Raw genomic sequence first — 288,358 nt, 5'->3', positions numbered from 1 at the left:
CTTATTTGCAGTTTAAGCTTTCACTCAGATCAGTTATATTCAAGTTTACTCCCAGCCAACATGATCTGTCTACTCTCTACTACCCAGAATCAGTGTTGCAGCTCAATGGAATGGTTAGAGAGCACTGCTGCCCAGATTTTCCATTGACAGCTGAAGCGATAAGAATCACCGCCAGTGATATCTCTCACAAGTGTTTTTCAACCAAGTAAGCTTGTCTCCTTTTGGAAGTGGAAATTGTGCCGAGGCTAACATGGAAAAACAAGCAGACTCAATTGGTGATCAGCCAAAGTCTGTTTACCATTACTACTCAGATACTGGGGGTTTCTTTTCACAAAGCGAGTTTTTTCCATTTCCATCCTGTCTCTTTTTATCCAACCAAAGTTTAATCTACAGCTGATTGTCCAGATTGTTGGCTGGCATAAGTCAGTATAACTATACTTCAGTGGCGTTTCAGTGATTTACAGCAGCTAAGAATCTAGTCCCCAAATTTTAGAAATCTCTTCCAAAAAATCCTAGTTCAAGCAGACGCAATTTACATTGACTTCAACACAAGTTGAAGTCACTTTTGCCTAGAGCTGAATGTAGCCTCAAATATGGAATAACTTTATTAGATACAGATTATAAAGTGCCAGGTTTCAGAGTAGCAACCGAGTTAGTCTGTATCCGCAAAAAGAACAGGAGTACTTGTGGCATCTTAGAGACTAACAAATTTATTAGAGCATAAGCTTTCATGAGCTACAGCTCACTTCATCAGTGAAGTGAGCTGTAGCTCACGAAAGCTTATGCTCTAATAAATTTGTTAGTCTCTAAGATGCCACAAGTACTCCTACTATAAAGTGCGTGACCCAGGTTTATCTGAAAAAGCACAGTCCTGAAGATATTTCTTACATATGAAATTCTGTAGTCTGTGGATCTGGTAATGCTAATGGATGTCAGAGAGTTAAAAAAGAAATACTCTAGCAATGCTCAGATTTGCACCGCTCTATTAGAAAGAGTGTCCAAACCTGGACCCAGAGAATGATCAGTCTTAGCAATACTATAGTATGTTTTGTCATAGTAGATCCAGAGGAATTCATTGCATGACTTCCATTGGTTTTGGTCCTCATATGATTCCTACTTCCAGGCTCACTGAGTTTGGTATTCAACTATACCTAAACCTCAAAGGGAAATTCAATCCAAATCAATCCCATGGTTTTATGTCAAAACAGTGACATTTGCACTGTTTCATCCCAAAATTATAAATATGTTTGCTTGAAACTGGGCTTGGGTTACTCAGAAGGTTCGTGAACATAGTGAATCTTACATGAAAAGTGTTGCAATTCCACAACACAGGCCAAGCATTCTATTATCTACCATTAGCAGGATGCGCCTGTTGAGAGCCACTTCTGCAAGCCACCAAGGTGGTCATAGAGTCAGTGGTGCTGGAAGTTACACAGGTGTTTGGAGTTCCTTGCTGAATTGGGGCAACAAGGTGACAGATGCCTTAGAAGTGTGTAGCAGTAGCGATAAGAATCCATAGCTTGTATAACAATTTACCTTTGTTTTGCTAACATACAAATCTTATCAGATATGACCTTTTCTATGGAAAGTAAGGTTAAATGAACTTTTAATTTATTTCTGTAACTATTTTTGCAGGTGGCGTTTTGTTTGGCTGGGTTGGTTTTTCGCTCTCCCTCGCCTGTCGTCTCCACGCGCCCCCCCCCCCCCCCGCCTCCCCAGCACCTCTTGCATAACGAATTGCTTCATTCTTTTAAATTCTCCTATTCAGTCTCCCACAAATAGCCTCGTTCTCTTTATTCTTGCTATTTCAGCAAAGCATAAGCATTTATTGATTGGTAACAGAAGGATTGAAATTCATGGCAAATGTTAATTAGAAAGGTTTCAGAGTAGCAGCCATGTTAGTCTGTATCTGCAAATATAAGTCTAAGGTGCCACAAGTAGTCCTTTTCTTTTTGTTAATTAGAAAGATTTTTCATTCAATAGCCTCACCAAGGAAAATGTTTAGAATATACCGTAACATGTATTTAGCAGTAAATGCAATGTTTTCTCTTGCTCTCCCTGAGGACTGAACAATATAGCTAGTGAGGGGAAGTAGAATACCTGTCATAAGATATAAAAATAGAATTCTTAAATAGTAAAACAACACTTTTAAAAAACAGGTTGAAGATATTACAGAGAAAAACAAATTCATTTTACAGTACCTTATAAGCAATAATGTAGATGCAATAGTAATCAAATATAGTTCCTCCTCACTGGTAGCTAAAGTCAATCAGACAGCTAAACAGAACTCTATCATTTAGCCCACAATAGATTGTTGACTACCTGGGTGGGGGGGATGAGGGAATATAGAATGAAATTGTGACCCCACTGAAGTCAACTGGAGTTTTGACATTGACCTCACTGGGGCCAGGATTTCACCCTTGGCGATGAGGACAGAGTATTCCTGAATGCTCTCTTACACTACACACTAGCTCATATTACAAGAGAAATCCTCTGTTGAGCATGGGCTGTTTTGTGTACATATTTTGCTCTCATACCTCAGAAGAACTTTGAAAGCAGCCATGAGTGTTCCTGGAGCCATCATTAAAGTGTGTAGTGAGAGACATATTATGTTTAGTACCAAATGAGAGATTTAAGGACTGGGGATTAATTTTATGTTTGGGGGAGTTACATTTGGAGGAAGCCACCAGCATTCAAAGTTAAGCAGTAAGATATGCCATGGTATAGAAGGATATTAAGTCACATGCCTAGTACTTCATAGAGTGCTGAACTGAACTGAACATGGCATGACAAGATGTATACTAGTGGCATGATTACCACATATATGATTACTGGCATACTGCAGATGACCTTAGACAAGGGATAATAATTTTAAAGAACCAAAGGGACTTAGGGGCATGCCACTTTTAAGCACCTAAATCCCTGTGACTCTAGCCTACAGTCCCTTTTGAAAATGACTCAGATAAAAAAAATTGCATCATAGGGCTACAAAAAATTGTTTCCCCTAATTAAAAAACATGTCAGTAGTAAGCTGGCATTCATACAAAGAACAGTTCCAGCAGTAGAATTTTGGCCTCTAGATCCTTTGAAAAGTTATCTTTCCAAGTGGGCCAGGATTTCTGGTTTCTAGCTATCCAAGGCTTTGAAGAATCCTTAAGGGTAGCTACCACAAATGATATCAGGAGGAGAAAGGGCCAACTAGCCTCTTGGAAGCCCAGAAAGAGACAAGCTCTATGAAGAACTGCCAAGTTCATTCAGACTTCAGATTTCATCTGTAGGGCCTAAACCCTCCACACTGCACAAAGGAAAAATACATACATCTGTCTCATTCCCTGATCACACTACACAAAGATTCTGTGTGTCTGAAGGCTTAAGTATATTATAGGAAGAAGAGTATGTGAGAGAGCTGGCATTGTGCTTTTGCAAACAGGAATCAGGACATTTTCTGAATATCCAATCACAACTAGCAACATGGCTGTCCCTTCTGATCATGTGAAATTGGCTTAGCCAATCAGGGACCCAGAAAATCTGCCCTGCACCTTTTACACCATGGGAACTTTTGTAACGAGCCTAAAACAAACTCGGGATAAATCAGTGAAATGTGATGCTTAGGATGAAAGTTACACAGAGCCAAGAAATGTTCTTACTAAATAGAGTTACTTTAATGCCTTCCATACAAAGTTAGGCAAGGTTCATGAAGTGTTCGGTTTACTTTGCAAACATATCATTCCTCACAGGTCTGCCCTAGTGAATCATATTGCAAAATTGGGGCCCGAATCGTTATCATTTAAATTTGGAGTCAGAACTGAACAGAGAAGGGGAAATAGCTTCATAGCAACTAAGAGTGCAGCTAGCAAAGTATTTCTCATTCAACACATCAGGGGGTTCAACAATAGTTTTGACAAAGACTAAGTAGTGAATTTGCTGTCTGAACTCAGCTGGAAAGGAGAATGTTATTGCTCATTGTGTTTCAGACATTCTGTTTCTAAAAGCATATGAGGAGAGTACCAGGAAATTCATCATGGACTGCAGAACCTTGGAGGCAAGATGAGACCGCTATTTCACTGATTGACTTTAAAAGTAAAAAAGGGTATTTAAAATAATGGTTCTATACTTTAACAGAGCTGCAGTGAGCTTGAGATTCAAATAGTCCCTACTAAGTTTATAACTAGAACAGTCAGGAATTTTTCAAAGACACTTTTGTCAAACCATACCAGATCAGCAAAACCAAAACTGTTCGCGAGACACGGTCAGTTACAAACCTCCCAACTTGAAAAATTTTTGAGATGCATTTCAGAGTTGCCAAAACATTTCATTATGATATTTCTAAATATAATTTCTGGTTCAAAAATGACTTTTCCATTGAGAAAACTAAGCTAATCACAATTTAAGTTTAAAAAAAGGGAGGGGTGGTAGAAAGGATTGCAGTCAAAATGAAATGTTTCAAAGTTACAAAAAGCAAAAAGTTTCAATTGACCCAAATTGAATAATTTTCCAGTTTTTTAGTTCACAAACACATTCAAATTTTTTACTTTTTTTTTTTTTAAATAAAGAATTTTTCCCTAAAAAGTCAAAATCTTAATTTGGGATGGGAAAAGTATTCAAACTCAAAAACAGTCATAGGACAATGTTGTCAGGTGCTGTCCTGGAGTGCCCCATTGTGGCCTAGAGTGCCCCAGCACCATGCCTAAGTTTTCACCTGAGGTTCCCAGAAATTATCCATTCACAGCAAGTCTTGAAAATCAGACATCCCTTCTCTTGAGATCTAATTTAGTATAATCCACCTCCCTAAAGTGGCCCTCTTTCACCAAACCCTAGGTTCACTATTTCCAAAAGCCTCCTTCTGATACTATATGGTTCAAGTACTGACCTCCCTGGCTTGCAAGTTCGCTGCTTTAGTTCAGGGTTTCCACAGCCTTGCTCCTGGGATGGTGTCCTATGAGTCCTGCTTCCCCAGCCCATAAACTCACCCCTTCAGATCAGGGTTTCACAGCCCTCCTTCTAGGAACTGTGTGCTGAGTTCCTCCCCTTTCTTGGTTCTCAGTAGTTTTTCATTCAGAGGGCTTGGAGCCTCCTTTTAAGATTCACCCACCCAGTCATCTGACCAGGCCCTTAATCCATCCCAGATGTGTCCAATAACTCCAAACACCTTTCTAGACCAGCAAGGAAAGAGGGGAAGCTTGTCCGGTCCACTCTGTGAGGCTCCTGGTCCTAGACCCTTAAAGGAACATTAGCCTGAGCTTTCCCTATATCTTCACATTCCCAGACACTAACTATTCCCAGGATCATCATCCCCTCAACCAATGTCCATTTTAGTTATTCTGGACACTTGGAATAGGATAACTTCAGCGGTCTCACGTTACCTCCTCTAGTCTTAAAAGGCCAGTAACCCATTACAGACAGAAAAACTGTTTTCTACCCAAGTCTATTCATAACCTCACCGAGAATCATCAAAACACAAGAGGAAGAGTCACAAATCAACCACCAATCCATTTAAACTGGAAGTTCCAACGGAAAAGAGAGAAGTAACCCTCCAAACGAGTTCATGATCTCATCCAGGGGCCAGTCCTGCAGTCTCCTGTGCAGCCACAGAGGACTTCATGGAACTATTATGTCAAGGGCAAGATTTGGGGATTCGACATAGGTGGTCTGTGCCACCTTCATGGTGTTTGTGCTGTGACCTCCTCAGCTGCGTTTGGAAGAGGAATGGGCTGCAATAAGCAGTCTGTGCTCCCTTGCTGACTATTGTCTCATTTCAAGTGGCAAGGGTTACAGCAGCCAAAGGAGGGAAGAAATCAATGGGAGTTAGGCAACTAAACCCATTTCCTCTCCATTTGACTCCTAGCTAGTTCCGGCAGCTTCTCACTCAGATTGCTGGCTTCTGAGCATCCCTTTCTTAGGTGCCAGAGTAGCAGCTGTGTTAGTCTGTATTCCCAAAAAGAAAAGGAGTACTGGTGGCACCTTAGAGACTAGCAAATTTATTTGAGCATAAGCTTTTGTGTGTGAGCTGTAGCTCAAGAAAGCTTACGCTCAAATAAATTTAGTTAGTCTCTAAGGTGCCACAAGTACTCCGTTTCTTTCTTAGGTGCCTAACTCCTAACTTAAGTCTGAGAATTTTACTAGGAAGCAGGGCACCTAGCAGATAGGTGTTGCAAGGCTGGGTGTAGCAATGCCTAAGTACTTTTGTGAAGCTAGCCCTTAGAAGCCTAAGTCTCACTGAAAGTCAATGGAGCTTACATTCCTAAGGGCCAGAATTTTAAAGGAATTTTAGCATCTAGTGGAAATTTCAAAAACTTTTAAGCACCTAACTCCTTTCAATGGGTGTTAGATGCCAAGGTGCTTTTGAATATCCACCAGAAGACTAAACACCTTTAAAACTCTGGCCACCAGTGACTAACACTTTAGAAAATAGGACTTAGCTGTCTAAGTCATTTAGGCCTTGTAACACTGAGCAGAACAACACCTTTACAACCTTAGGCCTAAGGCTTGGGCTACACTAGGAACTTATGTCGGTATAATTACATCACTCAAGGGTGCGGAAACCCCAGTGTAGACAGTGCTATGTCAACGCGAGGGCTTCTCCTGTCACCATAGTTACCACATCTCGGGGAGGTGGTGGAGTATCTACACTGATGGGAGAAGCTCTTACGTTGACATAGGTAGCGTGCTGCTGCAGCACTGTAAGAGTAGACAGGCCAAAATGCCGTTATCTCTTATGCAGACGCAGCTTTTCTCCCATTTTATTTTTTCTATTGACCTTTATTAACCGGACTCTGAGCTTGCAAGCATTAGAAACATCACAGAAGTTTGGTTTCTAAGCCCTCACCACTTTTAGCATATAAATTCCTTGGTTAGTAGTACTATTAATTCACTTTGGAGCATAACAAATTCAATTTGCACTTGCCGCCCTCAGTGAAAATGGCATGTAGGCTGTATGACACATTGGGAAGTTAAGTTCACTTTGTTGCAGAGTTATTTAATGACTTTGGTTCCAAAACTGAAGTCAGAGCTTACAGCTGGACAAATCTTTGACATGGCTCTTTGAAATGTGTAGCAAAGAGGAATGCAGCACCAATGAAAGAAAGAGGAAAACTGGAATCAGTTTGTGCTCCAACTCAACAATTTGAATTGCTTCGATTTCACAATTCAGCATTTCTGATTTCAATAATTTACAACAGTAATGATGAAATTAAATGGCTTGTCTGGGCTGAAGGTACATTTTGGTCAAAAGAAGTGTCACGCCTCATAAGTCATCTTCAGCTGAGCTAAATGCTCTCAGTTAATAAGGTACACTAATATATGTTTTCCTATTGTGGCACCGCATCTGCTCACAATGAGCAGTTTATAAAATATTACAGGCAGGATTTTCAGAACTGCCTAAGAGGCTAAGGAGAATAAGTCCCATTGGAAATCAGTGGGACTTGTGTACCTAAGTTCTTCTTCTTCAACACTTAGCCAGACAGTCGGCTGTAGTGATTGTTTGCCATTTGGTCTGTTCCTGCACAACTGCAAAGGCTTGACAGCCTGAGAGTCCAACATCGGAACAGACTTGATAAACCCATGTAATAGGGGGTCTGCCTCCGGGCTGCCTCCACCCTCGGTTGATGGAATTTTACCCCGGATGTTACAAGCCACCCAGAGAACGGCATTCTCTGGAACATCTTGTGGCATCCTTGCAACATGTCTGAAAAGCATAAGGCACTACCTGTGAAAAATGGCCCCAGTAATCTGTAGACCCAAACGACCATAAACATCTGCATTAGAGAAGAAGTCATTCCACTTTATGCCCAATATACAACATGGACATTTTGTGTGGAAAGCCTCCAGCCCTGTCCAGTCTGTGCGGCATAGTGTCCATGTTTCACAGCCATACAACAGTATGAGGAGGATGTAGCTCGAATAAATCCTGCACTTGGTTGTCATACTAAGATGATGTTGATTCCATATCCATTGTAAATGGCCCATGGCAAATGCTGCGATGCCAAACCGATGGAGCACCTCCATGTGAGAATTGGGGAGTTGGTAAGTATAGAACCCAGATAGCAAAAGCTGGAAACTGATTTGACGGTTTCATTGTTTAAAGAGATTGGAGTCGCAGGTGGAGCTGGGCCTAGATTTTGCAGTTTTGTCTTTGACCATGAAACATGGAGACTAATCTTAGCTGACTCCTCCTCCATATACTGGAGTGCCTCACGAAACCTGTCGGGGCTCCATACTAAAGGAACAACGTCATCAGCGTAGTCAAGGTCTGAGAATGAGAGATCATCGATCTCGGTGCCTATGGACCTGATGAAATGCTGTATTATGAAATCCATTGCCTGACAAAGGAGTGTAGGGGCCAGAACGCAGCCCTGCCTAACACCAGATACTGATTTAAAAGGAGCTGGCATCCAGTTCCCCAAACAAACACTGGCAGTGGTTCCATTATGCAGCTCTCTAATCAAGTCCAGCAGAGTGGTAGGGACACCTGCGCCCTTTAAGGCCTTCCATAATGCAACATGGTCTACTGAATCAAATGCAGCCTTAAGATCAACATATGCTACATGCAGGGACCTCCTGAACTTATGGTGTATCTCTGACAACAACCAAAGGGCCAAAATGGCATCTAATGTGGACCTGTTCCTTGTAAAGTCTGATTGTTGGGGACAATGTTTCTGATGTAGCAAAGGCTCCAGGCATGCCAGAAAAACATGCGCAAACACCTTCCCTGAAACAGAGAGCAAAGTGATCGGCCTGTAGCTCTTATATTTACTTATAGAGTGAAATCATCCTTCCAGGTGATGGGCAGGGTTCCAGTTCTCCACATCAGACGAAAGATGGACAGAAGTAATTCAGCTACAGGATCAATAGCACATTTTAGCAGCTCTGAGGGGATGCCATCAGCACTGGCTGCATGTCTGTTTTTCAGTTTAGAGATTGCACACTTCACTTCATCCAATGTTGGTGCATCAGTACAAATGTCTGGATCCAGAACCGCAGTGATGGCCAGATCATCCAGCTCTGAACAAGCGGCAGCTGGAGGATGGTTCAGGACACTGTGATAATGTTCCACCCAGCATGAGAGAATGTCATCATCTGATTTACATGGATGGCCTTGGCTGTCATTCAGGATGCCATTTGTAGTGACTACTGCTTGACCACCGAGGTTGCAAATGGTATGGAATGCTAGCTTCAAGTTGCCCCTGGCTAAGCCAAATTCAACATCATCCGCCACTTGGTTATAATATGCCTCGCAATCGCAGAGTGCTAGGTGTTAAATTTTCACTTCAGCTGATTACGAGTGCACTTATCACCACGGGTGGGTGGCAGCCTTCAGTTTAATTATCTGGAAGGCCTCCTCCAATAGCTATGTTCGGTGTGCTGGATGCCTATAGCCAATCATCTGCTCAGCAAATTGGTTGAGAGTAGAAGTGAACAGGGACCAGGCAACCTCCACGTCATCTGGCAGATTGGCTAGAGCCAAGAATCTGTTCCTGATGTCAATACAAAACCTGTTGGCTAAACCTGGCACACTGAGAGCATTGATATCAAACTTCCTCATCATCGCAGAGGGCTTACCTGCTTGTTGGAGCATCAACACCATACAGGTGACCGCTAGATGGTGATCTGTGTTCGCCACACATTCTGCACCACGATATACTCTACAGGAGGCGAAAAGACAATTATCGCGTGTAATGATGTAGTCCATCTCCTTCTGAGTGACACCATCATGAGAGATCCACGCAAGCGGCAAGAGTTATCGCTGGGTGTGCCTGAACCATAATGACCAATGACCTGTTCAAACCCAGTTCGCAGGGAGCCAGTAACTGCATTTAGGTCACCCAGGATCACGAGATAATCATGTGGAGGGACTGTGAATACTAGGTGTTCCAATTGATCATAGAAATGATCTTTAACTGAGTCAACAGTTTCCTATGTTGGCACATAGATGACTACGACAGTGAGGTAACCTGTGCTGATGTTTAAGACATGCAGTAAGTAAGCGAGGAGACACGGGCATCCAGGTTGTCAGGGAGGATTTGTCCTCGCCTTGCAGTAGCAGTGCTACCCCATATAAATGACTGGGGCCGCCAGATTACAGAAGTAAAGAATCTTCCACATCCTGACGTCCGTGATCTATCAGCCTTGCTTCTGTTAATCCTGCAATTGATATACCAAGACGGTCTATTTTGCATGAGACAGTGACCTGATGATCATGCCTGTGAAGAGTTGCAACATTCCAAGTTGCAATTTTGGAGGCCTGTAGAGATCCCAGATACAATTGAATGCATTGTCACAATGTACCGCAGATGTGCCTGCCGACATCAGAGGACGCATGTCCCCAGGGGGGCTTTGGCACAAACCCGTCATGTTTGCTCTGAGGGGAGACATCACCGACAAGGCATCTACAGCTGAAAGTAAGGCAGGGGCTTTATCCAGGTGCTGAGTACTAGGTTATTCATGGTCAAAAAAACCAAGAGCGAACAATTATCTCGTCCCACTGAGATGAGCCAGAGGAGCACTAACGTGACCCTTTTCCTGGTCTACCAGTACTGGATTCACGCTATATGACCTGAGCCGTTGAGTCTTTCTCAGTGACTTCCTTCGCCTCGGGTAGTTAGGTGCAGCTGCTGCCCTGCATCTTCGCCGCCTGCGTTAGCCATCATTTTCAGGGTTCATATTGGATCTGACCACCTCGCATAATGCCCAAGGCGATATTTCAGACAAGCTTTCATCACTGATGGCATAGCTCCAATGAGCAATCCCCTCCAACACGATGAGGTACAGGTCAGACTTGGTTACTTAAGTGCTTTTGAAAATCCATCCTAACTGGGTCACTTGTTATTGTAGGGCATTTTCACACTACAGAACAGCAGAATTCAACACTTCAAAATGTATCATTAAGGTAGTATCTGAACTCTCTACGTGGCTCAATATCAGTATATTTGTCTACAAGTTAGAATGGAGAATCCAGGGCAAAAATTCACAAGCTGCCTTACTTACTATAAAATAGCAATTTTGAGTTCTACAGAGTTAAAACAGAGAAGGGATCAGCTATTTTAAAAACTTCAGACATGTATCTGCCTGTATACATAATTATATTTGAATGTGCAAATGGATGAATGGACAAAGATGCCCAATTAGCCATTTGTGCATCCTGAGACCTGATGTGTGCATGCTACCATGGTATATATGAGCAAACTAGCACATACTTAACACACCCATTGGCCACATTCAATTACACAGCCAAGCAATTTTTGAAAAATCTGAGCCAAGCTTGATTTGCAAGCCAGGACAGAGAGAGAATCAACATAGACTCCGTATCAGTATGAAAGGATCACAGGAGCTTCTTGTATCAATTCAGAATGTACACATGCATTGAGTTTGTAGGCTGTTTCTGAGGCTCCTCTGAAAATTTGGTTCAGAATGTCAATACTGGCTGAAAATGGTTACATTTTTAATAACAGTGTCTAACTTTTCATCAGCAGATCTCCAAGGGCATCACAACCAACATCAGTATCATTATGCTCATTTTAGAGATGAGAAAACTGAGGAAGAGAAGAGTCTTGCCCAAGGTCACCCAACAGCCAGAAGCAGAGGCAGAAATTGAACACAGGTCTCCTGAGTCCCAGTCCAGTGCTCCAATCACTAGACAATACTGCCTCAGCCTCTGACATTGTATAAACTTCAGCATTTGTGGTGAGGAAGTTTATTTTTTGTTTTACAACATCTAAAGGCCCAGACTCAGACTGTGGTCCCATTATGATAGACATTGTAAGAACATACAGACAAGAGACAGCTGCTTCCCCAAATAGTTTAATAACCTAAACAGAGACAAAGGATGGTAGAAAAGAAGTATTATTACCTCCATATTCCAGTAGGAAAAATGAAGCCTCGAAAGACTGAGGAGCTAGTGCAAGGTCACACGGGAAGTCTATGGCAGAACAGGCAATTAGACCCAAATCTGCTGGGTCCCAGTCTGGTGCTTTCATGACAAGGCCATCTGTCCTCTCTAAAATCAGTAACTATTGGGCCAAATTTTGCTCTTGGTTATTCTGCAGAAGTTACTGGCATTGCACTGGCATGACTGAGAACAGAACTTACAAGAAACTAGCAAGATGGTGTAAACAAATACCAAGAGGCTCTGAAAAAAAGAAGACGAAACAAGAAACATGATGGCTAGCTTCTGCGACAATTAGACGAAAGCATTTCTGAAATGAAACTGGAAGCGTGCGTGCAGTTACTGAGAGTCTTTCCTCAGTCAATTTATTTAGATACTTTCTCTTATTTTTCCATGGCAATCCTAACAGGAAACAAAACTGTTAAACAAAAAAGGATACTTCTCAAGTGGGAAAAAATCTTATACTAAAAAATTAGTGAAAGCAAGAGGCACATGTGCATGTATAATTTGAGTGCAGCCATTATATGAAATTAAAAACATGGACGATCATTAGAATGTGCCATTAGCATTTCAATGGTAAATCAGAATTTCAAGGGCTTAAAAACCCTTTGAGCCAGCTGGATAGGAAAGCTAGATGAATGCAAATGTTTTGTGTTGCGCTTCAGTGGCAAAGAATATGAAATATCACCACATTGTATTATAGCATAAAAGAAAATGAAGGAAATAGACTTCAATTCTTTCTCATTAGTTTTACTCACGTATAACCTGAGTCATAAGTATCTGCCCCAGATTCCTCTTTGGCTCAGGGTAAAACACTGAAATGATCTTAGGTGGACACATCTAAAAATGTTTGTGTCCCAGTCACTCTGAATACATCAAGGCAGTTTCAGCCCAGTTTATGATGTTTTCTCCCAGTGTAAATCCAGGTTCCTAGATTCATAGGTTCCAAGGCCAAAAGGGACCATTGTGATCAGTTAGGGAGGTAAATTAATTACGCTGACTGGAGAACCCCTCCCACCATTGTCATGAGTGGCTACACTGATTAACATTACAGTGGTGCAGCTATGCCACTGTAGTGTTTTAAGAGTAGACTAGCTCCGAGATATTCAATGATACAGCAATATCATAAGATCAACCAGAATTCCTAAGCTGCATATAGATTCCCCAAATCATCACACTGATATTGGGTGCAGGGGCACTGTTAGGCCCCCATCACCAGGCCAGGAACACCCACTCCCACTTCATGGAATGCTGTAGTATACTGTTCAGCCACTAAGTGAGACAATGTGTAAAATACCCTATTTAAACGAACCTCAGCTATATCTGGCAGAGCATTAAAAGATCTTATGAGGAACACATCTGATGTGGCTAAGCAAGCTCAGTGACCAGGCTATAGCTGATACAGAGGAACATGACACCCAAAGCACCCAGCAGAGCCTCAAGCTCCTCCTTCCCTCTCCCCCAATGAGAGAACAGCTAAGTTAGAAGCCTGCTCCCTCATGGCTTTCAGGCACAGCAACATCCAGTCCCAATCCTCCAGAACAGGACCCCAGTGAGGTGTGGGGGCCACACCTGAGGACACAAGGTCCTGGGGGCTTGGGAGTCTTGCAATATTGGGTTGGATGGAGGCAGTTGGCATGGGATTGGTGTCTCTGGGATGGGTTCCTTAATATACCCTCAGCAGCTCTGGGTGCCTTTTTCTCAGATGGAATCAGAAGGCATTGGTTCCAGACTCCCCCTCCATGTGCACTTGTTGGGGGTCTCCTTCACAGTAGGGGCAGGTAGCCATATTTGGCTGTCCTACCACTATTGCAAGGTGCTCCCATATCCTGGAGCAACACCTCTGTGAGCAGCAAAGGGCTCCCCCACTCCCTATCCCCTCATTCCCCTGGATATGAGTCAGCAGTGTGCCCTTGTTGCCAAGAAGGCCAATGGCATTTTGGGATGTATAAGTAGGGGCATAGCGAGCAGATCGAGGGACGTGATCGTTCCCCTCTATTCGACACTGGTGAGGCCTCATCTGGAGTACTGTGTCCAGTTTTGGGCCCCACACTACAGGAAGGATGTGGATAAATTGGAAAGAGTACAACGAAGGGCAACGAAAATGATTAGGGGTCTAGAGCACATGACTTATGAGGAGAGGCTGAGGGAGCTGGGATTGTTTAGTCTGCAGAAGAGAAGAATGAGGGGGGATTTGATAGCTGCTTTCAACTACCTGAAAGGGGGTTTCAAAGAGGATGGCTCTAGACTGTTCTCAATGGTAGCAGATGACAGAACGAGGAGTAATGGTCTCAAGTTGCAATGGGGGAGGTTTAGATTGGATATTAGGAAAAACTTTTTCACTAAGAGGGTGGTGAAACACTGGAATGCGTTACCTAGGGAGGTGGTAGAATCTCCTTCCTTAGAGGTTTTTAAGGTCAGGCTTGACAAAGCCCTGGCTGGGATGATTTAACTGGGACTTGGTCCTGCTTTGAGCAGGGGGTTGGACTAGATGACCTTCTGGGGTCCCTTCCAACCCTGATATTCTATGATTCTATGATTCTATGATTCCCACTGAGCCTCTATTTTGCAGCCAGTTCTATATTTTAAAATGAAAACAGATTATATCTCTGATCTGCAGAGGGCACCAAATAGTTTCACATCTGACTAAAGAGGACTTTTCAATGGGGATACTATACCTGGTGTTTATAGCTGTCAATCAGGAAGGAGCTTGCTCTCTAATGGCCATTGTGCTGTACAGAAGACTAAGTAGGAGTTGTTTTTCCTTTCATGAATATATAAATTCCTTGATTTTCTTTTTTCTTTTCCCCTTCTTGCAGGTGAAACAGGACGAGGTATTTCACTGAGCTACAACATGATTTCCAATCAGGATGCCCTGCAGTGGTCCCAGCTTATGGTAACAGATAAGAAAGCTATTCACTTTTAATCAACAGGAGAACTAGAAAGAGAGTAAAAGTGCTGCTGATTTTTTTTTTTCTCTCCAGAGGGATGACTGTGAAATTTGCTGTTCACTTTGATTTCAGGGAGAAAAATAGAGTCTTTGAATGTTTGACATAAAACTCACTTTAAAACAAAAAGGCTTTATACATTTATATTTTTAACAACAAAAACAAAGCCCTATCTGGTCCCCTTCGATAAACCCAGAGACAGTTTGGAAGGATTTTTTTTTTCAAACTGAACTGATGCCAGTTCTGTAATCGCGTGTGAAATCAAGTCCCGGGTTGATAATGAATACTACACAGTGTGCACTTACATTTCAACCTGTGCTGGTTAATACCACTGAGGACTTCAATGATTCAATCCTCCTCAGCAACAGGAGCAGCAATGGATTTTGTGAGCAAGTATTCATTAAAGCTGAGGTCTTCTTGACTTTAGGGATCATCAGCCTGCTGGAAAACATCCTTGTAATCCTCGCGGTGCTGAAGAATGGAAACCTACAATCCCCCATGTACTTTTTCCTGTGCAGCTTGGCAGCAGCAGACATGCTAGTGAGCATGTCAAATGCCCTGGAAACTATCATGATTGCAATCCTGAGCAATGGCTACTTAATCATTGATGACCACTTTATCCAGCATATGGACAATATATTTGACTCAATGATCTGTATCTCTTTGGTAGCCTCAATTTGCAACCTCTTAGTTATAGCTATTGACAGGTACATTACTATTTTCTATGCTCTCCGTTATCACAGCATCATGACTGTAAAGAAAGCCTTAGCTCTAATTGTGGTTATTTGGATTGTTTGCATAATCTGCGGCATCATGTTCATTGTCTACTCGGAAAGCAAAACTGTCATTGTCTGTCTCATCACCATGTTCTTTACCATGCTTCTTCTCATGGCCTCCCTTTATGTTCACATGTTCTTGTTTGCACGCCTGCATGTTAAACGGATCGCAGCCCTCCCAGTGGATGGGGTTCCTCATCAGAGAACCTGTATGAAGGGGGCTGTGACAATCACTATATTACTTGGGGTCTTCATTGTTTGTTGGGCACCTTTCTTCCTTCATCTCATTCTCATCATTTCTTGCCCCACAAACCCACACTGTGTTTGCTATACCTCACACTTCAACACGTATCTGGTCCTGATTATGTGCAATTCAGTCATCGACCCCCTAATTTATGCTTTCCGGAGTCTGGAAATGAGAAAGACGTTCAAAGAGTTAGTGTGTTGCTGTTATGGCATGAGTGTGGGACGGTGCATTCTGTAAATGTCCAGTTCTGTACTTGGTATGGAAAGGGTATACATACACTGGGTGTATGTATCTAAACCGAATCAGCAGCTCCACATTACAGTCTGTGAAGGAAGGAAGGGTATAGGAAAAATAAAAAAAAAAAGAGAGAGATTTTACTTGATGTTTTTAGAAAGTTTTTCAAAAGGAAAAAGGGGAGGCGATTTATATCATCTGCCATTGCTTACATGGTGATAACACAAGTGAAGCCAGAGCATTTTGCAAAATAGCTCAGAATTCAATCACTCTGAAAAATGAATCTATTAAGTAAATGCTACATTAGTCAGACTAATGAAATATTCTCTTTACCCTAATATTTTATTTTTATGCCATTGTCAACCAAGTCAGTTTAATCTAAAGTGGCTATCTTGAGTGTTATCTACTGAAAGCTGTTCATTTCTAAGAAGAATCAGAACACTGATAAGTAATATTTTGTAGGTACCTTCACAAACATCTGAAAAATGCAAAGAAAGCACTATATTGACACTTGTGCTACTGCCTGTAAAAGCAATTTAAGAGAATCTTCAACAGATGAAAGCAAACATTTCACCTGAGATGCTGAAATAGTCCTTTAAGAAAACCAAGGCAATTACATATTGTATAAGTACAGTGTGAACTAATCAGCTCACTGCTAAGTTAAAGTGGTGTGATCTAATTAGGCATTTATACTCTTATCTGTGGTACATGGACATCATATCACTGAAGTAACTTTGTAACTATAATATGTTGAGAAATGCATTGTTTGATAGAACAATAAATCAAATCATAGAAAGTCACCTTTTAATGAGAAGGTACCAATTAGATCTATCTAGCGGGTTTCAAAGAAAACTTGGAATGAAACCTAGAAAACAGCCAAAATATATTGTACTTTGAACTTAGCTGTTGTCTTATGCTGAGAAGTAAATGGAAACAGACTTTTTACAGACAGCGATTTGACTGAGAAAAACTTGTCAGAAATAAAATGTCTAGGTAAAATACAACATTCTTGAGGTGGAGGATATGGACAGTGGGCCTGATTTGCTTTGTGCTTAGACTGGCTGTACATTGGTATAAATGCATTGACTTCAGTGGAATGACTCCTGATTTATCCTGCTGACATGGAAGGAGAATCAAATCCACTGTTTGCATATCTTTTTCAAACACTTTATGTGCAAGCTGGCAGCGTTTAAAAATGTGTAACATGCTTTAAGCTACAAAATTTAAAAGTGGCCTGTGTTTTTCATAGAAGCAAAATGTATGTGACCTTCATATAGTGATGTCATTGAACGTACATTGTAAGTGTATTCTATATACTATGATGGACAGGCAATATGCACAGACAATTCTAGATTGTGGAAACTCTGAATCATGCTGAAATTTTATACTACCTTTGGCTCCTTTCTGATACTTTCTTACTGTAAAAATCAAAAACTATAGGCAAACAGAAACTGTATACAAGGCATATGCAAATATACTTTGTTATATATTGTCTTCAGACATTTCAAAATCTAGTGATTTGACTCTTAGGAACCAATTTGTTTTAGACTCAAGACACTTCATTAGTTTGTTTGTTGTTTCCTGGGACATTTTGCTGTCATTTATAGTGCTTTTGTCTAGGTTATTTATTCGATCACCATAGCCCTCAGCATCCAATGACTTCTGAAATATTGCGATCTTTGTAAGTATTTTCTTAGTTTAACTTTGTCTTAGCTTTGCAATGGCTGCTGTGTCACACTGAGACCAGCTGGGACAATTCATCGTTTAAAGGAACAATCAAACTAAACTTTCTCAGAAAATGGGCACATTGTATATAAGAGGTTTCAGAGTAGCAGCCGTGTTAGTCTGTATTCGCAAAAAGAAAAGGAGTATTTGTGGCACCTTTTTCCACTGAATGAAGTGAACTGTAGCTCACGAAAGCTTATGCTCAAATAAATTTGTTAGTCTCTAAGGTGCCACAAGTCCTCCTTTTCTTACTGTATATAACTGTTGTTAATATTCCTAACTATAGCCTATTCTGTGTAACTTTATGTTCTATAGCTTGATTCGTTATGATATTCTGCCTCAGGTTAGTGTGTGTTAAGCTCGTATGGTACCTGATGTACCTTTTCTCTTTAAAATGATTGTTGGTGACACTCATTTAATTTGTACTATGCTTTGCCTCTGATGGTCTGAATAAAGGCCTTTTTGAATTTGCTGACCAAAAAACTTATCTGTTGAATAAAATAATCTGAAGAAAACCCTGCTGAGAACGCTTCACTTTATATGTTATTAGGTAGTAAGCTCATTGTTTGGCAAGCCACTCTGGAGCCTATACTGCCTCCACTGAGCTGTGTGCAAATAAAGAAAAAAACCTATGGGGCTTTTACATCCAAGCTGCAAAAATATAAAGGGAAGAGCCACAGAGGGCTCATAAAGAGTGGGAAAGAGACGGATTTACCCCCATTGCTTCTGTAAACCACTGGTGACTATGTGGTACAGGTCTTCATGCCCCTCACATGCCCAACACACAGGTGATATGGCGCTCTGTCACAACTAGGGATCTTTAGTTCAAACCGCAGCAGCTTATGCTTTTAGTTCTGGAAGCCCACTGTTCGATCCCCAAAGTGTCAGCTGAAAGGGTGGCCATCACACTTCCACTTGCCTGCTTGGGAGAAAGGGGTGAAGCCCAGAAACAGGTGGGAGGAGCCTCTGTGCTGCATGTTTCCCATCCATTGCAGGCTAACAGGCAGGCTAAAATTACATCTAGCTACTCTGTGACTCCCACCACAGGGGTCCACAAATGCAGACCAGGACCAGGAGTACATACAGACCAGGAGCCAGCCTTGCTCTGCATAGCTAGCTTCAGTTAGCATTTCTAGCAGCTGCCCTGCCACCACAGCTTTTTCATCCCTTGCTCTTCTGGCTCCTCCAAATCCTGCCAGTTACATAGACTAGGAGCAGGATAAGGGATAGAATGTGAGCTAACAGCCATCGCTCAAAAATCCATTGAGGGCAGTAGACTATTTTACTCATAGAACCGCAGGCACCAACTTTCCAAAGCGCTGGGGGTGCTCAAACCCCGGCTCTGCCCCAGGCCTTGCCCCCATTCCATCCCTTCCCCAAGGCCCTGCTGCTACTCTGCCTCTTCCCGCCCAGTTCCACCTCCTCCCCCGAGCACACCACATCCTCCCTCCACCCCCACACCCCACCCCAGCCTCTTGCACGCCATGAAACAGCCGATCACGGTAGGCAGAGGTGCTGGGAGGGAAGGGGGAGGCGCTGATCTGCAGGACCCCCTGGTGGGCGGGAGGCACTGGAAGGCTGGGGGTGGGGAGCTGATAGGGGCACTGCCGATGGGTGCTCAGCACCCACCAGATTTTCCCCGTGGGTGCTCCAGCCCCAGAGCACCCACAGAGTCAGCGCCTATGCACAGAACCCTCTGTGACCAGCACTAAAAATCAAAAGCTTTGGGACAGATTCTCAGACCAGCCCTCCTCTACTTGGTGCATCTCAGAAGAAAGAAGTCATGAAAGTGGCTTTCAGCCACCTATATATCTCTCCATTCCTTAGGCCAGTGCCAAGCTGCAACCTAGAACTGCTCTAACACCAAGGGACCATGACAGCAGCCAAGGAATCAGGAATGAAAGGCTCTCCAGCAATGTGCCCTATATCGGGGTCAAGCAGGGGAAATGGGATAGAAGTCACTGGCCAAGGGGCAATCCCCAGTTAAGCCAGATTTGGGCTAGCAGCTGTGAAAAGTGGCTGAAGCAAGGACCCAGATCTAGTTCTTTCAATGGAATTTGGTACAAATGAAACTTTGGGTGAATCCTGCTCATTTCCTTCCCATTGTCTTCAGCAGAAACACAACTAGGCCCACTGCCCTCAACAGAACTGCTCCCATAAGTGAATGGAGCAGGGTTTGGCCCTTTAGCTTATTTTAAAAAATAAAGTTCATGCAGCACAGAAGACACAGCCCAGGAGAGAAGGCCAGGGCAAAAATAGCATTATGCCACCTCTGTCCCTAGTTCTGGCCTTGTCTAAATGGCTACAACTCTGTTTAAATGAACTGAGTTGGGCCTGCTTATCGCAGAGTTGAATATGGTCCTTTGTATGTTTTTAAAAGACCCATTCTTCTAGGCTCTTATGCAACATACTTAGTATGAAGCATTTGAAGTGATGAGGTAATTTATCACACTGTTTTATTCTAAAGCAGAGGGTCTCAACCTTTTTCTTTCTGAGCTCCCACCCCCAATATACTATAAAATCTCCATGGCCCATCTGTGCCACAACTACTGTTTTTTCTGCATATAAAAGCCATGGCCAGCATTAGGGGATAGCAAGAAGGGTAATTGCCCAGGGCCTCACACCACAGGGGGCCTCATGAAACTAAGTTGCTCAGGCTTCAGCTTCAGCCCTGGATGGCAGGGCTCGGGCCCCGGGCTTCAGTCCCAGGCAGTGGGCTTTGGCTTTCTACCCTGGGCCCCAGCAAGTCTAATGCCAGCCTTGCTTGGCAGACCCCCTGAAAAGTGCTTGCGGCCCCCAGACCTCTGGTTGAGAACCACTGTTCTAAAGCACCAAGTAATGTTACTCATCCACCCAATCCCACAAGCATATTTTTCATCATGGTGAAAAGTTATCAGAGTAAATGAAGGAGCAACATTTGTGAGATGGGGAGAAAAGAAAATCTGTTGCTAAATTCTAATATCACTTTTAGCTACTCTGGGGCAGATCCTCAGCTGGTGTAAATCATCAGAGCTCCACTGAAGTCAATGGGAGTAGGACAATTTATACCAGCTGAGCATCTGCCCTCCTTGTTTATAGAAGTGCTTTTATAATCACAGTAAAAGGTGAACGCTCTCAGAGCCTTAGTCCTAAAGCAGATGTGTTCATATGGAGAAATGCTGCTTACTTAGTAAAGTCGATGAATGCTGGACTGAGCAATAGCATTAGAAATACCAGAGCAAGATTATATCCATTACATATAAAAACTCTGACAGGTTTCAGAATAGCAGCCGTGTTAGTCTGTATTCGCAAAAAGAAAAGGAGTACTTGTGGCACCTTAGAGACTAACAAATTTATTTGAGTATAAGCCTTCATGAGCTACAGCTCACTTCATCGGATGCATTATTGATTTACTGATCCAGAGTTCTGCAGGAAGAATGTGCAAGCCTTCCCTGAGCCCCGCATCTTTCATTTGGATCTCTTAGTTGAAAGAGGTATGAACACTCATGCAGTCAAATAGATGGGAGGCAGTGACCATGAGATGGTCGAGATCAAGATCCTGACACAAGGAAGAAAGGAGAGCAGCAGAATATGGACCCTGGACTTCAGAAAAGCAGACTTTGACTCCCTCAGGGAACTGATGGGCAGGATCCCCTGGGAGAATAACATGATGGGGAAAGGAGTCCAGGAGAACTGGCTGTATTTTAAAGAATCCTTATTGAGGGTACAGGAACAAACCATCCCAATGTGTAGAAGACTAGTAAATATGGCAGGTGACCAGATTGGCTTAATGGTGAAATCCTTGTTGATCTGAAACACAAAAAAGCAGCTTACAGGAAGTGGAAGATTGAACAAATGACCAGGGAGGAGTATAAAAATATTGCTCAGGAAATCAGGAAGGCCAAATCACACTTGGAGTTGCAGCTAGCAAGAGATGTTAAGAGTAACAAGAAGGGTTTCTTTGGGTATGTTAGCAACAAGAAGTAAGTCAAGGAAAGTGTGGGCCCCTTACTGAATGAGGGAGGCAACCTAGTGACAGAGGATGTGGAAAAAGCTAATGTACTCAATGCTTTTTTTGCCTCTGTCTTCACGAACAAGGTCAGCTCCCAGACTGCTGCACTGGGCAGCACAGCGTGGGGAGGATGTGACTAGCCCGCTGTGGAGAAAGAAGTGGTTCGGGACTATTTAGAAAAACTGGACGAGCACAAGTCCATGGGGCTGGATGCACTGCATCCAAGGGTGCTAAAGGAGCTGGCGGATGTGATTGCAGAGCCATTGGCCATTATCTTTGAAAACTCATGGCGATCGGGGGAGGTACTGGATGACTGGAAAAAGGCTAACATAGTTCCCATCTTTAAAAAAGGAAGGAGGAGGATCCAGGGAACTACAGGCCAGTCAGCCTCACCTCAGTCCCTGGAAAAATCATGGAGCAGGTCCTCAAGGAATCAATTCTGAAGCAATTAGAGGAGAGGAAAGTGATCAGAGAACAGTCAGCATGGATTCACCAAGGGCAAGTCATGCCTGACTAATCTAATTGCCTGACTAATCTAATTGCCTTCTATGTAGAGAAAACTGGCTCTGTGGATGAGGGGAAAGCAGTGGACATGTTATTCCTTGGCTTTAGCAAAGCTTTTGATATGGTCTCCCACAGTATTCTTGCCAGCAAATTAAAGAAGTATGGGCTGGATGAATGGACTATAAGGTGGATAGAAAGCTGGCTTGATCGTCTGGCTCAACGGGTAGTGATCAATGGCTCCATGTCTAGTTGGCAGCCGGTATCAAGCGGAGTGCCCCAAGGGTTGGTCCAGGGGCCGGTTTTGTTCAATATCTTCATTAATGATCTGGAGGATGGCGTGGACTGCACCCTCAGCAAGTTTGCAGATGACACTAAACTGGGAGGAGTGGTAGATACGCTGGAGGATAGGGATAGGATACAGAGGGACCTAGACAAATTAAAGGATTGGGCCAAAAGAAATCTGATGAGGTTCAACAAAGACAAGTGCAGAGTCCTGCACTTAGGATGGAAGAACCCCATGTATTGCTACAGACTAGGGACTGAATGGCTAGGCAGCAGTTCTGCAGAAAAGGACCGAGGGGTTACAGTAGACGAGAAGCTGGGTATGAGTCAAAAGTGTGCCCTTGTTGCTAAGAAGGTCAATGGCATTTTGGGCTGTATAAGTAGGGGCATTGCCAGCAGATCGAGGGACATGATCGTTCCCCTCTATTCGACATTGAGGCCCCATCTGTAGTGCTGTGTCCAGTTTTGGGCCCCATGCTACAAGAAGGATGTGGAAAAACTGGAAAGCGTCCAGCGGAGGGCAACAAAAATGATTAGGGGACTGGAATTTATGAGGAAAGGTTGAGGAAACTGGGATTTTTTAGTCTACAGAAGAAAAGAATGAGGGGGGATTTGATAGCTGCTTTCAACTACCTGAAAGGGGGTTCCAAAGAAGATGGATCTAGGCTGTTCTCAGTGGTAGCAGATGACAGAACAAGGAGTAATGGTCTCAAGTTGCAGTGCTGGAGGTTTAGGTTGGATATTAGGAAAAACTTTTTCACTAGGAGGGTGGTGAAGCACTGGAATGCGTTACCTAGGGAGGTGGTTGAATCTCCTTTTAAGGTCAGGCTTAACAAAGCCCTGGCTGGGATGATTTAGTTGGGGATTGGTCCTGCTTTGAGCAGGGGATTGGACTAGATGACCTCCTGAGGTCCCTTCCAACCTTGATATTCTATGATTCTATGGATCTTTAAATACTTGGGATCAAAAGTTATTCCAGCAAGATGACTCAATAAAGCATATTATGTAATGTCCCTCTGGACCTGCCACTCATATAATAGTATTTAGCTCTTATATTCCACTTTCCGTTCATAGATTTCAAGATATTTTACAAAGGAAGGTATCATTATCCTCACTTTACAAATGTGGAAACTAATGCACAGAGTACTGAAGTGACTCACCCAAGGTTATTAGTCAGGCCTAGAACCATGGCTAGAACCCAGATCCCCAGCCCAGTACCTAATCTCCTGGACCATGAAGCTTTAGTGCCTCATCAGCCAATCTAAGTTGCGTTGGGACCAGGGTTGACCCTTACTCTCAGCAAACCATAACATGCATCCGATGAAGTGAGCTGTAGCTCACGAAAGCTTATGCTCTAATAAATTTGTTAGTCTCTAAGGTGCCACAAGTACTCCTTTTCTTTTTGCAAACCATAACTGGCTCTCTGACACCACCCCTGTGCTAGCACAGGAGAGAATATATCCCATTATCTTGAGTGTAATACAAATGTCATGTTCAGTAAGACTTTAGATGAAAGACACAGGGGATATACAAAGATCTCGAAGCACTTCACAAATGTTAGTTAGTAAAGCCACCCGGCATACATTCCTGTGCGGAATGTACTGGTCTGCTCATTTTCAAGGTCACAAATTTTAACCCGTGTTTCAAAATTATACAGCAAGTTGGTATATGCATGGAGCTAGGAAGATGACAAAGATGTCTAGGTGCCAAGTTCATAGTTTTAACCTATATGTACAAGGAAAGTTCACTAATCAGATAATGGTACTGTATTACAGGTACTGCTCCTTTAATATTCCATATTCATGGCTGCATTGGTGAGTTTACCATTAAGTTCAGAGTTTGCACTGAAAGATGAAAATAAGCTTTACTGCATTAGTGCCACAAAATAAAACAGAGTCTCAAATACCCTAAATCTGCATGAGGAGGAGGATTTTATCCTTTTTCCTTATTTAAAATTTACTTTCCCAGAAGTACCAAGCAGCAGCAAAGCTTGTTCCAAATCTACTATAAGTAACCAAGCATTACTAGCATCACTGGCTCTTAATATCAAATAGGTATTTACATATAATTTAAATTAAAGTGAAGGGCTGCTGTCCTGTCCTCCACTCTGGTGGCACATAGAGGGTCTGTACAGAGTAGGTACACCCCATCACGGGGTGCCAGATTGTGAGGGTTATCAAAATGGTAGCCCAATAGCCTAGACCTAGGTGGCAGCCTGCAGCTCAGGGCAGTATGGCCCAATGGCCAGAGTCAGTAAGGCATTCCTTCCACTCAGGGCAGCACAGCTTAGGGCCCAAGTCTGTGCAAGGGTCGTGTGGCTCAGGATAGTACAGTCCAATGGCCAAAATCTGTGGGGCTTGTCCGCTGGTCAGGGCAGCCCAAGTCTATGCAGGAGCCTTGCAGTTCAGGGCAGTAGGGCCCCGTGGCCAGAGTCAGTGGGGTAGTCCTGCAGTTAAGTTTGCTCCTCTGGGTTTCAGCTGCTCCGGTGGTGGAGCAGCCAGGGTAGGAGTCCCAGCCCAGGGCCCTAGAGAACTGGTGCTTCTATAATCAGCTTTGGACACCCGGTACTACAGTCCCATTCCCTGGGCCACTTTCTACCTTTCCTTCCAGAAATGGTAGTCTCATGGCCTCTGCTGTCTTTTCTCCATCAGTGTTGGCTGGGAGTCCGCTGGAGTCTCAACCCAGCTGCTTCCGTGTCCTGGAGCTCTGGCAGTCTCCCAGCAGGTGCCTGCAACACACATCTGTTCTCAGCAGTGGCCAGCCCAGATTGAGGTGAGCTACTCCCTTTTATACTCTGGTCTCAGTTGGAACATGCCCAGCAGCGGTGAGGTATGTGATTTCCTCCGCCTTCAGTGTGGGGTTAACCCCTGCTGACTTGGTGCAGAGTAGGGACACCCCGTCACAGTGTGATAACCATGTGGGGATATCTAGAGGTGTCCCAAGGCATGAAGGGTGTGCCCATACCACTCGGTGCTATGGCAAACCTAGTTTGCTCTGGGTTGCAATACAGCCCACAGGTAACGTTGATAAGGCTGACATGAAATAGAGCAGCCCCAAAAGATGCTCTAATTTATTCCGGGGACCACATCAGTCCCCAGCCAAGCATAAAGGTGGCTATGCCTATCCCCTGGGCTACCCCTTCTGTGTGACACTTCTTATAAGGTGCAGCACAGAATCTTTCTGTCCTAGAGTTTTTCTAATCTGAAGTATTAGGCACAGGGTAAGAACATAGATAATTTCTTCTCTCCAGAAACCAGATCTCTATGGTCCTGGATCTTCTGAATAAATACCTGCAGAAGAGTTAGTTAACATATTTAATTTTTCCTTGGAAGAAACCTATCAAACTTATATCATTAAAAGCAATTTAAAAAGGAGTATGGGTCACATAATTCATACCTTCAAGGGAACAAAAACATGTTTAGTACAGCTTGTCATGATAACGTTATGAAAATTCTTTTGTGTTCTTAGCTGAGGAACATTATTAGATCAGTCATGTATGCTGAAATTTACTGATGCTCAATCTCTCTCTGTTGTAAACCCTTTATCATCACTCCTGTTTTCTCTTTTCTTTTTGGGCAGGAGTGGTTGGTGGATCAAGGCACTTCAGAAACCTGAATGGCAACAGTATTATAGAATAAAGACTCTTTAACACAATTTGTGTGGGCAACTTCGTCTGTCACAAGCAGCTGGAGAGGTCTGGTTTTAAAGCAAGATCTGGTAAAACAAGATATTCTTTTTTTAGTGTTTGTGTGACCTATGTGAGATGTCTGATGGCTGAGGCCATGCGTGCAAGGCCAGAAATGTATAAGCTTTCAGCAAGCAGGATTTTCAGGAAGGCAGAGACAATCCAGAAAAATACATCTGGGAACCAGACTGAGATACCACCACTTGGGGTATCTGAAGTAGTTAGGCCTGTGTTGCCATCAGCGGCGGTAAGACTTCAGGTAAGAATGATGTGTGTATGTTGTTTTAAAATACTTTTTCTATAAATGCTTTCTATAAAATAAACAGTAGGTTGGTCTTCAGAAGGCTGTTTGATCACTGAATGCCACTGGTCGCAGACTCTTGAAGGGAAGAACCACAGGGACCAAACTTATCCGGACCTGCTGGATAAATATGGTTGATACACACGGCTTTGTGGCCCAGGGCCTAAGGGCTGGTCTACATTACACAGTTAGATCAACATAAGGTAGCTTAATTTGACCTATTTATGTCAGTGTCTACACTACAACCTTCCTCCTGCCAATGTAAGTGCCCTACTACACCAACATAAATCCACCTCCACGAGAAGCACAAAGCTTATGTTGGTAGAGTTAAGGCAAGCAGTGTCTGTGTAGACACTGTATTACTTACATCTGCTGTTGGCTGTCTTGTCAATTTCACGGCAGGAGCTCAACTGCCCCCACCCCCCAGCTCCCTTGCAGAGCTGGGCAACTGGATCCCACTCCCATCTGGGAGCCAGGGCAACAAGACAGGTGGCACCCCTGCCCCTTGACAAGGCTGCCTGGCTCCTGGAGGAGAGTGGTGGGGGGAGGCAAGAAGCCCCAGGCAGCTTTCCCCCACCCCCTGTTCCTGGCGGGGAATGGGGAGGTGAGAAGCCCCAGGCGGCTTCCTCCCCACTCCAGTCAGGGAATGGGGAGGGGGGGAGGGGCAGCCCACCAGAAGCCCAGGAGCCTGTGGGGCAGTCAGGTTCCCAGCAGGGAGCTGCCAGTGGAGCTTAGAGACAGGACTCTCAGCTCCCCACACTGCCCCTCTCAGGTTGGTGGAAGCGCTCCTGGTGAGGACACATAACACTGACAGTGGAGGGCAGTGTGGATATACACCACCTCAGTAATTACTGCATGTAAATATCGGTTGACTTACCTTTCTAGTGTAGACATACCCTAAGAGTGGAAGAATTGTGGAATTCCACTTCAGAATAGGGAAAAGTACAAAGCTGACACCTGAGGGGGTGCACCAAAGAGACCAAGAGGGGACAGAAGTGCAGTTAGCCCTGAAACTATGACAACAAGATTTGGACCTTATAATTTTGTCTACCCAGGTACTTAAAAGGCCTCCCACTGGTATCTGAGCATTGAATACTGCTAACAAGCCACCCATGTACCAATGGAAATAGGTTAGAAATCACAGACAGTGAGGATTGTGGAATAGAGGAACACAGGAACTGCTGTATTGGATCAGATCTGAGATCTGTTTAGTACAATATGCTGGTTCCAGCAATACCAGATGCTTCAGAGAAAGGTGTAAGAACCGTGCAATAAGCAGATGTGGGCTAATCTTGCCCCTTCCCCATTATGTCTTACCCTCATCTCTAATAGTTAGAGATTGGCTTACACCCTGAAATGTGATGTTTAATATCCCTTCCAAAATGTTTGTTAGTAATTATGGATCTTATTCTGGATCTTATTATCTATATAAATGGTCCAATCCCCTTTTGAGTCTTCTAAGATCTTGGCTTCAACAACTCTTGTGGCAATGAGTTCCACAATCTGGTTACACAGTCTGTGAAAAAGTGTTGGGGTTTCAGTTTTGTACGCAAAATGTATCTAGCCCAAGGTGCACTCTTTACAGTGTCCATATGCTACATTGCAAGAGGCCCTGGCATGGCCAGCCTGCTCCCATCCAGGGAACTATTTACCATTGGGAGGCAAGGTTGAGGCCCCTAACTCTTTGGAGTTATGCAGATCCACGCCACCCAATACCAGGATGTGGCATAAGTGCCACAATCTAAACTTATATTTTTAGGTAGGGTCTGGGGGCTTTGTCCATCGGTCTGGCTTTAACATGTGTGGCAACAGATTTATTTGGATACGATACTTTGGCATGTGCCTTACTTTAAGCAGGTGATTAGTCTCATTGATTTCAAGATTGTTCTGGATCTTTGCTAGTTGTCACTTTTCAAAGTGGCCTACCTTTAATAACAGGAATACCACCAATGACTCCAATAGGACAACTGCTCACACATTCACTTCAGCATGTGCTTAAATACCTTGCTGATTCATGATTTATAAGCTGCTGCTTTGCTGACCAGCTAGTCTTTTTGCATAAGATCCACAGTCTTTTAAGTATCTATCAGGCTGTGTTACAAGCTTCTCCTTTTAATTCCAATAACTGGCAGAGGACCAGATAAATCCTTTGCGTCTGTAATCCTCTGCCTAAAAAGGACCCCTACTATGCTCCTCTAGTTTGAGCCCTCCTCAAGGACCAATTTTTCTTAGGTTGTCCAGTAACATAGAAGTAAAGAAACACCTGCCTGGAACTATGCAGAATGACAGCTGTTCTGTTGCTCACATGCACCTGCTGTCGCATGATTTCTTGTGTTAGTATGCTTACAGAACCCATCAATCTTAGGGTCAGACAGCCTGGGTATTTAAGTGCTTGTCAGTCTTTAAAAGCTGCCATATTGGAGCAACGTAACCCAAAGAAGCCACTACAAAAAATGAGCTGGTAACTGAGATGGTGAAAAGGTGCCTAGGAAGAAGTCAGTCCAGCTGACTCTGCGTGCGTTATTGTGGTTATGAGAAGGGGAAATGACTCATCAGCATGCATCTCAGCCAGGCTTCGTATTATGCCTGGTTAGGATTCTGCATGAATGTCAGAGTATATGGAATAAAGTTGCATACCAAGAAAAGCAACCAATCAGGATTCAGAATTAGCTGATTAGGATATAAAGTGCTTCCTCAGCTATTAACAGACTGCTGTGGAGGCCCCTGTAGGGCTGTTCTAACTGCAAACTCACTTAACGCTTTCTCAGTACAGCTTCAAACACAGCACTGTTTTCTCCATAATAATATGAGAAAAACAGATGGAACAAGTATCTTGCGTTTGGCTTTTGAAAGGATAGCAGGTATTTGTAATAACATTTTGCCCTTCCATAGCAACTTTCATTCAGGGATCTCAATATGCTTTTACAACATAATTAATTAAACTATTTAAATAAAATTAATTATCATCTCAGTTTTACAGATAAATAAACTGAGGCACAGTAAGGTCACATGACTTGCTGAAGAACAAACAATGACTGAGTGTCAAAACCAGGACTGGAACCCCACAGTCCTGGTTCCATGTCCCTTGCTCTCACCACTATACCCTACTTCCTAAACATCTTTATTAACTTGTTGTCTGTCTAGTTGTGTTGGTCTTGTCTTTATATTGTCAGTCAGCTTTCTATGTTTGTACAGTGCCTAGCACAGTGGGTCCCCACCCCTGCTCAAAGACCTTAGTTCCTACCTGAATACAAATAAATAATATTCTTTATGGCATACCATTTCATGAGCCATTTACAGCACCTTCAGTTAGCAAACTGCAACTACACTTTTCCCTGGGCAAACTCACTAAGATAAGACAAAATTATATGGGAAAATGCCATGTTCCCTAGCATATTTCCACAGAACAATGTTGCCATATGTGATCACCATACACACATTTTATAACTAATAAAAAGTGACAAAGGAGATCACACATGTTTGGGCCAGAATTTTCACTTTCATCTGCTACAATAGCACATAAAAGTATTTGTAGGGGGAACTGTAATTTGTATCTTGAATAGTTTAATATTACAGGCAAGACTGGTCTATCATTAAGGTTGCCTGTCACTTCATGTTATAAGACTTTGTTTTCAGTTTTGTAAAACTTTGCCAAGCTATAACTATGGGGGTGGGGGTGAAATTTTCCGTCTTGGGAAAATTTTATTTTAGTCTTCTTTTTAAGTCACAATGATTCCGCCATTACCAAGACAGGGTAAAATACCCTGTTTAGCCATGTTAAAAGAAAATTCTTGAGATCTTTTCTTTGAATTGCTCTAGCACTTCCATGCTTTGGAACAGAGACTTGAAATTTGGCTGGGGAAGGGGGCAGGCTTTGTGTAGGGATGTGCCTTTAGCAGTTTAGCTGTCCCCATGAAAATCGGTCCAAATTTGATCAAGTTATAAGCCTTTGACATACTGCATGTGAGTTTGCACATGCTCAGTACAGCCTTACTATAACTTAACAGCTAAAATCTCCCAAGCATCCTCACTAAGCATATTCAGGCCTCTCACAGCTCCTAGTGCTCACTAGATGAACCATCCCTACAAATGAGCACGCTCCATTCTCTTACAGCTCCTACAGGTGCCCAGACTGCAGATGTGCAATCCCCACAGAACAACTGAGTATGCTCCAGCCCAGGGCTGCTGTGGTGGGCTCTGAAGGATTCTCTCTGTAATTACTGCTCCAGGTTGGGGTAGGGCCAGATGCTTGAGTCAAACTGAGAGCAAGGAGCCTGTCTCTCCTATGATCTCACTGGCACTCAGGTAGCATGGAGAAAAAAAAGCTATCTGATTCAATTACAATGGGCAAAAAAGCAGGAAAGGGCTGGGGGCGGGGGGTAATAGATTGGGACCAGAAGTCTGGTGAAACTGGGCCCGGGGTGTAGAACCTATACTGAAAGGGCAAGGAGACTGGAAGCCAGGAGGAATCCTGAATTAGATGCTTTTCTTGGTATGCAGTATGCAGCTTTATTCCATGCATGCTGATACTCATGCAGAATCCTAACCAGCCTAGATGAGATGAATGCTAATGGGCTGGGACTGGGCCGGCAAGAAAACTATGATTGGAAGCCGGAGACTAGTTGGGCTGGGATTCTGGGACTGGTGGTGTAAAGAGACTGAGAGCCATGTGGGGGAAAGATTGGGATTCAGAGTCAGTGAGGGAAGCAGGATGGATTGGAAGCCATTTGGCTGGTGGTAGGGAACACTGACATTGGACAAGGAGCTGGGTGGGGACTAGTACTGGCTGAACAAGGAGAGTGGAACTATGAATGAGTGGGAGGGACAGGGAGAAGGAGAGACAGATCTGACAGAGCTGGGATACTAGGGGGAGAAGTACCACTGGCTTGGGGAAGAGACTGCGACAAGGAGCTAGGGAGGAGGTGGGGGAGGATGAGATTGGATGACTGAAAGCCAGTCAAAGAGAAGGGGAGAGACAGATCAGATAAGGATTGGGAAAGGTGACTATAACCGGCTGATCAAAGAGACTGGGAGAGACTGGGACTCAGACAACAATCCTTGAGGGGGGATTAGGACTGGCAGGGCAAGGAGACTGGGATGAGAGGCCTGAGGAGTAGAATCTGGACTGGCTAGGTGAGGAGAATGGGCCTGGGACAAGAAGCCAGAGTGAGGATGAGATAGGACTGAGATAGGGACTGGTTAGAGGGCATGGGGCAGAAAGAATCAAGCTTCGGCAGAACAAGCAGAAGAGTCTGTGCCAACTAGACACACTCCCCTCCAGAACCTGGAATGGAACCCAAGATTCCTATGTCTCCTCATCATTCCTTTGCTGTTATCAAATCTCTGTAAAACCCAATGGCAAACTGTATGTCCCATCCCTGCTTCCACAGAGAGGATGAAAAACAACTACTCTGTCAGGTTTCAGAGTAGCAGCCGTGTTAGTCTGTATCTGCAAAAAAAACCAGGAGTACTTGTGGCACCTTAGAGACTAACAAATTTATTAGAGCATAAGCTTTCGTGGGCTACAGCCCACTTCATCGGATGCATAGAATGGAACATATAGTAAGAAGATATATATACACATTCAGAGAAGGTGGAACTTGCCATACAAACTGTAAGAGGCTAATTAATTAAGATGAGCTATTATCAGCAGGAGAAAAAAAACTTTTGTAGTGATAATCAAGATGGCCCATTTAGACAGTTGACAAGAAGGTGTGAGAATACTTAACATGTGGAAATAGAGTCAATATGTGTAATGACCCAGCCACTCCCAGTCTCTATTCAAACCTAAGTTAATGGTATCTAGTTTTCATATTAATTCTAGTTCAGCAGTTTCTCACTGGAGTCTGTTTTTGAAGCTTTTCTGTTGCAGAATTGCCACCCTTAAGTCTTTTACTGAGTGACCAGAGAGGTTAAAGTGTTCTCCTACCGGTTTTTGAATGTTATGATTCCTGATGTCAGATTTGTGTCCATTTATCCTTTTGCGTAGAGACTGTCCAGTTCGGCCAATGTACATGGCAGAGGGGCATTACTGGCACATGATGGCATATATCACATTGGTAGATGTGCAGGTGAATGAGCCCCTGATTGCGTGGCTAATGTGATTAGGTCCTATGATGGTGTCACTTGAATACATATGTGGACAGAGTTGGCATCGGGCTTTGTTGCAAGGATAGGTTCCTGGATTAGTGTTTTTGTTGTGTGGTGTGTGGTTGCTGGAGAGTATTTGTTTCAGGTTGGAGGGCTGTCTGTAAGCGAGGACTGGTCTGTCTCCCAAGATCTGTGAGAGTGAGGGATCATTTTTCAGGATAGGTTGTAGATCTTTGATGATGCGCTGGAAAGGTTTTAGTTGGGGGCTTAAGGTGAAAGCTAGTGGTGTTCTGTTATTTTCTTTGTTGGGCCTGTCCTGTAGTAGGTGACTTCTGGGTACTCTTCTAGCTCTGTCAATCTGTTTTTTCACTTCAGCGTGTGGGTATTGTGGTTGTAAGAATGCTTGATAGAGATCTTGTAGGTATTTGTCTCTGTCAGAGGGATTGGAGCAATTGTGGTTGTATCTTAGAGCTTGGCTGTAGAAAATGGATCATGTGGTGTGTCCTGGATGGAAGCTGGAGGCATGTAGGTAAGTATAGCAGTCAGTAGGCTTCTGGTATAGGGTGGTGTTTATGTGACCATCGCTTATTAGCACAGTATTATCCAGGAAATGGACCGCTTGTGTGGATTGGTCTAGGCTGAGGGTTGATGGTGGGATGGAAATTGTTGAAATCCTGGTGGAATTCCTCAAGGGCTTCTTTTCCATGGGTCCAGATGATGAAGATGTCATCAATGTAGCGCAAGTAGAGTAGGGGCATTAGGGGACGAGAGCTAAGGAAGCGTTGTTCTAAGTCAGCCATAAAAATGTTCGCATACTGTGGGGCCATGCGGGTACCCATAGAAGTGCCGCTGACTTGAAGGTATATATTGTTCCCCAAATTTGTCCTCAACCACAACTATTTCACATTTGGGGACAACTCTTTGTTTGAAGTGTTTTGCTAGGCACTTAAACCAAACTTATGAAACACGGTCACAACTTCTATGGTTCTCATTTTACAGGTGCCCAGCTTGCGACTTTGGCACCTAATTTGCAGAAGTGCTGAGCACTCACACTGCAACTAAAGTCAATGGGAGCTTGCTTGAATATATAAAGTACTATATTGTGCTAACTACTCTGAAAAAATCTGGTCTTTGGTGTCTCACATTCAGCACCCAAGATTAGTGGATATTTTTGACTTTAATCTCTCTCTGTGCCTCTGTTCCACATCTGTAAAACGGAGGTACTAGAGATGGTCAAAAAAAAATGTTGAAACAGTTGCTGTCAGAAAGAACTGTTTATTTTTAAAAAAAGTTTAATCCAATGATTTCAATAAAATGTCTATAAAATTTCAATAAAAACAAAGTGAAAAAATTCATTTTGGAAAATTTCATTTCAGAAAAAATTCATTTCAAAATTAAATTTATGTTTTGAAATATATTTTATTGTGCTTTCCCCCCATTTTATATTGTTTTTATCATTTTTACATTATTACTTTACCTGTCAGGGTAGTAGCACATCATATGGCATGTTGTATCATGTCAAGTAAATGTCATTGTATGGCATGATATGTTATTCAATGAAAAAGGAAGAGGAAGAGTATATCTTCACTACCTGCCCGATTGGCGGGCAGCGATCAATCCAGCGGGGATCAATTTATCGTGTCTAGTCTAGACATGATAAATCGACACCCCCCCCCGAGCGCTCTCCTGTCGACTCCTGTACTCCAGCACCGCGAGAGGTGCAGGCAGAGTCGACGGGGGAGCAGCAGCAGTCGACTCACCGCGGTGAAGACACCACCGTAAGTCAATCTAAGTATGTCGACTTCAGCTACGTTATTCATTTAGCTGAAGTTGCGTAAATTAGATCGATCGCCCCCCCCACCCACAGTGTAGACCAGGGCAAAGAGAGAAAGAGAGAGAGAGTTCAAACAAGCTTTCATAAAAGCTACTCAAGAATGTTTAATTGGCCAGGAAGGTGGATGAGGTGCAGACAGCATGCTTTGTGGTACCTACCCACAATAAATGAAATTCTTGAATGCTGACAACAAAAAGTCAGAAACCAATTGACACAGGGTAAGTCTGAAGCAATTTAAAATAAGTGTATCCATCTTTCTTCACAATCCCTGTCAACTACTAGTGTAATTTTCTTGCACATTTCTGAGAACAAGAGCAATGATATGTAAATAGCTGTTCTTTCAGATAGAGACTGGTTATGATCATTTTAGTGGCAGAGGATCAGAACAATCCCTGTAAACTGTTATTCAATCCTTAGCTGACGATTATTAGCTGGTAAAGCCTTGGTTTTCACATTGTGCAGCATATGCCTAGCAAAACACTTCGAACAAAGAGTTTATAATTTAAGGCTATTCATCAGCATAGGGGCACTAAACAAGGATATTTCTGATCAACTTTTCTACAATTCTTTATAGAATCATAGAATATCAGGGTTGCAAGGGCTCTCAAGAGGTCATCTAGTCCAACCCCCTGCTCAAAGCAGGACCAATCCCCAACTAAATCATCCCAGTCAGGGCTTTGTCAAGCCTGACCTTAAAAACCTCAGAGGAAGGAGATTCCACCATCTACCTAGGTAACACATTCCAGTGCTTCACCACCCTCCTAGTGAAAAAGTTTTTCCTAATATCCAATCTAAACCTCCCCCACATTATGCATAATGTCAATTTAAAGGCAAGCCTTGGGAGCTCAAAATCTATTGTGTACCTATGTTAGAAAGTAAGGAAAAGTAAGAAAGGCCTGCCCTTACAGCAAATTTACCTATATGTATGCACAAGTCAGGGTTTCCACTCAAGTATCAGAGTTTATTGAACTTGAAGTTTTGAAAATCCAGACCATAAAAAAAGAAATCCTTCTACATTCTGCAGTAATCAGCCAAACAAAGCATTATCAGTACTGTAAGGTGTTTTTCATTAGACCATTACAGTACATTTTTATAATGTGATGTGGCCAAATATTTAAACAGTAAAGTGTGTCATTCAGCATAGCAAAAGGATGCAAACTATACGCTTAAATTTAGGCAATGTATTTCCACATTTACTCCCTGTTCTTATATTTTCAGGTTGGCAATTTGACATAGCTGAATCACAAAATTCTATGAGCCAGAGTTTCTCAATTGTGATTGCACAACTACACATTTGTGTACACATGGTGTGCATGCAATTATGGTGTTCACGCATGAAATTATGATAATCCACACGTACAAGTAACCAGTTTGACACCTAACTGATCATTTGAGTGGCCAACCACCATCACTTTTAATAAAATCATGGCAAACAAACACAAAAATTACAGTACAACTGTGAAACTCTAGTCTTTAAACTTCCTGCAAAGGGTTTTTACAATTCAGTTTTTTCTTCTAGCTTTGCTATGGGACCGTGAGAGAAACTGAGACAACGCATGATTTAATTTATGTTAATTAGCCCTCTGAGTGGCAGGAAACTGATTAAAAGGAAATGTATGTGGGTTTGCCTGGAACAAACTTTTAGAAATGCTCAAAAAATAGGCATTTTTTGACAATTGGAGAATAATCTGCATTATCTCTTCCATTTGCAGACAAAAATTGTGTCTGTGCAACACCAACAGACCCCAGTTGTTGGGATTGAACCTGAGACCTCCGGAGCTTAATGTATGAGCCTCTACTGCATGAGTAAAAGCCACATGGCCCCTAGCTAAGGCTGCAGCAGACTCATTAATCTCTAAATGGTCTTGAAACAGGTGCCAACTTTCCAAAGTGCTGGGAGGTGCTCAACCCCCGGCTCTGCTCCAGGCACCACCAACACTCCACCCTTTCCCCGAAGGCCCCACCCTGTCCTGCCTCCTCCCGCCCCCCGCTCCAACCCCACCCCACCTCTTCCCACCCAGTTCCGCCCCCTGCCCCAAGCACATCAAATCCTTAGTTCTCCCCCAACCCCTGAGCCTGCATGCCATGAAACAGCTGATTGCGGCAGGCAGGAGGTGTGGGGAGGGAGGAGGAGGTGCTGTTATGCGGGGCCCACCGGTGGGCAGGAGGCACTGGTGGGGAGTGAGGGGAGCTGATGGGGCAGCTCAGCCCCATCCATTGCTCAGCACCAACCATTTTCCTCCCATGGATGCTCTAGCCCTGGAGCACCCACGGAATCAGTGCCTATGGGTCTCGGTGCCACTAGAGGGAACAGAGCACCAAACCCAGGAGGAGTGTGGGTTACATCTGTTCTGCTGAGGGAAGGAAGAATGGTTTGAAGATCCAATTTGGTTTCTTATAGAGTGGGGACTAGGGATTCTTTCATCTAGGTTGCTAGTTTGGTAATAACTGAAAGCTGCTAGCATGTGACACTCTTCAGAGGATCATGTGAAATAAACTTAGCAGTTTCACTCCAGTTCCAGTTGCCAAAGCTGCAATGTGCATGATAAAGGAGAGCAGTTTGGGGTGCACAGGAGCATACAGATAAAGAAAACAAGAGTGATGCTTACAAGTAAAGCCCATCACTAACAAAAGGAAAAGGAGAACTTGTGGCACCTTAGAGACTAACAAATTTATTAGAGCATAAGCTTTCGTGAGCTACAATTCACTTCATCGGATGCATTTGGTGGAAAAAAAACTAACAAAAGGGTTTGCCACATGACAGACGACAATGGATAAAAGAAAAGGAACCTATTACGCATCCTTCCCTTCCTCTCATATGAGATAGCCTGGCATTGTTTTGCTGTACTCGAGCTCAGAACTATGCATTTTGCCCTGTGTTGAAAGGTTACTATCCTTAGAGTTACTGGAAGCAGCTGGGTATCATGGTGGTACTGGCTGCAAAAGGAGATCAGGGTGATACCTACCAGAGGAAGAAGAAGAGGAGACCTCAATGGGAGCAGAGCTTTCACAAGCAGATACCAAACTAGTCTCTCTGTGTCTGTCTTTACTGCAGAGTTAACTTGAGTTTTTCCTCGAGTTAGCCTAGCTCGAGTTGCTTTGTCCACACTGGGGTTGTATTCACTCATGTGAGGCACTAAGACTTCTGGGGGCATGTACCATGATTCTTGGTGCTGCAGTAAAGCTGAGCTGTTCTATGAATTCTTTTTCACAGTATTGTGGGAGAATTTGTCTGTCCTTCCTGGGCAGGCAAGGAGAAATGTGGGAAGGTGTAGGAGGACTAGAGGCACTCAGGTGACACCAGCCTGAGTCCACATGTCAGAGTGGCATGTTAGCACCTGCCAAGTTGTGCTCACTTCAGTTTTAGCCTGGGCCTTATGCCCCCTCTCAGGCCAGCCAACTCAAGTTAAAAACACCACCACACTTGAGTTAAGGTGTTTTATGTATGGATCAGATGCATCCTTTTATATGCACAAGGTGTGATCTTTCAGCTAAGAGCCATTCTTCCTTGTGCCCAGGGAAACTTTCATACTGCTCATTAAGATGGTCAAGCATAAATAGCTCATCCCATTTTCTGAATATCATTTGACAGCTCTTCCCCCTTCTGTGCTTTTGTAGGCCAAATGGGATGATTTCTCCTGTAATTTCAAAGTTAAAAATTAAGATGCACATATTCAAAAATCCATGCGCAAAACTGTAAGTGCAATGGCTCATACTATTACCACGATTGCACCTGTGATTTCTGTAAATGACCTCACAAAGGTCCAGCTAGACTGATGAATTAATGGCCATTCAGGTGCTCATTTGGTATGACCGCATGTGCAAATTAAGTGGGCATTTTTGCACACCCATATAATTTTGAAAAATTAAACTAAGCTTATTAGACTATTTTAGAAATTTACACAAATGAATTATTTCCAGTAATTTTTATCTATATTGATTGTAAACAAAATAGATTACAGCATGTGAAAAAAAATCAGTAAAATGCCACATCAAAGGACCAAATCCTGCCATTAATTAAGTTGAAGCTAAAATACCCATTGATTTAAATTAAGTAGAACTTGTCTTCTAGAAAGCAGAAACTCCTATATGGGGAAGAAGCAGTGTTGAACATTTTAAAATTGAAGGGGGGTTAGTGAGTGAGTGCACGTAAGGGTATATGTGTGTGAAAGTTTTAAATTTCAACTATTAAAACGTTCTGCTCTTTTATTAATAAACAATTCATCTGTATGGTTGATAGTACAGGTATTATAAAACAGACATTTATTTTACCCTTTAAGAAATCCCATGCTATAAGTAAAACTATGTGCATATAATAAACCTATGAATATAATATTAACGCCAAACAATCTTTGAAGCACCAGTCATGTAATTTGGTCTAATTAGGAGTTACACTGCATGCATATGATAAAGCTACTGCATTGTTTGCTATTATTTCCTAAAGTGCATATAAACCCTTTTGTTTTTCAAAAACATCTCTTAAGTTAAAACTATAAAATAGGTGAGTAGGAAGACAAAAGAAAACATCAGACTGTAAAGTTCAAATCTCTGCAAAAAAAAAAGAAAAGGTAAATTCTGAGTCAAATGCTAAAGGAATGGAAACTACAATGGACAGAGTAATATTTCACAGCTCACAATCAACATGACTTTTACATAAGCACTAGGCTGGGTTTGAATTTCTGTGGCTAGGTAGTAATTAATTATGACATCTCTTGAAAGAAAATCATGCAAATGTGGAAGTAAAATATGATAATTATAGCATAAAAGATGATGCATACATTTAAGCAATGATTTATCTTTGACCAAAGGAAAGGTCAGAGCTCTCCAAGCTAAAAAATAGACTCAGCCATCTTTCAATCGATACAGTTTTGTCATTTCATACAATACTCACTAAAACTTCCTCTCCCTCTGCTTAAGTACTGTATAAGATGTCTCTATTAAGTGACATGTCAGAGTGACTTCATGACTTCAAAAGTACAAAGAAATGTTCTCTGCTACCAGTTGGAAATAAATGTGTCAGATGCACTTAACAGGATCTGAAGTTGTGTGTGTATGTCCAAGGGCATCCATATAAATGAGAGATTTAAGAGACCTGCCAAGTTATTTAGCCCATCCCCTTCTTACACATACTTCCGCAGACAATTGACTGTAATATACTGTCCAGGGATGGAAGATTTAGAAACGCTTATTTGAGTTAGGGTCCAAACTCCCATTGACTTTAAATAGGGTTTGGATGCCCAGCTCCCTCATGCATCCGATGAAGTGAGCTGTAGTTCACGAAAGCTTATGCTCAAATAAATTTGTTAGTCTCTAAGGTGCCACAATACTCCAGCTCCCTCAGGCATTTTTGAAAATCCCATCCTAGTGCTTTATCCTGTCTAGACTGAAGTATCCTCAAGCACTGAGACCTTCACCAGCATGCACTGGGTCCTATGTTATACCTAGTGGGGTGAATAATTTTTTGGTGTCTCTCTCTCTAGTTGGCCAAGCAAAGCAAGGCCGTATGCTCAACTCAATGGCATTCTCTGTTTGTTTGTCCATCTGTCTGTTGTGCAATAACTTTTGAATACCGTATCCCATCAATTCCAAGATTTCAGGCAATGTTCTAGGTCTCAATGGGCAGAACCCTACAGATTTTGGTGAATATTGGAAAACCCAAAAGCCTGATTTCCACAGGTGTAAGTGAGAAGAAAATCGGACGCTTGGCTTGGCTTAGCTACACTTACATTTTATAGCGCTCTAACTTGCTGGCTCAGGGGTGTGAAAAATCACCCCCCTGAGTGCAGCAAATCAGAGCACTTTAAAGCACTAGTGTAAACAGGCTCCGAGCACTGGGAGCCATGCTCCCAGCGCTGGGAGCTAATCCCCTCGTGGAGGTGGATTACCAGGAGCGCTGGGAGAGCAGGGAGCTTTCTCCCAGCGCTCGCATGCATTCTCCCGCGACAGCGCTTTGAAGTTTCCAGTGTAGCCATGCCTATTTGGTGTTGCAGATAACGAAATCTCTGCCACCCCCTGCTGATGCCTACGCATATCAAAGGCAGCATTTTAATATACTCCTCTCTCTCACTGGGTGTATAACTTGGCCTATATAAGCAATGAAGTATGTGGCCCTCTAGTTCAGGGGTTCTCAAACTGTGGTACACGTGTGCGAGACATCTCTGGATGGGTATGCAGTAGAAATTGTGTAATGGTGAATTTTATTTATTAATTATTTTATTTATTTCATTTTCATAACAGGCTACTCAAACTAGGCTTTAAAACTCTTAGGGAATTTGTTATATAAAACACAGTAGTTAATTTACTTCAGGATGTACCAATGAGAACACAGATACACTGACTTGCAAAGCCCTCACCTCCAATCAACATAGCAGGGTCAGTTACCCAGCAACTGTCCAGTCCAACTGAGCTCAGAACTTAGTTGGTGAGGGAGGCGAGGGTCAGTTGTATGTGTCTAGCTCTGACTATATCTATATGTAACAGTGAAATATGGACAGATGGCTAAAGACACACAAAGTATCCATGATGAAGAACACACAAAGTATCAGTGATGAGAAGGGCAGGGAGACACGGACAATGGTAAAACTGGAAGGGGGTACGTGGGCAGCTTGTAAATCTGGAAGGGGACCTCTGCTCTAGTTTATGTCCTCCAACATTCTGGTTAGAAATAAGGAAGGGCAGCTCTTTGCTGGTGTTACTCTACTAATGTAAATAGAGTTAAGGGGAAAAGAATTTGGCTCAGGGAATAGAACTTTCCAGATTATTACAGCCATGTGATAGCTCCTTTTTATCTATTTCTTTCTGTGGCTACCCTTATTTAAAAATAGTTCTGATTCACTGAAGTAATACTTGACTGCTAATGTGACAATTATTCCTAATTCATTACATAATGGCTAATTTAATAAAAAAAGAGAAAATAGCTTTCCTAATTATATGCACAAATAGTATCATTTCAAAAATAAAATCTGACTGATATAATACAAGCACTCATGTTTTAATGGAAGATTTGAAAACAAAACATACAATACAATGTTTAGAAAAGTCATCTAAAAAAATACAAGTGCACTATAGACACTGAATGGCCTTCATGATCAAAGTAATTGCTCCAAAAATCTTTAAGTAATCATGTCTCCTGAAAAATTAATGTCTGAATAGAAAATATGACATAGTATAAAAACTTCATAGCCATTTTATTAACTATTTCACCCTTACTTAACACTGCAATGCTACTATAACAGAATGAAGTTAGAAAAAAAAAATTCTTTTCTTGTATTTGCTTACATTATGGATCTTTCATTACGGTAGCTCTTTGCTAATAATTTCAATCCCTGTGTAATCAGATAGTGTTTACTCCAAAATTCATTGAAGATTCCCATTAACTACAATGGGTTTTGGATCAGGCTCTCAGTCAGTTTCTCCCTTGCTAAAAGCTTCTGCATATAACAGCTGAAGAGCTTAAAGACTAATCAAATATTTTTAACTAAATCGTTCTAAAAATTAAAGACATACCAAAGGTGGCTGTATGTAAAGGCAGCTGGTTCCATCAGTAATTGGATATTACTGCTAATCAGTCAATTTCAAAACATTCAAGTTGACCATGTCCTAATTGTGTCTTTTCATTTGTTTTGATTAAATGAAGCTCATACATCCCTAGGCTAAAGCAAATGTGAAGAAAGTGGTGCTACTTTCAATGTGGTCTCTCTCCTTTAAGTCTATGCAGTCATACTCACATAGCTATTTTCTTTCAATATCAATAGTCTTTCCTTTATGGCAAAACATTCATTCACCATTTATGGCTATACGCTGCTGTAAAATTAAAGACCACATTTTGGTAAGTGCATGCTTAAGTGGTACCTGCATCATTGATATTAGGCATGAGACTAAATACCTACATTTGCATGAGTATACCGGGTAATTCTGCACATTACTTCCAGCTTACAATTAAGATCAGTTTATTAATTACAAACTTGGTTCTCATCATACGTTCTGTGGGCAAACACCTGTATTCTAGATGGCTTCAAGAGCTTATTTTAGTCCAGTCCCTGGAGACTCAGAGAAAAGCTGGAAATTAATTGAATGTCTATCTACCCCATCCACTCATCTGCTTTCTCCCATTCATTATATATAGGAAAAGTTGTTTTCCCTACAAGCAATTTAACTATACTTTGTTCTGATACCATTAGGTATCACAAGTCTGGCCATTCTCAGTGAGCTGGGTTGTTATTTCAACAACAAAAGCCAACCTGAGAGGAAGTACAAGCCAGCCTGCTGCATAAGATTAACCAGGCAAAGAGTCTTAGCGATTCACAAAATGCAACACTAATCATTCTACAGAAGAGATTGAAGACTAACAGAGTTCATCACCAGTACAGACCCTATACAAAGCTGCCCACTCTGCCTGATCAGAAACATTCACAGGCAAAAAACTAACAAACAAATAAACAAACAAACAAACAAGAAACAAAACAAAAAAAACAATGTGCTGGTGGTGCTGTAAGACTTTTATTAACAAACTTTGGAAGGAAAGGTCTATTAGGAAGCAAAACATATAACTGGCTATTTTGCAATACTGATCTGTGGCAATTTGTTTGTGCCTCAAATGAAAAATTACATTTATTCTGCCTTCATTTACCATCCTCTCTCTCAGAGGCTATTCTAAATCAAGTTCCTACTCCACAGATTGGGGATAAAATGATTAGTGCATAGCAGTGTGCATGTTGACATAATGCCTAATGAAGTCTGTGGGTGTTCAATAACTATTGCCCCTTTCAACTGCATACATGGAGTCATTTTCCCAGCTTTTAAGTGGCCAGTATCCAACTTCCACCGTCATCATAAACTGAAAGTCGTCAGAGGCTCCAAAATTACTTCAAAAGCAGTTTCTCCTCCCTTGGTGTTCACACCTCAACTGCTAGAAGAGGACCTCATCCTCCCTGATTGAACTAACCTCGTTATCCCTAGCCTGATTCTTGCTTGCATATTTATAAGTGCCTCTGGAAATTTCCACTACATGCATCCGACGAAGTGAGTATTCTCCCACGAAACCTTGTGTTCCGATACATCTGTTAGTCTATAAGGTGCCACAGGACTCTTTGTCACTTTTACAGATCCAGACTAACACAGCTACCCCTCTGACTCTTGATAGTGATGCTCTCAGCCATTGCAGACAGATTGGTACCAATGTAAACCAGTAATGAATGCACAGGAGCTTACAAAGTGGCCCTAAATGAAGATGTGAATGAAAGCCTTGGGATTTCCCTTTCACCCTGGCTAACTTGGCTAGTTTGTCATTACCTGGAAAAGAAGAGGGGTTCTTGCTGTGAGGGTTTGCAAAGACAAGCAAAAGGCCATTCTACAATGGCTCTAGGGCTAGGTGAATGTTTAGAATGTATTTAGAATAGGCAAGAAACTCCAGCCTGGATTTTTTCCCTGGTGACAGTCTAAACTCTGACTAATTGTCAGGATGTGCCAGGAATCCCATACTCCCTGGGAATAAATCACCAGCAACCATTTTTCAGTTGTAGCAGCCCCAGAAACCCCCTATTGTCTAGCCAGTGTCAAATTAAATGACTTGTAGTTATTCCCGTAATTCCACAAGAGCCCTGCTCTGCATAAATAGAAACAAAGAAAATTGCCCATGCAAGTAGTTTTCCCCCTCCCCTGACAACACACTTCCTCAGCGTGGCTCCATCTCACTAAACACAGGAGAATTAAAAGGTGTGCAAATAGTCTTAGCAATTTTGTTTTGTTACAAAACACAGGGAAATTAACCTCCATAATAAATAAGCCAGATGGATGAGTATAGCCACAAACCCAAGCAAAATTGGTTAGTTTGATTCCAGCCTTACCAGCGTTGACTGACTGTTCAAGCTGAGTTGGAGCCTGACTTTGGTGTCTACCTGGTGTGTGCTGGGACTTACTTTGTAGACTGCAGCCTGTGAATGAGTGCATCACTCTTTACCAGGGGTTAAACTAAAAGCAGAGAGAGCCCTCTTTCCTATCTGTTTCCTGGCTAGGAAGAACCTTGCTAATGAAGGTTTCCAGCTCCTCCTGCCTCTTTACTGGCTGGTGAAAGTGAAGATTCATCAGGCAGGTGAATCTGAAGTGGATGCACAGAAGGAGCTGGTGCCTGGCTGGGTAGCTAATAGGAATCCACTATTGTGTGTATATAAATCTCTCCTCTGCTTTTTCCACCAAATGCATCCAATGAAGTGAGCTGTAGCTCACGAAAGCTTATGCTCTAATAAATTTGTTAGTCTCTAAGGTGCCACTGGTACTCCTTTTCTTTTTGCGAATACAGACTAACACGGCTGCTACTCTGAAACCTGTGTGTAAGATGTCAACCTTCACATGGTCCACCCTGTTAAGTGGAAAACCACAACTAACATTGTCAAACAGGCAACTGGATGTTGACTGTCAAAATCCTGGTCAAAAGAGCCAAAAAAATAATGCCTCTTAACTAGGAAGAGTCAGTGATGATACTGCAAACTCTTAAGCCATGATTACACTAGAGATCTTTGCTCGTATAATAATGTTGGTTAGAGGTGTGATTTATTTATTTTTTAACCAGCAAAAAGTCCTAGTGTAGACACAGCTATACAGTACGAGTAAAATCAAACAAACAAAAACACCCAAACCTATTCCCAGTATAACTTATTTCACTTGGGAAACTGGTATAAACTTCATCTAGACAAGGTTTTTTGTTTTTTTTTTCTGGCAAACCCTTTCTAGGGTTGAGTAGACCTTAGGCCAGGGGTTCTCACAACAAATTTTTTGGTGGCCTCAGAGTGCGGCCACCAACTCTTGCTGATGGCTGCTCTCACAATTTTTCCTAAAATACTTAATTAACTTTAGGAAAAACAAATACATATGCACATATACATGTCCAAATCCTTGTAATTTATTTATGTAGGATTTTTTTTCAGACTCAATATTAAAAATAGTGTACAGTTGTCTCTATTCTTTACTGGACCTAAACAGAACAGGTACGCAAATAAGGTGCTTCACAAGTTCTTGTCTTTTTTCTTGTTTCTTTTGCTTTTTGGTTGCTTTTTAAAAGACTTGCTAGAGAGTAAGTCTGTTGTGAAAAGTGCTAGCAACAAACATACAAATATCACTTTTCACAGCAGACTTACTCAGTCCCTGGATGGGGAGGTGGATAGGGAGACAGTGGGGGTCAGGGCGATGGGGGACTGGGTGAGGCAGCGGGGGCCAGGGTGATAGGTAGGGGGCGGATGAGCTCGGGGCCTGCCACCGCACAGCCAGGGAACAGAGCCGGAAGCCCGCTACCCACCAGCCAAGGGGAAGGGGAGGAACTCACTGGCTGCCTGCTCCTCCAGCTTTTGTGTCTCCAGAGGGGGGCAGGGCCCAATCACTACTGACAGCCCTAGAGGCGGGGCCAATGCTTTGCACTCCCTGACCCCATCACTGCCCACGAGGCTGTTGCTGCAAGAAAAACTCCTAGTGGCTGCATGCGAAAAACCCTGCTATGCATCTAGCTGCACTGAAGTCAATGGGTTACTCGTTTGAATAAGGGCAATTTGTGCATGCAACTGTTTGCATGATCAGGCCTCCATAGCTCACCTGCACATGTGAGTAGGTAGCACAGAGTCTCTAGTGCTGCACTGTAGTGTCTCCAATTCAATAATGTTAACTGAAAATTATAATCAAAGGAGACCCTGTGTTTTTCTCACCTGAATTTAACAAGAAGTCAATGAATAGTCTGAAAAATATTCAGTCTGAATTAGATTTTGTTTTAATCACAATGATGCATTCATTGGATCATATAAAGAAAGCAGTTTGGTGAAGAACTTTAACGACACACAGTAATAATTAGATCATTTGAAGAGGTGGGAGTGTTTTCCATTAGTAAGAGCAAGCACATAGGACCAGGACACTGTTCTCAACTCTGATGCTTTTCTGTCTTTATATACGTTCCCCATTACTGTAGTATCTGTGCATCTCACAATCTTAATGGATGTATCTTCATAATATTCCCAGGTTTCAGAGTAGCAGCCATGTTAGTCTGTATTCGCAAAAAGAAAAGGAGTACTTGTGGCACCTTAGAGACTAACAAATTTATTAGAGCATAAGCTTTCGTGAGCTACAGCTCACTTCATATTCCCATGAGGGAGCAAAGGTCCCATGTTCACACTGAGGACTAAGGCATGAAGAGAGAGATTAAGTGACTTGGCCAGTGTCACACACAGTATGTGGCAGAGTAAAGAACTGAACATATGTCTTCCAAGCCCCAGGCTAGCCCCCTAACGTCTGGTCCATCCTTTCTTTAGTGAGCTTAATTTTTGGACCTAAGTTTTCCTTATCCCTACCATATGTCCTTTTCTTGCAGGGTTTTTTGAAAGCTAATGCTTGAAAAATGCCATAACACCTACTGATTCTTTTACTGATCTAAGCGCTGTCTATGGTTATGGCACTGGGTATGATGTCACAGGATGAACTTTGTTTCCATTTTTTTACTTTGCTTCTCTAGTAAACTTGCATCTCAGATTTATTTTTAATACTTGCATTTTTGAGACCTTGGTAACTTTGATCCTCATTGTCACCCGAAACAGGGCCCATCTTCTGTCAGTTGCACTAGTGAAGTTCTGATGTTCCCAGTGGGATTGCATTAGTGGAAATTTGACTCTGGGGCAATTTCTAGGCTACAGCAGCACAGTTATAGCTGTACTATTGTAGTGTAGACATTTCCTGTATCAATGGAAGGGATTTTTTCCATTGATGTAATTAATCCACCGCTCCAAGAGGCAGTAGCTAGGTTGACAGAAGAATTCTTCTGTCTACGTAGTGGCGTCTACAGTGGGGGTTAGGTTGACCTCACTCTGTTGTACAGGGTGCAAAATTTTTCACAGCCCTCAGCGATGTTGCTAGGTCAATCTAATTTTAGGTGTAGGCCAGGCCAGGGTCTTGGGGAAAAAGTGGAATTTTTCAGATATATTATTTATGCTCTGCATAAAAACTAACTGGAGCAAAGTACAGTACTTGCTTTCCCACAATCCTATAGTAGAGAGCTAGAAAACCCAAACCCATTATTCTATGCCACCTGTACTTGCTACTTGCGGAGCTAATTGCTAAGCTTGTAATCAGTAGCAATTACTTTATAATTAGGTTTATCATCTTTTTTTGGGGGGGGTGGTCCAGAATTGTTTATTCTAAATGTATACAATGGAACAAACAAGCTTTCCTGCAGTAAGTGATTATTGCAAATGACTTTGATTGCAGACCGCTGTTGTGTCATGTTCCACATGGTCAGCACAGGAAATGAAAAACATTATCGCCTGGAATTTGGGCTTCAAGGAGAAGAAGCACCTGTGAGACTTGGCATAGATCTTTCATTTCACAGATATGTTATCCGCGGATGCCTCATACCCCCTCTTTCCCCCCACCCGACCACCCCCCCCACACCAATGGTGGATTTTTTAGAATTTACAGAGTAGTACATACCAAGGAGAGTGCATCAAGCTGTTACTGAAGAGAGGTTGATATGTGGGTGAGTAAAGAACAGTACTTAGAGCAGATCAGGTGTTGCTGCTGCTATTCCACTTACGGAATTCTGGTTGCTGGTGAGTATTTGCTTCAGATTGGGGGGCTGTCTGTAAGCAAGGACTGGTCTGTCTCCCAAGATCTGTGAGAGTGATGGGTCGTCCTTCAGGATAGGTTGTAGATCCTTGATGATGCGTTGGAGAGGTTTTAGTTGGGGGCTGAAGGTGATGGCTAGTGGCGTTCTGTTGTTTTCTTTCTTGGGCCTGTCCTGTAGTAGGTGACTTCTGGGTACTCTTCTGGCTCTGTCAATCTGTTTCTTCACTTCAGCAGGTGGGTATTGTAGTTGTAGGAATGCATGATAGAGATCTTGTAGGTGTTTGTCTCTGTCTGAGGGGTTGGAGCAAATGCGGTTATATCGTAGCGTTTGGCTGTAGACAATGGATCGAGTGGTATGATCTGGATGAAAGCTAGAGGCATGTAGGTAGGAATAGCGGTCAGTAGGTTTCCGATATAGGGTGGTGTTTATGTGACCATCGCTTATTAGCACCGTAGTGTCCAGGAAGTGGATCTCTTGTGTGGACTGGTCCAGGCTGAGGTTGATGGTGGGATGGAAATTGTTGAAATCATGGTGGAATTCCTCAAGCAATCTGAAGCAAATACTCACCAGCAACCACACACCACACAACAGAACCACTAACCCAGGAACCTATCCTTGCAACAAAGCCCGTTGCCAACTCTGTCCACATATCTATTCAGGGGATACCATCATAGGGCCTAATCACATCAGCCACACTATCAGAGGCTCGTTCACCTGCGCATCTACCAATGTGATATATGCCATCATGTGCCAGCAATGCCCCTCTGCCATGTACATTGGCCAAACTGGACAGTCTCTACGTAAAAGAATGAATGGACACAAATCAGACGTCAAGAATTATAACATTCAAAAACCAGTTGGAGAACACTTCAATCTCTCTGGTCACTCGATCACAGACCTAAGAGTGGCTATACTTCAACAAAAAAGCTTCAAAAACAGACTCCAACGAGAGACTGCTGAATTGGAATTAATTTGCAAACTGGATACAATTAACTTAGGCTTGAATAGAGACTGGGAATGGATGAGTCATTACACAAAGTAAAACTATTTCCCCATGGTATTTCTCCCTCCCACCCCACCCCCCACTGTTCCTCTGATATTCTTGTTAACTGCTGGAATTAGCCTACCTTGCTTGTCACCATGAAAGGTTTTCCTTCTTTTCCCCCCCCTGCTGCTGGTGATGGCTTATCTTAAGTGATCACTCTCCTTTACAGTGTGTATGATAAACCCGTTGTTTCATGTTCTCTGTGTGTGTGTGTGTGTGTGTATATAAATCTCTCCTCTGCTTTTTCCACCAAATGCATCCGATGAAGTGAGCTGTAGCTCACGAAAGCTTATGCTCTAATAAATTTGTTAGTCTCTAAGGTACCACGGGTACTCCTTTTCATCTTACACACACACACACACACACACACACACACACAAAATACCCCAGGGAATGGCCAAGTGTCTGGACCTCATCCACCATTCAGACAAGCACATGATCACTTGACCCAAGAAGCCACCCTCCCTGTTTCAACCTGCCACACAGACTTTGGACCACACTGAACCACACCCAAACAAACCATGGAAGCTGCGGATACATGATGCACAACTGGAAAATCCAAGATTCCCCTTCATGCGACTGCGGTGAGAACATCCAAACCATCACACACCTCATAATGCTCTGCCCCAAATATGGATAAAAAGGTGAAATGGATTATAATCATAGGATAACAAAGGAGGCCTTGAAATGGTTTATGGACCTACACCTGCATCTATAGAATGTTGCTCTGCAGACACCATATGTGAGAGACTGAGAGTTACGAGGCAGAATAGCATTCCCCCCACCTCTCAAAAGCATTGCTCCTTTCAGTTACATGAGAAAAGAAAAGCAATATTTTAGCTGGCATTTGGTTGATTAGAGGGGCTGATGTTCTCCTAATGAACCCACTGCATGAGAGCATTCTCTTTGAAGGCTGCATTGCCTATTATCAGAGAATGTTTCTGTTTTCTTCTGCTCGGGAAATGACTGACACTGAATCTGTTCCCAAGCAATGCAGCAAACTGATTAAACATCTGAAACAAAAGAGCCACCCTGAGCTTGTTCTAATGTATTTTAAAACCCTCTCTCAACTCTTTGAGCTTTCTTCTCTCAGGCAGGCCCCAATCTTACAATCGGATCTGCTAGTGTAGACAACTACGCCTGTGCAGAGCCCGAATGATTTCAAAGGGGCTCTCAATGGGTCCCTGCTAGTGAACCTGATTCTAAGATTGAGGTCCTAGAGATACAAACCAGCAGTAAGTGCTGAAGTAAAGAGAATTACATCAGCATAAAACCAGTATGAAAGGATAATACTTACTTAGGTGTACCTGTCTCTTCTGTGATAAACTGGAGACATCATGGATGCTAGTAAAATCTGTACACTCCCAAAAACCATGGAGTTTCTATTCACCAATGTGTGAAATAGTATTTCTCTGCCCCCAAGCTACAAACTGAGTTCAGTAAAGAGTGGAGATGACTATTCGTTCATATTTTATTTGAAGATTTTCCCCAAACTCTTTGACCACTGGCAATTTTTAAATGCAAAATTTCATCAGATATATTATTCAATGAATGTTATTTGACTAACTCTAGCTACCAACTAGGGATGTTAGTTACACTCTAGGGCTGATTTTGGCTATGTGTCTGCATTTCATTTTGTGAATCATTACCTACAGGTTAGGAGCTCAGTTCTAGGAGATACAAAGTGCCTCCTGCAAATTGCTGAATACTCTTCAATTCCCACTGAAATTCATCGGATTCTGCACTCACACAATGTACCGCAGCTCAGCGATTCGGAAGTTACACTTCTATGTTATGTCTATTACATCACTTCGTAACTGAGTAGAAGAAGAAAAATCCAAATTGTATCCTTGCTTTAAAATATTGTTCAAAGGGGGTATGAGTCAGCATCTCTACATACAAAACACATACCCTGCCTTTTACTACTTTCCCAAACTCATTCCCAAACTCATTCCTATGCAACAGGAAAAAGATGTTCCAAAGCCAGTGTATGAAGGAGAATTATTTAGAAGGTGAATCCACAACGTAGAACGTGATTCATAGTCCAAGTCAGCACTCTACTGAACAGCACAGGCTGTACAAGCAAGCCAGGGACCCCTCGGTATGTACTTGAGTTGCTAACCAAGGCTGAAATCTATGCTACCAGAAAGAAAAGGAGTACTTGTGGCACCTTAGAGACTAACAAATTTATTAGAGCATAAGCTTTCGTGAGCTACAGCTCACTTCATCGGATGCATCGGATGAAGTGAGCTGTAGCTCACAAAAGCTTATGCTCTAATAAATTTGTTAGTCTCTAAGGTGCCACAAGTACTCCTTTTCTTTTTGCGAATACAGACTAACACGACTGCTACTCTAAAATCTATGCTACCATATCTCTGTTAGTTTTCACTGTGCTAACTAGATTAAAGCTCATGCAAATATGTCTACCTGTGCCGCAAACATACCTCCAGTTGCAGTGTCGACATGCCATAAGAAATCCAGTCATGCAAATTTCTTTTTGCGAATACAGACTAACACAGCTGCTACTCTGAAAACTGAAACTACCGAGTTTCTTCCAGTTTCTACCTAGCCAAAACCATTGAGTTTCTTCCGCTTTCTACCCAAAACCATAAACTGAATATTGAGTAATGATAATTCAGCTAGTAAAATTCATCTATAGCTTTGCAAACATCATGCACATTTCAGCTTTCCAACTATGGACCCAATCCTGCCTCCATTGGCAAAACTCCTATTGACTTCCATGGTGTAGGATCAGGCCTTAAACCAGATGTGTTGCAGCTAATTTGACATTTCTCTCAATAAGTCTGGCACAGATCTATAGTGTTAGCCCTTTTCATGAAGATTACAGTAAGCTTGTGTGGATGTACCAGTTTTTTTGATGCGTGTTTTCTGAATTTGGGTGTCTATCTTTAGTTCTGAAGAAGAGCACTGTGTAAGCTCAAAAGCTTGTCTCTCTCACTGACAGAAGTTGGTCCAATAAAAAATATTACCTCACCTACCTTGTCTCTCTAAGACTACAAAGACCATTATCGTTTTCAGTCTCTACTAACCTGGTTCAGATTATAACAAGTGACCAAGAAAAGAAAGCCCTGTGTGTCAATCTGTTGTGTACCCCCAAATAATAATTTATGTACAAGAATTATCATGTACATAGATAGGGTATGGTATGCAACTGAAACAAATGACTGAGTGAGCAATAATGCTCAATCATATACCCTGTGATTCCTCATTTGGGTTTTTGTTGTTGCATTTTCATTATTTTTTTCACCATCGCTTTGTGGTGGGGGAAAGGGATTAATGGGCCTTGTAGAAGCAGCAAGTTTTAAGGGTAGATATGAAAAAGGAGAGGGTTGAGGAATTATTTCTCTGCCTGAGAGAAATGCTTCTATCCTAAATTAAGCGCTCACATAGGAGTTCTCAGAGCCCTACATGGCAATCTGGTTTATTCATCCAGCTCTACAATTATTAAAAATTAAATTCAAGTGATTGGTAAGAGAATAAGAACTACCATGAGTGCCTTTGCTGCCCAGTCATCCTCTGACCAAGAGTGTAGAGCTAAATGTCCTGTTTAATCCTAAAATAATGTCTTCAATCTTTTCCATTATTTAAGTAATGGCCTAGCAAATGTCAGGTGCATCCTTTGCAAGAGATAGCAAGGCTGAAATTCCAGCCTAGATGCCAGAGTGATGTTAGAATCCCTGCTCGTTTTCTCTTTGGAAGTATTCGGCTTTTACCAGTAATGTATCTGTAAAAGTATTTTTTTTATTTTTCTTATTACCCAGAGCCACTCTGATTACCTTTAACTCACAGCATGGTTACTTCTGCCCTGAACTTTCCCCTACAGGCTGCAATTTACTCATGATCTTTATTTGCCTGCCCCTCTCCATTTCCAGTGCAAGTTTCTGTCCAATAATACTGAGCTCTTACCTAGGGCTTTTCATCAATAGATCTCAAAGTGCTTTATAGAGGGAATCAGTATCATCATCTTCATTTTATAGATGGGGAAACTGAGGCACAGAGATGAAGTGACTTACTCAAGGTCACCCAGCAGGCCGAGGGGTAGAGCTGGAAATAGAACCCAAGCCTCTGAGCCTTAGTCCGAGGCATTATCCAGTATGTCTTCTACAAATCTTTGTGTAGTCTCCCCTGAAAACCACTGTCAGGGATCCTTCCCCACTCTGATCTCTAGGGTACGGATGTGGGGACCTGCATGAAAGACCCCCTAAGCTTATTCTTACCAGCTTAGGTTAAAAACTTCCCCAAGGAATGCATCCGATGAAGTGAGCTGTGGCTCACGAAAGCTTATGCTCAAATAAATTTGTTAGTCTCTAAGGTGCCACAAGTACTCCTTTTCTTTTTGCGGATACAGACTAACATGGCTGCTACTCTGAAACCTGTCATTATGCAAGGCACTGAATTTAGCCGTATGGAGTGGAAATCTATCAACTTCATGAAAAAACTCGTACAGATACAGACAGACATCATCTTCCTCTCCAAATGCAAACAGATGGACATCATACCAAAAGGACTGAAGGTAAAAAATCCATTACAATCTACATACCACACAGACTATGCTGACAGCTTGTGCCACACACTCTCAAAGAAACTGCGGAACCACCTGAGGAACGCATCCGATGAAGTGAGCTGTAGCTCATGAAAGCTTATGCTCAAATAAATTTGTTAGTCTCTAAGGTGCCACAAGTACTCTTTTTCTTTTTGCCAAGGTACAAACTTTGCCTTGTCCTTGAACCGTATGCTGCCACCACCAAGCGTGTTAAACAAAGAACAGGGAAAGAGCCCACTTGGAGATGTTTTCCCCCCCCAAAATATCCCCCCAAACCCTTCACCCCCTTTCCTGGGGAAGGCTTGATAAAAATCCTCATCAATTGGTACAGGAGAACACAGACCCAAACCCTTGGATCTTAAGAACAATGAAAAAGCAATCAGGTTCTTAAAAGAAGAATTTTAATTAAAGAAAAGGTAAAAGAATCCCCTCTGTAAAATCAGAATGGTAAACACCTTACAGGGTAATCAGATTCAAAACATAGAGAATCCCTCTAGGCAAAACCTTAGGTTACAAAACGACACAGCTTATTTTACAAGCCATTAAACAAAAGAAAATCTAACACATGTTCTAGCTAGATTACTTACTAACTTTACAGGAGTTGTAAGGCTGCATTCCTGATCTGTTCCCAGCGAAAGCATCATAAAGACAGACAGAACCCTTTGTTCCCTGGCCCCCTTCCAGATTTGAAAGTATCTTGTCCCCTCATTGGTTATTTTGGGTCAGGTGGCAGCGAGTTTACCTTAACTTCTTAACTCTTTACAGGTGAAAGGGTTTTGCCTCTGGCCAGGAGGGATTTTATAGCACTGTATACAGAAAGGTGGTTACCCTTCCCTTTATATTTATGACAACCACATTGACCATTTCTATTTCCTTGCATTCTACTTTTGCAGAGGAAATGTAGACTGTTGCACCTTTATCGTAAGGCCTCTTGGAAGTCTAACAATGTGCAGTAAATATCAACATTTTAAAATCTACCATACGTAACGGAGCAAAATGACAGAGATAAATATGAATGAACTGATCAACATAACTGAAGAAACAATTTAGCAACCTTACAGCTGGTCAGAAATAAAGCCAAATATATACGGGCATATATAATTAGAGGTACTTTCAAATAATATTGATTTTTCTAATAGTACTGTTAACACAATTCTGCAATCAAGGACATTAGCACTTTAATGGCCATTTAATTCCTGTTAATGAATTTTGAAAGTAAATTACAAAATACTTTAAAGTTAATGATGAGAGGAAAGCTGAAATACATGGTTCTGACTGCTCTCACACCAGTGTAAATCAGAAGTAATATGAATAGAGTTATACATGTTCAAGTGAGATCAAACAGTTAGGCTTTATATATTTAAAATATTAGAAGCTTTGGACCTAGATTCATAGATACTAAGGTCAGAAGGGACCACTCTGATCATCTAGTCCGACCTCCTGCACAGCGCAGGCCACAGAATGTCACCCACCACTCCTATGAAAAACCTCACCCATGTCTGAGCTATTGAAGTCCTCAAATCATGGACCTGATCCTGAACCTAGGGAAGGGAGTGGGAGTTTTGCAATTGGTTTCCCTGGATGCAGGGTATATACCTGGGGTGTAATCTGAGCCACACTGACAGAATTCAACAATGGCAGAATTCCAATTGACTTCAGTAAAGTGGCAAGCCAGGATTTCACCCATTGGGCCTGATCCTGCACCATTTACCTCAATGGATTTTTGCCACTGATTTTAATAGAGGTAGAATCAGGCCTAGTATATAAAGTTTGCAAGATATTTATTATTCTAAATTGGGCATATTCAATGAGAGGTATAAGAAATTATGTATCAATTATATACATTGTCAGGGGGTGGGGGGCATCTAGAAATCCTAACTCACTCTGACCAATTGATCAATATTTGAGACGCAAGACAAAGGTCTAACAAAGATGTAAAATAAATTAGCCACATAAAAGGGAAGCCTACATAATAATCAGCAGAATGTGATCAAACATTTTTGATTTATGTCAGTGCACATATCATTACGTCTTGAATCGGTGGCAATTTTGTTGGACCTAGCCCAGAATTGAAATGGTCGTATTTTTCTATAACAAGAGATTGCTCCTTTCACAATGAAATTGAAATACCACATTCATTAAAAATAATATGTTTTAATAGCATCATAGCAAAACACACTGTGAATCCAAAGGAGTTTCTTAAGAAAAGAGTAATACTGAAGGTACGTCTAGAAGCTAGATAGATGCCAGCCTTCTGAAACAGAAGTTTACTGGCAAAACATTTTTCCCATTGGTGCTTGAGAAAGGCACAGTTTTTGCTAGAGCACCTAATTACTATGATGAATTGCATACATATATTTGGCAGGGGCATAAATGGAAATAAAACTGTGCATTTTTTAATTTTATGATAAGTACACCTTGGCCTTCTTTGAGGGACTGTGATAAATAGTATATTTCATCCTACTGTAAGCTTGTGCTCTAAAGCAGCATGACACACCACAGTGTGATATCATATTTATCACAAGATTTTGCAGTAAATCTCTTGATAACTCACCCAATGATGATGCAGTTAGTTGTGTGTCACCATGGTGACGCTTCCAAAACCAGTTTTGATTTAGGGTCAGGAAAGATCATGCTTTTTAAAAATAGACTCAATGCCTACATTTCATCTTGATCTCTACTTAAAAGCTACTATCTACCTATAGCCTGAGAGTCAGGCAAGAGGCAATGTTTGCTTTTAAAAATATTAGCAAGTTTGAATCCCAAGCCAAGAGGCATTGGTTGATGTGCTACAGTAATAAAGCATGGGAAAGAGATAAAGTTGTTCAAGGATTGGTAGTAGTGTATTATACTATTATCTTGTACTTCTTTATTGCCTTTCACATGAAGATCTCATATTACTTTACGTACATTATCTAATCATCATACCATCCCAGTGAGTAATTATTATTTAGACCATTTTATAGCTAGGTAAACTGAGGTACACTGAGATTAAGCGATTTCCCTGCAGTTGTGTGGTAAATCAGTGGTAGAGCCAGGAAAGGAATCCAGGTCTTCCTGTCTCACTGTCCTGTAATTACACCACTAGGAACATTGCCTTGTAAACACCCTAGGCTATATTTGCAAAGATGAGTGTTTTTCCAGCACATCCACAATCCCACATTTGGATGCTCGGCTCAGCACTGGATTTGGATGTCCTGGTAAGCCTCCCATGTTCAAAAATTGGTCTTACCATCAGAGCTGATATATTTCCATTCTAAGCAAAACACTAATGGGTGTAGGACAATAAATTGACATGTAACAGCAAGTTAACAAAGCACATAGCAAGAATCACTACCTATCTGAGAAGGTGCTTGGATACTACTCTGAGGAGGGTCCGATAAGTAGATACTTATATACCGAAATAATATCTTGCCAGGAGTAATTTCTGGACAACATTATAGGGATTCTGTCTCTGTAACTCCTAGTTCCCTAACCAACCTCCTCCTGACTGTTGCCATAGGCCCAGATGCTGCAAGCTATTCCTTGAGCCTATGCAGCGCCTCACTGAGGTCAATAGGGATCCACACAAACACAGGGATCCACTCATAATGAATGGCTTGCAGGACCAGGGCCACTGAGACAATGGGTAAAATCACAGCCCCACAGAAATCAGAGGGAGTTTTGCCATTGACTTTAGTGGGGCCACGATTTCATGCTATTTCTTTTCATTAAAAAACCCACAGCTTTTAGTCCTTATTCAGGTGAAATTCCTTTTAACTTCACTGGGAATTTTGCCTGATTTCAGACTGAAAATTGAACCTAAATCATATTTTTAAAAAACTCTTTCCCAAGCATTAAGAGAAACACTTGGCCTACATCAAGAATTGCACTTTCCTAGTAAACTACTGATCACACTTTAATCTGGATTTACCTTATGAATAGTTCTCCTTGAGGAAATCACATTGACAATTTTTTTTTAATGTTGATGAAGACAAAGGAATGAACATAGGAAAATAGATGAAGGCAGTCTGCCAATATTGTTGATAGACGTTGACTCTGATAGACCCCTGGTAGGATCAACAGGTTTAATACACTTAAAGTCAAGCAGTCAATTTGTACCTCATTCATTTTCAAATGAATTAAACTAATAGCAAATTGCAGAATACTCAGGTTATAAGCCCACATTTTGAAAAGGCACTTAGTCTCCTCTGGTCTGAACAATTTCTGGCCACAACACATGCCGTGAGTGCAAATCCATGTACCTGTGTTGCTACGTGATTGTGAGTTCAAATCAGACAACTAGAATCAAGGACTCTAATTTGTGCACATAAATTGTGTTTTGAATCACTACAATGTGTGCAGTGCAATTGTCACATCCTTTCTCATTTCAGAGTTTTCTCATGGTAGGTCTTGTTTCCTGTTTTTGACTCCTGCAGCATGTCAATGTTTGGGGCCCTGGGGACATTCCAATTAGGAGGAGAAGTTGGCTATAGCCTGTCATTTTCTTTGCTGCAATCTGGTTTATTTACAAGGCATGTACAAACTCCTGCTCCTCCAAACCCAGGAGAAACCAAGAACAAGAAAAACAAGGAGGAGGCCAGAGGTACCTTAAAGACTAACAGATTTATTTGAGCATAAGTTTTCATGGGTAAAAAACCCACTTTTGGGGTTGCATCTGAAGGCTGCATCTGAAGAAGTGGAGTTTTTATCCATGAAAGCTTATGCCCAAATAAATCTGTTAATCTTTAAGGTGCCACCGGACTCCTTGTTGTTTTTGTGGATACAGACTAACACGGCTACCCCTCTGATACCGAGAACAAGAAGAGCAGTTGCTTAGTACACAGCCCCGAGCCTCTACAGCCGACAGACCCAAAAGCTCTTTTTCCCTCTGCATCTCTCTGCTCTGCTCTGTCTGTTCTCAGTTTCTGGGTGTTCTGCCCTCTCACTCTCTCTCTCTCACTCACACACACAAAATATTCAGCAAAAGATCTGTTTCCACTCAGTCCAAACTCCTGGGACAGAGGGTCAGAACCCACTTATGTCTTATGTTAGGGGGTGGCTTCTAATTAACTCATCCTGACAATTACGTTAATTGAAGGTTGCATTCACACCCAGTCTCAATGAGGTTTTAACTTAACCCATAACAAGGTTTCACGTGGCTCAAAACAGTAGTCCAGCAGTTAAGGTACTAGACTAGAATGTTTCCAGTGACCTGGATTCTGTTCTCAGCTCTGCCACTGACTTGCTGTAATAATTTGGCAAGGTGTTTAACCTTCCTTTGTGCCTCCATTTCTCCATCTATATAATGGGGATAAAGAGATTTTGAGATTTATACAAGGAAAATACTATACCATTCAGAAATGGTCTGAATTAAATAGGATGAAATTCAATAAGGACAAAAGCAAAGTACTGCACTTAAGAAGGAATAATCAGTTGTACAAATACAAAATGGGAAATGTTTGCGTAGGAAGGAGTACTGCAGAAAAGAATCTGGGGGTTATAGTGGATCAAATACTAAATATGAGTCAACAATGTAATACTGCTGCAAAAAAACGAAACATCATTCTGGGAGGTATTAACTGGTTGTAAGCAAGACACAAGAAGTAATTCTTCCATTCTACTTAGTACTGATAAGGCCTCAGCTGGGCACCACACTTCAGGAAACGTGTGGACAAACTGGGGAAAGCCCAGAAAAGAGCAACAAACATGATTAAAGGTCTAGAAAACCTGACCTATGAGGAAGATTGAAAAAAATGGGTTTATTTAGTCTGGAAAAGAGAAGATTGAGGAGGAACATGATAACAGTATTCATGTACATAAAGGGTTGTTATAAAGAGAATAGTGATATATTGTTCTCCTTAACTACAGGAGACTGGACAAGAAGTAATGGGCTTAGATTGCAATAAAGGAGATTTTGACATTAGAAAAAACTTCCTAATTGTCAGGGTAGTTAAGCACTGGAACAAATTACCAAGAGAAGTTATGGAATCTCCATCATTGGAGATTATTAAGAACAAGGAGTTGAGAGAGGGAGTGTGAGAGGCTTTCCTTCCAGGTTCAGCTCTATGTGCGACTTCAAGATGGCCGTGATGGAACAGAGGTGGTGACCTGCAACAGATGTGCCTTGTTGTCTTTCCTGCCTGAAGCCAGAAGTGACTTTCTGTGCATAAAGTGCGATTTGGTGGGTGTGCTGGAGGAAAAGATCCTTGGACTGTAGAGGCAAGTAGAGATGTTATTGAGAGTCAGAGCAGCTGAGAAGTTCCTAGACAGTCAGGTTTGGGAAACACCAGTACCCCAGGTTCAAAAAAGAAAGGAGCTGGCACTAAGGAGTTGGAGAAGCAGGAAGTGAGAGAGGAGGTCTGGCAGTTTGTAACCACTAGAAACAAGAGATCACATTGACATTCTTCACAACTGCAGACAGATGAGGATGGGAAGGCTCTCGAACCAGAGAAAAGAGGACCAGGAAGAATTTCATGAACGTAGAGGTCTCCAATCAATACCAGTTCTCAATGTGGAAACTGTGGATAATACCTCTCAAAATCTAGCTGGTCCAAGGGAATGGAGAGACGTATAGGACACACCTGTAGATAGCAGCTGAGCCCAACCTGTAAGAAAAACATGTTTGTCCACAAAGAGTTATCCAACCACCAAAGCAAGACAGATGATCCCTGTTGGGGATTCAATCCAAAGAGCACTCTGCAAGGGACAAGTGGATAACAGGATAGTTTGCTGCCTGCCTGGAGCCAAGGCACAAGATGTCACTCTAAGATTGGATAGGCTTCTGACATTGCTGGGCAAGGATCCACTAGTGATGGTTCATATCAGCATTAATGACATTGCATCTTAAGATATCTTACAGATGAGAGAGGACTTCAGGGAACTCAGAAGTGTGCTGAAGAAGAAGAATGTTCACACAGTCTTCTCTGAAATCTTTCCTGTCCCATGAACAAAGGAAGACAGAAGATTCTGGATGTGAACCACTAGCTAGGTAAGTGGTATAGGGTAGAGGGTTGTGGTTTTGTGGAACACTGGTCCACATTCTGTGGGAAGATGGCTGTAGAGTTTGGATGGCCTCTAAATCAGTAGAATGGGAACCAATCTCCTCAGGGACTGGTTGGCTAGAGCAGTCAGAATGGTGTTAAACTAATAACAAAAGAGGATGATAAAAAGAGGGAAGGTATGAGCACTCATTTAGCACAGAATCAAGATGCTGAAAAAAAATAAATCAAGGAACCAAAGCACATGAAGAGAAGAAATTCTTCAATTGCCTACATATCAATGCTAAGAGCCTGGGTAAGGATCTGGATTCACTCATTTATGAGCATAAATGTGATTTAGCTGGTTATACTAAAACCTGGTGGGATGATGCGCACAATTGAAATATTAAAATCAATGGTTATAACCTATTTAGAAAGGGCTGAGTGGGCAAAATGGGAGGAGTGGCACTCTATGTCAAAAATGACATGACCCGTTTCCAAGTCACTGATAATTTGGAAGAAAATGATCTTCAATGCTTATGGATCATCATCCTAACAGATCAAGCACAAGATGGGATATTACATGGTGTCTGCTACAGACCACCAAATCATACTAGGGAACAGGGTGAGCAGCTCCTTAGGTACCTATCTATAATGTATAGGGAGGAAAAACTGCGTGATCAAGGGGAACTTCGGTTTGAGTGACATATACTGGAGGCTTCATGCTGTCAGTACTAAAACATCAGAAACAACTTGGAACAAAACCAAATTTAAAAATATTGACATTCCCCTTGAACCAGAAATCCAGCTTCAGCCAGCTCTGTTCATAAATACAAACAACCCTACACCACTGAAATGTAAGGCTGAGAACCATCCTTTGCTGATGTGGAAGACTAATAAATACGAGCCCTTTTCAGGAAAAACTCCCACCCAGCTATACATCCGATTAGACATCTCACACATACATCCATTAATAACAGGGTCTGTAAAGTGTGGATATGGCTTGTTGGTGACATCTTCATTAAGAACTTATGACCTGATGGAGTATTCCTGCGAAGAGAGCTACAGGATCAGGCCCTGAACTATTTCCTCCTTGAGGATATCACATGTGCAGAAAAACAATAAATAACCCACTTCCTCATCTTGCAGATCCTATTATAAATATTTTATGTTTGACGGGAAGTAAAGGTTGACAATTCCATTAAATAAAATATCCTTATCTAAAACCTAAAGGGAAAGTCAGAAGACGGCTAGCAAGAAATCCTTGAAAATAAATGCCAGGGTCACAAGCCTTTTAAATCTTAGTTATTTCCAATTAAATTCATTGTAGGTCCACAGCTTGTGCTATTCGCTTTCAGGATGCTCAGGTCTTCATGATTTATTTAATTTTAAAACTCATTATCTATCTCAGATCTTAAATTCCAACCTGTACATCTGAAGCTGACTCTCAGAAATACCAGCAGCTTTGAACATTTCACCTATTTAATATCCAGCTGGTGAAACAAAGTATTGAAAAATGTATAACCCAGAACTTTTAAAATTAGTTTTATGGGACAAATCATTGGAGGAAGTCAATGACAGTACATCAATTCACATCACCTGAGGATCTGGTCCTATTTTTTTCAAGCACACTTTATTAAATAAGTCCATATGAAATGCACTCCACTACTCCCAAAACTATACATCTCCAAAGGATGCATCTCTGATCAGAAGTACCTTTACCTATAACATCTCCATTGCACTGTGCAAAGCAAGATATTTTGTGTTGAAAAAAATGCACTTATAGGCTTTTCTATAAGGCTCATTATAGTAGTGTCTAATCATCTCTCAAATGTGAATTAACAAATGCCCCTGTGAAGTAGGGAACTATTTACTGTTCTATTTATACAGTACCTAGTATAATGGGGTCATGGTCCATGTCTGAGGCTTCTCAGCATTACTGCAATATAAATAATAATCCCCATTTTACAAACATGGACTTTAGACAGAGAAAGATTAATGTCAGCCTTCTCCAAAGCAGCCTCTGATTTTCAGTGTCCACCTTGAACCAACTTCAATCTACAGTTTACAGTCCACATGCTACAACGGTACAGCAAAAATTAATTGCTGCATCTTCTGGCTATGCTACATAAGCTCCAACATCCTGTCAATAGACGACATTCCGGGGAGCAGTACTCTACCAGATTTTGATCTACATACCCAGTTATCAAAATGTTCTTTTTAATAATCCATCTAGACAGATCATTACAATTGGTGTCAATTGTTTCTGAGAAACTGGAGCAACCATTGTGCCAAGGATGTCTGTCATCTCTAGGGGGGAAATATTAAAAGTATCGAATTAATTACAAAATAATCTTTTTCCTCCGAAGTTCTGTGTCCTCTGGGTGACTGATTTATGTCTTCAACTCCACTCCGTTCAAAGAGAGAAACAGAGCAGATAGCAGATTATTTGAGAAAGGATGAATAAGCATAATGGTCCTTTGCAACCACAACTGTCTTTCAAAAGTTTACATCACAGATTTGCTGGATGTTAAAGGAACAGAATACTTTTCTGATTCTGATGCTTCCTTCCTACTGATATGCACCTTGTTAGGAACCCAGGTGTATAGAATAGACCCTGGAATGGACCCAGGTAAAGATCTGCTCATAAGAACAACCTGAGACCAACAGCTGGGTTTAATACAGAATTAAGTCAGCTGCATGCAGGCATAGCCAGGATTTCTTCTCAGGGTCAATCATGATAGTTATCCTAATTAGTCCTCTTAATGAAAATTCAGGATCTCATTACAGTGTAGGTTGAAATACATGAGACTCGCTCTCCTGAAGCTGGCAAGGAAAGACCTGCACTACATTTTAGTGTAAAAGCAAAAGCTAGAAGGCAGCATTCAACTCCTATGTTGCATGCTGTCTACATGATCACATGCTATTTTTCTACATCACCCCATCTCATTCAGTTCAATTATTCAATATCTCTTAATCTTTCTCATTCAATGTGTAGCCACAGACCCTAGTTAATTTATACCATCCATTCCCTGCTCCAAATACACAATTATTACTTTCCTCCTGAGTGTTTCTGTGGCATTCTCACCTTAGTATCTGAATGTTTCATAAACATGAATTAATCTTCACCTCCAGTGAGATTAAGTGGCAGTATTATTTCCATTTTACACATGGGGAACTCAGGCACAGTGAGATGGAGGCTAAAATTGTCAAAAAATATCCACTAATTTTGGGTACCCAATTTAAGACACCTAAGGCCTACTCTTGATTTTCCACAGTACTTAGCATTTTGATAGCACTTTATGTATTCAAGCACAACTCTCATTGACTTCAGTTACAGTTGTGAATGTTCAGCACTTCTGCAATTTTACCCCCAAGTGTCACTGGGTGCCAAGAAAATGAGGAACACACAATTAGCGAACACCTGTGAAAGTTTGGTTTAAGTCACTTGCCCAGTATCAGGCAGGCATTCTTTGGAAGAGGCAGGGATGGAATTCAGTTCTCCGGGGCAGCATTCAACCGCCTTAACCATGAGACCAACCCTTTTCCTCCTTCAGTCCTCTGCCTCATTTTACTGCACATCTTCCTCCTTCTACTACAAATGAAGTAGGGGTCCTACAGACCACAGCCTCCTTCACTACACAGCCCTTATTTATCCCTCTGAACTGAATAAAGCAGCAGTCCTATGGGAAAAATAGTATGCAATCATGTAATTAACGACTATCATAATACATATGCACAAGGGGGTTGAATTAAGGTTGCAAGGCAACCTCAGTTCTGGCATGTCCTAACTTCTGAGTGATAAAATTGAACCTTAACATTCTTATAATGTAGATCATTTATTTATTTCTTTATGTTTATGTAATGTTACATTTACAGAATGTTCACAACTCTAGTATTCATTGTAATTATACTTCACTACTTAGAACAGCCTGTCATAGCAACAGGTATTCTGGAAACAACCTTCCTAAACAAGACTCTCCACTGCATGCACTTCTTTCTCTGGAGAAAGGATGAGAGAACAAACAACATGTGACAGGTGTGAAGTCACGTTGCTTAAGGCACGACTGGAAGGCACTCAGATACTACACTGATAAGTGTGGTATAAAAAGCTATGTGGAATAGAACAGAACAGAAAAAAGAGCAGTTTTCAGGGGATGAGGACTTTCTCTTACAAAAGCATTTGCTTCATTTGAGAGCATTTTTATAATTTAGGAAAAAAAAGCCTGCAAAGGGGTCCTAATTTTCAAGCACATGTGGTAATTGCCTCAGCAATGTAATTCAGATGTCAGTAATAGCATGTCAAACATAGTGAAGATGATTGGGGGCAAATTATTCCTATTTGTTTTATCTTTAGTCAATTCCATTTAGAAGATTTCAGAAAGGAATTTTTATGAATTTTTTAAGCTGTAGGTGCTATAGTCCAAGCAACTGTTGTCAGTTTTAGATGGAAATCACTTTTCCAGCTAGCTTTATCTATCATCTTCAGAAATACTGCAGGGCATGAATTTATGGCACAGAATTTCAATTTCATTGGTAGTGTTTGTGACGGGTGCCCTGCGTGCCGAACTGGGTCGCCCCCGTTGGTCCTGTACAGGGTTCGTACACCCTGTCACCGAGTCGTCGGGACTCCCTGTTAAGCGGGTGATTGCAGCCAAGTGGGTTCTGGTCCCCTGATGGGGTCACAAACGAATGGTCTGTAGCTCCTGGGCAGGCAAACCAAACAAACAGTCTAGAGCAGCGGCTCTCAAACTGTGGGTTGGGATCCCAAAGTGGGTTGCAATTTTGTTCTAATGGGGTCACCAGGGCTGGCATTAAACATGCTGGGGCTTGGGGCTGAAGCCCAAGTCCACCACCCGAGGCCAAAACCCGAGAGCTTCAGCCCGGGGTGGCAGGGCTCGGGTTACAGACCTCCCGTGCAGGGTGGTGGGACTTGGGCTTTGGCGGGGCTTGGGCAGGCTCAGGCTTCGGTCCTCCCTCCTGTGGTCGTGTAGTAATTTTTGTTGTCAGAAGGGGGTCATGGTGCAATGAAGTTTGAGAAACTGGAAGACTAGAGCGCTGCAGTCTCCTGGCTGGGGCAAGCAGTAACACTTGGGGAATCAGCCCTCCAGGCAGGGCAAACCAGCGATCAGGATGTAGCCCTTGGGCGGGGCAAAACAAACAGTCTAGAGCCCTGCAGCTCCTGGCTGGGGCAAACAGTAGCACTTGGGATGTGGTAGGGGAACCTGGCCCCACCCTCTCCACCAGGTTCCGACCCAGGGCCCTATGAAGCCAGAGAATTCCCCATCAGGGTTTCGGGTATCCGCTTCTACTACCGTCCCTGGGTCACTTCCTACCACTAGTTGCATCCTGGGCATCTCCACAGCTGGCAGCGCTTCAGCTTTCCCATCTGTCCTTGCAGTCAGCGACTTATCCACGGCGTAGTCTGTGTCTATCAGCTCTACTGCCTGGAGCATCACAGGTACTTCTGCAGGAATCCGCAGTACACGCCCTGCTCCCTCCGCCGACCACCTCGACTGAGCTGGGCTGCCTCCTTTTATCTGGATCTTCCACCTGGAGCATGCGCAGCATGGGAAGGAGGCCTGGCCTCCTGGGCCCATAGTGATTGGTCCGCCCCTGTTGGTCCTGTGTAGGATTGGTACACCCGTCACAGTGTCCACTAATGTATATTTTATGAACTGATCAGCTTCTCATTCCCTCTGCTAGTTCAATTCTTTGCAAATGATGGGACAGATCCTAAGAGGACCTATGAGCTCACAAGTTCCTCTTGCAATAGGAACTGACAGGGGAGGGCTTTGAGCACCTTGCAAGAAATGCACAGATCACCACAAGGTCAGGGCCTAGGGACTCAATCCTACAGCCTTTATTCAGACCAGACACTCATTGATTTCAATAGGAATTTTGTCCAAGTATGGACGGTAAGACTGGGCTCAAAATATCCAGTAACAATACAGATTGCAAAATAATTCATGCGTGTTAAGCATCTGGTTATTGTATCTGCCCAATAATAAAGGGCAAGATTCTGAAAGAAGCAATTTTTCATTGGTCCAAGATCCAACCCGTTGGTTACCAATGCATAGAAGCAAGTCACAGTTTCCACAAGCAAATACTAAATTGCACACTCATGTGGCTGGGCACAAACAAGCCAGGCACACCAAACGGTTACCTTTAAAGCTACGCAACCATGAAGAAGAGATGCTGATGTGTATTGTGCAGATCCTGTTACTTGGGAAACAGTCACAGGAGAACAGGATGCTGACAGCTCAAGGACTATTTCCCTCCAGTCTCACATGTATAAAGATGCGTGTAGGTGATGCAGAAAGTTATTAAGACTGGCAACCTGATGATTGTGTGTCTATGGCTCCCCAGGAGACAATGTCTGCCTGTGGCATGTGAGAAAACTCATTTCATTGTCTCAGTTGGATGGAAACATTACCACTGGTAAAAGACAGCTGCACTTGGTATAATCCACACGGTATTATTTTATAATCAAGTTCCTGTTTTACATTCTGTTATTAGATTAGTTCTATCTAAACAAATGGTAACACCTCAGACTTTCCAACCCTGGGGTGAGCCTGGGTTAGTTTAGAATGAAAATGATGAGGAATTTTTCAGAATTTATCAAATCCATTATTTCTGTTCTCCATTAGTAGCTATTTGCCAGCTTGCAACTAATATTTTTAATGCAGTTTTTCTCCCACACTGCCTTGCTGTTGCTCATTGTTCGCGTAGGGTCACTCAAAAGGGCTGTGCAGGGTGGTTTGCTTTTGCTTGGTTGCTCATTGGTGCTGTGCATGCTGGTTTGTTATTGTAGGGGTGCTCCTGATTGCTACACAGTTTGTTATTGTAGGGATGCTAACAGGTGCTATGCTATGCACGCTGATTTATTATTAGAGGGTCGTTTATGTGTTCTCAACTACTAGCTTTTAAGAAAGACACATAGAAGAATCTGTCTTAGAAGTATCATCTTTAAAGTACAGAGACATGCCTGAATGAACACCCTGGATCAGAACCCACTGAACTTTGAGACAAGTTTGATCCAGATCGGAAATCCAATGTGTAGTACCCATTACAGTAGAGCAGACAGCACTAGGGTTGCCAGGCATCTGATTTTCAACCAGAGCACCCAGTCGAAAAGGCACCCTTGCGGCTCTGGTCAGCACCGCCGACCGGACTGTTAAAAGTCTAGTACGTGGTGCAGCGGGGACCAGGGGCTAAGGCAGGGAGCTTGCCCTATCTCTGAATGGCTCCCAACAGCGGCCGTCAGGTCCCTGCAGCCCCTAGAGCATGGGCGGCAGAGGCTTAGTGTACTGTCCCCGCCCGAGTGCCAGCTCCGCAGCTCCCATTGGCCGGGAACCATCAACGCCAGCTCTAGGTTACCTCTGTAACACCAGATCTGAACACAAGGAACTCTAAATCCAAGCTTTCTACCTTGGGCCCCATCTCCTAAAGAATTACACCAGTGGTTCTCAAACTGTGGGTTGGGACCTCAAAATGTGTCACGACTCCATTCTAATGGGGTCACCAGGGCTGGCATTAGACTTGCTGGGGCCTGGGGCTAAAGCCCAAGCACCACCCAGGATCAAAGCCTGAGCCCCACCACCCGGGATCTAAGCCAAAGCCTGAGGACTTCAGCCCTGGATGGCAGGGCTCAGGTTACAGGCCTCCTGCCCGGGACTGAAGCCCTTGGGCTTTGGTCCCCCTGCTCGGGATGGTGGGGCTCAGGCTTTGGGAGGGCTCAGGCAGGCTCAGGCTTCGGTCCCCGCTCCTGGGGTTGTGCAGTAATTTTTTTTGTTTGAAGGGGATTGCAGTGCAATTAAGTTTGAGAACCCATGAATTACACTGATTTTGCAAAACTGATAAAGGAACAAAAGACACAGGGCAAATATTGTGCCTAATCAACTCTGCCTCCCTGGCCATTTGAAGAACAGAATGGGAAGAAGCAAGCCAGTGTTAACTCAGGCTGCCAGGATGTCCGGACCATGTTAGCCATTTTAGGTAACTGCAACCTTTCTGCTAGGTGTCGTCAGCTGCAACACAGGCTGGGGTCAAACATCTAGAGGTTCTGCTGAAAACTAACCAACACCAGCAACTCATGCCCCCACCCAGAAAACTGGGAAGAACAAATTGCTTTTCCAGGACACACTTCAGATTCAATATTTCCCCACTTGCAAGGACTGAGTCTGCATAGGAAACAAGGAAAGACTATTAGGGGACCATGGAACACAGCAAAAATATAGCTATATAATTAAATCATTAAATAAAACATCCAGCCCCACAGCATCCTTTAACTCAGTTTCCCACCCACCAAAAAGCATCCAATAAACAAATATCCCTTTATCATACCACTTCCCCCCTCCATTACACCCAACTCACAGTTTGATGTCAATGGTTAGAATAGTCCCAGTGTTCAAGAGAGCAGTCAGGCAGCCGTGGCTTCAGACCCAAGGGGAAGTGCTGTCTGGTCTGATTCTGAGGCCCCTCCATATAACCCTACTTTAGCAATTTCCGCTATATTTGGTACTGAGAAAGGGGACCTGCATGGGAGTTCATTCAGCTCTCTTGCTGCCCTCTGCAGCTTCAGCAAAGAGCTGCTTCACTGCAAAGCCACCTCTCTCCACAACGTCACTTCTGCATCACAAAGTCAACTCTGCACAATCTCTTCGTGTGAAGATGCCTCTGTGTTGTTTCTCTGTAAAGCCTTCTCTGGAGCAGGATCAAAATAGCATATAGGACCACGGAGCAGAATCCTTGCCACAAGGTAGGCCTTTCCTCTCCCTTCCCTCTCTGTTCAACTCCGAATTTGTGTACAGTTCTAGTGACTTCCCACACTCTCAATTGGAGGATTTCTGGTAGAAAGCTCATTTAAATAGATCTCTCGGTTCACCAATAGATGGTGCAGAGAGCTCCTTCCCTGTGGAGCTTTTGTCCGCTCTTTCTCCTGTTCACCAACAGATGGTAGTAGCCAGCTCCCTACCCCTAGAGCTTCAGGCTACAGGGTATTACATTAGTGGTTCTCAAACTTTTGTACTGGTGACCCCTTTCACATAGCAAGCCTCTGAGTGCGACCCCCCCTTATAAATGAAAAAATCGCTTTTATATATTTAATACCATTATAAATGCTGGAGATAAAGCGGGGTTTGGGGTGGAGGCTGACAGCTCGCAACCCCCCCCCCATGTAATAACCTCACGACCCCTTGAGGGGTCCCGACCCCCAGTTTGAGAACCCGTGGATTACATAGTATGCTAAAACCCTTCAATTCTCACTCACACACTTAATGAGCTCAGCAAGGTGCAAATACCTCGTTTATGTGGTTGCCAGAGAAACAAAAGGATTGCAAAGAGGCATGGAACCGTTTTCTTTCAACATGGAAGGTTTTCTCCACATTGAAGAAAGTAGTCAAGGTGCCCAACATTTTACACTCTGTTAAAGTCTTAATTACTGAAAGTTGTTTAGCAGGGTAAAGAAACAGAGGAAAGACAGCTTTGTCTTCCTGGCTGCTTCTTTTAGATGTACTTTATATAAAGGCTAGAGAGAGCTAAACTAAGCTAGAGCTACAGCTTCCTAGCAACCAAATAATGGGTTTAAAGGCATCAGAGCTGCTCTTTTACAATCAAAGCATCTTTCTCTCACTGAAGCAGGTTGGAGGCCAGCTGCACCCTTACAGGGATGAGCTTGTGCTGGGGAAGGGCTAAGACACACCACCCTAAGGGAGAGCTCTGGAAAACTCATTCTAGGGACCTTGGAGGATGAACCATTCTTTCCGCTCTGCATCCGTACAGTCCCTGCTACAAGAATGATTAAAGGTTTGGACAACATGCGTTATTAGTGAGATCTGTTTAATAGGTTTAAGGAGTGATTTGAGCAAAATCTTTAAGTGGGGGACAGAAATGTGATAATAGAGGGTTCTTCAGTCTAGCAGGCACAGGTCTACCAGTGGCTGGACCCAATGGATGGAAGATGAAGCTAGACAAAAATTAGATTAGAAATAAGATGATTTTTTTTTAAACAGTGAAGGTAATTAACCATTAGAACAACTTAGCAAGGGTTGTGGTGAATTCTACATCATTGGATGTTTTTCTAAGAGATATGCTTAGAGAGCTGCAAAACCCAGCTATTGGACTTGAAGCAGGAATTAATTCATGGAAATCCTATGGCTTGTGTCATGCAGAAAATCAAAATAGATAATCACTACAGTCCCTTCTGACCTTAAAAGTCTATGAATGTATGAGCCCATCACCTCCCTGCCCAACCCCCACACTCTTGGCACATAAGCAGCCAAAGTGCCTGCTTCCTATGCAGAAGCTCTGCCCAGACCAACAGAAGTGCCTGGATCATCTTGGTTGATGCATGGCATGCATGGATCAGTCATCCAAGGTGTAATGTATAGACCTTACCTATTTAAGGACACCTTTTCATATTCCATTTATGCACCTTATATCATGCATATGTAACCCTCAGAAGTCTACAACTTAAGCAGATTGGTCATAATTTCCCCTATGGTTTGCATTTAGGCCGTCTGCTCAATACCCTAACTGACAAAGCATTTTGTTATGATCTTAGCAGAGTTCTTCCTACAATTTTTAAAGGACTGCCTCTTGTGGTAACATTTGTCTTGGGGAAAATAGTAGTCCAGCCACACACTAAACACACAACAACTTTACTGCTCTTCAAACCCTGAATGTAGTTACAAAAACAGGAGAAAAGGATTATTAACATCAAAGATATGCTCTATGATCTATGAGTCTATATTCAATGTTATTTTGGGCTTGTCATCACTATGGCGTCTTTGCTGGTACAACTCTGCCAACAGAGCCCCCTAGTGGAGACATAGTGTAAGCCAACAAAAGGAGTTCTGCCTACATAGCTAAATCACCTCCCTGAACAGTATTAGCTACGCACAGTAGTGCTCTTCTGTTGGCATTGTTACCAACCAATACCCTGTACCAGGGATTTTGACAGTACAGCTATGTCATGTGGGGGAGTGGCTGATTTTTCAAACTCCTAGCTAGGCTAGCTATGTCGGCAAAGAATTGTAGTTAGACTAAGCCTTAGGGTATGTCTATACTATAGCATCACAACTATGGTGCTACAGCTGTGTCATGTAGCATAGGTTCTTCCTACAGCAATGGAAGAGGTTTACCATTGATGTAGGTAATAAACCTCTTCAAGAGGCAGTTGCTAGGTTGATGGAAGAATCCTTCCGTTGACTTAGCCACGACTACACAGGGGGTTAGGTTGACCTAACTATGGTGGAAAGCATGTGAAATTTTTCACAGCCCTGAGTGACATAGCTAGGTTGATCTTAGTTTTAGGTGTAAACAAGGCCTCAGTTTTGGTTAGTGTTCTAGCATTCATACCGTTCCTTTCTAAATAAGCTTCAGATTTTGGTGGGGAGTGTTGGAAGATAGGCCAGGGCACACTGATCTTCTTTCCCTTAAGGCTTATACCAGAAGACTGCTTCATTTAGTGTTGTCTACATAAGGACACTCCAAATAATAATTATTATTAATTCGGAAATAACTAAAGGTGTGCATTTAAAGTGGAGTTGTTAAACTGCTTTAAATCCATGTGTGGACACTCTCATTCAGAATTAGAATGGCCTGAATTAGGTTTATCTTAATTCACTTCCAAAGCCATTGGCCAGGTCCACAATACAAAGTTTTGCTGTCATACCTATGTAGGTCGGGGTGTGAGAAAATCCACACCCTTAACCAGCACAGCTCTGTTGGCAAAAAAAAAAAAAACCCTGAGTAGATGCAGCTATACTGGCAAAGATTATTTTTGCTGGTATACTTATGTCATTTGGGGAGATGGTTTAACTATATACCAGCAAAAGGTCTCTTTATGCCTATATAAGCAGCTTTCACTCCACGGAGCTCTGCCAGCATAAGTATACCATTACAACTATATTAGAAAGGTTTTGCCAATACAGACTAGGATTATGTCTACACTACTGCGAGATCAAGGTTCCAGCAATCAATGCACCGGGGGTCGATTTAGCGAGTCTAGTGAAGACCTGCTAAATCGACGGCAGAGTGCTCTCCAGTCAACCCCGGTATTCCACTGGGAATAAGAGAAAGTAAGTCAACAAGAGAATGTCTCCCGTCAACCCAGCGTGGTGTAGACACAGCAGTAAATTGACCTAAGCTACGTTGACTCCAGCTATGTTATTCATCTAGCTGGAGTTGCGTAACTTAGGTCGACTTTTGGCAGTAGCATAGACATAGCCTCAGCCATTGACTTCTCTGGGAGTTGGACTGGGTTCCTTGACTAATGCAGCAATCGGGTTGTGTCTAGAGCTCTAATCCAAACGTGGATTGCCCTACTTTATATTTTGCAGGAAAGAGCCTGTCTAAGCTCTCTGACTCAGAAGTGAATTGAAAACAAGCTCTCTTCGTGTAGAGACCATATTTATAATGCTTTCAGAACTTTCACCTTCAGCATGAGCTGGTGATAATGAATAAGTTAAAATAAATTAAAAAATAGTTCCTGGTACGAATTCCTTGGAGACAAAGAGAGAGAGTCAGTGAAAATAACATCTCTACATATTGCCTCCCATTGTGTGTTAAAATGTTATTGTGAAGGGAGTGATGTTTTAGGGTTTGGCTACCTCAACTCGCACTTAACTTAATGAGAGACTTTTCTTCCAGTGGTAGTTCAATTGAATTACAGCTGTTGCTTAAGGAGGGATTTCAATGTTTTCCCTCTCCAGTTCAGCATCCACCACTAAGACATAGTGAGAAGGAAATTCAGACACAGGGCTGTATGCATAATGCATGTTCTTCTGGCACAGCATAAACAGTATCTGTACCACGCTATCCTATGAATAGACTCATCACCCATTATAACAGAAGAATTAATCAAGAGTAAGCATTATTGTATCAAGATATAAATTCCTTTTTGCCAGTTATTGAAATTAATATTTAAAAAAATAATTGTGAAAGCTACACAAGCTTTGTTCTTCCCATCTTTCTGTAAATACTGTTTAATACACTCCCCAGGCAAACTGTGCTTACAATCCTTCTACATAATGTTTCCAAGGTCAAACACTATGAAGTCAGATATCAAGAACATCTTTGAATCAAAAGGCTGCATTTAAAAACAGAACTCACATGGACTGTTTACCAGCACGGACATTTGTACTTGTGGCATGAGTCAGCACCCCATGGATCTGCTTAGAATAGTAAAACTTAGCAGCAGACAATTTTCATTGCCAAGTCAGTTAAAATAGCACCCTGTTTCCTGAAGATCTGAGTGGCAAACAATCAGATTTGTCATATGATTGCTTTGACATATCAAAAGCCTGTGGTGCAGTACGGCTATGTAACAGGGAATAGTGGTTCTAACAGACTCAGCCTTGAATAAATGTTGAGGATCCCATCCTTGCCCACCAAAAACCCTCTGAATGTTCCTCCTTGGTACAAATGTTCCCTGAATAGATATTCAATTTACTGTTCCAATTTGCAGAAGCAGAAGTCTGATGGCCTTGGTCAATATCTCAAAATAATTGTTTCTTTCTTTGAGTTTAAGCAGACACAGTCATTTCAAACCCACCAGCGGGGGTAGTTCCATGTCCCAATGAGTGACTGCTCTGCCTGAATAGTGGCTCAGCATGCTTAAACTTGATTAACTCTACTGTTATAATGGATGAAAAGTCTGTCAACAATTAACTAACACTGCACAAATTGAGAGCAGAGAAGCAGCAAGTAGCCGACGTGTCAGGTAAAATTCTTCTCATGGCTCTCTTTGTATTATTCACTTTTATATCAAAATGAAGATAGCTCTGGCCTAGGGACATGATTTTCAGCAATGGTTACTGATTATGGGTGCTCAGCTTGAGACACCTTAAATAGCCTTCATTTGCAGAAAGTGCTGAGTACCGACCATCTGAAATCAGGCCCCTTTAAGGTGTCTCAAATTGGGCACCCAGGAAATGGAAGCGCCCAAAGTCTCTAGCAAACTTGGCCCAGCTCTTCGACATAGCTACTTCTTGCTTATCTCGCACAGGGCCCATACATAGGGCCCTACCAAATTCACAGACGTGAAAAACATATCACGGACCATGAAATCTGGTCTCCCCCGTGAAATGTGGCTATTGTAGAGGGATTGTGGTATTGCCACCCTTACTTCTGCACTGTCTTCAAAGCTGGATGGCCGGAGAGTAGCGGCTGCTGGGCAGGCAACCAGCTTTGAAAGCAGCACCACAGCCAGCATCAGGGCAGAAGTGAGGGAGGCGTAGTATGGGGTGGGCCGTATAGGTGGGCAATGTGGGCAACCATCCATGATTGGTGGGGACATGGTCACCACCCTCTGACACACACAGCCAGCCCAAGGCTCCTTTAACCCTGAGCACTGGGCCCAGAGCCAGGGAGGGCAAGGCTGGGGGCACCACTATGTGCCAGGCTCCAGCTTCTAGTCCCAGATAGGCTGAGGCGGGACAGGACTTCCTCTTCCCCAGCACAGGCTGCTTCCGGGGCTGGGTCAGGCTGCAGGAAGCTCTGTGGCTACTGGCTGGGAGCCCAGCTCTGAAGGCAGCGCCACTGTCATCAGCAGCGCAGAAGTAAGGGTGGCAATACCACAACCTCCTACAATAGCCTTGCAACACCGCCCCCCAAACTGCCTTTTGGGCCAGCTTCCCAATGTTACAACACCATGAAATTTCAGATTTTAATATCTGAAACCAGGAAATTTAAGATTTTTTAAATCCTATGACCATGAAATTAACCAAAATGGACTGTGAAATTGGTAGGGCCCTACTTATACAATTTGAACATATTAATGATGTGAATCATGTTGGGATGTACAGATCTCTTGGTGCTGCTGGGAGGGAACCCCACTACTCTTATGCATCCGCATTCCAGCCCAAAAGTGCCTTTAGCAAGAGGTCCTGCCAAGCCACACAATGAGCTGGGATTTGGTAGAATAGATTTACAGTTCAGGGGCAGCTCGGGGAGGCAGCTCCAGCTGGGAGCTAGTTAGACACAGCATTAGGCTCTACACCTTAAAAGCCTTGACCTAGCTCCACAAAGGGACATGGGTGTTGTGACGCTAAAAGTGACAGGGCGTCTCACTTTTAGGTGCCTAGAAAATCACAGGAACAACACTGTGATCCACAAAGCCTCAGTTAGATGCCTATGCTCCTATATAATGAATGGGGAGAGACAGCAAGTCACAAAGCCAGCATGCTAGGCACCTAAGCTAGCCAATAGGAGCGGCTGCCAAGAGGGGTGTGTATTAAGTCCTGCCCTTCTCACAGAGTTCAGCACCGGAATTCCAGCTGCAGGAAGGTTCCTACCTCTACTTGTGATTCATGAAGCAGGGGAAAATTGGCATTCAGCTGCCTAAAATTGCACATGGGTCTCAATCAGAGGTCAACTATTGGATCAGACCTCTCAGAGGTCAGCAATTGGATCAGACCCTGCACACAAGTTCACACAAAATAGCTGGGGTAGGAGGGAAGGAGAAGGCTGATACCCTCTCCTTTAACCTTTAGCCAAGTGGCTAGGACACTCACCCAGAATATGGGACACCCCAGGTTCACGTCCCCCTTCCGTCTGATGAGAAGCTATTGAACCGATGATCTGCCATCTCTCAGCTGAGTGCCCTAATCACTAGGCTTAGAGTCATTCTAATACTTTCCCTGGCCCAATTAATATTTATTTAAATAAAGTAGAACAACTTCAGTTGCTGAAATTGAGGGAGCCTCATCTCAGAATATCCCATAAACTAGTGGCTGGGCCACTCACCGAAGAGGTGGCAGATCACAGTTCAAAACCATGTTCAGTAAGTCTTCCAAATCCACTGGCAAGTTTCAGCCATTGCTCCATTTCATCAAACTGTTAGCATCTCTCCCCATTTCCTGCTTACTTTACATTTGTTACTTCCATTCTGGAAACCATATAACGTGTACATACTGCTGAGTAGTGGAAAGATCTAATCAAAAGTTCAGTTATAAATATGCTGTAGCTCACTAAAGGCTTCACTGCAGATCAGAATAATTTTAACCAAAGAATGAAGGAGATGCTGTTGTCTGCAGGTCAGAGCAAAAGACAGGGAGTCAAGAGTTCTAGGTTTTCTTCCTAGCTGTCTTGCTTACTAACCATGTGTCTTTGTCCAATTTACATTGGACTGCAATTTACTTTGGACAGCAGCACAGCCACTATAGAGTAGACGCTTCAGCATCAGAAGGGGTTTCCCCATCACTATAGTAAATCCACTCCCTCGAGAGGCGGTATATAGGTCAATGGAAGAATTCTTCCGTCAACCTCATTGTGTCTGCACCAGGGCTTAAATCGGCTTAACTACATCTCTCAAGGTGTGATTTGTTCATACCCCAGAGTGACATAGCTAAGTCAATTTAAGATTTAGGCCTGCTCTACACTACAAAGTTAAGATGATGTAAGCCACCTTGCATCGACTTAGTTGTGCATGTGTCTACACTTAAATTTGTCTCCCATCGATATAAGATCTCCAGTATGCCAACATATTAACACCACCTCCCCAAGCGGTGTTCAAACGTGGTCAATGTACTAAGCTCGACACAGCACGAACGTAGACACTGCATTACCTAAGTCGACCCTAGCAGCTATCCTAAAATGCCCAACACTGACCACTCTCATCACAATTGTGAACTGCACTGCCTGGGGGCACAGAGATTGGAAGCCCCTCTCCTTTAAAATCTCACACATTTTTGAAATGCCTTTTCCCAATTGTCCACCTTGGTGAGCACACCTCGCAGCTCTCCATTGTTGTGTGCAACTGCCAAGCAAACCATGCCAGCTACACCCTCCAGACACACTCCAGTCTGGAGTCAACAGGAGATATTGGATCTCCTGGGCCTGTGGGGAGAAAAGGTTGTGCAAGCACAGCTATGGACCAGACACAGAAACATGGATATATATGAGCAGATTGCACAGGGGATGCAAGAGAAAGGATATGACAGGAACCCGCAGCAGTGCCACGAAGGAATTACAGCAGGTATAGCAAAAGGCCGGGGAGGCCAATCATCGATCTGATGTTGAGACGCAGACCTGCCATTTTTACAAAAGTTGCATGCCATACACCACCACCCCACAGATACCTCCAAGAAGCCTGAGTCACAGGCTCTTGGCATCAACAGCGAGGAGGAGGATGAAGAGGATGGTGAGACATGCGACCTGGGGGTCCAGCTCTGCTGCAAGCCAAGATCTGTTTGAGACTCCACCACAGTCCGGTCAGTCCCGGCAGTTGAGCACGGGTGAGAGGTAGAGTTGTTATCTGCTTTTCATTCCCCTCTAGAGTTAGGCAGCAGGGAAGGGGGCATATGGGGCAGTTTGTTATGTATGCAGAGACGTCCCTTAAATCCTCCTGAGAGATCTGAATGAAACTTCCATGGAGGTACTCTGCAATCCTCTCTCAAAGGTTTCTGGGGTAGCAGCTTTCCTTTGCGGTAAGACACCTTTCCACGCCAGTCAGTGATAACTTCACCAGGCACCATTGCAGTACACAGGCTAGCAGCATATGGGCCCAGGCAGCTTCAGGACACCACCAGCATCTGTGTTTTCTGTGCCTTTGTTGCCCTCAGGAGTGAAATATCAGCTAAAATCATCACTGCCTGGGGAAAATGGTGCCAGTATTCAGTGCCACTGCCCTATACTCATAGATTCATGCAACCGAGCAATTCTCTCCTCATTTCCCTCACTCCTGGCAGGCCATGCTCACCACAGCTGGTGTGGTGAGTGGCACCATGCACAAGCATTCTGAAGCAGATGTGTCAATAAGCATGTCTTGTTTAAAACTTTAGGGGAGCAAGGGAAGGGAGTTCTGAATCTTTTTTTCCACCAAATGCATCCGATGAAGTGAGCTGTAGCTCACGAAAGCTTATGCTCTAATAAATTTGTTAGTCTCTAAGGTGCCACAAGTACTCCTTTTCTTTTTCTGAATCTTTTGCTTTCTGTTCTGACTATACTAACAATGTTTTAAGGCTGTTGCGGCCTTAAGAGGTTCCCTCTCCACACCCAAGAAATGCCCAAGGTAGATAAGGAGGAGAAAAAAAGAGGACTCGGGATGACATGTTCAACAAGATCCTGCAAGCCGGTGCTGCATCAGACTGTGGATAGAGGGCCTGGAGGATGAATATTGCAGACTATATGGAGAAGGAAAGAGCGGACAGGAAAAAGGCCCAGGATTCCAGCAGGAAAAGGAGAGGGAGATGCACCAGGACATAATGGGGCTGCATAGCTCTGCACTGAGCTCCTCTAACACCATCGGGTCTGGCTGTTCAAACTCAACAGACAGCCATTCCACTTTCCGTTGGCAACTTTTCTGTTTTGGTTTCACAAATATTTTGCAGGACACAGCAAACAGCCATAGGTGCTGGAACAAGAGATGATGGTGGTGCCGCGGCGCCCCCTGGTTTGAAGTGGTTTCCATCATATACAGGGTTTACAGTTTTATTCAATGGCTTTACGCACCCCCCACTACAAAAATTGTTCCAGCGCCTATGCAGGTAGATATAACCATTGGATTTCAGTGAGAAAAATATCCCAATCTTTTGAGTAAACAAAGTCAGCACTCCTTCAATCTTCCAAACATGCATTTAATTCTGGACATGCTGAGCCAGTAGTTGAATCTTTCTTTGGTGTTGTCAAGGCAGACAATGTACAGCTTCATGAGCCAAGGGAGCAAAGGATAGGCTGGGTCCCCCAAGATCACTACTGTACTGACATTTCAACATTCCCAGTGGTAATCTGCCAATCAGGAAAGAAAGTCCCTGCTTGTAGCTTTCTGAACAGATCTGTGTTCTTAAAGATGCAAGTGTTATAGACCTTTCCTGACCAACCAATACTGATATCAGTGAAGCATACCTGGTGATTCACTAATGCTAGCATACCCACTGAAAAGTAGCCCTTTCTGTTGATGTACTCTGTGGCAATCAAAATAGGGATACACATGCCATCTATTGTTCCACAACAGTTCAGGATCCCCATTGCTGCAAATCCATCGAATATGTGCTGCACATTGCCAAGAGTCACAGTCCTGCATAGCAGGAGACAATTAATGATCCTGCACATTTACATGTTAAGTATTATCACTGTTAGGAGCACAATCACACCTTCTTCTTCCCCAAAATTTTAATATAGTCTCTGTGCACCAGTTTTCCTAACTATAAAATTGGCACAATCTCACAGGGAGCTGTGAGACTCAGTTAATGTTTGTGGCACCCTTTGATCCTTGGCTGGAACGTGGCATAAAAGCAACGTTTTACAAGTAATAATGTCTTTGTACCAGTGCAGCTGTGATTCCCAGATCTCTCAGTGTGAAGGATTGTACCTCTGAGGGACAATTTGTACCATTTAACTCAAATGGGGAGCTAGCAACAGCTAGTGAACACGTCTATACAAGCATTCAAATTTTAGTTACAGAAGGGAATGCTGAAAAGTAAACACATATATATCCTGCTCCAGGGAAGAGACTACAGGATATAACTGGTACTATTTGCTTTGAAATAGATCATGGCCTGCAGAGAGAGATTGTCCAAAACCTACAGTTTCTAACACAAAACATTTTAAAAGTTGGCACTGTGTATACTTTTTTTTTAAAAAGGCTAAATTCTGCCCTGACTAGTTCCCATATAATCCTATTGCTTGCAATAGTTTATGGGAAGTTGTACAGTATAAGTGAGTTTAGAATACAAAACTCTAGACACAGTGACTGCCTCTGTAAGATGCTGAGTGCCCTCAAACTCTCATTGAAAACAGTGGAGTTGAGGGAGCTCAGTACTTTGCAAATTGGGGTCCTCAATTAGAAGCAAAATAGTCCAAGCAAAAATAGTAAATTGATAATTATACTGAAAGCATTTCCAGGAGGAAAATGACTTCCTCACACATGGGAGATGATGTACCATGGAAACCACTCAGAATTTCCATTGGGCAGAATTTTCTTTTATGTCTGATTAGTAATTAAGGCCCTCATCCTTCTTTCACTTATAGCAGTTTTACCTCAACGCAACACCATTTACTTCAATGGAGTTACTCCTGATTTACACCCAGTGAAAATGAGGGTGGAGTCAGATCCTGAGTTTCATTACATAGAGTCCTTTGCGCCTGGATCAATAGTAATGCCTTTTAAAACACCCACTCACACATGCTGGGCAACTTTGAAAAACACTCTATTTAGAGACAATTCTCTCTCATTCATCTATTTTTCTGTTTATTTTCTTCTTTTCTTTGAATCATCACGGACATTTGCATGAAATCAAATGTTTTCTTAGGATGTTGCTTAGGATGTTGTCCACTTCTGCTGCTTATTCATCATCTAATGTCACCTGGACAAATTTTCCTTTCATTTAACACTATTCAATTCATTAGAATTACTCTAAATTTACACCGGTGTAACAAAGCAGAATTTGGCCCAGTGGCCTCAGGTACAGAATGTCTCTTTATTATGAGCCAGCAAGAACAGATGAACTACTACGTACAGGAACAAAGATCTTATTTTCATGCAAATATTCCTCATATTAAAAGATAATTAAGAAAAACAATTACAGATTAAATTGTTTTTAAACAGAATTGTTTTGAAGTTTTCCACGAGCTTCTTAAGCATTTCTTTTGTATGTCTCACCTATGATTTTTCAATAATGTCCTCTATCACACAAAGAGAATCTAGTCCAGGTTTACAACTGAAGCCAGTGCATGCTGGGAAAGACTTTGGGAGTCTGTTCAGTGCCTTGTGGATGCCAATGCTCGCAGTTATGTGGCTCATTATTGAATCTCTGTGATTTGATCTAAGGAATTGACAATAGTGTGGAACAGAATACGAATCAATTGTCTAAAAATTTAAGAGAACTGACTTCTGCAACACAGTTAATAGAGAGTCCTGAGATTAAGAGTGTGTGAAATTAAGATTACAGTTGAGCTAAGTAAACACTCTGGCCAGATTCTCATTTACATTTGGCTGTGCCTTCTCTGAAAAAAGGTGTGTTTTAAAATCGGGGTAGCTAACTCAAGATAGCCATCAGTGGAAAATCCTAGTAGAGAAAAAGTGAAGGTAGCTTTTATGTCCAGGTAGTTAGTTGAGGTAAACCCCAGGTGTGTGTGGGGGGGGGGAGTAATGGGGATGACCTTAACTAGCTACATCAAGGTGAAGACTACCTGTACCATGTCTCCTCCAAGAGGACCTGTACAGCGTCTCCTTCACAACTGTAAATCAAGACAGTGAGCTCTATTCAAAAACCATGCTGCTTTTTTTTTTTTTGGCAGGGAAAGCAAAACCTTGGGCCCCCTTACACTGCTCTGGCAATGTTGCCTAGTGGCTAGAACACTGGCTGGGGACTCACAAGACTTGGATTCTATTCCCAGCTCTGACCTGCTGGATGACCTTAGACAAGTCACTGCCCCTCTCTGTGCTTCAGTTGCCTTATCTATAAAAATTAGGATAATGGTACTGACCTCCCTTGTAAAATGCTTTGGGATCTACTCATGAAAAACACTATGTAAGAGCTAGGTATTATTACAGAGGGCGTAAATTACATCCACACTTTAAGACTCCTTAATACTGCCAGGGTGTCGTAAAGGGCCATTTAGTGGAAATGCGAATCAGTCCCTCTGTAGATGTCAGTTGTGTGCTCAGAACACCCGTTGCAGTACACACTTGGAAGCAAGTTCAAGAGCAGGGTGTAAATTGAGCAAACAGCTACAGATGCCTTACCCAAGGTAGCTCCCCAGAGGCCAGTTCAGCTGTAGAAGAGCCGGCAGTGCCATCCATTGACTGTGTGTCGTACAGCATGTACTCCTCAGCATTACACAAACATTTATGAGGTGACAGCTAGAACTACAACATTACAGCAAATGACATTTCTCCTTATCCTTTCTTATTATTGCAGATAATTTACAAACATGAACGTTAGCAAACTAGGCCTTTGGCAGGATATGGACTTCTGTATTGCCTGTTCTCCAGAAGCCAGCAATTGGTAGTCCTATGATGAGGCATCGCTCACACAGGCAGGATAACTCCCCTTGCACTTGTTGACTTGTGAATATTAAGAAGGATGTTTGTGCCAGCTAATTCATGGGACAAAAGGAACAGGACAGCTAGCAGGTGACCACATGTCCAGAGCCAAAGAATAGGCTCCTTATTTTCCCCTCACAACTGACAGCACCATGATGCATGACCACAGCCAGACACAGTACCATGGTATTAGTAAAAACTTGTCAACCTTTATATACAGAAATGTCCCATTACTACACAGGTTGTAAATGGTTAATACTGGATTGGTAGATGTTTTAATAAATGATTAATCAGTTGTTACAGATCAGTCCAACAGCAAGTCCAACAGATCAAAAGGCTGCATATATCTATAGTTTATAATCATCTATGACATCTTCTAGCAATGGGGTTGTAATACGTTACTCATGTCTGCAACATGCTTATAACAGCTATTAATAATTTACAAAACATTTTAAAATTAAGGTTCCAGTTATAATGTGACCTTTAAAAATGCTTGTAGCTTTGGGTGCATTTTACTTCAGACTGAATAAAGAGATACAAGAAGGTGTCACTGTTGAGATCTAAATTAGAGCATATTATCATATCCTTAAAAATGGGTCGGTAGAGCAGACACCAGCTGTAGAAGCCTTGTCAGTGCAGTTCTGCTGGATTCAATTTGTTGGAGAGGAAAGAGATCCAGATCTGGCACAAAGATATCTGGTCCCCACACAGATGGCTCTGACCTCCTGCTGATCCCCAGAGATCCAGGCAGGCCCCAGGAAGGGCCTGGTGGCTGGTCCCATGGCCTGTTCTGTTGAAAGGCAAACCCAGAACCCTGTGTGAAGGAATCAAGAAAAAGTCTACACAAAGAGAAACTCATGGAGACTCCCAGCCTACTTCCATTTAACTTCTCCTTTGGGTTCTCCAAAGGCAATTAGTCCCTCAGTTTTCACTCAGACTATTGACTTCAGTAGGAGGTGCCTGATTAAATACTTCATCATTTGGGGTTCAATCTTCAGCCCTGCGTCTAGCTGGAAACCTGCCCTAAAAGGGCATCTGAACTTTCTCTCAACACAGAAAATCAGAGGTTGTCGTAGAACACTCCAACTTCTACAGACGTACCCTGTGAGGATCTGGGCCTTTGTCCCTTCAGGCTTTATATGACTCCATGATGTGGTTTCCATTATTTTCTTCAAAAGACTGTTCTAATAAACCTCATAGGTGGACTTGATCCTGTTTTATTTGATCCCAAACACTGATAGGGATCCACCTAAATGTGTTAAGAAGGGACTGGAATGAGGACTGCAATGTAGTATCTACTTGCTTGCTTTCTCATCACGTACCTCTTTGCCTCCTACACAGTGAATGAAAACTGCCAGAGAACTCAGTGTATTTGGTTTCAAGCAGCCAGTATTTAAGAAATCTGAGAAAATTAAGATGTATTTAAGAAAATCAGGCCGTTTACTTATTTAACAACAAAAAACAACCTCCAGGCACATACAGTTTGAAAGAAAGTTGTTCATACAAAAATTTGGTAAAATGTCAGCACTGAACTGTGTAGTTTAAACTAATTTAGGAAGCCATAAAGTACAGTTGGAGAGCAGTGTGATTCCCAGATCGAGGACACATATTCTTATTGTGCTAATGCACTAAAAATAGTTTAGCCACGACAGCCAAAGTGGCAGAGAGGGGCTAGCTTCCTCGAGTGTGCACCCTTCAGAGATGCTAGGTACATACTCACGGCAGCTAGCCGCTCCCTGTTCTCATGATGCAGTGGCTACATTTAACTTTTAGAGTACTAGCCTGATTGGCACTAGTGTGGGTAGGTCTCCTTGAGCTGAGAATCACACCCCAGCTCAAAGTGTAGACATACTCAAAGGTATTTAAGCACCCATCTCCTACTGAAATCAATGGGAGTTAGGCACCTAAATATCTTTGTGCCTCTGAGCCAAAAATCTCAAAAGCCTATCCAATCCCACATAGTCTATAAAGACTAAATGAGTGGCTCCCAACCTGGGGACTGGGGGCCTTCCCATTTTGCTAAACAGGAGGTGGGTTCCTGGCTAGATCCCAACTACATGGACTGGAAACTCCTGGTGTGGAAATAGGGTGCTTGGTATGAAAAAGGTTGAGAACACTGGATTTCTCCATTTCTAACTTTTATAACCCAATAACTGTAAAAAGAATTCCATGATCACTAGTGAGCCTTGAAGTGGTATTGGTGGCCTGTAATACACAGGAGATCAGACTAGATGATCTGATGTTCCCTTCTGGCCTTAAATTCCATGACTCATAGCACCTGATTCTCCCCTGCTTTGCACCTTGTGTCCTGTACAAAGAGAGTGCAGAATGCTACTAAATCAGAAAGGTGACATCTTATACTCATCTGGCCCTTGCTTTATACAGGTGTAAATGACTACATGAGGGACAAAGCAATGGCCTTTGGAATCCTACAGGGATAGAAAAGACCCCCTTGTTCTTGTAGTTCATCCCTCTGTATTAAGGTATGATTGGCCTCTATGACAAACCCGCCTAGCCAACAGGAGCATCACATGAAAACAGATGCTTGTGACTGGCTTTGTCTTAAGACACTTAACTTTCTCACACATCCTGAACTCCAGAATCATTAATACACTATGGGAGTGCTAACCAAAGCTGACATTGTCTGAAATATAACAATAATGAATTAATCCAGGCAGTTTATTGAGATTTGACCTTGAAATGCTCACTGTTGTATATAAGTTACTCTGATATCTGAGTCAGTTCAGTAGCACATGCTGTCCTAAATGTGAAACTATTTTAGATACTTTGAAGTAAAGAGGCAAGGAGAGAACATGGGTGTGGAAGCAAGGACTGTGGATGTCTGTTCCTGTGAGCATGCTCAAATCATTAACTTCTCTCTGCCTGTGTTTCACCATTTGTACATTTTAGAGATGATAATTACCTACAGTATCCACCTTACGGGGAGGAATTATAACAATTCGGAAGCACTTTGAGATCAATTCCATGTTTGAAGGGGGATGGGGGAAATGTGTTAAGGTGTTTTGTCATCTTTTACTATAATTTTCTGAATTGAATCCTAAAGAACTAGAGGGAAGGTCATGGCAGGATTCTTCCTTGATTGCCCATAACATACAGAGCTGCATATCTAAAAGCTGCAAGCTGTGCTCACAAATCAATGCATGGGCATGGACACAAGAGTACTCATTTGGCCATGCTATTTACTGTTGGCACAGCTTTAAGTGATATGCTACAAAGTGGCTGGATCATCTGTCTAAAAACTGTGAGAGCAATTTCACTGATCTCAACATTTAAGCTAATTAAAGGGCTGGCTGGCTAAGTGCAAATATTGATAATATACAGCCATTTACACCCACCGCTCTGAGCACACCACAGGGGGAACACCATACATTGTAAATAGCTTGATTGGACCCTCACTATGCTATTACATAGTGCGTGGTGGAGGAGAGAAAGTCTGGCCTTGAGTGTTACTTGTTTTGCATAAATGCCTTGACATCTGCCTTACAGTTGCACCAGTAAGTTGTAACAGGCAGGAAATCTGTATCTGAACCACAGATTACAGCAACGGCAGAACAACGTAGTTAACTATTCACATGGAGTTTAATGGGCAGAGACAATTGCCTTCCCACTCAGTGAAAGTAACTTGGAGTTGGTGAAATTCTTATTTTAAAAAAAATATACATTAGATTACTTCTCATCTGTTTTTCCTAAATTCTCACAAAGTTAAATTCTGTTAGTTACCTTAGATAAACCTAAGAGGATCTAAACTGATGTAATTTACATCTTCTTTCTACCCCTTCAACATGTAAATGTAACTAATACCAATGTAGACTGAGAGAAAAAAATTCAGAAGTCATGACTAAAGGAGCCTTCAGTAATTGGGTGAGTCTACTGGACTCCCTTCAAGTCAAAGTATGTGAATCTAAAATCACGTAAATTAAATGCTAAGAAGGCCAGAAGTAGCAGGACTAACCAGCTTAGACACACCTCTGAATGTGTTCTGCACACCATACCATGCACCAAACCACAACAGCAACACACACTCTAAAAGGTTCACAAAACAGTATTACTTTGCATCACTTCCATTGTTATGTACATGAACGGAGGGGAACTAAGTTTGTTTGGGCTACATGACTTCATCCATTCAAGAAGTCTGGATGTAATTTGTTGGTTGCTTTTCCACAGAGGTACAGGTTTGAAGAGGGCATCTGACTCCACTTTTTACCGAGATGTAAACTGAACCAAATGGCAGAGTAAATAGTCAGATAAAATTTTATCCATATGCCAGAAGGCCATGTTAGAGCTGAGCTGTATGAATGAATCAGCAAACTTCACTGTAGTGTGAAGAGGGTAACTTCTATATGGGTAAAAAGAAAAGGAGTACTTGTGGCACCTTAGAGACTAACAAATTTATTAGAGCATAAGCTTTCGTGAGCTACAGCTCACTTCATCGGATGCATTTGGTGGAAAAAACAGAGGAGAGATTTATATACACACACACAGAGAACATGAAACAATGGGTTTATCATACACACTGTAAGGAGAGTGATCACTTAAGATAAGCCATCACCAACAGCAGGGGGGGGAAGGAGGAAAACCTTTCATGGTGACAAGCAGGTAGGCTAATTCCAGCAGTTAACAAGAATATCAGAGGAACAGTGGGGAGTGGGGTGGGAGGGAGAAATACCATGGGGAAATAGTTTTACTTTGTGTAATGACTCATCCATTCCCAGTCTCTATTCAAGCCTAAGTTAATTGTATCCAGTTTGCAAATTAATTCCAATTCAGCAGTCTCTCGTTGGAGTCTGTTTTTGAAGCTTTTTTGTTGAAGTATAGCCACTCTTAGGTCTGTGATCGAGTGACCAGAGAGATTGAAGTGTTCTCCAACTGGTTTTTGAATGTTATAATTCTTGACGTCTGATTTGTGTCCATTCATTCTTTTACGTAGAGACTGTCCAGTTTGGCCAATGTACATGGCAGAGGGGCATTGCTGGCACATGATGGCATATATCACATTGGTAGATGCGCAGGTGAACGAGCCTCTGATAGTGTGGCTGATGTGATTAGGCCCTATGATGGTATCCCCTGAATAGATATGTGGACAGAGTTGGCAACGGGCTTTGTTGCAAGGATAGGTTCCTGGGTTAGTGGTTCTGTTGTGTGGTGTGTGGTTGCTGGTGAGTATTTGCTTCAGATTGGGGGGCTGTCTGTAAGCAAGGACTGGTCTGTCTCCCAAGATCTGAGAGAGCGATGGCTCGTCCTTCAGGATAGGTTGTAGATCCTTGATGATGCGTTGGAGGGGTTTTAGTTGGGGGCTGAAGGTGATGGCTAGTGGCGTTCTGTTGTTTTCTTTGTTGGGCCTGTCCTGTAGTAGGTGACTTCTGGGTACTCTTCTGGCTCTGTCAATCTGTTTCTTCACTTCAGCAGGTGGGTACTGTAGTTGTAGGAATGCATGATAGAGATCTTGTAGGTGTTTGTCTCTGTCTGAGAGTTACCAAAAGAAACTACAGCATTTGCTCAAGAAACTCCCTGAAAAAGCACAAGAACAAATCCGCACAGACACACCCCTGGAGCCAGGACCTGGGGTATTCTATCTGCTACCCAAGATCCACAAACCTGGAAATCCTGGACGCCCCATCATCTCAGGCATTGGCACCCTGACAGCAGGATTGTCTGGCTATGTAGACTCCCTCCTCAGGCCCTTCGTTACCAGCACTCCCAGCTATCTTCGAGACACCACCGATTTCCTGAGGAAACTACAGTCCATTGGTGATCTTCCTAAAAACACCATCCTAGCCACTACGGATGTAGAAGCCCTCTACACCAACATTCCACACAAAGATGGACTACAAGCCGTCAGGAACAGTATCCCCGATACTGTCACGGCTAACCTGGTGGCAGAACTTTGTGACTTTGTCCTGACCCATAACTATTTCACATTTGGTGACAATGTATACCTTCAAATCAGCGGCACTGCGATGGGTACCCGCATGGCCCCACAGTATGCCAACATTTTTATGGCTGACTTAGAACAACGCTTCCTCAGCTCTCGTTCCCTAATGCCCCTACTCTACTTGCGCTACATTGATGACATCTTCATCATCTGGACCCATGGAAAAGAAGCTCTTGAGGAATTCCACCATGATTTCAACAATTTCCATCCCACCATCAACCTCAGCCTGGACCAGTCCACACAAGAGATCCACTTCCTGGACACTACGGTGCTAATAAGCGATGGTCACATAAACACCACCCTATATCGGAAACCTACTGACCGCTATTCCTACCTACATGCCTCTAGCTTTCATCCAGATCATACCACTCGATCCATTGTCTACAGCCAAGCGCTACGATATAACCGCATTTGCTCCAACCCCTCAGACAGAGACAAACACCTACAAGATCTCTATCATGCATTCCTACAACTACAGTACCCACCTGCTGAAGTGAAGAAACAGATTGACAGAGCCAGAAGAGTACCCAGAAGTCACCTACTACAGGACAGGCCCAACAAAGAAAACAACAGAACGCCACTAGCCATCACCTTCAGCCCCCAACTAAAACCTCTCCAACGCATCATCAAGGATCTACAACCTATCCTGAAGGACGAGCCATCGCTCTCTCAGATCTTGGGAGACAGACCAGTCCTTGCTTACAGACAGCCCCCCAATCTGAAGCAAATACTCACCAGCAACCACACACCACACAACAGAACCACTAACCCAGGAACCTATCCTTGCAACAAAGCCCGTTGCCAACTCTGTCCACATATCTATTCAGGGGATACCATCATAGGGCCTAATCACATCAGCCACACTATCAGAGGCTCGTTCACCTGCGCATCTACCAATGTGATATATGCCATCATGTGCCAGCAATGCCCCTCTGCCATGTACATTGGCCAAACTGGACAGTCTCTACGTAAAAGAATGAATGGACACAAATCAGACGTCAAGAATTATAACATTCAAAAACCAGTTGGAGAACACTTCAATCTCTCTGGTCACTCGATCACAGACCTAAGAGTGGCTATACTTCAACAAAAAAGCTTCAAAAACAGACTCCAACGAGAGACTGCTGAATTGGAATTAATTTGCAAACTGGATACAATTAACTTAGGCTTGAATAGAGACTGGGAATGGATGAGTCATTACACAAAGTAAAACTATTTCCCCATGGTATTTCTCCCTCCCACCCCACCCCCCACTGTTCCTCTGATATTCTTGTTAACTGCTGGAATTAGCCTACCTGCTTGTCACCATGAAAGGTTTTCCTCCTTCCCCCCCCTGCTGTTGGTGATGGCTTATCTTAAGTGATCACTCTCCTTACAGTGTGTATGATAAACCCATTGTTTCATGTTCTCTGTGTGTGTGTATATAAATCTCTCCTCTGTTTTTTCCACCAAATGCATCCGATGAAGTGAGCTGTAGCTCACGAAAGCTTATGCTCTAATAAATTTGTTAGTCTCTAAGGTGCCACAAGTACTCCTTTTCTTTTTGCGAATACAGACTAACACGGCTGCTACTCTGAATTCTATATGGGTGTTGGGGAAGCTTTGGTGAATACCAAGAAAGGCGACTTTGTGTACTGAGCTAATACTTCAGTAAATTAAATCTGAAAACCTGCTTCCAGTAGGTATCAAAGTGTGAACGTACAGGGACTGGATGGCTCAGGGAATTGGCAATGGGTTATTAGAGCCACTCATCTGGTGACTATTGCTTCAAATGCAGACCACATTAATAGTGACTGAGTTGATCCCAATAGATGGTTCTTTAGTGGCTTATGTGAAATGAGTTTGGTGGGTCTTGGTTCAATGTCTGCATCATAAAACAATTCCGTAGTTGGCACTTTCAGGAGAGTGGTCAAGCTCTGAATGGTCACGGAGCCTGAACTCCCCTCCAGGTTAGTGGTAAGGCACATGGAGGACTGCTGATGCCTGTACTGTATGTGTTCTGTGGATAAATAAAGTACTTCCTGGAGATGTCAGTTCCACACTTAGCAGGAGCCATTAAATATGATTCTTACACACACAGTGACTGTACATCACACCCTCCAAATGAAAAAGCCCCACAGCATAAAAGTGCTGTGGGTAACCCTGATGGAATGGGGAATTAATTTTGGAATCTCTTCTTCAGCACTGCACCAGCAAGGCAGAAAAGGAGGGCACAGCAGGGACTAGTCTTCCTCCTCAATGGTGGGAACTTGGTACTCCCTATGCAGACAGAAATACCCTGCTCATCTGCTCACATCCCTCCACTAGAAGGCTGCTGTGTGTACAGTAAGCTTATTTTATTTTTTTCTTAGTTTCATCTCGCTTTACCGCCCCCTTTCCGATACACCAAAATGTGAATAATAGAAAAGCAGCAGCTCTGCTCAGAGGGTATAATTCAGAGGGCCAGCATAAAGGCCCAAGCACCCAGACCCTCAGAATAGGGTGTAAGTGAGACATAAGTGGCTTTTAGGCCTTGTGCTGTTCTGCTGCACAGAGGTAGATTCCCTTCATGAATGTTACCTTAGCAACAGGGACTATGTTAATCTTCCCACTGTGCTTGCTACACTCACTCTCTCATTTGCTTCATGACCTAAGTCATGTTGGAACCTGCGTCTCCTGATGAGAAAAAAAACACACTGTTAAAGCATTTAACAATTTCTCCTTCTACTTTAAAAAAATCCAGGCACCTGATTTCTATAGAAATTCCATCCTAGTTCCTTTTCTAAATGAGGTTCATGATCAGCTCCTGGCTTTCCTCATTATGTTAATGACACATGAATGGTAATGTGAAATTATCCAGCCTCGGTCATGCATATGCAATAACCCCCCACTCATTTGCAAGATCTGTCTCACTCATTTCCCCATTAAAGAGCATCATATGTTGGGCTGATTGGCTTCTCAATCCCTGCATTATGAACATATACAAAAACAGTGTAAAATGTAAATTCAATTTGCTGCCATGCATTTTTATGAAATTAAAAAAAAACATAGTAAGCTTTTCCTCATTCTCAAAACACCACTCTACTTAGATTAGCGATACTGTGGAAAGTGGTTAAAAAATCTGAAGCATCTTTGGAAGTTGTTTTAGGGGCTACCAAAATGAATGTGGATGCATTAAGTGTTCATTCTCACTAAATCATTAAAACTGAGGAACAGGAAGAACATGTTCTAGTTAAATTACAAACAGTAACTAAAGAACAAGAAACCCTTAAAATGGAGAAAGATGTCAATGTTTTTTCAAATTCACTGATTAAAAAAAATACACTAAATTTTTAGATAACTTTTGCATTAAAAACTTATCAGCGCTAAGATTACCAGCAGGAATGAAGAAAAAGATCTTGTTAAAAATATTTCTATGTTACTTGACTTGATTAAATACTTGATTATAAATTTATTCCACCAGTACAAGCAGGAAGAATATTTCTGAGTCCACCTAAATGAGAACTATTATAAGACTGAAATCCTGGCCCCATTGAAGTTAACAGCAAAACTCTCACTGACTTCAGTGAGGCCTGGATTTCACCCATGGTCTTCAATATAAGTCAATTTCATATTGTAATTACTTCCTTTATGTATTATTATGATGATAAATAATAACAGTGTAATAATAATTATAATAGTGTAATGGCATAAAATGAGAGCAGCCGTCTGGCTGCTCAAAGATTAAAATTACCAAGGACAAAGTGTAGTAACTCTAAAACAACAGCAACTCCAATTTAGAAATCACAATGGCTACATTCAATCTAGACAAACAAGAATTATTATAGATAGAAGGTGAATGCAGCAGATAAATAATGTGTCTGGCAAGTCACTGAGGCTGAAGTTTTCAAAAGTAACAGAAACTGGGGGTCTCTGGATTTTTGGATCTCCATCTTGAGGTATCTTGGGCTTGATTCCCAGAACTGCTGAGCACCCACAACTCCAGTGAAAGTCCAGGGGAGCTGTGAGTTCTCTGCACCTCGGAAAAACCAGGTCTAAAGTGTTCCCAGTTTGGCATCAAAAATGGAGGCACCCAAAATCAAAAATCACTATTGAAAATGTAGTCCAACTCACATCATTTTTGTGTCATGGCCGAGTTTACTAGAGAAACTAGCTAGTATTTTACTCTAGAGAAATGAGCTAGTTTTTAGTGGTGGAAACAGGAGGTGTAGTATAGACAGGACCAGCCTTGGCAATTGATAACACAAATTTCCACTCAGGGCTCCACCGTCTTGAATAAACTTGGCAACACATAGACAAGTCCTGTGTACCCCCTGGCAGAGGGATGAAAGGAGGCAACTCAGATCCTAATATACTTGTAGCAGTTAGAGCCTCTGCTGGTTTAGGGGCCCACAAATCATAAGCTTTAGGACAGAAATAGATTTCAGAGTAGCAGCCGTGTTGGTCTGACTCGCTAGCACGCACCTGCAACATTCTGTCACCAGATGGCATTCATAGACTAACAAGTTTCAGAGTAGCAGCCGTGTTAGTCTGTATTCGCAAAAAGAAAAGGCGTACTTGTGGCACCTTAGAGACTAACAAATTTATTTGAGCATAAGCTTTCGTGAGCTACAGCTCACTTCATCGGATGCATTTGGTGGAAAAAACAGAGGAGAGATTTATATACACACACACAGAGAACATGAAACAATGGGTTTATCATACACACTGTAAGGAGAGTGATCACTTAAGATAAGCCATCACCAGCAGCGGGGGGGGGGGGGGGGGGGGGGGGAGGGGAGGGGAAGGGAGGGAAGAGGAAAACCTTTCATGGTCACAAGCAAGGTAGGCTAATTCCAGCAGTTAACAAGAATATCAGAGGAACAGTGGGGGGTGGGGTGGGAGGGAGAAATACCATGGGGAAATAGTTTTACTTTGTGTAATGACTCATCCATTCCCAGTCTCTATTCAAGCCTAAGTTAATTGTATCCAGTTTGCAAATTAATTCCAATTCAGCAGTCTCTCGTTGGAGTCTGTTTTTGAAGCTTTTTTGTTGAAGTATAGCCACTCTTAGGTCTGTGATCGAGTGACCAGAGAGATTGAAGTGTTCTCCAACTGGTTTTTGAATGTTATAATTCTTGACGTCTGATTTGTGTCCATTCATTCTTTTACGTAGAGACTGTCCAGTTTGGCCAATGTACATGGCAGAGGGGCATTGCTGGCACATGATGGCATATATCACATTGGTAGATGCGCAGGTGAACGAGCCTCTGATAGTGTGGCTGATGTGATTAGGCCCTATGATGGTATCCCCTGAATAGATATGTGGACAGAGTTGGCAACGGGCTTTGTTGCAAGGATAGGTTCCTGGGTTAGTGGTTCTGTTGTGTGGTGTGTGGTTGCTGGTGAGTATTTGCTTCAGATTGGGGGGCTGTCTGTAAGCAAGGACTGGTCTGTCTCCCAAGATCTGTGAGAGTGATGGGTCGTCCTTCAGGATAGGTTGTAGATCCTTGATGATGCGTTGGAGAGGTTTTAGTTGGGGGCTGAAGGTGATGGCTAGTGGCGTTCTGTTGTTTTCTTTGTTGGGCCTGTCCTATAGTAGGTGACTCCTGGGTACTCTTCTGGCTCTGTCAATCTGTTTCTTCACTTCAGCAGGTGGGTATTGTAGTTGTAGGAATGCATGATAGAGATCTTGTAGGTGTTTGTCTCTGTCTGAGGGGTTGGAGCAAATGCGGTTATATCGTAGCGCTTGGCTGTAGACAATGGATCGAGTGGTATGATCTGGATGAAAGCTAGAGGCATGTAGGTAGGAATAGCGGTCAGTAGGTTTCCGATATAGGGTGGTGGTTATGTGACCATCGCTTATTAGCACCGTAGTGTCCAGGAAGTGGATCTCTTGTGTGGACTGGTCCAGGCTGAGGTTGATGGTGGGATGGAAATTGTTGAAATCATGGTGGAATTCCTCAAGAGCTTCTTTTCCATGGGTCCAGATGTTGAAGATGTCATCAATGTAGCGCAAGTAGAGTAGGGGCATTAGGGGACGAGAGCTGAGGAAGCGTTGTTCTAAGTAAGCCATAAAAATGTTGGCATACTGTGGGGCCATGCGGGTACCCATCGCAGTGCTGATGATTTGAAGGTATACATTGTCACCAAATGTGAAATAGTTATGGGTCAGGACAAAGTCACAAAGTTCAGCAACCAGGTTAGCCATGACAGTATCGGGGATACTATTGCTGACGGCTTGTAGTCCATCTTTGTGTGGAATGTTGGTGTAGAGGGCTTCTACATCCATAGTGGCTAGGATGGTGTTTTTAAGAAGATCACCAATGGACTGTAGTTTCCTCAGGAAGTCAGTGGTGTCTCGAAGATAGCTGGGAGTGCTGGTAACGAAGGGCCTGAGGAAGGAGTCTACATAGCCAGACAATCCTGCTGTCAGGGTGCCAATGCCTGAGATGATGGGGCATCCAGGATTTCCAGGTTTATGGATCTTAGGTAGCAGATAGAATACCCCAGGTCGGGGCTCCAGGGGTGTGTCTGTGCGGATTTGTTCTTGTGCTTTTTCAGGGAGTTTCTTAAGCAAATGCTGTAGTTTCTTTTGGTAACTCTCAGTGGGATCAGAGGGTAATGGCTTGTAGAAAGTGGTGTTGGAGAGCTGCCTAGTAGCCTCTTGTTCATACTCCGACCTATTCATGATGACAACAGCACCTCCTTTGTCAGCCTTTTTGATTATGATGTCAGAGTTGTTTCTGAGGCTGTGGATGGCACTGTGTTCTGCATGGCTGAGGTTATGGGGTAAGCGATGTTGCTTTTCCACAATTTCAGCTCGTGCACGTCGGCGGAAGCACTCTATGTAGAAATCCAGGCTGCTGTTTCGACCTTCAGGAGGAGTCCACCCAGAATCCTTCTTTTGTAGTGTTGGCAGGAAGGTCTCTGTGGGTTAATATGTTGGTCAGAGGTGTGTTGGAAATATTCCTTGAGTCTGAGACGTCGAAAATAGGATTCTAAGTCACCACAGAACTGTATCATGTTCGTGGGGGTGGAGGGGCAAAAGGAGAGGCCCCGAGATAGGACAGATTCTTCTGCTGGGCTAAGAGTATAGTTGGATAGATTAACAATATTGCTGGGTGGGTTACGGGAACCATTGTTGTGGCCCCTTGTGACATATAGTAGTTTAGATAGCTTAGTGTCCTTTTTCTTTTGTAGAGAAGCAAAGTGTGTTTTGTAAATGGCTTGTCTAGTTTTTGTAAAGTCCAGCCACGAGGAAGTTTGTGTGGAAGGTTGGTTCTTTATGAGAGTATCCAGTTTTGAGAGCTCATTCTTAATCTTTCCCTGTTTGCTGTAGAGGATGTTGATCAGGTGGTTCCGCAGTTTCTTTGAGAGTGTGTGGCACAAGCTGTCAGCATAGTCGGTGTGAGTGATCACTTAAGATGAGCCATCACCAGCAGCGGTGGGGGGAAAGGAGGAAAACCTTTCATGGTGACAAGCAAGGTAGGCTATTTCCAGCAGTTAAAAAGAACATCTGAGGAACAGTGGGCGCCAAGAATTATAACATTCAAAAACCAGTTGGAGAACACTTCAATCTCTCCGGTCACTCGATTACAGACCTGAGAGTGGCTATCCTTCAACAAAAAAACTTCAAAAACAGACTCCAGCGAGAGACTGCTGAATTGGAATTAATTTGCAAACTTGATACAATTAATTTAGGCTTGAATAGAGACTGGGAATGGATGAGTCATTACACAAAGTAAAACTATTTCCCCATGTTATTTCTCCCCCCACCCCACCCCCCACTGTTCCTCAGATGTTCTTGTTAACTGCTGGAAATAGCCTACCTTGCTTGTCACCATGAAAGATTTTCCTCCTTTCCCCACCCTGCTGCTGGTGATGGCTCATCTTAAGTGATCACTCTCCTTACAGTGTGTATGATAAAACCCATTGTTTCATGTTCTCTGTGTGTGTATATAAATCTCCCCTCTGAATTTTGCACCAAATGCATCCGATGAAGTGAGCTGTAGCTCACGAAAGCTTAAGCTCAAATAAATTTGTTAGTCTCTAAGGTGCCACGAGTACTCCTTTTCTTTCTATAGACTAACAAGTTCTCATGCTGGAAATAAACCAGGGAGAAAAAGTGTGCCTTACACACTAACACCTAGGGAAAGAAGTACTTGTGGCACCTTAGAGACTAACAAATTTATTTGAGCATAAGCTTTCGTGAGCTACAGCTCACTTCGCCTTTTCTTTCTGCGAATACAGACTAACACGGCTGCTACTCTGAAACCTAACTCCTAGGGATGGAGGATGTGAAGGGAGAGCTGATGATTGTTAATGGACATTCAATGTCAAAGGCGACGTTTAGGGATTATTCTGATCTTCCAATAAAGTCTGGAGTAAAAAACCCAACCCAGGCGATATCTGGACAAAGGATATTTCATTTAATAAGAAACAAAATTTAAAAATAATATCTACATTTAAAAGATTTAAAAAAATTAAAAAATAAAACCAGTGATTTATAAATTGCTTTGGTTACTGTGAACAATGTAGCTGAGGACCCAATAATCCTGCAAGGAGCTGAGTGTCCTCAAGTCCGATTGACTTTAATGGCAGTTGAGCATGCTCACACCTATTAGGAAGCACTCGTTGAACACCATGTAGGATCAACCCCTAACAGTGGGAAGGATTGCAAAAATCCAGAGCAGCCCGATCAGTCCTGCATCGAGCTCAGCATGCGAGCCCTGTGCCCACTTGGAGCTCAGTGAAGGATCTTAGCCTAACTTGGTACAGCCCTGGGCAAAGTAAAACGTAAGAGACCTTGTCCACTTCCCTCTTCACTGAATGACCAGGCCTAAGACTTCTGCATACACGCACTCACACCTGCACCATCACCAAACAACAAAAGCCATACACTGTCATATACAGGTTCTCAAACATAGGAGTCATTTGATATCCCTTACATTTTATTATAGTCTCTATGGATGGGATTTGCCTCGTTTGTCTTTTTAAACAATAGCAACAATATAATCGGGCTTTATGCCCTTTTGCCCTCTAGAAAGGATGTTAATTAAATAACCCCGCAAGAGAGGACATTTGGAGCCATAAATCTCATAAATCAACTATCTGTAAAAAAACACTGAATCTGTGCCAGCAGCTGACTGCAGCACAGAAACTGCCAGTGCAAAATCATAGATCATTTTTTAAAGTGTGGCACTGTGTCATCATACTGCAGCACTTTTTACAAAAGTCATATCCACTGCAAGAGCTGCATATTCTTGTATTATGGCTGAGCACAAAGCAGGCGCATAGTCTTTCTGTCGAACACAAATGAACATGTATTTTTTTAGATATGTGTGTAATTTTAAAAATAATAAAACACTTAGTTTAAAACAGAAAATTAGCCCATTACACTAGTTTATAAAGCAATTGAATTTTAATCACAACTGACACCTCATGATAATTTTGAGGGAGTGCTTATGTTTTTATCAGCAAAAATACTAAAGCAAAAATGCAAAATGTTAAAAATCTGGCTAGACTTATGTAGCAACTACTCCTTCAGTTTGCTTTATGCTTGTATATAAATAGTAAATAGTATACTTTGGTATAGTTACAGTATGTGTATGAAAAATGCCTTGGCTGGAAAGGAGGAAGGTTACAGAGAGAGATACATAAATATAAGACAATCTTGGGCTGGTGCCTGTTTGAGGAATGGCTATATTAGGAAAGCCCATGTTTATTACACTGAGGCAATAGGTCAAATCTGAGACCTTTTGGTAATCTGGGGAAATGGAAATTACCTACATCTGTCCTCATGCTGACCCTGAGAAATGTCCGCACCACAAGTGTTACAAAACTAACAGAGATGTAAGCGCTAACCTATGTTTATATCAGGGGTTGGCAACCTTTCAGAAGTGGTGTGCCAAGTCTTCATTTATTCACTGTAATTTAAGGTTTCTCGTGCCAGTACTACATTTTAATGTTTTGAGAAGGTCTCTCTCTCTAAGTCCATATTATATAACTAAACTATTGTTGTATGTAAAGTAAATAAGATTTTTAAAATGTTTAGGAAGCTTCATTTAAAATTAAATTAAAATGCAGATCTTATCAGTTTTGTGTAATCCTTGCCCTTGCTTTTCCTTGCTGAGTTTTCCAATGTCTGTAAATAGATTATCTTCTTTGGGGAGAGAAAGGTTCCATTCATCCAGGCAGGCAGCGGGCTGAACAGGGCCAGCGGCTGGTATCTCAGGCCAGAAGCGGGCTGAGCGGGGCTGACGGCCAGGACTCTGACTGGCAGGGGGCCAGCGGATGGAACCCCAGGCCGGCAGCAGAAATTCAGCTCGCGTGCCGCCTTTGGCATGCATGCCATAGGTTGCTGACCCCTGGTTTATATGGAAGCTGAACATGCTGTATTCCTCCTCTACATGAGGTGGAGGAATACAGAAACCAGAGAAGCAAGTGCCTCTCATCAATATTGAGTAGATTTCACAATCACTGCAGTGGATACAATTTCATCTTTCCCTCATGGGACCTGCAATACTAACAGCTAGTAAATATTTTAGAAGTTCAAGGAGGATCTTTTAACACAAGGGACTAAAATAAAAGCAAACCAAAGATGAAATATTAATGAGATGTGATACAGCACACCTAGTGTTTACAGGCTGGAAAGCCTGCTTCATAGGACGTTTTCCTGATTCGTGGCCGGGGATTAACTTTGAAAGTTAAATCCTGGGGGTTTTGTACCAACAATGACAACTTGTCTTTGGAGGCTATGACCCAATGTGCCCTGCATTCCAGAGGGACATCAAACCAGATGATTCAGATGCTAATACTGCAGAGCACTAACACACACTTCCGGTGTAGGCTGGGCAACAGTCACAGCACTGCACTGGCAACTTTAATCCTAGGCAACCAACAGGGCTGCAAACAGCCCTGTTCTCCCAGTGCCTCATCATGACACACACAACTACCCTGCCAGCCAGGGCACCATCCTGCATTCCAAGGCTCGCCATGCTCATCACATTCTCCACAGCTCATCAAAGAGGCACAGCAGGGAGTGAATCCCCTAACTGTCCTCCTTACCTCTTCACATGATAAAAAATTTTCAGGTCCACTATTAGGATTTCAAGTATTCCCAGGTGTATGGGTCAGTTACTAGAGGCTATAGGACTTCCTAAAGAGGTGAGGCTGGGTTGTGACAACATGAAGGAAGGAGATTGAAGTCATATGGAGGGAGAGATATCTCAGTGGTTTGAGCATTGGCCTGCTAAACCCAGGGTTGTGAGTTCAATCCTTGAGGGGGCCATTTAGGGATCTGGGGCAAAAATTGGGGATTGGTCCTGCTTTGAGCAGGGGGTTGGACTAGATGATCTCCAGAGGTCCCTTACCAACCCTGTGATTCTATGATATGTGGGAATGGAATGGGTGCTCCACCATGTGAATTTATGCCAGGCCCTGCAAATCCTAGCAGGGGGCATGCATTCTTAATCTGGCTCTCACAGGTGTGTCTTCTTCCCATGTTCTTGGTCCATTCTACCCAGAGGGCTGGAGCAAATATCTCTTCTCTTGGCATTTGTGTGCTCTCTTTGCTTTATGACATGTTACGTTGGAATGTTTGTTTCTTTTTCAGTGTTTGCTGTTATTGTTTCTAATTTTGTACCTGGATTGTGCCCTACCTGGAAATGTCTATGCAAAATGACTCACCAATTATTTTATTTTATGCAAAAAAGGATCAGCCTGACCCTGTGGTTAATATTCCAGATAGCCACACTGCAGTTCTACACTTGATCCTTGACCCCTTGTCCCCAAAGTGGCATAGTCTGGGATCATACCTATGAGCAGGGAGTGCCTTGTGTCATCCGCACTGTTGGGTTCAATTCAATTGCCACTGGAGGAACCAGGGTCTTGTCTCTCACTCCTAGCTTGCTTGGGCTCACAAAGAAGGCAATGCCTTTTGCCATTCACACTCTCAATGAATATGTGGCCACTGTCACCTACAAATCAAAGTTCCTTCCCCTGATTATACTGGGCACTGCTCTGAGACAGCAGCACTTTAGTAGAAGTGAATGCAGTAAGAGAATGCATCATCCTCAAGAGAATGCTTGTTTCTTCAGTGTATTGTTCAGTTTCAATTCAGTAAAACTTTATTGGCAGGGCAAGTTATAGAAGGGTTGTCAAAGTGTAAAAACGAAGCAGATCTCTCAGCTATCTGTCAGATACAAGTACAATCCACCCAGGATAGGACTGTGTTTGGGGGTGCAACTATTTGTCAGAGGTGTCCATTCCTGATCTGGTGGCAGGTTGCTGCATAGCACAATGCCATTTCTGCTGGCTTTTTCCTTTATATGAATTGTATATAGCAGCCTTAACTAAGGCTCTCATTGTTCTAGGGCTCAATCCGTATAACATGTACATGTAATGTACATTTTCCATAATGGCAACAAGTTCCCCAGCTCCCCAGAGGAGGGTATGAGCACTACTTAGTCAGCTGAAAAGTTTTCAACATCATACATTCAGTATTTTAACTATAAAAGGACCCTTTATGTAATAATTTCTGTAACCACCAAAACATTAGAAACAGGGGATTGTTTTAATACTGGATTAAAGAAAAGGAAAGTTCTACCTTCACAAGGTTCCTCTTGTAACTTTTCTATCACAGATAGGATCCATGTAGATCATCTGGTAAGAGGTGCTATAAAAATACCAAAGATAGATAGATAGATAGATGAACATGTATGGGGATGGACAGATTGATCATTAGAAAAGATTAGATTGACTAGTCTTTGGTAGTGCTCTGGTTTGGCCTGGCCTTTATGGAACACAGCAAATCTGTAAGACCCGGGGCTCTATGCTGATTTTGGTTATGCCTGTGAAATGTCATTACCGTCAATAGATTTACTTCTCATTTACACTGTAATGAGATAAGAAACAAGCCCCTGGTATTTGCAGGGCTGTGCCACAGTTCAGTGGCATCATTATAATATGAGCTGGTTATGTTGACATAGGTAAGGCCAAATCGTGATGGCACTACCATGTTAATAACTCTGTCCCCCAGTATGGTAAATGCTTCTATGTAGATGGGCAAATGTGCAAATGTTTCGGAGCAGTAATAGAAAAACCTGATAGGAAAAACAGTTGTGGTCTTGGAAACGATCCATATTCCAAGCTCTCAGAAAGGGACTAGATTTATGGACCAAGAACTAATCTGCTCGTACAGTGTTTGCTGCCCATTATGTCTGGAACAGATGCTCATTTAATATATGCAAAGCTCTCCTACTCTCTTCCTTCAAAAGACTCTTCAAAACCCATCTTTTCTGTGATGCATCCTACTGATAATGGCCACCCACCATGCTGTTTCCGCATTGTAGCATTCTTTGTTGTCCTGTGCAGTTCCAGCATGTGTTCCTACACTACAAGCCTTTCTGGGCAGGAAACCTCTTATGTATTTGGCACAGTTCTCCTTTTGTACAGGGCTGTGTATGCGTACAGCACTACAGAACTAACAACACACATAGGGAAGAAAGGATGGGTCATTAGGGAACATAGGTCATTAGGGAGAAGAAAAATCTTTCTGAACCACAGCTTACCAGTTAGGTTAATTAAGTTTTTCCATACAATTTATGGTGATGCAGGGATTTCCCCTCCCCAACTTCGGAGCAGCATCGTGTGTGCCATTTGGAAGCCACTTTCACCCCAGTGGTAGATTAATTTGGGCAAAGTGTGACGTGATTTCTTTTTATGAAGGACTCCAGGGTGAAAGGAGCTGTGTAAAAGCCCAGCTCTGAACTATATTCAATAATGTTAAGGTTGCACAGTTAAAAATCACAGAAGTTTAGGCATTGATCCTGCAAATTATTCAATATGAACAGACCCCAGGTATGCACACCTTGTACACCCCTCTATGCAGAGCCCCACTGAAGATAATGGGGATCCACATACGCACTGGCCTCCACATGTACAGAATAACTTGCTGGATCAGGACCTAAGGTTCCAACTGAGCTATGCAACACCTAGATAGTATTTTTAATTCCTGTTTTTCTTGTTATATTTATAACTTAGAATTAACAGTTAGATAGTCAAGTCCAATTTTCCCTGCTTTTGCTGGGAAAGGGGGCGACTGGGATCTCAAAGATGTTGTGAGGCAGGGGGCAGGGACTATCTGCCTGTTTGGGGCAGGGACTATCTTTTTATTCTGCACCTAGCACAATCGGGTTGTGGTCTGTCACTGGGCCCCAGATGCTACCACAATGCAAATAATTAATCATGATAATACATGTGTACTGTGAAGTCCCATGCCAGAAATGAAAGGGCAGGAGCATTTTATCTACCTGTTCACCTAGGTACATTTCCCTCGGTACCTCCCATGTATTTAAATATAGATATGACAATAACAATATTTCCTTCTTTCTTCCTTCCCTCCTGTCTGGTAGGACAAATAGCTTGATAAAGTTGTAAAGGATTTTTTAAAATGTATGTTTCTTTGTGTACATCAATGAGTGGGTAGGTGTATATGTATTGAAAGAAAACTAAAATATAAGGTCCACTCTCAGAGGCCTTAGCTCTGAAAATGAGGTCATTCTTAGTCTCCTGTGGGAGTGAGTTCCAGTCTAGGGCCAGATGCTGTGAAATTTCTGTCTCTTGCACTCCTGCATGAGCCTCTTCACCTGTCAACTACTCACATGGCAGTCTCTGGCACTGTCATAAATTCACTAGATTTCTAGCTGCCACTGACTCGTCCACCTAAATTTCCAATGTAAAACCAAGCAACACCCCTTCTCCAAAACCTTCTGGTCCACCCCTTTTTTTTAAGGCAGATATTTTTCAGGACTTCTTTCTACCTCACAAAGAAGCAAAAAAGAACATAAACCAGTTTTTTTTCCCCTTTGTAACTCACCTTTAATGATGAGTCCTTAACCATGCCCTGTTCATTCCCTCTGAAGCATCTGGAACTGGCTACTGTTGGAGGACAGGATACTGGGCTCGATGAATCATTAGTCTGATCCAGTAAGGCTATTCCCATGTTCTTTGTCAAACTCAGTGATATTTAAATTCAGAGGTTTGCATTTAAGGTGACAGTCTCTCTCTCTCTCTCTCTCTCTCTCTCTCACACACACATACACACACACACACACACCCCATCCCAAACAACAGGGCTTTCTGCTGGGAATTAAGGGAGTGCTGTAGACAGGCCCCAGATCCTGTGGGCTTCCCTTCTGCATTCCTGCAGCCATGAGATATGCTGTCATGGAATCCCAGGCCCCGGGAGTCTTTTCTAGCCTGATCACCACAACTCCTGGCGTTCTAGCCACCCACCACTGTGCCAGAGAGCCTAGAGTGTTACTTGCACACAATATTGACTAGCTTCCCCCAACTTGCTTCTGGGAAAGGGTCCAGTTTTATTATTACCTGCTAGTGCCAGCGCAACGGGGTGCTGCGACCGAGAAGGTACCTGCTGCCTGGGGGAACACCACACAGGTCCTCGCCAGCAGGAGGCCCGTCTCACCCTCTCACGTCGCCAAGCAAATCTACGTACTCAGACGACTCAGTACTACCTTGCCACCTGCCCAGCACGTCCCCATCCCCAGAAGGATCAGCGCCCCACCGTGTATAGCTGCTTGAGATCCTGTCGCCGGAAGAGCCAGTGCCACCCCTCAGAATGCCCCGCCAACTCCAACCGCCGGAGGAGCCAGCACCATGCCTCAGATCGCCCTACAAACTCCAGCAGCCACACCTCAGACCACCCTATGAGCTCCAGCAGCCAGAGGAGCCAGTGCCAAGCCTCAGATCGCCCTGCGAGCTCCAGCCACTGGAAGAGCCAGCACCATGCCCAGCAGACAGCCCAGCACAGCCCCCGAGTCCATTCTGCAGGACACTGCCTACGGGAGATTTCCCGTTCCAGCAGCAACCACCCAGACAGCAGCCACTCCTAGAAGGACCAGCGGTGTCCCAGCAAACCCCGAGCCAGACCGCGTCTCTCCAACCGCTAACAATGCCAGCATCCCACCAGAGATCCCGCCTCAGCACCCAACCGATGGGAATCCTGAGCCACGAGATAGACGGCAGGCCGACGATGCAGGCTTTGAGCCTGCACCAGATGAGGTCAAGGACCATGAGGGACAGCAGCCGGTGGTGAGGGCTGCCACTCCGTGGCAGACTGCCTGGACCGAGGAGCTGCAAGCAACAGCTTCCTTTGACGACTTCGACCTCCTAGTAGACAGGCTCACCCAAGAACTGTCTGCTGAAACTGCTCCCAGGAGAAGTTCGAACCAGGAGAACTCCCCGCCTGCCCACAGAACGCCTGCTCCAAACCTCAACACCACCACTAGGGGAGCCAGAAGTAGAGACGCCAGCCGCCGCTACGATCCAGCAGTGGCTTCAAGGATCCAAAAGCTGTACCGGGCAAACTGCTCCAAAGCCATGAGGGAGATCCTAGACGGGCCCTCGCCCTACTGCACAATCCCATCTGAGCATCTCTACAGCTACTTCAAGGATGTATTCGACCGCATAGCCCAGAATGACGCGCAGCGCCCAGAGTGCCTCCGCCCGCTGCCCCGTATCGACGAAACAGGTGTCCTGGAAACTGACTTTACGCCCAAGGAAGTGATGGCCAGACTCTCAAAAACAAAAAACACAGCTCCGGGGAAAGACGGCATCCCCTACAGCCTCCTGAAAAAGCGAGATCCCGGCTGCCTGGTCCTCACCACTCTCTTTAATCAGTGCAAGTGATTCCGCTGGACTCCCAGTTCCTGGAAGAAGGCCATGACGGTACTGGTGTACAAGAAGGGTGAGTGGGACCATCCCAGCAACTGGAGGCCCATCTCCCTCTGCTCCACGATGTACAAGCTCTATGCCAGCTGCCTGGCGTTGAGGATCACGGAGTGGTCAGTGAGCAGGGGAGCCATCAGCTCCACCTAGAAAGGCTTCATGTCCTGTGAGGGCTGCTATGAACACAACTTTGTCTTCCAAACCACCATCGAAATGGCCAGAAAGGTGCGGAGGCGGTGCACGGTAGCATGGCTCGACCTGGCTAATGCCTGTGGGTCCATGCCGCACCACCACATCTTTGCCACGCTCCAGGAGTTTGGGATGCCAGAGAACTTCCTCTGTGTTATCTGAGAGGTGTACGAGGGATGCAGCACAACCATTCGCTCGGTCGAAGGGGAGACCGCTGAGATCCTGATCCGGAGCGGAGTTAAGCAGGGCTGTCCCCTCAGCCCCATCATCTTTAACCTAGCCATGGAGCCGTTGCTGCGAGTGATCTCCAATAACACAGATGGCTTCAACCTCCATGGTGAGAAGGTGAACATCCTGGCTTACGCGGATGACCTGGTCCCGATCACAGACGACCCAGAGAACCTCCAATGTATGCTAGATGACACCAGTCGAGCTGCCGATTGGATGGGGCTCCGCTTCAATGCAAAGAAGTGCGCATCTCTTCACATCGACGGCAGCAAAAGGGACTCGGTGCAGGCGACAGGGTTCCAGATCCAGGGCAAGCCCATCATCCCCCTGGAAGAGGGGCAGGCGTACCGGTACCTCAGCACGCCGATAGGTTTCCATGTCCGGCAGACACCCGAGGACACCATCCAGGAGATCTTGCAGGATGCCACCAAGATCGATGCCTCCCTGCTAGCACCATGGCAGAAGATAAATGCCCTGAACACCTTCCTGATCCCCCGCATCTCTTTCGTCCTAAGGGGATCCGCCGTGGCGAAGGTACCCCTCAACAAGGCAGACAAGATCATCCGGCAGCTGGTGAAGAAGTGGCTGTTCCTTCCACAGAGAGCCAGCAACGAGCTGGTCTATATCGCCCACAGGCATGGCGGTACCAATGTCCCCCTCATGGGTGACCTGTGTGACATCGCGGTGATCACTCACGCCTTCCGCCTGCTGACGTGTCCCAATGCCATGGTAAGGAACATCGCAGCAAACACCCTCCATGAAGCAACAAAGAAGCGGATCGGCAGAGCCCCCTCCAACCAAGACACCACCAGATTCCTGAGCGGTTCTCTGGATGGCGAATGTGGACGGGACGGTGGCGACATCACTTCACTGTGGTCCCACGCTCGCAATGCCACGTGTCGCCTGGGGAAGCGCATCGGCTGCTGCTGGGAGTGGCGCGAGGAGTGCCAGGAGCTGGGAGTCCTGGTGCCGCAGATCAGGTCCGACGACAACATCGTCACCCCGAGCGCGAGGGGCATGCTGGAGAGGACCCGGAGGCGGCCATCCACTCGTTGTACATGGAAACCCTGAAGCGTAAACCAGACCGGGGTAAAGTCTTCGAACAGACCAGCAAGTGGGACGCCAGCAACCACTTTCTCACCGGGGGCAGCTTCACCCGTTTCGCCGACTGGCGGTTCAGCCACCGTGCCCGGCTCAACTGCGTCCCACTCAACGGAACCGTCCGCCACGGGAACCGAGACAAGCGTTGCAGGAAGTGCGGCTACTCCAACGAGACCCTGCTCCACGTCCTGTGCAGCTGCAAGTCCCACTCAAGAGCCTGGCAGCTGCGCCACAACACCATCCAGAGCTGCCTGGTGAAAACCATCGCACCATGCCTGGGGGAGGTCGCTGTGAATTCCACCATCCCCGGGACGGACAGCCAGTTGCGACCTGATGTGGTAATCACCAACGAGGACCAGAAAAAGATCATCCTCATCGACATCACGGTCTCCTTCGAGAACAGGACCCCGGCCTTCTGCGAATCCTGAGCTCGTAAGCTGGAAAAATACGCCCCCATGGCCGACACCCTGAGAGCGAAGGGCTACGAGGTGCAGATGGATGCCCTGATTGTCGGAGCCCTGGGCGCTTGGGTGCATGAGTGTGTGCTGCGGAACTGCGGGATCGGTCGACGGTACGCACGGCTCATGCGGCGCCTCATGGTCTCGGACACAATCTGATGGTCCAGGGACATCTACATCGAACACATCACCGGCCTCCGACAGTACCAGGAGGTGTGAACCGGTACAACGTTGTGCATCAACCATGGGAAAGGGACTGAGAGACTTTTTTCATTGGACCATATGAACTGGAACCATAAACTCACTGAACATTAAATCCCACCAAATGAGGGTAGATCCATCCTCAGCATGGCATCCGCTCATTATACTCCACACCTGAACATAGCCATTATATGGACAACATACCCTCATATCTCAATGTCTGTACTTTGACCTGTTAAACTTTTACCCCCAATCGGGGAGATTGCAGATTATGTATTCCTTACGCCACCCGCTCCTGAACTGAATTTTGCACCCCTTGATAATCTGTACCTTATTCCCTGATAACCAGAAACTTCTATGCCTAAACTCTGTGCCGTTTGCTTTGTACGTCAACATTATCTTAATAAAATTATTAGCTGCTAGTCCTACCTTCCTTCAGACTCTCCACTCTCCTCCCCAGCCTTTCCTTCCCGTCTGCTTGTAGTATTAGCAGCTGGGGGGACAGGGGGAGTCTTTTGCACCCAGCTAGCCCTTTAGCTGTCTCTCTACTCAGTTCATTGGCACCCTCTGCTAACTCCCTGCCTTTCACTCCGCTCCCCCGGCCCCGGGGAGAGCTGACGAGCGGGGTATGCTGAGCCAGCTGCTGACTCAGCACCCCCGCTCCTGCTTGTGCATAACGAACCCCCCCCCCCCGGGCTTCGCCGGCCCTCCGCCTAACGGCCCCTCCGCCCCGGTCCAGGCGGAGCTGGGCTGAGCCCTCCCCCATCTGCAGCGCGTACCCTGCGGGGCTGAAGTGGTGCAAAGAAGCGACGGCCAGGCCCGGCTCTCCCGAGGACGATCTGCGGGGGAGGGGACAGGGAGGGGACCTCGCTTCTCCCTCCCCGCCAGGGGCCGGGGAGGAGGCTGCTGCGAACGGGGCTGCCGGCCTGCTCGCGAGGCAGGGCCGCTGTCTCTTTAAGGAGGAGGGTGCCGGGCTCGGAGCGGGGGTGGCTCTTTTAGTCTCTGCGGGCCCGGGCGGCCTCCCTTGCCGGGCTCGCCTGTTCCAGCAATGCCCTGGCTGGTGCACCTGGGCCCTCCGGCGCTGCTCCAAGCTGCCGCACGCATCGTCTGGCGCAAGGCGGGCAGCAGCCCCAGAGCAGCAGCGGGGGCCCCGCCGTCCCTTGGCGGCCAGGTGCAGGCCGCCCCCGACGCTGGAGAGGCTCCGCCCAGGAGGGAGCCTCGCCCCAGCCTCCGACGGGAGGGCAGCTGGCTCGTCCTGGGGGACCTGCGGCTGCAAAGCCCCCTCCGCTTCCTGCCCCCGGCTGATCCCAGCCGCCGGGCCGGCTGCAGAGCTGCTCAGGCGGGTTATCTGCCCCCCCACCGGGGCTTCGGATGCAAACAGCAGGTGCAAGAGGACGCAGAGTTCAGCCATCTGGAGCCCCAGATAACTCTGCAAGCAACGGCCAGCAGCGGCCGCGGGAGCTCCGGGAAGGTGGGTGAGGGGGACTCAGGCTGAGTCAGCAGCAACTTCCAAAGTGGGTTTAGCTTCGCTTCTCTGTAGTGTCGGTGTATCCCGGGCAATACTGGCACATACCGACCCCCCCGCCCAGGCTTCCTCCCATTCCGTGCAATCCACGTGTGCTTTCTGAAGCTGCATCATGCCTGGGGTCTGGAGTGGGAAGGCACTGTCCCCCTGAGAGGCAAGGGAGCTGTGGCTGGGCTAACGATAAAGACCTAATCTTGCAACCAAATGCATCCGATGAAGTGAGCTGTAGCTCAGGAAAGCTTATGCTCTAATAAATTTGTTAGTCTCTAAGGTGCCACAAGTACTCCTTTTCTTTTTGCGAATACAGACTAACATGGCTGCTACTCTGAAACCTGTAATCTTGCAACAGAATTTCTCAGCTCCTACAAAAAGAAAAGGAGGACTTGTGGCACCTTAGAGACTAACAAATTTATTTGAGCATAAGCTTTCGTGGGCTACAGCTCCGATGAAGTGAGCTGTAGCTCACGAAAGCTTATGCTCTAATAAATTTGTTAGTCTCTAAGGTGCCACAAGTCCTCCTTCTCTTTTTGCGAATACAGACTAACGCGGCTGCTACTCTGAAACCTGTCATTATGTCAGGTTCTACAGTGTTTCTGTCCAAAGTGAGTTAATTTTCTACATCACCATCAAGATCTATTGAAAAGGAGTACTTGTGGCACCTTAGAGACTAACAAATTTATTAGAGCATAAGCTTTCGTGAGCTACAGCTCACTTCATCAAAGCTTATGCTCTAATAAATTTGTTAGTCTCTAAGGTGCCACAAGTACTCCTTTTCTTTTTGCGAATACAGACTAACACGGCTGCTACTCTGAAAAAAGATCTATTGAGGGAATAAAGATGCCAAGGAGTCACTATTGGGGAGATGGCCTCACCGCAGGGTACTGAGGGAGGGAAATATTCTTATTTCATCCCATAGGAAGCTGTTTGTTGTTCTTTGAAATCTTTGAAATCTCTAGTTATATTGTTGTAATAGCTAGTGCTAACTTACACATACTGGACACAGTTTTAATAAAAAGAAAAGGAGTACTTGTGGCACCTTAGAGACTAACAAATTTATTAGAGCATAAGCTTTCGTGAGCTACAGCTCACTTTTTTTTAAAAAAAAAAAAAATGATGTCCTGTCTGCACACACTGGCCAAAAACATTACTTGTTTTCAAGCTGCTTCAGTTTTTATAGGATAGGCTTTAAGAACAGAAAGTGTTAAAATAGAGGAAATGGTTCTAGTACTTGTAATGTGTGTGTGCAACATAAAATACAGGAGAAGGATTCTCGCTTCCTGCCATATGGCAGGCTGCACATTTTGAATTTTATAGATGATCTCAAGTACCCAGTTTTTTTCCAAAGTGACAGTTAAGACACAAGAGAAAAGGGATGAAATTCAGTTGGAAAGTTTAGGTTGAATGTTCCAGGCAGCAATATCTATTAGCCTGCAGAATCGTTTCCCAAGGTATATGTCAGGGGCCCGGTCACTTGGGACACTTAAAACTACAATGGGCAGGACACTTCAAAATGTTCTGGGGTGGGGAACTAACGGTCTTTCTTATCTCTTTTATCCTCTTCCCTATTTCAGTTCAAAGACAGAGTGTGGACTCCTTAGTTATCTACACATGTATTTTCACTGTTCAATACGTGTGTGTGTGTATATGTATATGTTATTATATTATAATTATATAATATAAATAATATAATTATATAATAATATATATATAATTTTTTTTTAAAGGAGTGGTCTTGGTTAGAAATGCAACCTGAGTGCATGAGAGCAAAATGTGTAATGTTCTAAAATTCCACAACCTGACTGAACTATATGTGGGTGTTTGGATATTTTTTCCTCTTTTGCTGGGGGGGAGGGGTGTTTTTAAACTTCTTTGTGCCAGAATTTCTAAATGTGAAGGTTCAGCTCCAGGTTAATTTTTATGGCCAAGTAGTAAACCATAAAAAATTCATCTCTTTCGTTTTTCAGAGATGCATTGCATCAGCTAGTACCCATTAAGATCAGTGGGAATTCCAGAGTACAGTGCCTTTGAAAAATATGGAAGTAATGATACTGTTTTCTAAAATGCTGAAGAGAGCAATGCCATGAGAATTGAATGAGAACCGTCACTTGGAGTTCTTGACATGAGCTGCTTTCTCTTCTGCATCAGACCACCCACTGTCTGCACACCATTATCCATATGTATTTTTCTTTTTAGATTAAACGTTGTTATTTGAGACCCTTTTGTGACCATACTAATTTTTTTATTCTTAATACAGTTAGATTTTTTGTTCGTTTAGGGGGAAATAGTCCTGTTGGTATTGCTAAAGAACATCATATAACTACAGATGCTCACAATTCAAAGTAGTCCCTCTAATATGGTGTGTGTTCGCGTGTTTTTTTTTTTTTTGGTTTTTTTAACTAAGCCTTTTAAAATATTTTTTTCATTATTGCATTTCTGCAGGGCTGGTTCTACAAGTAAATATTGAATTTCCTTTGTCTCAAAACAATAATCTAAAAATAAATGTCATTAATATGGATCTGCCCTCACTAAGGTTCATCAACCAGATGCATGACCGGGGCAAGGGGATTCAGCTCCAGGATTGTGGCCAACTCTGTGCTTTTGGTTGCTTTCAGTCACTGCTAAATTCTTAAACATGTTGAGCACCTTAACCTTCTGGTGGGTTGATTTCTTGCATTACAGGACTCCCTGGGTCCAAGAAAAATAGACTTTCTACAGAGATGTTATAGAATATAATTCTGTTCTCTGAGCTTTCTTTACTAAGCAAGTAGATATACAAGGCATGACCACATGGATAGTCATCATAAACAGCTGCTAACATGGTACTGGCTAAATCTCTTGCCTCACAGCCAATACAGATTCAGAAGCTGCCTCAATGTATTTTAGTCTAGTGCCCTAGATTAGTGAGAGCAAAATTGAAAGAAATGGAAGTCACTTGGGTGACAAGAACAGGGTACATATCTCAGATCCTGTGATTTCATTTAGCAGAGTTGGCTTTCATATAATGAGCCTGGAGTTCCTGAAAATCCTCTCCTGATTGTATGACTGCCTGAGATACCCTTTAGCACTGTAAATTGAAAGCATATATAATGTGGAGCTTAACTGGGCCTACTTATTGGCAGGCTGAAAGAGTCAAAAGACTGAATGGGCAAAGGAAACTGAAATATTCTCTCCTCTATCCAGGTCAAGGTTTGAGGCACATTGACTGGTGGGAAGCATCCAGTGGCACTGCTTCTGCTGTAAATAAACAGGGGGTGTCAGTCTTAGTGGCTGTCAGAATGGCACCCCTACTATTAAGTAAATTGAAGAAGAGGGAACCCTTCTGTCCATCCTTTTGTCCAGTAATAAGTGAAAGGTCCCAAGGTTTTTCCCTCTTGTCTTGGCCAACATTTCCTTTGGGGTTAAGACAAGATAAAGTCCAAGACTCTGTCAGATCTAGTACCTGAGGCTCTACCTGCATGGTTAGGATCAGGTTGCTTTGAAACTGCTTTAAATATGAAAATTCTATTTTAAACCTTATTCTGTTATAGAAATGCCAGAAGAAGAAATGAAATGGGTTCCCCAATGGCTGAGGCAGAAGTCTGTCAATGGCAGCCAAACCAGTGCTAGCATATCATTTTTTCAGCCAGGGAAGGATAGTGCTGTTCATTGCTACCAAGCTACAGCAATAATTCTCAGGTTCTTTCTCTGTGTTGCTGATGCACAGAACGTGATTTACAAGAGTTTAAAATGTTGGGCCTCATCCAGGGGTAAATTATTTTAAGCTGACATCTCTCAATATGTGGTGTCAAATGTGCTTTCTGTGTTACCAATCACTTGGCCTTTGGCGATACAGTGCTCCTTAAGGATCTGCACTGTGAGGCTGAACATTGAGGTACAAAGCAAAATCACTCTGGCATACAAACTATGTATCCTATCCTACAAGTGTTTCTGTGGGTGGAACTCTGCCCGAACTGAGTCAGTTTCAGGATCAGATTGTCTATATTTATTATTCTGTAATGGGAAAACTTGTCCTAGTGCTGGGGTCCACACAGAGCTCAGTGCATCCCTTAAGCCTAGGTTAATGGCCACCTTGTGTGGACTCTATTCCATGGCGTAAATTGCACCTAATACTGTGAATCTTTGTTTTGCCCCCCATCCAAAGCACCTAAGAACAGCACGGCATAGAGTTCTGTGCTTTATTTTGTTTCTCAACAAGTAGCTTGAGACAATTAACTGGAACCTGGACATTGTGTGTCATGTGAGTGTTTGTTCTAAATCATCGTTTTCTTTTTGGATAGGACACAAGTAGATCCCCTGAAAAGGAAGTCACAGATCCCAGTGATGAGGATGAGAAGAAACCCAACAAATCCCAGCAGCTGAAAAAAGTTTTTAAAGAATACGGCGCTGTAGGAGTTTCATTCCACATTGGAATTTCCTTAACGTCTTTGGGAATATTCTACCTGGCTGTTTCAAGGTGTGGTTTTTCTTGCAGACTCTCTGGTGTTGGGTAATCCTGTGTTTTAAAATAAGAAATATCAAGTAGACGTGGATATTTGAGGCAGTACTTAACTCCGGAGACTAGTCGGGGCCCAATGTTGAGACACAACAGCAGACAGCTCTGTGTGTGCAGAAGTCTCATGGCTTCCCATTGGAGATCTATGTATGGAGCAGCTGCAGATTTAGGACCAGTCTGTATTGAGACCAGCAAGAATAAAGATGAGGGTTTGCATTTAAAATGTACCTTGCTCTGCACCTGGGGGCATGGAGGATAGGGAGTGTGCCAGTGCAGTCATCCAGAAGGCAGTTTATGTTCATGTTCTGGGGACATGCTGTTTTAATGAAACACTGGCTTGAGTTGTGTAGATCTGAGAGCCACCGCTGTGTGCTGGAGCTGAAGATTGTTGTGTTTTAATTCAGTATAAATCAAATAAAAACAGAACTGTATCCAAAACAAGGTGATTACCCGCAGGGCCAAATTTCCAATTAGGCACAGTAGGCATTTGCCTAGGGGTGCCTAAAAATTAAGAGGGTTAAAAGTTTTTCTTTTTTCTTTTAATGGAAAACACGAAGGTCACCTGTAGGCTGGGGACATGCTGATGATGCTGTGCTTAGGGACACGTAAGGTGTAAATCTGGCCCTGATTACCCTGGAGATCTACTTGGGGACTTGCATGCAAGAAAGGAGAGCAAAAGAATAATGTAGCCTGGTAGGTTCCTTGAAAGGCACCAGTTAGAATTTTGCCTGTAACTGCAGAAGGATTAAAACAAATACAGGACTGGATTAAAAAAATAAACAGAAGGGAGACAACCAGGGAGGAGAGAGAGAGAGGGAAGGAGGAGTTTGTACATGGCTTTTGGTGGGATCATGTCCTATTTTTAGAAATGTACATAATTATTTACAGGAACAGAGCACATGATGGCAAAGATCCCTCATGCACTGCACAAACATAACTCCCCTGTTACAAAACAATTCATGTACCTTTACATGTAGGAACAGCAGAATTAGATTTTTTTGTAAGTTTGACAATTAATATTGAATTTTATTTTTAAGCATTTTTTTTATTTGTAACTATTTATTTTTTAATTTTCACATTGGTAGGAAATAAAGGGGGGAGGGTTAGGGTAGCCCTGACAGCAAGGCTGCAGGGGGCTCCCTGTGTGGCTGAGAGGCCTGAGACAAGAGGGCACAAGGTGCAAGGAGAGGCTGTGGTCCTGGCTTGGCAGAGCAGAGACCTTTGGCCAGAGCCGTGAGGAGGAGAAGGAGCCCACAACTAGGGGGATGCCACCCAGCTGCTGAACGGGCTCCTGCTCAGAGATGACTCCTGGCCAGGGAGTGAGTCACCAGGACTGCAGAGGGTTCTCTGTATGGCTGTGAGGCCAGTGACACCAGATTCCTATAGGTGCTAGGTGCATTTGCCAACTGTTGATGGATTTTTTTTGTTTGTTTGAATTCTGTGTCAGGTGAAATTGATGCTTACCAATGCCTAAGGACGTAAATCAAATCCTACTAAGTCTTATTGTATGGCCAAGTGCGAGAAGTGCAGTGGGGAAAAATGGACCATTGCAATGTCATTTATGAAATACTCCAGAATGTAGAGCCTATTCTAGACAACTGAAAACAGTTGTGGCTTCCTTGTTTGCAATGTATACGTGACTGATAGATGGCAGGAGTTAAGACAAGTCCCTCTTTCTTTCCTTTGGTCTGCTTTTACATAAGTTATTTAGCATTCAAACAGTCTTTTTACTCATCCATTAGCGAACTTTCAGCATTATGTATGGGTGTATTGTTGTCTTACTCTAGGTCAGATTTACTGATGGTTTGTTTCATTTTGCATGTTGGTTAAACTTTAAATCTTGTAAAGACTATTTACAAACTTCCAATTTTTTTAATTCAGAAGTTAGAATAATAGAACAGGGATGTTATCTAGAGAGGTTGTGGAATCTTTGTCATTGGAGGCTTTTAAGAACAAGTTAGACAAACACCTGTCGGGGATGGTCTAGGTGACCTCTTGAGATCCCTTCCAGCCCTACATTTTTTTTAACACCATAAAGGACATATCTGAAGATTGGGCTGATGCTGTAGCTGTACAATTGTGAAAGCAGAGAAAAGGGGGATGAATGAGAAGGTATTTGGTTTTATAGGAACACCAACCTGGGAGGGGAAAAAATATCACACTTCAGTCTGAAAAGTTGTTTCCTACTCTTGTAACGGGCATCATCTGAAGTTGTCAAAAATATCACACTGTGCATTTGACAGCACTTTGTATTTTGTTAGTTTCTGTATGTTGTGTGGACCTTTCACACAGCAGTAGGGGAGGAGAAAAATTAAACTTGTAAAACCACAAAAATTAGTTAGGTATGGGAGGGCTCAGAGACAAATGTAATACCTCAAATTACAATTTATAATTGATTAGATTTCTAGTTGATGGTGCCTCCATAAGTCAATCACAGTTTAGTATATTTGTTGGAATTTTAATTTCTTAATGCATCTGTGATTTAGGCTTTTGATTTACATAGAAAAAGGGAAATGTCAAACAGCATGGGCCTTTGGCATCTTCAGAAAGATTTCAGAGTAGCAGCCGTGTTGGTCTCTAAGGTGCCACAAGTACTCCTTCTCTTTTTTCAGAAAGATTGCAATCTAATCTCAGTGAGAGCAGTATAAACCTAGAGTGCCACCATTTTAGAAACTCATCAATTGTGTTTGATCAGAATCTGGCACACTGTTTAACTGCTTTTTAAGTAATGACATAAATATTAACACTGTTCTGCTGTAACCAAGGTAGGTGTTCAGTTAGGGAACAGGAGCACGAGTACACAGATTATCCAAAGTAAACAAAAGATCTCTTTCCTAATATAAGGGAACTGGTACAACTTTTTGATATGTATATATTTTTTTAATTACAATAAATTCTTTTTTCCTTTTTTCCCTCCCCAGTGGCGTGGACATGACTGCAGTTCTCCTAAAACTTGGATTCAATGAAGCATTGGTGCAATCCAAAGTGGCTGCTGGTACAAGCACATTTGTGTTGGCCTACGCTATTCACAAAGTGTTTGCTCCAGTCCGAATCAGCATTACCTTAGTTTCTGTGCCATTCCTTGTCCGATATTTCCGTAAGATTGGTTTCTTCAAACCTCCTGCCTCAAACCCATGATGAAATCTTATTGATTTAAAAAAAAAAAAAAGTCATGTTCTTATAGCTTTTAAAAGTGCCGTGCAACTGTAGTTGCCCTATTTGGACTCGTGTTAATACTGATCTCATCTCGCATTTTTGCTTGTCCTTTCAGGAAAATGTTGATAACCCCTTCCCTTCCCTGTTAAAATGGTATCTGAAAACTCCTGCCAGCGATAACATAAGGACTTACCTACCAATGAGGAAACTGTTTAGAACATACATCTTAATCTCTATATAGCTCAGCCATATGGGCCTTACTTTTTTCTTGGTGAAACACACTTGCTACAGTGCAGCACTAGTTCATAATAGTGTATTTCAGGAACTAAACTAAACTAAGATTGAATCCCCATTTAATTATTTTCTGAAGCATACTCTGTCCTATCATGTTTTGATACACAAACTCAGTGCTTAGTATTTATCCATTGCCCCTTTAAAATAATTTCTTGCTCTGAAAGGGCACTCTGGCCATGCTGTACTTCCATACTTCTAAGTTGTATGGATGCTGAGCGTCACTTAAAAGCTCACTCTCCTGGTTGACTAGCAGCTGGTCCTACTGGAATCTTATTTGTATTAGAGTGCTGTAGACTCTTTGGGTGAAATCCTGATTCCCCTGAAATCAATGGAAGTTTTGTTACTGACTTCAAGGGGACCACAATTTCAGTCATAGGCTTCGATGTGGTGGATCAGACCCTGTATTAGCAGACATATCTACAACTGAAAACAAGCTGTAGCAGGTTCTCAGCCCCTGCAGAAGAAGCTCGTATACATTCCTGAAGTCCATATGCTATAATTCTGCAGATTGTTGAATGCACCAGCTAGTCACTTGATTCTTATATTAAACTAACATGACTTAATATGGGAGTGATCTATACTTTTAAGACTCTTTATTGCATAGCTCACATCAGATACCATTTTAAAGTGCTATTTCCTTTGATGTTTGAGTTGTCAATTTGGCTTGCCGTTCACAACTCAATATGGCATGTTTCTACAAACTGCTGCAATGTCTATAATTCATCAGGTCAAGAAATTTGAAGGTCTGAGCTAACTACTATGGAGTGTATATTAACTATTTTAATGTGAACAGAAAAAAAAGCTTAGTTATGATCTCTGCAGTAAATTCCAAAAACTTACCAATGTGCTACGTTGCTCTTGCACTGCAGAAGTATTACCCTTATTGTGACTTCACGATAAGTCTACACTGTGGATCGATGCTGCGGCGATCGATCCACTGGGGGTAGATTTAGCGGGTCTAGTGAAGACCTGCTAAATCAACCACAGATCGCTCTCCCATCGACTCCGATACTCCACCAGAATGAGAAGCATAAGGTAAGTGGATGGGAGAAACTCTACACCCAGTGCAGTGTAGGAACTGCAGTAAGTCGACCTAAGCAACAGCGACTCCAGCTATGTTATTCACATAGCTGGACTGCGTAACTTAGGTCGACTTAATCCTGTAGTGTAGACTAGTGGTTTTCAAACTTTTTTTTCTGGGGACCCTGTTGAAGAAAATTATTGATGCCCGCGACCCAGTGGAGCTGGGGATGAGGGCGTTGGGGTGTGTGGGGGGGAATGAGGGTTTCAGGGTGTGAGAGGGGGCCCTGGGTTGAGGATGAGGGCTTTGGGGTGCAGGAAGGGGTTCTGGATTGGGGGGGGCTCAGCTGGGGCAGGAGATTGGGGTGTGGGCTTACCTTAGGCGGCTCCCAGTCAGCAGTGCAGCTGGGGTGCAGAGGCAGGCTTCCCGCCTATCCTGGCACCACAGATCATGCTGTGCCCCAGAAGCGGCCAGCAGCAGGTCTGGCTCCTAGGCAGAGGTGCGCAAGCGGCTCCGCGTGGCTCTCACCCCCAGCCCCTCCAGCTCCTATTGGCCAGTTCCCAGTCAATGGGACTTCGGAACTGGTGCTCAGCATGGGGACGGTGTGCAGAGGCCCGTGGCCCCCCGCCTAGAAGTCGGACCTGCTGATGGCTGCTTTGGGGGCACAACGCGGTGTCAGAATAGATAGTCACTAGCCTGTCTTAACTGGGCAGCACTGCCAATGGGACTTTTAATGTCCCTGGGTGCTGAGCAAGGTGACCCAGAACCTTACATGCTGCGACTCAGTACTGGGTCGCTACCTGAACTTTGAAAAACACTGGTGTAGACTTGCCCTAAGTGAGATTGACCTAAATGAGCACTTAGTAGTTTTAGGCCCAAGATTTATATAGATAGATATGAAATTAAATAGAAATTTTCTATTAAATAGAAATAATTAAATAGAAATAGTGAAACAAACACTGCAGCATAATGCAAGTGAAATGGACTATAAACAGACTAGTTTACCTCCACCCTCCAAGCTGAGGGAAGTGCAAAGAACTAAGGATGTGTCAATGATGATTCAATTCTAACATATTTATCCTTTTAAATAATCAGTTGAAAAATGCTTCTTTAAATATTTTATTACTGTGACAATGTTCCTATCGTAATGTGGAGTTTAGTATGTACATATAGCCATGCAATACAGAGTGCCCAAGACTGGATCCAAAATGAGCTATTGTGTACACCACAAGGGATTTTGATGACTTAGGGCTAGATTGGCAGCTTGCAAACTGCTCTGAGTAAGGGGCAGCATATAACTGCACTACCCCAGGAGCAGGGGCCATATTGTGACTAAGAGTTGCAGTGTGGTCCCTGCTTCCTCTTTGCTCCATGGGAGATGTAAGATGCTAGCCTTCTTTCTAATGTAGCTTAAATCACCTTCTGCACGTGTTCTGTTGCTCTGGTTGGCTCACTGCCTGGCCAGGAGAGAGTTAGCTGCTCCTAGGTGGCTGCATTCCCTCTTGCATTATGACCCATGATGCAGGTAGTTTGTGCAGTGGTGTGTAAGCTAGTTTGTGATTGAGTCCATAAGTAACCATGAAAACAACTTATCAAGCAGAGTTTACATTTCATTTTAGTTTAATTGCTGGAATGTTTTGAGTTTTTTAATTGAAATTGCCTTCTGGTGATACTGAATAATGGACTTTCTGGATAAAATTGAAATATTTTTAAGTAACGATTGAAGTGGTGGTTGCATTGTAAACTCCTCACAACAGTAACTTCCCTCGTCTCCTGTGATTTGCTAGCTGCTAAAACATTGGGGAGCCTTTAAAAAAAAAAAAAATCCGTTTGACCTTGAGTAGAATGTCTAAATTTCCTTAAAGGAAACATTTTTGGTTTTATTCCCTTTTCCATAATTTTTATAATAGCCATATTCTCTGATGGGCTCCTTATTGCTTTATAGAGAGTTCTCTGATCTCGAGTACTATTGCAGTCACTTTGATACTAATGATATAGCAAGACACTTTAAAAAGTAGGATTTTTTGTATTCAAATTGTCATCACTTTATTCTTTAATTTCTAAGTAAAATGTGTATTTTTCTATTATCATTATTAGAAAAACAAGTAGCATTCCAGTCCTTCTATCTGTTATTTCCTGTAATGCAGTCATGATTTTATGGTTTCTGGAAAGAATACTCACTTTAAAATCACCAGCGTGCCAAGTTAATTTCATTTGTAATTAAACTGCACTTGTCCCCTTTAAGTGAGATTGAGAGACTATTTTTTACCTCTGAATTAGACAAATCTGGTTGTAAAAACTGTCATTTGCAACCTTTGTTTAGATGAACATTTTTGCAATATATTTTAAATCAAGAATATATTTTGAATTTCTGAATCCTTGTGTAAGCTTAAAAATGTGAAAATGGAATTAGTTTGTGAAATAGTAGCAAAGGCCTTATAGAAGCGGCAACACTGGTAGAAAATATAATAAAATATTTTTTTCCCTTCTGGTGGTTTACTTATTTTCCAGTAAGAAATATCTTAGGCTTGTATGCATTGCAATTCCATAACCAAGTCATTCTCATATATATACACACAGCTGCAAAAATGGCAGTACTCCAAAACACCAAAGGAATGTACAGTGGCAAATTATTGCATGTGAAGCAACAGCACTTAAGTAGAGTTGCATCATTGCATCTTGTAAAAGTGAAGACTGACAGTGAGGTGTGGACTAGTGATTGCAGATCCCCACTGGAATTGAACACAGGGTCCAGTGTATACTGACAGCAGGATCAAATCCTGTGGCAACACTTTTTTTCCCCCAATTTTCCTCTAATACTCTATTTCCATTTTGCCCCATCACATGCAATTTACTCCTGGGTGAATTCTGCACCATGGCAATACAGAATTTTGCAGAAATTAAAAGTGTGCAAAATTTCCTTTCCCCCACAGAAATTGGCTGCAGTAGTGGTAGCTACTACTGGAGCTGGCAGAGCCCAGCTTGCACATGGAAGACACTGCTGGGAGGGAGAAAGACAGAGGGTTTGTGGCAGCTACTGTTCCCTGAGAAGGAGACAGAAGAGTGCAGGAAACTACACAAGCCTGGGACCCACCATCAGGCTGTTTCTCCTCTTGGCTCTGAGGGGGCCATAGCTGGGCTCAGGAAGGTAAGAGGGTGGGTATGTGGGCTGGGGCAAGTATAGGCAAGTCCCAGCAGAACACTTAAACAAGATCCCTAATTCATAATGAATTCCCCAGGCTCCCTACTGGCTCTTCTGTATGTACTGACACATTAAAACTAGACTGTCTTGCCAACATGAGGTAAGAATACACTTTTATTCCTGTCAGTGGATGCAGTCTGAGACGCTTCACAGGAGAGATAACTGCAAGCTCAATAACTGCAAGCTCAAATATTAATTTTTAATAGGTAGCAGCTTTAAAACAAATAAAAGGAAATTCTTCTTTACTCGGTTCACAGTCAAGCTGTGGAACTCTGTGCCTGAGGAGGTTGTGAAGGCTACAACTATAACAGGGTTTAAAAGAGAACTGGATAAATTCATGGAGGTTAATTATTATTAACCATTATTAATGGCTATTAGCCAGGATGGGTAAGGAATAGTGTCCTTAGCCTGTTTGTCAGAGGGTGGAGATGGATGGCAGGAGAGAAATCAGTTGATCATTACCTGTTAGATTCACTCTCCCTCTGGGATGCCTAGCATTGGCCGCTGTTGGTAGACAGGATGCTGGGCTGGATGGACTTTTGGTCTGACCCAGTTTGGCCTCATATGTTCTTATTAGCCCCCTTCTTAACCACAGAAGTCATTCAGGTGCCTCAGTGCTCACCTTTACATGTGGAAGTCTTGTTTACTGTATCCACAGTAGTAGGAAAAGCTCAAAGTGCTTCAGCCCACTACCTTAATTAATTCAATACAGAAACTTTAGACCAACATAACCATGGACCCATAAACAGGCTGCTGCTAGAACCTCTTTCCACACCAGGTTTAAGATTTCCCTTACAGCATGACTACACCCAAAGGAAAATGAACACAAGTTTATTAGATTCTAGATTAAAGGATACCAAACTTTGTGGAGTTGGACGTTTCAGCCCTAACCACCTTCCTTGTATTCACATTTTTAAACCCTGCCATTTTAGGCTGACATTCTTTCATTGTTGTTCCTTATGCTGGTTAAGGCAGGGGTTTTAGTAACTTGTGTTTAAAACACAGGTGGGTCCTTAATCTGTGTAGGGGCCTGTTTACCCAAATCATTTAAATTGATGTGGACAGTTATAGTATAAAGGGTTACTTTAACTAGTACAAATGCTTCCATGGTAATTAGAGGAAGCTAGTTTTGCATTAAAAGAATTCTCATTAGCCTATTCCCACACCTCATTCTTTACCTCAAAACTGGATTTACAGCAGTTCTACTCATTAATTTAGCAAATCTTTGTGCTGAACAAAGATTTGAAGTGATTGCTGATGACCCTCCATGAAACTGTACAATAAAATCATCAGGCTCTACAAAATATACTAACATCTTTAAGATCAGGCTCTTACGTTTCATAGAATAGGAAATGTCTACATTAATTTTGATACATTTGGTATATTTTTCTAGTTTAAGAACACTGATGTCTAATAAGTCCAGCAGTATGTGCAGCAAAGTAAACATTACTACCCTATCAGAATGTAACAAGTCTTTATTTAATGAATTTCAAGTGCCTCACCCCTCAAGACAACAGCAGACCAAAGAGTACACAGAAGCAAGAAATGCACACAATTATTAGGACACATTTATGAAGAGGCACATTCATCTTTTTCCACTCGGCTTCAGATCACTGCACATTTGTGATAACCTTAGCAGCCCAATAAGTTAGAATGCAGGTAAGGCAAGGATTTATTATTGCACTATTTGACCATGACAGATATCCAGAACCACAACCGTCTCTTGCTATGAAGAAATAGGAGCCAAAAATTAAGACTGATCACATTATAGGGCCCTTGGCAATAACACAACATTTAGCTTTGCCTCATCTCAATGTATGTGACCCATATGCAAATTGGACTTCAAGTACGTTGGCTAATATTCTATCAACTTCTTTAAGTACACTTCTTGTCAAACTGCTCTCAAAATATATAAAACACATTTTCTCCATTACAATAAGAGAGTTTAAAATGGTGAACAGTTCACACAACTGAATCATTCCCCACTCCCCCAGTCTGTTTTCATTAGCAGGTCTTTTATTAAAGTCTCATTGCAAGCAACCTTTTCTGGCTGCATTAAAGTAGTCATGGTTACAGGGCTCTCCTTTTGTTTATAGTTCATTTGAGATTGTTTATAGCATGAAACGGACACCTTGCTAAGATGGCGTTCTGTTACTGGTAGCAACCTCACTCTTCCGGCTGCTTGGTTGTTTTGTAGAGTTTGTGGTAATCCATGGGTGTGCAAGCACATCTTTCAGTGGCAGCCTCTGGTATGGATTATGCTTCAGGAGCTTTACAATTAAGTCCTTAGCTCCCTCTGTTACAAAAGGAGGAAATCTGAATTCCACCTAAAAACAAGCAATAAGTTACTATTCTAGTGGTAAATAATATAGAACTAACATTTTCAGGTGTTAGGAATTGTTTGTAGTTGTACAGGGAGTAAAGCAGAGAATACTGGGATGCAGATGGAGCCAAAGGAAAGTTTAAAAGAGCATCATCAGTCAGCCCATACACGAGATCCGACTGACTTTTTTCCCCCAGCATCATCACATTTCAACTATACAGAAGCAAACCAGGTTACTCCTGAGAGAATTTTGCACCAAAAAAATTTAAAAATTCTGTGCACAATATTTTAAAATTCTGCAAATGTTGAGTCAAAATAACACTACATAATCACATCAGTTTCAATTATTTTGGTAATTTATTTCAAAATACCTGTCAGCAAGTATGTCTGTAACAGAGACACCGTTTTCCCAGGAGTAGAGAGTTAAAGAAACCACTATGACTACCCAGTTCCTGTTTCTTTCCCCCATCCCACAGCCAGACACCCACACCTCTCCCCATCTGAGCCCTGCCAGGACCACCCCACCCCAGCCCAGATACCCACACCTCCTCCTCACCAAATCCCAGCCCCCACACCCACCCTTACACCCCAGAGCCCAGCTGTGGCCTCCCAGCCCAGAAACTCCCCCACCCCTCAGAGCCCAGGGATCCGGCAGGAGAAACAGCCTGATGGTGGGACCCAGGCTTGTGAGGAGTTTCTTGGACACCACTGTCTCCTTCCCTCAGGGCACATGGGGAACTGCAGCTGAAGGGAGCCCTCAAACTCACTCTCCCTCCCCCCAGCAGTGTCTTCTATGCACAAGTTGGGCTCTTTTGGGTCCAGCAGCACCACAGCCAATTTCTGTGGGGGAAAGGAAATTCTGCACGCACATTAATTTCTGCAAAATTCTGCATTGCGCAGTAGCTCAGAATTCCCCCAGGAGTAAAACCAGGAATCCCCAAAATGTGGTACATGTAGCACTGGAGGTACACAAGCTTCATGTTCCATCCATTCACTTCACAATGATTTTTAAGAAGGTGGTATGTGAACCAATTCAGTGCGAGACAATGAGCTAGAAATTTTGTTGTCCTCATGATTACTAAAGCAACCTTTCATATGTGAAGCAAGTAAAAGCCTTCGTGCAGCCTGAAACACTGATCAAATTACAAATTCAACACAACGCTTCAATGAAACTAGAGTAACTAAATACCAATGGCACCTTAAATGCCAGAATTCAACTATTCAATTGCTCATCATTTCTAGTAGCTGAAATGGAAAAACGATAAGAGAAGCCTCTGGAGGAGAGAAATGGGAATTACTATAGGGAAAAGAGAGGGGAAGTCCTGGCATGGGAGAAGACAGACAATCAAAGGGCAGAAAGTAGTGGTCCTAAAGGTAACTATTTTCCCTCAGAGGGATGATGAATGTAGCAAGTGTATTGAACAAAAAGTTACAGGTAACTGAATGTTATTTACTACACTGATTTTTATGCACATCTCCCACTGACAGTAAAAGTTTTGCTGTGGCTTGTACATTAATTTACACTGGATTACAGCTCATATTAAGAAAAGAATCCAGCCTTCGCTAAAGATTGATTTAGATAAAAATCAGGGTAATTCCTGATGGATCACAGCTGCTAGGCTGCTCTTTGATTAGCCATGGGAAACCATAGGAAATAGGGGGCCCATTTTCCTTCCTGCAAGTAGTTGAGAAAAAAAAATTTCAGTTTTATCACTCATTATCTATTTAATATCACTGAATAGGTGACTTGGAGGAAGAAGTGAAAATGACCCAATACTTGCCTTTGAAATACTTCTGTAAGTTTCCTGGTATGTCTCTGCCTCAAAAGGAGGTTTCCCTACTAGAAATTCATAGCACAGAACCCCCAGGCTCCAGAGATCCACCTTTTCATCATGTGTTCTCCCTTCAATCATTTCAGGGGGCAAGTAGTCAAGTGTACCACAAAGAGTTGTCCTCCTAAAACACATACAAATGGTTTCATACAGAAACTGTACTTTGGTCTTGATGCAGCAGTATTCTCCATTTCAAAGTTACTTTGCTAGTACCAGCTTCCACCCAGAAATTCTAGTTTCTCATATAAACTTGATAGTTAAGTATAGAAGTCGAATATTAACTTTTAGACACCATCTTGAGGGCAACATCTGTACTGATAACTTGGTGTGTTCAGTTACACAAGGAAGTGCATAAGTACACATAGTAGTTGATGCTCTCTTTACTCCAAAGAGCTCACTTCAAGTGTCACACATTGGACAATGACAGAGGGGGCAGGTCTGTACTCTTGAACAGTGGTTCTCAACCAGGAGCCCCCTGGGGGGGCCGCAAGCAGGTTGCAGGGGGCCACCAAGTAGGGCCATTGTTAAGACTTGCTGGGGCTCAGGGCCAGTGTTCCCTCTAATTTTTTTCCAACCATGTGCTGAATGAATTTTGTTACATTCACCAATAGGGAGGTGATGTGTCACACATCTCCTCCATATTGGTGCACATAAAATTCATGAGTCGGGGTGGGGCCAAGGGATTCAGACTGTTGGAGGGGGCTCAGGGCAGGAGTGCGAATGGAGTGAGGACTCCAGCTGGGAGTGTGGACTCTGGGATGGAGATAGGCGCCTGTCCTCCAGCCGCGGCAGGTCCAGGACAGGCTGGATTGGGGCGCCTGTCCCCCAGCAACAGCAGGTTTAGGGCTGGGCTGGGGTACCGGTCCCCCAGCCGCAGCAAGTCTGGGGTGCTGCGCTGCGGCGGGTCTGGGGCTTGGGGAGAGGCATCTCTCTCCGCCGCAGCCCTGAGCACCTGTGTAGTGCTTAATAGGCAGCTGCGCAGCTTAGAGGGAACTTTGCTCAGGGCAGAAAGCCAAAGCCCCACCGCATGGAACTGAAGCCAGGGGCCATGAGTCTCGCCACCCGAAGCTGAAGCCTGAACAATGTAGCTTTGCAGGTGGCCCCTGTGGCATGGGGCCCCAGACGATTGCCCTATTTACTACCCCCATCACCGGCCGTGGCTTTTATATGCAGAAAACCAGTTATTGTGGCACAAGTGGGCCGTGGGATTTTTACAGAAAGTTGGAGGGACTCAAAGAAAAAGGCTGAGAATCCCTGCTCTTGAGAATTAACAATGGAAATCCTACCGTTTTCCCCAGAGGCATGCAAGGCTCCAAATACACTAAAACAGTGCTTTCTTGCTACACTCTGCACCAACACATTGAAGGGGATTGGGATGAAGGTAGGACAGAGACCTGTAAATAAACTGGGCAAACCAACCAGTTTTGGGGTTCTCATGACAGCATGCATATTTCTAGGCAAATTGCAGTTGTGTGATTCAGTCTCTGTGCATCAGCCTTCCTCAATTAGTGCTGTGACAGTGGTGTACGTTCTTTAATACATACTAAGATTTTATTTAGAGCCATGAAGCTTTGTGCTGCATCAAGAGATGATAGAGTACGTAGCTTCTCAGTTCTTACCTAGATGACGGAGCATGCACAGACCATCCAAAGTCAGCAATCTTCAGCTCTCCGTTTGAACCAAGCAGCAAGTTTTCTGGCTTGATGTCTCTATGAATAACTCTCTTTGAATGACAGTACGATAGAGCATCTGCCAATTCTGTCATATACTGTAAAGAGTGATCCCATGAGACAGTATATGTTAAAGACATAGTAACCTCCTTAGCTTAACTGTTAGAGAACTTGGTGTCTAGACATCCATTGTGAAATTGGTAGTGTCGTCAGTTTCAGCCCAATAAAGTCTCTCAACACTTTATAAGTTATTTCACCTTTTAAGCCCCTTTGACTATTTAGTGCTATGCTCTACAGCAGTGGTTCTCAACTAGGGGTGCAGGGCCCACTGGAGGGGGAGCGAGCAGGTTTCAGGGGATCCACCAAGCAAGGCTGGCATTGGACTTGCTGTGGCCCAGGGCAGAAAGCCGAAGCCCCACCACATGGGGCTGAAGCCTGGGGTTCCAAGCCCTGCCACCCAGGGCTGAAGCTGAAGTCTGAGCAACTTAGCTTCACAAGGCCCCCGTGGTGATGGGCCCCAAGCAACTGCCCTGCTTGCTGCCCCTTAATGCTGGCCCTGCCTTTTATATGCAAGGAAACAGTTGTTGTGGCACAGGTGGGTCCTAGAGTTTTTATAACAGGTTGGGGGCTCAGAAAGAAAAAGGTTGAGAACCCCTGCTCTACAGCACCTTCCCCTTCGCTATACTTATTGAAATGTCTAGGACCTTAAAGTGGCAGCCAACCATGAACTGTCATGATGCACATAGTAACTAACTTTCTAGACTATTCCTAAATATCTAGTTTCAAAACTAAAGATTAAAAAAAATCAGTTCTGCTCTTAGTTACCAAATGCATTAATTTCAGTGGAGATGCACTCATGTGCCTAATGTCAGATTTTGGTGTAAAGGTCTCACTTTATGCTTCAGATATTAACTGCATTTTCAAAATGTTGGTGGATGATAAAAAAACAACTATAGAGACACTTACAGTAGCGGTTCTCTGCTCATCAAACTTGGTTAGCTTCTGCAACTCTTTGTAGACTTCTCCACGAGGTGCATATTCTAGAATTAGGTAGACTCTTGTGGCATCATGGAAGTAGCCATATAGCCTGAGAATATTGGGATGCCTGCAAAAAAAATGTGAATATTTTTCTACCAGAAAACATCTCTACACAGACAAACAAAACATTGATTTTTATTTTGGGGGGGGGGGGGGGTCACCTATATAGATGTTATGTAGTTATTAGCACCTAGTTTGAGTTTCATGCATTGGAGGAGCTAGACTGCTAGCTAACATTTTATGGAGTTATCACTCCCTAAAATTTACACCAGTGACAAAGCACATATCAACTTTAGTATAGAAAGGCGATTTTGATTGATTTTATTTTAAAGACACTTTTTTTAAGTCTGCTAGCCATTGCATTCAAGAAATTTCTTGAGTGTAGTTCTGTAGCATTTCACCTCAGAGTGCTTCTGTTTGGCAAGCCTGATGTATAACTTAGGTTTCAGAGTAGCAGCCGTGTTAGTCTGTATCCGCAAAAAGAACAGGAGTACTTGTGGCACCTCAGAGACTAACAAATTTATTTGAGCATAAACTTTCGTGGGCTACAGCCCACTTCACTGGATGCATACAGTGGAAAATACAGGATGATTTTATATGTCTATCTCAGTGCCTTTAGGCTAGTAAGTAAAGTTCTGGAGCTGCTAGAGCTTAGAGTGCATATTTTTAGCTTCCTTTCCTTTTTCCTCAATTGAGCAAAGATTGTTTAAGCTCCCGTCCGCCCCCTCCCCCCCCGTGTTTATATAGCTTTTCAGAGACACCTTGTCTGTGCACCTCACTAGCAGTGCTACATTGGTGCAGCTACGCCACTGTAAGCCCTGTGGTGTAGCCATAGACTGAGGGATGCTAAATATTTCCCCCCCACTACAGAATGTAGAAGACTAGAAAGTTTAAGGAACATTTAAAGGAATTGTACAGACTTGTGCCATCTAAAACAAAACACTGAGTGGGAGAAATCCCCTTATATAATATTTGCTGGGGGGTTAATAAGGCCAATTCCTTTGTTTCCTACTGTGTTGCATAAGGGTCAGGATAAAATACAGAGACATGCAATTGACTTGCTGCTTTGAGAGGTTGCTGTGGCAAAGCATAAAAACCTGCCCTGTAGATTCATATTGCAAGCTCCGCACCTTAGTTAGATATCAAGAAAATGCTTGGCACCGTACAAAAACTAGAGAGCCTGCCCTAATATCATACAAGTGACACAGGAGACTGGTTTGCCCAGGCCATCCTGAAAGAGTAACTTTCACAAGATATTCCTACCCTCCTCCTTTAATTGAGGGTCAAGAGATACAATGGAGTCCAACTGTCTCTCCTGTTCTCTGGAAGCATATCTAAAAAAAGTAGTTTTAGATAAATTTACCTAAGATGAGACTGTATTTCTACTTCTCTCCGCAGCTGATGTTCTACTCCTGCTTTCTCAGCTGTGTTTTAAACACACCTTCAGCGCTAGGATAAATTTACTTTGCTTTTCACGAGCCAGATACACATTTCCAACTTTCCTTTTCCCAGAGGACGGCCAATTTCGAAGTCATCAAGACACCACTGCCTTCTATGAGAAAGTTAAACAGTTTTAAGTTGCTAGAAGCCACACCAGGGACTAGAATTTCTTGATACATTGAGGTAACGTCCCAGAATAACTGCACTGAAGTCAAATGAGTTACTCCACATTTATACCAAACTAACCAAGATCAAAATCTGGCCCCAAGTATTCCCCCCTCCTAGGGCCAGTCACCCAAGAAATGAAAACCTATCTTTTGGAAAAGGAACGCAACATGTAAGGGTCAGTTCTCTTTTCAGACTTCTGGATCCAAATCTTCAGTTGTGCAGGGAATTTTGCACATGGCCAGGTTGAATGTGCCAAGATAAAAGCATGCCTGGACACACGTGCCCAATTTGTGCACACAAATCAAGGTGTGCACATATTAGTGGTTTGGATACATCAGAGTGCATGCACCTAATTTAGTGCGCATGCTTTTGTGAGCCAAGCCATAACAACTCTGTCTTGCACATGCTATTAATACATTTTCCTCCTATGTTCATGTATATGTGCAGAAGATTTGAGAGTCTGGAAAGAGGCATTTTTCATTTAGTTTCAAAATATAAATTTTGTCCAGCTTCATGGGAAAAAAAAAACAAACAACAGTAAGTGGAGGTTTTTCATACAAGAAAGAAAATAAAAACAAAAACAAGAACTTCATTCAGAACAGCTTCTTAAATAAAAAGCATATAGTTCTTTTTTTGGGCTAAAGAGTATGCAGATTTTTCTTTTTTAAACAAGCGATGAAAGCCTTTGCTTTTGAAGGTTATCAGGTCATGAAACAGATTAAAGATTTCCTAGAACTTCATGAAAGTATCTCATATTCATAGCTCCAAAATATTTTGTGGTATTTACAAATGCAGAGACAGCATTCCTGATAATGAATGGGCTCAAAAACAATAGTTGTGGTTAAGTCACAAAATATTTTGCATCCAAATTGCTACATTATTTAGTCCTAAATACAAAGAGACCCTGGCCCCAACGGACATCAATGGCAGCATACCCCTGGACTTACTTTTTAGTTTCTTCATTTTTCTGGACAGATGTCACTTCTGCTTCAAGGCTTTTTGCTGCACATAAAGAGAATTGAACACTTCGTAACTATAGTTCATAAACACCACTGTCTGCTTCCAAAATGATTTTTCTCAATCTGATTCCCAAGTTTTGCATACAAGCCAGGCTCGGACTCCAGGGACAGCCTGAACCTATTTAGTTTCTCCTACTGCAACCATTACCATGGTATCTGAATGTCAGTGACCACTATATTAGTCTCATATGAATAAGCTACTAATCTGGCCTATAAAAAAGCAAGCAGCATCACACTAGCTAGTAAATCACAACTACGAGGGATTTTTTTAATCCAGGAAAACTCTGTACAAGTCTGAACTACCCTTCTAACTTGTCTTCCCATTAGTAAAGCATTCTCTTGTGGATTGTAAAGTATTTTGGGCAGGGATTGTCTTTTTGTTCTATGCTTGCACAGCACCGTACCCAGCCGAGTCCTGGTCCATAATTAGGACTCATAGGTGCTCCGATAATAAAAATAATAGAAAAGAATTATGGTTCAAGGTGAAACTAGACAAGTCTCATACGCATGCAGAAAGAATACATGCCAATTTAGTTAATATGCTGAAGTTGACTGCAGATTATTGAAAATGAAACATTTATTTAGTTATATTTACCAGATAGTGAGGCCTGTGGAGGTTCCTCATTGTTTTTACTTGGAGCCTGAGGCCTAGAAATTGGTTGAGCTAGAAAAGTTGGTCGAGGCTGCTGCATCAGCTGGTTTTGAGACTGTTTCTGGTTTGACAGCACAGATTTTTGAGCCTGTGACTGTACAGGAACTCGCTGAGCCAAATTTGAAGGACACAAAATACGCTGTGCTTGGACTCCACCTCCAGGTACCCGATTCTGAGGATGCTGCTGATGCACAGGGAGCCGTTTTGGACCATCCCCAATGGTGGGTAGAGTCTAAAAAACCCAACACATTTAATTACAGTAGAGGCAAGTACAACATACTAGAAGTTCTGCTTTTCCTGTAGTTTATTCCTTGGTCCTGTCCATTTATTATTACAAGCAGACAAGTGTTTTTTCGTACCTGTGTATGAGCTAATTAGCTCCATTACTCTCAATTAATATACCCATTAAGAGTTAAAAAAAGTAAAATCAGACAGAAAGGATGATATCATAAAATCATAGAAATGTCAAGACTGATAGGAATGTTGATAGGTCAGCTAGTCCAGTCCCTTGCACCGAGGCAGGACTAAGGCCTGGTCTACACTAGAATTAGGTCGACATAAGGCAGCTCACGTCAACCTAACTCTGTAAGCATCTACACTAAAAGGTAGCTTCCACTGATGTAAGTTGCCCACTACATCGACTTAATAACTCCACCTCCATAAGAGGCGTAGCGCTTAGGTTGATGAAGTTAGGTCGACACAGTGTCCATGTAGACACAGCATTACTTACATCGCCGAGGGGCCCAGCTGTCAGTGTGCCATAATGCGCCACGCAATTAAGTTGGTGGAAAGTACTCCTGGTGAGGACATGCCCTGCGGACAGGAGGACTATAATGTGGACATGAAACACTGCTTTAATTACTGCAATGGCTGTACATTGATTTAACTTGAGTTGACTTAATTTCATACTGTAGACATGCCCTAGGTATTATCTAGATCGCCCTGACAGGTATTCTTGTTCTTAAAAACCTGACAGAGAATCTACAACCTCCCTAAGCAATTTGTTCCAGTGTTTAACTATTCTTACAGTTAGGAAGTTTTTTTCTAATATCTAACCTAAATCTCCCTTGCTTCAATTTAAGTCCATTACTTCTTGTCCTGTTCTCAGGGGATAAGAAGAAGAATTTATCACCCTCCTCATTCTAACTAATTTTCTAATTTTACACACTTGAAGACTCAGATCTGCCTCTCTTCTCTAGACTAAACAGGTCCAATTTTTTCAATCTTGCCTCATAGGTCTATTTTCTATACCTTTAATCATTTTTGTTGCTCTCCACTGGACTTTCTCCAATTTGTCCACATCTTTCCCAAAGTATAATGCCCAGAACTGAGCACAATACTCCAGCTGAGGCCTCATCAATGCTGAATGGAGTGGAAGAATTACTTCTTGTGTCTTCGCAAAAAGAAAAGGAGTACTTGTGGCACCTTAGAGACTAACAAATTTATTAGAGCATAAGCTTTCGTGAGCTACATCACGAAAGCTTATGCTCTAATAAATTTGTTAGTCTCTAAGGTGCCACAAGTACTCCTTTTCTTTTTGCGAATACAGACTAACACGGCTGCTACTCTGAAACCTGTTCTTGTGTCTTGCTTGCAACATTCCTATCAATACATCCCAGCATGATGATCAGTCTTAGATATTTAAAGACCCATATCACAAGAAATGGCTGCCACCCCACAAGAAAACAACGTTTTAACACTAACAATATGCAGAAGCAGCCTGTAGAAGTTGTATTTCAGGTGGCCAAGTCTCCACAGCGGTGAGCTACTGAGAGTAGCTTGGAGAATATTCCCTGTGCCTTCACGAAAAAAAAGCAGAACCTATTTGATGAAGAGTCGGCGATAATTATCACAGATAATTTGTGGAGTGAACAAATAGAGGCTTATAGTACTCGCATGATCAAGCCAAGTAAAATGCATTTGCCTAGTAAGTGTGCAAGACCACTCTACCTTGATGCTGTGACCAGGGAGCCCACTGTGGTTCTCTTTACCATTTTTCTCCATGTTGCCTAAATAGAGAACATTTAATTACAGATATGTCTCACGCAGGGACATTATTAACTAGAAATATCTTCTATACAGCGTACCCGTCTCCTCATCACCCCTTGAGCGTCTTCCTCACATCCCCAACCCTCACACTCTGCTTTCTTCAACCACGCCCTACACCCCGCTGCAGTTTTCATACCTTCAATTCCCCTCCCCAAGGGGGGCCCCACACCACCCATAGATGTAGTCTTCCCACTCCCACAGCTGGTCCTGCACAATCTCCTCCCACTCCCGTCAGGATCGTAATGGTTCCTACTGGCCAGAAAAACCCGAGTCTAGGAACCCGGTATCCTTTACAGTTCTCCCTCGGTACGATCCCCTGGCACTGTAACCGACACACATCATACCCCTCAAATCCAGCTCCCCCTGCAGTCCTCTCCCCATTACAACGCTTCACCTCCATACGGCTCCCGCTCACAAACGCGACGGCACAGGTCTCATACTCCCCCGCCTGCTGCACCCCGCCCCCCGCACGCGGTCCCCACCGGCTCCCGAGGGAGCCCTCCCACGCGGTCCCCACCCGTGAAGCCCCCCCTCCTGCTGCAGCTCCCCACGCCCCGTTCCCACGAGACTCTCTGCGCCTCACAGCCCCGCGCTCCCCTCACCGTCCCCACCCCGCTGGCCCCGACCGCCCGTTTGAATTCAAACCGCCCTCCCAGGCTACCCTTTAAACCGCCGCCGCTCTCCATCCCGAGCCCCGCCTCTGCCCCCCGCCCCCAGCGTTGCCGGGACACAGAAAGCTGCGACCCGCTGCGCGATCCCACTTCCAGACGCTCACTTGTTGACGGGGGGCTCCGGACTCTCGCAGCCTGTAACTGACGCACGTCTCCCCCCCCCCCCCTTCCGCCACACACCGTAGTAGGGGCAAACGACACCGTACAACAGAAAATTAAACGATCGGCCGATGATGGTATGATTTCTTTTCAAGCGCCCGCCCGCGGAGGCCCAGGATTGGCCTCTCGAGGCCACGTGACAAGGAATGCAGCCAGTTACTATAATCCGCTGAGTTTTTTAAAAAAGAGGCAGATGATTGGCCTCCTGAGCTCACGTGACACGATGAGCGGCCATTTTTGGCAAACCTAAGGGGAAGGCGGGGGTGCGACGTGCTTGCGAGATCACGCTCACGCCGAGGGGGGGGGGGTGGGGCTTCTTTTAAAATGGTTGTCGCTTCTGGCTGAGAGTCAGTTGGAAGCGACCATTTTAAAAGCCGCCGCGCCCCGCCCCCCCCCAATAAATCCTAGTTGGGGAAAATCACAAGCCCAAATCCGCTTATGATAACTGCGTTGCCATAGGTGGGGGGCCTGGAGTTACGCGATTTTGCGTAAGGAAAGACCGACCACGCAGAGGAGAGGAAAGTCCCTAACTGGCGCGTCCCTCTACAAAAGTTAGCGTAGGGAGGAAACAAGAGGGAGCCGATGCGTAAAGTACGCACGTTGCGGCGTTAACGCGACGCTAGAGGCGGCAGGGCGCGGCGGGTAGCGGTCACGCATGCGCCCGAGTCGTGCCCGTGAGGTTCAGAGGCTGGCTCGGCAACCGGAGGAAGAGTTAGGAACCAATCGGCGGGCGGCGCCGTGGAAGAGAGGCCAATCAACAGGCGATCTTGTTCCTCACAGCCGGCCATTAAGATCTGGCGCAGAGAGTGCGCACAGAGCCTGGGGGGTGGGGACGGGAAGGACTTTAGGGGGTTGCCTTAGAAGGTGCTCGTCCCTAGCTTCAGGCGGAGAGCGGGTGGCTGGGCTCTTGCCTCGCGAGTCGGTGACGTGTGTTCCGCGGCCGTGGCTCTCGAGCACCAACGTGAGGGGGACCCTGGCCGGCGTGTCGCAGCAGCGGTGACGTGTGGTCAGTGACAGGGCCCTCGGACAGCGGGCGGTCGAGCGCGGGGCCAGCGTGTCGCACCAGCGGGGCTTGGGGCGCTCGACGACGCGCGGGAAGGGGACACTGGGCAGTTCTGTTGCACTAGCAGCCGGGCGTGTCGCGTGCTGGCTCCCGTAGGGCCTGGGCCGTCCAGCCTAACCGTGAAGGGCCATTGTGTGTGTGATTGTGTGGCCGCCGGGCCCGGCGTGAGGACGGCTTGAGGCCTTCGAAGGCGTGAGCTAGACGGCGACTCCCGTTGCCACCGTGCTCGTGGGGACGAGTGTGGAAGTGGTCTCGGCGTGTGGGGCTGCGTGGCGGTGACGCGTGATAGATGGCAGCGAGGACAGGTGTGAGGAGGATGTCAGGCCGTCGTGTTCCTTCAGCGTGTGATAGACGTCCGCTTCCACGGGGGCTGAGTAACGTGGTCTCCCCCGCTCCTGAGCCACGGCCACTGCGGCTGCCTTTCCTTGAGGCTGAGGTGAGTAGGGCCGTTTCGGGGGGGGTGGGGGGGGAGCTGTTCTCTTGGGACAGGCCTTCAGCACTGCTGCTGAGGCACCCTGAAGTGCCTTGTCTGAGTGTGCAACTTGTGGCACCTTAGAGACTAACACATTTATTAGAGCATAATAATGAAATGCATCCGATGAAGTGAGCTGTAGCTCACGAAAGCTTATGCTCTAATGAATTTGTTAGTCTCTAAGGTGCCACAAGTACTCCTTTTCTTTTTTCTCCCAGAGGGCTGCAGCATCCAGCAGTGAGGCCTGGTGACTTTCAGCTCCATTTGCTTCCAGCGAGGCTTGGGATGTAGAACCCAGCAGTCCCAATCCCCAGTCTCCTAAAATCCCACTGTTCTCACTCCATCAAAGGAATTGAAACCAGGAGTTCTGAATTTCAACTACAGATCCTATTAGGCTGCTCAATTCCTAACGCTTTTCCCGGTCCCTCCCAGTGAATACTGCCATTGATCTCTAGCCTTTTTATCATTCATCAGTTTACCATGCTCTGAGCTAACCATTGGGTCTTATTTCTGCTAGAGCTGGAAATAAATGAATTGTGCTCTGCTGGAGTAGATTGCTGTTATCATTAGAACTCCCTGTGCTTCCAGACCAGGAATAGAACCTGCCTTTCCATACTCCTAGTCCCACCCTATAGTCCCCTTTCCTCCCCACAAAAAGTAGGCGTTTGCCAAGGATCTGTACATGCTCCCAGGCTCATGCTTTTGTGGTGTGCATGCGCGGGGTCACCCAGCTCATGGTAGTGAACCCTTGGTTGTTTAGCATGTACTCCCCATGTTCCTAGCACAATTGGCTGCTTATAGCCCTTACTGACATCTAGGTATTCTGTTGTTGCACTGTCACGATTTGCTTTCTCCATGCTTCCCTGTCTCTTGGTCCAAAGTGGCATATTGTGACTGAGGGGGAGAACTCCCCATCACAATGTGCTGCCCCTTTACCAGGGTATGGGAAGAATAGAGTTAACCAATTGTGATGGCAGTGCCCCATCTATCATAATTTGCTATTGGCAAACAATAATCGCTTACTTTACATGTCAACATTTTAAAAAGTATCTAAACTTATTTTTAGAAACAGAATTAGCACTTATTTTTGTGACTAGCTAAGTGTACATTAAAAGTAAACTTCTCTATTACTCATTTGTATTTTGATTGTATAATTGCAAGAAAACCAAAATATTTATCTTTAAAAAATTATACAGTAGACACATTTTGTAAACATCACAATTATAATTGCACAAAGTTTGTACACTCTTCCTTTTTACTGCTCAGGATGTTTTCATTGGTTCCCTGTGGAAGGCAGAGCACATGTGCCCACTTCTTGCAGGAGTCGCACTGTGCCTTTGGGGGAAAAAAGATGGAAAAAATGATGACCCTAATTGTGCAAAATATAATTTCAGTTAACTCAAAATTGTAAAATATTTATTGAACTTCTGCTGTGACTTTTAACTTTCTAGTTATGTATCGGCTGAAGTTTTTATTAATTTAGAATTATTACCACAATCCTGATCCTTATCCAGGTTATTCCATCTGCGTTATATGTAACTGCCTAGATACTGAGCCATAACTTCTGTTTTTGTGCAATGAACTGTCCTATTCTGTTTACTTACCTGCTCAAACATATGGCATGTGCTTCTAATACACTTTAGTGTTTCTTACCGTTAGGCAGATTGTTTTCCTTCTTGCATATGACAGGGTTGCAGCAGTAGACTTTTGTGCTCTCTGCAAAATCAATATAATTTAATCAAATGATTTCCTAATTATGGAAACTATAAATAGAAATAGATTTATTAATAAATGTCAGTTATTTCAAGAATTACATTAATGATTTGCAGATATTTTCCTTTTTGGGTCCGGGAGTCATATCTAAATATTTGATACCCTCATCTATTTCTCTTAAACTATTAGTTTGTAGATATAACTTGTATCCTACTGTATTTCAGTGCTCTTTCGGTTTCAACCATTTTTTATTTTTCACTAATTAAACACAATATTCATACAGAGAATCCAGTTTCTCTCATTAAAGTACCAAATTTGTGACACATTTTAGTACATTTATTAAAATAACTATTATGACATTCTACTCTTCCTATTTACCTTCCCACGTACTCTGACTTCAGTAGGAATATATAACAAAGCTATACCTGATTTTTTCCATTAAGAGAAATGATATTTTTCTCCTGTATATACATAGAATATTTTGTGTGGTTTCCACATTAGTTCTACATTCTTCTGCATTTTTAAAATAGAAAACTTATCATAACTAAGAAGTAGTCAGAATTTGACATTAACCACTTTTAGGATGGGCGGTCTAACAGTGTGCCCAACCACTAGTATCTTGTGTTCCACAATTTCTGTTTTCCAGAGTCACTTAGTAAATTTTTTTCAGTTTCTCAGTGGAGGAAGAATCTAAACTTTAAAATGAATAGCCAATAGCTGACTTCATAATTGGATTTCATGCTTTCATAAAGTCACTCTGTGTTTAGTAATGGTTTACTTCTTTATTTAATGAATGCTTGGAATCAGTATATGCGCATGTGTACGGTTTCATATTAAGGTATGCATATACCACCTGCCAGAGTCTTGGGCTATATTTGCTATTACTGTGCCACTGATAACCCCTTCATACTCATGCTAAATATTAGTGTTTTGAGCCCAAGCTGAGTGAAAGAGTCACATGCTCAATTCCTACCAATTCAGTGTCCACTATTAAAAAGGTTGAGCACAAATATGTGCTGTTTCTGTTTTTATCTTTAGCTATCAGGAAATTAATCTGATCTTGTTGTTACATCACATTTATTGAAAATAGCATCCCACTAACACAGCATGTTAACTACTAATATAAATATCTAAAAAATCATCTCCTAACTCACATGAGGTGTAGGGAGATAGGGTGAGACACTCCTTCCCACCCTACACAAACAAATCCCTTCCAGAACTTGGCTCACATGAGGGGGGCATGTATGGGAGGGCCCTAACCACCATAAATGGGCAGGGACTCCTAAGATCCTGATATAGACAAAGGGGCCAGACACACCACTGGGGGGGCTCAGACTCCCAGGAAGGCAGGACACCACATATTGCACGGGGGTGTTCACACCTCTCTAGATGGACTGGGGCCCTCTATATCAGTGTTTCTCAAACTTTCGTGCTGGTGACCTCTTTCACATAGCAAGCCTCTGAGTGCGCTTGTCCTTATAAATTAAAACCACTTTTTAATATATTTAACCCTGTAATAAATGCTGGAGGCAAAGCAGGGTTTGGGGTGGAGGCTGACAGCTCACGACCCCCCATGTAATAACCTTGCAACCCCCTTTGGGGTCCTGACCCCCAGTTTGAGAACCCCTGCTCTAGATTGTGGCATGTATGTGGGAAAGGAGAGGTGCCCTGTCTTCCTATTCTACCAGCCCCCGATAACTCCGTGTCCCTCCCCGTCACCTAACCCTCTCAATCCCTCTCCTTCCCACCCAGTCCCATTTATCCTCCTCCCTTGCTCTAAGACCACCACCCTGTTCCCACCTACTCTTCCACCCCAGTTGCATGTGTAACTTTTTTCCTCTTTTTAAAAAAGTTTCAGCACTTTCAGAATATTCTGCTGTACTTGGATTACGTTTCCACAAAATAAAAACTCCCCTTGACAGAGGCAGATTGGAGCAAACTGTACCTCCTGCTTTTATTTCAGATTTCTGTCCTGGGCTGGATTTGTCACCAGGCCGTGGTTTAGGTTTGGTGATCATAACAGTCCCTCCTTGAGCCATTCAAGGCATGTGATAGTTTCCAGCTACCTTCTTTCTCTGTGCAGGCTCAGTATAATCCATGCGGCATGCCATCACGCACTTAAAAGTGGTGCTCCTAACAGGAGAATTAGTTTTTGGCGAATAACGTAATTTGATTTCTCCCAAAAGGATAGTGTGTGATACCATACACTCCATTGAGGTGGCTCTCAAACGTTTGAGACCCTGGTGTGGTGATCTCTCAGACCTGGTTTGATCTCTATCTGTGATCAAACATTCACTACCAGAACATATGAATATTAAGAAAGGAGGGGAGGTGGAGGAGGAGGAGGAGCAGGTACTGTATCTCATAGCCCCCAAATTTAGATCAGGGCCCAGGAGGCACAATTTCAAGCCAATCAAAGAAAGGAAAGGGAAATTAAAGAAGTTTTTATGCCAGCCCAGGATGTCAGCCTTAAAGTCATTTGATTTTAAAAAAACAAAACAAAACTTGTGCAAATAAAAATTAAAAATTGCAAACTGCAAAATCACAGTAAAAACATATGAAGTGTTCTACTAGAAACAATGTGAGATGTGATTGTTAACCTCTAGCAATTATTAATATTTTCAATTGCTTGCTATTAAAATATAAATTAAATAATGTAATGGCATCTTTTTGCACAATGTTAATGTAAATGAAGAGTAAGAGTAATAAAAATAAAATTTTAAAAAGTAAATAGGCAGGAAATAGCATTGACAGTGGAATACAAGAAATGGAATCTAATTCAGGGATTGGAACAGTAGATAGGACAAATTAGTGAACTGCTCTGAGGCTTTACGCAGACATATAAACAGAAAAGGAATTCGTTAAAATACTAAAAGCATGTATAGGAAAGCTGTTTGTGTTTCACTGTATTCAGTCTTTAGCTGCTCAATACATCGTTTCAGATAAGGAAGAGGTGCCTTTTCTAGGCATTGAGATGCACTATGCCTTTAAAAACAGCCCTGGAAAGCGGACGGTGAGATACCCCTTTGCTAAGCAGTGTAAACAATAGTCTTCCTGCCACGCACAGGTTATTTTTGCAACCCCCACAGACAGTTCGCCCCAATTCTGGTAAACACTGTGTCTAGTTTCCCCCTTCTTCTCCCGTTGTCTGGCAGAGGCTCTTAACCCCGGCCCCTGATTTGGCCCCTCTCCTTCGCCTGCCTCTACTAGCTGCATGATTTTCTTGGGCGTGCAGTCTGGGTCCCTGCACTGCAGGTTCGATCCCACCTCTCCGATTTTGTCCCCTGTCCCCTTGTAACGCGGCTGCGGGAACAGCGGGACGTTGTATAATCCTGGTTAGGGCCGCAGGCCGGCTTCAGGAGCAGATGTGCGTGAGCATGTTCTGTCCACGAGCATGCTCAGTAGCGCAAAGCTGCACATTGCACTGGGGAGTGATTGGGATACACTTAGCCGCCGCCGCCTCCGGCATCTATCGATGTTCTCAGGGCTCCAGTCGCCATTTTAGGGGGAGAGCAAGGGAGGCAGAAAGACGGGCTGGTAGGTGCCGGGGCGGTGTGAACAACTCCTTTCCTACATGCCCTGCTGAGCTGAGCGGCTTACAGCTCTGCTTGCTTGCCGAAGGCCGTTTCCTCTAGCCCGCGGTCCCAAGGAAACGCTGGCAGTTCACTCTCCTTCCAGACAGTTTCTCCCCCCACCCCTGAGTTTGCTTTCACCCCTCCCCGTTTATAACAATCGATTGTTCTTTGGGGCTGGAAATGGGTGGATTGGGGGAGGGGAGGTGTGTTGGGTGCAGGGAGGTTATGGTTTTTCAGCTGGTGGCTTCACTGAAAACCCTACAATACACGTTTTGTTTTGCCTCTTGGCTTCCCTACAAATTGTGTGTAACCTTGTCCTTTACAACTGTGTACCCATTTCCTCACACCTGCTTGATTGAATTAAAGAAAGGTTACTGTCAGGAGGCAAATGTTGCTAGCCAGTGTTGCTCTTCTCTCACTTTTGTAGCAGTCCTCAATCACAGTCTGAGTGCTGGTAACTGGTGGTCTGTCTCCTCTGTAGTTGCTAGTGTGTGTAACAGCTTTCTATCATCTCTTCTCATTTGTCCATCTATTTTGAATCTTAGCTGAAAGTCTTTCTTTTACGTATACAATACCTTTTTAATTTGTCACTATAACATTACTATTTAATGCTGAAAGGTGTTAGGGATAAGTTCTGTATGAAAGATTACACCATTGCAATGTAACTATTTTGTAAGTATTTTTTTCTCTTGTTTCAGGCACCCGCAAGGCATTCCTTGCTCACAATGTATAGAACAAAAGTAAGCTTGAAAGATCGTCAGCAACTTTACAAACTGATTATTAGTCAATTGCTGTATGATGGATACATAAACATTGCCAATGGCCTGATAAATGAGATAAAACCGCAATCAGTCTGCGCACCATCTGAACAACTGCTGCATCTGATTAAACTAGGTAAACTGTAATGCAGGATTCATGTACGTAAACTAGGAATTGCAGACTTTTTTGATGAATTTCAGGTATGTAGGTCCTGGCTCAGCACAGGGGCTGGATTTGATGACCTCTAGAGGTCCCTTCCGGCCCTACATCTCTGTGATTCTGTAGTGGACTCAATGCAATCTAAAAGTAAATTTTCTCATTAACTTATACAACGATAACTCCTAATGTTGCTGTACAGTTGTCATATTTATGCTTAGATAACAAAATACAAGTCTTTCAATAAATCTTTTCTAGGATTTACTTATTTGTACTTTTTTTCAAATTATAATAGTGCCCATCCAATGCCCTGGATCCCTGACAGTCTTCTAAAAGTACATGGAATAAATAGGGCCGTTAGATCTCCTAGATAAAATCAATTAATAGTTCCTATTATAACTATTATTTCTAACTGACCCACCAAATCACACATCAACACTAGCAGACCTACTCAAGACCAGTCTCCTCGCAGACAGGAGAAATGGTGGGCCTTGCATTTGTCCTGAAGGCAAATAAATGTGGACTGTTACAGATCTGGAAAGGAAATGGGTTTTAGAGTTCCATGTCCCTCACAGAGGATGCCCTGTCAGTCACTCCCTCTCTCTCTCTCTTTTATGAGGTTTCAGCTCAGTTGCCATATGTCACAGGGACTGTTTCATGTTGGGGGGAGGGAGGGGAAGGAGGCAGGTAGGTCCCATGTTGTTCAGGGTATATAGTAATAGGTTTGTTACTGACACTGGTATTACTTGTCAGATCAGAATTCAGTTTTTTTAATTGTCTGACAAATGTCTGGGTGCTGGTGGAAAGTCTAAACGTATTTCTTTTTTAAGCAGGTAAATGCACTATGTATTGGAGGATGGAACTTAATAGGAACCCTCTGTTTAAATGTTGTTTACTTTCTAATCAGGTGTAATTGAAGCAGTGTGGTTCAGTGGCTAGGATGCTGGACTTGAACTCAGACCTGGGTTTTAGTCTCTGCTTTGTGACTTTGGGCAAGTCACTTCACCACTCTGTACATCTGTGTTTTCTCAACCCTTTTGTTTCTCTTATATTTACATGGTAAGGCCTTTGGGATAGGAACTGACTCTTGCTATGATGGACTCTCTTAATGTGTGTAGTGCCTCTTAGCATGCACCACAGGGCCTCACGCTCGGTTGGGGCTTCTGTATGCTACTGGAATATAAATAATAATAATGTGTGGTAGGGTAATTTATTCACCAACAGATATCAACAAAATATTGTGGAAAGTCTTGTAATTGAGTTAGGCAAAAGAATACTAATGGAATAGTTAGTGAAATCTGCTAACACCAAAAAGTATTGTGTCCCAGTGTGGTAGCTTAGCTTCAAAGTAAACTTAGATCTGTCACTAGTCTGGTTTGTTTGTGTTTATTGCAGTATTAGTGTTGGAGGCACTTTACTGTTAAAGTGACAGAGACTAAAAGTATCCTGTTTCCTGAAAGTACTCGTAATTTTTCCATGGAGCAGAAATAATTTTATACTGGGGAGAAAACGTTTATACTGGCAAAAAACTGTGCTGCAAAATTAACTACCAAATGAGTACAATTATTTAATGACTATTTAAAGCATTGTAAGCTTTAACAGTCCTCAAGGGCTAGGAAATCACAACAAAGGATCAAACTGCCTTCTTACCTTATTTTGTAGAACGTCTTTATTTCAATCTCAGCATGTCGACTAGCTTTTTCTTTGGCTCAGACAAAACTAATGACAGTAACTACAAGGAGCTCTGAAATGCAGCATTTAACTTTACGCATATTTTAGTGTTAAGGCAATTGAGGTCTTAATATAGCTATCTTTCATCATGATCTTTTTGAAAATCTACTTGAATAATGTTATAGCAGGGTGCATAGCAAATTGAAATAGTGTTTCACACATCTCTGAGAGCATAAATATAGTAAGCTTTAGATCTGTCTAAACTAGGAAAATTAGTATCTCTGATTCACTACTGATGGTAACAGCAAGCATTTTCAACACCATGTCATCCAGCACTACTCTGAACAGAGTTAGATGGCCTAGACGAGGGACACCATTTACCTCTGTTCAGACTAGAGTTAATGATGTGGTTAAAATGTTGAGCTTGTACCTGCTTAAGCTGCAACTTCCACTAAGAGAAGAAGGTGTTAAATATGAGATACGAGTGTATGGAGGAATAATGGTTCTCATTATTCTTATTTGAATTATTGTAGTACCTAGGAGCTCTAGACATGGACCAGGACCTTTAGTGGCACTGCTTCATTGTGGTGATTATGGTAGCCATAATCTTGTTTCTTGGGTATTCTTTATTGAGCTGCAAAGGAAAAAGTTCTGTAAATTTCTGTCCTTTTTAAAAAAAATTCTATGCAAGCATTACTGTTTCCTGTGAAAGTTGGCTGTAGATAAAATCATGGCTGTTCTAAGCAGTTACTAGTATATTTATGAAGACTTCATCAACCTTTTTGTGGCGAAAGTAAATATATTTAATCTCTCGTTCTTCAGGGATGGAGAATGATGACAGTGCAGTTCAGTATGCAATTGGACGCTCAGATACAGTAGCTCCAGGAACAGGGATTGACTTGGAATTTGATGCAGATGTCCAGACTATGTCCCCCGAGGCTTCTGAATATGAGACCTGTTACGTCACATCTCATAAAGGACCATGTCGCGTAGCTACATATAGCAGAGATGGGCAGTTAATAGCTACAGGATCTGCTGATGCCTCAATAAAAATTCTTGATACAGAGAGAATGTTGGCAAAAAGTGCTATGCCCATCGAGGTAAAGTATCACATGATCAGTCAGTGAATGATAAAAATGCTACATCCATTTTATAGCATTTGTTCTGCCTCTGATAGCATACTTAAGGAAAAGTACCTTGTTTGGAATCTGCATACAACTAGTGGCAGTGCACAGTCTTAAGAATGTTGCCAGGAACACAATAAGTGCAACGTTTGTTTTAGTAGTATTGTGAGTTAGAGCAAGGGGCTAACACTCGGGACCACTGAGTTTTATTTTTTTCTGCTGTTGACTCCATTTTGACCTTGGGCAAATCACTAACCTCTGTCAGTTTTGTTTGCTTCTCTGTAAAAGAAGGATATTGTATGCTTATCATAGGGATGTTAATGACCAATATTTGCAAAGAACTTTGAGATAGTTATTATCACTTTAAGTATATGCGTAGATTTTCATCAAAAAATACAATCTTTGCTTTGAAGATTAGGCAGGCTTTGATGCATGTTTTAAACTCCCTTTTTCTCTTCTACCAGGAAATCCCACATGTTTTTTGTATCTTTCTTTTAAATACCCCAGAGTAATAACACGAGTTGGATAGTGGTGTATGGTTCGTTCTTTGTCAGAAGAAAATACTCTCCATTGACTTGTTTTAAATGTTTTCTGTAGGTCATGATGAATGAGACAGCACAGCAGAACATGGAAAATCATCCTGTTATTCGGACTCTATATGATCACGTGGATGAGGTTACATGTTTAGCTTTCCATCCAACAGAACAGATCCTGGCATCTGGTTCAAGGGACTATACGCTTAAATTGTTTGACTATTCAAAACCTTCTGCCAAAAGAGCCTTCAAGTATATCCAGGTTATAGTCTTTTTTTTTTTTTTTTTTTTTACACACACACACACACACACACACACACACACACACAAAAGTCTGAGGACTACAACTACCATGATAGCAATTTAGCTAATTTGTGTCTGCATGCAGAAATAGCTAGATACACAGGAGTATGCTATTATCCAATTTGCAGATACTCTTGTGGTGATTATGCATACAAATTAGGTACATAAAATGTCCACTCTCCTCTCTATATGTGCCACTGGGGAAACCTGAAACTGTTAGGAGTGGTGCTTCTGGCATTTCCATTATGAATAGTATTGAAGTTCTATGGTTTTTTGGTTTGTTGAGGGGAAAATTTGGTTCCTCTCTCCCCCTTACCCCATGAATTGGCTTTGAAAATTGATATAGGACTTAGAGCAGTGTTTCTCAAATGCGGCCACTAGGGGCTTTCCTTGCAGCCACAGCGTTTTGGGCAGTCATGGGGGGCGCAAAGCATCAGCCCCTCCTCCGAGGCCATCAGTAGTGGTTGGGCCCTGTCCGCTTCTGGAGACAAAAAATGGAGGAGCGGGCAGCCAGAGAGTTTCTCACCTTCCCCAGGGGGCAGTGTTGTTGGGCTCCAGCCATGGGGCTTAAAGCTCTGTTCCCTGGCCGCGTGGTGGTGGGCTCTGTCCCTGAGCTCATCATCCCTCTCCCTACCCACTTTCCCATCCAGGGCTTAGTATGTCACTCAGTCCCGGCAAACCTGGGAAGTCTGCTGTGAAAAGTGATGTTTGTTAGCACTTTTCACAGCCGACTTGCTCTCTAGCAAGTCCTTTTAATAATCCCAAAAAGCAAAAGAAACAACAAGAAAAAAGACAAGAATGTGCAAAGCACCTTATTTGTGTTTCTATTCTGTTTAGGTCCAGTAAAGAATAGAGACAACTGTACGTTATTTTTAATATTTGAGTCTGCAAAAAAACCTTCATAAATAAATGACAATGATTTGGACATGTATAGAGTTGGCGTCTGCACTCTTGAGGCCAACAAAAACTTTGTTGTGAGAACCCCTTCAAATATAATCTTGATCTATCTAAATTTGTTACTGCGATATAGTGGAGAGGGGAATGGTGTTCTCCAATTTGTATCATGCCCTAAACCCTATACTAATTAAGAATTGAACTTACTTTTTTTAAAAAAATATGAAAATATCATAGAACTTCAGACTTGTGAATCCACCAGGATTTTTTCTCTGCAAATAGGTTCTTTATATTAACATTGATTTATATATTTCTCATCACACAGGAAGCAGAAATGTTGCGCTCCATCTCTTTTCATCCTTCTGGCGACTTCATACTTGTTGGTACCCAGCACCCTACCTTACGTCTTTATGATATCAATACATTCCAGTGTTTTGTGTCTTGCAACCCTCAAGATCAACACACCGATGCTATATGTTCAGTAAACTATAATTCAAGTGCTAACATGTATGTGACAGGAAGCAAGGATGGATGCATCAAATTATGGGATGGTGTTTCAAATCGATGTATCACTACTTTTGAGAAAGCACATGATGGGGCTGAAGTCTGTTCTGCCATCTTTTCCAAAAATTCAAAGTACATCCTGTCAAGTGGAAAAGATTCTGTAGCTAAACTATGGGAGATATCCACAGGTCGAACGCTGGTCAAATACACAGGTATGTAGCAAAAATTGTTCATGTGGTAATCAGCTAGTGATAGGAATGATATTGGATGCAGTACACAATTTTTAAGTGCTTAGTCCAGTGACTGATGTGCTCAGTTAAGTATGTGAAAGGGTTTTTCAGAATTTACTCATAAGATCATGATAGCCTTGTGCGGTTGAATAGTAACCTCTAAAGTTAATTGGAAGTTTTCTTCTGTGAAGATGAAATTCTAGGATTCCCCACTTTTTTTTTTCTTTCTATTCTTGGTCACAGATAACAGATATGTCACTTCATTCCATTCTTGACTTTCTTTAGGTGTTGGTCACTATCTTACACTAATATAAGTGGATTTGGATAGCTTTTTATCATTACTTCATTTGTTCAGATGATGTATTACTATTCTGCTGTCTGGTTTGCTGGCTATTAGCTGTCTGTTAAGGGAAAGCATCATCATCATACAACTTCCTTGGGGTACTCCAGAAAGGAAAACAAAAGTAGACATATCAAGACATATTTTTAGCAAGACGTTGCTGACTGGTGGCTCCTTTCAGTCTTCCCTAACCTCCACAGGAGATTTTGTTACTGTGAAATCGATTCCAGAGACATTAGGGCAGCTTAATCTGCCAAAACCAGAAACTTGCTCTTTGATTCAATCTGCAAAAGAGCTCAGTGTAATTTAACAGTGATCTTGTTGCTCAAAGTATAAACTGGTAATATTTTTAACCAGCAGGGTGCAGCAAAGCCTCCATAAACAACCACAAAATGTTTGTAAAGTGCAGCCACTTTACTTGATAGATAGATTGTTTCTCTTATTTAATCCAGTCTAGTCTGTATATGCCATAGTTATATGTGAAACATCTTATTTTTATAAGAAAGTTAATGCTAAACTTCTACAGTGGGAGCAATGGGCTAGCTAGATAATGGTTTATATATTTATAGATATCTGTTTAATGAGAACTTGCACTTCCCTCTATTAGCTGTGCTCTTTCCAATTTTAGTTACCAATTGCTACCTACTAAGTTTCTTTCCAATACTACTGGAGAGAGAAGTGTTCTTGGAGCATTGTGCTCATGCCCTATGTTCTATGAAGGTCTTTTGATTTGGTTGACTGATTCAGTTAGGAAGGAAGGTCTTAAGTATTCTCTATACTTCTATGAAATGGTGTGTGAATACTTAGAGTAGTATGGAATTCTTTCACAAGTAAACTTTTTTTTTATTGTATATAGATTTTTCTTCAAGATTGTTCTATTCAATACCACCATAATGTGAGGGTTCGTCCTTCAAAAACTATGTGGAATTGCATATTTAAAAAAAAATTAAACACACACAAACAAACCCTTTTATTTCCAAACACCTCTTTGAACTTTCCTATATAGAGGCTGAAATCTGGCAAATTATTGTACCCAGTGCCATTTATCTCTCACCCCTACCGCCTCCCTCACCCTCACCCCCCCACCACCTTCTGTAAAAAAACCTCTTTGAAAGTCACTTGTGATTGTACTGACATATTTTTAAGTGTGGAAAAATGAATTTATAAAATTTTATTATCAAAAACATATTTAGACTAACGCAAATACTGATAGGAGTTTTGCATAGGTACTACATAGGGAGATGTAACATAATGAATTTCCTCTATAAATAAGCATACACTTTCATTGAGCATCTGAATTTAATGGTTCTGCACATGAGGGAATAATTTTGATTTTGAGTCAGGGAAAGAGTGGGTAGGTGCTGTGTAAGCTTGGACAGATCACGAGAAGTTCAGCATCCCTGTTAAAAATACTCTAGAGTAGAAATTGCCCGCCATGCTAAATATTCATCATAAATAGTTTCCTCCTTATTCCCAAACTCATCTCTTATTCCTTAAGTCAGGATTTGAAGTGTGATGTAACTGCCCAGAAAGATTTTAAAAAATAGTATGAAGTGTGCCTTCGTTTCACAGTTCTTTCTGCCGTCCTCTGGCTTCTGATGGTCCAGTATTAGTTTCAGCAAGTTTTGAGCTTTAGTGATCTGATTCTCAAATCTGAGCTGTGTTCAGCATCTAATACTAATCGTTTTATTACATTACACAGAGGTGTGCATGTGTGTGTTGCTTTATATTTATTTTTATATATATGAGCGCACAATTTGCAAGGGCATTTTCTCTATTGTAATTGTCATTCTTCAGGCCTGTGACTATTGCTGCTTCCCTTAGTGCTACTGAGGTTTTAGCAAATAGCCTTTCTGCAGTGAGGGTGGGAGGATAAATGTTAGAGCACAGTTTTGTCGAAGAACCCTTCTAAATGTTAATGGGTGAACACAAAGCTGGCCCTTGTTGATGGTCCTTAGCAAGTAATATCTAAAAGAGAGACTCCTTGTACTTTTGACAGTCTGCTCCCTAAGCAAGGCTACTCTAGGTTACATGTTTTACTTGCACCTTTAATGAGTATCATATCCCTGCTATTACAGGAGCTGGTTTGAGTGGACGACAAGTACACAGAACACAGGCAGTCTTTAACCACACAGAGGACTATGTGTTACTTCCTGATGAAAGGACCATAAGTCTCTGCTGCTGGGACTCAAGAACTGCAGAACGGCGAAATCTTCTGTCATTGGGGCATAACAGCATTGTCCGGTGTATTGTTCATTCTCCTACCAATCCTGGTTTCATGACATGCAGTGATGACTACAGAGCTCGATTTTGGTACCGAAGGTCAACCACAGACTAAAGACTGTTTGTTTGTTTCATAAAACAGTGATTTACCTAGATTAATTATACCATCGTATATTAAGTGTACTGCCAACAGATGCCTAAATAAGAGCAATGCTATGTCTGTATTTAACTTTGTCAAACATGGTGGGAAAAGATGAAAGTACTGAGTTTTCCCTCACTCACAGACCTTATTGGTCTGTATGGCATCAATTGTGTAAGTAGTCTCAACCGTTATCCTTGAATACAACAAATCCTTCTTTCCTGCAGGGATAGTTTTAAACTTGCTCTTGCATGTCTAAATTTTCAAAATGTTAGTAATTTAAGTGAATCTTGCTCAATGTGTATAGAATTTCTCCATTACATTTGTGCAAACCTATTAAAGTTCTTTTTTTTTAAAAAAGAATGGATTATACACATTCTCAGCAGTACTTGACCAGATATTTTAAAGAAGCTTTAAGTTGTATTTCGGTTCTGATTCATGCACTGTACAGTGAAAGCTCTGGTTTTGTACCTTTTTTATTCATTTTTTAAAAAAATAAAAAAAAAAATTGTCCCAGTGGATGTCCAGCTCTGAGCTAGAATTTTGTGCCATAAGAATTTGAACATCTGTTTTTAAATGGTTTAGATGAATTCAATGAATGATATTTTAGTTCTGATATTAAAGCTCCAACTTGAAATCTGGTGGCTGACATTCATTTGAATTTCTCTTAACTAACTGCTGTAAGCTTGAAGCAAATAGAGGCTTGCAAGCTGACCTGAACCCAACAGGACCAGGACCTGACTACAAATGTCGGGTAGTGTGTAATTTGTATAGCATGCATTTGGTCTTTGATTTTAGGTAGTCTCTTATCACTCAGGGCTTTGTATATGTGAACTTGTTCGTGGCATATTGAAGTGTGAATCTGTACACATGCACACAATATCACATGCCATAGACCAACTGCATCCTGCTAATGAATACGTTAACAGTCGTTAATATGCTTTGATCTGGTTCAATTTCAAAGAAGACTAGATCAACACATTAATAAGCTACCAACAAGGTGTGTACAGACAGCTAGTCCACTCTAGGCTCCTAGCCTCCCGAAGTCCATATTGTCATCTGACTCCTAACAAGTCAAGACACGATCGTTACACATCTCTAATCATAAGCTAATCTTTTACGGTCCAGAAGCCAGTAATGACCCCACTGAGTGCTTTAGTTCTACCTACTAAATCAGCAGACTGGTTCAGGGCTAGGAGAATAAGATGGACTTTCTATCAGCTCTATGACAGTCTGTTTAGTAGTAGTATCTGCACACCACCAGCCTTTCTACTGCCATGTTTTTTTCCTGCCATAAAGTGGCAAGATTCCTTAGGGCCCTGATTCATGTTTTTCTCAAGGTTGAGGACTGTCCCCTTTCATTCTGACAGGGTTGATAGGTCTCCCCTAAACCACCAACCAATGAAGATTGCCTCTTCAATAAGCATTACCTCAGCTGAAAGAGTAGGAAAGATTTGGGGCCCTACATCAGCTCCTCATTATATGGCATTTTGTAAGAATAGGGTCACTCAAGTTCCTGCCCATATTTGTTTCAGTATTCTAGTTCATTCAGCTCCCAATTTTGTCCAAAATCTCATTCAACCCCAGGGGAAGTCAAACTTCACAAATGTAATGTAGTAAGACTCTCATTGCCTTATTGGGACAAAACCATTCAGACCACTGATGATTACTCTCCTGTCGGCATAGGTAGTGTCTCCACTAAGCGCTGTAGCTGTGCTGCTACAGCATTGTAAATGTAGGTAAGCCCTTATGTAAAAGCTTACATGCTAAGAGCTACACAGCAGTTTTTGGGAGACATTTTGTACTTCCCTTTAGAGATCTGGCTTGCACTTAATTTTGAAGCCAAACTTGACCATTTGGGGCCTTTGCAGGGTTGAGAAATGGGAATTATCAGATTTTTCTAAGTGAAATTCTGACTACATCAGAACGTATTCTAAGTTAGAGTTAGAGCTCATTCCACTAGAACGGGTCTCAAACTCAATTTACCTTAGGGCCAGGGCCAATCCTCAAATCCTCCCAGTGGGCCAATAATGTCACTGAAGATGGTGTTCAGAAAAGAAAACATTTATTTTGAATTTGTTAGAAATAATAAAACTGTCATATAACTTTATACAACTCTTCACCTTCCAGAGAGTTTTTAGTGTTTGCCAGACACCTGGCAACGCTTCAGTTGTGTCAGTTTGTTGATGTTTGGTCTCAGTGACAGCAGTTGAAACCTTCAGGATTGCAGCAAGGTGGGGATCAGATAGTTGAGTTCGGTATTTTGACTTGTTTATATTCATTGTGGGGGAAAAAGCAACACTGCCTCCATGGCTGTTTTTACCTGGCAACTAATGATGTTGATTCCGCCTGGTGATAGTATCTCTGTCCCTCTCTCCCAGCCGATGGGAGATGGGGGGGGAGGCTCCTGCAGCAGACATTGCCAGCAGCTTGTCTGCACGCGTCTCTCGTCTGCAGGCCACAGTGTGGGAGGTTCTCAGGCCGCAGATGTCCCACAGGATGTGACTTTGAGACCCCTGCGCTAGAGCTTAGGTAGCCTGTTCAAAAAATGTCTGTCTCAAAAATCTGTTAACAGCAATGTGGGGCTCAACCTAGTTTTACAAGTCCCTACTCTTTGGCAGAATCTTCCAGATTGGATGCCCGTTTAGTCCTGCAGTCATTGTTTAAATAGATGACTGTTTGTTAGCCACCAAGAATGGAATCCATATGGACATTACAGTCACTGGGGAAGGGGCACAAAATGGTTGTCTTACAGTAACTGGTTCTTCAGGAAGTGTTGTCCACATGAATTCTGGGGCTCACCTTCCTTTCCTGCATCTACAGAGTCTTACAGCAGTGGGATTTTGTATTAGTAAAGGGAACTGAGGAACAGTTGGGCCCCTGTGGGGGGAGGAATGCAGAGTATCTAGGGCACAGGTGTGGCCCAAATATAGACTGCTGGCCAAATGAATTCAATCTCATTTTCACACGGCACATGCATACCAAAAGTAGAATCCATGTGGACAACACAAAACGAAGCACGGTTTAAGTAACTGTACTTTCCTAAGATTTCTGAAAATTTCTGTTCAGCTTGTTTAGTTCAACCGATACTTTTCAAGCATTGAAAACACTCAACACTTTTTATGTGCGGATTCTGCACCTAGTTGACACCATCCCGAAGGGTTAGACAAATCCAGGTGGCTGGATAGCAGATGAGAGTAAATTAGATGGGAGAGTCGTAGTCCACCACTCTTCCTCTTAAAACGTAGAGGAATCATCACAGGAGACCAGATCAATTTGTCTTCTGATATGAGTCAAAGTTGCTTAAATTTTTCAGTGTTTTTCATACAAAATGTACCTTACAACACATATGGTAGTATGGTTGGTGCCTTGTAGGTATGTAAGAACACAAATTCCCTACCCCATAGAGCTTACAGGCTATTACAACAGAAAGTTATAATAAATGTTTTGTAATAAATGTGACAAAATTTTGCAAGATATGGAAAATGTTGGATAGAAATCCTGAATTCATAGGATTGTGGCAGTCAGTTATTTCATTAAAGTGCTATGCAAACACTTGTAGTAAACTGTTCTTCCATCAAGCTTCTAAATTAGGAACTACAGGAACATGTAGCAAAGCAGAAGGGTGGGTTTTTTGTATCTGTGGTTTTTTGCAACAAGTCTGTGACAGACAGATCAAGGAAAATTCCACTTTTTAAACAGTTATTCTCAGTTGTAGACGCTGTTAGGGTTTTTTGTTTTTTTTAATCTTGTCTGCTGTCACAGAAATTGACTTTTATGGGAAACCTTTTGTATAGCTAAATGCTTTCAGGACAATACTTGTCAGACTTTTTTTTTTCTTGCGAAATAGTTCCTGACACATTGTGACTTTGCAAAACTGAGCTCTGTATAACACTGGTTATACAGTGATTATTTATAATATTCAGAGTGGCACTGCTGCTTGGTGACAGCTATGGATAAAAATAGCAGAATCAACACATCTGCAAAGGTAGGTTGATGGTTTATGAGAACAGAATTTAATGACTTAAAATATTAGGAGCTGAAGTAAGTGTGATTTGACGTATATATATATATATATTTTAGTTCAGAATAACTCTTGTAGTATCATACATGTTTTATATCTCTACCGACTAATTGTGGAAAGGGAGTTCTTGGTTTGGATGCTGAAGTACCACATGTTTGCCTGTATTTCTGCTGTTGGAGACCTGGCTGCGGCAGTGTCATTGGTGTCTGAAGAAATTCTCCTTGGATGGAACTCCTGAGTAAAAGGAAACCTAAGAGATTTTATAAGCATTAATTATACTGACAAAAATTAAGCAAGGCCCAGCTTCTATCTTGAAGGTACCACCTCTCTTATTACCATGTCATAATGCTTTGTAAAGCTCTTTGATAGTATAATAATGTAATATTATTAACTAAACACTCCACACAACACATTTGAAGGTAGATAAGTTAGTTCCCTATTTTACAGGCAGGATAAAAAATAAGTTAAATTACGGGGGGTTATTAGACTTCAAAATCCATTTATAAGCTTTTCAGGGTAGAGAACTTGTCTATGTGTTTGTACTCTACCTAGCAAAATGTGGGCCCAACTGCAATATAAATAACTTGCAAAAAGTCTCAGTGTGTGTCAGGGTCAAAGAGAATGCTGGAGTTCTTGGCTCCCAGTGTGATGTTCATGACCTTGATCATGTAAATATGATTGGGGGGGGAGTTGGAGTTCGATACCAGAAATGTAAGGAAAAGCACCTTATGGGAGTTACGTGGAACATTTACTGTGTTCAGTTTTCTGTCACGGTCTGTTTGAAAAAATTGACCTCTCTTATTCCATGTTAAGTCCATCAGAAGACAATGGGACACATATTCCTCTCTATTACTGAGAAGGAAACTTGACCCATTTATGTTTTGAAACTTGTATTTTAAAAAGTTCTCTTACTACCCTCTCTTTGGCTCCTAACGCTTTTATTATCAATTTAGCAAATTTCCAGGTATGATATTTTGGTCACAGAAATCAAAATGGTTTAGCAGTGGCTGATTGAATTTAGCAATATCAAGTTGACTTGTAAATTTGAGCACTGCCCTTCTACAAATACACACATCTCATGGAGATGAATCTATGGTAAGAAGTCAGGAAACCATTCAAGTTTCTGATGCAACATGCTAAATGACCTATTGGTTCCTATTATCCCAGCAGCTCTGGGGCAATGTCATTTTAATGGCCTTACATCATATTTTATAGTTTACTCTGTGATAGCAACACTTTGGCAAGATAGGTGGGCAAAAATTGAGTCCTGTTATAGCTGGAGCACAGTGGCTGTCAGCTGTGGCTGTGCAGAAATTCCCATTATGATGAAAGAACTAAATAGTAGTGTTAACATGGACTCCTGAGCACCGTTTAAATGTGGGGGGTTGGGGAGGGGGGGTAGATTTGCATCTCTCTCTGACCCTCCTCTTCTTCTCTTAGCCCCCTTCCTCATCAGCTTCCTGACACTTCCCTTGCCCATGAACCCCTACATCCACCCCTTCCAAATGTGAGTGAGTGGTATTGTGACCAAAGAGTGGTAGGGCCATGGCCTGGGTACCTCCTCTGCCCCCAGCTCCAGGGTCTATGAGTGTTACTGCCACAGCTAATCATGAGCAACTTTTGCGCCCCCCCCCCAACACCTTTGCAGGACAAACTGCTTCTGTAACGGAATCCAGTGCATTCGCATGCTCTATGGACATCTTGTTAATTTTTTTGGATATGAATAGAGGGCTGATTGTACAGCGTGCAGGTGCAGCATCCTATGTGCATATGCACAAAGTAAAAAGTGTTGGGCAGGGAGACAGCATGTGCACAGGGGCCCATCCTATAGTAATGAGTTCTGGTGGGTGGTTGCCAAGTTGATCCTCTCTAGCAGCAGCATGAAGTGAGAACAAAAAGATGCACATAGCTAAGCTCCTGTCAGACACACTTAAGCTTACTCTTAAATTTGTCTCATTAACAAATGCTCAGTACATGCGCATACTTTTTTTAATTGCATACTTTCAAGTAAGTGATCAAGCTTGCAGAGGAGAACACCTAGTGCTTAGAATTTTAGTTGCATGCTCTCACCGTGCAACCACAGCAACCTTGCAAGCTCTGCTGTGCATTGTGCAAGGATTTTAAGCTATCGGGAGCCTGGGCTGGCTATGTGCCAGCCAGCCACCAGCAGCAAGTTAGAATAGCCTAACTTACAGTACTTGCCAAGGGCTTTGGGGAACAGGAGTCAGATGTGCATTATAGAATCTGCAGCCATGCTCTCTTTCTCTAAATTACATCCCCTGACCCTCTAGTATAGGAGGGAGCTGTGGAGTAGTGTAGGCCTTATGCATGCTCTATGCTATTGAAGTTGGCATTGTTTTCCTGTGGTCAATTATGCCACCTTTAGAGCAGCTCTGTGGCAACAGATTGCATTGTTGTTTCTAAAATATATTTTTAAAAATTCTATGGTCTGTAGTGGTACATTTGTGCAATTTCTCTAGGCTGAATTCTCTTCTTGCACGTTCACAACTGATAATACCAATGCCTGTCACATGAAAAGGATCAGAATTTGTTGCAAGTGAGCTTCATTGTACCAGATATTTTGCATGACTAGAAAGGTTGGTTGGATGCTTCTGCATTACCAAGTCAACTCCAAGAGGAAAAGGTTAAAATTTAGAGAAAAAAATACAAAAATCCAACTGTTGCCACCTGCAAGACATGGGCACAGTTTTTCATTATAAAAGTGTTTTGGGGAGAGAGAGTGAGCATATTTATTGTAGAAAGAGGAAGGAACAGAATGGAGGCAAGATCATTTCTGTATAAAGGAACCTTTGAAAATTGTACAAAACAGAAGATGTTAACCATGAACTGTTCAGCGTTGGTCTCTCAGATTCTCTGCCTTTAAAATATGTGGTTTTTCTGCAGTGATTTATATAGCTGTAAAGGTTTTGCTGAGCCATGACATTTCTAGTGACCTGAACTTGAAAAATTCAAAATCAAAGTATTTTTAAATACAAATTGAGGAGGAAGAAGAACTGATACTACCTTGGGAAAAAGCCCCAAAATGCACTCAAATCACTCTGTCTTAGCTTCACCACAGTGTCCACGTGACAATATCAGAATTCCTATTTTGGTTTCTGCCTTTTCTTCCTGGAGGCTTGACCGAGTGCCATTCCTTCTTTTGCATGAACATAGCTGCAGGCCATGTAACGTTAGAGAGAATTTACTCTGTAATTAGTTCCATTCATTCCCAGTGGCTGTTCACTTCACCCTCGGCAGGGTTCACAGCAAGTCCAGCACTGGGAGGTGTAGGCTGAAAGTCTAATACCCAGGCTTCTAGCCAAACCTTACCGTACTTCAGACTGAGCTGAAGAACTTCACTTTGAGAAGGGGAGAGTGTATTGTTCTCATTTAGGTAATGGAATAATAGAGAAAAGACAAGATGAAAGTCAATGTAAGTACTAGATTATTACTTCTGCTGTATTTTATTTAATGTGCATTTCTGTGAGAATGTATATGGAATATATATCTGCATCTGCTACAATCTCTGTTTAAAGCATGCTCTATTCCTGTTTATTAGTTCCTAACATGATACTTTGTAACATACAGTCTTAATTTTTAACATGCAATCCATAGTTACCTGAAAAAATACTACTCTATTTTATCAAGGAGAGGGGGAAAGTGTCTGTCTAAAGAAGTTAGGTTTGACTCATTCTTCTATAAGTAAAGAATTATACAGTGATACAGTATACTGTATTGGTAAGCAACATTTATGACAATGGCAGGTTATTAGATGTCTAATTGGCCATTTGCCTTCATAATTACCATGGAATTTTTAATGAGCACAAGGGATTGCATCTCATCTTCATTTTGGATCTCATTCAAAAGAGGTTTCAGAGTAGCAGCCGTGTTAGTCTGTATCCGCAAAAAGAAAAGGAGTACTTGTGGCACCTTAGACACTAACAAATTTATTTGAGCATAAGCTTTTGTGAGCTACAGCTCACTTCATCTGATGCACCCACTGAAGTGAACTGTAGCTCACGAAAGCTTATGCTCAAATAAATTTGTTAGTCTCTAAGGTGCTACAAGTACTCCTTTTCTTTATTCAAAAGAGGGAAGCCATACAAATGTCTGTGCAGCGTATGATGTATGATTTATGGAACTGTTCAAATACAACCTGTGGGCTGATTCTCCCTTTGATGTACAAATGTTAAGTAATATGAATAAGAGTTACATTTGTGCAGAAAGGACAAAATACACTAGAATGACTGAACACATCCTAAATCCTGTTCTGCAGTAATGACTGAACTGAAAAAGAGCAAATAGCCAGTATGATTACTTATGTCTTTAGAAAGTTTTGAATACAGTCGTTTTTTCATGGGAAAACAACACAGCCCCATGCAACGCTGATCATATATCTGTTATAAATGTGTCTTAATATTTTGGTCTGGATTTTCAGCACTGCACAGACAAGCTTGCTGTAACAGCATATCATAGAATCATCGAATATCAGGGTTGGAAGGGACCTCAGGAGGTTATATAAAAATGTCCAGCTTGAGATCCAGGTTGTAATTTTCAAAATTGAGCCTCCACATTAGTAATGGAAAGCTGAACCACAGATATTAGTAATGACCATTCTTTGCACTTGTTCCTTCCATCTGATTATCTCAAAACACTTTTCAAAGATTTATCAATCCTCACAGCAAATCTTGTGAACAGTATTTTGCTCCCGCATTTTATAAGTAGGCAACATGAGGCACAGAGAAGTTAAATGTTTGCCCAACGTTACAAAGCAGCCAAGCTGGGAAGACAATATTGTCCAGATTACCGGACCCCTGCTTTAAAAAGACTGCACTCCACAGACCACGTTTTTCTATTAACCCCGTGATGCCAGGTGGAATGACTTCTTCTAGCATTAGTTTCCTTTGTGCAGAAAGGTAAGAACTTCCGCAAACTGGAAAACTGTGTGTTTGGTTTTTGTCTAGCACATAAAGCTGACCCTGGCAACTGTAATTTAGGAGGTAATTCCCCCTCATTACTATATAAGGGGCATGCTAACATCATCAGCTTCAACATGTTCTAATTATGTTTCCTGCATGTAGATGGAAGTGTGATTTAATGATTATGGCTGGTCAAAAAAATTCTATCAGCTTTTGTTTGTTTGTTTGTTTAAGTGGAAAAGCTAGATTTTCAAGTCAATGAAAAGTTCCAGAAGGAGTACCTGCTTTCCTAAAAATTTTAAATCAGAAAACCAAAGCCTTTGAGGAATTTTAAACAAAAACTTGGGAATTTAACAATCATTTTTCTTTTCATTGACATTTTCCAAATGGGGCGGGAAGGGGGAGCACATATTTTGGCACCTCTGTCAAGGATTAGGGCACTGGGAGCTAGGAGATTCGGCCTCTAGTCCTGATTCTGCTACTGATTCACTGTGAATGGGCAAAACAACCTCTCTGAGCCTGTTTCTACAATTTCCTTTTATTTTACTTGGCTTTCAGATTTAATTCTGACCAAGTTCAGACAGTCACTATCATCCTATTTTAAATGTCATATGAGCCTGTGGGATAGCATGCAATTGCCATTACCCTAGAAAGGGGAAAAAAATACAGCAACAACTAAAATTAAACCTTTGCAATTAGATACATGGTACAATGTTACTTCTGCAAATCAATTTCCTCTAAATCAAGTGGGCCATAAAGGAAACAATAGATGGGATTAGGGCACTGACTGAATTCCTTTACTGCTCAGTTTCCAGACTTTTTAACAAGTTTAGCTTTTAAAAGGTGTAGTGCACAGTGGCAGAGAGAGGATGGCTTACTCAGAGGGGCAAAAGTTGGGGGAAAACAAACAGTTCTTAATTTACAAAGTCTCTTTAGATAAAGCAGAGTAACAAGGTTATCTTCCAGTTCCTATTGCCTATCTTCTGGGCAGCAAAGTTTCCTGGCTGAGCAAAGGACAGAGATCTTTTCTGTGCCTCTTCTCTATATCCATCCTTTAATGATCCCTTAGTCCAGTGGCCGGTTCTCAAACAGGGATTCAGGTGGCCTGCAAGCAGGTTTCAAAAGATTCACCAAGCTGGGCAGACGTTAGACTCACTGGGGCCGGGCAGAAAGCTGAAGATTCTGTGTGGGGCTGAAACACACTGCCCTGAGCCCTGCCACCTGGGGCTGAAGCCAAAGCCTGAGCAACTTAGCTTTGCCGGGCTATCTATGGCACAAGGCCCCAGGCAATTGCCCTGCTTGCTACCCCCCGACACTGGACCTGGCTTTTATACGGTGAAAAACAGTTGTGGCACTGGCGGGTCATGGAGTTTTTATAGAATGTGGGGGAACTCAGAAAGAAAAAGGTTGAGAACCCCTGCTCTAGTCAATCTTCTTTGTTGCCTACTTTAGTGATGGGTACATACAACCCACCTAAAGCTCTCAATATGTCTTGATATCTAAACTTGATAACTTCCCTACTAAACGTACCTAAAATATTAACAGGCTGCTAACCTCAGTATGGCCAGCAAACCAACACATTTGGAGTCTTTAGGCCAAGACAATTTGGAGATAGAATGAGTCAAAACATACATAACTGAATTAAATACATTTTAAAATGAAAAAAAATGAATGTTTTCAAAAAATTAAGTGCAGGGAATTTCTAAAAAAATATTGTATTTTTAAAACTCATTTATTATTTTTGATCCCCAAATTCCTGGAAAAAATCTGGCAGGAGTGATGGCATGTGAAATTTTAGGAAAATAGGATGAAATCTGTCCCTATTGAAGTCAATGGGAGTTTTGCAATTGACTTCAGTGGAGTCAGGAATTGACCAGTTTTGTCGGGGAGGGCACGGGATTTGAGGAGGGTTGAAAAATAGATTTATAGTAGGAAACTACCTTAACTATGGAGCCGCTACCAACTCCCCATAATACAGTACTGAGGAAACAGGACTCCATGTATAAAGTCTCTTCCAAAAGGTATCGCCCATAGAATGGAAGCCAATTTTTCCAGTTTGGAAAGATCTTCCTCCTTCCAAGAGCTGAGGTGATCCTTCTGGATTTGAAATTTGTAGTTCCTGGAATTTTAAACCTGATGCTTAGATTTGCTGACCAAAAAAAACCTTAATTAATGCAGAGCTATGGTTGCCTTGTGGTATCTCATGGCCTTCCAGAACCTCGAGTTCAATAACACTCAAACCACTAAAAAACAGGAAATGAACAGTTAATTAAATCCCTAAGTGGTCTTCTAACAGTTAGATAACCCTTTGCATAGAGAATAAAATAGATAAAAGAAAAGGAGTACTTGTGGCACCTTAGAGACTAACAAATTTATTAGAGCATAAGCTTTCGTGAGCTACAGCTCACTTCATCGGATGCATTCGATAAGTGAGCTGTAGCTCACGAAAGCTTATGCTCTAATAAATTTGTTAGTCTCTAAGGTGCCACAAGTACTCCTTTTCTTTTTGTGAATACAGACTAACACGGCTGCTACTCTGAAACCTGTCATTAAAATAGATAAAGTGTTCCTCTCCATTCCTAGCTCTCAAACACTTATTTATATCCAATCCTGAAAAATTTCCATACGCAAAAACATGGGACTTCTGTGTATGGAACAAGGGTCAAATCAAACCAAATAGTTAATGCTTGCTACATTTTTGGTATTTTCCAGTTACATTAACCACAAACAGATCCACGGATTAAATGAAAGCATCTCAGATCACCTGTGCTCCACCAAAAATGTTACATATCATCTATACCAAGAGCAAACACATATGATCCGGCATAGTCAGAATGAAGGCACATATATTTAGGGAAACTTCAGAGAATTTGAGGATTTTCTTTTCTTTTCTTCTGCATGTGTTAGTATATTTTAACTATTGGCAGTCTACAATTAATTTAATTTGTCACATTAAATTGGCTTAATTTAGACTACTATTTAAAAAGGACTCATCTGGGAACCTCATTCCACATTTTAAAAGGCATGTGGATATTGTTTATTTGTTCAGCTCTTTTCTGAGGTGAATAGATTAACTGGAAACAGTTCAGTAAACATGCCAAGAGGTGTTACTGATACATCAACATAATTGTTTTGCAAACTATCCACAGCTTTTAATTGTATCTTCTTCTTCTGCTCAAATATTTAAAGTCATATTATCCTGCACTAAAGAGTACTTTAAAGGTTTTAAAAGACTCTCAAAGTGTGGCTACAAGATCTTTTAAGAATGTAAATCTCAATCTGCAGAAGAAATTCCCATGACTAAAAAACTGTGTTCAGACTTTTGAAATAGCTATTTAAAAACAAACAAACAAACAAACAAACAAACAAACAAACAAACAAACAAACTAAAGACAATAGAAGGAAAAAATCTTTGGAATTATTTTCTTTAGAAATTAAGATTCTGTCAAATGCCTAGCATGCTTTTGGATTGTATTAAATAATAATAAAATTAATAATTAATAAGGATTTTCAAATACAAGTTGCAGGTGTCCATAAGTGAAATGCCAGCATTTCGACTGCCTTGTCTGATTGGAAAGCCACTATGCTGACTACTGTAACATGCAATATTTTGCTAGTGACATTTGTGCTTATGTCTACTAGATTTATTTTTCTGTAACATAGTTTATTTCTTGGAAATATTAACTCTATCATGCTGTAAAATAAATTTTTTTCTTTATTTCTAAATATATGCTATGTTTTTGTATATGTAGCTACAGCTACTTAAGGTTAAATAATTGCATTGTCAGCTTTGTGGACTTCTAACCACATTATTTCCCACTATTTTTCATTAATAAACATACAATTACACAGCAACTTTCATCCTGAAGGATCCCAAAGTGCTTCCCAAGTTCTGTACTGCATGTCCATGAATCATTTCAGGTTGGGGGGTGGAGGTTAGCAGCAAGGCAGATCATGGGACCTATATCTGTGCAGAACCTCATATATTCAGATTTTGTCTGATCAGGTGCATTATGTGAGAAGGAAGAATTTAATTTACCTTTTCAGAAGGGTGAAGGGTTGTGTTGACTGAACAAGGATTCTAACTTGTGTTGCCAGGGACATAAACTGCTGCTTTTAGACAGCTAAACCATCTCCGTTATCAGCCTTTAATGTGACTTTCCTCCTCTCAAACTATGTAATTAACTCACATGGTTATAAATAGGGGTTATGCATACATATTCAGAGGAGAATAAATTCTCAAGGGGGGATTGGGGATGATGGTCACTTTCTAGGCCTAAATTCGTTGATTGGCTATCTGAAATTTGCCTTGCGCTGGGAATGATTAACACATCATCTGTTGAGGTACCTTCATAAAGTGTTGTACTTGGTTTCTAATATATCATTTTCCTTTATCTTTTTATGGTAGCAGTGGCGTTTATGGGGAAAATGTTAGTGTCCTTGCTATACTGCCTTTTTAGGGAAGATGGGACCTTTAAAGAAGCAACAAACAACACAGACAAACATACTTTGATCTCATCTCTGCTGCTTTAGTGTTTATAGTGCATTGAGTATTTCAAGTGCACATTAAAGAGAAATATAGAGATCATGTAAAACTAACCAAGAGCTGCATACAGCTGTCCTAGTCAACATTGTGTGGCTGATGGTGTTGGACAGCCAGTTTCCGGTTCTCTGGTAACAAACAAAAAATGCAATTCCCATTGGCCTCAGAGCAGAACTATCTCTTATCCCAGCAGCCCACAGAGGTCTCAGTGATCGTGGGAATGATTGGCTAATAAACTCACACACAATCTTCAGAGAGCATTTCTGCTTTTGATAGTGAGTCTTTACACATGTCCCAGGCAAGTGTGAAAGAATATTTGGGGCCTGGTTTTGAAAAATGAGCTCAAGTTTGGTGCCCCCAATTCTGCACCCAAAATCTTGGGGCAAATAACTGCAGATACAGTTGATGACACACTTGCAGCCTGACTATGCTGGCAGATCAGATAGTCAAATGTTTAAATCTCATAAAATAGGTCTGCAGTTATTTGCAGCCACAAAATTATGCACACAGTTACTGCGGGCACAAAATCAAGTACCAGGCTGAGCTCTTTTAAGAGTCAGTGTCTTATTCTAAAGCATCTCGGAACAACTAAAGCAAGCAATGGCTGCTTAGTAATTCACTATGCTTCTCAGAGTAAATGTAAATCACAGAATGGAGGATCTGAGTGCACTATTCTATGCTGTGAGAGTGTTGGTGAATGGCAGCGCAAAGGCCAGGGAATGACGGCTCCTTGTGTTATGCCAGGTTCTGTCAGTGACTCTCTTAATTTCATTGTACCTCAGTTTAGTCACTTATAAAACTAGTATAATAATACCTTCCTCACAGGGGTATTACAGGGAGCTTTAGTCTGCCAATCTAGCATGTTTCACCACTACTACATTTACTTACATATGATTTTCAAAGTGTGTGTGCATCACCCATTCGAGTGCTGGCCCAAGATTGGGGCTCTAAAGCAGGGGTAGGCAAACTTTTTGGGCCGAGGGCCACATCTGGGTTGGGAAATTGTATGCAGGACTGGGGCAGGGGGTTGGGGTGCAAGAGGGTATGCGAGGTGTGGGAGGGGGTGAGGTGTGCAGGAATGGGTTCAGGGCAAGGGATTGGGGCAGAGGAGGCATGTGAGGTACATGAGGGGCCTCAGGGAAGGGGGTTGGGGTGCGGGAGGAGTGCGGAGTGCAAGGGGGGCTCAGGGCAGGGATGCAGGAGGGTGCAGGGGTGCGGCAGGGGGCTCAGGGCAGGGAGTTGGGGTGCAAGAGGGGTGCGGCAGGGGGCTCAAGGCAGGGGGTTGGGATGCACAGTGCAGGGTGAAGCAGGGGGCTCAGGGCAGGAAGTTGGGGTGCAGGAGGGGTGCAAGGTGCAAGCAGGGAGCTTAGGGCAGGGAGCTGCGGGGCAGGGTGCAGGAGGGATTCGGGCTCCGGCCCGGCACCACTTGCCTAAAGCGACTCCGGGGTGGCAGTGATGCGCACCAGGGCCAGGGCAGGCTCCCTGCATGCCTGCCCTAGCCCCACACCGCGCTGCTCCAGGAAGCAGCCAGAACCACGTCCCTGCACAACCCCTGGGGGTGGGAGGGTACAGGGCTCCATGCGCTGCCCTTGCCACACCTCCAGGTACCTCCCCCAAAGCTCCCATTGGCCACGGTTCCCCGTTCCCAGCCAATGGGAGCTGCGGGGGGCGGTGCCTGGAGGAAAGGGCAAGGCACAGAGCCCTCTGCCCATCCCCAGGGTCCCAGGGACATGGTACCAGCCGCTTCTGAGAGCAGCGCAGGGCCTGCGACACTGCCGGGGGCAATCCCATGGGCCAGATCCAAAGCCCTAAGGGGCCGGATCCGGCCCGTGGGCCGTAGTTTGCCCATCCCTGCTCTAAAGTATTACTGTGATACAAATGATATGTAATGATAATATATCTGCTAAAAGCTGTATAGGTTCCTTAGATGAAAGGTACTACATAAAGTATTATGCTCACTTGCTCACTCCCTAGCTGTCAAAGTTGTAAGAGTCATAATGACTAACCATCATAGTCAGAAAGGAAATGCGAGGGAAAAAATGGTACTTACTATACTTATTAATAGATAGGCAAAGGAGAACACAAGGCATGGAATGAAGGCAAAGCTGTACAATTTACCATTTTTATGCCCTGCAAAAAGGTTCTTTTTTCTTTATTTTTTGGAGCTCAGGGGTTAATTGCAGAACAACCTACCTCACTGGCTCTCTTTTGCTGGTGTTGGCGCATGTTGTGGTTTCCCCTTGATCCTTCATTACTCTGAACACAGAAAATACACAGAAATCTGAAACCTTTCAAGGGAGGAAGTTGGGTTTTCACAACAAGATCTAGATGCAAAATGCTTTACAATTTATGGCAGGAATTGGTGCCAGGAGATTAAAACAACAACAATAAATGAACAAACAGTTAGAATTTGGGTAATAACGTTGTAGCACATTTATAAGGTTTCGTAAGTGTTTCTGCATGCTGCTAAAATCTCTTCAAATATGAGTGTGAAGGCAAATAGGTCTAAAATCCTCACTAATGTACTCAGGCAGTTTCCAGGCCTTTTGAACATACAGTGAGAAATGTCATACATCATATCATCCAATGGATGAGCAGACAATAACACCTACAAACATAAGATTTATTATACCAATAGATTATTGGTCTCTCTAATCTGGAATCAGACTTCCAGCAGTGGCCAGTACCTATGCTCCACAGGACACAGGAAGAAATCCTATAATATCTCCTGATTTGTGCAATGCAGAATATGGGGATGGAAAGGAATTGGCTCCTGACCCCCATGATGCTGACCATACTCCCTGAAGCACAAGCTTTAATTGTACTGCATCACTCTAGGTTGCATAGCTGTATTAATGGCCATAAAAGTACTCTTTGCCCTTCTGTAAATCTCACTAAGGTATTTGTGACACAATGACTTTACTTCCCTTGGGACCAAAGTCCACATGTCAATATTTGCAATGTAAAGGCATCTTTGGTTTTATTTGTTCCAAATTGACTGCCTTCTCAAATCTAATTATGCTTTTAAAACCATTGTTTAAAATTGGTCACTTAATCAGAGCCAGTGTGGTCCAATTCCTTGAATCATTCACTCGTTCAATTTAATTATTACATCTTGCCTAAGGAAGCTGTTCCAGAAATTTCTGGCATTTCTCTTGCATTCACCTATTGAGTTCATCTATTAAGAATGGAGCTCTCGAATGGAATGCAAGATGATCCATGAGAACAACAGATTTGTTATTCATGAGTCAGATTTTCAAAAGTACCCTCTAATTTTCGGTGCCTAATTGGAGTGCCCAAGTTTACATGGCTAGGGCCTGATTTTCAAAGGTGCTGAGCTCATGTGTGATCCTTTGACATCAGCACAAGTGTCCTAATATAGAGGCCACTTTTGAAAATGTAAACCAATATAATTTAGCCACAGAACATAAGCAACCATATATATGAATGTTTGCTTACAAGTTATAACACACTCTGGGCCATGTTTACAGTTTTTATTAAAAATGCCAATATCTGAGTATCAAGAGACAAACTGACTCCTATACTTAAGAACATGAGGCCACATTTTCGCTAAGTCTCCAACTAATTTTTGTTCCCCCTTGGTTATTATTGGATCTTGATGATGATTCACCAGATGAAACATTTATTGGTACAGGTCTAATAAAACTTTTCTGTAACACTTTTTGCTGTAGAATGAAATTTAAGATACAAAAATAAAGGGGTGGAGAATTAAGGATTCTTTAGTGTCATCTCTGATAGTGGGATTGTCTTGCTCCAAACATTTACAGTAGAAGGAGACCCATCTATCTCTATGCAAGGAGATTAGAGAGTACTTGGCAAATTTCCCCCAGAAATACCTGCTGAAATCACTTTTGGGTATCACTGAAGCACTGATGATGTGACTGTTATGTCATACATTCATATAACATGAGCCATAACTTGTGGTCTGTATTTGCAGAGATTCCTAGTAAAGTACATGGGATAAGCTTAAAGTTGTTGTAAGTCGGTTCAACCCTTCTGAAATCAGATATGTGCACTGCAATTGCAGACTCAGGCATAAAAATTCTTACAATAGCGTTTTCTCAACAAATAATTAGCTACAGATAGATTGATAGCCAAATGTCTTTTCAAGTCATACCACGGATATCACCTCTCGTTTACATTGGTGCAACTAGGAAGGATGGTCTTGTGGTTATGCCACAGGTTTCCTGTGAGAGCTTAGAAAAGTCTCTTAATTGCTCTATGCCTCAGTTGCTCCCCATCTGCAAAATCATGATATAAATATTCTCTTTGCCCATCCTTTCTATTTAGTTCCCAAACTCTTAGGGGCAGGGACTGTCTGCTACTGTGTGTTTATACAGTGCATAGCACAGTGGGACCCCAATATTGGTTGGAGTCGCTCACTGCTATTGTAATATTACTGCTAACCATACTAGGGAAATCTGACCTTTATTCACAATTGTGACAATGTGAAATGCCCTGTCCCTCTCTGGGTTATACTGTATGATGAGATTACAGAATGTCTCACTTAAACACAGGTGGTCCCAAGCATTTGGTATCATCAAAGTAGAATTTGGGCCTGACACGTACAAGGCAACAAGAACATTTTAATCAAACTATGACATAAGGTAAGTGGGACTGTTGCTGTCCATCTCTGACAGCTGCTAATGCAGTATGTGTGGATCAAGCATGTATCATAAAAGGGCCATTGTTCCCAGCCATCCCTATGAAGAAATTTATATTACCAACAACAGGCTGCTTTCATCAGCTGAGCTGACAAATTGATTTTCTTCTCCTGATACTTCAAACCAGCTGTTGCTTTATGGCAAATGCACTGGATAAAAATATCAGGCATTATATTTCCAATGCAGACGCTATCTCTTTGGACATTACTCGCACTTCTGGATAAGAAACAGTTTTTCCTAATCCACATTCCATGGGGAGAGTGGCTGATCTTATTTTGAAGCTGAAAATAAAGCCACGTATGGGAAATAGTATGTGCATACTTCTTTTTATTCTTTCATCAGCTGTAGTAAATTGTACAAAAATGCCTCCAATGATGAAGGCCACGTTTGCTATACTTTTGGCTATTTTAATGATAGTAAAATCAATTGCTTACTAAAAACCTGAGTTCTAAGAACAAAACATGTTTAGCCACATACACATGATCACCATGAATAATTAAACAGAGTGGAAGCATAGTTTACTGGTTAGTATGCTTGTATGGGACTTGGTAGACGTGGGTTTAAGTCCTTGCTCTGTCACAAATGTGTAGTGTGCCTCAGTTCCCACCTGTAAAATGTGGCTAATAGCACTTCCTAACTTAATGGAAGTGCTGCGAGGATAAATATATGAGAAGATGCTTGGATGCTATCATAATGGGAGCCATATAAGTATCTTATGGAGATTATCTTCCACAATAAAGTAACTAGCAGCATCACTATTCTCAGATCTGTTATTATGCTCATTTATTTGAAATTTCCTTAATCTCATGTTCACAGCAGGGGTCTTGCCTACTCTGAATATTTAGGGAAATCTCTCTCTGACACCGCCCTCTCCCTCCCCACCCCCATGCTGGCACTGCTGCTGCTCTCCCAGTACTAACACGTAGGCTGGCCACTGGTGTATTTACTGTACTTTATCATCTAGAATGGCTTGGTTAGAAGATACAGCAGTAAAAACCACAGCAGATAGCATATCTATCATTGCTAGCACCAGCAGATATTTTCTTGAAATCTTCAGGGTAGTGACTACCAGGTGGTTCATTTATATCTGGCTCTAAGAAAGGAAATGAATAATAACACCTCCAGCACTGTGTTTTATGTGAAAAGAGAGGGAGGATGGATGTGAGGTTAACACTCAGAGCTGCAAGGCACTCAGATACCAGGTGTGATAGAGTGGTAGATAGATAGATTGATTAGACAGAAGTTAGGAGATGTGGGTTCTATTCTTGAATCGGTCATAGACCACCTGTATGTCCTGAGTAGCTTTCTGCCTTAGTACCCTTATCCAGAAAACTCAGCTAATGATATTTTCCTACTTTCCAGAGGTGTTCATCAGGCTAATGTAATTCATATTTTCATTGAGATCCTTCGATGGAAGGTGCTAGAAAAATGCAACATATTATTATGGTATTATTTATTTCTGTAACACACTAAAACATGGCAGGCATATGTTCAAAAGGTTTAACTTCGTAAAACCAATGCCTTGAGAACTGACCCTAGGATAAATATTAGCAGTTTCGAATTTGCATGAATTTAGGTGCAGAGAAATGTTAATCTGGTAGCTTCATATAATACAAGCAGTGCAAATATTACTGCATGTGTTCTTTTTTATTTGTTTTTCCTCTCTAGAATACCTTGGCAAAAGCATTATATGACAACAAGGCTGAGTGTTCAGATGAGTTAGCCTTCCGCAAAGGAGACATCCTAACGGTTCTTGAGCAGAATGTTTTAGAGAGTGAAGGATGGTGGAAATGTTCCCTCCATGGAAGACAAGGTCTAGCTCCTGCTAATCGCCTCCAACTTCTTGCGGGTTCCCAGGCAGGAACGTTGTCTCCCTCTTCCGAGCATGATTCTCAGGAATTGCCCATCTGTCAACAAAATATCTACCAGGTTCCATCAGCTCCCAAGTCTTCCACGTTGTCACCTACATATGAACGGATGGACAGTTGGATTAAACCACTTCCTTCTTCTGTTTCTTCTCCACCTACTCAAGAAATATATCAAGTGCCAGCTTTAGCTGCACAATTATTCAGTGAAAAGATCAAAAGCCTAACCAATCAGGTAAGAATATAAGCAAGTATTAAGGTTTCAAGTGTTGGAAAATAACTTCTCAGCCAGACTATCATCTTCTCTTGCTGCAACTCTCTTCCCTTTAGTCTCTCCACCTCCCATTTCTTCAACAAGTTCAGAATGCTGCTGCCAGTCATCTCATACACCAGGTCACCTCCTTCTCCAGACAACTCCATTGAGTCCCTATCCATTTCAGGAGTCAACTGCTCCCTTGTTTCAGCTTCTCAGTGAGAGACCCTCTCTTTCTCTGCTCGCCTTTATTTAGGCTTGGATGCATGATTATCCAGTTCACATTTGGGTGATCCCATCAATACTCGGGCACTCCAACAGCCCATATCAGTGCCAAGTATTATTTTATTAAACGTGAATTGAATGTCCTAATATAGGCAGTTGAAAACTGCCATACCTGTAACAAAGAATTGCCTCAGAGGCCTTCCTAATTAAAAATGAGCAGTAATAGCAGGAATTTATAGTGAAGTTCACTACAGTTTATTTTACTTTATGTTTTGTCTCACAGACTCATGGGGCCTTGGGTATGGGAGCTTCATATTAACCGTCCCCTAAATGAAACTTACGTTACAAAGGTTAAATGATCTAAGGCAGAGACTTAAATATTAAATCAGTCTATAAAGGATGCAGACGATTCATCTAATCATTTACACTGAGCCATCATGTTGCTCCATTTACCTCCTTTAGCCATTTTTCCGACCTTTGCATCAAAAGGAAGGATAATGTGATAACAGTGTTGCTCTATGTATTACCTGGTGAACAGATGCTGAAAAACCAAGGGAACTTAGTGTATCTGTGGAGATTGAGGTCCATTTTTTCAAAATTGCACTCCCAGTTTTCATGTGTGATTACCATAATTGCACAATCAAACTGTGTAACTGAATGTTCAAGGGAACATAGTTAGCCTTCTGCACAGGCAATGACCTGATCTATGCACCTAATTGCAAAGAAGGCATACACACATTGGGCATGACATTTCACGAACATTTTGCATATGCAATTGTGCCCCCAACTTTTAAAAAAATCAGGCCCTGAAATTGTCAAATACCCATTTTCCATTGAATTAGGAGTACAAGCTGAGAGTTACATGGCTTTGCTATCTATCTATCTATCTATCTATCTATCTATCTGTTTATACTGCTGCCCTGTGATACCTGCTAAGCTGTTATGTTATATGTTGACTCTAGCTTGTTCAGCTATAGCTGTTTCCTTTAACAAGGAAAGAAAAAACACTTTAAAATCGTTAAGATGTTTCTAATATTTACACTTTCAGGTTTGCCTGAGCTACATCACAGTTGCTACTAAAAGAACAGTTGTACCACAGGAGTCAACAGCCACATGTACACATGCATTTAAAGGTGTAGATGTAGACAGCCCATCTGAGTACAGCAGTACAAATTGAAATATCCTAGATTACCCCATGTAGATGGTATGGGACAACTGGCATATCTTCTGACATGTTCAGCTGTTCTCTTAGCAGCTGGGTGAAGCTACTCAGTCTTTGAGGGACTCTGACTGAAAAAAATAAACCCCTCTGAAAAAACCTGTGCGCATGCTCCACCTACATTTTAAAGATTGTAATTTTTTTTACTTCTTATCCAATAAAAATTTCAGCCATCTGTTGTCTTAGCCTGCTTGACCATGAAAATATACAAAGCGATTTCTTTTCTGTAGCAAATCTGGTAATAGGGTATGATATTCACTGATTCACATTTTACTATCAACCAAATAAGATTGTCTGTATCTGAAAGTAGATTTGGGCCAAACCAGAATCTTTTAGCTGGACTCTACTTACCTTCTTACCTACTCTGCGCAGAAAAAATAAAGCCTGTTCTCTTACAGTTCTGTCAGTGTAGATGATTTGTAAGAGAAATGGCTCCTTTTGCAGAATAATAACGGAATTCATGTTCACTTATTTATTTCCTTTTCTTACAAGAAACTAGTCAGCCAAGCCTTTCTCAAACATGTAACAGGCAGATAAAAAGCTGCGGCCTTGTCCTTCCGCCACACAGTATGTCCTTCCACCACATTGCTCTGAATTTGGTGGGTATCACTGTTAATGTGGTGGAGAACACTGCCTCTCACTTTTAAATGGCGTATTGCAACATAAAGCTTCAGTAGAAGCTCCTTCAGGTCAGAAATTTGGTGTTGCAATGGTTTATGCCTGACTAACCTAATTGCCTTCTATGATGAGATAACTGGCTCTGTGGATGAGGGGAAAGCAGTGGACATGTTATTCCTTGGCTTTAGCAAAGCTTTTGATATGGTCTCCCACAGTATTCTTGCCAGCAAATTAAAGAAGTATGGGCTGATGAATGGACTATAAGGTGGATAGAAAGCTGGCTAGATCGTCTGGCTCAACGGGTAGTGATCAATGGCTCCATGTCTAGTTGGCAGCCGGTATCAAGCAGAGTGCTCCAGGGGTCGGTCCTGGGGCTGGTTTTGTTCAATATCTTCATTAATGATCTGGAGAATGGTGTGGACTGCACCCTCAGCATGTTTGCAGATGACACTAAACTGGGAGGAGTGGTAGATATGCTGGAGGGTAGGGATAGGCTACAGAGGGACCTAGACAAATTGGAGGATTGGGCCAAAAGGAATCTGATGAGATTCAACAAGGACAAGTGCAGAGTCCTGCATTTAGGATGGAAGAATCTCATGCACCGCTACAGACTAGGGACCAAGTGGCTAGGTAGCAGTTCTGCAGAAAAGGACCTAGGGGTTACAGTGGATGAGAAGCTGGATATGAGTCAACAGTGTGCCCTTGTTGCCAAGAAGGCTAACGGCATTTTGGGCTGTATAAGTAGGAGTATTGCCAGCAGATCGAGGGACGTGATCATTCCCCTCTATTCGGCTTTGGTGAGGCCTCATCTGGAGTACTGTGTCCGGTTTTGGACCCCACACTACAAGAAGGATGTGGAAAAATTGGAAAGCATCCAGAGGGCAACAAAAATGATTAGAGGGATGGAGCGCATGACTTCTGAGGAGAGGCTGAGGGAACTGGGATTATTTAATCTGCAGAGAGAAGAATGAGGGGAGATTTGATAGCTGTTTTCAACTACCTGAAAGGGGGTTCCAAAGAGGAATGATCTAGGCTGTTCTCAGTGGTAGCAGATGACAGAACAAGGAGTAATGGTCTCAAGTTGCAGTGGGGGAGGTTTAGGTTGGATATTAGGAAAAACTTTTTCACTAGGAGGGTGGTGAAGCACTGGAATGGGTTACCTAAGGAGGTGGTGGAATCTTCTTCCTTAGAGGTTTTTAAGGTCAGGCTTGACAAAGCCCTGGCTGGGATGATTTAGTTGGGAATTTTGGCCCTGCTTTGAGCAGGGGGTTGGACTAGATGACTTCCTGAGGTCCCTTCCAACCCTGATATTCTATGATTTTGTGATTTATAGACCCACTGTGCAGTATCAAGGACATCTCATTGCTGAACAGACAAAATTCAGGGTGGTTTTGGAGTGAGTGAAAAATCCTTTTCCCAGTGTTCGTATCTATTTGCATTCTGATAGCATTTTAACTAAACATATCCACAGCCTCCCGTCATGGCGGTATTTTCATTCTTATGCCTCTTAAAACAATGTTTCAAGCAAACAATGAAATAAATCTGTAACAGGTCTATGCATTAGAGCTCCTTCATCAGGCTCATGTGCTCTAGGAGTTTGACAGGACCAGAGGAAGAGGTGAGAACAACAGACTTGCTCCTTCTGAGAGAAGTCCAACCTCCTTTATAGTACCACATACTTTAATAATACTGGTGCTACCACCCACTATAATCTCATCTCACTTGAAAATGCTCCAAAGTGTCCCGACCCTCTGTTTGTCAGAAGCTGGGAATGGGCAACAGGGGATGGATCACTTGATGATTACCTGTTCTGTTCATTCCCTCTGAGGCACCTGGCATTGGTCACTGTCGGAAGACAACATACTGGCTAGATGGACCATTGGTCTGACCTAGTAAGGCCGTTTTTATGTTCTTATGTTCCTGTAACCATAGGAAACCTGGAGTAGAAACCCCATGGATCTCTCTTCAGTTTTACTTTTTGGGAGCCAAAAGATCTAGTTGGTATCTGGATCAGGATTGATTCACTACACATCTTTTATATTTCCTGAGCTATATGTGAGGCAGAATGCCTTTAATCTGGCAATAATTCATCTCTGAAATAGAGTGGAAATACTAGTAAAGGGGAATTATAGGAAAAATAAACCCTGTCTGTTTAATAGGTAGACAATGAGCAGTTTTCAAGTTTAGGGCCAGTGAATATTTGACAGAAGCTTTTTAATTAACACCCCAAAAGGAATTCTTCCAGCAATGGCCATGAGACTCATCACATTCTCAAAGATGCCCTAAGATCACTTCAACTTTCTCATTACGTTCTTCTTCTTTTTTCCCCCTCAAGCACCAGTTTACTCTTCCCATACCATCTCGGGCCTCCATACCATGTATAAAAAGTGAGGTTTATGATATTCCATCACCACAACACCGAGTGGCCTTATTCACTAAGGTGAGTCCTGTCATGTCACTGAATATGTCCATCAAGTAGGACTGGAATTCAGGACTTCTGAGTTCCTTATCATATGCAACAGTGTTATAAAATTTAAAAGTAAATTATAACTTTTTTATTCATTTATTGTTTGAACTCTGCTATAAAGATTGGTAGAGAATTCTATAGGAAAGTTAAAAAAACCCAATAGGAATCTCATTCTCTTTTAAATTTGATACATTTTTTAAAATAAAAAGAAAAGGAGTACTTGTGGCACCTTAGAGACTAACAAATTTATTAGAGCATAAGCTTTCGTGAGCTACAGCTCACTTCATCGGATGGCATCCGATGAAGTGAGCTGTAGCTCACGAAAGCTTATGCTCTAATAAATTTGTTAGTCTCTAAGGTGCCACAAGTACTCCTTTTCTTTTTGCGAATACAGACTAACACGGCTGCTACTCTGAAACCATTTTTTAAAATAATATATCTGGAGCCAAATCTTCAAAAATTAAGTGTAACATCCTACTGCGCCACCTAGTGTCCATCTCCCCTCCCTACAGAATTATGATTTTATTCAACTGTCCTGTAGATTCTAAGAACTGTATCCTGCTCTGAGTACACACAGAGAATACCTGCATGAACGCAAGGCAGTTATCACCCTAAGTCTTCAAGTTGGTGCTGTGATAAACAGTATTTAAGTCAACCTTATTTTTGTATTTTATTAGAGGTGTGCCACTCCACCCACAGCCAGAAAGGGCTCTATGCCGATCCTCTTCAAAGAATATATCCAGGAAGAGCAGCAACAGCTTTATGACATCCCATCCAGCCCAGAAAAGGCAAAAATCCATGTCCAGCAAGACTCTCCAGTGGGCAGTGTAAGTGTTACTCACTGAATGGCAGAGAATAGTCTCTCATTAATACTGTCACACTCATACAGCAGAACACATGAAAGAGTGTTTGGTTATACTAATATGCTGTACATGCCTCTGATGTGAGGTGGAGCACCAAGACAATAGTTAAGTGCCATCAATCTGCCAAGAAGAATAAACATAAAAACAGCACTACGTCAATGTTACATTTCTTTAATATCATAGAACCATAGAAATGTAGGACTGGAAGGGACCTTGAGGGGTATCTAGTCCCTTCCCCTGTGCTGAGACAGGGCCAAGTGCACCTGTTCAAGATGATCCCTGACAGGTGTTTGTCTAACCTGTTCTTAAAAAACTCCAGTGATGGGGATTCCACAAACTCCCTTGGTAACCTAACCCAGAACTTAACTGTCCTTATAGTTGAAAAGTTTTTCTAATATCTAACCTAAATCTCCCTTGCTACAGAGTAAGCCCATTATTTCTTTTCCTACCTTTTGAGGACATGGAGAACAGTTGATCACGGTCCTCTTTATAACAGCCCTTAACATAGCCCCCCTTGGTCTTTTTCCCCTCAAGTCTAAACATACCAATTTTTTTAACTTTTCGCCGTAGATCAGGTTTTCTAAACATTTTATCATTTTTGTTTCTCTCCTCTGGACTTTCTCCATTTTGTCCACATCTTTCTTAATGTCTGGTGCCCCAAACTGGACACAATACTCCAGTAGAGTAGAGCATGACAATTACCTCCCAAGTCTTACATACAATGCTCCTTTAATATACCCTAGAGTATTAGCCTTTTTTTGCACCTCCATTACATTGCTGACTCACATTCAATTTGTGATTCACTATAACCCTCTCCCCAAAGCCTTCTCTACAGTAGTATTACCTAGCCGTTTTTATATTTCCCATTTTTTATTTGTGCTTTTTTTTTCTTAAGTGCACTTTGCATTTTCTTGTATTTAATTTAATCTTATAGATTTCAGATCAATTCTCTGATTTGTCAAGGTCATTTTGAATTCTAAACCTGTCTTCCAAAGTACTTGCAACACCTCCTGTCTTGATGTAATCCAGAAATTTTATAAGTATATTCTCCACTGAGCTGTAGCTCATGAAAGCTTATGCTCAAATAGTTATTTGATAGTCTCTAAATTTCCACAAGTACTCCTTGTCTTTTTGCGGATACAGACTAACACGGCTGCTACTCTGAAACCTCCATTATCCAAGTCATAATTAAAATGTTGAATAGTACTTGACCCAAAACAGACTCCCACAGAACCCCAACAGATATGTCCTCCCTGTTTTACAGTGAACTATTGATAACTATTCTTTTAGTGTGTTTTTTCAGCCAGTTGTGCATCCATTTTATAGTAATTTAAACTAGATCACATTTGGTGGATTTCTTACTTTTAATATTAAGTAAGTTTAAAGTAAGAAATGAGACTAGTTATACTGGATACCTGCTGAAGATGGAACTATCATTGTATTTGTTTGCTTACTGTATTTAAAGTGACATTGTCACCAAAAAAGGTGACTCAAGAAACTATTTGGTAAGTAAAAGTGATGTCAGATTCTTATATTCTTGAATATCTGCATATTTGTAACCTTGAAACAGAATCAAATAACTTGCATTGTATTGTAAGATAAGAGTGTGGTCTAGTGGTTACAGCTAGTCGACATGACTGTATCCAGCTCTGCCAATGACTCACTGCACAACCTTGGGCAAGACACCTAATCTATGCATATCACAATGTATCCACTTAAAAATAGGAATTATATTATTAATAATAATAATTGTCTCATGCCAAAAAGTGTGCTGGGAGCTTTACAGGAGAGCCAAATAGATAATGAGATCCAGGTCCCAAAGAACTTACAATTTTAAATACATAATACCTACACCTCATGGGGATGTGGTGAGACTTCACCAGTATTTGTAAAGCATTTTGAGATCCTTCGGTGAAAAGTGAAAACTGTAGGATCAGTCGTGATGTATGGACATTGGCCTGCTTTGGGGGTAGTATGAAGCACCACACCCCAGTTTAAACTCAGGGAGGGCTTGTGCCTCAGTGAGCATCCCATTGTTCAGGGGAACCATTAGAGGTGCAGCTTGCCCACGCCTTGTATATCTGGCCAGCTACATGGACCAATGAAGGGGGGAAAGTCAGGGACCCACCTCTTCCTTGCCACTTTTGAGGGTGTCTTGCATCCCTGGAAACCTTGGCAAATCACAAGCTCTGCAATTGTGCCCAGCAACTGCACACTCCTGTTGCATCTTGAACTCCCTCCCCACCACCCTTGTGAAGCAGCAAAGCACCATCTGGCCCAAAGTGTATATTATTCTTACTCCTGGCCTTATTGCACCAGAATCAGTCACCATTTTGCAAGCTGTAGAGGTCAGATGTATACAAGCAGCTATTGTATGCCACTGAATAAGATCAGTATGCACCTCAGGAAGCCTTTGAAATGTAAACACAGTGCAATTATTTTAGTGTGGTCAGTTGTGCATTTTTTTTTTAATTTGCAGGTGTGCATATGTGTGTATGACTACTGGAAATTAAAGAGGTTGGAATCAGTTCTGCTAGTTAAGAGGCTCATGAAATCTTGTTCGCTGCACTATATAAAACTGTCCTTGATCGACATTACCTTACAGTTTGATCATCTGTGGATGTGACAAAAATATACTTGGTCAAAATATTAGATATTTCCTATTTGCAATGTGATCGTGCATTTCAGAGAGGGAGCAGAATTAGAACTATGTCCCAGAGCCACAGCTGGTGTAAATCGGCATAGCTCCGTTGATTTCATTGACCTATGCCTCTGGATCTGACCTTATATTTCTAAATGCCGCTTGTAAACCTTGTGTACTACTTTCCAGGTGTATGATGTCCCGCCCACAACTGCAAGAGACCATGACATTTCACTACAAAGTTTATCTCAAATAAAATGTTTGGGTCATTATAATACCTTGCCAAATCCTCAGAAGTCAGAATGGACTTATGATATTCCAGTATCACCTGAAAAAATGGGTTTAAAAAAAGATCCTTTCGATCATTCCCTGGAAAAGCAGGTGCTCTACGACATACCACCAGCCAGATATGGTTCTAGTTTGCAAAATATTCCACCAACAAATATCAAAAGCCAATCAGGGAATCCACAAATGTATGATGTCCCACCAACCCAGAGAAAATTAACCTTTCCTGATATTCCTCGTTATAATGTACCATCCTCACGTAACATGCTACTTTTGCAGCAAAACGGTAACTATCGTGTTCCACCAAGCTTTCTGACTCCAAGGGTTGAGCAACAGAACTCTGAACAAAATGTTTATGATATTCCAAAAGTGCTGTCTACTGTTTTACAGCACAGGAAAGGGACTGAAAAAAACAACAGTAGTTTTGGAAATCATACTTACAACATTCCTCCACAGCTGTCAAAAGATACCAAATTAGAACTAGACAGATTATCCGTTTCCAGTGTGGACAGTAGAACCAGCACCCTATCTACATCATCAAGCACTTCTGCTGAGTCCTCTTCTATGTCATCATCAGAAGAACCTGCAAAAGAAATTAAATTGGAGCTTGACTTAGCCATAGAGACATTGACCAAGCTGCAGCACAGTGTATCCAGTTCAGTTGCAAGTCTGATGATTTTTGTAAGCAGTAAGTGGAGATTCCAGGAACACCTGGAGACAAGCCTTGAGGAAATCCATAGAGCAATTGATCACATAAAAGAATCTTTGGGAGAATTCTTGGACTTTGCTCAAGCCATCAAGGTGAATGCCTCTTGCATCACTGACAATAACCTTCAAACCAGAATTACAACACAGCTGAAAATTCTTACAGACTCATTCCAGATCTTGGTAGAAACAAGGGAAGCACTAAATAACTGCAACTGGTCACTGGAAGTTCTGGTCATTAAGAAACCTCAGAATAACCCAGATGATCTTGATCGGTTTGTTATGGTAGCCCGCACAATTCCAGATGATATCAAGAGATTTGTATCTATCATCATAGCTAATGGAAAGCTTCTCTTCAAAAAGAATTGCAAGGAACAAGAGACCAAGTCACCAAAAATTGGTACAGACCGTAAAATGGCAAAGCCAATCCCAATACCCAGAAGAATAGAACTTAATTCACTCCAAAGAAATACTTTGGATAAACCAAACAAAAACAAAGTCTCTTCTGAGAAATCAAGAGAAAATGTCACTGAAGACTGTGATTATGTTCAGTTACAGGTCAGTGTAACATGATTTGCTGCCAATTTTCTGCTTCATGTTGTTTGCAGGTAAGTTTACTTGCTCTATTTTAACTTTGCTTTATCACAAACCTCGCTTTGGTTTATATTCAATTTCACCTGCTAACCTGATTGCCTACCTCCAGGCTTTTGGGAGGCCTATGGCTATGAGTGTCACAGCAGCCACAACCATGACAGCCAGTCAAATATAGAAGGACTAGAGAAGTGGGGCTTGTCCATTAATAGAGAACAGTTCTTGAACCTCACCACCCAGATATGCTTAGGGCTAAAATTTCAGCCCAGTTTCAAACAATGTGTTTCTTTAGGGTGCTATTTGTTTTGTGTCAGCATATTCTACATTAATAGTTATGGCACAATTTTGTGTTTTCGGTGCACATCAACTATGGTACTCAGATGCAGGAAACGTCAGCTTCCTTGTTTGTGATTTGTTAGAAAATGTTTTGCGGTTTAGAGGTAATTTACAAAAGGTGTTAATACATAAACCAAATGGTCTAAGCAACTTAATCTCATACTGTAGATTAACTGACCTATTTATTAATTTTCCAGGTGCTTGTCAGTTGAGTAATTTTCCCAGAAAGGGAGAAATACCAGAGACTCCAAGAAGCTCACTAGGAACATTGCTCTAGCTCTTGCTTTTACTCAGAAGGCACTCAGATACTATGGGCAGCAGTATAAAACTCAGAAAGAGAAAAAGTATTTCAATCAAATGCCAGAAAATAATATCTAGACTTAAACAATATTGGAAGTTACTCTGGGAACAGAGTACAAAGAACAAGTATCAGACAGCAAATGGCTCTGTCATAACATATACTGACATTAGCTGGAAGTAGTTAATTGATAATGGGCTCGATGCTACTACTCCTTTCAGGATCAGCTCCTAAATTTTGTAGTAGAAATTACAGCTGATCACATTACGTTTCTAACAGCAGGTATCATTGTATACAGTAGGAACATTTTGGCTGCATGTAATTTTTAGAACAAGGAATTCTTATGCCGCTATATGAAACAAAACCCAACATAGTATGTTGAAACAATATATAAATCATTTCAAGTGTTTTCATTTTTCAGAAGTCTCCTGGGTTGGAACAGGCGAAAAAAACCCTTTCAGCAAAAGAGATGGCAAAGAAGAATGCAGATTTAAAAACAAAGGTATTTCTGATTTTAAAAATTGTTGCTAGTAAAGGCTTTTGGTCCCTGAAGTTATATATGGCTTCTACACCTTGATGACATTTTAAAAAGCTAGAATTTGACTGGAAAAATAAATGTTTATGAAGGGAATTTTTTTTAACTGATCTTTTGTCAGGGACCAGTGCTTGGAACGATTTACAAGTCCTGAAAACATTTGTACTAGTCTAGGGAAGTGCTTCTAATCCTCATGTCGTGAGAGCCTGGAATTTTAAATCATAGCATTATTTACTCTCTTGCCTTTTTCACTTTATTTTGAGTATGACTGAACAACTAATATCTCAACGGCCACAATAAGAGATGAAACCCTTGATTTTCAGAATTCTGATTACCCACAACTCCTGTGAAACCAATACCCTGTAAAATCAGGCCTAAATGCTTTATAGCATTGAAAACTAGAATTCCAAGAGTTCAGCCTTTTTAAAGCATTGATTTTTAACTCCAACAGTTCTTGTGACATCCGCTACTAAAATCATGTTGTAAGTGAAGTGTATGTATGTGGGAAAAAGTTAGATTACAATTAGGATCATATCATTTTAAGATCTGATATTTCATGGCCTACCAAAGCTAGAAATAGTGCTTTATAATTACAAAAGGTCTCCAGGCAATGACAATTTTGGAGCTGTGGCAAATCAGCTGCAGCGACGTGAAGAATAATTTATTTTATTGAAACGACAGGAGAATACAGGATAAAGTGGATAAGGAAACAATCTCTGTGTTACCAAACTGAATGTCTTTCTTGTTTTCTTTTCCCTTTTTTAGGTTTTCCCACCTTCAAAAAAGCATAATATTCTGAGCAACCTGGAATTGGCAAAGAAAATCACTCTCTCAGAAAATTGTAGACTGTATTTTGATGCCCTTCACAAGGCCATTAGTGTATTTACCAGCAGTCTTAGCAATAATCAACCGCCAGAAGTCTTCATAGCACAGAGCAAACTGATAATTATGGTGGGACAAAAGTTGGTGGATTCTCTCTGTCAGGAAACTCAAGAACAGGATATTCGGAATGACATCCTGTGCAGCAGCAGCCAGTTTTGTAGCCTGCTGAAGAACTTGGCTGTTGCCACCAAAAATGCTGCAGTGCAGTATCCAAATACAGGTGCCATGCAGGAACTTCAAAATCAAGCTGATGAGCTGTCTAAATATACTTGGCAGTTTAGAGCAATGATGGAATGAAGAAGCCTTTCCATTCTTAGAAGAGAATCCTGGTGAAAACTTTAGGATCTCCCCCGATTTCTGGGTTTTAACCCCTCAACTATGGTATCCTGAGAGCTGAGGAAGACAGGACTCCACAAAGAACCCAAATGCCAGTCTTAAATCAGCCATACCCTGTTGAGGTTGCTGTTGGGCAATGAAAGGTGTACTAAGGCCCTAAGGAAGGTCTACACAGGCTGCGGCAACAATCCTTCCACTCCAGGTTGACAGATTTGGGTTAGTGGGACATGTTCTGGTGCTCTAAAAACAGATGTATAGACAGCACATTGAAGTGACAGCTTAGTCTGGAGCTCAGACTGTGAAACTCAACCCCTCCTAGACTTTAGAGCTTGAGCTCCAGCCCAAGCTGCAATTTCAAACCACTGTTTATACACCTATTTTTAGAGTGCTGGTGAAAGCCAGCTACCCCGAGTCTATCATCCTAGACTAGGAGGCTGACTCGCACGGACTGTGTAGAAATAACCACTATGACCAGGAATAGAATTTGTACTTTCCACACAACAGTTTAGAGTACTATCTGGAAAATGCTGAGTCAACCCTTCCAGTCAATCATTGGAGTGACTTGGCAAAAATTTCCATAGAGCATTGTTATACACTTATTTTATTATTTGTCTGATTTCTTATCTTTCCAAACAAAGCAGATAAATATATTTTTCTATTCTTTTTCACTTGGAAATGTAAGTGTTTTACTGGTTTTCCTGATAACAGACCAAGATATAAATTGTGATACATCGTCATTCTCTCTTTTCCAGGGTATTGTTTACCGTATTTGTTTTAAACTACAGATTTTTTAATAAAATGTCATTTACAGATCTTTCATATTACAATGCTATGAGCACAGTATGGAACAAATTCTGGCAGATGATGTGTATATAGGCCACAGAAAACCCATACCCAGCACCATAGAGAAAGCTGGACTCCCCATACTGGCTCTCATCTAAACCCATGGAGCAACTGCTTCACAGGTCTTCCATGGGAGAAGCTATAATGGACCATTACAGAATTGGCCTCAAAGTTTAGGGAACATGGTCAGCATGTTTACGATCCCTAAACACACATAAGATCCATGCAGGTTGTTCATGCAAAATTAGGGTGAATGTCAAGACAGGATTAATCTGTTTATTGGGTTGCTGCTGGCCAGAATATGGGTGCACAGTAATGCTGCTCTTGCAGGATACATGTGCACTCATTTTGAGGACACTTCTGCAGAGTTGAGGAATTTGAGCCAATGATTTTTGTATGATTTCTCTCTCTTCCTGGTGCTCAGCTATTACAGTGATGGAGGCCATATAAATACCTAGATAGGTTTTTGTGTGTTGTTTTGTATTTTTTTTACCAATTAATTTATTTTTTTTAAAATATGGCTTAAATTTTCAAGTCTTGTCTTCCTTTTGTAGGTACAACTTGTATCGGTATAACTTGCTTCTGATAAGCAGGCAGTTAGTTTTGCCATCATTTGCAGTCGCAATTCATTTGTGGATGCAAAAATTTGTGTGCAATTTGTGCTTGTAAAGAAAATTTGGCTAAGTCTCAGTGTAATGTTCCAACACGCAACAGAATGCATTGCTGAAACAGTTGCATTCAGACAGATTTCCAATGGAAGTGCAAAGAAAAAAATATTTAAAATAATATTCTTTATTTTGACCACACTGTACATATTTTGGCCAGGCCTGATATCTGCAAAAATTTGTTCTCTGCACTTCTGATGTTTAATTTTGTTCTTCTGTTTTCCCTTTTAAATGAGTTTTACAATTTTTGTAGTTCGAAAAACATTAATAAATAACATATTGATAAAAATATAATATACCATTGCAAAAATGATGTGCCTATGTCCTTAACAACTCTCTTACAGACTTAATTGGGCCAAGCAGGAGATGGGGTACTTGGTTTAGGATCTCTTTCCAGTTATTTGATGCAAGAAAAGGGAGTGAGAACAGGAACAAGTTGTGATGAGGCTATCATTGATCCTATCAGTTCAGACTAATATCTGAACCAGTTGTTTGTTCATTTCCCCATATTTTCCTAACTGTGTTTTCTGAAAGCATTTTAATTTTAGAACCTTCTTACCAAAACAAAAAATAAAAACAAACAAACAAAGCCTGCTTTGAATCAGTTTAAATGATGGTATCAATTAAGTAGGTTTTGTAACTCTGAGCTATAGCTTGCTGAAGAGCGCCTAAGAAACAACCACAAAGAAGTCTAATATAATACATGTATAAATCCAGGGCAGAAGTAGGCCCTTTGGTATGGAAGTTTCAGTAGTATTTTCTCTAGAAAGAAACTAAACACCAACATAACTATTACTATTTGTTATTCTTATCAACGAAGGAAGAGTGGAAAAGGATACATGTTAAGGTGGGGATTTTCAAATATAAAATGGGCAAGTAATTTTACCGCACAACATCCAACAGTAATCATTGGTGGGGTTTTAAAGGAAAATTTCATTGTGCTATAAACAGTATTGCAAGCATCACATTCAGGTACAAGAAGAGTAAATAACTAAAAAACACAAGGGTCTTAATATAATGAAAATGGTTTATTAAAGAGACTGGCCCAGGATTTGGTAGAAGGATATAGTACCTTTTACTTCTAGGCTGTTTGTTTAAATTCAACCTTTCTGCTGCCTCTTTCAGTTGCCTATGTGAAACCTAGTCTTAATCTAGTTCTCAGTGAGAGGGTATCCACATGATGACTGTCATCCTTTTAGAGTCTCATCACTAAGGACATTGTCTGAATGGATCTAGAAATTTACTGGATAGATACATGAGAATCACAATGGACCACAATCCTGCAATCTTAACGCTGGAAAAATTCCCACTGAAGTCAATGGGAATTTTGCCAGAGTAAGGGCAGCAAAATTTGACCTTTTTGTTTTGTGAAGGTGAAGGAGATGGAGGAGGTAAAATGAAGTGCATGAGAAGTGTGTGTGAGAAAGACAGATAGGGAGAGAGAGAGACATCACGATTGCTGCTTTGCATTCACACTCACATAAATCAAGGTCAAAGGTCCACAAAAGGGAGACCCTAAAGGCAGTCTGTTCTCAGAGGCTGGCCAATGAAATCTGAAAAAGGTTCAGAAAAGGGCTCATTTTATTTACATACATCTTTCATTCATGCCCGCCAGTGCATGACTCCATTCTGTTTACTTGTTCTCATGTCCCCAGGCCCAGGTGTTTGTCCCTGTGTGCCAGGACCTGTCTTTGTGTTTTATCTGTGTGTGCAAATATGCCAATGTCCATCCCCATGTGCCCATGCCATCCCTGTGTGCCTACATGCCAGTGCCCAGTCCCCTGTGTTTTGTGCCTGTGCCGTCCCTGTGTGCCGACATGCTACTGTCTGGTCCTTATACCTGTTCCATCTCAGTTTGCCAAGATGTAAGTGCCCACCCCTATGTGCCCATGCTGTCCTTGTGTGCCTCTATGCCAATGTCCATCCCCATACGCCCGAGGGTTGCCACCTCTGAGGTACAAAAACCCAAGACATCCAGGACAATCCTGACCCCCATAAAAACTGGACAGCTGGCAGTGTATACTGAGGAACCTTACAGATTTCCAGGACAGCTACCTCAAAAAAGGGATGATCCTGGGAAATCTTGGGCAGGTGGCAACCCTAAGGCGCCCATGTTGTCCCTGTGTGCCTTCATGCCAGTGCCCATCCCCATATGTTTGTGCCATCCTAGTGTGCCCATCCCCATGTGCCTGTACGTCAGTGCCCATTCCCGTGACCCAGGGCCCATCTCGTGCATCAATATGTCAGTGCTCACCCCCATCTGTCAGTGTCCACTAGGGTTGCCAATTTTGGTTGGATGTATTCCAGGAGGCTTCATCACATGACACAATCTGTAATTAAAGATTAATCTTTAATTCCTGGAGACTCCAGGACAATCCTGGAGGCTTGGCAACCCTAGTGCCCATCCCCGTGTACCTGTATGTTAGTACTCATCCCCACGTGTCAGTGCCATTCCCATGTGCCAGGGCCCAACCCCCGGTGCCTGTGCGTGCAGGTTTGGGGTGACATGTGGGGGTCCTGTTGGGCTCTGTGATACGGTGCGTGTTTCCCAGGGCCCTGGTGCGGGAGCAGGACGGGCGCTCCCACCAGCCACGGAACCCATGCAGGAGCGGCCACAGAGCTCCACCCCGGAGCCTTCACCTCCCCCCTCCCCCCGCCCCTCGCGTGACTGGTTGCTAGGGGACCTTAGCAACCAGATTCCCTGGTGCGTCATCCTCGTGCGCCGGAAGCACTCTTAATCCTGCCGGAAGCACGTTTGTTGTTGGAGAGGGGTCGACGCGGAAGTGCAGCTTGGAGGGGAACGATGGGTTGCGACGGGGGGACCATCCCCAAGAGACACGAATTAGTGAAAGGGCCTCGGAAGGTCGAGAAGGTAGGAGTGTGCTCCAGGGAGCCATGGCTGGGGGCGGCTGGCCTGGTCGGCGGGGGGAGGATTGGAGTCACTGAGGGGGAGCTGGGGCTGCAGTCGAGGTTTGAACAGGAAGCCAGGGGACTCCCCCAGTGTAAGAGTTAGGGTCAGGATTAAAAAAGGGAAGAAGGAGGAGCCGAGGAACTACAGGCCAGTCAGCCTCACTACAGTCCCTGGAAAAATCATGGAGCAGCTCCTCAAGGAATCAATTCTGAAGCACCTGGAGGAGAGGAAAGTGATCAGGAACAGTCTGCATGGATTCACCAAGGGCAAGTCATGCCTGACGAACCTAATTGCCTTCTATGATGAGATAACTGGTTCTGTGGATGAGAGGAAAGCAGTGGACATGTTATTCCTTGACTTTAGCAAAGCTTTTGATATGGTCTCCCACAGTATTCTTGCCAGCAAGTTAAAGAAGAATGGGCTGGATGGATGAATGAACTATAAGGTGGACAGAAAGCTGGCTAGATTGTTGGGCTCAACGGGTAGTGATCAATGGCTCCATGTCTAGTTGGCAGCCAGTATCAAGCAGGGGTCAGTTTTGTTCAATATCTTCATTAATGATCTGGAGGATGGCGTGGGCTGCACCCTCAGCATGTTTGCAGATGACACTAAACTGGGAGGAGTGGTAGATACGCTGGAGGGTAGGGATAGGCTACAGAGGGACCTAGACAAATTAGAGGATTGGGCCAAAAGAAATCTGATGAGATTCAACAAGGACAAATGCAGAGTCCTGCACTTAGGATGGAAGAATCCCATGCACCACTATAGACTAGGGACCGAATGGCTAGGCAGCAGTTCTGCAGAAAAGGACCTAGGGGTTACAGTGGATGAGAAGCTGGATATGAGTCAACAGTCTGCCCTTGTTGCCAAGAAGGCTAACAGCATTTTGGGCTGTAAGTAGGAGTATTGCCAGCAGATCGAGGGACGTGATCATTCCCCTCTATTCGACATTGGTGAGCCCTCATGGAGTACTGTGTCTAGTTTTGGGCCCCACGCTACAAGAAGGATGTGGAAAAATTGGAAAGTGTCTAGCAGAGGGCAACGAAAATGATTAGGGGGCTGGAGCACATGACTTCTGAGGAGAGGCTGAGGGAACTGGGATTATTTAGTCTGCAGAAGAGAAGAATGAGGGGGGATTTGATAGCTGCTTTCAACTACCTGAAAGGGGGTTCCAAAGAGGATGGATCTAGACTGTTCTCAGAGGTAGCAGATGACAGAACAAGGAGTAATGGTCTCAAGTTGCAGTGGGGGAGGTTTAGGTTGGATATTAGGAAAAACTTTTTCACTAGGAGGGTGGTGAAGCACTGGAATGGGTTACCTAAGGAGATGGTTGAATCTCCTTCCTTAGAGGTTTTTAAGGTCAGGCTTGACAAAGCCCTGGCTGGGATGATTTAGTTGGGGATTGGCCCTGCTTTGAGCAGGGGGTTGGACTAGATGACCTCCTGAGGTCCCTTCCAACCCTGATATTCTATGGTAAAACAGCTGGAGATCCCCGCTGTAATCCTGTTAGTTACTCTTAGGGAAATAGCCGCAGAGTCTCAGAGCTGGCGATTGCAAACCCCTCTGGAGTTTCTTTCCCCCTGCAGACACCTGGGGGCAGTGTGAGGCTGCAGCGGGTTTTTCCAGGTGGAGGTGGTTCTTTATCTGACACTGAGCGAGCGTGGCATTCTTTTGTGATGGCTTGTTATGGGAATGGAGCTAAACTTCATGCCATTGAAAGGGGCAGAGAGTGCTACTTATTGCACAGCATGGAACTCACCTGCTGTTTACTTTGTCAATCCACCCCAAGGAAGGGGCTCCAACAGAAAGGATGAGAATCACTAGAACAGTAGTTTTCAACTTTTTTTCATTTGTAGACCCCTTAAAAATTTCAAATGGAGGCATGGACCCCTTTGGAAATCTTAGACAGTCTGTGGATCCAAGGTTAAACACTGCTGTTCTGTGATAATGGTAACTTTTCGCAGACCCCTTAGACACAATCTTCAGACTCCCAGCGGTCTGCAGACCACAGGTTGAAAAACCACAGCACTAGAAGACACTCCCCCTGCTGTCCCTCCCCCACATCTTCCTGGTTGAGTTTATAATCTAATATTTTGATCCTGCAGTGGTAACACATGCAGTTACACATTTGTCACGTGTCCCATTGAAATCAGTGGAGCTACTTACATGAGTAAGGGTTAGCAGGATTGTGCTCCAAGTCAGATATAGGCAAAACACTTGTTTCCCCTAACACTAACCTAGCAAATGTGCAGAATCTTCACTGAAAGGTTTTGAAAAAGCATTTTATCAGGTGAATTTGAGCCAGGAGGATGGTTGCTTGTCATTTTGTAGGGTGTGGGTGCTGGATTCAAATGTAAAGGTTTGAACGATAAATCTGCCAGTGGGAAAAATCCATCTGAAATGAATGATAAACCAATGTGTTTTTTTTCCTTCAGGTTGACAAAAATGCAGAATTAGTGGCACAGTGGTACTACTGCACACTGAGTCAAGAAGAATTAAGGAGACCAATTGTAGCCTGTGAGCTGGGAAGGTATGATTGTTTTTCTTTAGCTTTCTTGATAAAAATACTAATTTTTTAATAAATGTAGTTTATGAAAGTCACAGAATTTTGACTACAAATTTTATGTTGTAGGCTGTATAACAAAGATGCTATCATTGAATTTTTACTGGACAAGTCATCTGATAAATCCCTTGTGCAGGCTGCATCCTATATCAGGAGCATTAAGGTAAGTGGATGCCAAAATTTAAATCTGATTCTAAAAGGCAGCCACTTAAGATCTTAAATTTTCAAGTACTGTTCTAGCACTTTTTCCAGTTCAAAATGGAAAGTTTAGCAAATAATTTTGTAAATTCTTATAGCATGTAAATTTAGCATCTCATTTCCAGGCAGTTTGATACTTTGGTAGCAGCTGTGTTGGCTTACAATATCAGAGACGCTACTGCTATATTGCAGGGTATCTGTCTTTATGATATATTGTATGGCAGAGGTATGGGTACGCATACTTTTAACTAATGGCCACATTCTCAAATTGCTAGGCAGCCAAAGTCTGTACCCAGTCTGTATAAAATGGAGCAGATTTCAGTCACTTTCTTCTATACTATACGGATGCAACCTGTGGAAACTACTACACCCAGTTTGCCAAACTCCATCTTGATTCAAACGGGCATTCTTCCTGCCCTGAAGTGGAGTATTGCATGCTGTACTGTGTTGTCTTCACAAGCTGCACTTCTGCTTTAAACATGAGTTGCCCATGTCACCTCATAGAATTGAGAGCTGTAGTTGGGTCACCCTTTGCTCTGTGAATAGCTCATGATTAAGGCTGCGAGATTGTCACAGAGCTGCCTGGCCATGCGTCTGCCTATCAGCTGAGTGAGGATGATGTCGCTGCTTCAGGGGAGCCCCCCAGGTAAGCACCACCCAGAGCCCACCTCACCCCATCCCATGCCCCAACCCCCTTCTCCCTCCCACACCCAAACTCTGCTGCTGCTGCTGGGGGGAGAGACGCAGAGCCAGGTAGGGAGCCTGCCGGTCCTGCCAAAATTCACCCCCCCCCCCCGACCAGCAGGGATCCTGGGCCGCCTGCTGCCACCCCAGCACCAGCAGGGATCCTGGGCTGCATGCCGCTGCCTCCCACCCCCCACCTACATCATGGGGGTCTGCCTGGGGGAGGATGGCCCACAAGTTGTAGTCATGGGTATTTTTAGTAAAAGTCATGGATAGGTCTTTGGCCATGAATTTTTGGTTACTGCGTGTGACTTTTACTAAAAATACCCATGACTAAAACATAGCCTTATTCATGGTATCTTGCATGTCACTATTAAATAACCAATCCCATACTACTCCTGTAACATAGGTATTATTATCACCTTTTAAACAGTGGAGTAAAGAGAGACAGAGGCTAAACTGGGAAAGAGGCTAGTTGATATTGAGCCAATATGTCCAATTTGTAAATAGTTTATTTTTAAATCTTTATACTGTACTGCAGAATTATCAGTTAGAACACTGTTAGTCAGGAATAGAATTCTGAGTCTCACCTGCCAGATATATCACAAAAGTTTTGCAGGTGTAAAATTTCAGAGCTGCTGTCTGGCTGAACTTATAAAAACTTGGTATAGTGTCTGTGACCCTAAAATGTCATTGTCATTATAAATGTTATTGGAAGCTCCAATATAAAATAGAATCATAGAAATGAAGGGCTGCAAGGGACCTTGTGAATCGAAGTCCAGGGCCCTGTGCTGAGGCAAAACCAGGTGAACCTGGACCATCCCTGACAGGTGTTTTGTCCAACCTGTTCTTAATTTCCAGTGATGGGTATTCCACAACCTACCTGGGAAGCCTGTTCCAGGATTTAACTACCCTTATAGTTAGAAAGATTTTTCTAATATCTAATTTAAATCTCCCTTTCTACTGATTAAGCCCATTATTTCTTGCCCCACCTTCAGTGGGCATGGAGAACTATTGATCACAGTTCTCTTTATATATAGCCATAACATATTGAAAAACTGTTATCAGGTCCCCCCCCTCAGTTATCTTTTCTCAAGACTAAACATGCCCAGTTTTTTTTAATTTTTCCTCATACCAGATTTTCTTAACCTTTTCATTTTTGTTGCTCTCCTCTGGACTCTCTTCAGTTTGTCCATATCTTTCCTAAAGTGTGGTGCCTAGAATTGGACATAGTATTTCAGTTGCGGCCTCACCAGTGCTGAGTAGAGTGGGATAGTTACCTCCTGTGTCTTGCAGATGACACACCTGTTAAAATACCTTGGAATGTTAGCCTTTTATGCAACTGCATCACATTGTTGACTCACTCAGTTTGTGCTCCACTATAACCCCCAGATTCTTTTCAGCAGTACTACACCCTCGCCAATTAGTCTCCCTTTTGTAGTTGTGCATTTGATTTTTCCTTTCTAACTGTAGTTCTTTACACTTGTCTTTGCTGAATTTTATCATTTCTTCATATAATAAGCCATAAAGGAAAATGTATCTTCAGGAACACCACCACTTCAACATGTCTCAAGCATCATTAGAACACAACTTAAAAACTTACATTTATCTCTTTCAGAATGTAACAGAGCTGAACCTTGCAGATAATCCAGCTTGGAAAGGTGATAAAGGGAACACAAAAGGTGATAAATATGATGACATCCAGTGTGCACGCTTTATTTGCCCTGTGGTGGGCTTGGAAATGAATGGAAGACATCGGTTAGTATTGTACATGTAACTAACTGGACTTTACTTAGAAGTGTGCAAATTAATATTTTAAAAACTGTTAAAATAGTGGGAGGACAGATCCTGAGCAGCTGTAAATTGTCATAGCTCCATTAGGGGGCTCTAATCCCTCTCCCACTGCAAAACTCCTATTAACTTCAGTGGTGCGGGGTAAGCCCCAGGGGGGAGTCCTGTTGCAACACAATATTTTGGAGAAATGGAATAGTAGCGGATCTGTGAAATTAGAGGAAGTGAAAGTCTATCAAATTATGTTCAAAATCTCCTTACCCATTTTCTTTATAATGCTGATGACCTAATATTCTGCCTCTCAAAATAAATACCCCAGGCAAGAAAAATTCTCTTCTTTAATGCTCATTCATTCTAATAATCCATTTTAAAATTGTACTGTATTCAGTAACAGTCAGACAGGTGAATGCCTAATGGCTCATTTATCTGTTCATGAAGGCTTTGTCATTTTCCTTTTAATGTCAGCAAGACTTTCAGGATGGGGGAGGGGGTGACTCTTATTTAATGATACTTTGAAGCTTTGGTATTTTATTTATGCATGCATGCACCATATCGGGTTGTTGAAAAGGAAATTCTTTCCTAAAGCATATAAAACCATACGCAGAATTATTAACAGATCCATCATACACTTTTTTCTCTTTTCCTTTCTGAGTATCTCCTAAAGTTAAGGTGTAACAGCACTCATGCCACAAAGACAATGTTAAGAATATAGCTCCCATTGGCAATACTGCTCATTTAAGTAGCAGAAATTGTTATGTATTTATGCACAGTCACATGGTTATTTTGGACTGTATAAAGGTAAGAATTATGTTTGTCTTAATTTCAAAATATTTTATATCAAACGTTGGAAAGCCTGAACTATGGTAGGAATCGTAAATTTAGCTAACCTCACCCAAACTCTACATTTTACTTGGGTTCATATTTTAAAAAAATGACAGTTATGTTTAATCCACTTCACAAAACATTTGATTTGAAAATTAATTTGAGAATAGCCCAACATTATTATTTATTTACTATTGAAGTTTACTGTAGTGCCTATGAGCCTTACTAATGGACCAGGGCCTCATTGTGGTAGGAGCTGTACAGTCTTACAAGAACGAAAAAAGACAATTCCTGCCCTAAGGACCTTGCAATCTATAAGTCAAGAGACAATAAAATGATACAGATTGGGGAGTACAAGGAAACAATGAGATGATATTGGTCAGCATGGTAGACAGTGGTCTCCACAGCTTAACTATTGCCAACTTTTTGTTGTAAGCATCATAGAAATGCAGGGCTGGAAAGGACCTCAGGAGGTCCTCTAGTGCGGCCTCCTGTGCTGAGGGAGGATTAAGTATATCTAACACCCCCCTCCGACAGACTGTAGCAGAGTCCCTGCAGGGACCTCCTGGCTCTTACTAGGCTGAGAAAGTCACACAGAAACCTTTAGATGTAGTGCCCACCTGATGATGCTTTTATTTACAGGCTGTGCTTTCTGCACCTGTCCATCATACAAGTAGTCCTCTTCTTGCAGTCCATCAGCAGGGGGGGGCAGGCAAGTTATCTCGCTCTGCTCTGCTTTTCTCTTTCCAGTTCCCCCCTCCCTGCTTCCTTCCCCTGAGGCTTTTATCCAGCCCCAGCCTGATGAGGCAGCAGTTGTTCAGGCTTCCCCAATCAGGTCCAGGTGATCTACCCACCTTCAATTCACTTCCCTTAATTGGAGCTGGAGTGACAGAGGGTTGGCTAAGCAGTTTTCTGCTTAGCACCGTGTCACAGAGACATATAGAATCTTAGAATCATAGAAATGTAGGGCTGGAAGGGACTTTGGGAAGTCATCAAGTCCAGCCCCTTGCACTGTGGCAGGACCAAATAAACCTAGACCATCTCTGATAATTGTTTGTCCAATTGTTTTTAAAAGCTTCCAGTGATGGGCACTCCATGACCTCCCTTGGAAGCCTGTTCTAGAGCTTTAACTACCCTTATAGTTAGAAAGTTTTTCTTAATATCTAACCTAAAGCTCCCTTGGTGCAGATTAAGCCTGATATTTCTTATCAAACTTTCATAGAGGACTATTAATCACAATTCTTTCTGTATACAGTCCTTAAAATATTGGAAGACTATCATCTTCCCCCCTCAGTTGTCTTTGTTCAAGACTAAACATGCCCAGGTTTTTTTTTTTTAACCTTTTCTCATAAGTCAGGTTTTCTAAACCTTTTATCATTTTTGTTGCTCTCCTGTGGACTCTTTCCAGTTTGTCCACATTTTTCCTAAATGCTTGAGAGAGGTTTTGAAGATAGATAATGAGATAGCTTATTGCATGTTTACAGGGGGCACCTCACAAGTGTGAAGGGAAGTCTATGAAAAATATATAAAGAAATTTGTTTGAAAATTTAACAAATAGGCGAAGGAGGCTGGTGGGCCAGTTGATGGCTCATTAGCGAATGAGAGACAATAAAATGGGGATAGACTGTGAGGGGCCTTGAAAGCGAATACAAGCAGCTTATGTTTGATGTGATAGAGCAAGTGGAGCCAGTGGAGGTGTGCAAAGGAAGGGACGACACGGATTGGGAAAGCGATGGGCTAGGAATATGATCTTTGCAGCAGCCACAACAGGAAAAGTCATGGTGGAGAGTTTCCATCACTCAAAGTGCTCATCCTACAAATACCAGAATTTGATTAGTGCTTGGATACTTCAGAGGATCTGGGGAACCGACATGGATCGTTAGCAAAGTATACTGAGGCCTTCTAAGAATTCATAAATTTTTGAGAGATAGTAGTAAACTTTAGTATTCACTGAAATAGTATAAAAATAAACCAAATTAGACTAGTCAGAATAAATTAACAAAGTACATAGCATAATTCAGAATGCTTGATTTTTGTTTGTTTAGTTAGTAATTATAATGAGTCTCAATATCATTAATGCAAATTAGCTATGTCATACTTGTGTTTCTCTTGATTAGCCACAGGGAGGTGTACAAAAAGCTAACAGGTAAATTACTTGCTGCAATCTGAAGTGTTGATTTAATTTATTTACTACATATATATAAAATGTCTGTAATGGTAAACTAAATTTTCTAAAATGTTAGAATCAAATTACTCTGGTTTTATTTTTTCCCCAAGCTTTTGTTTTTTGCGGAATTGTGGCTGTGTGTTCTCTGAACGTGCTCTTAAAGAAATTAAAACAGAAGTTTGTCACCGGGTAAGTTTAAGATTTAAATCTTGTTTTTGCTTTAAAACACATGGGAGTAAATGTGGCATAGTTTGGGTGTACGCATAAATATACAGACACTCTATGCCAGATGCCAATGCTTCTTCACACAAAAATTTCAACAGATGCACATACAAATTGAAGCTGCATTTGCAAAACTCAGATTTAACTTTTCTAGTAGCCTGAAAATAATACTTTATATCCTTTTAACAGAATTGATAGTTAAATAGTTCCTTTGTGATTGTTGTGGAGAATGCACATCTTAAAACCTTTATTTTAAAAGTTAGTTTGTTTTTATAACAGCTAGTCTCCAAAATCAAATGTTTTGTTCATTTTATTATTTTTCCCAAACACTATAGTCTTTTAATTTCAGTTCAAGAAAAGGTTGTTTTTTATATTTGCTGAATACTTGCCATTTGTTGTTTTGTTTTAAAAAAAAAATCTTTTGACCCGTTTATAACGTTAAAACATCAGATAACGTTTTTTCCCAGATTTTTAAATAGTTAAATAATCTCAATACTTACAGTAAAAGACAAAAAGAAAAGGAGTACTTGTGGCACCTTAGAGACTAACAAATTTATTAGAGCATAAGCTTTCATGAGCTACAGCTCACTTCATCAAATGCATCCGATGAAGTGAGCTGTAGCTCACAAAAGCTTATGCTCTAATAAATTTGTTAGTCTCTAAGGTGCCACAAGTCCTCCTTTTCTTTTTGTGAATACAGACTAACACGGCTGCTACTCTGAAACCTGTCATTAGTAAAAGACAAGTTACTTTGAATTATTCTGCTTGGAATGAGATGAAAAAGTAATACTATATATATATTACCTTACTGCGTATAATTTTAACATTGTAAAACAGTCTTGTGTGTTGATACATAAATAAACACTGATGTGAATTCTTGATGAAATTCAAGGTGCGGATGGATTTTCTTCTCTTAATGTTTTTCTAGAAGCAATGATATGAATGCACAAGAGAATTATTTACTCTATTTTTGCTTCTGTTATTTGACTTGTTCTTGAAGACATTAGTGTGCTCAAAAAGAATGTTTTCTTTATTTTACGGTATTCCATTGATAATTTTGTTGGTTGGGTGTTCTTCATTGCTCTGAGTGCGATGCTGTGGAGAAAGGGCTAATGCAAAAACTGGGAACCTAGAGTAGGAGTAGAGAGGTTATTTTACCTTGTTATTAGGCACTGTGCGACTGCTGCTGGAATATTGTATCCAGTTCTGGTATCCACAATTCAAGAAAGGTGTTGAGTTATTGGAGAGGGTTCAGAGAAGAGTCATGAGAATGATTAAAGGATTAGAAAACATGACTTTTAGTGATAGACTCAAGGAGGTCAATTGATTTAGCTTAACAAAGAGAAGGTTAAGGGGTGACTTGATTACAGTTTATATGTACCTACATGGAGAACAAGTATTTAATAATAGGCTCGTCAGTCTAACAGAAAAAGGTATAACACAATCTAGTGCTTGGAAATTGAAGCTAAACAAATTCAGACTGGAAATAAGGTGTAAATATTTAATGGTGAGAGTAATTAACCATTGGAGCAACTTAGCAAGTGTTGTGGTGGATTCTCACTGACAATTCTTAAAATCAAGATTGGATCTTTTTCTAAAAGAAATGCTCTAGCTATCATTTTGGGGAAGGTCTATGGCCTATGTTATACAGGAGGTCAAAGTGGATGATCACAATGGTCCCTTCTGGCACTGGAACCTATGAATTGCACCAGCTGCTAGAAAAAGCTGAAACATCATATATGTCAGCTTGTCTTGATTAAAATTAATATTCATTCTGCACCATAGGTATACAAAGTTCATGTATACAAGATCTAGGATATAAACCTGCAAATTTGCTTTAGTGGTATTTCTCCTGGAGTATTTAAGAGAATAGGACGCATGGTCCATGGACACTGGAATGAAGATTGAGCTGCTGTATTAGTCTTTAACTGGTAACAGCGTGGTGATTACGTGACATTGTCTTGGTTCCGCAGATGTTGAAGTTCAAGTGCAGGGATGTTCACTGATTTGTCCAAAAGTCATACAAGGTCTGAATATAGTGAATAATTTTGATGGTCCCAGTACAGGCTCATGCTCCTTGAATGCTTGTATAAAAGTGTATTCACAAATAGCTGCTGCCAACTTTTCAATACCGCTTTCGGTATAATTGTGATTGTAGTAGGTCTACATCACGTCTTGACTCCTCTGCTGGTTCAATTTTAACTGATTCAATACTATTTTAGAGTTAGTTTGGTAGAACTTGCAACAAAGCCCGTTGCCAACTCTGTCCACATATCTATTCAGGGGATACCATCATAGGGCCTAATCACATCAGCCATACTATCAGAGGCTCGTTCACCTGCGCATCTACCAATGTGATATATGCCATCATGTGCCAGCAATGCCCCTCTGCCATGTACATTGGCCAAACTGGACAGTCTCTACGTAAAAGAATGAATGGACACAAATCAGACGTCAAGAATTATAACATTCAAAAACCAGTTGGAGAACACTTCAATCTCTCTGGTCACTCGATCACAGACCTAAGAGTGGCTATACTTCAACAAAAAAGCTTCAAAAACAGACTCCAACGAGAGACTGCTGAATTGAAATTAATTTGCAAACTGGATACAATTAACTTAGGCTTGAATAGAGACTGGGAATGGATGAGTCATTACACAAAGTAAAACTATTTCCCCATGGTATTTCTCCCTCCCACCCCACCCCCCACTGTTCCTCTGATATTCTTGTTAACTGCTGGAATTAGCCTACCTTGCTTGTCACCATGAAAGAGAAGGTTCCACCCCCCTGCTGCTGGTGATGGCTTATCTTAAGTGATCACTCTCCTTACAGTGTGTATGATAAACCCATTGTTTCATGTTCTCTGTGTATGTGTGTGTATATAAATCTCTCCTCTGTTTTTTCCACCAAATGCATCCGATGAAGTGAGCTGTAGCTCACGAAAGCTTATGCTCTAATAAATTTGTTAGTCTCTAAGGTGCCACAAGTACTCCTTTTCTTTTTGGTAGAACTGGAGCTAGAATCCTGACTCCCAATCCTGTACTTTTTCCTTAGGAGAACAGAGGAGGGGTAGGGTACAAACTTCCACTGCACCATGGTGAGGGCACCCTTTTGAAGCAGCACAAAGGCAGAATGGGAGGGAGGTGGGGGCTCGTAGCTCACATGCACTGATATCAGTATATAAGTGATTTTACCAGTGTAGTTTTATGCTAGTTTGGGAAACCAACATTAGCTATACTAGTGTAACTGTATGTACAGTAGGACTTTTACAGACATAGCTTTGTTGGTTTAAAAACAAAAATCCCACCCCAACTGACATAGTAAAATCTTTAAGTGTAGACCAGGCCCCATATTTTGATCTGCACTTCCTTTGATATGTGGTTAAGACTGAAGAACTTAGAGTAGAGTTGACTGTTCAGAAGAGAAACGCTGAAATCTACACTGAGATAGCTCTGATCCAGTTGCCTCATGCACAGAAGGTGAATAGAAGTTTAGTAAATAGGGTCCTTAGGGAGCTGGTTTCTATGCTTTCTGGTAGTTAATGGTTTGTTTATATTGTAAGCAATAATTAGCTGTATTCCCCTGGTGCAGTCTTTTTCTTTGTGCAGTAGTGGATTTAAAAACTGAAGTGAATGTGAGAATATGAGGTAAAAAAGCTGTTATTTTCTGTATACAGTATGTTCTATGATTAGTGATTGACTATTAGGAATACTGTTTGTTAATAGCTAGTATAGGCTGTCTCTCGAACACAAGGCCTCCCACAATATCGAACTCTGGATTTTACCAATTCCCACAGAGACGTCTTGGAAGCTACATTCTAAATAGTGACAATGGCGACAGCTTCTGTTGTGCTGTGTGATATATTTAAAGACATTCTGTTTTACTAACCTGTATCTTAAAGATAAGTGAGAACATGTTCTCAGAAGAAGCAACTTCTGATGCAATAATGATCAGCGCTAACATGGCTCTTGTGATTACACTGATTGCAAAGTTAAATGGATTTTTTGTGTGTGTGGGAGAAATGTAAACTTATTACAGCATAACCCATAGGCCATGTGTTTGATTATGCTCCCTTTCTTCATATCCAGTATCTAGTTGATTCAATCAGTGGGCAACCTTATATTTTTTTTAAGGAGGAGAGGGAGGGAATAGTTTGAGTCAGATTTAAGGTAACAAAAGAAAGTTCAGGTTACCTTAGCTCATTCAGCGAGATACATATCGTACCATGTTCAGAGGCTTCTGAAATCACTAGCATTTGGAAGGAAGGAAGGGATGACAATTTTTGCATTTCTTGTCTGACAAGGATCCTCCAGCACTGAAATAACTTCATTAATTCCCAGCAAACACCTTGCATGAACCAAATCTCAAATATATTGCCCATCTAAATTCTTCTGCTGTAGCTGGAAACTTTTTAAGTCCTGGTTCGTATTTTGTTTAGCTAACAAAACAAGAAAGAGTACAATAGGCAACTGTCATTGCTGCTTTCCTTTACTAGAGGCACTATGCAATGCTTAACATTTGAGAATTTTTTGAAGTTGTTTTTACACACACAGTAGTTGCTTTAAAACTTTTTCCATTCTTCACACCTCTGTCTCCTACTGCTTTAGGATTCAAGTCAGAGCTGACATTAAAAATGTGAAACCCGTAGAACAACTACGGCTATGCGTACGCTACACAGTTTTTAGTGACACGTCTGTGCCGCTACAGCCGTGCCACTAAACAAGACACAGTGTAGCTGCTGTTTGTTGGCAGGAGAGCTCTTAGAATCTCTTAAAAGAATTCAGTTTCTAAGGTGCCACAAGTACTCCTTTTCTTTTTGCGAATACAGACTAACACGGCTGCTGCTCTGAAACCTAAATACTTAAAAAGCGTTTCATTTGATTGAGTGGTATACAGAATAGTATTTTTGAAAACCCTGGAGCTGCTGCAGAAAAGGAGAAAACAAATATAATATCAGTTAAGATGCCACACTTCTAAAATATCAATGGCAGGATATGACTTTAAGAGGAAAAAGAAAGGAACTGGAAGAACAGAAACATTTTTGGAGGGAGGAAGCACCTTTTGGATGGTTGGACAACACAAAATGAGAAGGTTTCGAGGAGGTGTGTTCCACAATGCAGGATCCACCAGAACAGCAGCATGATTTCCTGTAAACTTCAGAAGGAATTGTGTGATTGTAAAAGAGAGGCTTTCAGGTTTCAGTTGGACTTTGATCTGGAATCATGTCACCTACTAATGTTGCAAATAGCACCTCAGATTACTAAATTTGGAGTTCGAAGGAAGAAAAATTCCTGACTAGTTTTTTTTTGTTTGTCAGCAACTTGGACATGATCTTCACTTTTACACCAGCTGTAGCTCCACAGACTTTAATGGAGCTATCCTGACTGATACCAGCTGATGAGCTAGCACTTGGCATATAAGGGCACTTTCATTCTCTTCCTGTGTAGTCAGTCATTCTACTGTTTTTGTGTGAATGTTTCATGTAGTAACCGGGATAAAAAAAACTATTATGAAGCTGCAGAGATTAACAGGGTGATTTAGCAACAGGTATAATAGCTGAAATTATTTTAACTCTGTTTTTAGAAAATGGCTAGTTTTCAAGTTGATGATGTTTATCTCAAAGGCGTTTAGTAAGAGCATTAGTACAAGTTCCACTAGTAGGTAGACCTTGATATAATCAGGGTCCAAAGCCATTAGGGTCTATGACTTTAAAACTGGGACTGCTGATTTTTAATCTTCTCCTTTATAGCCACCAACTATAAGGCATACAGAGTGCACATAATGTGATCATGGTAGCTCAAGCCTTGGAGCAATTGTGATGCAACATTCTGAATAAACTGTGGGTGAAGGACTAGTCATAATGAGAGGACTGACGAGAGGTTTACAGTAAACCAGGCTTGTCACTAGAGTCTGTGGTCTGTGTTGCTGTTTTAAGGTCATCAAGTGGTGAAGATGCATATGGCACAACTAAAAAAAGCACTTTTTTTATAGTGTCAGATATGTTTCAGGCTTCCATGGGCAGGCCATAGGATTGCCAACCCTCCCGGTTTTGCCGGGAGTCTCCTGGAATCACGTCCTGTCACCTGGGGGCTACTGAAGCCAAACTTGGAGATTTTAGGCGCTGAAAGTCTAGCGGCACAGCTGGGCTAAGGCCTGCCCTGCCCCTTGCCGCTCCCAGAAGCAGCTGGCACCCCCCTGCTGCCTTGGGGGAAGGCACCTTCGGGCTTGGGCAGCACACGGAGCCGCTGCTGGACGTGCCAGCTGCTTCTGGGAGCGGCACGGGGCCAGGGCAGGTAGGGACCCTGCCTTAGCCCCTCTGCTCAGGAGCCGCCCAAGGTAAGTGCCCCCAGCTGGAGCTTGCACCCTACAACCCCTTCTGCATCCCAACCTCCTGCCCCAGGCTCAGCCCAGAGCCCCGCCCCCACACTTCAAACCCATTGGCCCCACCTTCCAGCCCAGAGCCCACACCCCCTCCCGCACCCCAACCCTCTGCACAAGCCCGGTGAAAGTGAGTGAGGGTGGGGGAGAACGAGAGACTGATGGAGGGGGGATGGAGCCTCAGGGAAGGGGCGGAGCAAGGGTGTTTAAGTTTCTGTGATCAGACAGTTGGCAACCCTAGGCCAGGCCATGGTCAAAAGTGAAACCAAGATTCTCAACTTGGTTAAACCCTTCTGAATAACGAGTGGGGGGAGCAAATGGAGATGAGCCATCTCAGGCAATCACAACTTCATCAAGCACTCAATAGGAAGACTATAATGCATACAGTTGGCAATATTATTCAAGCATTCCTGCAGAGCAAAGACTGAACTTGAAGGGACCAAGGGGATTAATATGTATATTGGACAGGACGGGAGAGTGGGCAGAACCTTGAATAATGTACTTCTGTTCCATTGATCTGATAAATTAGCAAAATACAAGTTGCATTATGTTCTTCAAAACCATATTTAGGATTCTGTTTTTATCCTTGCACTATATAACAGGCTTTCTGATACCAAGGGCATCTTTTTAAATATAACATTTATCATAAGCTGTGATAAGGTAAATGTGAATAAATAGAAGGTGGTGGTTTTATATGCCATCTTTTGTATTTCGTTAACATTTTATTTTGAAAATGTTTCATTTTCAACAGACTTTAATATGCTCTTGATGTAGTACTTTATTTGAAATAATGCCTTTTAAACATACACAAATATGCTTATCTTGAAAACACAGCTGTGGCACATGTGCAACAACTTTCAGAAGTGCTTCAAATGCCTTTCATCCATAGAATTAGTGCATCTGTGATGCATTATACAGCATACTGTTTCCTTGTACATAATCACATTGACATGATAGATTGAAGTTTGAGTCAACAGTTTTTAAAAGTCAGTAAATGCAGATGGACATGAGACTAAACAACCCTGAACAGTTTGCTGGTAAAAAACAATAATGTGCATTTAATAAATTTCCATAAATATATGTTAATGCTCTTCTTAGCTCCCAGACACATTAATGACTTGTTTTTAAATTGTGGTTGAAAATGCTCAGTTAAAATACTGTTAAGGCTTTTACTTTAACGAGATTGTGCCAATTCAGAGTTAGGGATGAAATTTTTTTTTTAAACTGCCCCATTGTGTCGACATTAGATGACATCTTGCCCTCCCCCCAATTTTTTTTATATGGAGAATTTTACATTAAAACTATATAAAATGTAGAAGAGCCATTTAAGGAAGGATCAGGCTCGACTCTGAACTTCTTGGCTTGCCCATTCTTAAATCGTACCTTAATACTATTTTAACTAGGTTTTTTTATGTACATATGTTAGCTGTAAACTAAATCTTTTTTTCTGTATGTTGTTCAGTTAGGGCCAGATTCAGGTATCCATACACATGTTAAGTGATTCCTTGCTACACAAGTAAACCACTAATTTAATTAACTATGGAGAAAGATATTTCTTATTGTGAATAAGGATGGCAGATTGGGTTGTTAACTTGCAAGCTAAGCACTGCAAGTCCTTTATAGTGGCTCTAATAAAATTGTGATCATTTACATTTATTTTCTAAAACTTTGTGCAGAGCAGATAAATACACCTAATGTTTTATAATGGTATTTAAAAGAGATGGTTCAAAGCTAATTTTGTTATGACTGATGCACGTAACAAAAATCCCTAGTTTTCAAATCAGTCTAAACAAATTGAAAAATGCTCTAATGTTGAATTTTCTTGAGAAAAGGCATTTGCTAGTTTATCGTGTGACTCTAAACCATGAAATTCATAAGATTTATGCTGCAATGTATTTTTAAATAACTAAATTGTATTCTGATTTTTTTTATGGCATAGATAATTATGGAGGCAGAGTTTGAATTTCTTGATTTGCTAAATAAATAGGGAAACCAGACGCTCAGTGCTTTATGTTAAAGTTATTTTCAAATAAACCATGCTGCCAGGAAACCGTTCAATAGTATGGCTCAGCTCCAAACTCACCCAAGACCACAGTGATTTCCCTTCCTGAGGTTAAGTCACTTACCCTCTCTGTGGCTCAGTTTTTGCATCTGGAAAGAGGGGAATAATACTTTGCTACCTCACAGATATAGGTCTTACTTGACATGGGTGAGGCCTTATTTGTTGAGACACAGGATTAGGGAGGTAAATGGATCATCAAGCTGGAAACAGAATGTCTGGATGCCCAGGGAACCATTTACAATGGACAAGGTCATAATGGATAAGGTAAGCCTGGAACGTAAAATGAGGTAAAAAGTCAGTAGCGTATGGACAGTGCATGCTGTATAGGGGTTTGTTCTTTCAAAGTCACAGAGCCAACCCCAAAATGTATAATGCAGTGCAAATGGGTAAATTTTAAATAAAAGAAGAGGTTTGCTGGGTAACTTTGGATGTGTGCCATATATCCACCCCGACACTTGAGACTGATCAACTCAGCACAACTTTGCTGTATGCCTGATAAAGGAAGCTAAGTGATGAGACTGGAGTTCTTGGGGGAACCCCAAAATCATAGTGCCATGACTTGGATCTGCTTGTCTAGAGTATGTAATGTGTACAACCCCTTAGTGTGGGGGTCATAAGCTAGCATTTAGGGAAATGGCATTAAAAGGGTTTCAGAATTTAAATATGAAGAAATTAGTACCGTGCTAGAGAATGGGTTAAATTTAAGGGTGGCCCCTATAAACTCCCCAGAGAAATAATATGGGGAGGCTGAGAGCGAGTGAAAAAGGAACTCCAGAGAGTGGTATTAGATGATTTTAAAAGTGCTTGGCAAAGCATGGCAGCAGTCCATTAAATACCATACATAAATAAATAGAGCACAGCAAAGGTCTATTGAATGCCTCTAAAATTTTCAAGAAGCAGGACCCATTGGCAGCTATAGGAAAAAAAAATAGGATCTAGATGGAAATGTATAAATAATAGTACATATTTTATTAGGTCAAAATTCACTTCTAGGAAATATAGGAGTGTATGTGGGGTCATGAGAATGAGGTTCCACTGCACACATTTTTTTCCAGGGACACTGATGACTTGGATTTTTTTAAGTGGCCTTAAAAAAAAAAAAAGAGTTTCTCCAAGAGACCCCTTTCATCAGTGACATAGTCTGAATTGTTTTTTTTCTTCTGCTGATGCGGATTTCTTGCTCAAGGGAGAATGGGCTGGCCTGAGAACACCAAACACACCCAAACAGACTTGTGCCCCATACTCCTGGTCATTTCAGCACAGGATTGAGGTAAGGCTTGCCAGGAGGGGCTTAAGGAGAGAAGAGCTGCTTTGTTCCCCAGAACCAGTAGAGGGGTCCTGGGAAGCAAAGACGAGTCCTTGCCCAAAACTATGTGGAATCCTTGCGCTACTGCCTCTGTTTGGTGGTTGTTTATAGAGTCTGGATGGGGACACCACCTTCCAGATGCAGAACAGTGCTTCCTTTATTCCACAAATAGATTTAGAAGTGGTGTGCATGTCCATATGTGGCTAGATATTCTCTGAACTCTACAGCTATGTATAGGTTTTGGAAAGAAGTGGGCTGCCTGCATATATCCCCAAGCACATACCCTGTGGAATGGAAGTATGGGCCTGTTGCCCAGTTTTCAGTTGCTCCCAAACCCCAGGTACTGTATGTACCTTCTTGCCCTGTCCATGCTCCCATTGTTTCCCAGTTCCATTCAGAGATCCAGGAAAAGAGTGCCCCCCAGCTCCAAACTCAACTAACGGCAGTTCTGCTACTGATAAATACCCTCCAGTGAAAAATATGCATGTAAGCTTCCACCAGAGCAGTGCATAAGTGATGTTGCTATGCTAGTGCATGAGCCAGGAAGTGCAACAGGCCATCAGCAAAACAGTGGAATTGACTATATACAAAGTGCTGACAAATACACAAAATAAACTGAGAAAATAGCGTGTGCGCACACATACACACACACACACACACAATCACTTGACTTTCAGTTTTAGAAATTTAGGTGTTACTTGTAACTCTATATTAGGTTAAAAAAACAACTCAGTGAATATTTTCAACCTACACTGTCCCTTTAAAACTACTGTACATAATATAAACATCTCTCTTGATTCAAAATAAGTTACTTACTGGAACATAGCTAGACACCACTTTAACTTTAAAATCTTAATATTTTGTCTTCAGTCTGTGCTTATTTTCTGTTTCAGCAACTTTGAATGGTGCTTTCTTCAGGGGCATATAGAACAATGATTTCCCCATTGAATGAATCATTTTAAGGAGTAGCTTGAATTTTCTGCTTCTCTGTGATAAGTCTCATATGTAATCATATGGTAGTTTATTCAGGTGTAGGGGGAAAAGCCACTTCTTCCCGTATTAAAAATTTGTCTTCTGATCTTTTTGTCCATATTCTTCAGAACTTTCTCAAAAGAAGTCTGTACTGAAGTAATAGTGGTTATACTCTATTCAATAATTAAGGGTTTAACACCGTTAGGAACTTTCTTACAGTTTGTAGTTCCCAGAGATGGTAGTTGGTGAACAACAGAACAGGAGCTGGATTGATAATACCACCTTCCGTAAATATAATTTACATAGAGAATTCTGCACTTGTTAAAAGACATATTGCTAATTTCTTCCCATTCTTTTCCCTCAATATTTTAGATGTTCAGTAGGCTCAGACATTCAACTTCATGTTAAAATAGTTACTTTCCTGAAAATGCCAGTGGGCTTCTAGTGGGACTTCAGCTTGCTGCAGTACTTTAAGCCTATAGCGTCTCTCTAGGCAGTCTATAACAAGTGGATATGTTGTAGACTCAAACTTGTTGGCAAATAAATTAGGTGATTCAATGATCCACTGTAAATCCCCCAGTCCATAGACACAAATATCTCGGATGTAATGACCTGCAAAGACAAAATGTAAATATATTAACAATTCCAAGCTGACTGAAATGCAGAAGATACACAAATGGGGAATAGTGAATTAGATGTTTTTTAAAATACTTTAAGGTGCTACTAACAAAGGACAAATATCTGCTTCTGAAGCACGGTTCAAGTAAATCTAAAGAATATTACTGTTTAGTTACTTATAAAAACAAGGGGCTACACACTGTTATTGATTTTAGGCAAAGGGGTGTACATTGTACTCAGACTTGCTGCTTCAGTGACACATTGCAGTGCTTCATGTTGCTCACTTGACCTGTTGGTGGTCTGTTCCCTTGCTCTCCTCTGGGGTACAACAATCCATTCTTCTTGTTTTATCCTGTACCTAAATTTCCTCTATGCTTAGTTTATGGCAGTTACAGGTTTAAATGAAAGTAGGTGATTGAATACTCAACCAGGGTCAAACTGCTCTTTAGACGTCACTATATTTCTGCATTTTTTGCGTATATTTCTGGACTGCACATAGGCACATGCACACATGTTCAACATGCATATTTGTCAAATGGATGACAAGTAAATCTGTTTTCTCCCATTTAAGATTGGAGCTACTAAGGTTAGTGCACTGTATACACGTTCATTTAATAGGTGGGAATTATGTGAGTGTGCAGTGGCTTGTAAAAACACTAGTTTAAGCTTTAATGCTACTGAAACGTAAAATGTGTGGAACTCTGTCATTAACTCACTTAATTATAGAAATATCTTAGTTGGGGGTTAAAAGAACAGTTTAGTAAATAGCTACTGTAACAGTCTGCAGTATTCTAAGATATCGAAAGATAGTTGGACTGGGTATAAGAGTAATTTAGTACGGTTGCTTTTATTTATTTTATTTTTTTAAAGTATCCATGACTGACACATTTCATGGATAATTATGAAACATAAGAGTTATTCTGCAATGGATGTTAGAGCAAGTGCATCAATTTATCTGATAGTGGTATTTCATAAATACGGTGTGTTTTGAAAGAGCATAGTTCTGTTTTCAGTTATCACATTACCTTTGCAGCCATTATGTGCAACTCCTTCTTGATCTTTCCATTTGATAGCTCGTATATTTCCTTCCCACTGTGCATTTGGTGTAGCAGCTGGAGCATCTTTAAAAAAAAAAAAATCAGTTTTGTGGGTTTTTGTTTTTTCCCTGTGTAACACACACAATTTGGATTCTTTGAAGCAATCTTTTAAAAGTATTGCCTTACTGTTTCTTCATTTTACAGATATTAAAAATAACAGAAAATGGAACTAATAGGTTTGCCCAATTTATTGCTCGATTAGAACAAGTCGTCTATAGATGGGGGGGTAGGGGATATGCTTAAAAGCTGCATTTTTCTAGCCCAGTAACTAGTGGTCTGCACTGCCATTTGTGAGACTTGTTATACTTCAAGATTCCATCTTTTATTTCCCAAACCATCAGGGATGTGGACACTGCAGTACATCCACTGAGTATGGAGGAAATAACCTCTGCAGCTGATGTACAATGGCACCACTGGGTTCCAAAGGGGAACATCACCACCCTCCTGGGGTGAAATGTCATAATAATGTGGGACAAGGAGGCAATTCATGGTATAAATAACATGCGTCTTACCACTTAAACGATTCAGTGTGACCCAGTAGTGCTCATCTGGACTATATGTGTCCTTTGACCATTCAAGCAAATCTTTTGCACGTACGTCGGTCAGTGTAAACTCCACAAACTTTCTAGTGAGTACATAGTAAGCAGTACCAAAATATATAGTTAAGTTATGTGGAGGATCATCTTTCTTATTCTTGGTTGGATACACGTAGGATGTTCCTGAATGTACATATTCTTTGTAACTAAGATGCGTCCTATGTTTCATATGAGGAGGTTGGACCACCCCAGGAGTAATATTTTTATCATTCCATTTACTTTTGATATACTGTAAAATTTCTTTGTTCGTTTTGATGGGATAATCCTGGCCACACAGATTAATAACATAATTCCATTGAGTTTTAGCATTAACTAAATCCTTCATACAATTAATATCGGCTTGTAATCTTGAAAATCCTGCATAAACAACATTTTCTCTTTTTGATGAAATAAAAATGTTTTCAAAGCAGTTAACTAGTGTTTGCACTGCAGTTTTGTAATCCCGTGGTGACTTTTCATCTATGTGTATGCAGTATACATTCTGAGGCAGATAAATGGCTCTGAGTAGCTTCACAAACATTTCTAACTCCTTATGAATTGTGATGATATATGCCAAGGAGAAGTTTCCTTCTTCTTCAGACAGTGGTCTTGTTATAAAATGCAGAGTCTTCAAGACTGTAGAGCAATTGCATGGAGTCAGTATGCAGGCAGGCTTTTCAGGTTGGTGAATAATCTGACACGAATTTCCAATTTGAGGTGCTGCACTTTTCCCCTCAAAAAGCGCTGAACAAAGCTCATCTGGATAAACACCACATTCTGCTGTATCTGGGAAGGATTTTTGTTCACTTGGTTCTTTAGAAAATGTGTTTCTTACATAGATAAAAATGAAGATGAACATACAGAGGCCAATGCACATTAAAAATCCTGATTTTGTTGCATCAAGTTGCTTCATTTTTTGCTCTCTAAAAGCTTTCTTCTGCCCATAGTTCAATTAAACATACTTCAAATTACCTAAAAGGGGGGGGGGGGGAAGTGTTAATTTCTTTAACCTGTTAAAGGAATTATGCATTTGTAGATGCAGAAATTGTATTCTTAGTATTGCATAGAAGTGCTAAATTTCACAAGCACCAATGTGGGAAGGCAGTTAGGAATAAGTGTCACATTCTAAAATAAACTTTAACTTTGTTTCCCCCACCGTGTGTTCACCCTTATTGACAACAAGGAGCTGAACATATCCGTTGTTGCATTCTCCATAGATTCCAATTATTACTTACATTAGCTGTATTTTTGTTTTTTCTTCTGTCAGCCCAAAAGTTATTTAATATTTTAGTCTCTTGACAGCTGTTACTAAATGGATGCTCCTCTGACAGGAGTAGATAGGACATACTAGATATGTTTTGACAATACTAAAGCTTCATATCTCTGATATATTTAGCTGTAGAAAAACTACTAAAATAAGAGCCAAAGATCACAGTATGATCCACAAAGGTATCTCTGTAGTTTGTTTGTTACCATCATTATAATAAAAAGTGAGCCATGGTTCATTTGTTTTGTCTGTAACATCTTTAAATTAGTGCTTTTGAATACAAAACCTGAGAACAATGCATTTTCTTGTTTTTAGCTTACTTAAACCTATCCTTAAGACAATAGCTGTAATTTACTTTCTAACATGTATAGATCAGTCAATTCAGTTCTGTTACAGCAAAACGATTTATAATTTCATGTTTTATATGTGAAAATATATTACTTACACACACACACACACACACACACACACACACACACACACACACACTCCTACCTCAGATCAGTCTCCCAAAGTCACACACACACACTCCTACCTCAGATCAGTCTCCCAAAGTCATTAATCCTTATCCTTGAAGTATTTGGCATAGGATATATACCTTCCTAGAAAAGAAAAGACTGTCAATTTCATTGAATCTCATCTGATAAATATTTTAGGACTTAATTTTTACATGTAATTGTAAAGACAACTCATGCTTTCTACTGCTTTATGTAATGCTTTTTTTAAGCTTTATTTAAGTTAACTGCTTGTAGCAAAATATTGATATTTCACACACAAATATAGCATATTTTTGCATCTGTCAACATCACTATCAGAATTTTTCATTAGAATCTCATGAGCAAAGAAAATCAATGCAGTTTATTAACCTAGATCTTTCCATAGCTCTCTTACAATCTTAAGATTTCATGCTTTTGTTAAAATAAGTTTCTCATATCTTTCAAATAGAAGATCAAATAAAATGTTTTCTAGCTTCTAAAGCATTACACACAGAGGATAAAACAACAACATAAATCAAAGTTGAAAATTGGAGATCTTCTATAATATATAATCTTTAAATCTTATTAGACTTTTGGCAAATAATGTATTTATCATATTGTCCTTACTAGAGAGCACAGGATTTCAAGCTGGAAGAATGTCTTATTTTTCCCCTTCAGCACATTAATCCATTTTCTGGAACACTAGACGGAAGATTCATCCATTTTGCTTCTACGCCCTAACTGTGCGACAGTCAGCAGTACTCTTCAGTATGCACTGAACATGCAGGCCTAAGAACAACATTAGGAGATCAGGTCCCAGAAGAATATTTTCTTAGTGGCTCATAAGGGATATGTTTACTTTGTAAACATATATATGCAAGCATGATTTTAAGTGAGCCCGTTACATCCCTTGAAGCTGAACAATTCAGCACTCACACCAGCATCAATCTTTTCATGTTGTAGAGAAAGCAAGATGAGAAGAATATCTTTGAAAGATAGACGTAAGTGTTTTCACATCAGAAATGAAATGTGACAGGCACTGGGGGTGTAGCCTGCTGCCAACTGACTAACAGATCCAAGAATGGGTTAGTATAATGGACATTATGTACCCAGTAGAAGGGGTTATGGCATGGAGGGTTTGTTACAGTAGGGTGGCATTGGCTTTGTCTTAGAGCCAGAAAAACTGTTTTATAATGAGTGAATTATTAAAAAGAACAGAGAAGTCACTCTGAATTAGTAAATGGTAGGATCTCTAGGGTATGTGTCACATGGGACATTCACTGTGCTGGACATCAGCATAAGTGTTGCATTGAAGGACAGAAAATGCAAAGTTATTAAAAGATATTGAAAATCCACTAGCATATAAATTTTTATAGGACTGCTATCTATATGCTTTAGAACCAGCTTAGGAAATGCAACATCTCTGTAGGAGGAGGAATTTTTTTCTTAATGGATAGATTTAAAAACTGAGGAGCTACTGAGGAATCAAAATTATAGTCTGTTTATTACTTATATTTAAACTGACTTTAAAACAGTCAAACCTATAAATAGCATCCTCTAGGGGGTTTTGAATGAGATTTATTAGGACTTGTCTTGGGTTTTTCTATGGTGCTTAGTAGCTAAGCATTATAAAGAGTTTTGGTCTTTTGTATAGTATCATAAATAAATATATACAGCACTTCACAAACATGTAAGAAGAGAAGATTGCTTCCCCAGTATATATTTTAGACATTTTAGGAATATGCATAATATTTTAATTCCAAATGTAAAAATAAACAAATAGTGAAAAATCCACTTTAACATTTTTTCATGGAAATATTAGTAATCCATTTTATTTGTTGTAGCACTAACTGGCCTCAGTCAGGATTGGGAACCCAGTGTGCTAGATGCTGTACAGAGCAAAAAAAAAAAAAATCCTAGTCCGCAGAGTTTACAGTCTAAGAAAGATAAAATGCATGTAAGGATTGAGAGTAGGAAGGACACAAGAGAACAGTAACAAGAATATACATAAGTTTTACATAGGATATATAAATATCAGAAGTCTCTGCTAACCATCTACCTAGATGTCTTTAACTTGACTTGACTGTGTCCCTTTAGTGAAGGTGACTGTATTTAGTTTAAAATTATAGAGATGGTGTCAGTGGTTTATTTTCACTATAATCTCATTTTTCTTGTGCCAGTTGTTACTTTTTTGTGAAGGTACTGCAAACTTTCTTCAATATGCTTACATTTAAAGGCAAGTAAAGCATAATGGTCAGGTTGAAATTCCCTCCTTTCTGCACAAGGATTGAATAAGCAAGCTTTGTGTGGCAATACAGAATTCCAGGTCACCCATCATGAGGCCGGGGGGGCTAAAACTCAAGCCCTCCACAGTCACTATACCAGCCTGAAAACTGGAAAAACAGCTGTTGCTCTTTCCATGCTTCTCAATCGGAAGTTTGGGCCACTTGATATATGAATATCCTGAAGCCCCTATCCGGTCTTCCAGGTAATATATTGAGCCAATATAGAGAGCATCCTGCAAAGCCATTCTGCCCATACCTCCATCTGCCCTCAAAGGGGCAGGCAGTGTGTGTGGAGGACCTTTGCTCAAGCCCTCTGTACCTGGGTGAACTTGAATTTGCATATACTAAAACAAAAATATCTACAAGTATTCATCATAAGCAAAGAGTTATCATGGTTATATACCTTATACTCAGAGTACTTTGTTACATTATGGCCAGTACTTTCAAACTTAGGTACACATGTGTCTTGATTCAGAGGTGCTGAAGTAAATGATTATCTCGGGTGCTTGGCACCTCTGTTTGGTATAAATTTTAGGTGCTGAATTTTAGGTGCTGAAAATTTTGGTTAATATGTTCAAATTCCAAGGTTTGTATGTGGTGGTTTTTCTAGATTGTATGTGTGGGGGATTGGGGGAACTACTGGGGTAAGATAGAATTCAAACATCCACAGACAGCTGCAGCGGCACAGGAGCTAGCAAACAGAGCTCTAAACAGGAGAGTTTGAGTGGGAGTTTGCAAGGGGAGTTTGTATTGTGGTGCTTGTTTGGGGTTTGCTTTTGCTGGGGGGGGGTGGTCTTTTTGGTGTGGCTTGTGTTTCCCAGATTAACAGGATTTAGGTGCGAAGGAGATGACAGATACAGAGGTAGCTGTGGGAGTGACTCCTGTAGTGAAAGACACATTGAGGATGACTGGATGTGGAAGCTGTGGTATGTACATGATCCTGGAGGGGGGGAACCGGTAAGAGTTTTTTGAAATGTCGTCTGATAGAGCTGATGGAGGAAAAGATCCGAGGTTTGGAGATGCAGGTGGAAAGTCTGGTTGAGTTTAGGAAGGGGTTTGAGCAGATGATGGAGCAAAGATATGAGGTATCTGAAGGGAAAAGCTCAGACTCACAGATGGAAGCAGGGCTGGGGAATTTTGAGGAGAGACTGGATGAGGAAAGTGGTCAGTGGAAACATGTGACTCAAAGAACCAGGCAGAGAAAAAGACGGGCTAGTGAAGGAGAAATAGAGCTTAGGAACAGGTTTGCAGAGTTGGAAAATGAAGAAGGGGCTCAGCAGGTACTTGTTGAAGGTGGAAGGGTAAGGAAGAAGAGAAAAGAGGCTAGTCCTATAGAAAAAGGGGAAGAGTCAAGGGAGACTACACCAAATATGAGCCCCAGGAGGATACAGGATGGGTTGAAGAAGATTGTAAGGGAAAATAGGAATGGAAAGAACTTGCAGCCAGAGGGAACAGGGGAGAGACTGGAGAATAGCACTGTCACCAGGAAAAGGCAGGTCTATGTGATCGGGGACTCTTTATTGAGAAGAATAGACAGGCCTGTAACTAGAGCTGATCCTGAGAATAGAAGGGTGTGCTGTCTTCCAGGTGCTAAGATACGGGATGTAGACCTGAGGTTGAAAAGGATCCTAAAGGGAGCGGGAAAGAATCCCCTAATTATCCTTCATGTGGGAATAAATGATACCGCTAGATTCTTGCTGGAAAGTATTAAGGGAGACTATGCTAGGCTGGGGAAGACACTTAAGGAAATTGAGGCTCAGGTGATCTTTAGCGGGATCCTTCCTGTTCCTAGAGAAGGGCAACAAAGGTGTGACAAGATTATGACTGTCAACAGATGGCTTAGGCAGTGGTGCTATAAGGAGGGCTTTGGGATGTATGGCTACTGGGAGGCATTCACGGACAGAGGTCAGTTCTCTCGGGATGGACTTCATCTGAGTAGGGAAGGAAATAGACTTCTAGGATCGAGGCTGGCACAACTGATAGAGAGAGCTTTAAACTAGGAATTGGGGGGAGATGGATGGGAGATGTCCAGAAAATCTCCACGCCAGATTTTAGCATTGAGAGGGAAGAAGATGAAGTAAGAAAGGATACAGCCGTGGGTAGGAGAATGTATATAAGGAGCGAGGGCAGTGTGGATACTAGTCTAATAGGTTATACTGGCTGTAGAATCACTGTGCCTAATAGGGTACAAAATGTGAGCGAGTCCAAACAGCAAAAATTAAGATGTTTGTACACCAATGCGAGGAGTCTAGGTAACAAAATGGAGGAACTAGAGCTACTGGTGCAGGAAATGAAACCAGATATTATAGGGATAACAGAAACATGGTGGAATAGTAGTCATGACTGGACTACAGGTATTGAAGGGTATGTGCTCTTTAGGAAAGACAGAAACAAAGGTAAAGGGGGTGGAGTAGCATTGTATATCAATGATGAGGTAAAATGTAAAGAAATAAGAAGCGATGCAATGGATAAGACAGAGTCCTTCTGGGCAAAAATTACATTGGGGAAGAAAACTAGTAAAGCCTCTCCTACGATAGCGCTTGGGGTGTGCTATAGACCTCCGGGATCTAATTTGGATATGGATAGAGCCCTTTTTAATGGTCTTTAATAAAGTAAATACTAATGAAAACTGCATGATCATGGGAGACTTTAACTTCCCAGATATAGACTGGAGGACCAGTGCTAGTAACAATAATAGGGCTCAGATTTTCCTAGATGCGATAGCTGATGGATTCCTTCATCAAGTAGTTGCTGAACCGACTAGAGGGAATGCCATTTTAGATTTAATTTTCGTGAGTAGCGAGGACCTCATAGAAGAAATGGTTGTAGGGGACAATCTTGGCTCAAGTGATCATGAGCTAATTCAGTTCAAACTAAATGGAAGGATTAACAAAAATAAATCTGCAACTAGGGTTTTTGATTTCAAAAGGGTTGACTTTCAAAATTTAAGGAAATTAGTTAGGGAAGTGGATTGGACTGAAGAACTTATGGATCTAAAGGTAGAGGAGGCCTGGGATTACTTTAAATCAAAGCTGCAGAAGCTATCAGAAGCCTGTATCCCAAGAAAGGGGAAAAAAATTCATAGGAAGGAGTTGTAGACCAAGCTGGATGAGCAAGCATCTTAGAGAGGTGATTAAGAAGAAGCAGAAAGCATACAGGGAGTGGAAGATGGGAGGGATCAGCAAGGAAAGCTACCTAATTGAGGTCAGAACATGTAGGGATAAAGTGAGACAGGCTAAAAGTCGAGTAGAGTTGGACCTTGCAAAGGGAATTAAAACCAATAGTAAAAGGTTCTATAGCCATATAAATAAGAAGAAAACTAAGAAGGAAGAAGTGGGGCCGCTTAACACTGAGGATGGAGTGGAGGTTAAAGATAATCTAGGCATGGCCCAATATCTAAACAAATACTTTGCCTCAGTCTTTAATAAGGCTAAAGAGGATCTTGGGGATAATGGTAGCATGACAAATGGGAAGGAGGATATAGAGGTAGATATTACCATATCTGAGGTAGAAGCGACACTGAAACAGCTTAATGGGACTAAATCGGGGGGCCCAGATAATCTTCATCCAAGAATATTAAAGGAATTGGCACCTGAAATTGCAAGCCCATTAGCAAGAATTTTTAATGAATCTGTAAACTCAGGAATAGTACCGAATGATAGGAACTATATTAACAATTCTCCAATTTTTAAGAAAGGAAAAAAGTGATCCGGGTAATTACAGGCCAGTTAGTTTGACATCTGTAGTATGCAAGGTCCTGGAAAAAATTTTGAAGGAGAAATTAGTTAAGGACATTGAAGTCAATGGTAAATGGGACAAAATACAACATGGTTTTACAAAAGGTAGATCGTGCCAAACCAACCTAATCTCCTTTTTTGAAAAAGTAACAGACTTTTTAAATAAAGGAAATGCAGTGGATCTAATTTACCTAGATTTCAGTAAGGCATTTGATACCGTGCCACACTGGGAATTATTAGTTAAATTGGAGAAGATGGGGATCAATATGATCAAAAGGTTGATAAGGAATTGGTTAAAGGGGAGACTGCAACGGTCCTACTGAAAGGCGAACTGTCATGTTGGAGGGAGGTTACCAGTGGAGTTCCTCAGGGATCGGTTTTGGGACCAAATCTTATTTAATCTTTTTATTACTGACCTTGGCACAAAAAGTGGGAGTGTGCTAATAAAGTTTGCAGAGGATACAAAGCTGGGAGGTATTGCCAATTCGGAGAAGGATCGGGATATTATACAGGAGGATCTGGATGACCTTGTAAACTGGAGTAATAGTAATAGGATGAAATTTAATAGTGAGAAGTGTAAGGTTATGCATTTAGGGATTAATAACAAGAATTTTAGTTATAAGTTGGGGACGCATCAATTAGAAGTAACGGAAGAGGAGAAGGACCTTGGAGTATTGGTTGATCATAGGATGACTATGAGCTGCCAATGTGATATGGCTGTGAAAAAAGCTAATGTGGTTTTGGGATGCATCAGGAGAGGCATTTCCAGTAGGGATAAGGAGGTTTAGTACCGTTATACAAGGCACTGGTGAGACCTCACCTAGAATACTGTGTGCAGTTCTGGTCTCCCATGTTTAAAAAGGATGAATTCAAACTGGAGCAGGTACAGAGAAGGGCTACTAGGATGATCCGAGGAATGGAAAACTTGTCTTATGAAAGGAGACTTAAGGAGCTTGGCTTGTTTAGCCTAACTAAAAGAAGGTTGAGGGGAGATATGATTGCTCTCTATAAATATATCAGAGGGATAAATACAGGAGAGGGAGAGGAATTATTTAAGCTCAGCACCAATGTGGACACAAGAACAAATGGGTATAAACTGGCCACCAGGAGGTTTAGACTTGAAATCAGACGAAGGTTTTTAACCATCAGAGGAGTGAAGTTTTGGAATAACCTTCCAAGGGAAGCAGTGGGGGCAAAAGATCTATCTGGTTTTAAGATTCTACTCGATAAGTTTATGGAGGAGATGGTATGATGGGATAATGGGATTTTGGTAAGTAATTGATCTTTAAATATTCAGGGTAAATAGGCCAAATCCCCTGAGATGGGATATTAGATGGATGGGATCTGAGTTACTATAGAAAATTCTTTCCTGGGTATCTGGCTGGTGAATCTTGCCCATATGCTCAGGGTTTAGCTGATTGCCATATTTGGGGTCGGGAAGGAATTTTCCTCCAGGGCAGATTGGAGAGGCCCTGGAGGTTTTTCGCCTTCCTCTGTAGCATGGGGCATGGTTGACTTGAGGGAGGCTTCTCTGCTCCTTGAAGTCTTTGAACCATGATTTAAGGACTTCAATAGCTCAGACATGGGTGAGGTTTTTCATAGGAGTGGGTGGGTGAGATTCTGTGGCCTGCGCTGTGCAGGAGGTCGGACTAGATGATCAGAATGGTCCCTTCTGACCTTAGTATCTATGAATCTTAATTTGAGAAAAAAGAAAAGTAGTACTTGTGGCACCTTAGAGACTAACAAAAGCTTATGCTCAAATTTGTTAGTCTCTAAGGTGCCACAAGTACTCCTTTTTCTTTTTGCAAATACAGACTAACACAGCTGCTACTCTGAAACCTTAATTTGAGAAAGTTAGCTAAAAAGCAAAGTGAATTTATCACAAAACATTACTTGCAGACATATGTCCACATACCAGTCAGTTCAGTTAATCAAGATCCCATTATGTAGCTTCTCGTATATTTCATTGCTTATTTACAAAACTAAATTCAGGACTAAATCAATTAAAACAATTTTGCTTGTTAGCATCTCTCCCTGCCCTCATATTCTGGGCCACATCACTGTATCCCTGAATCAGCTACTGCATATGCACGTGTGTATTTCTTTAAAGTTAAAGTTTAGTTAAACTTTTTAGCTCACACATCTTCATAATTCAGTGAATCAAATGCCTTTAGAAATTATAAAGTAAGGGGTTAAAAAGCACTTAACCTGAGTACATATAATAAAAAAAACAAAACCCACCTTTGAAATGAAGCTTATCTGATTTAAAGAGAGAGTTATACAACAGATGGTGGTAGAATTATAGGGAAGTGAGCAATACAAGTCTAAAAAAATGTTAGTCCAAACCTGCGTTCTGAAAGAAAGTAATAGTAGTGAATGTCGCTTTATTATATCCTTACTTCTTATGACTTATTTTTAAATAAATTGTTTTGAAACATCATCTGTTATGGGACTTATCCTCAAGAGAGGTAAATGAAAATTTTGCTAGATTAGACCCCAAATAAATACTTTCTTTGAAATTAAAATCCTTTTGACTCTAAAAGTTAAATACTGGATCCGTACTGACTAGAACATCAAACAGGTTTATGAAGGCTAATGTATTAGCAGTTTTCTTCATTTGTTTACTGCACAAATTTTTTGAGCACTGCAATTTAATGCAAATGCTACTACAAAAGCTATAAACACTGGGTTACGCAGTTGTAAGAAAATGAATTGTTTGCTAGAAACCTTAAATTGCAGTTACAAGATCTTTATAAAATTCAAGATTTTAAAGCTTTGATTTGTACATATAATCTTCGTAAACATACATAACAGGAACTGTATTTTTCAGACAAAAGCAATATATTGAAAAACACTTTTAAAACTAAGTGTAATGCTTTGGTCAAAATTAAAGCATTCTTTATAGTTCTCTTAAGGGAAGTAGCAATAAATCTTAAAACCCAGCTTATGGAAACTCACCTTGTACAAGAGAAGGCAGATATTTGCAGCAGAATTTAATAAAGAAATCCCATGTGTAATCCATTGTCCTTCGTGGAAAATTCAGGTTAAGTCCTTCATTTTGTTCCGTATGTCCAAACGTCATGTGAAATCAGTTAAATATTAACATGAAATGTTACTTTCATTTACTGGTTAGTTCACTTAACTGCATAATACTTGGTCTGCAAAAAACGAAAGAAAGCTTCAGTTTCTCTGAATTTGTCTTGTCATTGCCCTGTTGCAGCCTTTTAAGGAAGTAAAAACCAATCCGAGATCTGTAGAAACCACATTGTAGCTGATTAAAAATAGTATTGCTATGGCTTTAACCTCTTGGTTGCTATCACAGCACAGTGAATGATGTAGAAAAAACCTTATGCGTTTCTTAACTCTTTGTCTGCTGAAACTTTCCAGTTTAAGCAGACAACTGAGTATAATGGAGGGGCGTGTTTGGATTTCCATAACAGCTTGAAGTTTAAAAACAAAACAAAAATCCTAGAAGAGACACTTGCCTTTCTTTGCATTCTACTAATCTAAATATTTCCCTTCTGCTTTTATAAAATGTAACACTTGTTACACAAGTAAAAAGATAATAGATAACCCCAGTAGGCGCTGAGGAGCTTTTGGTATATGAGAGAGAGAGAAAGACTTTGTGTTTTGTGTATTTGCAGTCTAAAAATAGTATCTGTGAGTAGGTCTACAGCTGCACTTTTGTCACTTTGATTGAACAAAAAGTCTGTTGGTCAGAAATAAGTACAGAGATGGCCTAGAAATATCTTAAGGAATGGCTGCAGGCACTCCAAAAATGAAAGTTGCTGACTTCAAAGGAAACTCTGTATACAGAGTTGCAGCATAGAGCCCTTAATAACAAATAGCACTATTCGCAAAAAGAAAAGGAGTACTTGTGGCACCTTAGAGATTAACAAATTTATTTGAGCATAAGCTTTTGTAAGCTACAACTCACTTCATCAGATGCATTTGGTGGAAAATACAGTGGGGAGATTTATATACACACAGAACATGAAACAATGGGTTTTATCATACACACTGTAAGGAGAGTGATCACTGAAGATGAGCCATCACCAGCAGGAAGGGAGGGGGGAGGGAAGAAGGAAAACCTTTCATGGTGACAAACAAGGTGGGCCATTTCCAGCAGTTAACAAGAATGTCTGAGGAACAGTGGGGGGTGGGGTGAGGGTGAGAAATAACATGAGGAAATAGTTTTACTTTGTGTAATGACTCATCCATTCCCAGTCTCTATTCAAGCCTAAGTTAATTGTATCCAGTTTGCAAATTAATTCCTATTCAGCAGTCTCTCGCTGGAGTCTGTTTTTGAAGTTTTTTTGTTGAAGGATAGCCACTCTCAGGTCTGTAATCGAGTGACCGGAGAGATTGAAGTGTTCTCCAACTGGTTTTTGAATGTTATAATTCTTGACGTCTGATTTGTGTCCATTCATTCTTTTACGTAGAGACTGTCCAGTTTGGCCAATGTACATGGCAGAGGGGCATTGCTGGCACATGATGGCATATATCACATTGGTAGATGCGCAGGTGAATGAGCCTCTGATAGTGTGGCTGATGTGATTAGGCCCTATGATGGTGTCCCCTGAATAGATATGTGGACAGAGTTGGCAACGGGCTTTGTTGCAAGGATAGGTTCCTGGGTTAGTGGTTCTGTTGTGTGGTGTGTGTTTGAGTATTTGCTTCAGATTGGGGGGCTGTCTGTAAGCAAGGACTGGCCTGTCTCCCAAGATCTGTGAGAGTGATGAGTCGTCCTTCAGGATAGGTTGTAGATCCTTGATGATGCATTGGAGAGGTTTTAGTTGGGGGCTGAAGGTGATGGCTAGTGGCGTTCTGTTATTTTCTTTGTTGGGCCTGTCCTGTAGTAGGTGACTTCTGGGTACTCTTCTGACTCTGTCAATCTGTTTCTTCACTTCAGCAGGTGGGTATTGTAGTTGTAAGAATGCATGGTAGAGATCTTGTAGGTGTTTGTCTGTGTCTGAGGGGTTGGAGCAAATGCGGTTATATCGTAGAGCTTGGCTGTAGACAATGGATCGCGTGGTGTGATCTGGATGAAAGTTAGAGGCATGTTGGTAGGAATAGCGGTCAGTAGATTTCAGATATAGGGTGGTGTTTGCGACCATCACTTATTAGCACCGTAGCGTCCAGGAAGTGGATCTCGTGTGGACTGGTCCAGGCTGAGGTTGATGGTGGAATGGAAATTGTTGAAGTCATGGTGGAATTCCTCAAGGGCTTCTTTTCCATGGGTCCAAATGATGAAGATGTCATCAATGTAGCGCAAGTAGAGTAGGGGCATTAGGGGACGAGAGCTGAGGAAGCGTTGTTCTAAGCCAGCCATAAAAACGTTGGCATACTGTGGGGCCATGCGGATACCCATTTCAGTGCCGCTGATTTGAAGGTATACATTGTCCCCAAATGTGAAATAGTTATGAGTGAGGACAAAGTCAAAGTTCAGCCACCAGGTTAGCCGTGACATTATCGGGGATACTGTTCCTGACGGCAATAGGGTCTAATCACATCAGCCACACTATCAGAGGCTCGTTCACCTGCGCATCTACCAATGTGATATATGCCATCATATGCCAGCAATGCCCCGCTGCCATGTACATTGGCCAAGCTGGACAGTCTCTACGAAAAAGAATGGACACAAATCAGACGTCAAGAATTATAACATTCAAAAACCATTTGGAGAACACTTCAATCTTTCCGGTCACTTGATTACAGACCTGAGAGTGGCTATCCTTCAACAAAAAAGCTTCAAAAACAGACTCCAGCGAGAGACTGCTGAATTGGAATTAATTTGCAAACTTGATACAATTAATTTAGGCTTGAATAGAGACTGGGAATGGATGAGTCATTACACAAAGAAACTATTTCCCCATGTTATTTCTCCCCTCCCCCCCATTCCTCAGACGTTCTTGTTAACTGCTGGAAATGGCCCACCTTGCTTGTCACCATGAAAGGTTTTCCTCCTTCCCCCCACCCCCACTGGTGATGGCTCATCTTCAGTGATCACTCTCCTTACAGTGTGTATGATAAAACCCATTGTTTCATGTTCTCTGTGTGTGTATATAAATTTCCCCACTGTATTTTCCACCAAATGCATCCGATGAAGTGAGCTGTAGCTCACGAAAGCTTATGCTCCAATAAATTTGTTAGTCTCTAAGGTGCCACACGTACTCCTTTTCTTTTTGCGAATACAGACTAACACGTCTGCTACTCTGAAACCTGTCAATAGCACTATTGTTTTAGATGCTGTAATGTGTTAATTATCACATCTCTGCAGTGCATATTGTATGTGCTGGATCTTTTCTTTCATAACTAAAATAAGGTTGATATTTTATCTTTCATTTGCATAGGGCTTCATGGATCCTATGGAAATGAATTCTAGAATTCAGATAGTATTCTAAATCATGTTTCTGTCATTTGTTTTTACTGTTTCTCTTGTTGTTCCCTCCCCCCCCCCCGAATTTAATCATTTTGCCACCCAGTTAATTTTGCTGAACAACCTCCTTGATGAACAGTTTGGAAGAATTATGTGTTAAGACTTTTGTGGTGTATTTAGTCCTGTACATTATATAAATGACAGATGTTAGCCTCCTTGAGAGACACTCTGGCAATCAGTCTTGCCAAGGCTCCTGGTCTTTGAAGTGCTGTTTTGAATTGACCTAGAATTGAAGGTTGTGCACCCTGTGCAGAGCTGAGGGGGCTCCTTTGCAAGATTGACACACGTTGTTTTTCCTCACAATACAGATGACATTCAGGCAGACTGGGTCAGCACAGTATTCTTGGAGGGAGTGTTCCACTGGTTGTCACTGTTGGGTGGTCTGTTTAGTCGTAGGATTGACTAGTGAGAAAGACCACTCCAAAGAAAATGCTTCTCCCTAGAAGTTTGTTCAGCAGGAAGAAGTTAATCTTATCCAAATATATTTTCAGATTTCAGCAAAGAATTTGTACTTAGAATTAATTTGGAGGCCACTTCACCCATCTGAGGGCCGGTACGGAAAAGTAACTATCTACTCCTGCATGACTTAAGGATACTGCAGAGCTTGAAAAATTTATCAGGCACTTATCAGCTAGCAGCTTACTAGCCAAAGGGGCCAATAAAAAATGTGAGGAAATGGGGACCCACCAGGCAGATCAAAGAATATCCTAGTGAGAAACACAGCCTACTTCTTCCCAGCTGCCATGAAGAGGAAGATACTGGGATTCTTACAAGGGTGTTGTCCATAGGCTGTTCTTGAGGATCTCTTTTGTATCAGCCGCTGACAAATCTGAAGCCTCTGCTCTTCCCCTAATTGCTGTTTTCTTGCTCCTCTCCCTCGTTCTCCCCCCCCCCCACAAAATACATCATGAGGGTCTGTGGGCAAGGATAGACTACTGTGCCACTCTTGACTCCTTCAAAAGTTGGGGGAAGGAATTCATAGAATATGATTGGAAGAGACCTCAGGAAGTCATCTAGTCCAATCTCCTGCCCAAAGCAGGACCAACACCAACTAAATCATCCCAGACAGGGCTTTGTCAAGCCTCACCTTAAAAACCTCTAAGGAAGGAGATTCCACCACCTCCCTAGGTAACCCATTCCAGTGCTTCACCACCCTCCTAGTGAAAGTGTTTCCTAATATTCAACCTAGACCTCCCCCACTGCAACTTGAGACCATTGCTCCTTGTTCTGTCATCTGCCACCATTGAGAACAGCCTAGCTCCATCCTCTTTGGAACCCCCCTTCAGGTAGTTGAAGGCTGCTATCAAATCCCCCCTCATTCTTCTCTTCTGCAGACTAAATAATTCCAGTTCCCTCAGCCTCTCCTTGTAAGTCATGTGTCCCTGCTCCCTAATCATTTTCATTGCCCTCTGCCAGACTCTCTCCAATTTGTCCACATCCTGTCTGTAGTGGGGACACCAAAACTGGATGCAATACTCCAGTTGTGGCCTCCCCAGTGCCGAATAGAGGGGAATGATCGCTTCCCTCGATCTGCTGGCAATGCTTCTACCAATACAGCCCAATATGCCGTTGGTCTTCTTGGCAACGAGGGCACACTGCTAACTGATATCTAGCTTCTCATTCACTGTAATCGCCAGGTCCTTTTCTGCGGAACTGCTGCTCAGCCAGTCGGTCCCCAGCCTGTAGCAGGGCATGGGATTCTTCCCAAGTGCAGGACTCTGCATTTATCCTTGTTGAACTTCATCAGATTTATTTTGGCCCAATCCTCCAGTTTGTCTAGGTCACTCTGGACCTTATCCCTACCCTCAAGCATATCTGCCTCTCCCACCAGTTTAGTGTCATCTGCGAACTTGCTGAGGGTGCAATCCATCCCATCATCCAGATCATCAATAAAGATGTTGAACAAAACCGGCCCCAAGGCCAACCCCTGGGGCACTCCACTTGATACCGGCTGCCAAGTAGACATCGAGCCATTGATCACTACCCATTGAGCCTGACAATCTCGCCAGCTTTCTATCCGCCTTTTAGTCCATTCATCCAATCCATACTCTTAACTTGCTGGCAAGAATACTGTGGGAGGGTGTATTAAAAGCTTTGCTAAAGTCAAGATATTGCATAAAGCTAAATTTATTAATAGGTATAAAAGATACATTATATCTATTATTATTACCATAGCTCTTAGGAGCCCCAGTCTTAGACCAGGACTCTGCTATGCTAACTACTGAACAAAACACAGAACAAGAAGATGATTCCTTCCTAAAAAAGCATTTAGTCTAAGTAGTTGAGGTACAAACCCTGATTTTGTTATGTGGCAGGAAGAGAAGATTTTTAGTATAATGAAAACTTGTTAAAAATATTGATACTAAAATAGGCTTTTTTCTTATGTAATTTTTTTCATAGCAGTGCAATCAACTCAATTCTAATTTTAAAAGATTTTCATTTATTCTAAAAGCTATTCTTTTTATACTTTAAGTTCTGGCTTCCTACTGAAATCAGAGTTTGTGTGTAGCTAGTTGTATCTTCTGTACCTATTGAACAATTATTTGAATTGCATAGGTCTTAGACTTTCAGATCTGAAATTACATTTTTGTAGTAAAAAGTGTGTGTGTGTGTGTGTGTGTGTGTGTATCTACATATCTGTAAAGTCAGATTCTGAAGGCTTTTGGATACCGATTGCTCCCACAGTTCTAAACTAAAATAATTGTTTAGTGTAACCATCTTAGATCAGGTAACTTCACAAATATATAGTTTGACTGGCTAAAGAAATTTAGACACATTTTATAGTTAGAGTATTTACAGAAAAGGAACACAAATTGTGAGCAACTGAACTGTAACATTGCTCATTCTCGTGCCTATTTCCTTCTTGTATTCAGTGTCCTACCTTTCAGCAGTTACAGCTTGAATCATACGATCAGAATTGATTTGGCTGTGGTTTTTTTTTTCATGGGGATTTCCTTCAATTTTTCTCTGATTCGTCTTCTCTGCAAGATGTTTTAATGAGAAGAGAGAGACAAAGTCAGCAGTTAAACGTGTTCAGTAGTGTTGTAGGTAGTTTCAGGTTCATCATCTAGATAGATTATATAAAGGCATACCTTCTACTGTTCTGAGACAACACCTGTAACAGGAAACCTGATTGTCAATAGACATTTTGCACAATCAAAGAAACTCAGAAACTTCAAAATCAGAAGGGATCATCACGATCACCTAATCTGACCTGCACATTGCAGGCCACAGAACCTCACCCACCCACTCCTGTAATAGACCCCTAACTTTTGGCTGTGTTACTGAAGTCCTCATATTATGATTTAAAGACTTCAAGTTACAGAGAATTCACCATTTAAATCTGCAACCCAAGCCTCATGCTGCAGAGGAAGGCAAAAAACCCTATAGGTCTCTGCCAGTGTGACCCAGAGGAAAATTCCTTCAGACCCCAAATATAGCCATCAGTTGGACCCTGAGCATGTGGGCAAGACCCACCAGCCAGACACCTGGGAAAGAATTCTCTGCAGTAACTAAGAGCCCTCCCCATCTAGTGTCCCATTACCAGCCGTTGGAGATATTTGCTACTAGCAGTCACAGCTCAGCTATATGCCATTATAGGCAGTCTCCTCATACCATCCCTTCCTTAAACTTATCAAATTCAGTCTTGAAGCCACTTAGATTTTTTTCTACCTCCACTGTGCCCTTTAGAAGGCTGTTCCAGAACTTCACTCCTCTGATAATTAGAAACGTTCATCTAATTTCAAGCCTAAACTTGTTGATGGCCAATTTGTGTCCATTTGTTCTCGTGTCCACATTGGTGCTTAACTTTAGTAACTCCTCTCCCTTCCTGGTATTTATCCCTCTGATGTATTTATAGAGAGCAGTCATATCTCCCCTCGGCCTTCTTTTGGCTAGGCTAAACAGGCCATGCTCTTTGAGTCTCCTCTCATAAGGTAGGTTTTCCACTCCTCAGATTATCCTAGTAGTAGCCCTTCTCTACATCTGTTCCAGTTTGAATTTATCTTTCTTAAACATGGGAAACCTGAATTGTACACTGTATCCTATGTGAGTTCTCACTGGTGTTTTGTATAATGTTTCTAACACTTCCCTGTCTCTACTGGAAATACCTTGTCTGATGCATCCTAGAACTGCATTAGCTGTTTTTGTAGCCATATCTCATTGGTGGTTCATAATCATCCTGCGATCAACCAATACACCCAGGACTTTCTCTTCCTTTGTCACTTCCAACTGATATGTGCCCCGCTTATAGCAAAAATTCTTGTTGGTCCCTAAATGCGTGACCTTGCACTGCATTTCATCCCATTTCTATTACTACAATTTACAAGATCATCCAGATCATCTTGTATGATATTCCGGTCCTCCTCCGTTTTGGCAGTACCTCCCAACCTTATGTCATCCGCATATTTTATTAACACGCACACATTTTTTGTGCCAAGGTCAGTAATAAAAATGTTAAATAAGATTAGTCCCAAGACTGATCCCTGAGGAACTCCACAAGCAACCTCTTTCCAGCTTGACAGGTCACCTTTCAATATGACCTGTTGTAGTCTCCCCTTTAATCCATTCCTTATCCACCTTTCAATTCTCAGATTCATCCCCACCTTCTCCAATTTAACTAATAATTTCCCATGTGGAACTGTATCGGATGCCGTAGTGAATTCCAGGCAGATCTACTGTATTTCTCTTATCTAAAAAATCAGTTATCTTTTCAAAGAAGGTGATCAGGTTGGCCTGGTATGATCTACCTTTTGTAAAACCATGTTGTATTTTATCCCAATTACCATTCACCTCTATGTTGTTAACTACTTTCTCTTTCAAAATTTGTTCCAAGACCTTGCACACAATTTAGGTCAAACTAATAGGTCTGTAGTTTCCCAGATTACTACTTTTCTATTTCTTAAAAATAGGAACTATATTAGCAATTCTCCAGTCATAGGGTATGACCCCCGAGTTTACAGATTCATTAAAAATCCTTGCTATTGGGTTTGCAATTTCATGTGCCAGTTCCTTTAATAGTCTTGGATGGAGATTATCTGGGTCCCCCAGTTTAGTCCCATTAAACTGTTTGAATTTGACTTCCACCTCGGATGTGGTAATTTCTACCTCCATATCCTTGTTCCCATCAGTCATGCTACCACTCCCTCTAAACTTTTCATTGCCTCAGTTTTTAATAAGGCTAAAGTGTTTGTTTAGGTGTTGGACCATGCCTAGATTACCTTTAATCTGTACCCCATCCTCAATGCTTAGTGGCCCCACCTCCTCTTTCCTTGTTTTCTTTTTATTTATATGACTATAGAACCTTTTGCTATTGGTTTTAATTCCCTTTGCAATGTCCAACTCTGCTTGTCTTTTGGCAGTTCTCACTTTATCCCTACACTTTCTGACCTCCAAGAGGTAGTTTTCATTGCTGATCCATTCCATCTTTCATTCCTTGTAGGCTTTCTGCTTTCTCTTACTCACATGTTTGGGATGCTTGCTCATCCAGGTTGGTCTGCAACCCTTCTCTGCAAATTTTTTCCCCTTGCTTGGGATGCGGGTTTCAGATACTTTAAGTTGAAGAAACTAATTCCAAGCCTTCTTCACATTCAGATCCTTGTTCTTCAGTCAGTCCACTTCTCTAACGTGTTCCTTTAATTTTTTAAAGGTGGGCCTTTTGAAATCAAGGACCCTAGTTGCAGATCTATTTTTGTTTATCCTTCCATTTAATTTAAAAACTTAATTAGCTCATGATCACTCGACCCAAGATTGTCCCCTACAACCAGTTCTTCTATGAGGTCCTCACTACTCACCAATACCAAATCTAAAGTGGCATCATGTCCTGTTGATTCAGCAACTATTTGGTGTAGAAATGTCAGCTATCACATCCAGGAAAATCTGGGCCATACTATTGTTAGTAGCACTTGTCCTCTGATTTATATCTGGGAAGTTAGTCTCCCATAATCCACACAATTCCCAGTAATGTTTTTTAATGAAATTATTATTAAAGAGGTGCCTATCCATATCCCAATTAGATCCTGGGCATTTGTAGTATACTCAAGGGAATGCACTAAGAAAGCACTAGCCCAAGGGAACCTCTAGTTGCTTTCTTCCCTAAAGTGATTTTGGCTCAAATAGATTCTGTCTTATCCATTCCATCACTTCTAATTTCTTTACAGTCTACCTCATCAATAATATACAGTGCACTATCACCTTTGCCTATATTTGTGTGTTTCCTGAACAGCACATACCCTTCAATAACTGTTCTGCAGTCATGAGTACTATTCCATCATGTTTGTTATCCCTATATCTGGTTTCACTTCCTGCACCAATAGTTCTAGTTCCTCCATTTTGTTACCCCGGGTCCTTGCATTGGTGTAGAAACATTTTAATTGTTGCTGCTTGGCTTTGCCCATTTTCCTCATCCAGTTGGGTGTAGTCATTCTATTGCCAGTATCACCTACCTGACTGTTAGCTTCTTTGGTATGAGCACTATCTTTCCTCTTAATGTACATTTTCCTACCCATTGCTCTTCCGTTCTCCATTGCGGTATCCTCTCTTACTTGATTTTCCTCCCTTTCAATGTTAAAATCTGGCATGGAGATTACATGAGCATCTCCCAACCATTTCCCCCTGAGTTTCTAGTTTAGAGCTCTTTTAATCAGTCGTGCCATCCCATGAGAACAGTCCTCTGTCCATGAATGCCTCCCAGTAGTCAAACATCCCAAAGTCCTCCTTAAAGCACTACTGCTTGAGCCATCTGTTGATCATCATCTTGTCTTGCCTTCGTTCTCCTCTAAGGCCTGGTAGAATCCCACTTCCTTGTTTTTTTTAATTCCAGACTTTCATATTTTAGCTGATTTGTTATGAAACATTCTTTTGTAGCACAGAGGGCAATATTCAGAAGAAAAAATTTTGAGGCTGTAGGTCCACTGACACTGCCAACTTAAAAACCTATGCAATGTTTCTATTCAAAACTACAAATAACAAGAGAGAGAAAACTTTGTAGAGAGACTCATTACCTTTCACATCTGCATCTGAGCAGGCAGCAGCCCTGCATCCAACGGCACTGCTGTTAATGGACATATACCTTCTCCCCTCCATCAAGAAGGGAACCTGCTCGCATCAATCAGAAAAGGGCCCTCTAGGGAGTTCCAGACATCCCATGCCATGCACCAATGCAAGATTGACAATGGACTAGTCAACTGCAATCTGGCCAGTACTCTTATAACTTGCCACTTCAGTCATATTGGCCTTACGGGGGACCCACCTTCCCATATGTCCATCTCAGGTTTCAAGGAAGAGGACAAAGTCCCTTGCATCTACAGGTTCCCTGGCCATACCAAGCTCCTCACACCTGAGCTAGAGGAAACTCCTTGTTTTAGGCACAGGTGGTTCTGGAGACACTTCATTTGCCCTCCCTACCAAAGGCATTTTCATCTTCTCCTGATGAGACAGTCAGATCAGTCCCAACACTGGCTCGAAATGATTTTAAGGCCTTCCAGAACTTGCTCATGAGGATAACAAACCTTGGACATCAAGACAATGGTTATCCAAGAGAACATGCATAAGCTGTTTGACATCCTCAGGACCATCAATAATTGCCTTTCCAATCAATCAGGACATAATAGACCCAGCAAAGGGGTTGTAGCACACTCCAGTCTTGTTTTCCCTCCCCCTCAAAGTTAGTAGAAAAGCACTACCAAGTACCATCTAAAGGTTTAACAATTTTACATATATCCAGGATCTTTAGTAGTATTTATGGTTCAGGAAAAGACAGCTCATCTGAGGAGACTCTGGAAGACAAGAACCCTCCAAAATTGGACCACACTGACACATATTTGAGAACCAGTTACTGACCCTACAGTCAGTTGTGATTCTTTGAGATGTTGGGTCATGGGATCTAGTCTGACTATATCTTCCATCCCTGCTTTTCATGGTTCTCAGCAGTCACAGGCTTCAGATTGTGAGGGAAATGAGGGAAGGTTGTGGTTGCTCAGCCATTTATGTCCTTGCATGGGAGCACAGGGTGCATGCATGGCTCTGGCACACAGTTTCTCAGAAAAGATTTCAAACTTGCGCAAGGCTATTTCAACATTTCAAAGATCCACTGTTATTGTAGGGTAAGTAACTGTTCTTTCTATGAATTAAGTTGAAAAATGCATGGAAGGAAACTTTGTACCTCATGGAAATTAGTCAATGCACATACAGAGCATTTGGATTGTAAAGCAATGTATAAGTGCTTAGTCTTACATGTATTGGATAGAGTAGATCAGGAGTGCAGTAGTTGAGAGACAAGAGGAGGAAAATAGAAATTATATCAACTCTAATATCTTGTACAAGTCTCACTACCTTCATTATCTTCTTTTATCCACACAACCGCCTTTCAAAATAAAAATTGCAGTTTGATAGCTATGCCATTGTAGAAAGCAAATTGCCCATCAGTCTCTCTGGAATAAACCCCTGAAAGTGTGATATCTTTATACTTGTTTCTTATCAATACACGAAAGTATTCACTTTAAAATATTGCCCCATTGAGAGAGACAAACTTCAGAGCAGAATTGGCATAGTTTGAAATATTAGTTAAATACATTCACAGGCAACAAATCAGCAGAAAAATGCCGTGTGCTTTTGTTCTTTGTTAGTTGCATTTGTAGAAAAAAAATGAAGTTTATTTCCTCTTTAATGGATTGTGCAAGAAAATTAGAATCTGGACCTGTTAGAAAAATCTACAACTGGGACAGAAAATGTACAATGGTACCATTTAATTAAAAAAAAAAATTCAGGTAAGATTACTACTGGGAAGAGAGAAATAGTTGTGTAACTATGTAGTACCTTTTTTCATGGAATAGGGTTTTGTACAAATTCAGAATGTTCTAGTACACTTGGAATATTTTTAGAATTTGCTATGCAGATGGATACAAATAACTACATTTACAAGAAATTAATGCGTCTTAAGTGCATGGTTCACCATTAAGATCATCAGTATTTATTATCCCTTTGAAGGGATGTACTTGTGGGATGGTTGTTTCTTCAATAGACCAAAATACTGAAATTTTTCCTTCGACTGACTAGAAATCATGGTGGCTATAGTTTAATAGCTGTGTTTTATGGTCTCTTGTATTTAGAAAATACTTCCAATCATCTACTTTGAAAGAGATTTTCTCCTTTTGATTTAGCAGTTGAAAAAAAAAAAAAGGGGGAAAAGATAGATAAGAATTACACATATTGATGTAATGGAACAAAGGAATATTGCCAACTTTGTTTTCTAGTTTAGTTTCTATTACAGGAAAAGCAATTGTAATTATGGTAGATATTGGAAATTTAGAGGTGATAAAACATTCATTAAAATCATCTCATTGTCCTGTTAAGATAAATTACTAGTTAGTACAATAACATCACATTCCTTCCACTATGGCTCTCTTGCTGTTGTTTTTTCCATTGCTATCCTTTGTGCTGAAGACTTTATTAATCCAGATTAAGAACTAATTTCTACATAAATTGCATGTACACACCAAGTGATGAAAACACTCTTTGGACAGCAAGGTCAGAATCCAGAAGCAAATGACTTTTTGGAGGGAGCTGTGAGAGGGAGCGCCAACTGTTAATGGTGGTTACTGACACCAGTATTAACGGTGTCACGGTAAAGCACTATTGTGGTTGATTCATATAGCCTACTGCTGGTTTGGGTCTACTTAGTGTATATTATCTGCACACATGCAATCGTCAGTTCTGCTGCTTGCAATTTCTTGCCCCTTTGTTTTAGGTCTGCTGGAAGGGCAAGAAAATTAACCCCTGTTGTAGTAGATGATTTAATTCAATCTATGCATGAGGCACATTAAAAAGGAAAATTTAATTTCCTTCACTTTCCAAAATATATTAATGCTGATGTTAAAAAAATGAAGTTTTTGGTAATTACATGTAATCCTAGACACAGCCTTAACCATATTTGAAAATAAGATTGTCCACCTAATCAATCAATCAATCATTTACATTTCTTGGAAATTGGAGATTGGACTCCTACCACAACCCTTTTTTCATTAGAGCACTGCCTTTTAACTGATTTGACACAAAATGCTCACTTTTATATTTAGCTTTCTCTCTCACAATGTGATTATTTACAAAGACTCAAGGACTTTTTGTGTGGTAAAAACCCTAAAACCTATGTTCACTCTTTTTAAAGGTCTGTTAAAGGTGACCTTCAAAGTGCTTTAAAAACAAAAACAAAAAGTTTAGGCTCAGTTTTCTTCTTTGAGGTATGAAGGGGGCTTGACGTTTTGGTTTCTCTCCTTCCTATTAGAAATTTTAGTTTTTTTTTGGGGGGGGGGTAGAAAATGTTACGAGTCTCTGGAGAACTAGTAGGATTCTGACACAGGTACCTAGAGAATATTGGCGCAATTGACAGAAGAGGGATTTTTGGTTGCACCGTTCAAAATTATTCTTGTTTAACTCAAACACCTAACAAATAGAGGGTGTCTGAAAAATTCACCATCGCTTAAGGGGAAAACAAACAAAATTTCAGCCCTCATTTATACCTCAGAAAGAAGCAAAATTAGTGCACAACCCTTTGCATGTCACCTTTATATGTATACATGCTACTGGTCTAGATTAAATTGGGGTTAATATGTGCAAATAGAAAAGGAGTACTTGTGGCACCTTAGAGACTAACATTTATTTGAGCATAAGCTTTCTTGAGCTAGTTAAGTTAGTCTCTTATGCTCAAATAAATTTGTCTCCAAGGTGCCACAAGTACTCCTTTTCTATTTGCGAATACAGACTAACACGGCTGCTACTCTGAAACCTGTATGTGCAAATGTTTAACTTTCAGTATTGAACAAACATCAAGTAGGAGGACTAATGGATATGCCTCCATTTTCCTACTTGACAAGTATGAGGCAACCTGCACAGTTAGCTGCTGCAAAATGGAATCACACTGGGCTCCCATGCAGATGCTTTACCTGAGGTTCTAACTGTAGTTTCATTCCTTAGTCACCCTCATGAGTTGAAGCACTTCTGTGCAAGACCATAGTATAAAGCCATTTCTGCTGCAGCTTCTGATCAGTGTCTAAAACATAGAGAAATATACACTGAGAAAAATGGGAAGAGAAAATGGAAATGGAAAAGGCAGAGGGAAGGAAAGATAAGGATGTGGCAGTTCTTTGAAGCATGTTTAAAAAAACAACTGTATTTTAAAAAAAAAAAATCCATCAAGCATAAACATCTGTTTCTGATCTTAGTTATGTTTTGTTTCCTTTTTTTCTGTTCAAGTGTGGTGTTCCCTTTCAAGATGTTGATGTGATTATACTTAATGGTAATAAAGATGATGTGGAAGTGCTGAAGAAAAGAATGGAGGAGAGAAGGCTTAAGAGTAAAGTGGGAAAGGTAATGATTTTACAGAGACTTAAAAATGCTAGGAAGGTGTGTGTGTGTGTGTGTGTGTGTGTGTGTGTGTGTGTGTGTGTGTGTGTGAGATCTTTTATGAATAGATCTCATAGGTGAAAGTTCAATTTGTAGAAACAGAGATTCTTCCTTGATTCTCAGAATGAACCACATTCATTCTAAGCTATCCAGATTTTATTTCTTGCTGGTCTCTTTTTAGTTCACATTGGACCCACTGATCTGAATGTTCTGAATAAAACTGAAGCAATTTTTTTTAAAGTATTAGTTGTTTTTCTACAGCATTCTTCTGCAGCAAGACAATGTATTTTAGGTGCCAAATGTTTTGATTTTCTGCATACTCTTCTGAAGTGTAGGGGATTTATTCAGTAATCTCTACTGTCTATTCCAGACCAAGTCCCAGAAAGATATTGTTATGCTTAAGACCAAAGCAACCAACATCAATTCAAAGTGTATGGCGGCCACTTTGGCATACCATAATGTAATGTCAATACAAAGGATAAAGAAGATAATTGAGGAAAAAATGCAATAGAAATAAATATATTGAAACATACTTCGTAGATATTCAACATAAAGCCTCCTAATTGATCCTTATTGTGCATAATAAAAGTGCATGACTCACTCATTGGACACTGCTACTGGAAGAAAAATATTTCTCCTAGTCACCTGTGTATGTGGATAGTGTGTGAATCACTTTATAGTTCATTATTCTAGTCTGTTTTTAAAAGCCACCTGCATATGCAACTTTGTTCAGGGTGGTGAGCCTCTAACAGACATTGATAGCTGGTGAGATCTGATGATACCAGAGCTAGAGATGGGCATGGCTAAGTAGTGTCAGTCTTGGCCAATATTTGGACCTAGCATTCTGGCAATTGGTGGTGCAGTCAGTGCACTGTTTTTCTAAATTGGTATAGAACCAATCCCTTTCCACAGTGCCTGGGGTGCCATGCTGGTGGAGATACTGTCTTTTGGATTAGATGTAAAATCAAGTCCCAATTTCTTGTCATTAGACTTTGTGGTATTTTTCACAAGCATTGAGTTGTCACCCATGTCTGCTGACCAAATTACAGTTCTGTGGGTTTTGGGTGGTTTTTTTCCGACCATACTTTTAGTTTAAACTCTTGTATTATTCAGAATAGCTCCACCCTTTCTCTCCGCTCACCTCAGTAATTTATAATCTAGCAAATTAATCGGAGAGAAATAAACAAATCCATTGGCTTCTGTACCAGATTAGCTACTACTTGAGTAGTAGTTCCGAAGCAAGGACATGACTAAATTTGGATTCAATATGTACACAAATTCAGGACTTTTCAAGAGTCATATGTGGTCAGTAGAGTCCAAGAATGAATCCAAATGAAAAGGTCCTATCAAAAGTCAAAATCCTTCTATAACCTTAACTACAGAACTGGTAGGATCCTCAAAATACGAACTGCTTTATTCTTGCTCCTACTTGCACCTGTACCTCTCTCCTATCCTCAGTTCGACACACTTATCTCACCACCCTGAATATGTGCTACGAACGCCACCCAGCTTCCAGCAGACTCCCCCTCACCGTGTTTCATGAAATAGTCAAGAATTATAGGTTTCAGAGTAGCAGCCGTGTTAGTCTGTATTCGCAAAAAGAAAAGGAGTACTTGTGGCACCTTAGAGACTAACAAATTTATTAGAGCATAAGCTTTCGTGAGCTACAGCTCCATCACAAAAGCTTATGCTCTAATAAATTTGTTAGTCTCTAAGGTGCCACAAGTACTCCTTTTCTTTTTTCAAGAATTATAGTTGGCCTAAAGAGTCTAAATTGCTGCAGCAACTTATTTTGAAATAGTCCCAGGGTAGTTTTGCTTTTTTCAACTGTTTCTGTTTTGAGTCAGCTTTTGAATGGAAAGAAAACTAAAATATGTCAGAATGCAAAATTAATTCTCCAACCAGGGTAATAGGACTGCTTCTTCAATGCTGTTGTGCTGGAGGCCAGCCATGTGTAATTGGAAGGTGTTAATTAGTTATTCTGTGTGTTACTTATCCTCAGTTTATTTGCGCATAAGCTTTCGTGAGCTATAGCTCACTTCATCGGATGCATCTTATGCGCAAATAAATTTGTTAGTCTCTAAGGTGCCACAAGTACTCCTTTTCTTTTTGCGAATACGGACTAACACGGCTGCTACTCTGAAACTTATCCTCAGTTGCATTTGCTTTTATATTATGGTGAAGCCTATTTTAAAGTGACCTCTTAGAGATGGTTTTCTAATAACACAGGAACAGAATTGTAGTTGATACATTTGAGAATCCTTTAGAACAGTTGTTTAAAACAGGTGGTTGCCTATAAGATCTATACAAGTTTCATTCTACAATGTTTTATATTAATTAAGCTCATGGTAATCTTTTATAAATAGGTTTTAATAAAATAATCTACCATTTTTAGTAACCCATATTTTACTAATTTGTAGTTGTTGCTACCTACTCAAGCCGTACAAACACTTATTTTACTGGCACTAGTTTTTACATTTAACTTATTTTCACTCACTCAGTCTGAGTAATAACTTCTGTTACAATCTAATTTTGGTCTTTGGTTGCTGTTCCTTTCTCCTGTGGGTAGAGTGCATCTTCTTATCCTTGTCAAACTGAATTAAAGTAGCATATTATACAAGAAGAATTTAATATAAATACTGTGTGCTCATTGCAGCTCCTACTTGGTCTTTGGAATTGCTGGGTAGCAACCATCCAAATATGCAAATTTGAATGAACAAAACTCTTATTTAGGTCTACATTTCAAGAACAATGCTTCCTCATCTATCTTCAGAAATGAGAAGTTTCCTGATCATTTCAAGAACTAAAACTGAGATGTGGAAGGGAGAAGCCAGTCTTATGCCAAATTTTTTGTATATATTCTGTATTCAAATCAAAAACACCCCAACAAAACCACACATCCATGTTGTTTCAGTAGTATCAGTAAATATTATTAGGGCTGCATCTTCTTCTGTTCAACACCTCTACTTGGTTATCTGGTGTCGGAAAGAACTTTGGACTCCTGATTAACTGGAGAGCAGGCAAGTGTGACAGGCTTGTTAGTTGGACTCCTAAAGAAATACTCAATGTTAAAACCTACCCTGAAAATGCAATTTTTGTTGTAAGCTGTTAACTTTAATTCTGTTTGCTTATTGGATGAAGATCTAATATGTGAAAGCCTCAATTGTTGTCAGGTGATCCATTGTCAGATTTAGTGTGCAGAGCTTTTCCATGAATGAGGACGTTTCCGATACATCATCCCTTCTCTCTGCCTGTTCTGTGTTTGAAGCAGACAGGTTATTGAAATATACAAAAATCTTGTTTTCTGAAGCACTCAGATAGCGTTCTTGTAAATTTCAGTGTCTTGCATGTCCATAACAAAGATGGAGGCATAGTGAAAAGAGTGCTCTTTACATCCACATACTGCAAACAAAAATCACAGTAATTTATTTCAGAGTAGCAGCCGTGTTAGTCTGTATTCGCAAAAAGAAAAAGGAGTACTTGTGGCACCTTAGAGACTAACATTTATTTGAGCATAAGCTTTCGTGAGCTACAGCTCACTTCATCGGATCCGATGAAGTGAGCTGTAGCTCACAAAAGCTTATGCTCAAATAAATGTTAGTCTCTAAGGTGCCACAAGTACTCCTTTTTCTTTTTGAGTAATTTATTTCTGGCTTTATAATAGTGGTCTTTTAGCACCACCTGCTGGACAAGACTAAGAGCAGCATTTGCTATGTCACTTTTTTCACTAAGATTAAATCATACTTGTGACAGTGTGAGCTCATAGATTCAGCAGCATATTTTAAATGTTTACCTTCATTGGGTTAGTCATTTGTTTGCAATGTTGGTAAATTTCTTCACTTTGAAGAAATTTACAGTTGCTGACAGTCTCTTTTAAAGTCTTTTCTTTCAATCTTTAAGCGTCAAATATTGTCATTGTTTTTCTCTGATACTTTCATACAGGTTTTTTAAATGTATTTTTACATAGTCTAACAGATTTTTTTTTTATTTGAGCACATACAAAAGTGGGCTTTGAAAATCTTGCCAAGAGATGCTATTGAACTAATATTTTTTCAGCCTTCTAAGAAATTAAAATTAACTGTTCTACTAAGCTTTGTTTTTCAAGTGAGTATAAGAAGGAATGCCTTCATAACTGTAGGAAATATAAAGCAGCTAAAACCAATGAGAAGGTTAATTGAGGAAAAATAAAGATTAAATTACAGTAAGGATTCCACTTATTTGTTTATGCTGAAATTACTTTTGTTCAGAAATGCCATTATTCATTACAATTGTGCACAGCTGTAGTATCTTACCAAATGGTTTCAATGCTAATCAATAAAATTACTGAAGAGCTAGTCATTTTACTAATAAAATTAGTCTTTGTATTTTTTTAAAAGATGAAACCAAATAAGTAAAAAAACTGCTTCTACGCAGCTTAATTTCAGCCTATGTGGTGGTGTTTGAGATGCCTCCAATCTAATCAAATACTGTTTTCTATACTAAAATAGTAAGAAAAGCATAAAGCAGCTGTATGGAAAGAAACAAGTTCATTGTAGAAAAAACAGAAGCATAGCAAAGGGACTTGAATTTCTATCAAATGCACACTTGATTTGATATCCAGTATGGAGATTCAAAATGTAACCTGTTTTCTGCTTATATCGTTTCAGAAATCAAAGAAATGTAAGGTAGTGGAATCAGTCTCTCAACAAGACACCACTGAAGGTAACATTGTCACAGCTATAACTTACATTTACCTTCTGAGTAATTTAACCAGCTTATACTTCAGCTTTTTTTTTTTTTTTTTTAAACTTTTCTGCAGATGCTCCAGGACCATCAGAAGTAAAGACTGCGAAAGATGACCTGAACACTAATTCTGGAGAAAGGAAACAGATTATCTTCACAAAGAGTGCAGGTTGGTTTTATGTTTCAGTTTAACTGGGAAAATTTTCATAAACTGTTTTCCTGTGTTCAGATATTTTTAGAGATTCTTTGTTAGCTATTTGGGGCTAAATTTTTGACCAGGCTTTTACCCTGCCTCCCTTGGTGTGTGCTCAAAATGGCTCATACATACCTATGCAACCACATGTTGCAAACATGCTTGAAAATTCTAATGTAAGCACGTGCAGTGTGTTAGAGAAGTCGTCCTTATAAAGCCCAGTAGGAGGGAAAATTCTAACATTTGTGCACACATGGAGGTGTTAAAACTTTCCAAATGCACAAGTGCGTGGGCACAGTGCAGTCTGATGTTTGCATGCACACCCAGAAGCCTGGGTCGGACAGTTGGGTCCTTAATATCCATATTTTCTTTTATGTATCTGTTTTACCTATTGTATCTTAATCAGTTCCACTTTGTGGTTTTAATACCATTATGTAGGAGTTGAAGAAGATTTACTATTTCCTCTCAAACCATAAGTGTCAGCTATGCTAAAAGTAGTGTTAACTCCCCCACCCGCACTCCCAAAATAAATGACCCTGCGAGAGATTTGTTCAATGCATCATAGAGGATTTAGTGTAAAATAAGACAGGGTCACCTTATGGTTTTCATTACCAATTCCAGTTTTTATAGGATTTAACTTGGTAAAAAAATAAATATTCTTGCCCATCTAAGTTTGCAAGGTTGGTAGTGTTGGTGAGGAGTTTAACATTTGCAGAAAAAATATTTCCCATTAAATCTGAAGAAGGACAAGTCTCTCTTGACATTCCTTTCAAACGAAACTAATCAGCTTTGGATATTTTAATAACTTGATTGCTGTTCCGTTACATATCAGAACACTGGAGAGTAACTTCAGGACATACCTAATGTATTCAGCACCCGTCATTTAGTTAAGATTACACTTGGCTACCCATTAGTCCAGACTAAGATTAGCAGTATGACTTTAGGTAATACATGACAAAATTTAATGTCTCTAATTCATATTTTTTTTATCTAGAGCTATAAAAATGAGCACATTGTAAAGCTCAGTTTTTAGAAATGAGTTTCAAAATCATGTAAGTTACAGTAAGAGAACATTTTCTGAAAGTCATCTGTTTGATGAATCCAGAGATAGTTATATGATGGGCAATAGTGTTTTTGTGTAGTAATCAGAGTATTTTCATTATAAAAGTGTCTGATCCCTGCCTCTCCCCAAAGAAGGACTGAGTTCTTCAGTTTATAAATGATGATTCTGGTATTGACTTCATCAGTGATAAAGGGAATAGATAGATTCCCAAGTGATAAACATGTCACAACTATAGCTTTTGTCATTTAATAACTAATCCTAAAACAATAGCTGAAGAAAAATAGCCTCCTACACTTACTTGCTAAGACCAGAGTTCAGAGCTCTCTTTTTTGCATACAGGAGTAGATGATGTCAATACTGTGTTAAGCAGTGCAGAAAGCTAAGGAAGGGTGTACATGCACACAGAGTAGAGAGAGACATGCTATCTTGTATCTAGATTTAGCTGCCAATTTTGTGTGCGGGGAAAGAGGTACAAATTACATAAACTAGAACCTACCTCATACATTCATGAAAGATATTCATAGCTGTCAGATTTCTGAATCAAGCCATCAATAATCTTATCTTCCAGAAGTGCAAAAATGATTTTTTTTTTAATAATTTAAGGGCTTTTTAAATTTACAAATTAGAGAAATTGAATTTTCATTTCTTCTCTAGAAGCTAATGGAAGTTCTTCTGCATCGGGAAAAATCAGTAAAGCTTCAGCTGGCACCACCAAGAGATCCATTGCTAACAGTGAGGAGAAATCAGAGGCATACAAGTCTATTTTTACGTCACACAGCTCAGCAAAACGCTCAAAGGAAGAGTCTTCCAATTGGATTACTCACACGGCATACTATTTCTGAAACAATTGTATGCATGATTGTAAAAGTCATTGCTGCTTTTCTTCCCTGGGGCTTTTTCTGTGTAACTCTGATACAGGGTGTTCATTGTAATCTGATATCTGGAATTATTCATTTTTCAAATTGTTTATAAACTTGTAAATAACCAGTGTACTTAGGTTGTTTACAGCTATTGTTAAATAAGAAATAGATGGCCAAAATCCATGTCTGGTAATGTGACTTATTTTAAAAGATTATTTACAAAAAATAATTCTTTGGGGTCAGATTCTGCCATCCTTAGTTAAACGGAGTAGTATTTTATACTTGATTGCAGTTCCAGTTAGGATTGCAGAATCTGCTTACTAGTAAATATATCCTTCTATGCTTTTAAATGTAGAATGGATTACCTACATAATTTTAGCTGCAGTTGTAATTGAACTTCTCTTTGTGTTAGTTAAGACTGAATTTAATGTTTGTAACTTTTGACACTGCTTGATAACAAATCTCCCCCCACAATATTTCCTCTCTTACATTAACTAATTTGACTCAAGTCAAAACCAGTACAGTCTCTCTCAAAGGTGCTGGAGATCACTTTGAATTAATGTATGTCAGGATGGAGTCATTTAGAAAGCTCGGTGTGATCTCTGAAATAAAGTAAAAACTTTTTTACAATAGTCTTCTGTTCCATTTCAAAGGAAAATGAAGGTGGGGGAAATGTTTTGCTATTTACTGCTAAATTATTTTTAAAGGAGGCACCAAAATTGTTTTTTTGTTCCCTGCAAAAGTGTTCTAGCTTTTTTCCCCTCTTACATTAGAAATACCAAGTCTGGGCTTCTATCTTTTTGGTGGAGAACTGTGGAGGATAATGGCATCACACCATGCTGAAACTTGAGCTGGAGCTTTCTTCCTTGCAGTTGAAGTAGCACTGAGGCTGGGTTTTGTACATCATTAAGCAGCAATTTGCCTTTAATTAAAACAAATTAATGGATCCAAATCTTTTTAGCTCAACTAAAAAATATGAACACACTTATTACCATAACTTTTGATGTTTTGAGACTTTGGAGAAGCATTTAGTTCATCTGGTTAAAGCTGTTTTATGAACCTAGCACATTAAAATATCAGTGTGTTTAAACACATTGAAAGATTGGTGATTCTGACTCAAGGTTTGGGTGGAAGAGAGAAGAATTCTACCGAGAACTCCTTGGAGAAATCAATATCAAGCTCAGTTTTTAAAAAAATATTTGCTTCTGTGCAAAGAAAACTGCCTTTAGCCCATCTGCTTTGTTTTTAATAGAAAAAGTCCAGATCTTTGGAAAACTGAGTGTCCCTTTTACATGTTTTAAATGATGTCTGTGCCAGATAGTACTTTTGATTTAAGAGGGAAGTTTACAGTTACTGTATAGTGCCAAGTATGGAAATATTTGCTTCTGAAATCTGTTTTACTTAATGTTATTTCCCAGCTACTCTTTAGAAACTGCAAGCCTTTTACCACCCTATGGCTGCTAGTTTCACCCTTTTTTCCTTTTTACTCTAGACAGGCTAGACTATGGAAGTCCAATCTATACATTTCAATGAATCCTTCAGTTTCTTCTTGGAATCATTTTGCAAGAGTATAGAAGAGTGTGATTATTCTTTAATAATTACATGATGAATCTGACCTCATTTATATAAAAAGCTGTGGACTAAATTGTAGAGACATCCCAAAAGAAGTGCTCTCAATATCCGAGTGCAAATGTTTGCCCAACAAAATAGTTAATTACATGTACAAATGCTAACCCAGATGCATGCATTCTTTTATGTGGATAAAGAGATGAACCTGCAAACTTTGGGGGGTGCATTAATAAAGACCATTTTAAATTTGGGCCCTTTCAAATGCAGTGGTGGTCTTTCTTTGCACTCTCTTGCCTTTCAGATTAGTGAAATGTGCTGCTTCCAAAACATCTGTAATCCATGTTTCTTGATTCCTAATCCTAAAGTTTCTAACAGGAACTGAACATGTTAGCTAGTCCAAGTCCAATTCAAGTCCAAGTCAGAATTGCCTACGTAGAATTGAGTGATACTGTGTGCATGTACAGCAACTTGCTCTTATTTTGATCAAGTCTGTCCCTGTAACTTTGACTGAAATAAGTGATTGGTTTTGTCATATAACCATAAAGATTCCTGGTAGCCTACATAGCGTATGTCCGTGCTCGAATAGAGCAACTTTTAGATGTTAGTCATCTTTGATTGTCATATGCCTTCCTCTGAGCCCTTTTTTAACCTTATTTGAAATTTAGCAAGCTTTTTAAATGTTAACTTTCCACTTCCAATTATTCAGTGTCTAACAATACTTGATGCTGTTGTCCAATAATAGCTACTTAAAGTGATCAAAATAAAAGCTGGAAGCTACTTTCACTTTTTTTTAATGTAGCCTTTGTTCAAACTAACAAAGCTAAAATTACAGTAAGTAGCAGGTTTTTAAAGCTACTGCACAATGATGTTACGTTGTTACTTTTCTGTGTGACAGCAATTAATTAGCCTTGTAATTTATTTTGAAAAGTGCCTTCCTTTATAATCAGCAATAATTAATTGGAAGTTTAGATTTGTTTGTACTTGTCTATGTGGTCTTTCTGATTCGTGTGTGTAGAATGCAACTAATATTTTGTAATTATTTTGATAGCATTATTTCCATGGGAATTAGTCATGAAACATACATAAGCATTTCAGTTATCCAAATATGTTAACACATAGGATACATACAATTATTATTCCAATCAAGTCAATTTGAGGTTTTGTTGAGTTTCAGGGAAATACTTACCCACATTCTATATTTATGTTTGTGTTAGCAATTAGCTTTGTTCTTCCCGTTCTGTATCTCTTTTCCCTCTTCATTCTTTTCATTTATTATGTAAGCACAAATGTTGAATTCAGCGTGATACAATTCAGAAATTGACAGTCCTTTTATCTGCAATCTAATCCTGCTTTGACAACAAATGAATATCTGTGTTCAAGCACACCTTTTTACGATATGTAGTAGTCCTATGGGATGCTGCTTATTTTATTTTGATAATTTCTTTGCCAAACTGTGATAATGTAACTATAAATATTTAGCATGGGAATTGAGGGTAGAGCCCTGCAAATCCGTGGGTATCTGCTTTATATCCATGGGTGTGTGGATATCCATGGACCATTTTCTGTGCATACAAATTTTGTATCCATGCAGGGCTTTGATGGTAAGAGCCAAGTGGGCAGCTGTGAAGAACTGCAGCACAGATCCTCCACCTGCCCTGGGCAGGGAGCCTGGGAAGCAGGGACACTGGGTGGGGAGCTGTTTGAGCCCCATACCTAGGGCAGGTGGAGGATCCACTGTGGCTCCCCACATCTGCCTACCTGGCTCTTACAGTGGCCGGGATGCAGCTCTGGGCTGCAGTTTCAAGCCACGTGCCCCCCCCAGGCTGAAGCTGGGTCGGGGAGAGCCGTGCTGGCAGTTGTGGGGAGCCTGGGTCCCTCCACCTGCCCTGGGAGGCAGGGACATGGGCCGGGGGCTGGGAGGGCCCCCCTTTCCAGGGTAGGTGGAGGGTCCACTGCGGCTCTGCACAGCTGCTCACCCGGGTCTTAGCATGACCGGGCTGCGCTCTGAGCCATCCCCTTCCCTGGCCAGAGCTGGGTCAGGGAGAGCCACACTGGCAGCTGTGGGGAGCCTGGGTTCTTCCACCTGCCCTGGGCTGGGGGGGCAGGGACACTGGGTGGTGGGCCGGGAGGGCAGGGACATTTGGCAGGGGCTGAGGGGCAGGGACACTGACTGGGCTCCATTCTGGTCTGGCCTGGGGAAGACCTGTGGAGCTGCCCAGGGCAAGTGGAGGGTCTATCCCGGTTCTGCACAGCTGCCAGTGCAGCTCTTTCCGACCCAGCTCCAGCCCAGTGACAGTAACAGCCAGATGAGTAGCTGTGGGGAGCCACAGCAGACCCTCCACCTGCCCTGGGCGTGGGGCCTGAGAAACCCCTGAGCCGCGGTGGACCCTCCACCTGCTTGCAGTGGCGGAGGGGGGAGAAAAGGGTGTTGAGAGCAGCCCCAGCCGTGTTTCCCCCTCCCCCCCCAGCTCCTCACCCTGCTGAGGGCGGGTGGAGGGTCTGAGACTCCACGCAGGCTCCCCACATGGCTCTTCGTGACTGGACTCGGGGGGGGGGCCTCAGCCCAACCCCCAGTGTAGAGCCCTGCAACTCCACAGATAACATTTGTGGATAGTGGATCGGATCTAGATACACGCTTGTGTATCCACACAGGTCTCTATTGATGGGAGTTTTGCCATTGACTTCTTTGGAGCTGGGGTTTTACCCCAAGTATCCATCTATTTAACCAATATTATGGAGGCATTGGAAGCAACTCCATAGCTGCAATTATGTTGAGCTTTTCACTTGCAGTGGGATTAAAATCCCCCTTTCACAGTTCAATAACTGAATTCAATCTACAGATTTAACACAGTTCCAGTTTCTATTCAGAGAAGAAATTTCACAATGAAAGAGTGAAAATACTTTGAGAAACTGAAATTCATCCTGTTTTGAAATTTCACCTGACAGGCTCACTTCACTTTGGCTTCCTATAACTATACAACATCATACTCTTCTACACAAGCATAGGCTTCTCTGACAATTTAGGCTTTCCAAGTGAATAAGCTTTCCCCTTCACTTATGTATTTTTTTTCCTTCAAGACAAGAAGTGGATTAGTCAGAATCCACTATGTACATCCAGTATCAGACATTTTCTCCATGGTCCAATGCTCATTTTTTCTCCCTAGTGTTTTTCACAGAGATCCTCAGCTGGCTCCCCCCTGGGGAGGCCTACAGAATGGGATATACTGGTTTTAGAATCATGTTTGGTCTGCGCTGTTGCCAAGCCAATCTGCATTTGTTGAACTAGCTGGGGTCTGTCTCTCATCTGACCTAACTTTCTCTTCACCTTCCAGCCGAGGTCCTGGACCTGGCATGGGTTGGGAAAGGAGTGGGAGTCCTGGACTGATTGGGAGCCTGGTTCATCAGGTGATTCTCATTTTGCTGCTCCTGAGCGGTTCACCAAAGAGAGAAGCTGTCTCTTTAGTAGAGTTTGTCAGGAAATTTGCTTGCAAGTCTCCTCCTCTCCCCATTGCTGATAGGGACAGGTTTCTGATTCACTGTGTGACCTTGGCCAAGTCACTTAACCTCTCTGTACCTAGTTTCCGCATTTGGAAAATGTACATTAAAATTTACCTACCTTGCAAGGATGTTGTAAGAAGTCATGGTAATCTTTGAAAGAGCAATATATTCATGCAAAATGTATATTATTGCATTGAAAAAGGTGGTTGTAATAAATTACATCCACTACAGACAGCACAAGGAGGATTGCTTTTCCATAAACTAAACATTAAAGACGGGCCTAATTGGGTATGGGAACAAGCACCTGGTTTAGATTAAGCTTAAAATAGAATGGCTGCTACTTTAGCAGCTTAAGTTTCCCTAATGACTGTCAGGAATGGCAGGAATCCCCACGGAGCTAGTTTTAATTAAAAAAAGCCACACCCCACAACCAATTAGATATCCTTTAATATCCATTTTGCACTTTATATCTAGTGATAAACTCTGTGCACCATGTGAGCTATCTAATGCTGAATTGAATAGGATGGGGGAGTAGTTTTCTTCCAACTCTCCTACCAAGCTAAAGAAATGCACAAACAGCTTCTCGCTCAAGTATTCAGCCTAAGAAAACTGGTAAAACAGATTTAAACATTTAATTTTCAATATTAGGTCTCAACCTGGACATATGCATGTGTTATATAAAGCATGCTAACTCTACGGTCTAAATGCTTCCCCTTCCTAGTGTGGTGTCAAGTTAACAACTTGAGAGTTTTTTAAAGCTTGTTTCATTGTTTAAACATATTTAACTCGTGAAGTTAATGTGCATTATTCAGACTGACAAAAGTGCTGAAGTTACACAAACGTGTTTGTAATAATTAGATCACGGTTTTGATTGGCAAAGGGGGATGGGAATTGGCAGTTTTAGTGCTTATGAATGGGGCTGATAAATAGCACTGACAAGCCGGGCACAATGCATGCTTGTGCAGTTCAAGCTAACCTCATTCAGCTCTGCCATGGCTTGAGTCCTAGTTTCCATCTCATCTGCTCTTCAGCTGTGCAACCTCTCATGAGCAGAAACTGCCAGTCATGGTCCGTGTAATGTGGCCTTTATATGGACAGATTATTTTTATTACATGGATTTCTAATATGTCCATCACTGTAGGAGGATGGCAATTCCCAAAATGGGGACTTAATTGAAGCAAATAACTTCTGAAACTTTCCAGAGATGAAAACCTGAGCCATCAACATACTGAATTGCCTAGTCCAGCCTTTATACATATAATACTCTTTTTTCATTGAGTTTATAAGATGTAGTCTTAAATGTTAATTCCCCTTTATTAGCAAAATCTGTAACTATTAGAAATGAGGATGAAATCTAACAGGCTGGAGGAGGAAAATAGGTTGTCCCACATCTGTCTGAGACATTTTTCATACCTTTCTCTGAACCATCTGGTGCTGGCTGTTGTCAGAGACAGGATCCTGTATTAGATGGACCTTGGATCTTATCCAATGTGGCATTCCTATGTTCCTAGAAGATAACACCATCTTTCTCCCCTTTCTTAATATTTGAACTAGTTCTCCTGTTTAATGGCGTGAAACTCCAGTTCTGCTTGCCTTTGAATTAGTCTGCACTGCTGGGTTACATGGGCCTATTTAACCAGTCATTTACTGCCCCTCTCCTTTGAGCATAACCCTACTCATGTCCCATCTGGTCCATACAGGTGGCCACTGGTCCACAGAAAGAGGAATTCCTTACCTGTTAGCTGCTTTCTGTGACACAGTTCCACCTGTGCTGGTTGTCAAATGGCTAGCTTCCTTAGGTTCGCTTGTTACTTGCTTGTTCAAACTTTAAAGTTAATGAATGACATACATTAGTTTCATTGGAAGCCCTGATTGGACAAAAATATATGGAGTGGGGTGATGGGACTGAAGAATGGGAAGGTGTTCTTGATGCGATTGTTGATCTACCTGAGACTATTTAAAAGGCAGCTCAGTGAGATGAGAGACTGTTAAGCTGAAATAAGAGTAAAGGGTTAAAATTGAGCCAAGGAAAAACTCCTAACACTGAAGTCCACTATGCTGTAAAACAATTCCCTGAGGGGAAGTGATGGAAGCCCTAATAATTTGAATCATTTATTACTCCAATGGCCAAATCAGTGGAGGACAAGCTGAAGGGAATAACATTGCAGAGACAACTTAGGGGGGAGGATTTTCTCTCTACTTCTGTTAGGATGCGATGATCCAAGATCAGCCAGTTTTAGTCTTCCATCCGTTTTGGGGAAATAGTTTAAGTATGAAATACTTACTATTCATGTACGTACCTGAGAGCAGAATAAAACCCTTACTGAACACCTGCCTCTCGCTTCTGCAGCGTTATGGAAATCCACCAAGGGCAAGTGAGACATCCAGACATACCTTACTATTATATTTGGGCTTAATGATCCCCAAAGTGAGCTGTGCTTGACCCAAAGGGGGAGGATTTAGGCTTACACGCAGGTTACTTGTGTACTATCCTCTGAAGTGTGTGTGAAGCTGTACTCTTGAGTGCTGCTGTCAGGAATGTGGACTTGCAGCTGTGGCTGCTCAGCGGGGCCACCTGTTTCCCTGATGAAGTCAGCAAGCCTGCTTTTAACTCCAACAGCAACGACTGATCTCTGGCTGCTCAATGTACATGCCCACAGCTGTGATCTTTTCTCTACCTCCCTTGCTCCTGTCCTGCCCGCGCCACCCCTGCTTGTTTCCTTATTCCGGCTTTGACTCCTGGTCCCTAACTCCAAGCTCTGACCTTCAGCTTGTTCCCTGACCGCCGGCTCCAGCTTCGACCACTAGGCCTAACCACCTCTGGTCCAACCACCCTTCACGTCTTGGTTCATGACGAGCGCAACCTGCTCTTAGTTTGCAAGCTCCTAGGAGCAAGGATCGTGTCTGTGCTTGTAACACCTGCTACCACAGTGGGGCTGGTTAGGAGTTCTGGGTGCTACAATATTAATGTAGTTGAAGCTCTGGCTGAAATTAAATAATGTGCATCAGCCTCTCTTGGGTGTGGAAGATCTGGAGTCGGTGACATGATTTTTACCCAGCTTTCTGCAAAAATATCGCGGAGAACATGAGCTGCAGTTGATAACATTATCCAGTTGGTGGCACCAAAAGTACAGCCCACAGGAGCACAATTCTGGTGCCGTTTTGGAGACGAAAGCCTGTAATTATTAACATGCCATATGCCAACTGAGGAGAAACCCTCCATAACGCCGGAGCAGAGCAGAGCATTGCATTGCATTGCGGTATATATTTATGAATGAATATAAATGTGCCCAACAGAATGAATTCTGCTTACTATCAAGACTATGACAGCCAATTAATAAGCATTTACTGCATTATGTCCCTGTCTCTTTTCATGTCCCACCACATCTGGGCATAGTGCAAGCTACTCGCTCAGCTGTTCCCCTTAGTGTTCTCCCTCCTGTGTCCACTTCAGTGATCACCCCCTAGCCCGGGAACTGCCTTCCTGACAATGTCCTTGTCAAGTAAATTCTCTCACACTCACCTCTTCAGGCTTGCCTAAGTATAGACCATAGCTAAAAGTATTATCAGGAAAGCTTTTGCTTTGTGTCACCATCAAGGAGAGTGCATTTGCCTCCCATGTGATGGTGTAATTAATATTTATTTATTATGGTATTGCCTAGAAGTCCTGAAATACCAGCAGAACTCTATCCTGCTAGCGAGGCCCTGTACAAACACAGGTTTCAGAGTAGCAGCCGTGTTAGTCTGTATTCTGTAGCTCATGAAAGTTTATGCTCTAATAAATTTGTTAGTCTCTAAGGTGCTACAAGTACTCCTTTTCTTTGTACATACACAGAGGAAGATACAATCCCTGCATTGTAGAGTTTAATTTTACTGATTCAACTTATCTCTACTACCCCTTCTCCTCTCTGTTACCTTTTTGTGTTGTCCTTATTTTTACCGACATTGTAAGTTCTTATGGCCAGGGACTCAATATTAATTGTTCCGTGAAGCAGTATAAAAATGATCAGCAATTAACGTCCACGTTTTAAAAAGATATGTGCAGGTTAAGATACTCTCAATCATCTATACACCCCTTGCCCTCGAATCTTGGCTCCATAGGAAATCTGTACAATAAAAATCCCCCACCAAAATTTTGATTTAGGATTATTAAATCATTTTGAACTGTGTATTATATTTTAAAAATATTAAATATGAGATAATATTTTATAAAAGTCTAAACAAGTTGAATCAAAATGATAAAGTTAAACAAAATTTCCCCGTAGAAAATTTTGTTGTGAATTGAAACAGTCCCACAAAACATTTAGATTTGGACAAAATTGCATTTTTTGTTGGAAAACTATACTGTTGAAAATGTTTCAACCAGCTCTACTTTCAATTTTTACTACTTAGGTTTGGTTTAAGGTCATGTCAAGTAGTTTAGGTCCAAAATCTAGATGTGGGATTTTAAAAATCCTCTTAGAAATCTTTCATAAAATTAACATTTGCAAATTGAAAATCACGCTGAAAATGATTTTCTTTTTAAAATATAAATGTTTTGCAGCATGAGCAGCCCAAACATTGGAGATTATTTAGCTGTTGCATGAGCACCCAAAGGTGAAATTGAAAAGAAAAAGTATGCAACGGTGAAACTGACAAATCTAGTTGCATTGTTCAAACAGAACAAAAATGTAAAAAAATGAATAGTGAAAAACAAATTAGATTTATAAAATTATTTCAGTTTTAATAATGGGATTGTAACACACATAAGGGTTGGGGATTTTAAATTTTAACATGCCAATGTGCCATTAAGTGTGGATCAGGATGGAAGGTACTCTAATGAATTTATTTTCATTTGCATTATACAGCATTAATGTATCACAAACATAAAACAATTTTTGATAAGATGGCACAATGATTTGACTTGCTTGGAAGCTCAAACCCTGCAAAAGCTGTTAGGATGAGGTATGTGTTATTTCATACAATTGCAAGGGGGAAGAGATTAGTAAGTATTGGTCTTTCCTTTCTTCTTCTTATGCTTTTCCCCCATGACTAAATACAATATAACCAATAGTAGTACGAGGAGGTAGACTTTGCTTAAGTGTTCTTATTGAGGGTGTCATGGAGCAAGTCAGAGCCCTTGACAGACAGGCTTCTGGTATATAGCAGCATGGGAGGACCCTTGAAAGTCAGTGTATTATAACAGTGTATTATTCCAAAAGAGGCCATGTCATCATTAACAACATTGTTATAGATTTGTCAGAACTATAAAGAAAAAGACCAAAATTGTGACACATGCCACCCTGGTGCTACAATCCTCCGGGAAATCAGAGCTTCCTGCGTGAATTATTCTGTGGCAGCAATTTAAATAGCATCAGCAGGGGAAAAGACTCTGGCTGGGTAATGTAGTAATGAGCCTTTTACATCTAGAGCAATGGTTCAAATCCAGTCCACGTCCAAAGTGGCTGAGTCTCTAGCATCTGCTGACTGGCTGATACCCTTAGTCCTATTCCAGGTAGTGAGGTATCTTCAGCCCAGTTGCTATCCCTTTGTCAATCACAGCAGAGGCTGAGGATTGAACTGTCTTGCCCTTAGAAGACAAGGGTGTGGGGGGAGGAACTGGCAATCTAGCACTGTCCCTGCCTTTGATGTAACTGCTCTGTGGATGAACCTGCTTTCATTCTCCAGTGCTCTAATCAAGCTGTCCCTTTTATACTCTTGCTGATTTTTTTTAAACTATACGAATAGTTCTTTGGTCACAGCAGAACCCCCCAGCCATCTGGCTTATCCCTCCAAATGGAGCCTATGGTTTCACAGGCTGTAGTCCTAAGGCCTATGGGGCTTCTCCACAGGCAGTCATGTTAACAGCAAAAGCTTTGACATTTAGCTTGCGTTGCAAGACTGCCAAGAAACAAACCATAAGAGCCATCTTGTTTCCTCTACACCAAGTCATACTCCGATTCAAACTGCATCACTGCATTCTTACATGCGGTTCTTGTTCTCTTTCCTCCAGAACATGCTGAAACAGTTTTAATACCTTATAGCCAGACATTCACAGCTGAATTTGTATCATGTTCACATTCTTAGTATATATTTTGTGCTGTAAACATTTGTATTGATATTGCTATGCTCCAGTTTGCAATCATAGGTGAAAGGAACTCTCTAGGTGAGCTAGTAGAACTCCCTATATCAAGCTTCTATACTATACACTGTACTACAAAATATTTTCAATAAGCTTCTCTGACCTGTCTTTCAGTGGGTGAAATCCTGGCTCCATTGAACCAATTTCACCCATTGATGAGCGATGATTTCACCCTTTGTCTTTAAAGGATGTGCTGTAACTCCTCACTAGGCAATCTTCTCCACTGTTACCAAATTCTGCTCAATATCTGCATTAAACTTATTCCTTTTCAACCTTTCCCAAGATGAGTTTATTTAAAAAGAGACACAAATTAAAAGGAGTAACAAACGCAGCTCTAATGAAACACCCATCATCAGTTAGGGAGTTACTCTGCCCTGTTATCTCCTTCACATGGGAATATCAGACAATTTACATGGTCTGTGTTCATTAAACATTAATTAAAGACACCACTAAATGATGTAAGAATTTCTTGTATGTAGGTAGTGCTTTACATGCATAGATCCTAAAATGCTTTCCAAAGTTGGGTAATCCACTACTATCCCCATTTTAAAGATGAGGAAACTGAGGCAAAAAGGGGTGGAAAAATTTGCCCACATGGTTGGGAATTAGGTCCCAGGTATCCAGACGTATAGGCCTTTGCTTGTCCATAGCTACCCCTCTTACTTAATTGTTTATTTCACAAATATTTCACATCATTCCGTCACAATAGTTATTATCTGTCTGTACCACTCTCATCATCATGCAAGCAATCCCAACTTGAGCAAATGTGAAACCATAGTCCCTTCCATGTGAAAGAATGTCTAATTCTCCCAATATGAATAAAGAGTTGTGACTGTGAGATGAGACTGGATGGACTGCATTACATAGTATAAATGGAAGCTCAGTTTCTCTTTCAAAAATGCAAAAAAAAGTATCAAACAATCTTTTCTTTTCATACACCAGAAGTCAGTTGGTATCTTTTAATAAGTAACTAAACGAGCACTCAAAGACACATAATCACACAATAACATCTGTGATCACAGTTCTGCATTGTAAGGGATTAGAAGGAATTAGAACGTTTGTAAATTTCCCCTCATCTTTTTGTACAGACAGGATAGAATATTTTTTTTAAAGAATTTGATTGTAGAACTGTCTGGTAAGAGCCTTTGTTCCTAACTGATTTATGTTGTGTGTGTCTCTTATTTGAGCACATTTTTTAAAAACTGGTATTGCAGGGATCTTAAATCCTACTATGTATGAAGCACATCTCAAGGTGCTCTACATTTCTCAAAGGGTGACTGGGTGGGAAGCATGGTGTAAAATTGGTGTCATTTGCGTGAATGGCTCCATCTTGCAATATTCTCACTACCTACAAATTAATGACAAACATTTTCTAAGGAGAAGTGTCTGCTGCCCTATATCACTGTTCAAGGACCTGGTTGCAACATAGTCTTGTAGTGTATATGGGACTTCACTGTCTTTGATTCATATTTTGTCCTGTTTGGGAGCATGGTTAAAACTTGAGTAGGTGCTATTTAATACTACATTGCCCTGTTTTAACCATGGTGCAGAGTCCAAGTGAGTCCGCTGACATGGGGCCCCCCATCTGTCTGAGTTTTGGTCTACCAGTCTGTAAAATGAATGCAATAATATTTACCTTCTTGCAGGTGTATTGCACTTTGGTGAACTAAACATTTTTAGATCTCTGGACAAAGGACTTATTTAAAAAATCATGTTTAAGGGTGAGATTTTCAAAAGTGCCAAAGTGGCTTTGGAGCACAAATCCCATTGAAAGTTCTGAGCCTGACACTTCTCTTTCACTCTTTGGTGCCTTTCTCCATGTTGTCACCTACCCACACTCTTCCTGAAACCAAAACACCGATAGGATCCACAATAACTCCATATACAAAAAGAAAAGGAGTACTTGTGGCACCTTAGTGACTAACAAATTTATTAGAGCATAAGCTTTCGTGAGCTACAGCTCACTTCATTGGATGCATTTGGTGGAAAAAAAACCAAATTTTCCACCAAATGCATCCGATGAAGTGAGCTGTAGCTCACGAAAGCTTATGCTCTAATAAATTTGTTAGTCTCTAAGGTGCCACAAGTACTCCTTTTCTTTTTGCGAATACAGACTAACATGGCTGCTACTCTGAAACCTGTCCATATACAAAGGTATGCATATTCTGGTAAACTGCTTTCCATGCCCCGTCCTGACTCACCTCCACAAAACCTGCAGCTGGAAGAAGACATGCTATAGCAGCATTAAAAGTTCAGACAAAATATATATGGAATTTGTAGGGGAGGGGGAAGTTCCTAACATACTAGTCATCAGTTCAGATCTCTGATCTCACAAATCTGACGAGATATTTGCCGAGGTAATATTCAGTAACTCATGTATCAAGGGGCGGTGAGGGGTGGATGGACCAACACCCTGCCTGACAGTCAACAACAGTCAACATCCAGTAGTAAGAAGAGGGAGGGAGTGGGTTTCCATTCTTCAGCCTGCTCATGTGTTTCGTTATGGCTCTCTGAAGAGGCTGGTTCCATTGCATTCTGATATACCTTGAAGAGTTGCTTGTTTGCCAAATTCAGTGGTGGTAACCTAAATAGGCTACATGGGGCAAAGGGCGGCTATTTTTTACTACTTGGGCTTAAGTCAGATGGGATCCAGCAGTTTTAGTTTTGGCCTAAGGCCGTACTGAAAAAGTTAATGAATCACAAGCCATATTCTAACTCTGGATAGTTTGCACCTTGGTGCCTCTCTATCTAGGGACACACAACATAGTACGGGGCATATTTACCCCTTAGGAATAACAGTCATTTGCATTCAAATAGTCTTGTTAAACCTGAAGAGTCCTGATGTGCTTCAAAGCACAGAAATGCAGCCACCTCTGGGGTGGGGGGAAGCACTCACCTGCCTTACACAGCAGGAAGAGGAGAAAGCCAAAGATAGTGAGGTGCTAATGCCTACCCTTTGAAAAAGTCCCAAGGGACCCTTAGTGTCCATGTAGAGCAAAAAAGACATTGGTTTTTAATCAGCAAGTTAAAATTTGAACAGAGATAGCACTTAAATATGTTGATATCAAAATTCTGAATGTTTGCAATGATTCATTATTAAATTAGTAGGGTAGAGGTATTCATTGTTTCATAGAATATAAATCAGATGGAACAGGAAGCATAAAGTGCAACTTTCTTAGCAGTTACTCTCTTGAGCCTAAAAGAAAAGGAGTACTTGTGGCACCTTAGAGACTAACAAATTTATTAGAGCATAGAGGCAGGGGCTGGGGAGCTATCGCCTGTCCCAGCCCCTGCCTCTATGCTCTAATAAATTTGTAAGTCTCTAAGGTGCCACAAGTACTCCTTTTCTTTTTGCGAATACAGACTAACACAGCTGCTACTCTGAAACCTCTCTTGAGCCTGTTGGGCCCAGAGCAGTGTGAAGCTATTCCCATTGGACAAAAGCTGTGGTCTTTACCTACTGAGAAGAGTCTGCTGAGAAGGTGACGTTTTAGGCATCGTATGGAATTTGAATTTGTTTTAAAGACAAGTTTTTTGTCTGTTGGCTTATACTAATCCTTCTGGTCTGCATTTCCCTCTTTGGGATTAAAGACACTTCATGCATTCAAAAAAACAAAACAAAACAAAAAGAGAAGACACTGGTTACACAACAAAGCACCTTGCCTTGAGCAACACCAAAAAAGGTAATGATTTTACTCTGTTTTTCCCCCTCTTTGTTTTTAGAATTTTGCAATGACCAATACTGACCTTGGGGTCAGGAGGTTTCAGTTAAACAGCCAGGAAATGCCCTCCCCATTGGTCATTATTACCCATTTAACAACTTTAAATATTTCACAATACGTTTCAATGACACAAAATGGCTGTTTTGAGGGTGGGGTTTTTTTGCAAAGTACTCGGTGTTTGCATTTAAAAGACCCCCAAAGAAATGGAGAGGGATAGTTGATGCTTCTGTTGGAGCCAAGACAGAATGAGACATTAGCACCAGACTCAGCAAAGGTGGCACCTCTAGTTTTGCTTACACTGGGAAGGAAATTTTTACAACCTCAAAGACTAGAAACTTTTTTTTTAATTAATGCATATCCTACTCACTGGAACAGTATCAAAGTGAGATTACAAAATTCTGCAAACAATGAAATATGTGTGAAATAGACCATCCCCTCTCTTTACTAACAGTTAAAAACCGAAACCCAAAATCCTCACCTGACTATTGACCCTAATCTGCATGAAACCAGGTAAAACAAAAGTGGCTTGCATTTGTTCCCATGGGCTGTCAGATCAAGACGCTGGTAATATCAAGTGGAAGGAAATTCGGCATGCTTTAGTATTTCAGCCATTGCAGTAGATAGCACTGACTATTCCACCCCACTGGTACTGCAGTGAAGGGGTGCTGAGAGCTAGGGCCATGGACTTAGGCTATTTTACAGAGGTGCTGGTGAACTGGTTACAAAGCTGCTACAAAAAGAGCACTGTGTTGGGTGTGTCTTCATTGGAGTAAAAGGTGTTAACTAACATATGGTAACGAACAGGAGGTAAAATCCTAGTGAACACAAGGAAGTTTTAGCTGTCACACTTGGTAGCACAACAAGGTAAAGAGGGGAGAGGGATAGCTCAGTGGTTTGTGCATTGGCCTGCTAACCTAGGGTTGTGAGCTCAATCCTTGAGGGGGGCAGTTAGGGATCTGGGGCAAAAAATTGGGGATTGGTCCTGCTTTGAGCAGGGGGTTGGACTAGATGACCTCCTGAGGTCCCTTCCAACCCTGATATTCTATGATTATTGGGGAGCCTAGGGTTGAAGCTGAAGGGCTTTTTATGATTTAACATCTCCTTTGGCCTCTCTGCTAAGGGATTGTTTAAATGGGGAAGTTACTCCAGAATAAGGCAGGGTGCGAATTTAAAGCACAATAGCAATTCTGGAATGGTTATAGTTTATTCTGTAATAGCTGTTCTGATCAAGTTCCCTGTGTAGGCTCTTAGTCAGAGGCTCCTTCCTGCTCCCTGTTTGGTGAATACTGCAAGCCCACCTCATGCTCTTGGGCTCAAGATGAAGGTGAACCCTAGCACTTTCATATAAGAAGTAAGCAGTAAGATCCAAAGTGTCCTCCTGAGAAGTTCTCCAGTGGTTTAGTGCCCACATTATTTTTATATGTTAGTTGTCGAAAACTCTGTGTAGATCTGAAAATAAGCTTTTTGTATATTCAGGAAACGTCTCACACTGCTGCTGGGAGGGGGTGTTTATAATTAAACACTTTGTCATCTGTCTCATAAGATTTAAAAAGTTATTTACACCCTTTTTTTGTGACCGCAAGCTGCATTGAGTTTTTATTTAGCAAGAAGAAGAAATCTTTTCCACAAACGAAGAAACTATAATTGAAGATGTTATTTACAATGTCTTATTTGGAATAGCAGGAGTACTTGTGGCACCTTAGAGACTAATATCCGATGAAGTGAGCTGTAGCTCATGAAAGCTTATGCTCAAATAAATTTGCTAGTCTCTAAGGTGCCACAAGTCTTCCTTTTCTTTTTGCGGCTACAGACTAACACAGCTGCTACTCTGAAACCTGTCATTATTTGGAATAGGCCTTTTTCTTAAATAAAAGGGATACCGAATGAAGAAAAAACAAACGTAAACTGACAGGCTCACAGGCTTTTAAGGGCCTTTTGCCCAGAGTTTGGTGAGCTGGAAACAGTTCGCTGCACCTTTTGATTCTATCTGTCCAGCTTTGATGTGTTCATCTTATGGAATCAAAACTTTCAGGAGACTAAACCAGCTAGCAAGCTGCTATCTTGTATTTTCTTACTAAAAAGTTCCAGGCAATAAGAGCCTGTCTACAAGGAGAAATATACCAGCATTACTAAACCGGTACCTCGTATAACCTTCTGTGTGGGCACTGATTCCAGAACAAGAATACCTTTTTCTGGTTTTAGAGTGACAGCCGTGTTAGTCTGTATCCGCAAAAAGAACACGAGTACTTGTGGCACCTTAGAGACTAACACATTTATCTGAGCATAAGCTTTCGTGGGCTACAGCTCACTTCATCAGATGCATGCAGTCGATGGGCAGGCCCAGGATGGTGACGAGGGGCAGCAGCCCCTTCTGGCTGACGAACTCCTGACAGTGGTCATCTGTGGTGTTGTTGCTGAGAATGGACTCCACGAACTTCATCACGTTGAGGATATAGTCCATGAGGGGGATGGGGATTCTCTCCTCCATCCCAACCACCTGCTGGCTAGGCTCCACCTAGCTCTGCTGGGTAGCATTGAAGCTCTGCATGCACCACCTCCTCCTCCTCGTCTTCCCACTGCATGCATCCGATGAAGTGAGCTGTAGCTCATGAAAGCTTGTGTTCAAATAAATTTTTAGTCTCTAAGGTGCCACAAGTACTCCTGTTCTTTTTTCTGGTTTAGTTTATATCCCTTCCAAAGTTGTAAATAACTTCTGAACTGCTGATATTCCACTATGCAGTTCGGAGTCTATATTATATATATACTGCTCCAAAATGTTATCCCACCCCATATTATATGTGTGATACAAGATTTTATCCCACCCCATATTATATCACCTATATAATATGGGGTGGGATAACATTTTGGAGCAGCTCAATAAGGTTTGGGATGTTACTCTTGATTGGTGAAGCAAGGAGTGAGTTATGCAGGTCAGCCAAATGAGAATGCTACACAACACCTGTAAAGCCAGGTGCCTTCATTAACATGTGACCTACTGTAGAGGGCTCAGAGGGAACCATAAAACCTCAAAAAATGTCCTAAAATAGCTTTTCTATAAATAAAAATGACACAGCTTTAAATAATGTTATCCTGATACCTTGCAGGACTAGAAGCAAGTGCTGTGTCCCACTGGGAAGCTGGAATCTCTTCTTCCCTGTAGTATAAAGCTCCAATTTCTAGCTCTGCCATGATTTGAGATTCAAGGCAGGGGTTAAAGTCCTGACAATTGTAGGTATAGGAAAGCTGTCACTAGCAAAGGAGTAAATTTTACTTGTCCTGGCCCTCAAGAGTAATCTTGAGGGTAAAATTCCATGCATGAGAGGTGGATAGAGAGTTTGGAAGGAGGAAACATTTCTCCAGTAGGTTCATTTTAAAAAAGACAGCTGTTTGAAGCTGTTCTGAACTTTGGAATGTTAGAATAAGCCCCAGCAAGATGGGTTATTAGGTGGAAGACAGGTGAGGTGGTCAAAAGTAGATGATAAATTGCAGATCCTTGTCATAAATGAATTTAACACCTGGATAGCATGTCCACAACTGTGTACACCACATATATCTTCAGATAGAAGATAAGGTGTATGTAATGTATGTAAGGTGTTGGGGGTTGGACTAGATGACCTTCTGGGGTCCCTTCCAACCCTGATATTCTATGATTTTAATATACATTGATTCCTATTGCTATATGGGTCTGTCTGTGGGGGAGGGGGGGTATTTGTACTGATGTAGCAACACCAATGTAACCCCTCCAGTTCAGATGCACTTCACCAGTGTAATATAGTATTTGCATTGGTGTGGCTGCATCTGCATTAGGAGTTTGCACCAGATTTGCTACATTGGTACAAACATCTCCATTACAGATTATGTAGTGAAAAAGACCCATACAGATGCTGTAAGTGCTGCCAGAGCTAATATTTATTGAGTAGAGCCACTGGGCCACAGCAGGTGAGTTGTGTAGAATACCTGAACTTTATGCTATCTAGCTCTTTTCACTAAAAGATCACAAAGCACTAGGAGGCATTTCACACATGGATTAATTGGGGCACAACGTTGAAAGGATATTGATCAATTTAACAATCACACTTATGCCTGAAAAGAATTGTATCAACACTGGTACAAGTAACACCTAAGAGGACCATAAGTGAAACATAAGTCAAATAATTTTGCTAATATTTTTTCAGATTAATTGTGCATTTGATGGCACTTTGTAGGTAGTCAATTGACTGTGTTATTTTGTTGGTCTTTCATATTGCAACACAGGATAATTTTTTTAAGTGATTGTAAAAACACAAAAATTAGCAAAGGGACTCAGGCAGGAGTCGTTCCTGAAACTATTTTAACTCGTTTTTTAAACTAACTAATTTTAAATTGATTGGTTTCAGAGTAGCAGCCGTGTTAGTCTGTATTCGCAAAAAGAAAAGGAGTACTTGTGGCACCTTAGAGACTAACAAATTTATTTGAGCATAAGCTTTCGTGAGCATCCGATGAAGTGAGCTGTAGCTCATGAAAGCTTATGCTCAAATAAATTTGTTAGTCTCTAAGGTGCCACAAGTACTCCTTTTTTTAAATTGATTGTGTCTCTTTAAATAATTTGGCCAAGGTCACAGACAGAATCAGTAGTAGCACCAGCACAGAACTCTGGTGTTCTAACTCCTACCCCCCTGCTCTAGCCATTAGGCCATGTTTCTTTTGACGTATAATGATCCCTCAATAAATATATGGGTACTCCTGAGAACATTTTCTCTTATTCATACCAGTCATTTCCCAGCTATTACGTAAGAAAGTAGATATGAAATGTAGATCTCAATATATCTCAAGTTCCTCTAGCAATGTGAACTTGTGGAACTCCCTGATATATTCAAAAGAATTTGTAAAAAGTTCAAAAGATAATTTGTATTTAGATGAATAAGAGCAGCATTTGCAATGTCATGAGGTAGTCTAACAATTACAAGGAGCACCAATCTTCACACGTAACTGATCACCACCTGCAGAATTTTTCTAGTACATGTGGGGGACAGGGACTCCTTCCCCTGAAATACCTCATAATTCACTGTCAGAGGCTTAGAGGAGATTGATCCTTCTCTCTCCAGCATTGCCGGTGTCCCTAAACACCTTATCTGTATTTTGAATTATTGCAATTCAGATTGACAAGGTAGATCAGGTAATATCTTTTATTGGACCCACTTCTGTTGGTGAGGGAGACAAGCTTTTGAACATACACAGAATAACCTGGAGACCTATTACCTCACCCACTTTGTCTCTCTAATATCCTGGGACCCACATGGCTACAATAACGCTGCCTGCAATTCAGATTGTGAGCCTCCCTTTTTCCTTTAGCATTGTCCTGCCCAGATAGTGGCTATTTATTTGATATCAGAGGAGCCCCTCTATAGTTCACTCTTCCTCTTAATCAAGTGCTAACTTTCAAGCATGGCCTTTTCAAATGCCACCCACATTAACCCTTTCACTGCTGTACAGCATGGTAGAAGCATGTAGGTTACTGCTTTCCTCCATTGCAGCTGGATGTACAAGAGAAGAGGTGGCCAAGAGGAGAATGTTGCCCTGAGTCTTCAACAGAGGCCAAGACATGTTCTGTCTCTCACTGCTGGCTTTGGCAGCATGCTCCTGAGTGTGCTTGTCTGGTAGGGGAATGTGTGATAATAGCAGCCAGCCACCTATGTCTGTATCAGTTTGTCACTGTGCCCCTCCCGCACTTATTGCATATGCCACTTGTATCTGAGGTGCAATCCCACCACTCCCGGACAGCAGCTGGGTTTGGGAAGAGAAGAGCGGAGCAGAAAAGAGATTTGCCTCTGAGGTCTGCTCCCCGCATTCAGCAACTAGCTTCTCCATGTGCTCTTGGAGGAAGAGGGAGGATACCCCAGGAGTGCAGAACACCCCAGGAGGCCCTGAGCGTTTGCAACAGCTACCCTCTCGGCATCGCACCTGGGATTGAATCAGGGACGTCCAGAGCTAAAAGCATGAGCTGCCACAGCTTGAGTTAAAGAGCCAAGGCTCTGAGGCTGGAGATTGTGACAACTCATATCCCCTGTGCATCAGCACACAACAGGTCCTGGAACACACACTCACACAGCAATGCAGCGATCTCTGCATATCCAGTTTTGGGTAAATCCATTTGAGCCCTGAGCTAGGCACAAGACCTCATTCTCTGTGCTTCTGCTGACAGATTGGAGTTTGGCCAGAACCCCGGCCAACTTGAACAGTGAATGCAGGAAGGGTGTGACACCAATGTTTCCCACGGACTTTACCACCAAAGTTAAATATTCCAAGAACTCTGTATCTCTGAAGACTTTTTTTCAGACATGCCACTGATATAGAGGGAGGAATCAGAATAGCAGCCATGTTAGTCTGTATTCGCAAAAAGAAAAGGAGTACTTGTGGCTCCTTTTCTTTTTAGAGGGAGGAATGATTGTCCAGTGGGACTTAGGAGACAGGGGTTCTATTCTATGCTCTGCCACAGACTTCCTGTGTGACCTTGGGCAAGACACTTAGTCTTTGTCTACTTAAAAAGGTTTGCTGATATAGATATACTGGTAGAGCTGTACTGACAAACTCTTCCAGTGGAGGTGCAGCTTATTCTGGCAAAAGACTTCATTTGGCAGTTTAGTATAAACCAGTTTCCTTAATGGAATAAGCTCTACTGGTAAAAGTACTTTTTTTTAACCAATATATTTGCATTTAGACTAGAGCTTCTGCCATCCTACCTATGTTGGTTAGGAGTGTGATTTTTTTTTCCCACACTTGTAACCGACAAAGCTATGCTGCTAAAACTTTGTAGTGCAGACTAGGCCTAAGTGTCTGTGTGCCTCAGTGCTCCCATCTGAAAAGGGTGATAATATGATAACAGCACTTCCCTACCTCACAGGAGTGTTGCGTGAGGATAAATGCATGATTGTGAGATGCTCAGATACTATGGTAATGGGAGCCAAGTAAGTACCACAGATAGAGCCAGTTTCCCTCACATCAGATTCCAATTTAGCTCATATAATAATCTAAAGTCATCTTTAATTTGTAAGGGTGCTGCTACCACACCCATTGGCAGAGATATCAGCAATTGTACATATGTGGTTTTAAAAAGAAGAAGAAGAAGAAGAAGAATCCAAGTTTTTCTCCTGCAGAATCCAAGCTGAAAAGTCAAGTGCCAAATTTTCAGCCACTCCCCAAACTGGCCTCCTTATTTGCAAAGTACTGATTGTGCCTGTGAAATGAGGCAACCTTCTGTTTTGTTCATACAGGATTTGCATTTGCAGGTGCAGGTAATTGTGGGTGCACAATGTGTGTATGTGTGATCAATTTTACAGGCACAACCAACTTTGTGCACAGATTTGGATGTGGAATTTTGGAGGCCATGGCCAGAAATTTGGCCTTAAAAATGAAATTCCCAGCCCTGTCCTTTGTGTAGATAGTGTTATCTAGACAAGTCAATGGGCTGTTACTCTGTTAGCCCAGCCTTGCAGAAAGCTGTCTCCAGACAAACAATAGTGGATGCAAGTGTGAACTCATCCCTCCCCTCCATTCACTTCAAAGTTTCAGGGTGGCTATTTAAATGCTACCATTATTAAGCAGGGCTAGGCCTGTCTCTGGCCAGGGCTATGCTACAAACTTTTGCTTGCACAGTTAGGTCAGTCAGGGTCGTGACTTGTGACCAACGTAGCTGGGCTGGCAAAAGCCTCTGGTGTAGACAATTACATTCAATTACAATCAAATTGTGCTTTTGTTGGCATAGTTTAATTTGCTGTAGGGGGCTAAAACAAGCAATGCTATCAAAAGCACAGTTTTGCCAGTATTAGTTGTATCCACAGTAGGATTGCTTTTGCTGGTGTAGGATACTTGATATAGCTATACTGGCAAAGCCCTCTGAATATAGACCTGGCCTAAATCACACCAGGGTTTAGCTACAGTCATGTAGATGCACCAGTGCATGCCCTTAGTGTAGATCTGGTTCACTGGGGTAAACCATAACTTGCATTGGTGCAACTTGACCTGGTGTGAAACCATGTCTACCGCAGGGGTTTGCACCTCTGTAGCTGCATTATTGTAGTTATAGTGATGTCTCAAGTCAGTGCAGGTAAGGCCTAAGGAACAAGACTCAGTAGACTCAAGGGCCTCTCTTCTAAACATCTACCCTGATTTTAACTGCAGTGCCTCAGTTTTACACAGGTGTGACTCACAGGGGTAATGAAGTGAAAAATCAGGTTCACTGCCTTCATGTGTTCTTCAGCTCCTTCTTGCTCCAAGGTGGGTACTTGATCCGCAGTTCTCTGAAGAAAGACTTTCATGTCACATTGAATAGGAAGAAGTACCTCTTCATCCTATGTATATTTCTTTCCTATATTCTCTCCCTCTGTTGCAATCATAGTGTGGCTCTGGACTTTCATCACAGAACAGCAGCACCTTGCTCTTTCCTGTAATTGCTGCTATGAGCAACTTCTCACATTGTTTGGCATAGGATACTTTGGGGCAACAAGGTCTACAGACACAGCAGGTACCTTTTGTAGCAGTACTGGGTTTCTTAAGCCTTGTAAATATGAGACATTTCCCTCTACCTCAATGGTAGGAAAAGTAGCGTAGACAAGATGCCCAGTCTGAAGCAGGGTTAGAGAACACGCCTGGTTAAAATGGCAACTACCCATCTTTAGCAGTGCTCCTATAGTTGCTGCCACAAGTGCATAGCTGCACTGATAGGAGCAATGTTGGGAAATCTTAAGGAGGGGAAATACTAGTGTAGACACAAATGTACAGACCTGCAGAATGTATGCCTGAATCAAGGTTTGAAATTGAGCTTGCTGCAAGATGTTGTATCAGTTTAATTACTGAATAACACGGGATAATTTTTCAAAACAAGGAAACTCATTTGTACATCGAAAGTCACATGGAGACTTATGCATCTACATTAGTATGCACAAATAGTCTGTTTTTTTATGCAATTAGGGTAGCAGCATAATTGTTTAGAAACCTAAATTAACACGTGTATTCGAGTGCCTTATTTGTGCATCCAGTCACAGTAGTTCTGCATACAATTGTGCGCACAATTTTGCAGGAAAAAGTGAGTCACTTAAAACTACCCTATATATTTAATGTAATTGCCCTGGAATAACAGCGTGATACGATTGACTGAATTCCTGTCTCTATTTTCAAATACACCTGCAGTATCAACTGTTTAGAAAATGCAGTGAGAAGCATGTTTGGAGGAGTTGGAAGACTTTCTGTAGGGACCTGATATTGTATGATGCTTGATGCTGACAGCACTTCTTCACTAGTGCCTGATTAGGGTGATTATAAATGACAGAATACATTAGGTGAAGAGTTTTGATTGATGTAATTTTTGCCAGCACTGCAAATTTTTTCACATAGCTCCGATTCTTCCTGCCAGTGTCACAGCTCACCAGTGGATCGATAACGGAGCAATATGCCACAAAGGAGGCAGTATGGTACCACTGAGAACTATGCATTTTTCCAGAGGATCCCAATTAAACAAACACCTGTGCTAATCCTTTAAAGGTGATACACAAGGGAAAACAGTGTGATTGTGCTCTTCTTTTCTGCTTTGTGATGCATAAAAAGCCTCAGATGTCTTTGTTTTCTGTGTATGTATTTAAAGACACTGTCATTTCTGCTTTTTTTTTTTAAAGTGATACATTTCAGGTTTTGTCTAACCTTTTTTCGCTGGAGGATGCCATGGATGACTGGAAATCTAGTGGGTTATGAGATCACAAGAAGTTGGAAGCAGTACAGTTGAGAGAGGAAGGGATTTTTAGTCCAGCAGTCTAGAGGAGAAATAATCAACTCAATAAATTAAATGTAACCCAGTTGCTTGCTGGTGAGGATAGTCTTTGTACCTCATAATCTTTATAAAACCTGCAAAATGAAGAGCAAAGGATGATTTTTAAATGATTATATCCTGTTTTTGATCTATCTGTCTTTTAATGGCAGTGTGTAAGCTGATTTATCTACTCTTACTTTACTATTCTTAAACAAAATATGTGTGCATGGCAGGATCTTTTAAAAATGCTTCCTTGAAAAATTCCCTGAAGGTGCATTGAGTCATAGAGGTTGGAGGAGGAAAAGACCCTTGGCTCTTGTAGTCCATCTCCATGCTTATGCAAGATTTTTTCCCCCCTAAACAATCCAGGACAATATAGAGCCCCACTCAATGTTCAGCGAAGTCACTGGGTGTGGATCAGGCCTCAAGTGCATCATTTAATAGGCTGCTTTTTATGCATTGGCAAGATAAGCCTTGAAGGCCATGGAATTATAAAGGGGCAGTTTGAGGAGAAATGTTGCTATAGGAATCAGTACCGTTTACTCTGGGAAACATGTAGGTCCCTGTTGTTGTACAAGTAGGTTATCTGGGGGGATGGGACTATGTAAGTGGAGCAGTTATGTTAGCAAAGGGCTGAACTGGGGATGATAGTGATTGTTATGTTCACTTCTGGTCTGATATCTGAAGTACGAAATACTGTTGATTCAGCATATGGAATTCTTTCTTTGGACTGATGTCTCTAGTTAGGACTAAAAGAAAAGGAGGACTTGTGGCACCTTAGAGACTAACAAATTTATTTGAGCATAAGCTTTCGTGAGCTACAGCTCACTTCATCGGATGCATACCGACGAAGTGAGCTGTAGCTCACGAAAGCTTATGCTCAAATAAATTTGTCTAGTCTCTAAGGTGCCACAAGTCCTCCTTTTTCTTTTTGCGAATACAGACTAACAGGGCTGCTACTCTGAAACCTCTAGTTAGGACTGTCATCCTGATTGTAACATAAACAAATTAACTGTAGGAATGTATGAGCCAACCCTGGGTTGATTTTTTTTCTTTAAATTGCAAATAAGGCTGTATCTCCCACCCATTAGGCTCTTTGCTGATAGCAGGAAGAAAAACTCCCTGTCCCAGAGGATTTATAATCTAAATATTGGAGTCCCAAGTTCATATTTGTTGCTGTAGTACTTTCACGGGGGAACGTGGGTTTTAATGTGGAGCCTGCCTGCTGAGGTAAGGAGCTGAGCGGGGTTATGTTCACAGTCACCACACTCCTCAGAGCAACATTCTGGCAAACAATGACAGAGGGAGTCAGTGCAACTCCAGGTGCGGAAGCTGAACCCCTGGGAGCTAGATATAGTGTGGTCATGCCTGTGCTTTTGCTACCCTGAATGGAATGGTCTAAACAAGGGGGTCTCAACCTTTTTTTTTTCTGTGCCCCCCCCAACATGCTATAAAAACTCCACAGCTCACCTGTGCCACAACAACAGGTTTTCTGCATATAAAAGCCAGGCCTGGCATTAGGGGGTAGCAAGTAGGGCAGTTATCTGGGGCCCCAGGTGCTCCATAAAGCTAAGTTGCTCAGGCTTTGGTTTCAGTCCCAGGCAGTGGGGCTTCAGCCTTCTGCTCTGGGTCCCAGCGAGTCTCATGATGGTCCTGCTTGGTGGACCCCCTGAAACCTGCTCACGGCCCCCCCGAAGGCCCAGATCCTTAGTTAAGATCCACTAGGCTAAACGAATAGACAGTCTCATAATACAGTATTTAGCACTGAATGTTCAAAGCACTGGAGACACCTTGCACTTCCTGTGAGGCATCACTGGATTATTATCCCAGTTTTACAGATGGGGGAACTGAGATTCAGACAGGTGAAATGACTTGCTCAAAACCATCCAGTGCACCAGTGGCAGAAGCTGGGTGAGAATCCAGGTCTTTCTGACTCCAAGTCTATGCTCTGGCCTCTAGACCACATTTACCTCCCTGAGAGAACAATTCTGAGAGAGAACAAATTTGAGAGACCAATTCTGCAATAAATACCTCCTTACACAGTACTTTTCTTGGTCACCTCTGTCCTGGAACATTTGCCATGGCACTGTGGGGAGAAAAGCCAAAAAGGGATTCCTCAGAGATCCTTCAAGCAGCTTGGCATTCCCTTGTCTCTAAGACATGCCTCAAGCCATCTTATGCTGTCATGTCATATTATATCTAACCTGGAGAGGAAGATCCTGGTGTTAGGGTCTGTGGCTTTATTTTCTCTTTAAAGCCTTGTGTGCGCTTATGGTGTTGTATATGCCCTTCAAATGATGACCAATACCTAAAGTAGAATGCGTGCTTTAACATTGACATAGCTACACTGGATACAGGCAGCTGGAAGCATTGCTAAACAGCACTTATTAGGAAAGTTTAGCTAATAAGTGTATACACTGTTGGGGGTTTGTTATTCCTTCATTATAACTTTTGTATCCCTGGTTTATATTTTGGTAGTTTTTGAGCTTGAAGGAGTGCAAGAACTAACTTCTCATGACATGGAAAATAGAAAGGATTCTTACAGTTTCAGGCTCCAAATCAAACAGCTCCAAGTCTGTTCCTCGTTGGCTTTTTCTTTTTTGTGCAGAAATGCAAACGGATGATGTAGCCAAATAGCTGTAATCAAAACGAAGAGATGTTTACGGTCTCCGAATATACAGTGTGGCACTCCGATCTATGTCAAATATTGGTGCAAATAACTAGCGATTGTGGTAGCTTGAATTAAAAGAAACACCACCGCCAGTTTCTCAGAGTCAGAGTAGCAGCCGTGTTAGTCTGTATTCGCAAAAAGAAAAGGAGTACTTGTGGCACCTTAGAGACTAACAAATTTATTAGAGCATAAGCTTTCGTGAGCTACAGCTCACTTCATCGGATGCATCCGATGAAGTGAGCTGTAGCTCACGAAAGCTTATGCTCTAATAAATTTGTTAGTCTCTAAGGTGCCACAAGTACTCCTTTTCTTTTCTCAGAGTCGTTTTGGCAGACCTGAACGACCTGGGGTGGTTGTTGCTGTTTGAATTTAGCGAACGCTGTGAGCAGCAGGATAAAGGTGAAACTACTTCATAGGGAAGATTTTGGGGAAACATTTTGAAATGGGGAGGGGGGGGACGGAGGGCGGAAAATGCGCTACTTGCTCAAGATAAGACAGACCCAACTGGGAGGAGGACGTGATTCTAAGGGGCTCATCTGGTTTTCTGAAGATCAGCATGAAATTAACGATCTTTAGAAACAACCGCCACGTACACTAGAAAAGATCGGATCTCGGGTAAATGGGTCCCAGTGCATCTAATTCTAATGCACATGCACAAGCCAGGGTGGGCACTTTCGTGGGGTTCGCTGGAAAAGCTTTGAAATAAGAAAAGAAGGACGTAGCTGGGGGCTGGGGATCATTGATATATCAACGGGTGTAAAATCCCTTTAAACATTGCCCCAAGCAACCTCCTTTGGGACATTTGTCTTCCCTCATTCGCTAAGGGAAGGGAAATCCCCCCCCCAACAGGGGCGAGAGGCTCTCCATTCGCGTCCGAACAAATAATTTTCCTCCTGGCTTCCTTTTGTAAACACGGGGGGAGGGAGAAATAGCTCGAAGTTTATGCCACCGGTCTCTCCTTTGTACTGGTTGAAGGGCGAGGGGAGGTAGGAGGAAGAAAAGGAGGACTTGTGGCACCTTAGAGACTAACAAATTTATTAGAGCATAAGCTTTCGTGAGCTACAGCTCACTTCATCGGAGGTAGGAGGTAACCCTCGGCTTGTGGCAAAAGTTCCCGAAAACTTCCTTGCTACATTGCCGCTGGGGAGCGCCTCCAATCGCTGTAGTTAATTCGGCGTGGACAAGATGCTTCACATGTATGTGAAGGACATAAAAGCGCTTCTTCATTTCTGACCCGTGTACTCCCCTGGAGAAGGCGACCCAACGCATCTGAAGAAGGGGGTGGGGGAGTTACCCAGGAAAGCTTATGCCCAAATATGTTAGTCTTTGAGGTGCCAGGGGACTCCCCCTTGTTTTTGTGGATACAGACTAACACGGTACCCCTCTGATACTCTACCCAAGACAGATTTGCGATCCCCCCCTCCCCCCGCCGCTTTATGCCCCTAATAAGTGGAATATAGGAGATCAAGAGGGGCCGGGGGGAATCCTCTGCCTAGCTAAGGACAATTAGTTGCCCCCCCCCCCCGCCCGCCCGCGCGCCTTCCCCGCACTGCGCCTGGTTCCTGCTGTTTCCCGGGGCAGCCGCGCTGGGAGGGGGGCCGGGGTTTGCCAGGTGCGTCTCGCACCAGCTCTGCGGGGGCCCGGGCGCCGGGACGCCCCAGCTCCCCCCCCCCCCCCCGGGGCGGCGGGAATTCGGCGCGGAGGCAGGGCGCGGAGGGGCGGCCCTGGAATGGGCTCGGACGGGCTGGGGGGAGCGAGGAAGGCGCCGGAGGGAGGGGGGGGGGGGTGAAAGGGCCGGAATGCGTTTCCTTAGGTGAAGCGCTGGGGCTGGGCGCGCACGCGCAGTAGCTCCGGCGCCGGGAGGCCAGGCCAGGTGTATCGCGGCGGCCCGGGCTTCACTTTACGAGGCGGCCGCTGGGCTCCCGCTGCCCCCGCCGGGTGGCTCATGGCTCTGCTGGGGAGGCTCGACTGGCAAGTAGGTACCGTTCCGGTCCCCCGCCGGGTGCCGATGGACCTTCCCCGCCCAGCTGGCCCCGGGCAAAGCCCTGGCTGGGGTCCGCCTGCCCACGCTGCCCCCTCTCTCCCCAGCCGCCGGGACGCGCCCTTTCCCGGCGAGCACATGGGACACGAGCCCCGAGCCTGCCTGGTTGGAAGTGGGAGGCTGTGAAAAGCCAGAAGCGACTCGTTACCTTTCCCCCCTGCTGGAGACCGGCTCCCCGGGGGGAGGGATGAGCGGCGCCACGCTGACTTGATCCAGTTTTAGTGAGCTGTAGCTCACGAAAGCTGATGCTCTAATAAATTGGTTAGTCTCTAAGGTACCACGGGTCCTCCTTGAACCACTTTGTGTTTCGAAGTGACACCGAAAGGCCCGATCCTGAGCTGGGGCTCTAGAGAGACCTGCCTCGGAGCTATTACCCAAGCGAAAAGTCCAGACCTGTCGGGGCGATCTGTATTATTGCTAACACCGGGCTTTGATTGTTAGGGGGCGAAGTTAATTACAATCCCCGCTCTAAGTTATAGAGGGGGAGGAAGGCGCTGAATAGAAAAGATGAAGGCATTAAATATTAGTATAAACAACAGGGCTTCGTCTCTCACCCAGGCTTCATTCCTGGGTGAACATTGCAGTCGCTAATTGGAAACTGCATCCCAGTTTAAAAAAAAAAAAAACATCAAAAAACCCACAGGGAAAGCTACCGTGTGCGCATCAGAAGTGCCAGAAACCTTGCACCGAGCAGCCCTCGCTGCATTAGCATCAGTATGTCTGTCTATATAATCACAGGTTTCAGAGTAGCAGCCGTGTTAGTCTGTATTCGCAAAAAGAAAAGGAGTACTTGTGGCACCTTAGAGACTAACAAATTTATTAGAGCATAAGCTTTCGTGAGCTACAGCTCACTTCATCGGATGCATCCGATGAAGTGAGCTGTAGCTCACGAAAGCTTATGCTCTAATAAATTTGTTAGTCTCTAAGGTGCCACAAGTACTCCTTTTCTTTCTGTCTATATAGTAGGTAAAAACAAGGGAATGAAAGCGCCTAGCAGCGAGGAGCCGTGAGCGCACCTTTGGGGTCTCCGGTTTGTTGGCCTTTCTCTTCTTCGGCCCCTTGTTCTTTCGTGGAACTGTTCGATCCACTCGCTAGAACTGATCGCTCTTGACACGATGAATGGAACTTTTTGTAAGTTTCCACCTAAATGTTAGAAATTGTCCCGTAACAGCTCTCTCCGTGCCAGCGGTGACTGGATGTCATCTCCTACCTGTATGTCTTCAGCTAGACAAGTGGAGAATGGATCCCAACTTTTGGTTATAAAATAGTCGTCTTGTGTAGGAGGGGTACAATATTTTTTGGATAGATCGACACCCAAATCAGTTGCAGTTGAAAGGAAATATTATCAAGCTATCTGTGTTTAAAAAGTTACACGCCTTTATAAAGATTGTAGGCTGTCATATTTCTAGGTGCCACATCTGAATTTTAAAACATGTATTTGTTCCCCTCCTGAATTGAACCGAAAAAGATCAGAACATTCTACGTGTCCTTTACTTTTATTTAAAGCATTCAATGATCGCTTTACAAGTACCCGAGTAGTAATAATTTACGCTTCCGATTTTTATTCGGAAGAAAGGGTGATGTTGTCAAGGTGTAACAAAAGGCCAGTTAAAGAAAACTAACAGCAAACCAAACTCTGGTCTCATTTAAACCCCCGTGAAACTGTGTTGAGAAAAATGCAAAGGCTACAAAGAAGCAGGTGACACAACAGAAATCCGTCGCCTGGATTGTTTTAAAGCCATGTAAATTGGTAGAGTGCGTGTCAGCTGGTTTTTGAAGCGAGATTTGTTTTCAGTGGAGAATCAAATTCAAAGAGCCTGGGATAAGATCCAGTCTCCTGAAGTGTTGGTTCTGGTTATAGAGATCGAGGCAGTTTTGGGGGCATTTGCAAGGTTGCGTTAAAGCCTTCCCTCCCGGGATATCACTCTCTGATTAGATTTGCTTGTTACTTTTTGAAAGACATTTTTTCTTGTTCACTTGATTAACCGATATTTTCTTCGAATCCCCTTTTTAAAAAGGATCTGAAACATGATATAATTTTTTGCGTCTTGGTTGCTAAGATCAAACTAAACTGTCTGGCCAGGACCTCCCCTGGACTTCAGGAAATCTCGAGTATTAAAGAGCTAGGACATCCCACCTTCCCATTCAGAGCTGCGCGCAGTGAGCAGATATTTAATTTTTTTAGCATAAAGGAATCATTTGCCATCAAAATTACCAGCCCCCCAATACATAGACTATTGGATCGCCCTGAAGGGATCGGATGAATTGACTCCAAACCCAAATGCTTTGAATTTTTTTCTCTTTTTTAGGATCCATCTTGACCCTATAATACAAATGAGCTTTAAGCTCCCCTTGGCTTTTATTATTTAGATGCCTAGTCTTAATGACGCCAAGTGCCGCGCAAGCACACTCGTTATAATCGTCGCATGCTGCATTTCAAAGAAACTGCCCTGGAAAAAAACAGCGTCGTTAAAATAAATAAATAAAGGGCCCCACCAAGAATGGTAATGCAGGTTCCCTGCTGCTGCTGAATTCAAGCTGATGTGAATCAGCACCTGCGTGCCAGATAGACAGATAGATAACGCCTTCAACAGTTAGCTCGAGCATAATCAGCCTCTTCATCTTTATCTTCGGATTCTTCACTTGGTCAGTTTAAAAAAAAAAAAAAGCAGCTATTAACGCACCTGAATCTTCAAGCTGAGATCCTATTCCAGGCCCTTAACGACACCGACCAAACGTATCGCTCTTATGCGCCAGAGGTAGCAGAAAGGTCGTAGTGAGCATTGTTCGATGGGAATGTCTGGCTCTGCCACGAGAAACAAAAACATTTGCTTCTCTCATGCAAATGAGCAGCGATCCAAATGCACCTTAAGCACCAGCAGAAAGAGTTGCTTTAAAACAAATGCTCACTTTGCCAGGCAAACATAACTGCATAGATCAGATCGGGTTGCAGATAGGCAGCAAGTTAGCAAGGCTGTGTTTAAACTTTTAGATTAAAACTGGGATTGTCTAAAAATCAACGAAATGTGTCCCCCTTGTCACCTGGTCCCAAACTAGATTTTGCATAATTCAAAAGGACGGGACAGATTCGATTTTCATGGGAAAAGTCATTAACATTTCGAACCAGGGGCATAATTCACACGCCAGTTAGATTTGAAACGCTGAATATATCCTGCTTTACCTAGAAGTTATTTAGCCAACTGCAATAATCGTGTAGGGTAATTAACTAAATTATACCCTAAACATTGGCAAGTTGTAATCAGTAATTCAAACTCTTGACGATTATGCAAATTGATTTAATACTGGAATTACTACTCTTGCTTTTGCAATAAAGCTTTTTGTTTGCTTTGCAAAATGATTCATCTAAAATTAGGATTTTTTGGTAAATGTTTGGGCTTGAAATCAAGTCACCACAAGACCTGGCTTGTCAAAATGTTTTGGTTTTTTTTTTTTTTTTTACACCAAACCTTTGTTGTCTTGACGTACACTGGTACAACATCCAGCTCTGTTCTGGTCGGGCTGCCAGTCCATCCTTTGCCCTTACGCAGAAGATAGTGCCTAACAGACGGGTATATTCTGGGGTGTGGGAGAATGAGGAGTTCGTATTGAGCATGGCAAAGGTGGTGCTTTTAATACAAATTATTAAATTTTACCTCTACTCCAGCCCGGGCTAACGCGAACTTTGCGAGGCCGGCGGCACAGAATCCCTGTATGGGGCAATAAAGCAGTTTTAAGAAAGAAGATGGAACTGGAATGTTTGGAGCCATTTCTCCTCTTTATTATGGCGCTCATCAGTCTAGACATTTAAAATCCCTTCCCACCACTCATGCTCCAGCTCAGCTGCCCTCTTCAAGACCCTTTACAACAGACAGGTTGGTCGGTTCTGCTCTCGAGCCCCACGACTCTGGGCTTCCCAGTTCCATTGAGCGCATCTCATGGCTTTGGGGCTGTATACAGGACTTCCCCAGAGACACCTCGGCGTGTTCCTACTCAGGGGAAGCGGGGAGCCTCGTGGATAAAAATACAGCGTTACATCCCCGCCTGCAATCTAGCTGCAACGCGCCCTGGGCAGCTTCCCCAGCCATGCGCGCGTGTGTGCGCCCTGGAGCTTCCTCCAGCCATTCGTTTGCGCCCTGGAGAGGATCCAGTCCAGCTCAGAGAAGGAGTGGCTCTGAGCTGCGGGCTGCCTCCTGAATGGGTGGCTCTGAGCCGCCCATAATGAATGCCCAGTCTCCCAATCCATCCCTGGGGAGGAGTTATGATAATACTATTGCCATTAAGGGCGTCTGGGCAGGGGAAAAAAACCTCAGTGACTCTTAGAGGGAAGATTAGTCCTGAACCAATCTTCATGCCTGGCAACTAACAGAATCCATCCGGGGGAGCTGCTCTTCCCCAGCACCGACTTGGATATTTATTGCTTTTGGGGCTGGGGATCTTTTCTGATCTACTATATACATATATTTTTGGACACTGGACGCCATGTTGTGGAAACTAGCAGATAATGTCAAATATGAAGAGGACTGCGAGGTGAGAGCTAATAGCACTAGGTGAGGGAGGAGGGAAAAGGTGCTTTGTGTGGGTGTCATTATCTGTACATAAATAGGGGCCAATCTAGCAGTCTTTGCTAGGGCAAGAGATTCCCTGGCTTCCAACGGGTATCAGGATTGGGCTCTTAGTCCGCTTCTGTCACAAGACCCCCTATCAAATCGGAGGATCTTCAAATTTTTTGTTTCCTGTTAGATGGTTCGCCGCAGATTATATAATCTCCCTAAACGCTGATTCTCCTGCTGGGAGTTGCCCAGATGACTAGGGAGTGAGGTTAATGGAGGCGATGTGCACCTTTAGGCTTTAAATCTGGTCTCTTACCTTGTCTTCCCCCCCCCCCCCGCGTTTCTTTCCTTGCAGCATTGCCACCCCGTCTAGCTGCCTGCCAAACTTGTCAGGCTCTCTCATTTGTTTGTCTCTGGCTCTGAGCTATTGAAAGAGAGGAACAGCAAAACCCTACTAGTACAAACCAAAACAAATTTCTCTCCCCACCCCATCCCCAGGAGAAACTCCTTTAGATCCTGCCAGTCCGGGAGAGTCACTTGGGAGCAGAGCAAATAACTTGGGGGGGGGGGAGGAAGGAGTTCTGAGTTTTCTTCTTCTTCTTCTTCTTCTTCCCATAAGCAAACGGAAGTGTTTAATCCGCTCCAGATTGTGCCCGCTCCCCAGATAAATCCGTGCACTAGTCCCACATTGAGCAAAGTTCGGCCATGTTTGTGTGTGTGTGTCTCGCAGCTGCAATGCGCCCCCAGACGGGGAAAGTTTGGAGTAAAAGCAGAGCGCACGCAGGAGTAGGGGGCGGCGGGTGCCCCAGCCTGTTGGACTGGTTCAGAGGGACCCAGGGTTAGGACTGAACCGCGATGGGGAGCCGGGTGCGGGCTGCCGCCGGGGAGAGATCTAGGGAGGAGAGGCCCGGGCTGCGTGGCAGCCAGTGGGCGCCCTTGGCACGAAAACTATTTAGCTGCCAGCCTCAGCCGGGAGCGCAAAGCAGCCAGCGCCTGTCGCTGGCCCTTTACCCAGCGGTACAAGCGACTCCCACTTGCCCGCGGCCGGGTAGGGGGGAGATGATTTTCTCCCTCCTCTTTCCTCTGGCTCATCCAAGATCGGGGGCGGCGAGCATCTCACCGGGCTTGGGGAAGGGGTGCATAGGGGGTGGGCTTCCATTTCAATCCTGATTTGAGACCTGCCCGTTTCTCTCACGGGATCCGAGCAGCCTTGCAAGGGATCCGCGGTAATTAGCAGATCAGAGCTCAGGTGCCTGCCCGCGTTGGATTATTCCCACGTTTCCCTACCCAGCCCTCTTTCCTTGTGAAATTTCCCCCACCCACCTCCTGCTTTTTGATCTCTGAAAGCGGCAGCGTCTCCTCCTTTGCTCCATTGGTCATGGTCTGTATGTTCGGCTCCTACAGATTAGCTGCAGTCCCCACTTCACGCTCCATTGGGACCCCATTGAGACACCCATTCTCCTCTTATTAACCAGCCCTGTTATTTTAATGACCGTGAAGCCAGAAGCTGCTAAATCCCGGGATCAATTCAAGTGAGACATTTTAAGCTTTGATTGCTGAGTTTTTAAATCCGAGAATTTCAGCTGAGGCGGCTGGAGTAGTAGGACTAGCCCTCTAAATGGCCAGACAGCTATTCGGACTCTGAGCTGAAACTCTCCCCCCCCGTGCCCCCCCAGGTGCTCGGTGCGCCCCCAGAGCAGAGCAGACGTGGGCCGCGAGGTCTTTGGAGAGAAGGAAAATCAGCTGAGAGAGAGGTTCGAACTGGGCTCGCATTCAGTTTAGCCGCTTTCCCCCGATTGCTGATGGGGTTCTTTAGCGCAGCCCCATTTGCCCAAGGGTTTGTGTTTAAACTCGCCCACAGCTAACTACTCACAGGATATTTGAACACCCCCCCGTCCGCCCAACTTTGAAGCCAGGGGCCTGAAATCAGGTTGGACAGGAGGCAAGGAAGGGAGCTTCGCCCCTCCCTCACCTTGTGAATTAGTTTCTCAACTTTAATTTAAAAACTTCTCTGCTACAGCAGCCAGAATTCCTCACTTTGTAACAGTCACTTTTTTACAGATTCCCTCCCCAGACTTGAGTCTGAATTTATCTTAGGAAGCGAATCTTCTTTCTAATTCCCGGCTCAACATACTATTCCCACCCAGGCTGTGGGATGAGTTAACTGCATTCCAAGACGAACTGCTAAAACTTTGAGCTTCTCTTTCTTTGCTCCCGCTCCCCCAAGAGGGTGATTCCAGCCCCGAGATTCCCTCTACAAAGGCGCGCAGGGTATGTGACCTGGTAGTGCGGAGCGGGGCAGGCAGCTGTGCATGGGGGAGGGGGGGATTCCTGGCCTCGTTCCAGCCGCGGGGAGTTCCGCCGTTGACTCCCCGTGGGGCCAGAATTTCCTGCCTGTTCCCAAGTCAGGCGCTGCACCCAGAGCCGAGGGACGGGGAGCGGGGACCCCCTGGCTGTCAAGGGGCAGGGGCTGAGGCTAACCTCCCCGCACTAATGGGCTTCTGTTCTGTCCCTTTGCTCTCCAGGACCGTCACGACGGGAGCAGCAATGGAAACCCCCGGCTCCCCCACCTCTCCGCCGTCAGCCAGCACTTGTACAGCCCGGGTCCCCAGCTCTCCCATTCCGGGACGTCCGACTTCCAGCCCCCCTACTTCCCACCCCCCTACCAGCCTCTGCCTTACTCCCAGGCCAGCGATCCCTACTCCCACCTCGGGGACCCCTTCTCCATTAACCCGCTCCACCAGCCTCCTCCTCCCCCGCCGCCCAGCCAGCAGCAGGCCTCCTGGCCCAGCCGGCAAAGCCAGGATCCCTCCGGCCTGGTCCATCATGCCAGGCCTGGCCTTGTCCCTCATCTCTCTGCGCTGGAGAGCGGCTCGGCCGGGGGCAGGAGGGAAACCTACAGGCGCTCCGAGCTCCTCCTGCCCCACGGACACGGGCTGGACGCTTCCACGCTCGCCGAGAACCTGGGGCTGCACGAGATGGCTCATCAGATGGAGGAGGTGCCGGTAAGTCCCCTGGCAGGGCCTGCTCCGTCTGGGGTCCTGGCTACTTGCACCGGCCTGGGGTGGCCGAGCCAGTCAGAGCAGTGAGCCTGGTGCCGGCAGGGCTCGAGAGGAAGCAATTAACCAGGGTCTCTAACCCAGCGGATACATTCTAGAGTGGGTGTGAAGGACACGGGGGGATCTTAGCCCCATGCGTGGGGGGGAGAGTGGGGTGGATGCGAGTAGAGAGGCCAGAAAGCATCAGCCCTAGAGCCCAGGTGCCCTGGTGTGTCTGAGGGGCTTTGTAGCTGCTGCTAAGGGGAATCGTCCCACTTTACGGTTTAGCTTCGATGTCTTTCTTAACGCAGGGAAAACTAATCCCCCGACCCCCCCCCCCATCGGTCAAAAGCTGGAATCAGTGGGTGGAGGGATCTATATAGATTCCAGAATCACTTTATCTAAAGGAACTGTATTTCCTCCCCCCCCCCCCCACTTCTCTCTCCAGAATGTGGAAGATCAACACTTATTAATGCATGACCAGACAGTCATTAGAAAAGGTCAGTAGATGGCATTCTGATTTACTTTTCCTTGTCCATAGACGAAGTTTGATTTGTAGATGATACAAATGGCAAGTTGATATATTATTTGTTTTGTTCCATTGCTTTAAGAGGATCTGTCTAAAGGCAGGAAACCTGAATTTTATTGCATGATGGCTTTAACTATAGAGGAACGCTGTGTTTTTATTTACGGTGATATTTAATGGTGGGGGTAGTTTGGAAATTGCGCAGCTTCCTTTGGTATGTTGAGTACAAAAAAGCCTCTCTTTGCAAACTTTCCCTTTCGATGGGAAGCGAGTTACCCTAAGTATCAATGGCACCCGCAGACTGTCGCTGGCACCTGAATCTCTTATTCTGGACCTTTGTGCTACTAATAGCCGTAATAGCAAAACGATGCCCTTGTTTGTATTGCTTTCCCTCTTAACCAAAGAACAAATGCACTTATCCAGGAACTGGATTTAAATGCAGATCTAGCATTTAATTTTCGACCCAAATTCCTTGTGTCTACAATGACACGGGGGCTGGTTTTGCTAAGAATGTGAGACGGGTACATTTGCTGTTTCGGTAGTAGGACAGAAAGGAAGGGGCTTGGTTTAAAATCTAGTGAGGAATTAGTTAAACTAGCACAGAGCCATTTGCACTCAATGGTCCTATAAAGCGGTTAGACTTTATCTGGACTGGAATGGTTTTTAGCTGTTTAAACAAGCGTAAGCCGCGTATCGACTCTCAGCTTAGTTTACAGTCTTGTTTTCTTGTTTGCAGACAAACTTGCTCTTTGTAAATCAGGCAAGTTTCTTCTAGAGACTGAAGTGGGACTTCAAATATATATTTATTTGAGGGAAAGCAGAAGTGTTTGTCAGAAACTCTGCTGATTGCCGAATTAGCTCATGGGAGAACTATTCTGCTCTCAGAGACACCACTTCAGAATCGTCCTTGCTAGTGAACAAGACCAGCCCTTGCTGTTTAACCCTTTCTTGCATTAGTTGCCCATCGCAATGATTCCGTCTGGCTACATTTCGTTGGTAGATTAATATGATAGGTTTACAAATATGCTCGCACTGAGGTTTACTGTCCCTTTGGAAAGTCTGTTGCCCCTCCTCATGGTAATGATAACCGAAAGCAAAACTAATGGCGTTAACTGTTTTCAGCTGTAGATATTGAAATATGTGGCAGGAATATACTGGAATTTAATTCAAGGGAGAGAGGTAACTTCTCTGACCAGAGACTCCATATCTGGAGGCAGAAGATGAAATTCAATACTGCTTGGCACCCCTAACTCCCATCATACTTATTTGGCCCTGGTCTAAGGAGGACGGGAGACCTCTCTGTGCCTTTAGTTTGAACGAGTTTTTTGTCCATAGCCGAAGGATACTAGTTTCTGCTCTACCATTGTACGTGCTTTACAGCCCTGATGGTCATTTTTATAAGCCTGAACTTGCTAACGTCCAGGATATTATATTCCTGGTGCATGCTGAGTTTTGACTGCACATTTAAGGAAAGTAAGTTATATTCTTAATTGAATGCAGCAACTCTTGAAATTTACTGTGACAACAAAACTAGCCACAGTCCATTATTAGTGGTACTGAGGCTAACTGTGGCATTGTTGGATCAGTTACTCGGGACAAGATCCAGTGGTGGATGTTTAAATGGAGCTAAACGTTAGTTTTGTGTTAGACTTGTAACTTCCTCTCTCTCTCTCTCTTTAAAAAAAAAAAAAAAAATCAAATACCTGCTTTTCCACCTGGCTCCCACAGGTCCCATTTCATTAACAAAAAACAGCTCGCTGAGTCTCCCCTGCCAGAAGGATGGATTAATTGGAGTGGTGATAAACCCCAATGAAGTGTTTTGTTCTGTTCCGGGGAGACTTTCTCTGCTGAGTTCCACATCTAAATATAAAGTGACAGTAGCAGAGGTTCAGAGAAGGCTCTCGCCTCCAGAATGTCTAAATGCCTCCTTGCTAGGAGGAGTACTCAGAAGGTAGGTAGGCTACCCTTCTCCCTCCTATCCCCATGACTTTGGTAATCCTGTCTTTTGTTGTTCCTTTTTGCAAGCATTGTACAAAACTGAACCGAAAAACTGGTGTCTAAAGCATTTTATGAAACTTAAAAAAATAACACTGAATTCTAATAGGCTTTGGAAATAAAACTCCTTTGCACCTCTGGCACTTCCCAAAGTGAAGTGCTATAACAGTTCTCACAACAAATTCTCATTCTCTGTCAAAATCTGATTCCATCGCTGTAACTGCACAAGAAGAATTTTCTTTTTTCAGTGACAAATCATCTCCCTGTGGAAGTGTCTTGGTTACTATCTTGTTGTCTTGGTATTACTTATGAGACATTTCCCCTCTTCTTCTTTTTGCAAACCATTTAATTCATATTATGTCCCATTATTATAGCTCTGTTTTTATTATGGTATAAACTTAAAGGCAAAACATATTTGATTTGGTTTCTGATGTGTGTTTTACACTGAGGGGTTTGTGGCAGAGCCTTAAAAAAGTAGGTCATTGAAAAACAGAGAATCAGCTTTTTATTCCCCTCCCTCCAAAAGAACCTCATTAAATGTCAGTAACTTGATTTTCCATCTTTTAAAATAATAAGTATGTCCCCTTGAAGCTAAATTAGGTCACATCTCTCTCCCTCTGTCTACTTACAGAGCCAAATCTAAAAATGGTGGCAGATCATTAAGGGAGAAACTGGATAAAATTGGCTTGAATCTTCCAGCTGGTAGAAGGAAAGCTGCAAATGTGACATTATTGACATCTTTGGTGGAAGGTCAGTCCTGTGTGTGTGTGTGTAGGGGGTGTTTTTGATGGTTTTTAAAAATTAATAAAATGGCTTTTCTGTATAAGGCTTATAAATTGTAATCCAAACATTGACAGGATGCTGATCAAGCCTAGAAAAAACGATAGACAGACAGAGCTATTTTAAAAACAAGTTACAGATCATTAACAAACTCTGCTGCCTGTTAGCTCTCCCAATGCTACTATAAATGCAATTATTTTTTGGTTTATCCCCTCCTCAACTTTAGTAGTTCATGCCATCCTTCAGATCAAATAGGGATATCTGACTATATTCTATTATTCTGTTATTTTTCAACTTGATCATATCTGAACTGTGACTAGTGAGCTGAACTATTGCATTAACTTCAGTTTTCATCCACAGAAGCCATTCTGTGTAAACTAAGGAATTCTACATAGTTATTTCCATACTGTAGTGAAATTGACAGGTGTGAGAGCAACTCCTTTATACCAAGCAGTTCCAAAGTCCCCAGTGGGATCTAGCTTGTTTAGTCTCTGGCGTATGTAGAGAAGGGATAGTTGGGCGGGCGGGGGGGGGTGGAGGGAGGCGGAAGCTTTTCCAATTTTGAGGTCTTATATATTGGTGAGTTTGACTTCCTATGGAGAGGCTTAAAAGCAGTGGAGCAGCAGACTCCAGTAACTGGCCCTACCTCAATCGCATCCTCAGAAGCTTTCCTAATAAACATGCATATAAAGTGAGATTTACAGCTTTTGACTTCCTGATAGGAAACTGGAGCTCATTTAATTTGCAACATGTTATGTGGTCCCTGTATTAATTTAGTTGGGCCTTTTAAAAAAGCAGCTTCTTGTTATTGCTATAGTTAATGGAAATGGAAGCAGCAATTTAAGTGTGAACAATACTTTGAAAATATCACTGTCAGGTTTTTTAATCTACATTATCTCAAAATATTGTACTAACTTTTACTCTATTAAATCCTTATAGAAAGGTAGAATTCGAAGACCAACGAAAGAGAGAGAAAGCTTGTCTAATATATTAGTGTGCCTGTATATTACACACATGCTACAGCTAACCTATAGTTCACAATAAAATTCAGGATTTTTGTTTGAATAGATAGTTTTAATACAATAATAGAGACAGGCTACTGTTTAGTAGTTAGTTAAAATTATCATCTGATAAGTTGCACAAATGTGCAAAATCTATTTAACTTCAAAATTTTACTGACAAATTGAGATGAATTGCCAGCTGTGTGATCATCATAAGAATATATGCCTTTTAATCATTTTAAGGTGAAATTCTATCCGTACCTATGCAACATAGCTAGATTCAGAGACCCATATATTGTTCTCTGATACAAAGGGAACCAGAACAATTATTTTTTGTAGCACCTGTTATGCAGGTTTTTCTCGGTGTCTCTTCCTCAAATTCAGATTATCTATTAATTAGGAAATAACAAACAGTATGGGGAAGATCATACTAGCAATGGCTCTTTCAAAAGTGGGGGGTATATTTTGAGAATTAAAGTTTTTGCCCATATTTCTCTTATCTTCTAACAGTGAAGGTCTAATTATTGGATCTAAAACATTCACCTTATCGCGTGTCCCCACCCCAGGTGAAGCTGTACATCTTGCTCGTGACTTTGGTTATGTATGTGAGACAGAGTTTCCTTCCAAAGCAGTGGCTGAATATTTAACCAGACCACACTTGGGTCGTAATGAGATGGCTAACAGGAAAAATATGCTTCTTGCTGCAAAGTAAGTATGGAGGGCTAAAGGAAAAAAAAATGCTTTTTGGGTTACTGGAAGAATGTGTGATTCTGTAAAATACTATTTGATTTTTGCTTTTAATAAAAAAAACAAAAACAAAAAAAACAAACCCAAAGGTCCATGTGAATCAGGAATACCAAAGTCAGCATAAACCCTTATGTCCTTTAGAATTTATTGGAGTTGAAACCTACATGGTCTATAGAAATGACACTAAACCTCTACAGACTAAAACAGAAGGAGGTTTTTTTCTATAGAATTTTTACATCTGGCTAATTTTAATGTTGTATAGCAGAGATCTAGGATCTAATGAAAACCCACTGGTGTCAAGAGAGAATCACATTGACTTCAATGGGCTTTGGATCAGTCCTGTAATACTTCTTAAATACAGCACTCCATATCCGATAATGTAAGGACTACTCTTTTTGTACTCTGCAAATTAGACAGGGTATTTTTTTTGTTTTTGTTTTTAAAGGGCATCACGTTGTATATCCTGCTGAATCAGTGAAGTTCACTCAGTGTATGTAAAATGAGCAAAGCAACTTAAAAATACATCTGAAACTTAGGCCCCCGATCCCGCAAGCATTTATGCATGCAAGTAACTTTATGTGCTTGAGTAGGCCCATTGAACATTCATGTGTATTGTTAAATTGTATTGTTACGCGTATAAGTGTTTGCAGGATTGGGGGCCTAAGTTTCTGATGAAGAGGGTAAATTAAATGCCCCAGTTCAGCTGCTTTATCCATTGTAAATCACTTAAGTGCATCTGTGGAAGTTCTCACAGACACTATCCCTAAATTGATTAAAAAAAAAAAATAGACCAATTGATGCAGAACCAGCTAGACACCAAAGCAGAAAAGATTATCCTTTGGAAAGTGTGCGTACATGTGTACGTATATAAAGCTTGTCTAAAACTGACACTAAAAACAGGCTCTATTCTATAATTAGACTGAAGAATATCCTTGTAGTGATGTAGGTGTAATAGAGTGTAATTGAGTTCTGAAATCCCTTTGTGATTGCTATACTGTCTTAATCACTGGTTATTTCAATTTAAAGGATTCTGTATCTTGCTGCTTCTTTTCTTAGTGCTAAATCCTCTCACAGAGTGCCTTGTACTTTCTGGCATAAAGTATGAACCCTTTTGTGTCTTACAGGCAGATATGTAAGGAATTCACAGACCTGCTCACTCAGGATAGAACTCCTCTTGGAAACACTAGACCTAGTCCAATCTTGGACCCTGGCATCCAGGGCTGTTTGACTCATTTTAGCCTGATCACACATGGCTTTGGGAGTGCTGCCATCTGTGCTGCCATGACCTCCGTCCAGAACTACCTAAATGAAGCATTAAAAATAGCAGACAAAACATATATGAACACTGGTGACCAAAGTCCTGCAGAAACCAACAAAAACATTGATAAAATGGATAAGCACAGGAAGTAAAATGAGGGAAACCAGACTTTCAAACTGTTCCTCCAAAACACAGACTGGGATCTTCTTGCCTACGGGGCATATAGAAATTTGGTTACTTCTCCTTCCTCTTCCCCCCCGCCCCCCAAAAAATCCTTTTTTAAAACAACAAAACATCTTATGCAGGATCTTCATTCCCTCTGGATCTGTAAGACAAGTCTTTCTAAAGCTGCAGTACCTCCCTTAACTGTGGAATCCATTACCAGAAGATAAGTACTGGTGCAAGTGTATTAAAATCCTTTGCTGTTAAAGTGGTGCTATAAAGTCTTTGGTGGAAATATACTAAGAGAGATGTAGACTTTTCAAACATCTAAATATCTAGTGGTGACCAGCGACCGTGTATATTTTTTGAGATACGGATTTTGGATGGGATACTCTTCATTATCTGGAAAAACTTCAGGTTTTTAGTCTTTAAAGCCAACAATAACTATAATGCAGTATTAAACAATGGTATTTAGATTTATGTACATGGTGTATTTTATAAACACATGACAAACACCAAGATTATTTTATTTTGCTTTATTTTCAGACTACTGTAGGAAAAAAAGTGAAATCAGTGTAGATGAAAGAACTATTTGATGCATTTGACATGCTTATTTTAATATTTTTTTTAATGGAAATATTCAGGCTTTTAAAAATTGCAGTTGCCCACAGTGGATATTGTCTTTTTTAAAAAAGACAAACAAAAACAATACCCCTCCCGCCGCCCCCCCCAAAGAATTGCTAGTGCAAACTGAAAATAAATGCTTTTAGAAAATCTTTTTCTTTGTCTAAGGATATTGCAGCTTTATCCACGTATTTATATCAGATCTCGTTTTTAAATTTGAAAACAAAAAACTTGAAAGAATAGGCATACACTGTAATTTTTTTTTTCTTTAAAGAAAACATTGTTTGCCTATTTAGGGAAAAATATATATATAAATATATTTCCAGGGAGACTTTGTGTGTATTAAGGGAAACAGTGTGTTGAATGTACATATTTATTTATGTGTAATTTAATGGGATTTGTAAATAATGGTGAACTTTTTAATACTTTTTTTTATAAATGGGTTTCAAATTTTAATTTTGGTAAGTATTTCAAAGGTAATGGGGTAAGCTAAATACATCTTTAGGTTTATGCACAGGTATGTTATACAGGGTATTTAAGATTTTATTTTTTAATTTTATTTTAAATTCTCAATTCTTGCCACTGAAGATTAGATTTAATCTGAGGGGTATGTTCACAAAGCAATAATTTCTGTGTACCATTCGCCTGAGAACTGAGTAGAATGAATGCATGAGGTACGGTGCGAATAATGGAGGTTCTGAACTACTCTTTGCATATTTGTATATGTTCCCAATATAATTCTGATGTATATGATAACCATATAATAAAAGTATTCTGGATAGAAGCACTGAATGTCTTGTTACCCGGAAAGTGTTTTCTTTCCATAATTTGTCAATACGAGAGGACGCTGTGTATTGTTGTAATTACAGCACTTTGTTCAGATTAACAGAACAGAAATATGTAGTTGTTTGCCAGTAAAACTAATGGTTTCAATTAAATGAGTCACGTATCTCCAAGAACTTTTTGTTTTAAGATCTCCATATCATGCCATCTGCCTATTTAAACTAGAGCCACATTTTAAGGTTTCCTTTTCATAAAAATCTGATCCAAGCAGCTTTACATTAAATTTGATTAATCAGATGATGCTTAATGATAAATGCTTGCAAATACATTGAATGAATGTGAAACTGGATATCTGACTTCCAGTATTAGCCCCATTTTATAGATGGGAAGAGGGAGGAAACAGAGGCCTGGAGAAGCTTGGCTAGAGTGCCTAAGTCACAAGAGAAGCCTGTGGCAGGACTGGGAGCAGAACCCTTAACATCTAGAGTCAGTACCTTAACCATGAAGCTGTCTGGAAGAAACTGGAATAAGTTTGTTTTTAAAAAAAAAAAAAAATCTTGGAAGCAAATATTCACACATTCCCATAGACCCTCAGCACTTAGTTAGGATTATTGGATAGCACAAGATTTGGTATGGAACTGAGAGTGAGGTGACCGCATGCTAACAGCTCAAAAACCAGACTGCAAATAAGAACCCAGACTGCATCTTTTAAAAACAACAACAAATAATCCTCAGGCTGGGTGGGGTTGTGTTGTGTGTGGTTTTTTTGTTTGTTTGTTTGTTTTTGGTGCAGGGGAAGAGGACGGGGGAGAGGCTGAATCATGAAGTTTTGAATACTTGGGATGGGCAATCTTGGAAAATATGCTTAACATCTGCCTAATAGAAAAAATATGCTTAATTTCATTTGTATAATAGTGCCTTGAGGTCCCAATGTAGAGGTGGGGGGGAACCTGCTTTGCTAGGCACAAACCCAGAGTAAAGATGTTGTCTGACCTAAAGTCCTTGCACTCTAGGTAGACATGGTGGAGAGTGAGCTGCTTGAAAGGTCTCCAAATTTTTTTCTTGGGGCCGGAGGGTGTGTGTGTGTGTGTGTGTGGGGGGGGGGGGGTGGGTGGGTGTGTTTAATTGAAAGGCCTTCTTTGTAGTAATTACATTCAATGGATTTTTTTTAAAATGAGATTTTTCCATTTCTGTGAACACTTAATATTTTGAAAACTTTGAAACAACTTTTCCCCCCTTGTTCTAGTGTGTGTGTGGGGAAACAATCCCACTTTCACTATTTCACTACACACACACACACACACACACGGAAAAGTGTGTGTGTTTGCTGGCTTCCCCTGCTTTCCCATGAAAAATGGGAGAAGAGAGTGGAAAGAAGGAAGCACCCCCCTCCCAATTATTTATTTTTCTTTCACAAAAAAGTAACCTTCCCCCACTCTTCCCCCCCCCCCCCGCCCCCAATCAGCTATAGTGGGAGGGGAAACAGAAACCGGAAAACATGAAGTAATTTTGTCTTGGGTCATCCAGAAGATCATTAGCAGAGCTGGGAAAAGAATCTGGGTCTTGTGAGTTCCAGTTTTTGTTCAAAGTACTGGGGCATCACAGTTTAATTTTTTTTCTGCAGAACTGGCCCTTCAGCGTACTACTGCAGGATGCTTTAGATTAGCTCCCAGACAATGGAATCTTGCTTTTTATTAATGCACAAAATCAAGCTCTGAAATAATTGCCCCCTGGGATAGGAAATAAGGATGTTTCCATTTATTCCTATGTGCATTCAAGCAAAACCAGCCAATTGTGTAGCGGACTGACTAGTGTTCTATTTATATGTCAGAACATTAGGAAAGTTGAGTTTCCATTAACTTAGTGCCTTTGTTGTACTGTATATTTCAGATATTGCATTATTTGAGGCTCAATTACCAAATCAGCAGTCCCAATGATATAATAGAAGAGAACATTGTTCTTGTATTACATTCACTCAACAGAATGGCTAAATTGTGTGACCTGAAGTCATCTGTCATCCAAAATTATTAGTCTACTAAACTACTGTAAAGTTTTCCCTAACTTTTATAAGAAGCTTGACTGCTAAACAACACTGTCAGAGCAGCTAACAAAATACCCTAGAGAATAGCTGACATTCAGACTTCATCTGTTCTGAGAGCCTCAGAATTTCTCCTTTTGGGTTGTACATTTCTATGCCTCGTGTTGACTCCATATAATATATATATTTCAGAGCTGTTTGAAAAATAGGATTTTTTCTTCCATGGGAAATCCTGAGATTATGAAATTTTCTTTCATCCCATATCAGGATGAAAATTAGAAATCTGAATTTTTTAAAAGGAAATACTTCAGAAAATTATTTTGACATTATAAATGTTTTGATAAGGGCAAAACATTTAATTAAAAAATGAAGTCAAAATGAACTATTTTGACCTTGTTGAAATAAAATGGTTTGATAATTTTCCTACCTTTAAGCTATTTAAGCCAGTCTCATGCTCTGAAACTCAGAATCTGCCTCTTTCCCCTTCATTAGCTGTATGGCCACTTGTGGCTGGTCCCTCTTCACTCCGTCCTTCTCTTTCCACTGCAACTCTGCGGTAGCCCAACCTCACATACGCTTGCTCGCTGTCTTGCCATCTCCCTCACTTTCCTTTCCCAACTCTCCTCTCTTACCCAAACAATCTCTCCAGCTGCCTAATACAAAGATTTTTTTGTAACAGAAATAAAACAAATATTTAGATGATTATTTTTAAGTAGGACTGATTTTCCCTCTGTATGTTTTGAAGTCATAAATTATTCTGGGCACGGTCGTCTCCTTGGGTGTCTGTTCATAGCCTAGTGCAATGGGGCCCTGATCCTGAGTAGGGCCTTTGGGTGCCACTACAGTAGAAAAGTGTTCTACAATAATAGTACAAAATATTACCTTACAGTCGTGTTACTGCAGTGACTGCAACTCCTTAACGCATGTTTGCTTGTCAAAGTCACCAGGAGGG

General features: G+C 41.9%; 8 protein-coding genes across 21 annotated transcripts; 6 read left to right on the top strand and 2 right to left on the bottom strand.

Annotated features, from left to right (window-relative positions):
* The first annotated feature begins 14,567 nt into the window (after nt 1-14,567).
* Nucleotides 14,568-18,316, top strand: MC3R (melanocortin 3 receptor). Its single transcript, XM_038369514.2, has one exon. The coding sequence runs from the start codon at nt 15,109-15,111 to the stop codon at nt 16,087-16,089; it is 981 nt and encodes a 326-aa protein (XP_038225442.1). The 5' UTR covers nt 14,568-15,108; the 3' UTR covers nt 16,090-18,316.
* An 89,964-nt stretch (nt 18,317-108,280) lies between these two features.
* Nucleotides 108,281-120,467, top strand: FAM210B (family with sequence similarity 210 member B). The gene is made up of 3 exons (XM_038369515.2): nt 108,281-108,962; nt 113,294-113,469; nt 116,430-120,467. Exons 1-3 carry the CDS (start codon nt 108,540-108,542, stop codon nt 116,644-116,646), a joined length of 816 nt encoding a protein of 271 aa, XP_038225443.1. The 5' UTR covers nt 108,281-108,539; the 3' UTR covers nt 116,647-120,467.
* Nucleotides 120,468-122,638: 2,171 nt separating this feature from the next.
* AURKA (aurora kinase A) lies at nt 122,639-134,061 on the bottom strand. Its single transcript, XM_043495476.1, is given in 11 exon segments — nt 122,639-123,508; nt 125,286-125,460; nt 126,956-127,104; nt 127,973-128,111; nt 129,408-129,473; nt 129,475-129,541; nt 129,544-129,596; nt 130,600-130,654; nt 131,267-131,555; nt 133,274-133,332; nt 134,034-134,061. Coding segments are annotated over 11 exon segments (1,269 nt in total). The 5' UTR covers nt 134,059-134,061; the 3' UTR covers nt 122,639-123,316.
* Nucleotides 134,062-134,466: 405 nt separating this feature from the next.
* Nucleotides 134,467-150,542, top strand: CSTF1 (cleavage stimulation factor subunit 1). Its single transcript, XM_038369251.2, has 6 exons — nt 134,467-135,701; nt 141,724-141,919; nt 144,434-144,711; nt 145,333-145,530; nt 146,791-147,181; nt 149,618-150,542. Exons 1-6 carry the CDS (start codon nt 135,555-135,557, stop codon nt 149,875-149,877), a joined length of 1,470 nt encoding a protein of 489 aa, XP_038225179.1. The 5' UTR covers nt 134,467-135,554; the 3' UTR covers nt 149,878-150,542.
* Nucleotides 150,543-153,562: 3,020 nt separating this feature from the next.
* Nucleotides 153,563-183,988, top strand: CASS4 (Cas scaffold protein family member 4). Of its 6 annotated transcripts, none has more exons than XM_038370483.2 (7): nt 153,565-153,889; nt 169,741-170,172; nt 174,588-174,692; nt 175,397-175,546; nt 178,413-179,771; nt 180,860-180,940; nt 181,739-183,988. In XM_038370483.2, exons 1-7 carry the CDS (start codon nt 153,854-153,856, stop codon nt 182,150-182,152), a joined length of 2,577 nt encoding a protein of 858 aa, XP_038226411.1. In that variant the 5' UTR covers nt 153,565-153,853; the 3' UTR covers nt 182,153-183,988. The 6 variants fall into 6 exon arrangements, with proteins under 6 accessions (XP_043351407.1, XP_038226411.1, XP_043351408.1 ...); XM_038370484.2 differs by lacking the exon at nt 153,565-153,889 and adding an exon at nt 155,593-157,358; XM_043495474.1 differs by lacking the exon at nt 153,565-153,889 and adding an exon at nt 157,954-158,841.
* A 2,410-nt stretch (nt 183,989-186,398) lies between these two features.
* RTF2 (replication termination factor 2) lies at nt 186,399-243,050 on the top strand. Of its 5 annotated transcripts, XM_043495470.1 has the most exons (11): nt 186,418-186,571; nt 189,046-189,140; nt 189,243-189,336; nt 191,674-191,813; nt 194,946-195,024; nt 233,517-233,630; nt 237,660-237,770; nt 238,313-238,367; nt 238,465-238,557; nt 240,299-240,493; nt 241,997-243,050. In XM_043495470.1, exons 1-10 carry the CDS (start codon nt 186,503-186,505, stop codon nt 240,484-240,486), a joined length of 1,038 nt encoding a protein of 345 aa, XP_043351405.1. In that variant the 5' UTR covers nt 186,418-186,502; the 3' UTR covers nt 240,487-240,493; nt 241,997-243,050. The 5 variants fall into 5 exon arrangements, with proteins under 5 accessions (XP_038225351.1, XP_038225349.1, XP_043351405.1 ...); XM_043495471.1 differs by lacking the exon at nt 237,660-237,770; XM_043495469.1 differs by having other exon boundaries at nt 240,299-243,050.
* On the bottom strand, nt 204,446-248,089 carry LOC119841786 (beta-1,3-galactosyl-O-glycosyl-glycoprotein beta-1,6-N-acetylglucosaminyltransferase 7-like). Of its 4 annotated transcripts, none has more exons than XM_038369412.2 (8): nt 247,872-248,089; nt 225,151-225,250; nt 218,789-218,988; nt 210,436-210,597; nt 209,868-209,934; nt 208,003-209,037; nt 207,419-207,514; nt 204,446-206,387 (listed from the first exon to the last, which is right to left on the bottom strand). In XM_038369412.2, the coding sequence occupies exons 6-8, from the start codon at nt 208,976-208,978 to the stop codon at nt 206,161-206,163; spliced, it is 1,299 nt and encodes a 432-aa protein (XP_038225340.1). In that variant the 5' UTR covers nt 208,979-209,037; nt 209,868-209,934; nt 210,436-210,597; nt 218,789-218,988; nt 225,151-225,250; nt 247,872-248,089; the 3' UTR covers nt 204,446-206,160. The 4 variants fall into 4 exon arrangements, with proteins under 4 accessions (XP_038225340.1, XP_043351402.1, XP_038225348.1 ...); XM_043495467.1 differs by lacking the exon at nt 209,868-209,934 and adding an exon at nt 233,207-233,313 and having other exon boundaries at nt 247,872-248,088; XM_038369420.2 differs by lacking the exon at nt 210,436-210,597.
* Nucleotides 248,090-269,684: 21,595 nt separating this feature from the next.
* TFAP2C (transcription factor AP-2 gamma) lies at nt 269,685-284,802 on the top strand. 2 transcript variants are annotated; one of them, XM_043495466.1, is made up of 7 exons: nt 269,685-269,838; nt 276,980-277,459; nt 277,941-277,992; nt 279,747-279,969; nt 280,645-280,763; nt 282,361-282,502; nt 283,666-284,802. In XM_043495466.1, the coding sequence occupies exons 1-7, from the start codon at nt 269,809-269,811 to the stop codon at nt 283,949-283,951; spliced, it is 1,332 nt and encodes a 443-aa protein (XP_043351401.1). In that variant the 5' UTR covers nt 269,685-269,808; the 3' UTR covers nt 283,952-284,802. The 2 variants fall into 2 exon arrangements, with proteins under 2 accessions (XP_043351401.1, XP_038225721.1); XM_038369793.2 differs by lacking the exon at nt 269,685-269,838 and adding an exon at nt 274,168-274,431.
* Nucleotides 284,803-288,358: the final 3,556 nt, after the last annotated feature.

This window comes from Dermochelys coriacea, chromosome 13 (assembly GCF_009764565.3).
Source record: "Dermochelys coriacea isolate rDerCor1 chromosome 13, rDerCor1.pri.v4, whole genome shotgun sequence".
Lineage (NCBI taxonomy): Eukaryota > Metazoa > Chordata > Testudines > Dermochelyidae > Dermochelys > Dermochelys coriacea.
The sequence above is the reverse complement of the archived record's forward strand: the minus strand, read 5'-3'. Positions and strand labels throughout refer to the sequence as shown.

What these genes read in the sequence shown, in the direction of transcription:
- MC3R (XM_038369514.2), top strand. Translation starts at nt 15,109, where the DNA reads ATGAATACTACACAGTGTGCACTTACATTTCAACCTGTGCTGGTTAAT.
- FAM210B (XM_038369515.2), top strand. Translation starts at nt 108,540, where the DNA reads ATGCCCTGGCTGGTGCACCTGGGCCCTCCGGCGCTGCTCCAAGCTGCC. An exon ending in GCCGCGGGAGCTCCGGGAAG is followed by an intron (nt 108,963 to 113,293) that starts GTGGGTGAGGGG and finishes CTTTTTGGATAG; the next exon opens with GACACAAGTAGATCCCCTGA. An exon ending in TTCTACCTGGCTGTTTCAAG is followed by an intron (nt 113,470 to 116,429) that starts GTGTGGTTTTTC and finishes TTCCCTCCCCAG; the next exon opens with TGGCGTGGACATGACTGCAG.
- CSTF1 (XM_038369251.2), top strand. Translation starts at nt 135,555, where the DNA reads ATGGCAGCGAGGACAGGTGTGAGGAGGATGTCAGGCCGTCGTGTTCCT. An exon ending in TGCCTTTCCTTGAGGCTGAG is followed by an intron (nt 135,702 to 141,723) that starts GTGAGTAGGGCC and finishes CTCTTGTTTCAG; the next exon opens with GCACCCGCAAGGCATTCCTT. An exon ending in GCTGCATCTGATTAAACTAG is followed by an intron (nt 141,920 to 144,433) that starts GTAAACTGTAAT and finishes CTCGTTCTTCAG; the next exon opens with GGATGGAGAATGATGACAGT.
- CASS4 (XM_038370483.2), top strand. Translation starts at nt 153,854, where the DNA reads ATGGATAAAAATAGCAGAATCAACACATCTGCAAAG. An exon ending in GTGATTATGTTCAGTTACAG is followed by an intron (nt 179,772 to 180,859) that starts GTCAGTGTAACA and finishes TTCATTTTTCAG; the next exon opens with AAGTCTCCTGGGTTGGAACA. An exon ending in ATGCAGATTTAAAAACAAAG is followed by an intron (nt 180,941 to 181,738) that starts GTATTTCTGATT and finishes TCCCTTTTTTAG; the next exon opens with GTTTTCCCACCTTCAAAAAA.
- RTF2 (XM_043495470.1), top strand. Translation starts at nt 186,503, where the DNA reads ATGGGTTGCGACGGGGGGACCATCCCCAAGAGACACGAATTAGTGAAA. An exon ending in CCTATATCAGGAGCATTAAG is followed by an intron (nt 189,337 to 191,673) that starts GTAAGTGGATGC and finishes TATCTCTTTCAG; the next exon opens with AATGTAACAGAGCTGAACCT. An exon ending in TATCTTCACAAAGAGTGCAG is followed by an intron (nt 238,558 to 240,298) that starts GTTGGTTTTATG and finishes TTTCTTCTCTAG; the next exon opens with AAGCTAATGGAAGTTCTTCT.
- LOC119841786 (XM_038369412.2), bottom strand. Translation starts at nt 208,978, where the DNA reads ATGAAGCAACTTGATGCAACAAAATCAGGATTTTTAATGTGCATTGGC. An exon ending in CACACTGAATCGTTTAAGTG is followed by an intron (nt 207,515 to 208,002) that starts GTAAGACGCATG and finishes TTTTTTTTAAAG; the next exon opens with ATGCTCCAGCTGCTACACCA. An exon ending in TGCACATAATGGCTGCAAAG is followed by an intron (nt 206,388 to 207,418) that starts GTAATGTGATAA and finishes TTGTCTTTGCAG; the next exon opens with GTCATTACATCCGAGATATT.
- TFAP2C (XM_038369793.2), top strand. Translation starts at nt 274,384, where the DNA reads ATGTTGTGGAAACTAGCAGATAATGTCAAATATGAAGAGGACTGCGAG. An exon ending in AATATGAAGAGGACTGCGAG is followed by an intron (nt 274,432 to 276,979) that starts GTGAGAGCTAAT and finishes TTTGCTCTCCAG; the next exon opens with GACCGTCACGACGGGAGCAG. An exon ending in ATCAGATGGAGGAGGTGCCG is followed by an intron (nt 277,460 to 277,940) that starts GTAAGTCCCCTG and finishes TTCTCTCTCCAG; the next exon opens with AATGTGGAAGATCAACACTT.